The 243,793-nt window shown below is 42.7% G+C and overlaps 1 protein-coding gene across 2 annotated transcripts; it reads right to left on the bottom strand.

Annotated features, from left to right (window-relative positions):
• Positions 1–4,254: 4,254 nt before the first annotated feature.
• On the bottom strand, positions 4,255–144,149 carry RET (ret proto-oncogene). Of its 2 annotated transcripts, none has more exons than XM_014569202.3 (20): positions 143,352–144,149; positions 62,242–62,493; positions 60,898–61,203; positions 60,177–60,418; positions 57,017–57,218; positions 55,695–55,894; positions 44,598–44,856; positions 42,159–42,284; positions 40,476–40,586; positions 37,115–37,228; positions 35,170–35,426; positions 31,335–31,482; positions 25,051–25,158; positions 19,857–20,071; positions 19,612–19,734; positions 16,530–16,600; positions 13,608–13,745; positions 10,077–10,176; positions 7,800–7,947; positions 4,255–5,846 (listed from the first exon to the last, which is right to left on the bottom strand). In XM_014569202.3, exons 1-20 carry the CDS (start codon positions 143,395–143,397, stop codon positions 5,689–5,691), a joined length of 3,324 nt encoding a protein of 1,107 aa, XP_014424688.2. In that variant the 5' UTR covers positions 143,398–144,149; the 3' UTR covers positions 4,255–5,688. The 2 variants fall into 2 exon arrangements, with proteins under 2 accessions (XP_014424688.2, XP_006114467.2); XM_006114405.3 differs by having other exon boundaries at positions 60,910–61,203.
• Positions 144,150–243,793: the final 99,644 nt, after the last annotated feature.

The following is a 243,793-nucleotide window of genomic DNA, read 5'->3' as shown; positions in this document are numbered from 1 at the left end:
TAGCTGAAGTAAAAATAGCTTAATTCGGGTTTTGCATTTTCTACATAGCAGGAAGTTGAGGAAGAACACTCTTCCTTTAACTTCCCTTACTCCTTGTGAAATGAGGGTTACAGAAGTCAGAGTAAGAAGTCCACCATCTTGAAATTATTTCAAAATAATGGTTTGCTGTGCAAATGCACACTTTGTTACTTTGAAATAATGGCAATTATTTTGAAATAATGCTGCAGTTCAGATGTGCCCGTAGGGTATGTCTAAACTACATCTGTTTTTCGATAAAGGGATGTAAATTAGACATATCAAAATTGTAAATGAAGCCGGGATTTGAATTTCCTGTGCTTCATTTGCATAATGGCAGCCACAGCTTTTTTTCGAACCCTCAGGTTTACAGGGTTTTTCGAAATGGGGCATTTTTGTCAAAAGATCCCTTTCTTAACTGCGGAGGTTTTTTTTTCTAAAAGCAGTTTTTTGGGGGGAAAAAAAGCCGCAGCCACCACTATGCTAATGAAGCATGGGAAATTCAAATCCCAGCTTCATTTACAATTTCAATATGTCTAATTTCCATCCCTTTATTGAAAAATGGATGTAGTTTAGACATACCCATAGAAAGTAACCGATTTATTAGGACATAAGTTTTTATGGGTAAAACCCACTTTATCAGATGATTTGGAGTGAAAATCACAGAGGCAAGGGTGTATATATAATATGTGTGTGTGTGTGTGTGTGTGTGTGTGCATGTGCGCAACAAAGAAGGAAGTTAGTTATCAAGTGTAGGATCAGTATTAATGAGGCTAATTCAGATAGGCTCATCCACTATAAAGAAAGGGGAAATTGTGACTATAAAGAAAGGGGAAATTGCCTTTGTAATGAGATAACCAATTTAAACAATTATTCAGACCTAATTTGATTGTATCAAATTTGCAAATGAATTGTAGCTCCACTGTTTCCCTTTGTAATCTGGTTTTAAAATTCTTTTGTACAATGATAGCTACTTTTAAATCCATTACTGAATGTCCAGGGGGGTTAAGGTGTTCTCCTACAGGTTTTTGTATGTTACCTTCCCTGATGTCTGATTTGTGCCCATTTATCCTTTGGCACAGAGACTGTCCGGTTTGGCCAATATACACGGTAGAGAGGTATTGCTGGCACTTGATGGCGTAGATCACATTAGTGGACGTGCAGGTGGATTGCGCCCCCGACGGTGTGGCTTTTGTGGGTAGATCCTGTGATGGTGCTGCTTGTATAGATACATGGACAGAGATGGCAATGAGGTGTGTTGCAGGGATAGGCTTCTTGGTTAAGTATTTCTGTGATTTGACATGCCGGTGAGTATTTGCTTCAGGTTGGGGGGCTGTAGGCAAAGACTGGCCTGTCTCCCAAGGTCTGTGAGAGTGAGGGATCATTTTCAAGTTGTAGATTGTTAATGATGAGCTGGAGGGGTTTTAGCTGAGGACTGTAGGTGATGGCCCCCAGATAAAACTTCAGCACACCATTGACCATTTTGCATACAAGATTTTAGAATATGGGGTGCTTTTTGAATGAAAAAAATGGCAAATTATCTTGGCCACTTTGAAATCATATACTTTTTAAAATAAAACAATGGTCTATATTGGAATATTATAGTGCTTGTGTTACTCAAATGTGATTGATTAAAAATTTTAAATTTAGCAAACAACGAATCCCAAAATGGTCTTTTTGTATGCATTGAATAATATTTTTAAAAGACGGACCCGTACGTTACACTTTATATTTCCCATTTAATATTATTTTACTACATACAATGAATAAAAAACAGCATGGATGTCCATCTTGGACCCTTCAGGATTTAATGGTTAGGACAAATATGTGTAAAGTTGTCTAAAATATGTGAATCTCTTTAATTAGCTGCCATAAATTTACATGAAGGATTTTGAGGTTCATAGCTAAGAAAAGAGTCTGCACACAGAAAAGAAAAGTACAGTAAAATTCCATTAGTCCGGCATCCAATGCTCCGGGACTCCTGATGGTTCGGCACCATCAGGAACCCGGAAGTGCTGGGGCAGCCGGACAGGCTTCCCCCATTCAGCTGCTGCTGAAACTGACCAGCAGCTGAATCGGGGAAGCTGGGAGCAGAGCAGCTGGGGTGCTGCCAGATTGGTCTCGTAGCGCCGCCCCTCGGGGCTGCGGGACCAACCCGGCAGGACCCCAGCTGCTCTGCCCCAGGGGTCCCCGATTCAGCCGCGGCTTCCTGGAATCAGCCACTGGTCTGTTTCAGCCGCAGCTGAATCGGGGACCCCTGGGGCAGAGCAGCTGGGGTTTTGTCGGGTTGATCCCGCAGCGCCGTCCTTTGGCGCTGCGGGACCCGGCAGCACTCCAGCTGCTCTGCCCCAGGCATCCCCAAGAGCAGCTGGGGTGCTGCCGGGTTGGTCCCGCAGTCCCGAGGGAAGACCAACCGAGCAGTACCCCAGCTGTTCTGTCCCAGGCGTCCCCAAAAGCAGTTGGAGTGCTGCTGGGTTGGTGCCGTAGTGCCACCCCTCGGCGCTGCGGGACCAACCCGGCAGCACCCCAGCTGCTCTATTGCAGGCATCCCCGATTCAGCTGCAGCTGAAACTGACCAGCAGCGGCTGAATCAGGGACGCCTGGGGCAGAGCCGGACTATTGGAAGGGGGGGGCTATGAGGGACCTGGGGTGGCATCCCCTCCCACCCCACTCCAGACCCCTCATAGGCCCCCCCTTCTGATAGTCCGGCATATCTGATAATCCGGCACCCCCTGGGTCCTAAAGGTGCCGGATTATCGGAAGTTTACTGTACATTAAAACCATTTCTTGGTGTGTTTATAAAGAGGAATAACACTTTTAGATTCACTCCTTTCTACAGCTGGTTGCTGTACAGAACGCTAAGTGTACAGTGTTTATGTTGTGCAGTTTTTGTTGATAGATCTGGAAGAAATTTTCTGTGACTATTTTCTCAAATATATAAATGAGTTCATGTTGGCAGTTCCTATGGTCTCTTTACATTTTCTGAGAGAAAACAAGAAAATTAAAGTTATTGGGCTTAATATAGGGGGAATTGGGTGAAATTTCATGGCCTGCTCTACAGAAGTGTGATTACATGATCTAAGACCCCTTCTGGCATTGAAAAAAAAAATCTATGAAGTTATGAAGTAATTGAATTTTATTGTTCATAACATTGGTAGGAACTAAAACTAGAATTTTCGTGAGTATTCATTGCAGAAGTGCCTCTGCTTTCATCCAATCAACAAACTGAAATACCTTGTGACTTTAATCACAACAAACGAATACAGAAGTGTGGAAATAAATATTGTCAAATAATAACTGTATGCAAGGAAGTCACAATCTGCTTCTTACAGACATTCTGGGAGCAACGAAGAAGGCTAAATTAGTTGGATTATAAATTGTTCATTGTGAATCATTCGTTCAGCTGTGCTTGAGAAAGTGGGAGGTAATTATCTATAGCACAAATGTAATTACCCTTTGTCTATATTACAGATAGCACCTGTATCAGATGTGTGCCTAAGGAAATGAATGATAAATGTGACTGGGAATGCCTGTTTTCATAGGGATAAGCTGAACTAACCAGGGTATGATGCTGAGTTTGAAATACCCATAATACTCAATGCTTTCTCCATTAGTTGTTTATTTCAATATCGCTTGTCATCTCACTTACCTCTCATAGAATGACACTGTTGTCATAGGCTCTGTCCGATTACAAACTGGAGTAAAGTGTGTCTGCTTGTTGTAGTTTAGGAATTGTTGCCGCTGATGAAAAATCTCCCTGGTGCTTCTGGATTGATCCTGATCAATGAATTCAGATTTCCCACTGAGGTACTAAATAGTGGGCGGGCTGACAGAGTAAAACTGAAAGCTACCAGAGCAGCTGTTGTCACTGATTGTAGACTTCCCTTATGTTGTTACCGCACTTGTATCTAGTTTCTCTTCAGTGCCAGTGAAGAAAAAGTCCATTTAATGTGTGTTTGTGTGCCATTTAATTTCCAATGGCATTTATTTTATACTTATTTGACATACATTGTTATAGTCTACTCAGGGCTGTGCTACATCTCCAGAATTATTTAAGTGGCCACTGTAGTAACACAACTAAACTTGTTACATCTTTTCCTATGTCTGTACCTTTGTGCTGTGAACCAACAAAATATAATATTCCTTTATAAAACAGTGTTTAACTTCTAACAGTCTTTTACACCTGTCCTTATGTTGTTTGTATGAAGATCTGTGCTAAGTTTTTACCCATCTGACTCATTTACTTCTGAAATCATAGACTTTAATGGAAACACATCATGCTGAAACACAAAACAAAACACATGAAAACAGCTACACTGGAATGTAAGAGACAGGAACAAGCTTTGGTAGAACTGGATTATTTAAGAATAACCAACACACAGGAAACAACATATCACTCTGCATTTACGATCCAACATTTTTAGAACACAAAAATATTATCTTCAGCAATATTAAATTACAAATAAAAGACAGAAAAGTGCCACCAACCTATCGCCTTCCATATAACCTCTATAAGAGTCAGATCATTCTCCTAAATATCACAGCAATGCTGTTGCACATCATTTGAATTAAATGTACCCTTATCAAAATCATGTGACTTTTTTCCTGCTAGTAGGTAATAATTAACCAACTACTGACAAAAACATCTGATTATCCTATGCTAAGTAAAAGAGTTGTCTACTTGTGACTTGCAAACAGAAGATTTATCTGGAGTGGTGTCAATGTGATATCCTATGTTAGCAGTGTAGTGTAGTGTAGAATCAGATTTTGAGCTTAGAGAGACTCCCAACTCATTGAACATGACTGCAAACAAAATCTCTTTGCTTTAATTTAGTTCAAAATATCCTGTACAGTCTACACTGAACTCAGACAGAATTATGATTGTACAACAGACATTGTAACATTAATAAAATGGATGCGATGGAAAATAAGTTGTCAGGTGAGCACTCTTGATTGACATCAGTCTATATAGCATATCTGGTATCAAATTTATCTCCATTGTGCTAAAGGTAAGAATAGTTTAAGCATAATAAACAATTTTTTTCTCATTAAGACAAGACAATACATTTTACAGCTTTTCAAGACTTCAAATGCTGAATCTCAATTTTCCTGCTGAGTTACTTAATGTTTGCTTCGAAACCAAAATACAGGCTTCATTATTGCCAACATTTTGGTAACACTTTGGATTCTATAGCAAGCTCCGTTATTTTGAGCCAAATGTTTTCCCCTTACATATACTGTTTGTGCTTCATGCTTAGATCAAGTGGCCTTTTATTAATAACTGGAAAAGTAGCAGTTCAAGTCCAACCTATTTTCCAACCCAAGAAAGCTGTGTTTCAGGACAGCTGACCTAAAAAATTGTAAGTATGAAGTGCATGGCCATTTGCAATAAACAGTTACTAAACTGGACAGTGTGCGGAATGGTGGACTAAAAAGTAAGTACCGGAACTACAACTTTTATCCAGTTTGATATGTTTCCTGAAAGGGGAAATTATCAATTAGAGTCTTGATCGTGTGTAAAACCACTTAAGAAACTACCAAAAGAGAGTTTGCCATTTGAGAAATTAATGTTGGTTTAACCAGGTTTAATTGTGCAAAGAACGAGCCAAGGGACTTTCCATTCTTTGTATGTTTGCTCCACTCATGGGTCCATTACCTGTCACAAACAAATTTTTAACTATCAAACTTGTCCATAAATTTTGCCGCTGAGGGTGAAACCATCCAGTTAGCATATACACTATCATTTGCATATCTTGAAAACACAGAGTTAGTGCCATCGAATCTTGTGAGTGGAACGGGGCTCTCCTCAGGCCAGTTCGGGTATGACATGCCTAAAAATGAAAACAGATAATTTTTTCTGCACTGAAGAACCATAACTTCATGTGCAGACAGTAAGACCCTTGGCAAAACTCCGTTCAATACTTTAAGTCAGACCACTGGTTTTTGTTCCCAATCAATTGATATAAACTGTGTTTCATAGCCCCAAAGCACAAATTCTGCTGAAGGCAAACACCCTAAAAATAAAGTGCTGTCTTGATTAAAAAAAAGTGTGTATATCATATAACCCAATAAAAGTTAATTTGTCTTCTGATAGTCTCCAGCTTTTCACAATTTTATAGTTTCATGACAACATAATAGCAAATTACTTTGCCAGAGAATGTATTGCAACTGGAAGTTCTTGCTGTACATACAATGCTCCAAGCAGTAATAAGCCTATTTAAGGCAGGATCCAATGTCTGTTCTAGTCAAATAAAGTATTTCCATTGACAGTAAAGGGTGTCTTTCCACTGGCTAAAATAGGGCTAGGAAGATACTCGTATCACCCATCATGATCTCCCCATAGCAGTACGGGTTGGATCCTTCAAGGTTCTGAGCTCTCTGCTTCTGATCTAGCCATACACTTAAGTACAGGTTTAAAGTCAAGCATGTAAGTAGTCACACTGACATCAGTGGGCTACCCATGAATGTATTTTTAAGATCATGCTGAAGTATTTTTCTGGACTGAGCACTGAGTGCTTAGCATATTGCAGATCCAGCACAATATGCAAAAACATACCAAGGCCAACATTTTTAGAAATAGAAGCCTAATTTTGTTGCCTATTTCAGCACCTAAATAAGTGCTGTGATTTTTCAAAAGTGTTCAGCAGTTTCCTCGGACTTCGTTGGTAACTATTGGGTGTTTAAGCCCTTTTGAAAATCCGACCACTTATTTAAAATCTCAGTTATGAATTTAAGACCCTAACCTTGGGCATCCAGTTTTGGAAATCATGCCTGGGGAGCAGAGGAGGGAAAAAAAAGCAAAAGATATTTACTAATTACAACTATATAGAGTAAAAAAAAAGCTTCAGCTTTTAAAAAAGTTTTACTGCTTGAAGAATGAAAAAAAAAAAATCTTTGAAGTTAGTAAATAGCCAAAAAAATGTAAAATATTTAATCAGGACACAAAATATAGGAGTTTTGGCAAGAACCATTTTTACTGTCCATCTGACCATCACAACATGAAAGCACATGTTCCTTTTCAAACCACTTACTACATCATTCAATCAGGGCTTAGTGCTGACATTTGCATGATAAACCGAAGGATGTGAAAACAGTTGAAAGTATTTTTTATAGTGGCCGCCACCAATTCAATTTCCAAAAGACTATACAGATGCACTCAGTCTCCCCGGCTTTCTGTAAAATGTAACCTGATCACATCCCATGTCGCGTTAGGCAGAAATTTCTGCCTAAGGACTTAAAACATGTGAGCAGCAGCTGACATTCAAGAATTCATATGAATAAACATAAAATGTCAACAAATTGGATTACACTATTCAACTGAGCTAAAAAATGTTTTGCAAATGTTTTTGTGAAATCCCTGTTACTGAAATCAGAGATGTAGACTCTAACGTATTTCCCAACTCCACCCCCCAACACAAAAGACTAGTTTGGATATTCAGTTCTTAGCCTATTAAAATTTCCCCTGAGAGTACTTCCCTGATCTATTTATTTTTCATTATCATATGATATATATAATATATATATATATATATTTGGTGATATTACTTATTTTCACATCCTTTTTAAATCTTTTTTAAACACAGCTGCAAGGCGCCTAAAGTATGATCCTGATGCAAAGTTTGACATTTACAAATAAAAAAAAAAGCTTTCCAAGCAAATTGTGTTTGGTTTCATTCACACAAGAAACACTCTAATGGGGTTACAGAGTCTGAAGATAGTGCAGAAGAAAAAAAATCACTTTTTTGAGTGTTGCTAGAATCTAGTAAATGCATGTGAAATTCTACCATAGAGTTTGTTTTCAATCCATGTGGAAGGAAGGGTTCGAGGGAGGGGAGCATTATTACAGTCCACGAGGGGTGTCTCCTCTTCTGAGAGCCCGTCATCATAAAGTAAGGAGTCAGAAGGCGTAGAAGCTGCAAGATCTAAGTAGTCCTATGGAATCAATAAATAAAAACCTGGGTCACAATAGGTAACAAGGTCGTTTACCAGTTTTTGATGCTAACAGACTCCTGAATTCCCTCAGCTGGGCAACTGCAAACTCAAAGTGGGCCCTTGTATAGAGCAGTGTAGCTCAACCTTTTTTTATAAAGTACCCCTTTAAAAAAATGTTAAAAGTACCACCTTTAAAAAAAATTGTAAGTAACCCCTTTACCTACAGTTTTCAGACACACAAAATTTTTTTCTACTATTGCAACTCATTTGTTTAAACAACTTAATTGTAGCCAGGCAGGCGATGAAATGTTTGGGTGTAAAAAGTACAAAAATAATAAAACGCAGTAAAACTTGAAACAAAATTCAGTTTTTCTCCAAGTTTCCGTTGTGTTGATGTATCCCCCAGACTTCTCTCAAGGACCCCTAAGGGTACTCATACCACTGGTTGAGAAACACTGGTATAGAGAATACCACCTGCTTAATGTCCTGTTTTCTGCAAGAGTCGTGTCCTTGGCAAGGCACTTGTTTGCAGAAATGCCAGGCATGAAACATAAACATGCTCAGTTGTGTTTCTCCTGTCAAATGCCGCTTGCCAGCAAGTTAGCAGCTCTCAGAAATCTCACTGGTAGATAGGCTTTATCTCAAGCTATCCTCTAAGCCTACGATTCAGTGTAAAGACAGGGTATTCAACAATGTATACAAGGGAGTCTCGCCAGTTTGCAGCCTTCGGCCCATAGTTCTGTTGAGGATGCTGGTTATTTTGGTTTTCACTATGACAACCGTTTCAGACAACTTTGCCTAGTTCAACGTTACTGTCCAGCTCACTAGGTTATCCCATATACTTTGTCCATATACAGCATACAAAGCAGATACAAATGCTTGGGTTGGAAATCTGCTTTTAGTTCAATATATTGTTCTTTTAAAAGGCTTTGGAACTTAAAAAACAAACAAACAAACAAACAAAGAAACAAACAAACAAACCCCCACCAAACCCCCAAACTCTGACTCTTAATTTGCCTTTCCTCATTATTGATTTAACTTTAATTTTTAAATTTTCCTACAGAGCATAATGGCTTCCTTCTGTTCACGTCTGAATTGGCCTCCTGCCAGCAACACATCCCAAGCCCAGAATGGGTTAGTTCGTTTTCCCTCTTCTGGATTTGTAACAGAGCAACAATAACTGTGGGTCTGACCTAGAAAGTAGCTATGTTTGAGGCTTCTAATGTTTTTATAAATTAGGGATTTTATAAATATATAAGTGCACATGCACGCTTGTTTTTAGTCACCAGGCTCTGTGTGCACAGGTACATGTTTGTGTACTCATTCCACTGCATGAGCCCTTTTCTAGCACACACAGATCACTGATACTTTTCCTTGCAAAATTTTCATTTGCACTGACAGAATTTCCATGCCAAAGAAATATTAAACAAGTACACAAGTCTTAATAGTGAAAAATGTCTATTTAGGTGAACATATATTTGCAATGTGTAATGGGGACTTGATCCTGCAAGGTTCTGATGAAGATACTCATGTCTTTAAATTAAGCACATACATCGTGTTTTCCTGGATCAGACCATACGGCTCAACAAGGTGCAAGCCCAAGCCCTAGATGAGACGCTTTAAGCTGACAATGAAGTCCTCTGAATTCCCAAGAAAACCTCTTGTCAGCTTTTGCATTTCCATTTGGAACAAAATGCCTTTCACATTTTGTTTCTATTGTTCTATTTTTAAGACATTCCAAGTCAGAAATGACACAATCCTTGCTTTGCAATACTGTATACATTTAGTTTGAGGCTTCCCATTGCTTGATTATTCAGTAATGCAAATTAAAATTAACTCCGCAATAATGTATTTGTTACTAAGGAGACAACATGGTAAAATAATCCACCACACAACTTTTCTGGGTCTGAAATCTTTAACAATCAACATACTAAAAAAAGATAGAACTGCTTTTGGACAGTTATCTGCTATCTGGAGGAAATACAGTTGATGGGTGCCTTTAATCCTGATCAAAATCACAACATTTCTGATCAGAAATTTATTTCTCTATGTTATTCCCAAACTCTTCGGATTGTCAACATCTCAGCTAGTTTTCATTAACTGCAAAACTCTGCATGCAGCAGACTTACCCTACTTTTCACCATCATTTTCTCCAGTTCTTTGCTGATATCAGCAAATGTTGGTCTCTTATCTGGTTCCTGTTTCCAACATCGCAGCATCAAGTTATACCTGTGAACCAAAGTAACAAACAATAAGATCCCGCGGTCACAACTGGTTTGGTTTTCCTTTCCGCTCAAATAAATCTACAATGCTGTGATCTGGCCCCTCTTGTGAATGCCACTCGAAGAAATATCTCACTCTTTTCTTTTTTTTAATGTACACAGCTGAATAATTTCTCCATGGGACTAAGCCCTAATACTGCACTGAGACTTACAGGAGTGCACCTTTACTTCTGCGAGATTCCGCATGGAATTAAGGGCCCATGCATGTGGATCTCTTTGTGAGACTGGGGCCAAAGAGTACGTCTACATTGCAGCTGGAAGGTGGGGTTTCCAGCATGAGGAGACACCCTCAGTCAGCTTGAGCTCATGTGCTAGAAAAGGCAGTGTGAATGTTGTGGTGCCGGTAGTGGTGTGAGCCAGGGATGTTAAAATGCAGTTAATTGACTAGTTGACTAGTCGATGGAATTTCCATCGACTACTCAACAGGCACTTCTGCATTCCTTCTTTGAAATGTACAAGAGCTCCCGATGGGGCTCTTGTACATTTCTATGGAGGAATGTGGAACTTTGTGTACAGCCTGGGGCCAGCGGGAAGACCCGCTGATTCTGGGCTGCATGGGGGGAAGGGCGGGAGCCTGCTATGAAATGTGCCAGAGTTCCCAGTGGGGGCTCGTGTGCATTTCAAAGCCATGGAGCCCAGGGTCAGCGGAGGACTCTGAATCAGAGTCCCACACTGACCCCGGCTCCATGATATGCTTCATGTTGCATGGAGCCATAGTGTAGGCTAGCCCTTTGAATCCAGTCCTGCCTGACCCAATTACCACAACATCCACTCTGCTACTTATAGCACTCTAGCTTCAGCTGAGCTATGGTGAGTGTCTAATTAGGCTGGGAATCACACTTTCCAGCTGACACCTTGACACTTCTAGTATGACTGTTATTTTCTCAGCTGGTCCCCTAGAACAACAAAATTACAGGGAGAATGGGAGCAGTGACACCTATGTTTAGGCTGCCTAATGCTTCCGCTCTACAAGATGCTTGCAACCTTTCCTTTGAGAAACGTTCACATCCCCATTGCTTACCTCACGCCTTTTGGTATTTGGCAAAGGAAAAGCCCTCTGGCTACAGAAGTGCTTTTTCTTTATTGTATGAAATTCCACTCAGCTTTGGCTAAGATATACTGTAAGCTGCTCAAAATAATTTCCCTTCTCTTACTCTCCTTGCTCAGGAAAATGCTGGCAGCCTGCTAAAATAATAACTGAGCCACATGGCTATTCTAAGGCTCGGCTTCACCACCATCAAATCAGCACTATCACCATGTTATTCTGGGGATAGCTGGGAGTAGCCACAGTGGAGGGGAGGAGTCAGATCTAGACTGGGCTTCCTTCCTCGGGGGGCACCACACAGGGCAGGCGACCCTCCCCGCCCCCCAACATCTAGGAGGGAAGGGAAGAGAGAGAGGGAGAGAACTTGGCCAGGCTGGATTCCCCCTTCCCCCCTTCCCGACCACTCATTCTGGATTCAGAAACCCACCCAAATAATGTAGTTAGACCTATATAGCTTAAATGGAAAAACACTTCTACTGCAGTGCTGAAAGTTCAGGATTCACACCCTGCTGGTACTCAGCTGTACATAAAAGACAGTGGTTTTACCACTTTTCTTAAACACAAACACAAACAAATGACACTCGAGAACCCTAAGTTACAAGAATGCAATTTAGGTTGCAAATTCAAGCACCTGACAGTTTCAAACATGCCAGATTTATGATAGGCTACACAGTCTGAATTCACACCCTTCCCCTTGTGCATATGCATGGTGACACTATGTGATCATGCCATTAAAGATGGTCTCAAAGCATTAAGTTTGCAGAAGTAGCCATAAATCTGGGATTTCCTAACTTTTCAGCACTTGACTTTACAACCTAAATTATATTATTCTAATCTCAATTTTTTGGCTTTATTATATTAAAGATGGAGTGAATTGGTTCAGAAATGTTTGCATACCTATAAAAATGAAGCAAATCTATGCTCCTCATTGCTAGACTGGATAATTTGGTGCATGCATTGAAAAATGGGCCATAAGTGGTTTATTTTATACAATCTATAATATCCAAAGATAAACATCTACCCAGGTTGTCCAACAAAGAGAGACAAAAAACCCCATCAACCCTTCCCCCCAAATTTAAACAATAAGAGTAACTCCAAAAAAGAATAAGCAATGGAACATTTGAAGTGAAGGGGTCTTGCTTCGTTCAGGAAGGAAAGAAAGGTGAAAATAATTTTAAACGTATAATTTGTCGGAGAAAATCTGGACTTAAGATCTTTGAACTTCTGACTAGATCTAAGTTCAACAATGTCTCAGTGGTATCTCTGTGCATGTGATGCACTGAACAAAAATGGTTGTACTATTTATGCTGCTTTTTCTCACCATACATGTGGGCAAGATCATTCAAGGACACTTGAAGCGATCTTGTTTAATAGAGCCTGATAAACACATTTCAAGCTCTATGTGTTTCATTTTCATACACCACAGATATCCAGGAGATGAACTATTTCTCTCTGATATTTTCCTGGTTAATTGCCTTTTCACCAATAAACAGAAATGACTCACCAAGTCACAAAATCTTTGCATCATACCTTGAGCCAGAAATCAATACTTGTATCTTCTTTTTCAGGATTCTGTACACTACCAGGAAAGTCAGACAACTAACAAACCATTTGCAGGGAGTACATGGAGCACAGACATTAAAATAGCCACCTTCTTTGCAGGAAAATGAGTTCCCAGTCTTTGGATATGCTCCAGCTCATCTTAAAGAGGTCAGTCATCACAATGTTAAATGCATTTCTCCCTACACCCCATGTTCTGAATATTCAACCTACACATTTTCAGTAGCCTGATGAGTGCTTTTATCCAATCTTCAGCGAGTATTTTGGCAAGAGCTGCAGGCACTTGGGCTGTATTTCTTTTCAGATTGTATTTCTTTTCAGCATTTAACACAGATTGTCGCCCTACCTTTCTGCAATTTTATGATGTCAGAATTCTTTGCTTTTACTAGCTTGTTTCTAAAAGTCATGCTGGAGATGGGTGCTATTTATACTGTTTCCCCCCTTCATTCCACGATGTTTCTATGAAGCTGGACAAAGGGGCTTTGTCTACCCTGCAAGTTTTTGCAGAAAATATGCAAATGATGGGGCTCATTAGCATAAGTCATGATCTCATTAGCATATTTTCTGCCGTTTCTTTTTGCGCAAAAAGAAGCAGTGTATTTATATATTTTCTGCCACTTCCGTTTTGCACAAGATTTTTATGCCTCTCCGGAGTCAATGTTTCTCCGAGAAACGCATAAGGATGTTGCACAACTTATGCTAATGAGTCCTCATTAGCATATTTTCTGCTGCAGAAATTCACAGTGTAGACATAGCCAGGAAGAAGTACTTACATTTCTTCACTACAGTTTTCAGGTCTCTCCATTCGATAGCTGGATTTAAGGAGGTTAAAGAGTCTTTCAGGAGCAATTCCAGGATATGGGTTTCCTCCCAGGGTTACAATCTCCCATAGCAGAACTCCAAATGACCAGCTGAAAAGGAAGGAAGGAAGGAAGGTAACATTCACTTGGATTGCTAGTAAAGAGCTTAGCATGGTCTGTATTCAGCAAACAGCACAGTAGCATTTTCCACTCAGGCCTGACGGGATGCCTCTGAGAACAAAGTTATGAACAAAGTGTAACAAACATTCACTTTTTGACATCAGCTTTTTATGCAAGAGCTTGCTTTTAAAAAAGAAACCTAAAGGAGTTAGGCCCCTGATGCCCACTGAAAGTCAATGAGAGTTACGTGCCTAATTCCCTGAGGCTCTCTTGAAAGTCCCACCTTAAAATTTTAGCAGCAGAAACTGCTCTCCACCTGACTATGCTTCATTTGTATCATTGGGATTCTTTAAGTTACTTTTATTTTAAACAGAGGAAATGGCATTCCTAGGCCAGGACCTATTGAGCTCCAACATGGCTCCCTCTCTCTGGCGGAGGAGAGGGGAGGCGGGAGGGGAAAGGGGAGGGATGGGAGAACTGCTACTCTCACATAGCCTTACACAAAACTTTCAAGCAGCCTTTTCCTGCTGATAATATTTCATCCGTTCATTTGTAACCAGTCTGTATCTTCCTCAAAGCTAGTGCGTATTTATAATGCTCCATTGCGCTTGAGTCTTTCTGTTCTTCCTCATGCCCTTCATTGAGCCAATTGTTCCATTCACTCCATCAGGTTATGATTTGACCTGTAAGCCATCCAGAAAGGATGTGTGGCATTGTGGGTTTTTATTTTTAAGATTCTTCTTTGTTTGAGTGAATTTTTTGGACACTCTGTAAGAGGGTGTAGCATTTTGGTAAGTTCTCAATTAACTCCAGCTGGTTTTCAGATTTGTATGTTAGGATATTGTACCTTAGTTTTACAATTATTATAAAAATTAAATAAGAGTGTGGGGGATATTTTCCACTGTACAGTGGATGATGGGCTGCCGGAGGCGCAATGTGTATCTAGGTTCCAGCATAAAAAGTGAAGGGGTTTTTCAGCAGAGTTGGGGGAGGGAGGGAAATCATAGAAGCTGGCAACCTATACTACTACTAGATCACTGCCAACTATTAACTATATACAAGTGTCTTAAGAGGAAGCAGCTGGGGGAAAAAAAGAGCTATAGAATTTATGAAGAAAATTCAGCACTCTGGGATGGATTTTAAGTATGTTGATAGATAGGTGCAAAAAATGTAATTGCATCATTCCAACTAGCATTATTTGTACATATATTTGTTCATAAATGTAAAATATTTAAGAATCAATTTTCCAGTAAAGTAACCCTTTAGTTCTTCAGTTGGTTAGACAGGCAGAGTAATAGCCTGGAACATGGGGGATGCTATAAGAGTCTGTGGGAGGTTGAGCCTCCCCAGAAAAGGATGGCCACACTGGGGGAGAAATGCTGCAGATGTCCCCTCCCTTGGGAAGCGTACCAGCCCGCTGACTTTGGTGTGTCGGAAGCTCCCTAGAAGTGGGGATGGGACAGCAGCACCCACACTGTGGCTGCAGCCATGCTCTGTCACGAGGTCCTCCTCTCCCCCAGCCTCTCCCCCAAGAACATCCTTGCTTGTCACTCGCTCCTCCCCTGCTTCTTGACCAGCCTGGGTGAGGAAAGAAGTAATGTGAGAAGGGAAAGGGGAAGGAAATTTCCCCATGGAATCCCTCCCTAACAGACACAAGTACTTGCATCATGTGGCTGCAACTGGCTTCCTCATTAAGGGCACGTCTCTATTTACCGGAAGATCAATGCTCTGGAGGTCGATCTTCTGGCATTCAATTTAATGGGTCTAGTATAGTTTCCTAAATTGAACAGGGAGGGCAGCTCCTGCAGGTATCCAGTATTCCTCCTTTTGCAAGGAGTAAGGGAAGCCAACGGCCTCTGACCTTGAGGCTTGGCTGAAGGTAAGCCGACTCCAGTTATGCATTAAGGGTGAAAAGGAATAGTCGGCTACCTGATACGCAAGAGCTTATCGGGTAGTACTACCGACTACTCACTCATTCCCACCTCCCGTGCATTTTTAAAGGGAAGCTGGCAAGGAAGGACGCTGGCTGAATCCCTGTTCCTGGGTCTCAGCACTTGTGCCGGCTTCCCTTTAAAAATGCAAAGTGGCGGGGGAGGCGGAGGGAGTTGTGCTGAGATCCGGGACCAGGGATTCAGCCAGCATCCTCTCCTGCCAGCTTCCCTTTAAAAATGTGAAGCGGCAGTGGGAGGTTGTGGGGAGACCCAGCGTGAACCAGGAATGAGCGCTGACACAGCCCTTCCTTATCGACTAATCGAGGAGTCGATGGAAAGCCACTTAACTGCTACTTAACATTCCTATTCTGCGTTGCTGGAGTTGTGTACCAACCTTCCTGGTCTAGCATCAATCAGGCCCAAGAGTCTGATCCTGCTCCCACTGAAGTCATTTGGAATTTTGTCTCTGGTTTCAGTGGGAGGTAACTCGGGCTATAAATCCTTGGTCTTTTTTGCTGAGTCTGCCAACAAGAGTGGGTTTTGGGGCATGCATTCTTCAAACGAGACTGAGACCATCAAATGTCATTCCACAAAGGCCAATGAAGGGCAATCAGATCCCAACACACTCACTCACAATTTACATTTTTGTGTAATGTGTAATCTACAATTTAAAAGTTCCATATTTATCCCACCATGACTAAGAGAAACCGAGTCATCGGGTCTTGCTGATCTTTGTTATCTTCCAACTTAGAAGCTATGGCTATTAAATATGTTACTGACGTTCTTTGTTAAACACTGTGCAACAGACATACACATGGTAAGATACCCCACAATGCAGACTTACACATCACTTTGTGTTGTATAGATATGATCAAATAGGGATTCTATTGCCATCCATTTAACAGGTATTCGACCCTAAGAGAAAAAACAGCAACAAAAGTACTAAGTTAGAAGGTTACATGTAATACTGCTGCATTTGCTTTCCTGATATACTATCGATTTATAGTTTGTAATGATCTTTGCCCATGGTCACTTTTGTATCTGCCTTCTGCAAACATCCTGTGATTGAGCATTACTAACTGGAATTGTAGGGAAAAACAAATGTCAAAAAGTCACAGGATTTGCAGAAGCCAAAAGTTCTCATGTGCTTGAATTCGTGCTGGCAACACTTTCACACTAACCCACCCAGAGGACAGACCCATTATCACAGAAGATTGACTGGTCAACATAAAATACTATTACTGATTTTCACACACCGAAGGTATGTCTACACAACGGAATTTTTTCCGAAAAACTTCCGTTACGTCCACACTGCAATTGTGTTCTTCCAAAAGAAAATCGAAAGAGCAGAGGGGTTTTTTCCGACTTCTATGAGGAAGAAGCCTTTTTCCGAAAGAGCTCTTTCAGAAAAAGGCGTGTGTGGATGGGGAAGAGGGAGTTCTTTCGAAAGAAGAGGAAAAAGCACAGGTGCCCTGGTGGCCACTCTGTCCCTAGTAATCACTGCTGAAATGTGAGATAGAGTCTATTCAGCGTGAATGCTATCTTTCAAAAAAACAGATCGCTTTTTCGATGCGCGTTGGCAGTGTGGGTGCTCTTTTTCGGAAGAAGTTTTTCCGCAGATCTCTTCCGAAAAAGCTTCTTCCAAAAGAAGACTGCAGTCTAGACATAGCCAGAGCTAGGATACTGGTCTCTTTTACATGCAGAAGCCAATGATTTCAGTAAGAGTTGCACGCAGGCAGGTTTAAAAAAGAATTTGGCTCACTGTGTTAGGACAATATCCGCTACAGTAATGGATGACGCTTATTTCATGATCCTGAGGTTATCACAAAAGTAGTTCCATTCAGGGAAAGCCATCATATGACTAAACAATGAGAGGCACTCTCCTAATACCACAAGAAAGGCTTTCCACTAAATTTCCTTTGCAGAATCCTACAGATGAAATGTTACCATATGCTGAGTTCTGCCATGAGCATTGGGAGCAGACAGGGCTGTTTCTAGACAGCTGATAATAATTTACTGTGACAGGAAAAACAAAATTGCTTTAAAGAAGCCGAGGCATTCCAAACCGGCAGATACTCTGTCTTTCTCTGCTATCCGTGGCAAAGATGGGCCCAAGCTTTGGCATTTGGATATGGATTTTTCAGAAATGTTTGGATCTGGGTTTTGGTTCAGATTATCATAGCTTGAGTAGAGGCAGTCAAGAAACTAAGATCTGGATTTAGTTTCCAAATATAGAGTTTTCAGACAGAATTAGTTCTGATTTCAGGGACTGCTAGCTCTTTCTGCCTTTTTGTTCAATCCCTTGTTTTGTGAGCTTGGCAGTAATAAAAAGAGAGAGACTAATTGAGACTAATTGCTTTTATGAAATATAAAATAGCAAGATGAGGCCCTAGATTTTGTACCTTAAGGGTGCGTCTATACTGCATCGTAACTCAAAACAAGATACGCAATTTGAGCTACACAAATTGCGTATATTATTTCCTTGCTATTTCGAAATAGCATATTTCATCATTTGGCGCTGTCTACAAAGCACCATCTATGCAGCACCAAATTTCAAAATAAAGCGCTATTCCAAAATGTCCCTTACTCCTCCTGGAATGAGATTTACAGAGACATCAGGACAGCAAACCCTAAATAACGGGCTTGCTGTGAAGACGCATCATAGCTATTTCAGGATACTCTAGTATCCCAAAATAGCATTGCAGTGTAGACGTAGACTAAGCAACTTACAAACTAATATCTATAAAAAAAATACTACCTGAAAAAATAATTCAAATGAAATAGGGTTATATTTGAACATATTGGTCTTTATTATTGATAGATCACACATTATTTTTAAGACTCCTGCCTATACTACAGTTATAGCACATAGACAAGATAAATGATGGTTATAAGATACAGGGATTCATGCTTTCCAGAAATAGTCCAGGAGTTTAACCCACTTACAAGGACATGGGTGGTCCTACTGTCTTCATATGTCACCATGTCCTGTGATTGGATTGTAGATGTGGTATTTATGGGACATCAGAGAAAAATAGAAAGATTATTGCACCCTGAAAGATGGGTCAGGAACTAATATTTCCTGATGAGGATACAAATAGCATTTGTATCTTCACATCAACTGCTGCGAATGAGACACATCCATCCAAACTTAATTAGCCTCACTAACACTGGTCCTACAACTGACAGGTAACTTCTTTTGCTGTTATATATATCCTGGATACTGTAATCTTCCACTCCAGCTCCTGACCTCATACATCTGTTAATCTCTGAGGGTATGTCTACATTAGCTCGTTAGTTCGAGCTAGGTAGGCAAATGATGGCAACCAGAGTTGGAAATGAAGCCCGGGATTTAAATATCCTGGGCTTCGTTTACATGTTCCCGGGCGCCGCCATTTTTAAATCCCCCTTAGTCCGAACTCCATGCCCACGGCTACACGCAGCACGGAGTAGGTAATTCAAATTAGAGATCCTAATTCGAACTACCTACTCCGTGCCGCGTGTAGAGATCCTAATTCGAATTACCTACTCCATGCCGTGTGTAGCCGTGGGCACGGAGTTCGGACTAAGGGGGATTTTAAAATGGCGGCGCCCGGGAACATGCAAATGAAGCCCGGGATATTTAAATCCCAGGCTTCATTTCCAACTCCGGTTGCCCTCATTTGTCTACCTAGCTCAAACTAACGAGCTAGCGTAGACATACCCTAGGGTGTTACAAGATTCCTTGTTGTTTTTACAGCATAATCTAGTTACTTATAATGGCCTTCATGATAGAGCTCTTCATTTTGTTTAATCTGTACCTTTTGTTCCCTGTTTCCTTATCAGAATTAGCTGTTGTCTTTGTTTTCTGTGTTCATGTGCTTCCGTGTAAACCCAGTCCCTTGGTGAAGCAGGGATTCCAGCACTAGTTTTAACATGCACTGTACCTTGCTTCTCTTGACATAGGAATCCTCTTCATAAACATCTCGGGACAAGCCAAAATCAGAAATCTTCATTTTGCGTCCTTCTGCCACCAGTACGTTTCTGGCTGCTAAATCACGATGAACAAGCTTTTAAAAAGAAGCCAACAATCTTGGTTATTATTCTTATGGGGTAAAATTCATGGAGAAACCTCTGGATACTTTTCTCTCTCTCACAGAGATATGCTCATTGCATAGCTGTTGCACTGTACCTTCATTTCTGCCAGGTACTGCATCCCCCGAGATATCTGCCATGCAAATGAAATCAGATCTCCCATTGTCAATGCTCTCTCATCTGGGTTGTCCAAGTAGCTTGAGTTTCTGTTGGTGTCACTGCCCACATAGCTAGGTCCTACTTTGCGACTTTCCCTGAGAAAACTGCGCAAGGAACCATATTTTGCATATTCCACAATTAAATACAGAGGTCCTGGGGGAAAGAAAGTAAATTACAAATCAGGAAGGTGGTTCTGCTCTACTTTTCTAAGGCTTTTTCTAGTTGACATCACCAGACTCGTTTGTAACAATTACAGGCCGCAATCCTGCAAACATGCTTCCCTGGGCACTGCAACTTGATATGGTAGAACAGATGGGTTATGTCTAGACTGGCATGATTTTCCGCAAATGCTTTTAACGGAAAAGTTTTTCCGTTAAAACCATTTGCGGAAAAGAGCGTCTAGATTGGCGCGGACGCTTTTCCACAAAAGCACTTTTTGCGGAAAAGCGTCTGTGCCAATCTAGACGCAGTTTTGCGCAAGAAAGCCCCAATCGCCATTTTCGCAATCGGGGCTTTTTTGCACAAAACAATACCGCATTGTCTACACTGGCCCTCTTGCACAAAAGCATTTGTGCAAGAGGGCTTTTGCCCGAACGGGAGCAGCATAGCATTTCCGCAAGAACACTGACAATCTTATATGAGATCGTCAGTGTTCTTGCGGAAATTCAAGCGGCCAGTGTAGACAGCTGGCAAGTTTTTCCAGAAAAACTTGCCAGTCTAGACGCAGCCATTATGTGTTCAAATAACCCGAAGTCAGGCCGGTAGGAGTTGTAACTCCCAATAGTATTGTCAAAGCTAGCGAGGGCTCCCATGAAAAGCAGTCCACTGGTCCCCTCAGTTGGGGTTGGAGAGAAAGGCCAGCCATCTATCCTTGTAAAAAAGTTAAATGGTAGAAAAAAAGTAAGTAGCCAGCATGACAGAGAGGAGTGGCAGAGCCTTGTTCATGCCCTAAGCAACATTCAGAATCCTGCAAACAGAGTGGATGTCCTATGGGAATTCTCTCATGCTACAAGCCCTAGTACTCTTGAGCATAACTGCTCCGAGGTATAGAGGGCACCTAGCAACACCTACCACAGCTAAAGCAGCGACACAGTTTCTATGCTAGCCCTGGGCTTGTGCCCCAGAACCTAAGTGTAAGTACCCGGTACAGCTTGCTAGTCACCCAAGCAGTGCCTAGTTTTAAGGCTACAGTGAGAAGGCGCTGGTGAGCATCGCAGGCAGCGGCTTCATCCCACCAGCTGCCTATCTGCTGCAGGGGTGGATTATCCACTGGGCCAAAGGGGCCTGTGCCAGGAGCCCTGGCCAGTTGGAGCACCCCCACATCAACCCACTCCTCCGCTGGCCTGGCGTTCCTGCCAAGGAGCAGGGTTGCAAGCTTGCCCTGCTCTCCCCCAACCACACAGCTCTCCTGCTCCCGTGTCCCAACCCCACTCCCCAGCAGGAGCACTAGGCAGGCAAATTGTATGCCCACCCTTCTCCTTGGCAGGAGTGCTGGGAGCAGGCTTGGGGGAGGACTGCAGATGGAAGGGGTAGGAAGGGAACCCCACTTGCTCTGGCCCAGGGTTTCACACACCAGAGATGGGCAATAATTTTTACAGGGGACGGGCTTCATTAATTTTGGTACCTAGTCATGGGCCAGCTCCACCCCCAGAAGAGGCAGGGCCTAGGGTGTAAGAGTGGGGGGTCTGGGTCAGAAGGGGTGGAGCTAGGGACTTGTCCAGGGCTGTCCAGGGCTGGAGGCTTTGAATTAAAAAGACAGCAAAGGGCTCGCAGTCCCTGTCCCACCACGACTGCATTGGCTGGCAGCCGGCCGGGGTTGCTGTGGCTATTTAAAGGGCTCGTAGTTCTGGCCCCTGCAGGGATAGCACAACAACTGGGAGCCATGAGCCATTTAAATAGGATTCTGCTGCCGGAGCCACCGCCTGGAAATTCTGTGGCATAGGCACCAAGATATGAATAGAAAGCAGCCACATGCCGTCTGCAGGCCAGGTCAAAGCCTTAGGCCACATCTTGCCCAGCCCTGCACTAACACTGTGTGGAATCTCCATCTCTGGAGATATTTAAGAGCAGGTTGATAGACATCTATCAGGGATGATCAGACAGTACTGGGTCCTGCCATGAGGGCAGGGGACCGAACTCAATGACCTCTCGAGGTCCCTTCCAGTTCTAGTGTTCTATGAGTCTAACCCTTAATCTGCCTCTGATCTGTTGTTGTGTTCTTTTGTTGCATCATGGCACATCGTTTTAAATAGTGTCATTGCTTGGGAATGGAAAGCATGTTTACAAAGAATAAAAGTTATTGATTGTGTGTGATCTCCATATAAAATTAGACTGAACTAGTTTTTATTCTGTCTCGCCATATGCTAAATGTTGATGTGCATGCAATAATTATTAAATTATAGATTGGCTCATGTTAAAAAAAATGAAGCCAATGAGTGACATATGTGAAAATACTTGGGTTGAAATCCTGATCCCTCTGAAATCAGCAGCAAAACTTATACTCTCCATGATTTCGCCTGAGATATGCCTCATTTTGGTGTTGGTGCACATCTGCCGTGTTTTATCATTAGCTGTGAATTCATGTAGCTGGTTAGTGACACGCTTATTTAGTGCTCTTTTTTTATATTGATGGAGTCACACATGTATGCATGGGCACACAGTGTTATAGCAATAGTTGGCCAAATCTTGCTTGTCTTTCATAGATGAATAGTGACATTAGCTGCCAGAATATAATACCTTAAGGTCAGGAGGAATCCAAAAAGCAAATAGAAAGACAATAAAACCAAAAAGCACATGCATACAAGGTGAACACCTCAATAATGCAGCAAATTCATGCAAAAAGTAGCTGCATACAGAGGCTGAGTCAAAATATGTTCTTTTTAGTCATGTGAGTATAAATCCAGAATAAGTCCACAGAAGTCAATTGAAGGTCTCCAGATTCATGTGGATATGACTAAGGAGAAATGCTGACCTGATGTATAGAGCTCCTTAGCTTTCATCTTTTAATTTTCTTAAACCTACTTAAAAACCAAGCCAGTATAAGGCATTACTTTAAGAAACTTGATTTAAAAAAAAAATCAAAATTACTTTCTGGAGCTTGTGGTATTTAGCTCACAAAACATCTTCTCATTCCTGCATACTAATTAAGGTGCCTTTTCAAAGCACTCAAGTATAGATTCTGCACAAAAATCCTGACATTTCAATCCATTAGCAAGTTTCTCCTCCCCAACACCCACATGAATAATATCCACTCAGAGCTATAATGCTGAGTACATTTGTCAGCTGTATCAAAGCCTTCCCACTCCTGTGCATTAATGAATTACCTTCATATTTATGGGAAGTGTTCAACTCAAGCAGTTCACAGCACACTGATTTTATCCTCTCCACAAGGGTTCATTAAAACACCTGATTTTTTTCAAAATCTGAGTCTCCCAGATGTACAATCCTGAATTTCATGTGCCCCTAGAACTAACAGTGACATCCACAGGAGTTCTGAGGGCACAGGACTGAGCCTTAAGAATTTGTGGCCATGTAAATCACTCATGCTCCATAACAACTGAAAGATCAACATACACAAGGTACAGGTTCTACCTCTCTAATGCATAACTCTATCATTCAGAAACATCCATCATCTGGAATGATTTTAGTTGGCTGGATGTCCACTTTTCATGGGTGTGGCCAAGTTCCCACGGTTCCATGAAGTTTGTTTAAAGCCAGCAATCCTGGCTCTCAATGTTCTGTGCTGTTATTTAGCTCTAATTTACCCCTAAATGTTCTCTAAGGGTATGTCTAGACTACCTAGTTTTGTCGACAAAAGTGGACTTTTGTCGACAAAACTATACCAGTGTCTACACTACCGCTGAGTTCTGTCGACATAACGTCGACAGATCTCAGCAGTTTTGTCGACGCTGGTATACCTCATTTTACGAGGCATAACACCTTCTGTCGACAGAACTCTGTCGACAGAAGGTGTTATTGCCTGTAACGTTGCGTCCAGACTATGGAGTTCTGTCGACAAAGCAGTTTGCTTTGTCGACAGAACTCAATGTGTCTGGACGCTCTTTGTCGATGGAAGTTTTGTCGACAGTATCTGTCGACAAAACTTCCGTCGACAAAACGCGGTAGTCTAGACGTACCCTAAGAGCCCAATAAGCAGTGGAAGTGTTGGTAATGTGGCTAGACAATATTGACTTCCCATAGTCTCATTCAGAACCGGTCAGGTCCTGAGGGTGCCAGACTAGAGAGGTTCAGTCTGTACTTTTTGGCAGAGAATGTTGTCAATACAACTATTTAATATTAATGAGAATTCTTTCGATCAATCTCCATGGTCTGCACTGAAAGTTTGCCCCTTTGGCTATTTATATACATTTGCTGAACATTATTTCCCCCATATATCTGCAGTTAAGTACAGTGAAAGCAGCTTTTGACAAATACAAGCATTCACGAAAGCACAACACGACAGAACCATGCTAGTGCAAGAAAACCTCGTCCGGAGGAGGGGGAGGGGACAGAAAAAGCGAAAGCGAAACTGAATAGCAACCTAGTCTGGAGTTAGTAATAGAGATGTTTCTGTGTTAGTCTGGTCTAGCTGGGTTGATTTAGTTGGGATTGGTCCTGCCTAGAGCAGGGGGCTGGACTTGATGACCTTCTGAGGTCTTTTCCAGCTCTATGGTTCTATGATTCTATGAAAGTCAGCTAGTCTGGAGTTAGGTAGCCTGCTCTCCCTTATCTACTCATTCACACACTACCTAGCAAAATGGTTCCCCAATCCCAGCCACAGGCCTTTAGCTGCTTCTAAAATTCAAAACAATGATAACACTCAAAATCCAGTCCCATTGGAAGAGGCTCACTGAGACCCAAAATTAGGAGGCAGAAAAAGAAACTGACTAGAAAATATTTTAAAATAGCTTTAGAATCAAAACATGTTGGCCTCTGACTAAATAGTGGTATCCATAAAATCTGTGGCTAGTTTTGCTGAAATTAGGATTTACCCTTCTCTCACTCATTCTTACTCACCACCATTTTTAACCATTAGCAGACGTACAGGGGTGTTTAGCATTTTACATAGTGGTCCAATCCCAAGCTAGAGCCATTCTTTGTTTCTCTCTTACTCATTAGCTGCTGACACTTACCATCCTGACTGCATGCTCCATACAGTTTGATGACATGAGGGTGGTTAACCTGTTTCAAGAGGTTGAATTCTGACAGCAGATCTCGCAGCTCACTCTGGGAAGCATTTTCTAGAGAAAGCATCAAAAACAGACATCTGGTTTATAAAAGGAACATGTCACCTATCGTTTAAGCTGTAAATTAGCATCCTATCACCTGTCTGAAGTGCTGAGATTGCTGCTAAGCAGGGGAGCCAACAGGATTGCCAGGCCCTTGAGCAATGTGGTGTTGCCAGTTCTACACTCCCAGAAGGGGCGGGACCTGGGGCGGAAGGGGCGGAGCTCAGAGCTGGCCAGAACTCACCGTGCAGCGTGCCCTCGGCAATTCTAAAGGGTTTGAGGCAGCAATTTCCCCTCATACCTGCCCTGTCAGCGGGCCTGCTGCCAAGTGATTAATGTGCTCATCTGTAATCCCAGAGATCAGGGGTGCATGTCTTGCAGGACTTCACACTGAAAGCTAGCAGCAAAACGGGCACCTGGTCCATAGCGTTAGGGCCGGGAAAGGCAGCCAGCATGACATGGTCATATCACTCCATTGTGTACTGTAGGCTATGGAAACTGACATGCCTGATGAGCCGCCTGTGTCCTGGGGCAGACTTTGACTTGATTTAGGCATGTGCAGGGAACAAATTGCTGTGGAGTGAACAGGTGCAACTGAAGAACACGGAGTTCAGAGCGCTCCTGAGATGAGCTGTGCACTCTCTGCTTTGTAACAGTGTTCAGACCAGGGACAGGGCCTGATTCTTCATTGATGTTCAGTCACTTACAGGCGGAGGCGTTCTGTCAGGCGGAGGTGGGTGACATTTTTCAGCTGCTGGTCTATTAGCTGAGAAATGCAGTTTCAAATTACTCAAAATTATTGGCCAAAACGAGAGAGATTTTTAGGACTTAGATGACATTTACAAAACAGGCAGGAGCAGCAGGTCATGGGCCCTCTTTTTTTATCCCAGTGGTTAGTACACTCACATAGGGCATGGGAGACAAAGTTCAGTTCCCATGCTCCACATCAGGCAGAAGGGGATTTGAACTTGGCTCTCCCACCTCTCAGCCCTAGCCATCACATTAAAGAGCAGGATTGGGCAAACTTTCTGGCTGCAGAGCCACAGGAGGCTATGGAAATTCTATGAGGGGCTTGAATGCTCATGAAATTGGAGTTGGGGTGTGGGAGGAAAATTGAGGAAGAAGGGATCTTGTGCAAAAGGGGGAGTTGTGCAAAAAGGTGCCGTCGACACAGAGCTTTTTTGCGCAAAAACTCTTCTGCAAAAAGGATCAGAAGAGAATATGCAAATGAGAGCACGAGATATGCAAATGAGAAAAAGTTCATAGTGTAGCTGTAGCCCAAGGGACAATAGGTCATGATTGGAGCCCTACCAAATTAATGTCCTTAAAAAACATGTGGCAAACCATGAACTTTGGTCTCTCACTGTGCAATCTGGTCTTTTATGTGCTTTTACCCGATTCTACATAGATTTCATGGGGAAGAACAGAATTTCTCAAACTGATGGTCCTGACCCAAAAGGGAGTCTTGAGGGGGCCAACAGGTTATTTTAGGGGGACTGCAGTATTGCTACCCTTACTTCTGGACTGCCTTCAGAGCTGGGTGGCTGGAGAGTGGTGGCTGCTGGCCAGGCGCCCAGCTCTGAAGTCAGCGCCCTGCCAGCAGCCGCACAGAAATAAGGGTGGCAGTACCATACCATGCCATCCCTACTTCTGCACTGCTGCTGGCAGTGATGCTGCCTTCAGCACTGAGATCCCACTTAGCAGCCATCGCTCCTCAGTTATCCCGCTCTGAAGCAGTGCTGCGGCCAGCAACTGTGCAAAAGTAAGGGTAGCAGTCCTGTACTTGCCCTCAGCAGTGAAAGGAACTTAAAATTTCTTACAGGTACCATCCTATTGCAGCCTGCCAGCTTTTTCCGTAGCTCCCTGCCGGCTTTGCTGCAACTCAGCCAGCTCTTGCCGGAGCTGCACACCAGGGCCGCACCCGCTTCCTTTCACCTCTGCTTACCCGCCCCCCCTCTCCGCCCAACTCCTTTTGAGGAGTCAAGACTCCTACAGTTACACCACCATGACACTTAAATAGCTGAAATAGGGACATTTATTATTTTAAAAATCCTATAACTGCGAAATGACCAAAATGGAGCATGAATTTGGTAGGACCCGAGTAATGAAAACAGATCTCTCTCTCTCTCTCTCTCTCTCTCTCTTTTTGTGTGTGTGAAAATGTATCCTATATAAATGGATGCATTTCTGGGTGATACTGGAATGGATTGATATTGTATTTGCCTTTCTGTATCTGGAAGATTAAAGTTTCACTAATAATCTTTGATTAATAAACTGATTGACCCTGGGTTACATTGACCCTCTCATTAATAATCTATATTGAACCTTAACACAAGATACATTTTTACATGGCCTAATACACTCAAAAGAGAATCTACACTATTTATTTTAACATTCAATTACATTATTTGTTTGTGAAGAGTTTGCCTTGATAATAACAGTTTAATATGGTATCATTATAGCTTTGTAACCCTCCCCTGCATCAGCCTGGCTGTATTTGTCTTAGACTGCATGCTTTGGGGGAAAGGTCCATCTTATTGTGTGTGTTTGTACAGAGACAAGCACAATAGTGTGCTAGATCAAGACTGGTTCTTCTAGGTGCTGCTGTGGGAAGGAGGCTGCTCTACATGGCTGCTCTATCGCTGTCCTGTCCCAGAAATTAAAGGGCGCAAAGAACTTTGTTCTTTGCACTAGGATGAATTTCACCCTGGATGTGTATTCATTTATAATGTGCCTGATCCAATATCCGCTGTAGTCAGTAAATATCTTTCCAATGACTTCAAAACAGCAGAGACTGGGTATGGTGGGCCTGATTCAGCTATACTATACCTTGGCTGGTGGACAGCATAAAACTTCTTGGAGAACATCCAAGATAAGTGATTTTTGTTGCTGTTTAATTTCTATTTCTATTTGTTCACAACAAAGTAAAAAAAAAAACCCACAAATGTTTACCAAAGTAATGGCCATGCAGCTCTCATGGAACATTTGGGGAAGCTATCTGGGGAAGAAACATGCATTGCAAAAGGAATTCATTAGAGTTTGTGACATTACTATAAATGCCTTATGAATTTATTAGAGGAGAATGCTTAAATAAAGGGTTAGTCCTGTCTGCTATCAATTCTGCTCCAATTAATAGCTAGGGAAAGTCAAATGTTAAGGCAGCTGAAATTAAGAATGTCAATTTTTAATAGCATATTTAGGAATTTTATCTCAGTTACATATTATTGATGTAAAACCTGCTAAAAAGTCACCAATACTTGTAAAAATATAAATAAAGTTGGCACGCGATAAAGATTATGGATACTCCATTCATAATGCCATGTACAAGGTTATGTTAATGTTTCATGCAGAGCTAAATTAGTCTTTGCCTCTGCAAGACCAAGTTCCAGTGCTTTGTCTTCATGCTCTGTCTTTGATTTCATCTCCATTGAACCCTCATTATAAGGAAGCCTTTTTATAAATGTAGACGTGCATTTCATAACTCATTTATTCCATTGGTAAATTGATGTAATGTGCAATTTCCATGCACTCAAAGAGATGATGGGTTGTTTTTTTAAGATTGCACACAATAAAAATGCTAATAAGAAATCCATTATCCCATTATAATTGTGTTTTCTTATTCACAGAGCAATTAACGACTGAGGTCATCCAGCCAATGCTTGCTCCTCACCAAAAGTAAGAACTCATCTACTCAGAAACATTTCTGCTGATTCTCTCAATTTCCTAGCACACTTAGCCTCTTGGTATCCAGAGACCACACGCTATCATGAAGTAGTATCAGCTTCTATCACAAAACAGGGTTATTTCCTCTGTTCTTTCCATTTCTATCTTTTCCTTCAGGAGTATTCAGTTTAAATTACCCTCCTGCCAGAACTTCAGGGCCAGTCCTAGATTTTGCAAGGCCTTTTGTGATCGAAAGGCCTCCATCTGCCTTCTGTCCCTTTTGCGTGCCACTGATATGGTACAGATGATGTAACCATTATGTGTGAAATGCAGCATAAACGATGGCCAACCACTGGCTCTATTTGGGGACTATGGCGATACTTGATCTGGCCTCCAGAGAGAGACAACTCATTATTTCATTACTTTGCTCTCCTTTTTAATGTGGCACATGTGGGAGAATGGTAGGTGTAGCTGGGGTTTGAAAAGAAAGACCTATGGGTCAGTTTCTTCAATGTAAGACACTACAATAGGTAGAGATAGATGCATATGAGAAATCCCTTCCTATCAACGAGGGGTATCTATTGTAGGTCTTCTTCCAACTCTGTAATCTCAGATTCTGTATCTTTAAAAGTCAACTGGACAAAACTAAATTACATTTACATTACATGTACATGGGGTTTCTCAGGTGAGGCTCTCAAAAGTGCTCAGCATTGGCTTAGCTTTGCTTCGAGCAATGGTCTTCAGTCTTATTAAGCACAAGATCAGTTTTTGAATTTAAGTGCAATCCAAGATCTATCTCAAACATAAATACCCTTGTCCCACCTCCTTTGTGCCCCTTCTCCAAGAACCTGCTCCTACTCACTCCATCCTCCCTCCCCCATCCTTCCCCTTCCTCTCTTTTACCAGGCAGGGGCGATGGGTTGGCTGCAGGCTCTGGTCTTGGATTAAGGGATCTGGAGTGTGAGAGAGACTCTGAGTTGGGGCAGGCAGTTTGGGTGCCAGAGGGGGTTCTAAGGTGCAGGCCCTGGGAGAGTGTTTGGATGCAGGGGTGCTCAGGGCTAGGTCAGAGGCTTGGGGTACAGGAGGGATTCATGACTGGGGTAGGGTTGTGGGATGTGGGCCCCAGGTGGACCCTGCTGACCTCAGGTGGTGGTGCAGTGGGGCTAAGACAGGATCACCCCTGTCCTGGCCCAGCCCCTCTCCCAAAAGCAACCAGCAAATTCCATCCTAAATCTTGTTGTTCCCCCCTCTCTTCTCTGTGGAGATAGGATACAGAGTGGGAGAGGAGGCACCTTGACATCAGCACCCTCCTCTGCCTCCCTGCCCGGTGCAAAAAGTAGGAGGCTCCTGAGGGGATAGCTCCAAGGCAAAGGTCAGGAAATGCACAGCCATAGGGCAGGGAACAGCTGAAGAGCCAGCACTTGATACTCTTGGCCAAACCAGTCAGGATTATCTGTCAGAGGCTCTAAGATCTACCAGTAGATCCCGATCGACTGGTTGGTGACCACTGACTTTGCGCAATACTGAGTGCTTTTCAAAATCCCACCCTGCATACGTGACTCCTGGTGGCATTCGGGAGGTGAACTGCTCCATTATGTCCTCACCAAATTTTAATTGCTAAATGGGGTGCCTCCACATGCCCCTTGCCTACTTCCCACTAGTTGGCCTTGCTACGCTGTGTATACAAAGTGCTTTACAAACTGCCTATTTGCTTCTTTTTTAAATTAAATTAATGGAGATTGCCTATCTCCTAGAACTGGAAGGGACCTTGAATGGTCACCAAGTCCAGTCCACCGCCTTCACAGCAGGACCAAATACCATCCCTGACAAATTTTTTGCCCCAAATGGCCTCTGCAAGGATTGAACTCACAACCCTAGGTTTAGCAGGCCAATGCTCAAACCACTGAGCTATCCCTCCCCCCTATGCTAGCTATTGTAGGTGAGCAAATATTATTACCCACTATTACACGGCTCAGAAGCTCATAAGTAGAGAGATAAAGTGAATTGACTATAGCCAGCCTGAAACTAGAGCTTGGGACTTCCTGATTTCCTGCCCTTCCGGCTCACACCTCCATGGAGTAAATATATCAGCCCAAACCTGCACAGCCCGTGAAGTTGATGGATAGCTTAATAGGTTGGTTCTATCTCCAGCCACTATGTATCTAGCACAAAGGATCTTCTTAAAATATTTGAAGAATTGAGACCAAGAATGTGCAGAGTTTTTAAAAGCCCTTGCAATGCTTCAATCAATGACAACTTAAATGAGATGCATTTGCCAGAGTAAGTCACATTGTCCTTGCACAGCACAAACGAGGGCCTTTGGAAATTAGTTTGCATCAATGTGGCACTATCTCCTGTAGACAGAAATACATCAGGACATAAATAGAATGCTGGAGGAAATGTATCCAGCAGGCTGGCAGGGCCTGCTCCCAGATGACCTCCTGCATTCACATAGACCTAAGCCAAATAGATTGAAAGGTTACCAAAGAGCTTTCAAATCGTTTCAGCCATGGGGGGAAATGTACCTTTTAGCATTTTCACAGCCACCGTGGTGTAGCCTGCTTTCCCCTTGAGTCTGAACGCTGTTGCCTTGACAACCTTCCCGAATTCTCCTTCTCCTAGTGTCTTGCCTAGAACCAGATTCTTCCGGGGGAATTCCCATTTGGGGTCTTCCTGTAGGAGAAAAATAAGGCATCTTACCGGATAAAATGAGATAAGAATGGGTTATCTTATCAGACAGAAGGAGCCAGAGGCTGATTGGTAGCTCAAACCATAAAGGTCTAATATAGCCTTATATTTCAGAGAAGGCATTATATGCTCAGTTATCTGATTAATGTGGGGGTTTGTTCTGTTGTCAAAACATGGTGTTGCTCTTCTGAAATGCCCTCATTGCCAGAATTTCAAAATTAGCTAGAAGTCTCCTCCACATAAAAAGGCACTAGGTGCAGCCAATCATAATGGATGATGTTCACAGGCCTACCTGAAGAATATTCTTTGTACAGAAGAAAAACGGACACAGAATAAAAATGCTGCCCTTTAAAATAAAGTAGGCCTATGTGATCTTGAATTTTGGTTTGAGTTGTGGGAGAAGGTTTGCCTTTAAGAATTTGTCACAACAACAATCCATCTGTGGTGAAATGCTAGTGAGCCTTACAGTTACAGAACAGTGACAAAATGTCTAAACGGACCAAGAAATAAAAGCAAATAGAGTACAAGCTACTACGAAGGCCTCAATATTTAACATTCAAATGTATCAGACGGTGCCACGTGGGTCAGACAAGAGGACAGTGTCTCACTGCGCAGGACTTTTCCAGGCACTATCCTATTTGCCCCAGGTAGAAAATAAATAAAAGTGCACAAACTGGCAGCCAACATACAGTATAATCAAACGGCATTAAAGGGCTGGGTAGGCTAGGGAGAGGGGAGTCTTCCAAAGTATGCAAATAAACCCACCCTCAACTAAGCTATAAAACCCTATTATTTAATTTCATTTATAGTGTCGCACTGTAGGTTAATGTCCAAGGAAAATCCTGTCCTGAATCCAGCTCGATATACCAGATTTTACAGAGCTGTTAACCTTGGTTAATGTAATTTTTGTTGGCTGAATTCTCTTAGGGATTTTTTTAACTCGTTGACTGTTTGCATTTTTATACACAGCAATTTCTGGCTATCTACAATTATTCTGGGGAATAAAATACTGCCAGCAGGGGAATATTCCCCCTCCCCCTCACTTTAACAAGAATTCTACTTTGTAAATTAAAACGTAGCCTGCGCACTACAATAAGGTCCTGCGACCGAAATTCACAGTTCATCATGTGCAATTCAACTGAATGCTGGAAGGTATCACTAAAACAATGACATAATTTTCACAATGAAATTGCAAATAGTACAGCTGCAGATGGATGTAGCCAATAACTAGGGAACAAAAGTAATTAGCCACAGACTTTGCAGGGAACTAGTTTACTTGAATCCAATTGTTCATTCCAGCAGAACAATTATTTAGTTCCATACCACAGGGCAGTTCGCTCCCAGTCAAACTACTGCACTAGAAGACGCGTCATGCAAACAAATGGTGCACTATTAGCCAATACGCTGCTGATTATCAGGCTTCTGCTCCATATTAGATAAATAATTAAATACTTTCAAAGGGCGGTGCATGTCAATTTTCATCAAGAATTTGGAATCCTTTGGAAAGTTTCCACTGTGTCTCAGATGGAGAGACTGATGTAGAGTGACTTGCCCAAGAAAATACTTTTGAGTGAATAGTAGAGTCAGGAAGGGTACGTCTACACAGCAGCGTTATTTCGGAATAACTGACATTGTTCTGAACTAACAAAGAGCACTTCTACACTACAAGCCTTTATTATGAAATAATATCGAGCTGGAGGACTTCTCACTCTGACTCCTGTAACCCTCATTTCACGAGGAGTAAGGGAAGTCGAAGGAAGAGTGTTCTCCCTTCAACTTCCTGCTGTGTAGACAGCGCCAAAAAGCCGAGTTAAACTATTTCGACTTAAGTTACGCAACTGACGTAGCTGAAGTTGTGTAGCCTAATTTGCCTTTAGCCCTGCTGTGTAGATGTACCCAAAAAGAGCTCAGGTCTTTTCAGTCCCCGCTGTGTGCTTCAACCACTAGATGGTGTTACCTTATGTTCAATGGAGGCAGTATTTCCTAGTGATAACAGTGCACTGAGATTCAGGAGACCTGAGCTCTACAAGGAGTAATGGGCTTAAAGTGCAGCAGGGGAGGTTTAGATTGGACATTAGGAAAAAATTCCTAACTGTCAGGGTGGTCAAATATTGGAATAAATTGCCAAGGGAGGTGGTGGAATCTCCCTCTCTGGAGATATTTAAGAACAGGTTAGATAGACATCTGTCAGGGATGGTGTAGGTGGAGCTTGGTCCTGCCTTGAGGGCGGGGGGCTGGACTCGATGACCTCTTGAGGTCCCTTCCAGTCCTATTATTCTATGATTCTATGATTCTATGATTCCCCACTCTGCCAATGACCTGCTGGGGGACCTTGGACAAATCACTTTGCTTCTCTGTGCCTCAGTTTCACCATCTATAAAATGAGGAAAATGCTACTGGTCTCCTTTGTAAAACACCTTTGAAATCTACAGAGTGTTTGAAGAGCAAGGTATTATTATTATTTATCCTCATGATAGAAATATTGGTCAGAAAACAAACTGCAAACATGGACAATCACTTTAACTTCGGTGTGGGTTGCACCTCCCTAAACCGGGACTCTCTTGTCCGGCCACATGCATGGTCCGGCAGGACTGTGGATGTTGCTAAACAAGAGAGCCCCCTGGAAGGAGTACCATCAGCTACCCCAGGGCAACAGCAGATCTGTGGTGGTGGAGGGGCTGTGGCAGCAGGGCATCTGGGCAGGGGCAGTCCGTGAGCCGTGGCAGCCTGATCAGAGCTACCTGCCAGCCAGCAGTGGGACTGGTGCTGTGGCAGTGGGACCAGGGCTACATGCTGCTGTGCTGGCAGTGGGGCTGGAGCAGCAGCTATGGCAGTAGGGTTGGGGCAGCCGTGTCGCCCGGCCGGCAGCGGGGCCAAAGGACCTGGCTCTAGGGAGGGGCGACAGGCTGAAGGGGTTGATGACAGTGGACCTTCTCTGGTCCAGCAAATTCGCTCTTCTGGGACTGCTCAGGGCCCGAGGGTGCTGTACCAGTGAGGTCCAACCTGTACATTAGCCTAACACTGTACTACAGTCAATGGCAAAAGGCATAAGGGATTAGATTGTATCTGGGCTTCTGCAGTAAGTTATGATCTGTTTAATTACCCTGCATTCCTTAGACACCTTTGCTGTATTCCCTCCAGGGGTGCGATTTTTGTTTTATCTCAATGACAGCAAACCTTTTGGGGAAGCAAAATACAGGACTATGTAGCACTTTAAAGACTAACAAGATGGTTTATTAGGTGATGAGCTTCCGTGGGCCAGACCCACTTCCTCAGATCAAATAGTGGAAGACAATCTGAGGAAGTGGGTCTGGCCCACGAAAGCTCATCATCTAATAAACCATCTTGTTAGTCTTTAAAGTGCTACATAGTCCTGTATTTTGTTTCAGCTACACCAGACTAACACGGCTACGTTTCTATCACTATTCTTTTGGGGAAGGACTTTCTCTAACTAAAGGTGAAATCCTAGGCCTGCTGCAGTCAATTGGGCCAGATTTTCTCCTTTAAAGTTTGTCAAGCACAATGCCACCTCAAATCACAATAAAGTTTGAGGCACTATTGTAACGTATTCAATAGACAACACACCACTTTCCTTAGCAAACCCAATTTATGGCAAAACGAGAGAGCCAAGCCAAATTAGCATGTAATTGAAAAAGTAAAATAAAATCTTACGGGTATTTTAAAGGTGTCCACAGGCACCTGGTTCTCCATCGAGTCCAGAGATGGCCGACGAACATTTGTAGAAGAGTAACTGATGGGGTAGGACTGAGCTGGGCGCCGAAAGGTCATCTCGGCTGAGGCAATTGGTGGCTTTGGAGAATTCTTGTGGTAACGGTGGATGAAATAAGAAGAGAGCAGCACTGAGATAATGAAGGAGAGCAGAACTGCTCCTGCAATCACGGTCTTGCATACGTCATCACACAGTGGTTCTGTGGGCAGACGGGGAGTTGGTTACAGTTCTGCTGGTTTCATTTTCAATTTTTTCCCCATCTTATCTCTTTCCACGCCCCTTTTTGGGAGGTAGTGACCATTCACAACGGCATCTACTTAGACGTTTTGGTATAATGTAAATGTAATTGAATGTCATTTCATAAGCTGCACTAAAACCCTGGATCTAATTCTCATAGAAGGGAGAAGTGGCGCACTTGCGCATACCCATGCAGCAGCAAAATCCTATGTTTTTCTAAGATCTTTAGGCAATTGCAAGCTTAAATGCTTCTTAAAATTGTAACTTGATTTATAGTCCATAGTACTAAAGGTACTGGCTTCATCTGAGACTTCTTGCTTGAGACTCATCCTATCATGTATTCATTTGCTGACACCATTGCAGACCCCAGGAACACAGTCCCCTTGATATTCATATCAGATCCACTTCCCCAGCAACTAACATTTTCTCCAGAAGTGTAGATTATCACAGAACCATAGAGCTGTAGGGCTATCTAGTGCATCCCCTTGCACTGTGGGGGGATGTTATAAGTCTCACTTTTCCCTTTTTTTCTACATGGGACGCCCCTCTGTTTTCAGACTGGGGGTTCTTCGTCGTATTATTGTTTTCATTTTGTTTTTTACTGTTCGCTTTATAATATATTGGCTGGTGCCACAAGTCCTTCATAGGGAAGGCTCATTACAAAAACAATCATTACTTTCCCTTTGGCAGGGGCTCCCATTGTGCCTTCCAGTGAAAACAGGACAGGATAGCAATCCTAGAATGGATCAGATAACCCCAGCATCTTCCACAACAGTCTTCTCCCATCTCTGCATTCTGTAGTTGTGATTTTTAAAGCTCACAAGGGGTGCAGAAACTCCAGCCCAATGGAAAGCGATTTCCTAATCAACTTTGAACATTTCAGCCTATGAGTCCCTGCTACAGTCCATTGGAATGTAGACATCTCTGGGGATTGTGGGAGTAGCCAAGCAGTGTACTGTGCAACACTGGATGGGGGGGAGCACTTTGCAGAGAACACATGGACAAAATCCATGGGGGTTCAGAAATGCCCAAATCCAGGAGCTCCTTTCTTCATTCTGGCTGTGTCTAGACTGCATCCCTTTTCCGTAAGAGGGATGCAAATTAGACATATCGCAATTACAAATGAAGCGGGGATTTAAATGCCCCCTGCTTCATTAGCATAAAAATGGCTGCCACTTTTTTCCGGCTCGGAGCTTTGCTGGAAAAAAGCGCCAGTCTAGATGCGGGATCTTTCGGAAAATAAAGCCTTTTCCAAAAGATCCCTTATTCCTCTTAAAATAGGGGATAAGGGATCTTTCGGAAAAGGCTTTATTTTCCGAAAGATCCGCGTCTAGACTGGCCCTTTTTTCCGGAAAAGCTCTGAGCCGGAAAAAAGTGGCAGCCATTTTTATGCTAATGAAGCAGGGGGGATTTAAATACCCGCTTCATTAGCAATTGCGATAGGTCTAATTTGCAGCCCTTTTACGGAAAAGGGATGCAGTCTAGACACAGCCTCTTTGTATACTGGTAGGCCATGAATATGAACATAATTCTTGTGAATGAGTTTGGATGGCTTTATATATCAGAGACAGGAGTATTGTATACAGTAGGAAAGGTTAGTGACATAAGAGCAAGAAGATGGTAAAACCAGCTAATAATCTTTAGACTTACCCTTAATATCATCTTTCTCGCAGTAGCAGTTATGTCTCGGGAAGCAGTAACAAATCCCATGTCCTGACTTAATTCCGTGAATGCCTCTCTCATGCCCACCAATGATGTTTCCAGCTAATGAAATACAGACACAAGCTCAGATTCCCACACAGCAGTTAAAAAGCAAAGCACAAGATTCTTCCACTCATGTGTTTTTGCGGTGTTACCCCCTCAAGTATTTGAAATTTGCCAGTGCAGCTCAGACTAAGTGGCAAAAATGACAAAAGGTCTCTGGATGGGTAAAGTAAAGAGATTAGGGGAACGTGAAAACTACCTGAATACTATTTCTGGGCTCACTAGTCTGATTAGCAATTACTGCTGTTATAGACGATCTAGTTTATAGACTTAAGTATGATAGATAAAATAGATGTAGGACACAGAATTTATTTTGGATTATGTCTTTACTTCATATGTAAACAATAGGTGGATATGTCCTTTATTTAAAATGGCCTTTAAATGTTGAATATGAATATCCATTATTTAATGTTGATTCCCACTGCCTTGTCAACACTCCAAAATCTTCCTGAAATAGTTTCATTTTTTCTCTCTCCTTCTGCTGCTCTGGGACTGTTTTGTGGCTTATACATGTGGGAGACAGCCATTGAGTGGCCAAAGCAGGGAGTTGGTGGTCCGGAGATGTGGGTTCTAGTTGTTGTTCTGACAACCGTTTGCTCTGACCAAACACTGCAGTTGAGATGGAAGCAGAGAAGGCTGGATGATTAGATTACCAGGGAAGACAAAAGGTGATCCCATTTTCTTTGAAGTTCAGGTTCTGTAGAATCTAATCTTACAGCTGAATTTACAATTGTTGGTCTGGAGAAACCCCTTCAAAATCTCTTAGCTGGGTTCTCATGGCACAGCCAGTCCCGAAACACCCCCTTCCCCCACCCAGCTACCATTTAGTATTATCTCTACTGTATGTCATACTCTATTAAGGTGTCTTATTTAGTACCTAAACAGGTTACCTGAGCTTGAGGGTTACAATAGCAGAACCAATAGCTTTAGCTTGAAAGAGCCCATTGCAAGTGGCATCTGGGAGTGCATGAAAATATAATTTTGGGGATGTAAGTGCCAAGTGCCTGCCCAGCAAAATGTTAGATGAATGATAAAAATAAATATTGCAGCAGCTGTCTTTATATACACAACGTTCTTGGCATTACTGCATCCAAGATTTTATGATATGTTGATTGCTTTTGCCAAAGAAATGCCTTCTGCTGGTAAAAGCAGAGATAACAGTACTTTGTCAGCACATCTGAACTCTTGAAATGCCCTAATTTCTCCATCTGTAAACATATTGGCTATGAGCACCAATCCCATATCCTGAAGTACTCAAATTTATAACAACACTCTCAATTCATGTGTTAACAAGATGGGGTACATAACATCTTGAAAGCTTGTGTTACTTGCTTTTTTCTATTGCCTAACAAGATTCCATTTCTTTCAGCCTTCTGTCAAGCAAACCATCTGACACCACATATGTTCAACATTACAGATTTTGGGGACGCAGCCTCTAACACATTATTTGCTGCTTGTAAAATGACAGCTGATTTCACTTATCACCAGTGAAGATGTTTTCAGATTATAGTAAAATATCTAGGATCTCCTGAAGCATTTCTGCCACTTTAAAGTTTATGTTTTGTGCACAGAGATAAGATCCACTGAGGTTTTATTTATACCGTGTCTCAGCCTGTATCAGCTGGGGTGTAAATTCTAATACGCACCAGCATGCTGCATACTACCTGGCCCATGTGGATCCTGTTGGTATGTACTAAAAATTCCCTAGTGAACACCAGCAGGGCCAATTAGTGTGGAACATGTTGGTATGTGCTAGGAGTTCTCCCCCATCTGATACAGACCGGGGCTTGGTCTACACTAGGACCTTAGTCTGAAACAAGTCCCCCAAGGTTGAATTTGTATATACAGCTGACTGACTGGACGGGGCTGATTAATCACTTGTGAAGCTGTGCTGCTGCGTAGCTTAGAGGGAACATTGGTGCACAGAAGTCAAATTTAGTAATTTTGAAATAATCTCCTAGGCTGTGTCTATACTGGGCCACTTATTCTGGAAAATCAGCTGCTTTTCCGGAATAAGCTGCGAGCTGTCTACACTGGCCCTTGAATTTCCGGAAAAGCAACGATGCTCTACTGTACAAAATCAGCCGCTATTCCGGAAAAACTATTCTGCTCCCGCTCGGGCATAAGTCCTTATTCCGGAACACTGTTCTGGAAAAGGGCCAGTGTAGACAGCCCCGTAGTCTTTTCCGGAAAAAAGCCCCGATCGCGAAAATAGCGATCGGGGCTCTTTTCCGGAAAAGCGCGTCTACATTGGCCACAGACGCTTTTCCGGAAAAAGGGCTTTTCCGGAAAATCAGCCTGCCAATGTAGACGCTCCTTTTCCGGAAAAACTGAAAACGGAATAGTATTCCATTTTAAGCAGTTCCGGAAATTCATGCCAATGTAGACACAGCCCTAGTGTAGACATAGCCTAACACTGGAGACAATCCCTGAGAAAACCAGAGACACAATCATGCTCTGAATAAATTCAGTGAACCCTGCTCTAGACTAGGGAGTTATTTCAAAATAACCCCCTTGAAATAATAAGTGGAGCGTCCACACTACCAAGCCCATTATTTCAAAATAACGGGCTGATTATTTTGAAATCTGTGCTCCTATTTTCCTCGCGGAATAAGCTTATTTTGAAATAGTTATTTTGGGAGTTATCATTTCAAATGTAGTTATTTCATAATCATTTCCTAGTGCCCTAAGAGATTGGCTACTGAGGCTATGTCTAGATAACATTTTATTTTCGAAAGAGGATATGCAAATTCCCCGGGAATTTGCATATTTTCTTCCGATCTCAAATTTCGAAAGTGAAAGTAGTCTGGATGCGTTTTTCAGAAAAAACAACCTCTTTTTCGAAAAAAAAACTGCTCTTCCTTAAAAAATGAGGTTTACGCGTTTTTTTCAAAAAACGTTTTTTTCTCCGAAAAAAACACGTACAGACTACTTTCACTTTTGAAAGTGAGATCAGAAGAAGATCCTCTTTTTTTTATCCTCTTTCAAAAAAAAATTTAGTTTAGAGGTACCCTGACTGTAAAGGGTGCAAGATTGGGCCCAAAACTTGGAACTTTGCACAACTCAAACATCAGCTAAAAGACAGCTGTAACACTGTAATAGAGATTTTTGTGTTTAATGTATCCACCGTTTTAAAAAGGACTTGGCCACAAGAAAGTAGAGCCTGGACCAATATTGCACAGCTTTCACACACAAATTAATATTTTATATGTATTATATTTTATACTGACGTTAAAACAATCCATACTTGTGCAATCTTGAGGGCACACCGATGGATCTTTGCTCTCTAAAACATCACAGGTGCCATCTGGACAAGTCCTGATGCTTGGGGTGCAGGTAGAATAATTTGTGGTGATTCCTGAGAACATACAAACACACAACAGTCCAAATACCACAATGTTTAAAAGAGAAGTTCGTCGCACTCTCTTGGTGCATGTTGACACACCAAGGCCAGATTTTAAAAGAGCTGTGCCAATTAAAAAAATAATAATCACACTTCTGTCTATAAATTCTCTATCTGCTGGTTTTAAAGCTAATATGAAAGATGATGATAACAGTAAGTGATACACTAGTACAGTAGACTTCCGATAATCCGGAACCTATGGGACCTAGGTGGTGCCGGATTATCAAATATGCCGGACTATCAGGAGGTACTATAAGCTGGTTATATATATACACTGTATACATTATATACTGTATATAAAGTGTTCTTAACCCTTTTTATTGTGCATACCGTATACTGTAATGTTTTAGTTTTTTTAAGCCTTTTTTACCCTTTTTGCTCAGTTCAGCTGCTGCCGCTGTTACCTTGTGACTCTTTTTTTGCTGAAATTCACTCACTAGGCTCTTGCCATTTTGATGCTGGAATATCAGGAGTGCCGGACTATTGGATGCCGGACTATTGGAGTTTTACTGTATGTGTTTCACTATGTTTTCAGTTTGCCTACTTTGTACATTTGACAGCCCTTTCTGCACCATCAGTTTCAGTGATAATGATCTGGCCTGTCATTTGCCACAAAGGTAGATCAGACACCCTGAGCATGAATTGTGGCCTTCAAAACTGTTGATCTCTTTTTAAACATATTTTCATAAGACTTGCAAATAGCTGGAGGGAAATTGCAATACTGATGGAAGGACAAGAGTAAAACATCAAGTTTGCCATGGAATACTTAAGAATACCATCATTGCTCACATAAGCAATGTTCAGTAAGCATTACAAAACCTACATTCTCATTTGCGTAGTCATTTCCAGCTGAGACCTCTCTTGTACCAGCCAGTATCTGCAGGTCACATTGAATGGTGGGATTGTGTAGAACTTGAGTTGTTCCACACTCAGGGCAGGGCTACGCTGGCAGAAGAAATTGATGCAATATATGCAACTTCAGCTATGTGAATTACATAGCTGGAGTCGATGTACCTTGCATAGATTTTCTGGGGTGTCCTCACAGAGGGAGGTCAATGGGATAAAGGCTCCCATTGACTTCCTTTACTCTTCCAACAGCAAGGAATACTGGCACCAACAGGGGTGCCCTCAGTATTCAATTTAGTAGGTCTTTATTAGACCCAGTAAATCAAATCCCGGAGGATCAATTGCCAGAGCATTGATTCTTTGATAAGTGGGGACATGGCCTCAGCTCAAGATTGCAAGGGGTTATGCTGCATCCCACAGATTGTATTTGATTGCTGATTTCGTACCTGCAGGTGCTGTGATGGGACTGGGTTCATGATGATGACTGTCCCTTAACTCTGCTGTCCTCAATTCAGCAGGTTTAATTTGTGCATTATTTATACTAAAAGTTCTGGGTGATTTAATATGCTATGGGTAGCTCTTCTACTGGCACAGATCAGCCCAATTCCATTATAATCGATGGAGCTGTTCTAATTTAACATCAGCCGACAATCTGGCTAATCGTGCAGTGCAAGTGGGTACCTTTTCCACTTCCCTGTCTCCACTGGCATTTTCCTGTTGGCACGCCGACACCTCCACATTCTTCACATTCGGCCCGATGCTTATTAACTGCACAAGATTCAGGGCAGTCCTCTTCTTTCTTTACAACTGCATGGAACGGAAGCAAGCGATTGTGAGGCCTCAGCAGATGGCTCGGCAGAGGTGAATACACATGCAAGGCAGCTGGGCTAAAAGAAGGAGAAATTCCTTTTTCTAGGTTAAAAATGAGAGCTCACAGTTGACTCTGAGGACCTCTCCCTGAGTATTTTTAGAAGAAAGACTGGTCACATTTTCCCCACTCAGTATCATAGGGGAGGGGATGGCAGAATTGCTCTGATTGCCAAGGCCACTGACAGAGGGGGTACAAGGGGGGAAGCTGCCTGGTCATTTCAAAGGGCCTGTGGCTCCCAGCTGCTGCTGCTCCTGCAGCTGTGACATCAGCCAGAGCTCTGGGCCCTTTTAAATTGCAGCCAGAGCCTCGGGCTGCACAGTCAAGACAGTGCAGAAAGGCTGGGAGGGAGAGGCTAGCCCCCAGCCCACCCCTTTTGCTTAAGACCCAGGCCCTTCTGGGAGGACGGGGCTCGGAGCCGCTTCCCTACTTCTGCACCTTTCCCAAGGGGCTGGCATTATCTGTCCTCAGCCCTATCGATTGCTGGGCATAATGCCTGGAATTATACCTGGGCAACATGATGCACTAACATACTCATTATACAAGCAATGGATTCAGAATAAAACAGCTGATGAAGGCATGAGCCTTAGAATTTGCACTAGTGCAACCCTGGGCCAGCAAACAACAGATGGCAAGGCGAGGTTCTGACCGCAGCTAACACAAAGCTCTGACAAGAGGAATGTCACTACTGATCCTCCATGTCCATTTCCCCAGCCTGCCCCCACACTTAAATTCCGAGGTCACATTATTACATAACTCAAAGGAATGGGGCAATCAATGGCTGGGAGTTAACTGTTCTGCACAAGAGTTCTCAAAGTCCAGGACTAGACTAGGGGAGAAAGTCTACCTAAGATATACACCTCCAGCTACATCGAATTTCTGTGGCTTTCCCACTATAGGAGTCGATGGGAGAAACTCTCCTGTTGACTTCCCTTCCTCCTCACAACTTGGTGGTTAACTATGGGAGTGTAATCAGTGATTGATTTAATAGGTCCTTACTACGTGCACTAAATCAAACCCCAGGAGATCAATTTCCACAGTATCGATCTCCTAGTAAGTGAAGACAAGCCCTTAAAAAGTACCTAATGGTTTAGTTAGTAGATTGCAGTATAGTCCTAGTCTGTTCTTGTAACCCAGGGAGATGTTACAGCATTTTACTTACACAGATCTTCCCTTTTCTGTGAAGTTTAAACCCGCATGCTTATGCTACAACGAGCCCAGTGTGGTAAATACTAGACAACGATTGAGTAAAATGAATATACCAGCAAAAATAAATACAATAAAAATGGTTTCAAGCCCATTTGAATTCACAGTGACATCTTTGTGCAGCAGAATCATGAGTTACATATTTTGAGGCTACCATAAGGACATAAACATTATGGAAAGTATAAAAAAGAAACAAATGGAAGAGAACTTAACCCTAATATAGAGTACACGTACTACCATTCTGTCTACTCCATCTGTTTCTGTAATGGTCCCCTGCCTGGTTTTAAGCAGCTTGATTATGACTACAGCATGAACAACAAAATGAGAAGCATCTAGCATAACTTCAGTGCCTCCAGAGTGGATTTGAAGTTTTAAACTTCAGTCCAGGAGAAAGTGTCTATTGCTACATATGCACTACAGTGAATATTTATTACAAGGAAGCGAAATGGCTCATTTACTGTTCTTTGCGATAGCATGTATTCAACTCTATGCACAAACCTAAATCTGTATACCAAACATTCTGCATGAGTATTTAGAGGAGAAATACGGAGAAAGGTGCCTCTGGCAAGAAACAAAATACAGCACTATGTAGCACTTTAAAGACTAACAAGATGGTTTATTAGATGATGAGCTTTCGTGGGCCAGACCCACTTCCTCAGATCAAATAGTGGAAGAAAAGAGTCAGCTCCCAAGATCCCAGGTTCAAATCTGCCTTGGTGGTTGTTACAAATGCACTATAAAAATTCCTCTCTGGCAAGAAAAAACGCTTTGAGGTGACAAAACTGCAGAGGGATACAGGTAGATGAAATACACTGTATAGAACACACACACAGTGTGGATTCTTACAGAGCTAATGTTGGTTTATAACAAAAGCAATTGCATTTGTCAAAACTCCTTTTCTATCTAACACAATACCTCTCCTCACATATCCTCTGGACATTGGTTTTCAACTTTTTGTTCTCAGGACCCCCTTGAAGAAAAATCGTTGATGCCCGCACTCCAACATAATTTGACTAGATTTCCTCCCCTGAACCTCAGGTACTTACTTGTTCCCTCCAGAGTAACAGTGAGCTGGGTTTTGGCATGCTTCTTACTTTGCTTGTCTGAGGCAACAACCGTGTATTGTACTTCTTTGCATTCAGGTCTGTGTAGTACAGAAGAGTCATTCACATAGAGGCTTCCATACTTGTCCTCCCGGCCCTGAAGTATCCCAACAGCATAGCAACTGGCATTGGAGGGCAGCAACCTGTAGGTGATGTTTACGCCACAGAACTTCATGCAGTTTTCAATGCAGATTTTACCTATCTGGGCTCAAACAACAACAAAGACATCACAAACCACACTAACACAGTGGTATCATTAATGATAGTTTGTGCTTCCTCACAAATCTCTCACAGAGGTTAGAGCTTGTTAAATAACATTTGGTGGGCGACATTCAGCATTTCCCTGTCTACTGTTCTTACACGACTCCCCTCATAACAGTATCTGAGAGCCTCAAAGCACCTCTGTGAGGAAGGGAAGTAGCATTCTCCCAACTTTACAGACAGGAAAATGAGATCGTCATGGACCTGTCCAAGGTGACACAAAATGTCTGTGGAAGAGCAGGATTTGAACCCAACTCTCCCAACTCAAAAGCGAGTGGCCCATCCTTGGACATCATTCTGTCTCTTATTCAGTTCCAAGAAGCCAAAATATGCTTCTTTCATAGATACTTTACAGGGATCTCACTAGAAAATACTTCTATATTAGTTATAAATGAGTCTATGAGAGTGTCTATTCACATGCAAAGACATAATTCCACACATTTCATCTACACGCAACTCCCATGGACAAGAAGAGGACGTGTGAGTGGAAAACAGTGGCAGCCTCAGGCCCCCAAATCTACTTTTTTTTTATTGGAGAACCAGCAAAACCAAGTTATTCCGAACAAAATAGGTCCATTAGTACTACAGATGAATAGAAGCATGCTGCACGTGCTAAAATTTCTGGACCGGATACTGTTTTCAGTTTTGCTGATGAAGTCAAGGAACACTCTTACAGTGAGAGAAGTGAGAATCAAGTCCTGTCTATGTTGAAAGCATGATGTGGAAATTAGAATGAACTGAATTTTTTCCAATCTTAAAATTGAAGAAAAAAAAAAGGAAAGTCTTTATTTTTATTTTCTCACAAGCTATAGAGCCGGTAGAAAATTTTTAAGTTCCAGAATTCTCCCATTTTCCCCCCTAACTTTGAAATAAACAAACAACCTTCCTCCAACAAACAAAACTATATTGTAAAAATATCACAGATTTCTCCTTTCCCCTCTCTTTATTAAACTTCACAGAGACTTTTTTTTATTACTCTACCAAACTGAGATGACTTTACGAATGACCTAAGGATTGAGAATATGGCATTGCGTTCACACACACACACCGAAAATGAAGCAGAATCAGCATTTTTTAAATTATATTTTCCAAATGACTGAGTTTTGGCTTAAAAAATTGCAATGTGGCAAAAACCAGGTTTTTTACTCCTTCTCTATTGGGCTTTTTAGAAGGGAGCAAAATAAACCAATGTTTGCATTCAGAGCGACAAGGAGATATAACGAAGTTGCTGCTTCAGAAGCCAAACTTGAAAGTGTCCCTGCTGCATACATGAGCAAATAGGTGCATGTAAAAACCCTACGCTGGCATTAGGAACTGTGTAATTAGGTTCCGTGTGCACAAAATGGAGCAGGGCTCTGTGGCCCACCAGACAGAGTATTGCAATGGGAATCAAAAGACCTGGACTTATTCCCAACTCTGAAACTAACTTGCTGCATGACTCAAGTCAAATCACTTCACTGCTCTGTTTCCCCTCCTACCTTTTGTCTGTCTATTTAGCTTGCAGGCTTTTTGCCTCAGGGGCTGGCAGTGTTTGTAAGGGTGACTTAGAACAAAAGAGCCCTGATCTCAGTCGAAGTAGGAACAACAATAAATCAGATCATAAATACAGTAATACTAATAACATTAGGAAGGGCAATCTAAAGAGCCACATTTTCAACCACTAAGGAGAAAGCTTGCAATGGAAATCATTTATCTGACCTCAGGGCAATATATCCATTGGCAGACAATTTGTTTTTTAATTCTAAGAAAACTCAAAACTTTCTGAAAGTTGTATAACCTAAAACTTCCTTCTTGAGAGGTTGAAACTTCAAATTAGACAGAGTAAAATATTTTTCTGCAACAAAGACAATGCAGTAATTACTCCAAAAACAAAAGAGATGGCATTCTTAATGAAAAGAGACAGAAAGCTAATGGAGAGAAATTACACAAGTATTATCCCAATGTTCTAATTATTCACCGCTGAGATACAAGTGGCACAATACTATAGTCAGATGTTTCTGGCCAACAGGAGCATCCAAAAGTCTTTAAAAGAAAGGTCATCTCCTTCCATTTGCTGGTGGCAGTTAAGCATTGTGATTTTAAAATGAAAACCAGGGAGAGAATTATTACTGTTGGAATTTCTGCCTACAGTAGTATACATGCTAGAGCATTCTGCATTCTGAAACTATTTATCTAAGCAGCACAGGGATTTACATTCCTGTATCCTGTCCAATTCATATAGTGCCTGATCCAAAACCCGTCTACGTCTTTCCACTGATTTCAATGAGATTTGAATCAGCCCCAACACAGCATTTGCTTTGTTCATGGGTACAATTTCAAGGGTGAGGGTGGAGGGAGATTTGAGGCGGGTCATCTTTAATTTAAAACACTTATGGTTCGTTTTAAATTTATGCCCAATGCGCCTCGAGCACACGGAGAAAGGCTTCTTCTAGCATGTTTAAAAATAAATCTAAGAAAATCCATTTCCTGAGGTGAAACTTCATCCTTGGATTCAGATTAGCGAGAAAGGCCCAGAAGTTCTGGGCATGTATTGGAAGGTCCCATTTTACTGCGCTTACATTTCTGTATTTCCATTCATGTCCCTGATCACGTAGGGCCCTGTGGTACTTTCTGGCAGAAGAATGCACAGAGAGGAATAGAACAACCCCGACGCTAGGCTGTGCAGACTGCCACGGAACTGCCAGGCACACAAGCCGGGGAGGAGAAGGGGAGTTAAAGGAGTTAAGGCTGCGATTGCTTTCAAGTCCCTGGCTGGATACAAGGTCCCTTCTAGCAGCAAGTCTCTCAGGGATGACAGCACAGCAGATGCTGGGCTGCACTGGCACTGACTTAGCTCTGTATTCCCTGCCAAGATGGTTCCAAAGCGCAGCAGGGGAAAATGAAAGCCACCGCAAGCAGCGTTAACCACAGTTATTATATGGACTTCAGATTGAGTGTTCCCTGTCTGCTCCTCCCCTCCGTTAAGTCATTCTCACTCTCTCCACAGGGCCTGGCCGCCAGAGAGATTTCCTGTGAAGAGGATGGAAACGTCTGTGCAGAGCATTAGGGGATAGAGAAGCTTCTTTCACAGCCAGATTTCCCTTCGTGCAGCTCCGCAAGCAGAACTGCTCTCCTCTGTTTCTAGTGCAGGGGTGGGCAGTAATTTCTGATGGGGGCCACTCCCAAGAGTCTGGAAAGTGTTCAAGGGCCGCACTTTTCCATGGTGATAATGGAGGAGGTGCAGGGACGGGGATGGAGGTTGGGTGCAAAAGGGAACTTCGGGTAGGGATTAGGGTGCAGGAGGGAGAATGGGTCTGGGATGGAGTTTGAGTGAAGGAGGTAGTTGTGACCTAGGGCAGGGAACTGGGGTGCAGGGTTTTGGGATGTGACCTAGGGCAGGAGGGGACTGTGATCCTGGGCAGGAGATTGGGGTGCCAGATCTGGGAGGGGGTATGGGTGCATGTGGAGTAGCAGGGCAGGAGTGTGGGGCAGAGGGTTGGTAAAGGGAGGGGCTGAGGTTCCAGAGCCAGGTTCTTGCCAGGAGACTTACTAGCCTGCCTGCCTGCCTGCTGAGCTAAAGACTTGCAGAGCTTGCCTGCTCAGCTATGTGCTTGAGCGAGTAAGCAGTAGGGTTGTGCTTTGTGGCTGCTTGTTATTCAAGCAGGCAGCTCCCATTGGCCAGTGTCTGTCCAGAAACCAGCCAATGGGATTATGCTGGGGGTGAGAGCAGCATCTGAATCTTCCCAGCATCTGAATCTCCCCCCCCCCCCCCCGGACTCAAAGAGAAAGCGCCCTGCAGTCACATTTCTGAGCAGCATGCTGGGCTTCGGGGTAAGCAAAGGAGCCTGCCCAGGGCTCCCCACTGCCTCTCTGGGCTGGATCCGGCAGCTTGGCAGACTGGCTCCAGCCCACGGGCTGTATTTTGCCCAGGCCTGGTCTAGCAGCATGTTTCTTCTACCTCAGGATTATACCACTAGTAAAATAATTCTCATGGAAACACGGGTGACCTCAAACATACTTCACTGTAGCCTCACTGGATTTGGACAGAAACAGACAGCTAGGGTTGCCAGATAGTTTAGCAAAAAATACTGAACCCCCCCTCCCCCAACCAAAAAAAAACCCCACTGGGGAAAAAAATCTGTTGAGGGAACAAAAAAGGGGGGAGACCAAAGTTGTTGAGAAAACAATAGAAAAAAAGGGATCCCAAGAGTTAAGCAAAAAAAAAATCCTCCAAATAAAACAGCATTAAAACAGCATGGCCCCTTTAAGAAAACTCTACACTTTTTGCCGGTGTCCATCTTGTTTTCTTGATCGGAGTCAGAAGGCAGCTTCCCTGCAGAACCAGGTAATCTGGGGAGAGTCCGGGGACCTGAGGTCCGAGGGGGAGGGTGGGAGCTGGGCCTGGTTGCTGAGTATGTGTAGGGTTATCAGGTATCTGGTATTTTCGCCTCCTGGCAGGGGGAAAAAAACAGAAAATACCGAACATTTTAGGTGTCTGGTATTTTCTGAATTTTTTTACCAGACAGGCGGTGAAAATACCGTACTGTCCAGGTGAATACCAAACACCTGGCAACCCTTATGAAGGAGAATGCTGCTCCGTACTCAGAAAATCCTCAGGTAAGCAGCAGGACTGTGACCCAAAGTCAGGGCAGGATTCAGGCAAGAAGCAAGATGGGTATTAAAAGAGAGGCAATCAGTTAACACCCAAACACCTTGATTTTCAGAAATGGTGGGAAGGGAGAAATTAATCTGGAGAGGTACAAGACAGGTAATCTTTGGAAGGCTTGGGGAATGGATTGTGGTGCTCCCTTCCAGTGAATTTCAGTGGGGTTTGAGGGCCCAACTCCCCTGGGCTCCTTTGAAAATCTCAGCATGAGCTTTTCATCATTGGTCTAGATAAATGCATATAGGGCTCCAAGTCCTTTGAAGAGCTAAATGCGGTGCATAGGTTCTGTCACGTCACACTCTTGTAACTCCACTCAGCTGGCTGCTAACATGACAAAATGGCCTCAGCTTGAAGGTGAATGCGCTCTTGTGTTTTCCTTAGAGTGGGAAGCATTTCAGCCCTGCACTGCTGGGGCTAATTATAGTGAATTATGCATAATGCTTTGATGACATCGGAGTTCCATTCTTCAGGAATTAAGCAGCTCGCATCAACTTGGGCTCAAGTCAGGCCACTCTGAACCTTCAAATCTCCTCTCAGAAGTGAGAGAACACCTCACCGCCTGAGCAAGCCATTCCCATTCTGGTTTTGATCCCCCTTTCCTCCTGGTTAAACCTCCGAACAGAATGCCTTTGGGAATCAGCATTCAGCAAGCACTGAATGACCTGGCTTCCAGAGACTCCGAGCTCTTCCTCTCATAATCATTTCCCTCTCACTACTGCCATCCAGTGACACTAGGCGGCTCCATGTCAGGAAGTGAAGCTGTAATTCCATTCCAAAGGCAAAATGTTCAATGGTTCCAACACAATGGAAAGTCTGTGGCTTGCACACATTGTCTTTCTGTGCTGGTCTCTAATTTGTGATGCTTGGGAACAGTGAATTCTATCAGAAAAAAGCTCAAGCTAGAACCACAGAAAACAATGTCTCTGGATTTAGGGGGTCAATATTCAGATTCATATGTGGCTCAGGTTCAGCTCTAGCTATTCTGGGCCAGATTAGAAATCCCTTATTCACACGACAAAGCAGCTACTCCCCTGAATCTCCCCCATTGGTTTCAATGGAGCTGCTAGTAAAAGTAATGCACACCACTAAGAGCAAGAGGTTCCTAATCTGGTACTACAAAAGTCACTTGCAAAGGAGCTGTGCTTCTTCACAGATTGCACCAGGTGAGCAACAGCATTTACAGTCAAGTTTCTCACAGACCAGAGTCTGCAAAACTAGAGGGAAAACCTCAAGTGACACAAAGAAAGCCACCCTCCACACCTTGCCTCTTTGTTGGCATTCTCTGTGAAGCTCCCAATGACTGGATTGGTTTGGTGACTCTACGCTCTACTTGTTAGCAATGGTCACTGCAGTCCAGTGTTGTCTTCAAGTCATCATTGTCAAGTCCAAGTCGAGTCTCAAGTCACTACAGTTCAAGTGTCAAGTCGAGTCTCGAATCCCTAAAGTCACTTTTGAGTCAAGTCCCAAGTCGAGTCTCAAGTCTTAATTTAAAAAAATGTCAAGTCACTTTTGTACAAGCCATTAATATTGGCATTTTCGGACAATTTTTTCACCAAGTCGATTTAACAAAATTAGCAAGTCTCAAGTCGAGTCTCAAGTCACAAACAATGAACCCGAGTCGAGTCTCAAGTTGAGTCACTTAGGTGACTTAAGTATCAGAGGGGTAGCCGTGTTAGTCTGAATCTGCAAAAGCGACGAGGAGTCCTGTGGCACCTTATAGACTAACTGAAGTGTAGGCGACTTAAGTCAGACTTGAGTTCAAGTCGTGGGACTTGAGTCAACAACTCTGCTGCAGTCCCTGCCTGATGACCAATGGCTGGGAAGCTGGCATTTCTATTGTCTGTGGGGTGCCTAGTCTGCTATCTCCAAACCAGCTGCACATTCCAGGAACACTAAATTTGCATCAAAATTAAACTGAAAGCCAGATGATATCTGTAGCTTTCCCTTTTTATTCTCTGCGATAAACTTGCAAGTTTGACTATTTAGTTTACTTCACAAAAGGAAAAAACAACCAAGATAGTCTCAAGAGTGTTATAACTACGCAGGATTTCTTATGTCTCTATTTGTGACAAGGTTTTGGAAACATTTTATCTTTCCAAAACATTCATTCTAATGAGCTAATTTAGTATTAATGGGCATGTTCTGCAGGAATTTCACTGCAATTTACCACTGATTAATGTCAATCTGTTGGAAATGTTACTGTAAGGCATTATTAATGGCAATGATGGTGATTAAGCTAAAATGAGGGTTAAATTAGGAAGCACATTAATTACTGAGTAGTTGTTACCTAGGGGAAATCCATTAACACGTTGCAGAAGGTAGTATGAGCATCTTTCCCATTTCTTTTTTTTTTTTACCCTTTACTGTTGTCATTCTTTCCCACAATGTACTGCAAACAGTGTCCAAAAAGCTTTGTCCGATGAACAACCTCAGGAAGTATTTGTTTGCTCTACGAATTTTAATATGGAGGCTTTAATAGAAGCAGAGTTGTGGTGTAATAATCTGTAATAATATCTCGAACATTCACATGTACTGATTTTATGAATATTGTATATGACTTTCCTGCACTGATCTAGCTCAGAGGTGGGCAATAACACAGTGGTGGTTCACCAGGCTTAGTCCTTGACTGGCTGCCACCGCTATATTTACCTGCATGACTACAGATACCAGAAATCACAGCCCCCATTGTCCGTGGATCGCCATTCCTGGCCATTGGGTGTGGTGGGAAGTGTTGCAGACCCATTGGGCCTGGGACGGTGATCAGCCAATACCTGTGGCTGTACAGATAAATATATTTTGGGGGGCCTGCAAGGAGCTAACCCTGTCAGACCGGATCTGGCCCGCAGTCCAGTATTCGCTCACCCCGATCTGGTTTAATAGGGGAGAATGGGAACAATAAGCAGGGAAGCAACACTTGTAAAAACATCAGATAAAAACATCAGCATAACTGAGAAAGACAAAGGGTCTTGTTTGCTAGCTTCTAACAACTTCTCTCCTGCTCTAAACCTTGCCTTGCGGGAGCTAGGAATTGCCAAAGGGCTGTGAACATTTTAAAAGTGCATTGAGTCTTGTGGGGGGAGGGGAATGAGTTGCAAGGGGGTGTCAGTGAGCTCTCCCAGGCTGAGGCCTTGTCTACAAGTACAGGTAGATCGATGCTGTGGGGCTCAATCTCCCGGGGGTCAATTTAGCGGGTCTAGTAAACACCCACTAAATCAACCGCTGATCATGCGCTCATCAACTCCTGTACTCCATCAGATCAAAAAGAGTACGGGGAGTTGACGGGAGAATTTCTCTCGTCAACCCCTCACAGTGGAGATGTCATGTAGACTCCAGCTATGCTAGTCTCATAGTTGGAGTCTCATAGCTGGAGTGGTATAACTTAGCTTGAGATCGCCCCCTAGTGTAGGCCTGGCCTGAGAAAGAGAGCAGCCCTGTGAAGAGATTCTATAGGGAGCAGCGCTCTTAGAATGCTCATGGATAAGAGGGGTAAACACCTAGCCACATGTGGTGCACTGAGCTGTTTTAAGATCTCTTTTCTCTTTGTTCTAAATAAACAAGCCTTTGCTTGGAGCTGTTTGGTCACTTGTCACTGTTGTCATTGCTCTGCAGGGAAGGCAATGCAGGGCATGAGCCTGAGTCAGCCCTGCTAGGTAATCACGATTCGCACCGGGCACTCCAGCCCCCAGGATGTGCAGGATGTGAGAACCACAGGATTCCGTCATGAGCCAGGTGGTGGCTAGAGACTGAGACCTGGAAGTGGGGGCCCTCCACAAGACCAGGGTGCATCAGAGATGCAGTTGTAATACAGCGACGGCATCATGTACACAGTACGATCCATCACATCGATTTAATGTCTGACAAGGCTTGGGTTGGAGTGATGTGCAGAGTGCGAAACACGCCCTCATATTTCTGACTTCTCAAGCCTGTCCTACCTGAGGCGCTAGTGACCATACACCAAGGACAGGTGCTTTGCCTTTCAGCTGGAAAGTCTGTCATATCAGAGCAATGCAGGCCAGGAGAAGCCCACATAGAAGGAGGCGGCGATGACCATGTGGCAGGTAGGCACCACCTTGTTGCTTGTGTGGAAAGAGCAAGTAGGAATGATGATACTATCTACAGGTAGTCCCCAGGTTACGTACAAGATAGGGACTGTAGGTTTGTTCTTAAGTTGAATCTGTATGTAAGTCGGAACTGGCATCCAGATTCAGCCGCTGCTGAAACTGACCAGCGGCTGACTACAGGAAGCCCGAGGCAGAGTTGCTCTGCCCCGGGCATCCTGGAATCAGCTGCTGATCAGTTTCAACAGGCTGAATCTGGACGCCAGTTCTTACATACAGATTCAACTTAAGAACCCCAGGCGTTCCCAAGTCAGCTGCTGCTGAAACTGATCAGTGGCTGATTCCAGGAAGCCCGGGGCAGAGAAACTCTGCCTCGGGCTTCCTGTAGTCAGCGCTGGTCAGTTTCAGCAGCGGCTGACTTGGGGACGCCTGGGGCAGAGCAGCTGGGGTGCTGCCGGGTTGGTCCAGTAGCGCCCAGAGCGGCGCTACGGGACCAACCGGCAGTGCCCCAGCTGCTGTACCACAGGCGTCTGGAGCAAAGCCGTGGAGCACGGGGGCAGCGGGACAGCCCAGATGCGCCGTGGCTGTCCTGCTGCCCGCATGCTACGCGGCTTTGTTGCCCCTCTCCCTGGTCTGCTGGTCTCCAGCAGACCAGGGAGAGGGGGAGCAAAGCGGAGCAAAGCCGCAGAGCACGCGGGCAGCGGCACAGCCGCGGTGCGTCTGGGCTGTCCGCTGCCCGCATGCTCCGCGGCTTTGCTCTGCTTTGCTCCCCGTCTCCCTGGTCTGTTGGTCTCCAGCAGACCAGGGAGACTGGGAGCAAAACCGCGGAACACGCTGGCAGCGGGACAGCCGCGGCGCGTCTGGGCTGTCCGCTGCCCACGTGCTCCCCGGCTTTGCTCCCCGGCTTTGCTCTCCGTCTCCCTGGTCTGGGGAGACGTGGAGCAAAGCCCCGGAGCACGCGGGCAGCGGACAGCCCAGACGCGCCGCGGCTGTCCCGCTGCTGGCATCCTCAGAGGCTTTGCTTCCCGTCTCCCTGGTCTGCTGGTCTCCAGCAGACCAGGGAGACGGGCAGCAAACACCGTTCGTAACTGCGGATCCGACATAAGTCGGATCCGCATAACTCGGGGACTGCCTGTACTTCAGACTTTGGCAGGGGACCGATGCAGTGAGGATGAAGCCAAGCGCAGAAGCATTTTTAAGACATTGCTCATTTTCAGAAGTACCATATTTCATTTCAAAATCTCAGACCAGGTCTATCCTAGATCCAGAAGGTCGGCTTAAGGTATGTTATTTACGTAGCTGGAGTTGACATACCTTAAGCCGAGCTTGGTGCCGTCTTCGCAGCAAGGAGGTCGACAGGAACAAATGCTCCCATCAGCTTCCCTTACTGTTAGTGAATTGAGCAGCACTGGGACCAACTGGGGGCACATTCAGCATTCAAGTTAGCAGGTTCTTACTAGTCCCACTAAATCGAGCACCAGGAGATTGATCTCTGGCACAGAAAGTGGAGACGTGGCTGCAGCTGGAATGATTACATCAGAATACAACCAGCTAAAAATTCTCTGCTTCCGAATTACCTGGGGCTGGTTTCTGGAGCTACGCAGACTGGATGTTGGCAAACGACCATGAACTCTTCTAAGCAGTGATCACATATAAATGGCAGTGATCCAGAAGGCCACAAGGCTTTGTTAGTTAGTTCAGAAACTTTTGGGGGCAGGGATTATCTCTTACTATGTGTTTGTACAGTCCCTATCAGAATGGAATATACATAGGTTTCTCCATCTCTCCTTTTTATACATGGGAGAAATGAGACTCAGAGAAGCGAAGTGACATGCAGGCCAGTAGCAGAGTTAATATGACATAGGTTATATTTCCTAAATCCCAGCTCAGGGATCTATACACTAGGTAACACTGCCTCAGAGTCAGAACAGATTCACAATGTCATCTGGTATTTCTGTACACTCTTGAAATCCTGAGGGTTAATTTTTATGTACACATTACCCTCCAAGATGTCTCACTTTTAAAAGGTTTATCTCCAACAATGCCAAAATCAAAAGCAATTAAGATAGTCCTTACATGTGCAAAACGTTCAGCGTTTCTGTTCACTGTGAACTGGTAAGTCACATTAGGGAACTGAATGCTGACGGGAAGAATGGAGACATTGAAGTGGAGCATTACAGTTCTTTCAGGGCCATGAAACTCTGTGTCATTCACCAGAACATCCAACTGGAAGGATCGGTTCTCTGTGACTGAAATATTTTTATTCAGCATCAGTTCTGCAAAAGAGAAGATGGGTTTTTCACACAGGCAGAGGCATTTTTAGGCAGCACAAAATCCCAAACTAGAAATATCAAAGCTATTCTTCCATCACCGGCTCATGGCAGGCTACTAGGTCATGTGAGGGGTTGCATTTTAAAACTAGAGCTATGTTCTCCTATTCTGTACAATGAAAAGTATCTTACAACTACAGCTGGTTGGGAATTTTTTGACAAAATGATGCTTCATGGGAAAATGTGGATTCATCAAAATTATTTTTTTTCCCTCAGGAAAGTTTCACATATGTCTTCTGGCAAAAATAAGAGACACCCGCCACAGACTAGCCAAGAGCCTGGTGGGTGGGGCTCTCACCTGGCACGTGGTGATATGTCTACCCAGCAATGAGAGGACCAGCAGCAGTGACTGTCCAAGCTGAGGTCAATGAGCTTGTGCAGAAGCGTTAAAAATAGCAACGCAGACTTCCAGGCTGTGGCTGGAGCCAGTGATCTGAGATATTACAGCCAGCCTTGCCCAGTTTCAATACCTAGGCTCCATCCTGAGCCAGAACATCTGCCCTGCTAGATTTAGCCCAGCAGTGTGAGCCCAAGTCAGCCTGTTGTGGTGTTAGGCTCTAGGTTTGTTTGTTTGTGTTGTCTGGGTAGCTGTATTTTGGGAGACCAGGGTGCATGCCCTATCCATCCAGCTATGCCCTATTCTGGAGCAAACGGATAGGCCTCTCGCTCAGTTTTTCCATGCGTCTTCACAAAATGTCTCTGTTTCTCCCTGAAAAAATTATAAAAATATCACGAATTTGTGCAGTTGAGGTAAAATGTTTGTGATCCAGCTGACATCATGAGCGTACAATTACACTCTGAAACGCAATAAAATCTGAACCTCTCTTGGATCATCAATACACCATGCAACGGTCATATTCCTCTACAGTTACTGTGTTATAGGATGAAAGAACATAGCATTACAGGCCCCTTTTTCAGTCCCAAACTTCTAGTCTGTCCTTGGGCTTTTCTGTCTTATTTCCCATCTACCTGGTATTTTTCACATGCACAAAAAAGTCAAATTACAATACTGATCCATTGTAAGTAAAGCCATTACACCCTTTGTTAGAAGGAAGAGACCTTACTTACTGTATTCATGCAGGGTTCCCCTCACTTGGCTGCCATTGGGGCTGAAATAGATCTCGTGGAAGATGTGATCCACCCGAAATGTTTCGCTAACCCACGGATCTGTTGTACTGATGGTGCCTGTGTACTTTTTTCTGCTGCTTTCAATGGGGAAAATAGGTGTGGTGTCTGCATCACAGACAGTCAGTGTGGCTAAGACAGTTCCCTAGAAAAAAATAATAGAAAACATGGAGAAAAATCAAGGATTGCCACACTATTGTTTTTTTCCAGATTTATTTTCTGGTTTAATATCTGAATACGTGATACAAGTTGGAAACCAAAGTCCTGCCCATATAAGGCTCACAGACATTCTATAAAAAAAATCCACTTCCATTCCGGGTCTTTGTAGGTCTTTAACGCAAAGGGGAAAGACTGAGGATATTACTGCTTACTACCTATCTGGGGACAGATGAACACTGTAACCATTTCATAACGCCACTGAGTTGCAAAATCACTGTAGCAACAGTTGCTTTTGAGATCTGTGTAAGGACAGCATATCTGACTCCAGCAGCCCCCAACCAAAGGTCTAAATGACTCCAGAGACTTTGTAGCTAGGATGATCTTGGGAGGGTTTGGGGGAGGGGAGGATTTTGCAATCATGGTGCATTACTGACTCAACATGAGGCAATGGCACAGAATGACAAGCCAAGTGAAAAATATGGCACTGGCTATTTAGGAGACTGAGTAAGAATCCTGTGTGAGTGGTGAATCATCATCGAATTTTCTTGTGTGCCAATATCTGCTCAAGTCAAAAAAGCATGATGAAGCACAGGGTGTCCTCAGGGAATCCTCAATGTTCTTGTGAGGCAGGTGAGCAACAAATCCCCATTAAATAGCCAAGGGAGAAGAAATAGAGTCCATGTGATGTCACAAAGGCCCCAGAGGGCGAATGAGAGACCTATGATCAGAAATCAGATGGTCTCGGATCCCAGTCTTGTGATCATCCCACTAGATAGCTCTTTATTGCCTCTGTGTTGGATTTCTGATTACCTTGCAACAGGCCTCACTCATTTTGCATCGTTATTATTTCCTTGGCCATTGAGATTCTCATGCAAATCCTTTCTCCTTCAAATTTAAATGTACTAATTATTAGAGGTGTTTGGAAGTTTTCCAAAAGAAGGTTGTTAAATCCAAACATTGATTGTGGCAAGGTTTTCAAAAGGAAAATACCCAACTGCTGGTTTCAGCTAACTTATACATTATATTAAAGTTGACAGACTTTTCCTGAATATTTCATTGAAAAATACCGAGACTTCTACTGTTCATCCTGATAGGAGAAGAAATTAAATATCAGGGTCACAGGGAGAGGAATTTCACTTTTCAAGTAGCTCTACTATGTCCAAGTGTGCATGTCATTGATGTGTCCAGCCTATAGGTGGCAGCAAACATCCATAAGTGTATGCTTTCCTTCTAGCACAGAAATGTCCAAAATCCAGTTTAGTTCCACGGGAAACAAATGCAGCTATTAAAGAAATATTATTAGACAGAAATCCTGGAGGGAAGTGACTGAGACTTTAGGCAGAGTTTATGCTGAATGCACGACGGAACGGCTCAGACATAACAACCATCTATGAAAGCGTTTGTGAGTATTTCTTCTCCCAGAGAAAGCCCCAGCTGAATTCTGTTCCACTCATTTTATACATCAGTATCTTGATTTTTACCTTAAAGCCATATGAAAAATGGGTCCTGCCTTCTTTCAAGCTGGACTCTTCCTTATGGCAGGAGGGGCTGTACAGAGTAGAGCCAGATGGAGGTGATAAAGGGCTGTCAGTGAGAAGTCTTAAGCTACCGAACAAGATTCTACCCTTGGTCATAAATACTCTGCCATTGTTGACCTTCAGTGAAGGCTGCAAGACTCATCATTTTACCTTAGTATCTGAGGAAAGGTGGGGCCTAAGAGGGACACCTGTTTATTTAGGACAGCTGGTTGGTTTGCCAGGAAGTTGTTGCTGGTTTTGTTCCATTTGTATTTGTTTCTTTAACAAACACCACCAGTGCCCAAGGCAGCAGATAGGGGCTTCATTAAATCCCATTATAAAGAAAAATAATATCAATTGACTAGAAGATTTACTCGGCGCTGCTCAGGTCCATGGCTCAATTGATTGATTGATTTTTTAAATAAAACGAAATCGTCCATGCTTCCTTACAATCATTGATCTGGGCTGGGGCTGGGGAGAGGAGTTCAGGATGCAGGTTGCTGCCAGGGAGAGAGGGCAACCCCAGCCCTCTGTCTCCACAGCAGCTTGGGGCCAGGTGAGAAGCGCCTCTGTATGCCTGCTGCTGCTCCCATGGGCACAGTCAAGGAAGGGGAACATGTCCTCCAGCTGGGGCAGGCCCAGGGTCATCTGCCCCCTGCACTCCTCAGCCAGGGTAAGGAATGTAGCCAACTGTGCACTTTCCCCTCTCTCCCTGACGAAGGGGAACAGCCAGCAATGTTCTTGTACAAATGGGGGAGGGCCACCTGAGGATGGAAAGCTCAGAGGGGGGGCACCCCCAACTAGCCTCTTTTACCTACTTAGTGATTCTTTCTCTTTTCTGTATGGTTTTCTGAGAAGCAGTCCCATTTCAGACACATCCCATTTTCCTGGCACAACCAACCCCTTTACCTTGCATTAAGTTAGGATAAGAGGAAGCTGTATCTCGAATTTGGTGGTTCTAGCTCTTACTGTTGAGGAGGAGTGTCGTCTTTAATTCCACACACCATTGCTTTCCACAGGACCCAGGCTTCAGGGAGTGCAGTTCACAAATGGGGAAGAATCACTGTTGCATAGACATCTGTAAATCTTGAATGTCTTAACTTCTTAGTGATGGACTTTCCCACCTACATTATATTTTAAGATAGCTTTTTCTATGTGCTATGTAGGCAGAATCGGATTCACGCATCTAGCAAAACCTGTCTTGAATGATCTCTCTGATAACTACTAGCTCATTGGAGGTAGTCACCACATTGTATGTATGAGTACGTTGATGATTATCGTGTAGTCAGAGCTCTCTGGGCTGTATGGTAAATTAGGGCGTATGAAGTTGAGAGCTAACATACAAGGACTGACATGTCCATGTGGGCACGCCTAACCCACGGCATCCCCACTGAATATCTCAGCATCCAAGCAGATGAGAACTCTACCTCTTTTCGGTTGAATTCCACGACCGCATCCGTCGTACTAGTGCCATTGGGCAGGAAGGGAGCAGAATCATCTTCGTCTAACACGCTCACCAGGAAGGGCACCTCGACCTGCATCTCCTTAGAGCGCTCCCTCACGGTACACTTGGCGATCAGCTCGTACCTCTCTCTTTCCTCCCGATCCAAACGCTGCGTGACGCTCACCCTCGTGGTGTTCTCATTGTAGCGGAAAGGCAGCGTGTCAACTGCAACAACACATACAGAGCATAAACAGGGATAGTGCTTTTCTGTTAATCAAGGGTGCCAATAGCCTCCGTGGGCCCCTGGGCAAGGTGGCGGGGTGGCTCCCAACTCCCAGAAGGAGTGGGGCTTTGGGTAGAAGGGGCAGAATTGGGGCAGCCAGCCCTCCAAGCTGCCTAGAGCGTAACTGTTCCCTTTGCCTCCCCACTTGTTGGCAGGCCTGCTCTTAGTGGTGTGTGTTTGCTCTCCTCCTTGACATATTGACATGACCCCAGTGAATCCATTTTGGCTGCCTCTATGTACCAAAAAGGAAGAATTTCACTCTGTGTTATGAAAATCCATCCAAGCAGAGACCTGGAGGAAGGTGGAGGAGCTATATTGGGGCAAAGGGCAGACGAGGAAGCCTAAACGACTTGTGTGGAACCAGAGTAGAATAACCAACACAGGACCTCTCATTCATATGGCCATTATCTGGGTCGTTTACCTCCAGTTTTACCTGCCAGTAATTTGTAGGAAATGGTGACATTCTGGCACAGGTGATGTATTGAGGGTAATTGAAGCTGATGAAATGTGCCAGGGGGTTTATTCTCCTTGATGTGAAAGGAGAGATCCATTTCGGAGAAACAAAGCTCTCTTGGTGTCAGAGCATTGCAAGCTGGTGCAGTTGCATTGATGATGAAGAGATGCACCACGGCAGAAGTTGAGGTCTCACATTCCTTCCCTTGGAAGGGCTGGGATGAGAGGTAGACAGGAAATGTCACCTTTGGTAATGACATCCAATTTCTTCCAACTGCAAAAACAGAAACAAAGAAACAATTGACAAAGGAAGAAGCAAACATTCCTCTTAATAATTCCCTTCCATCTACCATTATTCTACAGCGGGCCAAGTAGTCTACTCCCTGATGTTTGGCACCTCCAAAAATAAAGCCCAATGTATTTGAAGTTGGACTGAGCAATCCAAAGTTACAGGCTAATATGGAAAATATGATTCTTACAAGTTCTCCTATTGCTTCTAACTACCCTACAGTGGAACCCTACCAATTGGTGAAACTGATTAATCGGTAAAGGCAATTTCAGCAGTATTACTGCATTAATTTCTTACACCCTCATCTAATGCTACCTAACTTCCTCATGGATCAAAACCACCAGGAGACAGTTTCTGTCAATTGAATACAAGATGATGAAGGAAACACTTCATTTCTATAGTTCAATGATACATGGTTCTTACAAAAAAATGAAAACCTTACCTCAAGCAACATAAACAGGCATCACTTAACCCTTTCACCAGATAATCATTTACTATCCCATACAAAAGGTACTCTAGGTATCTGGGTCTTTTTAATTAAAGGTTTTGCTTATATTAGTTACCCCAATTTATCTAAAACTGGTCTGTATGAACTGATGTGGAAATAAAAATTATTTTAACCAACACATACATGGGTATAACTTGGTGGTAAATTACTTAATTTAGGATAAACTTTTGGGGATTAAAATGGCTTAAGTGTGTCTTCTTTTGGAGTCCAGTCTAATTTCATTATATTTAGTTAAACTGGTGAAACTTCCCCAGTGAAATACCATCATTTGACAATTAACCCAATTTCTTCTTGGCCTTAGTGTTTGTTTTGCCACATTGCCTTAATGACATCATGTTCATCTGAGGGTTCTTGTTGATCCCAAAATTCATTTACAGTAAGTAAACAGTTCTTCCTATTTGATCCCTAAGCACTGATTTGCTACTTATACGCTGCTGGATAAATCCTATTAGATGCAAGAGCTTAGCTTCAACTCTGGACATTACCGCAACTGGAGCTACTCTTCCCAGACTTACACAGGATATCAAAGTCTCCTCTATCCAGGCTTTTATTGAGGTAGAGAAGCCCGGTTTTTTCTCTGATTTGAAACCAATGATTTTCATAGGATCCAACGCGATAGATAGAAAGACGTTGGCACAGCTGAAAGTGGGCCACCTCGCCATGTGAATCTCTCAAGGCATGGATGTGCAGTAGCGGCGTGCCCGCTGGCTGATCAATGTAGACATTCTCAGAATATTCTTTCCTAGGAAAGTAGAGACCAAAGGAAACTGCAAAGGAACACAAATAACAGCAGAATGGTTAAAGCTGAATGAACTCTGGGTAGACATGATTGTAACAGGTGCATTTCTAAAGATTTGGAAGCTCCATTTCGTAAGCACATAGAAATATACAAAAGCAGAGCCAGATCTTGTGCTGGTGTAAATTGGCACAGTTCTCCTGAATCAAAAAGCACTACCTGAATTGATATCACTCAAGATTTGACCCATTATTTCTGTACAAGCTATACAAGCTCCCCCTGGAAGCCAAATGGGTGAGTTGTAAATAAGACCATAGCCACAGAAGACAGCTTTATGGAGCATTTCTTGTTGAGCTTCAGATACATTTACATCAGCCATTCCCAGCTGCTTTTCCATTCTCACACATATTGTTTTCTTCTCTGAATATTATCATTTATGGAGAAAATGTAATGAGGAAATAAACACAGTCTGATGAAAAATGTTAGGGGGTACTGCCTATTATCGCCCTCCATGCTTTATCATAATTGGTCTATGAATATGAATGTGCATAACTCGAAGGCACTTTAGGCAAAATGCATCACGTAACATTTTTAAAGTTACGATCTGCTGAATGTGTATATCCTATTTTTGTACATTTATCATTCTTGTATGTGAAACTAGACACATGACATGTGGATATGCTTATAATTCTAAATATGCTAAATGAGGACCATTATTGATACTCCAGAAACTTAATGGCCTAGTGCTCAAACCAATGATCTGTCAATGGGTTTGTTTTTTCCTGTAAGCCCAAACTGTGGCAGCTCCTACAAAGATATGTGGCCAGGCCACCTAATGCTAGAACCCATTTTGGATCTGGGAAAGGACTGGACCCAAGTGAAGAGTCTGCCTAGCTTGTGATCAGAACAACGGTTAGGGTAAGAATTTGCATGAAACAGATTTCTTAGGCCTTGTCTACACTACAAGATAAGGTCAAATTTATTAAAGTTGATTTTCTAACACCCAGTTTTGTAAAGTTGAAGGTGCATGTGCCCACTGTTTATATAAGAATTCAACAGTTCAAAGTAGTGCATCTTCAGTCAGGTGGCTACCATCAACTTTGAGAGGGGTGCACTGTGGGTAGCTATCCCACAATTCCTGCCACCCCTTTTATTATGGGTTATGCTCCCAGTGCATGCTGGGACCAAAATTGTTCAGTGGGTGGTTCTGGGTATATGTCATCAGCATGGAATAATGCACTCATTACTCCTTCCTTCCCTGCTCCCTGCTCTGTTCCCCCCCTCTCCCTCCCACTTGAAAGTAATGGCAGACAGTCTTTTCATGCAGATGCCAAAGCAGCATGGATCCCATGATGGAACCTGTTCACCAAAAAAGTATTATAGCAATCATATTAATGACGGTGTGCCTTACACTGGAGTATATCCAGAGCATATCAGGGCCCACTGGAAAGAGGATGAATCTCAGGGGCCACAAACATACTCTTCTGCAAAACACTTGAGTTGAGCGACTCCCAAACACCACCAGCATTCAATCCTCTTGGCACAGTGGAATGCCAGTGCTGGTACCATGAGAAAAGCAAAGTGGTGCAGCTATGGACGATCAGCAGTGACTGGAAAACTTTCGATAAGTCCACTTTCGGGGAAGTTTGCTAATTGCTTGGCCCTGCCCTGAAGTGCACCAATACCAAAGTGAGATCTCTTCTGGCAGTTGAGAAGGGAGTGACAATAGCCCTGTGGAAACTTGCAATGTCAGACAGCAGTTATGCTCCTAAAAAGCGCATGGGACTTTTTAGGGGAAAAGGCAATAGGCTGCATTTATTAACTACGAATATTACTACATTTTAACTACACAGCTATCAGTCAGTTGGCAATCAATTTGGAGTAGGGAAATCTACAGCAGCAGCTGTGGTGCTAAGGCGATCAAGGCCTTGAGAACAGCCACACCAGACGATGCACGTGTCATGGAAGTCACAGAATACCTCTGAATCCATGACTTCCGCAACCTCCATGACAGACACAGAGCCTGACTCATAATTACCAGCAGCAGCATTCCATGGATTACATTCTCACATTTGACAGCTGGCTGTCATTTAGCTACATGTCATTTGCATTAATAAACTGGTGAATTAAGCAGTCCACTAACCAAAAGAATGTTGAATGAAGAGAGTAGCCAATTGTAATCTTTTAAAAAGTGTGTAAAATAGGTTTTTCTGGGGGGGGGCAGCTAAATTCTAAAGACTCCTGAGTCACCTCCCTGTCCCCCACACACCTTATTTTCTTTTAAACAAAATGGTAATTTTGTTCTGCCATATTTCCTGTTCACAGGTATCTCATTCGTGAACTCGATTCATGAGCATTCTTTCTAATTTTTTATATATCTCTTTCAGTTGCCTACACACACTTTTGTAATTATCAGAAACCTTTTCTAAACTTTTTTTTTCAAAAGAGCATTTTCTGACAAACAATTGGTATTTGATATTAAGCCCTGAGATTTTTGTCATCGATATGCACTGTTCCATAGAGGCATCTTTAAAGATTTAATTTGGTCCCATTCTATCTACTCTTGCTTCCAACTGAAGGCTACGCAAAATGCAAAGACGAGTGGGAAAAAAATGATTTAAGGAGGTATAAGGAATATAAAAAATAGAGGTAAATTAAGAAAGCTATGACTATACAAACCAAAAAGAAATAAAGGTCCTTTCTGCCTGTGTACTAAATTTAAGCTGAATTTGGAGGGAGGGGGAAAGTCCTCTGGGTGAAATCCAAATAAATTATCCAGAAGACACTGTAATTGGGCAGTGGCAGAGGGTGGGCTAAATGAGCTAATAGAACTTTTCCATTGCTAATTGAGATGATTCAGTTTGAACTCAGGTTTGCTTTAGGTACCTATTGTACTAAATGGATTGCTGATTAAAAATTAAAATATTAATATACACCACTGTGCATTTTCAATAGAATCACTATTTATAGTGAACCAAATCTCATTTATCTTACAAGGAGTGGTCCTATCACCAGGAGAAAGCAAACCAGGTTTTTCCCTCCTGTTGTAATTGACAGGGGAAGCCAATAGGACAATGTGAATTTAAAGAAAGAACTGTTAGCAATTACAATTTATTTGTTTCAGCAAGAGGATTTTACTTAATTGGAACCCCGAAGTCTATCACACTGAAGTGCTTATCTGGAATACCTCCATTCCATTTTTGGAATTGAGACCCCCTTGCAAAAACTAATGAATATGTTTAACTTTATGCATCTGAGTAGTTTCACCGTAAATCCACGTGCTTGAATTTCATCGTCAGCCAGACTTTCAAAAGAGCTCTAAAGCTTGGGTGCTGAGGATCTGGCCCTGAACTCTAAGGCTTTGTCTACACTATGACTTTTTCCACAAGAGGCAGTGCAAATGAAGCATGGATTAGCATTTTCTCACGCTTCATTTGCATACTCCCTTTCTTTCTGTTTTAGCGCTATAGGTTTTTGCACAAAAAGAGGCAATGTGGCTGTGGCCGTTTTGTGCAAAACCCCCTTTTTCCACAAGATCCTTATGCCTGTCCCGGAGAGTTTTTACAGGATGAAGGTTATATATTGTTCAGGAACCAGTAATTCTTTGTACAGGCAGTCCCCGACTTACGCGGATCCGACTTATGTCGGATCCGCACTTACGAACGGGGCTTTCGTAAAATGTAGTCTAGATGTGCCCCCAGTTATCTGGTATCCAAAGAGGTCTGCTTGAAGATGAATTAACCAAGACAACTGATACCAAAACATGTCCAAAAATATTTGGCATCATTATCATCATTATCACTGAAAGTTCAGTCACATTGCACTTCTACTCTTCTTATGGCCTTCTATCTTGCAACAAAGGCACCTATTTAAAACTTCAAGTTCATTTCTAACAATGAATAAACCAAAACTTGTCTAAGGTTTAATCATTCTTCTAGGAACTTTTAGTTTCTGGCCAGGAGCAGAAATGAGAATGTTATAGATTATCACCCATTTTTGTGGGTGTTTTTCCCCTCAGTCCTGACCCGAGCAAGAAGTAGTTCAAACATCAAAAGAAAAAATCTAATCTCCAAGGAACTGGATTTTAAAAAATGAGTTTTGCAGATTCAGGTCACATTCAACTAAGTGTTCAGATATACAATGGTTTATCTGAACCAAAGCCAAATTCCAACATCTTCCTTCCCTGCTCACAGGGCACAAAGGAGGGAACTTCATATAGTTACGTACATAACATGCATTCAGCAGACTCATTTTGGATAAAACATTTGCATTTGGAAAATTTCAACCAGTTCTATTTTCTTGAGTTTTGTCTTAGCTGGGAATGTGGTGTAATCGTTGTTTTCCTCTACAATTACAGCTAGCCAAAATATTTTGCATTTCAACTTTTTAAAACCATACATAGCATATTTTTCTTGAAAAATTAACCATTTTGGATTGATGATAAAAATTTTAAAAACGAGAAAGGAGTTTACATTCTGTTTTCAGAACAGCTCTTAGGAAATTAAGTCGCATAGAAAGTTAGATCCTTAGGTCTGGTCTATAGGGGTGTGTCTACACAGCACCCTAAATACAAAATAAGATACACAATTTGCACTATGCAATTTGCGTACCTTATTTTGATTTAATTTTGAAATAGGCTATTTCAAAATTTGGTGTGCCTACAAGGCACCAAATTTCAAAATAACATGCTATTTTGAGACATCCCTTAACCCTCATGGAACGAGGGTTACAGGGATGCCAAAATAGCACATCTGTTATTTCGAAAACTATTTTGAAATAACGAGCGTCTTGTTAAGACACAAAGTAGCTATTTTGGGACACTTCTGGTATCCAGAAATAGCCAGGCAGTGTAGATGTACCCTAGGAAGATCGGCTTAAGGTACGCAATTCCAGCTATGTAAATGTGTAGCTGGAGTTGGCTTACCTTAAGATGAGCTGTGGCATAGTGGGAAGCCGATGGGAGCACACACTCCTGTCAGCTTCCCTTACTCCTTGCAGAATGAGGAGTACCGGATGACAGCAGGGGCTGCCCTCAGTGTTCGATTTATGAGTCTATACCAGACCCACTAAATCAAACACTAAAAGATCAACCTCTGAAGCCTCATTCTTCTCAAAAGTATAGATGTGTCCTTAGTGCCCAAATCAGTTTTTGAAAATGGGACTTAGGTGCCTTTAACAATGTGATAGCAATTCAAATCGGATTTTAATACAACCTTGTATTCACAACAGGGATTTCCATCAGAGACTTTAAAATAATTATATCGTTATTATTCATAATCTCTCTGGTGGGGCCTAGCAACCCCATTTTACTAAAGAGGAAAATTAGGTATGAACTACATGAACTGACCCAGTTAAAAAACAAATCTGTGATAAAGCCAGGAACAGAACCCAATTCCCCTGAGTTCCTGTGCATTATCCAAAAGATCACACCTAGGCTATGTCTAGACTGCAGGCTTCTTTCGAAAGAGGCTCTTTCGAAAGCATCTTTCGAAAGAGCCTCTTTCGAAAGATCGCGTCTAGACTGCAGGCGGATCTTTCGAAAGAGAAATCCGCTTTTTCGAAAGAGAGCACCCAGCGAGTCTGGATGCTCTCTTTCGAAGACGGCCTCTTTACATTGAAGAACGCCTTCTTTCAAAAGAGGAGCTTTCGAAAGAAGGCGTACTTCCTCGTGAAATGAGGTTTACCGCCATCGAAAGAAAAGCCGCGTTCTTTCGAAATAATTTCGAAAGAACGCGGCTTGAGTCTGGACGCAGGGGAAGTTTTTTCGGGAAAAGGCTACTTTTCCCGAAAAAACCCCTGAGTCTGGACACGGCCAAAGTTACTAACCAATAGAGCTTCCAAGAATCCAAATAACTGTATTTGAATGAATCTAGAATAGCTGACCTCCATAATCAATGGGTATAACATCCAGTAGCAATTAAAGAAATTACAGATATCTATCCCAAGTAAAAAAAAAAAACAAAAAAAAAAACCAACATTAGGTAAAATATGGAGTAGAGTCAGAATCTAGTAGAACATAAGGAGTACCTAGTTGTATGGATCTTTGTGACTATGGAATCTAGAAAACATTACAAAAATCTATTTTTTATTTAAAACACAATTTTCTTAGTTGTGTAACTCATTAATTGTTGCATGCCTCTTTACATGCATTGTACACAGGAGCCTAGGCACATATGGTCTTCCTTTGAGGTTCTCAATTCACAGATTCTTAAAGCCTGAAGGGACCATTATGAACATTTTGTCTGATCCAACATAACACAGACCAAAGAATAAATATATATCACCCAATAATTTCGGCTTCACACCCATAACTTCTCGTTGAGCTAATGCATATATTTTACAAAGACACGCTGTCTATATTTAGAGACTTCAAGTGATGGAGAATCCCCATATCCCTGGGTAAATTGATCCTGTGATGAATTACCCTCACTGTTAAAAATGTGTGCCTTACTTCTTTGCTGAATTCATCTCACTTCAGTTTGTAACCACTCGCTCTGGTTAGCCTTATTCTGCAGGATGGATCGGTAGTCTTACCCACCATATTTTACGTGATGAAATATGAACTTCATTAATGGAGCTTTAATTCTTTTGTGAGCTAAAATAATAGGGAAAATGATTCGTAGCTGCAATATGGAAACTGGAATAAGAGTTGATTTTCCTTTAACCAATAATATATACATATGTGACACAACCAATTTCCCCTGGCAAAATTTACTCAGAATTGGTGGAGGATATTGTTACAGTTCATGAGAAACAAACTTTTTCCTGATGTGGAACAAAATCCATACGGAAGAATGTATTGTATATCTTACTGAAATAGGTATGTAATTACATTAATAACATGCCCCCTAACAGTTCTGGCTCTAAAGCCAGAAAGTTTGCAGAGTAGAAAAGAAAATCATATTAGCCAACAAGCATGGGAAGTCGGCTGCTAATACTCTCCATTTGTGGCACAGCCTCAGATTTCAATAATTGGTCAGAGGATGGTATACCATTGTTTTCTCAACTTTGCCTACTGTTTGTTGGCCATTATGAATATTCATCTACCTGATGTTTGACTCCAAGCATGTGGCCAATATCTTTAATCAAGGGGCTCCCACAAAAAATTTTCCCCTTCCAATTTGTCTGCAATAAGCTGCCCTCTTCAGATCTCTGCAGAAGAGAAGACTCAAGGAACCTTCTTATCTAAACACCAACATTTTACGATGACCAAAACTCAAAGAAGGTACTTGGTAAGAACACTGTATCACCACAAGCCAGAAATGTTTATAGTTCCTTAAGAATATGGATCAGAATTCATATAGTTTGAAGGAGGGTCATGTGGACTTAAGATCTTGCCAGAGTTCTCTTTCCATGGGAAACTCTTTGAAAATACCTGCATTTTGGCATAATCTTCTTGTCCATCCCACAAGTATCAAATTGCTCTTCAGAAAGATTTTGATGAATCCCAGAGATAAATCATTTCTGACAGGGCTGGTTTAACAGTAGCCAGAGTTGGGACAAAACACATTTCAGGCAGGGAAATTAATCTGGTGGCAGAATTTTAGACAAGGGGTTCTTGAAAGATGCCTTCATCGCTTCACTGGTGTTCGGGGGGCGGTGGAGAGGGGAGAAGAAGAGCAATCTCAGCAGTAGAAACATCTCAGGAATAGTCCTTGCTGTGAATGATTAGGAGATATGGAGTAAGAAGGCAGGATGTTAACAGTGATAAAGAGCATATGTGTTGTTATGCAGACTCTGTGCTATAATCATGCACTTTTGAAGAAGCGACTAGATCAGTCTGTGAATGGATCGAATATATAAAGTTTGTTTAAATCATGCCTGCTTTGGGAGAGCTGATTCTTACATTATACACCGCTGCAGAGATAAATCCTTCCGTTTTTTCATTACAGCATTGGGGGGAAAGGAAATTTGTTGTTTATGGGCATACAAATTTGAAAGCAAAGAAATTCTGAGCTCAAACTTGACCTACTGTAAGAAATTGCAGGGAGTCTATTGGACGCTTTAGTGTGCTGCGGGTTTGATTCATCTTATAGTTATGCCACAATAAACCAGGGTAAAGGCCATGTGGCAAAAGAAATTCTGCTGGAGAGAGGTTGTCAAAGTGCACCTCCATTCTACCAGGGCTCCCACTGCTGTAGCTCTAGGCAGATTCTGCCATTACTTCATGGAGTGATGTTTGCCATTCTTGCATTATCAGAGCAGAGTGCCAATGGCTGGATCAGGCTCATGCTACCATGGTTACAGTCTATTTTTAGCACAATAGCTTGATGAAAGCTAGCCCAGGCACATTCCTTTGTGCTGAGACTCACCCCATAGCTCCCAGTACGGACATAACCTAAGTTTATAGCTGGTCCCCGAGTTACAAATGCGTTACGGACCAAACACTTGGCCGTAACTCAAAGTGTTCGTAACTCGGATCCCATTGAGTTACATGGTGACCTTGCTGTTTGTAAGCGCGGATCGCGTTCTTAACTCGTGGACTGCATTTACGACTGCTTTGGTCGTAAGTGCGGATGGTCGTAAGGGGAGGTGATCGTAAGTCGGAGACCGGCAGTATTTGAACATTAGAGTTCAGTAGATTATTGGTAGCATTTCACCTGTAATAATGACAGAAGTGAAAGTGAGTGATAGAATACTGGAGAAGCAGCAATGGAAATGGGATACGTATGTTTCATTCAATGTGGTACAGGTTGAACTTCTCTAGTCCAGCACCCTCGGGACCGGACTGGTGCCAAACCGAGAATTTGCCAAACCACAGGAGATCATTATTGTCTAGCTGCATTGCCAACATTTCCACTGCTTGCTGGGCTCTTAGAAGACATTTAGGGGTAAATTAGACTAAATAACTTCACATAACACTGAGAGACAGGACTGGTGGCTATACACAAATTGTTTGGAGCACAGGAAACCTGGTCATGCCCATGACAAGTGGACATGCAGCTAACTAAAATCATGACAGACCACAGATGTTGCTGAATCAGAAAGTACCAGACTAGAGAGGTTCAAATTGTACTTATATTTTCTCTGGACTTATGAGGCGATGGTAGGAGTCCAAACCAATCCTGCACTAGAATACATCTGAAACTCGTTTCTGGGACACTTCTGTTGAACTGTCCTGGTTTAATTTAGTATAAAAGCATCTCTGTCTCTGATTATTATTATTTGATTCAGCAAATCTGCACACACATGCTTTCCACTGAGAAAAACCTACATATTATGGCTGAACACCCCTTCTTTCCCCCAGAAGATAAGAAAGGGAAAGGGTCAGATGTAATGGATTCCCCGTTTAAAATATATCATGGAATAAACTTCAAAATTGTCCCGTTTTGACATTTTCTAAACAAAGATCTGCACGTTCCCAGAGCAAAATGACTTTGTTTTGAAATTTATTTTATTGTAAAGAGCAGTAAAAATTGCAAAAGATCAAAATTTAAAGAAAACATTTCAAAAATTACCAGACCAATCCATTTCAATTGTCTTGTGCCAAGCAATTGTTCTGGATTTTCAGTTAAAAAAAAAAGAGATGGGCATTTTGTCCCAACTTGGAATAGGAAATTTCTTTTAAAACCTCAAACTCCCAGAGTACAGGAAAATTGTATCCTGTCCTGCTCTCCTCCAGTGCCAATGTAATAATTCCCAGTGGGAGGTGGGTGCCTATTTACCATTTATGTATTCCATAAAGTTCCCTCTGCATCTTTAGATGAGGTACACAGGGTTGCTCTATTTCTAATCCATTTTAATGAAAGGGAGGCGTCCTTCCTTAATTTTAAAAAAATCAAGGCTGCGATGCATTGTTGCTGTGAAGCATCACTTTAAAAAGAAAGTGTTAGTTATCCTTAAGATGTTTTTCTTAATTTATTTGTCTACAGCTTGGCTATGTCTACACTGGTGCGATCTTGCGCCAGAGCTATGCAAATGAGGCTAAGCGTGGAATATCGCTGAGCCTCATTTGCATATCTAATGAGCTGCCATTTTTGCGGAAGAGGCTCTTGCGCAAGAAGGAGCTGTCTACACTGCCCCTTCTTGCGCAAGAAAATCCCTCTTGCGCAATGCCATTATTCCTAAAAATAATCAGCGCAACAGCATTGCGCAAGAGGGTTTTTCTTGCGCAAGAAGGGGCAGTGTAGACAGCTCCTTCTTGCGCAAGAGCCTCTTCTGCAAAAATGGCAGCTCATTAGATATGCAAATAAGGCTCCGCGATATTCCACGCTTAGCCTCATTTGCATAAATCTGGTGCAAGATCGCACCAGTGTAGACATAGCCCTTGAATTTATATTTAGCACCATGCAGCTTGATAGAAAGGAAATGACCATACCAAATGCAATTTTGGTCAACATTGTTTGAATTTCTTCTTCAGACCCCACACAACACTAGTCAATTATATCCACATTATAGAATGTATGATATGGATATCACACACGGGACACATATAAAAAAGGTCTGGCTGTAGACTTCTGCAAGTTCTTTAGAAACTCAGGTTCCTTCTTTCTTTGGTACAGGACTGAATTGTGGTTTTGCTGGTCCTGGAATATTAGAGAGATAAGTGGAACCAAGTTCTGTATGTTAGAGACACAAACTTTGAGCTTGCACTGAGATTTTCAAGTCTGGTAAATACACTCAGGTTTTGTGTACCCTGCAGGGTTTTTGCGCAAGAAGTCTTTTGTGGAAGAGTTCTTGCACAAAAACTTCTTGTGCAAAAGCGCATCTACACCTCAAAGTGCATCGCTTTTGCAATGCACTTTTGTGCAAGAGAGCATCCACACTACATGGACACTCTTGCACAAGAATGCTCTGATGGCCATGAGAGCCCCTGTGCTTTTTTGGATAGTCTCTTTTTGTGCAAGAAACCCCTGTGGAGTGTCCACACATGCCTTTTTGCACAAGAGCTGTAGTGCAAAAAGGAGTTATGTCTCATAGAAGGAGGTATACCCACACTGCAAAAAGCCCTCTGTTCTATCGATCGACTGTAGATTTTCTTGCGCAAAAACGCGCTTGAGGTGTGGACGCTCTACGCAAAAATCTTGTAGTGTAGATGTAGACACAGAGTACAAAAATCAAGATGGAACTGTAAAGAAAAAACCTACAATCCATTCCAAAAGATCACACACCTTCACTCTTTGCTCTATTTGCAATCATCACTGGTGAAACTAATGACTCCAGTTAACTTAGCTCCAGGTGAGAATGAGGTATGTCCACTACTATTTCTTCAGCAAATTTGTAAAGGGTTGAGTGTGCACAATTATTGGACAAAGATCTTTTCTCAGCCTGTTAATACACTTGCAGTCAAAAGGAGAAAGGTAACCTACACTTCAATGGATAATGTAACCAAAAAAAAAAAAAAAAAAGCCTACTGTGAACCCCCCAGAGTTGACTGATCATCTGCAAGACCATAAATCCAGTGCCTGTAAAGGAGCAATAGAAATCCTTGCTCACAAATCTATAGGACAGACCTTTTTTCTGGTATTACCTGCTCAGGAAGTACTATCTATATTAGCCATTAGATGATATTGAGATGATAAAAACTAGAATTAACGATTGCATTAATGCATAAGCCATGAGGACTCATCTAACATTTATCTGTAGCGTTAAACCTGGCAGCCTATTGACAACTTCAAGTATTGATTTTTTTTTTTAGGTTTTTTTTGTATGCAATAATGCAAATCACTATTTCATAACTGGACTGCTGATATTTTTAGCACTGCAAAGGATTTTAACTATTTTAAAGCTCTTTCGAAAATAGTTTTACCCACATAAGAGCTGTTAAAAGAAACACATTTGGAGTCATGGCCAAACTAGAGGAAGTTTCAGAGAATGAGTGATTTTTTTAGCAATGATCCCTATGGTTGCCTATGGTATTGTGACTGACAGGTTTGTCTAAGTAGGTGACAGTGAGAGAGAAACATTTTCCTTTTTTCATATTTACCTGTAGACACAAAACCATGTATTTCATTTATGAAAATCATATTTCCCTGTACTGAATATGGGACACTGGGTAAAATGAGTTGTAGTCAAATGAGTTCTACAGCAATCAGTCATACAGATGTTCAAACAACTGTAACAAGTTGACTGAGCCCCTCTTAAAGGAAATACCGCGTAGTTGTATTTTATTTACCTTATCTTTAAGGCTTTAGGCTCACACAGAGAGGGCTGACACACCCACACCCACCTTCACACTCACCCACCCACCCACACTCACACCCCTATATACTTATATCCTGGAGGGGTGGCGGAGGTGACTGATCAACACAATCCTCTCTGCCCAGCACTGTCTGCCTCCACGCCCCCAGGATGGACTTACCTCTCCTGGTACCTGGTACTGCATCTTTCCAAGGCAACACAGAGTCAGGTGTCCACCCACCCCAAACTTCTGCCCAGGTTTACACTAGAATGTGGCCAGCAGTCATCTTTCAGCAGGGGGCGGGGGCAGAGGGGCAAGGAATGGGAGCTGCTTCCAGTTGAAGGGAATGTGGAGGAGGGGAGGGGATGACCTGGCCAGTACCTTTGCAGAGCTCGTCTTTTCCTGGGCCACTGACCCAGCCAGAGGTGGTGGGGGAAGGAAGAAGCCTGCTGGCCAGGTAGCTGGTGAGCACAATGCTGCCACCAGGGCGTTTGTTCTCCATACAGCGCTGGGAGCAGGATGCTCTGCCAGGGGATATGGAGGAGCAGCAGGAATGGGGAGAAGGGATAAAGGAGGGAGAGGTCAGCAAGAAAGGCAGCTCATAAAGGCAGCTGAGGGACATGTAACTGGAGGCAACCTGCTGCCAGCCTGCTCTCACTAGCCACCACAGATCACAGAACGTGACTGCCAGAAATGGGATGGAGCATGGGGCACAGCTGGCCAAGAGCTGGCACATGTCGGGGGCTGCAGTGACAGACTGTCAGGGGGAGGGGCCATCTCCCCCATATCCTAAACCTTGCCTCGCCAACTGCCTTGTCTCCCCCACCCCTATTGTCAGCCACTGCAACCCGCCCCCCCCCCTCAACTCACTACTGGTGGCAGGCGAACAGGAATCCAACCCGCAGCAAGACCCACCAGTGCTGGGTGGGGGGTGAGAAACAGAAAATACAGGACAATTTGCCCTTTTTAAAGAAACCGTTGGGACTCCTGCGGGAGGGCTTAAATAAGGGACTGTCCCTTGAAAAATGGGATGTCTGGTCAACCTCGTTTAATTCTGAGTCAACGTCTGGCTGAATTTCACTGTGGGGGATGGGGCTAGGAGTGTTAACTAACATGTAATTGTGTAAATGTGTAAATGCTGGAATGTTTACAGGCAGGAGGGACAGGTGGGAGCTTTTAAGCTGGGTCCCTGAGAGCATCAGCTTCTGCTGGCCTCCCCCTGCTGCCTCTGATAAAGAGGCAGCAGCACGGGGGGAGGGGCAGGCAGGTCTGCGGGAGCCGACATGCGTGGAGAGCTGGTGTAAGAGCTGGCTGCCTGCATGTACCGGCTACCACCTTCCCCCCCACTCCCACGCTGCTGCCTCTGTGGGAGGCAGCAGTTGGGAGGGGGAGGGGTAAGCATCTCAGTGGGGGAAGGATGAGAGAGAAAAATTTATTCTCCTTTTCTCCTTAAGCATTGATGGTAGGACAAGATGCAAGGGGCTTAAATTGCAGAAAGGGAGGTTTAGGTTGGTCATTAGGAAAATCTTCCTAACTGTTAGTGTGGTTAAATGCTGGAATAAATTGCCTAGGAAGGTTGTGGAATCTCCAGTACTGGAGATATTTAAGAACAGGTTAAATAAACATCTGTCAGGAATGATCTAGATGGTGTTGGTTCTGCCGTGAGGACAGGGACTGGACTTAGAGTATGTCTACACTGCAGAGTTTTTTCCGGAAAAAATGGCTGTTTTTCTGAAAAAGCTACACTTATGTCCACACTGTTATTGCGTTTTTTCAACAGACAGTCGAAAGAATGGAAGAGTTGTTTCCAACATAGGTAAACCTCTTTCTATGAGGAACAAGGTTTTTTGGGGAAAGGCATGGGTGGACATGGAAGAGTGTGCTTTTTGGAAAGAAGATGCCTCCAGGAAAAAGCACAGGTACCCTGGTGGCCACTCTGTCCACAGAAATCACAACTGAAATGTGAGATAGCTTCCAATCGATGTGGACGCTATCTTTTGAAAAAGCAAATTGCTTTTTCGTTGCTCTTTTGCTGTGTAGACGCTCTTTTCCGAAAGAAGCTTGCAGTCTAGACAAAGACTCAGTGACCACTCAAGGTTCCTTTCAGTTCTAGTAGTCTGTGATTTTGTGCATTGTTTCAGCCAAACTGGTCCCAGAATATTAGGGCATGTCTACACTGCATTACCCTTTTGAGAGCGGAATGCAAATGCAGCCGAGCAAAATTGCAAATGAAGCATGGATTTGACTTTCCTGTGCTTCATTTGCATAATGGTGTCCAGGTGCTTTTTTGGAAATACCCTATTTCAAAAGAAAAAACGCAGTCTAGATGGAGTTATTTTGGAAAAAAACCTTTCTTTCGAAATAACCCTTCCTCCTTAAAAATCAGGTTTAAGGGTTATTTCAAAAGAAGGGCTATTTTTCAAAATAACTCTGTCTAGATTGAGTTTTTCTTTCAAAATACGGTATTTCGAAAAAAGCACCCAGACACCATTATGCAAACGAAGCATGGGAAATTCAAATCTATGCTTCATTTGCAATTTTGCTCGGCTGCATTTCATTCCTCTCTCAAAAGAGGAATGCAGTGTAGACAAACCCTTAGAGACCAGGTGAAAGTGGTAATGTTTTATCAGTCAAACTTCTTTAAGTGAAAGACACAAGCTTTCAAATTTACACAAAGCTGAAAAAGAGCTCTTTGTGAGCTAACCCCCCACTCCCCACTCCCCACCCCCACACCCTCCCTGTCTCTGATCAACAGAAATTGGTCCAATAAAAGATATTACCTCACTCACCCTGTCTCCTGAAGGAAGGATTTGCAGTCTGGGGAAAACATTTCCCTGTATCAGACTAATGGGCTATAAATCTAATCACCTTTAATCTGTTCTTCAAAATACTGCATGATATGTTCACTAATTCTCATAGATATTGGGGATTAAACTAGCTTTGTTTCCTTGCTTGCTCGTGCAGAGCTGGATGAATATGAAGCCGCATGATTCTGAGTGGTCTGAGATCAAGCTAACCTGTGACAGAGAAAGCATGAGCCTCTCTTCAGACACAATTGGGTGCATCTAGACTGGCAAGATTTTGCGCAAAAACTTGCCAGCTGTCTACACTGGCTGCTTGAATTTGCGCAAGAGCACTGACATTCTAATGTAAGAATTCAGTGCTTCTTGCGCAACTACTTTGCCGCTCCCGCTCAGGGATAAGCCCTCTTGCGCAAGAATACTTGTGCAAGAGGGCCAGTGTAGACAGACACCTTAATTTTTTGCACAAGAAAGCCCGATGGCTAAAATGGCCATCAGAGCTTTCTTGCGCAAAAGCGCGTCTATACTGGCCACAGATGCTTTGCGCAAAAGCATCCGTGCCAATCTAGACGCCCTTTTGCGGAAATACTTTTAACGGAAAAACTTTTCCATTAAAAGTATTTCCGCAAAATCATGCCAGTCTAGACGCAGCCAAATATGTTTAATAATAGGGACAAGAGAGGAGACACAAAAGGATCCACAACGTGATCCCACATTCCTTGCAAAAAATTTTGGGACCATCTCCAAGTTGTCCATGGCTCCCCAACATCATCATAATGCACACAACCAAGAGAGAAGATACAGCTTCCAAAGCATGAACTTATTTTATTAAATTTAAGAAACAAAGTGTCCTTCTCATTCCAAGGCTCAATTCCCGTCATACACTTAAACACACTCATTATTCCAATAGCACTCCTTCATCACAACAAGTCCTATGACCAACCATATTATTTTACAAAATCTATCTCCTTTTTAGACCTGTTAGCCCTTTTTTAAGTTACATTTAAAATTTAATTTAGCATAGGCAGGTACCTACACTCAAATGAAGTCAAGAAAATCATAGGAGTTAGCCCAACCGCATCATGTTATCATTCGGTTTGATCATCGTCCACAGAGAGCAGATTGCTAAATAGAATCATAAGCCACATGTAGATACTAGACAATACGACACAGGGATAAAGAGCCAGTTTCTTACAGGAAGCCTTACTAAAGCTAAAATGTTTTAAGCAATATGAAACACAATCAACTCTTTCAGATCAGAGGGAAGAAGAGAAAGCAGTCAGATTTCTGACCGTGTACTGCAGACCTTGAATTGCCTTTATCAGATCAGTCTCTCAGCAAAATCTTTTGTTCTGAATTTTACCCTTTATGCATTCTGAAAACCAGAATCTGAACAGTACTTAAGTTATTAGTTGGAAAAGTTAGACCTTACGTACAACAACACAGTCATTGTGTAGAACACTGGTCCAATAAATAAACCTGAATAGCACAGAAAAGAACGTAACACTACTGCCACCCTCTGGAAGCACAGGATTTATAGAGGTGTCCACTAGAAGCAAGCCAAAGCTGCTTAGAGCATAAGTATTTTTCTAAAAGATTCTGGCTGCATCCTCGTGGCCAAACAAAGCTTTCACAATCCTAGGACTGGAAGCGATGGGAGGCCTATGTTTGATGAAAAAGCTATTAACTATTCTACTACTGTTGTAAAAAGTAACTGAAACATCCTCTAATCGAAAATATGCCTGAATCTCTTTAATATTGATGACAATGTTGTCAGTCAACATTAGCTTGAATACCAGATCACAAAACAGTACCTGTTGAGACAATCAATCTCTATGGGATTGAGACAGTGAAAAGAAAGGGTTCACTTATGCTTTTATTTTAACTGATCTTCTATCTTCTACTTTATATAGGATTACAGGTATCATGGGTAACATGATTATCCAGAAAAAGATCATTCTGAAACTTGCAATTAAATCATAGAATCATAGAACCATAGAGCTGGAAGAGACCTCAGAAGGTCATCGAGTCCAGCCCCTTGCTCTAGGCAGGACCAGTCCCAACTAAATCAAACCAGCCAGGGCTTTGTCAAGCCGAGACTTTTAAACCTCTTGGGATGGAGACTCCACTACTTCCAAAGATAACTCCACCACTTCCCTAGGTAATAATGCTGCAGTCGTGCTTTCTACTAAAATGCATCCAGACCAGTTTGTGAAAGTTGGAGTTTACAAGAATCAAGGAACTTTTCCATTTTTTAAAAATTATTCTCATCAACTTTGAGTAGCCCAGACTAAACAAAGGGTGTATGCTACAGCGTGTCTTTGCTTAATTCGGGGAACTACTTTTGGTACTTATGAGATTATAATAAAAAGAATTAACACAGAACATAATCCCAAATCTTTTCTCTCTCTCTCTCTGTTACTATTTGGCAAATATATTAAAGATGAATTGCAAAGCAAAAATGACACATGAGTCCTCATTAGCTGTGTATGCATGGCATCCCAACTAACAGAGCTGTGAAGAGCTTTTTAGTATGGGAATAAGTTTTCAACTTCTCTTTTTAAAGTTGCTTAATGAAGAAGTCTCAGCATACATGTCATTCGGTGGTCTTACCAGTATGCTGTGGACCAGAAGGATTTATACACCATTGTAATGGCTTTCATGTAAGAATTAAGAGAACCACCTTAGATTAAAATAATCAAAACCACTAACCTTATTTCATGTCACACTCAGCCTACACAATGGACAGATCACCATAACAATCTCTGCTGACTTAGTTCACTGTCAACATTTTCACAACACACCTACATCTCTTTTAAATCACAAATTCATTGCAATGAACTTAGGCTCTTATTTCCCTTAAGCCCTTTTAAAAATTGTGCCTAATGTCACAATATTTTTGTGACTTTAGGATATAAAATATAGGTGTGTCTACACTGCAGCACTAGCTCAAAATAAAGTTTCACCAATTACTGGAAATTGAGCAAGTTCGATTGATGCATAAAAACTGAAATCATAAGATTGTTGTATCAGCAGGACTCATGCACACATTATATGGGATGGACAGATCCCAGGAGGGGAAAACTCGTAAGTGTAAATTAATAATTTCAGTCCTATTCAAATCAATGGCAAAATGCATTCACTTCAATAGAACAAGAATTTGTGTCAATGTGTCACTTTAAAAATAAGCTATTTCACTAACACAGTCATGATTCTTAAAACATAATTGGGAAGAAAACATAACTGCATATTTTGTATAGATTGATACAAAGATACATGCATATCCCTGGCACAGGGATTCATTACTGTTATATATGATGGTTACTCCTAATTTCCACACCACAGTTCAGTGGGACTGATCTAGCACCTTCAAATTGAATGGGAGTTTCGCCATTGATTTTAATGGGATTGGGATCAAGCATAGCATCACTTTCTGATCAACTCAGTAAGACTCAGTGTCATGGGGAACTCCCAGGCTATATGAAAATTGGCTTATGAATATGCATAACTCAAAGATGCTTTAGGCAAAATACATCAAATAGCATATCATTTTTAACATTACAATCTGCGTGGCGCTGCTGGTGGGGTGTTACCCCAACTCGGTGCCTTGTCTGGGGAAGACTAGAGGGGTGGGGTGCCCCAGAGGACAGGCTGGCCAGCTCAGTGGTATAATGGTCTCAAGGGGACCCCTGTGATCAAGACCATCACACTCTGGTTCAAATGATCGGAACCATGTCAAACTAAATTCCTGTTTCTATAGCCATCTATCAGAGCCAACACCGCTTAAGGGAGTTATAATAATATTTCTCAGATGTTTTCTAGGCGCTTGAGCCATTTGCAAACTTATAGCAAAATACCATCATTCTATTTTCCAAATTACTACACAATGGCCAAGATTTTCAAAAACAACTAGCCACGTTGGGCCCTCAGCCTGAGGCAACTTACAAAGGGCCCGATTTTGCAGTTTCAGGGGGTGGTTCAACACTTTTTGAAAATTAGGCTCCTGTTAGGAGTCTCAGACTGAGCACCCCAAAATCAGTAGCCATCTCTGAAACCCTTCATTCATAGGCTCAGTGCCTATATACCCAGACCAGGACCCTGTACTGTTATGCACTGATATGGAAAATAACCCAGACCACGTTGTATTTTATTCCCACGTACTCTCCCTTGCTTGTTCTGTTTTCCCTGACTGGTGTAGTTCACAAAAGGCGGAGACAGCAGTATTGCCTCCTGTTGTAAGAAGTAATCAATGAAAACTTTCTCTGTTGATGGTTGAAAATTTGCCAGGCAAACAATAATGACATGAATGTGCAATGCCGATTGGAAAGTGCTTTATTATTCAGAGATGCTATTCTCCTTCCAAACACTCCAGGGAGCTGTGAGACCACAGTTCATTTCCAATGCAGGAAGTGGATACCACTGAAACAGCTGCCTTTGCTTTTTTTAATGTCTGTGACTGTAAATCAAGACGACGTCCCACTCGATATTATTAAATACAAAGTGATCTATGGAGTGAAGCACTTAGGAGAAGGTTTTGGTAGACTTGATTTGTACGAATATTATTCCTATTTTAACAACACAGATATAGGATTTAAATAAAAAGATTTAAGATCACCAGAAAGAAAGTTTCTATAGATCTGCATTTGCAGCTATAATATCTCAAGACATTGTGGAAGTCACATATTCTCTTAAGTGTACTGAAAACAATAGATCTAGGGCTCCTAACTGTTACAGGTTGAACCTCTCTAGTCTGGCACCTTCAGGACCTGACCCATGCTGAACCAGTGAATTTGCTGAACCAGAGGAGGTCAATATTATCTAGCAGCATTACCAAAACTTCCAGTGCTTATTAGGATGTTAGAAGACATTTAGCCATGGTTTACACTAGGGAGTTATTTTGAAATAACTCCCCTTATTTTGAAATTTCAAACAGAGTGTCCACATTACCAAGCCCGTTATTCCAAAATAACTCCTGCTTTCCACGAGGAATGATGCTTATTTCAAAATTGTTATTTCGAAATAGCAGTAGCGTGGATGCTCCACTGCTGCTATTTCAAAATAACTGCTCCCCAGAGTCATTCAAAGTAATTACTCCCCAGTGCTTCCTGGGGCTCTAAATTGAGGAAGTGCGTCCACATTTGGAAGCCTGCCTCGGACTAATTTTGAGGCTTCCCTGTAGTGCGGACACACTGTTTTGAAATAGTTGTTTTGGGAGTTATTATTTTGAAATAAGTCATTTCAAAATAATTTCCTAGTGTAGACATGCCTTCTGAGATAAATTAGAGCTAAATAACAGCACAGAACACTGAGAGCCAGGACTGGGGGCTATAAGCAAACTTTATGGGACTGCAGGAAACTTGGCCACACTCATGATAAGTGGACATCCAGCTAACTAAAATCATTCTGGACCATGGATGTTGCCAGACCACAGAGTGCTGGATTAGAGAGGTTCAACCTGTCCTATGCAATAGAGAATCATTATATTGGATACCATCAGGGCTGGCTCCAGCCATTCCTGCACCCCGGGCAATGGGCTCTGCTTCTGGGTGCACGGCGCATGTGTGGCCCCGCCCCCCAGTGCACTGCGCACCTTACAGCTGCCATCGGGCACGCGGCTTCTGATTGCAGCTCTAAGGGGCTCCTCGCAGATCCCGGACCCAGGTGTGTGGTGCCTGATGGCAGCTCTAAGAGGCGCCGCGTGGTCGGGCACGCAGCACCCCTTACAGCTGCCATCAGGTGCCCCCCATAGGTTGGCACCCCGGGCAGTTGCCCGGCTAGCCCCCCACTTAATCCGGCCCTGGATACTATGGTAATCCAAACCTGCAAATACTAGCAGTGAGGAAAGCAGAATATGCACTAACAAAGTTTGGAAGAGAGGTGACTTAACAGTAACTGCAGATCAGAGCTTCCCTTTACAACTCTAACAAAGTAAAAAGCAAATGTTTCCCCTTCTTTTTCACCTGCTTGACTGAACTAGCAGGGACTGATACCTAGTTAAAATCAAACAAGTGAGTAGTAAAAAAAAAAAAAAATCCTGTGCCACCTGTCATTGCAACTTGGATGGGTACGTAACAGGGGCAACTAGCAGCTCCCACTGCTCATGCTGCTACAGCTACACTACATTCATTGTTAGCACACTAGCCCAATCAGCGCTTACACAGAAACGTCCCCATGCGCTGGGATTTAACCATCCAGCTCCAAATGCAGATATGTCCTAAATGGTGATGGGATTGACAAACAAAGTTCACACATGGATACAAGTGTTTCAAAAGTGTCAGGATCCGGTGATTTGATTCAGGAGTTACTCTCTGCGTATAAGCTCAGTCTCTAAACACACTGGGGCAATCAAATCTTATTTCAGCTCAATTCTCTAATACATTGTTTATTGGAGTATTTTCTTTTCCAAATTCCTTTGCGGTGACAGTTCTAAGGAACACCTCGTATCTCCTGCCCTCCACCACGATAAGAACATCAGTAAGGCAAAAGATACAAGAATGTATCATGTCATTGGAATGATGGAAACCAAATTATTAACCCACAAATGTACCTTTGACCCCTTCTGGTCATAGACAGACACATCCTGAAATGATATGAACGTGCTGGAATAAACAAAACGTGCTACGGGATGTATGCCACAGCTGAGGCTCAAGTGCATTGACTTTTCAATCAGTGCTTTCCAAGAAATATAGGTCCCTCGAGGTAAGAGCAAATGACTGGCTTGGCTGGTGCTTATTTCCACGATTAAACATGCAGTCATTGACTCCTCACACAGCTTGCTTAAGATGTGATTAAATGAAAATGTGCTCTGTGATTAATGGGGATGCCAAAAAAAAAATCACAGTCCCAACATACAAACATGTATGCCTTTCGGCTATCTTCCTGTGCTATGGCTTCTGATAAAATGTGTGTTAAGGCATATGCTCCCTTTCATTCATCTTCTCTGGGACATGATTTAAGATTAGAATGTAGTTTTCCTAGATCCCTTAAACTGGTACAAGGTGGAGGGGAGGAGGAGGACTTGACAAACCAGCTGATGAATTGAACTCTTAGGAGTTACATACCACACTGGGTTAAACACATGATGAATTAGGAGTTTCAAGCAGCGGTTGCACCCAAAGTCACACCATCATATTTGGGTCATTCGTTGTCACCAACTCCTCCTTCCCCACCCCAAAGTGTGAGCTCTGTAAAGAGCTCAAAATGAACTCTCACCTGGGAGATGAACTGTGTCCTTTGAGTGCACTAGAGCTGATTTATGGTTTAATATGGTGCAAAAAATCATGGTCTCAGTATATAACCAGGTTTTGCACCATTACATTTTGGCATGACAGCAGGCTAGACCAGATGACTCAGCATTCTTGACTAATTGAATTTTGGATTGCGAGATGAAGGATGTAAAAGATAAAGGAATCCATATGGTTCAGCATCAGAGGAAGCATCTGCACTCACATTCAAACAATTCTGCGTGCATGAATGATGTTGCAGATGGCTTTAGCTGACCACAACAGACAGTTCTCACCATATCAAGATGCTTTCAGTCGGTCACCACAAGAATATCTAAGAAAGGCCAGTAAAATGCAGAGGACATATGTATACCTTTCTCAGGTGTCTACAGCTTGATGATTGATGGCACAGTTAGAAGGGACGGTAAAACTGGATACAATATTTTGTAATTGTAGATACACTTCACAGCTTTTTTCTGTTCTGGAATAAACATTATCTCTTCTAATGGCGCCCTGTGGAAGTGCCCATAAACTGGTTTATAGGAATGAAATAAGCCAAAACTGTGGGGGAAACCAAAAACACAACACCAGATAAATTATTTTACCCCCTCTTTAAAAACACAATCCATTTAGTACACATTGACTTCAAGTTACGGGTCTGTTTGTGACTTCAAGTACGACAGCCTCCTCAGTGTAAATTCTCAGGATTTACATCATAAGAACATAAGATCCTCAGCATCAGCTGTCACAACGCATTGGAGAGGGTCCAGCGGTGGGCAACCAAAATGATTAGGGGGCTGGAGCATATGACTTATGAGGAGAGGCTGAGGGACTTGGGTCTTTTTAGTCTGCAGAAGTGAAGAGTGAGGGGGGGATTTGATAGCAGCCTTCAAATTCCTGAAGGGAGGTTCCAAAGAGGATGGAGAGAGGCTGTTCTCAGTAGTGACAGATGGCAGAACAAGGAGCAATGGTCTCAAGTTGTGGTGGGAGAGGTCCAGGTTGGATATTAGGAAAAACTATTTCACTAGGAGAGTGGTGAAGCACTGGAATGGGTTACCTAGGGAAGTAGTGGAGTCTCCATCCCTAGAGGTGTTTAAGTCTCGGCTTGACAAAGCCCTGGCCGGGTTGATTTAGTTGGAATTGGTCCTGCCTAGAGCAGGGGGCTGGACTTGATGACCTTCTGAGGTCTCTTCCAGTCCTATGATTCTATGAACACCACCAAAATCAGTGAAGCCATGCCAATTCATGCCAGTTAAGGAACTGCTCCTACGTCTTAAAGCACCTTTTTGAATGGTGCCTTTTAAAGCTAGAAGTGGGTGTGCTGACCTGGAACATTCCACTCTGCTACAATGCAGCAGATGGAGATAAACAAGTTCCGTTTGACGCGTCACAAAGCCATGCTCCCTTTTCTTTCAAGCATATGTTACCACTGTACTAAAGGTGCCAACAGGACAAGAGACACTCAACCTTTGACCTCACTCCTCGTAATGCCCCCACTGTGTGCCTTTGTGAGTTGCATGGATTTTCATCTATTATTGCTTCCCTAGCCAACCCGATGTTTTAAAAGGAGTGCAAATAGACATAAAATGGACATGACTATTAAATGGGTCATAAAAAACAATGAATAGTCTAGCAGCACTTTAAAGACTAACCAAACATGTAGATGGTATCATGAGCTTTCATGGGTACAATGGACTTCTTCAGATGAATGGAATATTAAAAGTTCAGATTCAAGAATAAATAGGGGAAAGGGCAGAGGGAAGAAAGAGGAAAAACAGTGAATTAGAATGTTCAAGTTACAAGAAGCTGATAGAGAAGGTGCAAATTGTACTTAAGTACCCATTGTTTAGTTGGTCAAGTCATTAGGATGTGGAAAGTAGTGTGCTAGCCTGGGAATATCTTTATTCATACCTTTTTGATGGCTCCCAAACTTGCAAATTGAGTTAAATTCTAATGCATCCCTGTGTATTTGGCGTGTGGAACTGGTCTGAAACAATACGGTGACCTTGAGATCCATTAATGAGTGCCCGGGCAGGTAAATCTGGAAACCTCCACATACAACTGTAGGCCAGATATTTGCCTATAGAACTATGGGCAAGGCCTTAATAGTTTTGACTAGTTTTCAAGCAAAAATATCCCTTATTTTCCACTGGATGAAAAGAGCCTTCATCATTTTAGCACTATCAAATGACCAAGGTTCAACATAACAGGGCTCAATCCAAATCTATGGAAGTCAAGAGTCCCACTAATTTCAATGGATTTGAAACTTAGGCCACATACGCATGTAAAAACAGCACTTTGTAAGTATTTATAATATGACCTACCTACAAATGTTATCATTTCTGCCACAACATATTGTGGGAAATGGGCACAGAGGTTGTTGGGTAGTTTTGGCTATAAAAAACGCTGAAGTGTCATAAGCAAAAGCTGCTAATTTTGAAGTTATACCAGGCGAAAGGAATGCACCCAATTTGGCAGCAAAGAAGCTTCTCCTCTCCTCTCCCCCCTCCTCCAGGCATTAAGTTTAACACTACAGACTACCACAGGCTCAAAATGGTATTTAAAATCGTATTAGTTACTAAACACACCTCATCTAAGAATCGCCCTTAGAATGAAATGAAACTTCCCTATAAACTGAGTGAAGCTCCACTGTAAGAAGAGAGAAGGTCAACTGAAACACATTGATGCATTCTGGGACTTAAACAACTTATAAGGCCTTTATTAGAGCTGGCTTCCACTACATATAACTGGCAGAATCTTGACCACACTGGTAATTAATACTTCAATGACTGGCATGCTTAAGAAGTGGAGAACTATACCACGCTAGGGCTCCAAAGAGGCAAGATTACTTTTATCTTTACAAATGTTTAAATAAACAATACCTAAATGAGTCAGTCTCAGGGTATGTAATTGTTATGCATTGGAGTGGTAGGAGTCACCTGGCGAGCTGCTGCACACACTCTCAATGTCTTTTTTTTCTCAGCATGCACACATCATTCAGTTCTTGAAGAAATGCCTGCATTGCTGGTTTGCTGAAGCAGACTGTGATGGGAAGTTGTGGCAAGCAGCAAATGAGTGTGCTCTCTGGCTTAATCTCTCTAAACAAAGAGGCAACGTTGCTGAGTGGCTGAGCTGACATAACTGAAACACGTTATTGCCTCCATGCTATTTGCGAGCACCTCCGTTCAAGGACTGAGAGCAGAAAACAAGCCGTCCATTTATTTAGAAGACACAACAAAAGGACTCCTGTACAAGAGGTGTCCTAAATGTCCTTAATCCTACAACAGCATAATGTACCCAGCAGGATTAAATACAAACATTCCAAAGGAACAAATCAATTTAACTCACTTCAGCCAGTGAGCCATTGAAGAAAGCGGCTTTTTGCTCTCACTGTCTCTGGGAACAATCTTCCTCCTAAATGCTCTGGAGTAAGTGGCTTTGGCAGAATGCCAGAATTATGACCAAATTTGGGCTGTTTTAGAGCAACATGGAAATTGCAAATTCCCAAGGAAGTTTGAGATTAACACACAGCATTGAAAATCACTGGGCACAACACTAATTTTCTTAAGCCATGTAATGTGTTTCTCTGCATAAATAAATAAATACATAATAAAAATTCAAGCATGCATGGCCAGATGCCCTTTCAATGTAATTTGATCCATTTATTGCATTAATGATCTTAAACTGCATTAAAATTGTCGAAAATCTGCAATTCTTCTGCCTTTTCACAGAAAAAAAGTCCAAGAACAGTCAGTCATCGTTAAAAATGCCATTGTTTATAACATGCTATAACATTAAGCACTTTGAAGGCATGCCAATGTGGTAAGGGATTTCTAAATCTCATTAGACTCATAGCTCCCTGGTGGATAGACTTTTGATGAAGCACTACCTTTCCGAAAGGTCACACGGCTCTGAGTCTTGAAGCCCACTCTGAAATATCTGTCTTTGGGACTGAATAGCTACATTGTTTTCAGAACGGAGAGAGGTAACTAGTGGTGTCCCCCAAGGGCCCATACTGGGACCAATCACTATTTATAAGTGATCTCGAGAAAGGGATAAACAGTGTGGTGGCAAAATTTGCAGATGATACTAAAGTGCTCAAGATAGTTAAGGCCAAAGCAGACTGTGAAACGCTTCTAAAGGATCTCACCAAACTAAGAGACTGGGCGACAAAATGGCAAATGAAATTTAATGTTGGTAAATGAAAAGTAATGCACATTGGAAAAAATAATCCCAACTACACATACAATATGATAGGGGCTAATTTAGCTATAACCACTCAAGAGAAAGATCTTGGCGTCATTGTGGCTAGTTCTCTCAAAACATCCACTCAGTGCACAGCAGCAGTAAAAAAGGAAAAAGAATGTTAGGAATCATTTTAAAAGGGATAGAGAATAAGACAGAGGATATCTTATTGCCTCTCTATAAAACTATGGTATGCCCACATCTTGAATACTGCGTACAGATGTGGTCGCCTCATCTCAAAAAAGATATATTGGCATTGGAAAAGGTTCAGAAAAGGGCAACAAAAATTATTAGGGGTTTGGAACAGGTCCGATATGAAAAGAGATTACAAAGACTGAGACTTTTCAGCTTAGAAAAGAGGAGACTCAGGCGGGATAGACAGAGGTCTATAAAATCATGTCTGGTATGGAAAAAGTGAATAAGGAAAAGTTATTAATGTGTCCCCATAACATAAGAACTGGGGGTCACCAAATGTAATTAATAGGTAGCAGGTTTAAAACAAACAAACAAAAGGAAGTTTTTCTTCAGACAGTCGGCCTGTGGAACTCCTTGCCAGAGGATGTTGTGAAGACCAGGACCCTAACAGGGTTCAAGGAAGAACTAGATAGATTCATGGAGATTAGGTCCATCAATGGCTATTAGCCAAGATGGATAGGAATGGTGTCCTTAACCTCTGTCAGAGGCTGGGAATGGGTGACAGGAGCGAGATTGCTTGATGATTCTCTGTTCTGTTCACTCCCTCTGGGGCATCTGGCATTGGCTACTGTTGGAAGACAGGATACTGTGCTGGATGAACCTTTGCTCTGAGCCAGTATGGCCGTTCTTATGTACATATGCTCTCTATCCTGTGTTGCTCTTTATGCCCTGGACTGGAAAACTTTAGGGTACATCTAGCCTGCAAGGAGGTTTACAGAATCTGTCGAAAAAGGCTTTCTTTCTCCACAGATCCCCCTCTAGACCTGCCGCTTTTTGCCAACAAAGTGCTAAGCTGGCAAAAATGGTGGCCATTTTTATGCAAATTAAGCACGGGATATTTAAATCCCCGCTTCATTTGCAGTGTCGACCTGCCTAATCTGCATCCCTTTGCCGACAGAGGGATGCAGTCTAGACATACCCTGGGATAGGAATGATCATGGCAGTACAATGGTGATCAGCAATGTAATACTAAAATTGGAGGTATTCATTGGAGGGTTAATTTACTTCTCCTGAATAAAGCCAAATCTGTGGCCAAAATGTACATGCCCTAACCCAGAGACAGGGAGTGAACCCACACAGCAGACCTCTCCAGTCATTTTTCTAGTCTGTGCTCTGGAATATAGCGGTTAATGCACCTGTGCTTTATTTGCACAGGGCCTTAGATCTCCACCTAAACATGTCATTTCAGTCATTTCTCCCAGTACTGCCCCTTCCTGCCAGAGTACTGGGGGAATGGGGTAGAAAAACTGTCTGGATTGAACATGTCCACACATGGTATTTTATCATTAAAATTACTATTAAAATAACTGAATTACTAGATAAAATCCACCCACTACGAACACACACACACATCATTAAGGTCATGTAGAAGAAAAATACTGACCAACTCACCAAATATACTTTAAAAAGTTCCTTAGGCTTTTCAGTGAATGGACAATTTATATTTAGTAGTAGTAGGAGCAGTAGTAGTAGTATTGTGAGGTGTATTGATTGGCCATTTACGTTCTGCCGCAATACGCACTAGACTCAGGGAAAAGGCATCCCTTCATTTCAAAGGGCTTTTGGGTCTGTGCTAATCTTTAAATCTCCCTAGTGATAATATAAGCCAAGAACGAGTTTAAGACTCCTATTAAGACACCTTAACCTCCAGGCTTAATTTGTTACAAAAAAATTGTATTATCTTAACCACAAAATATGCTGACGACCGTTAGAGATATTTTACCACATTAACTGCAAAACGTGTCAGGAAATAACCTACAGATAAGCAGAAGTAAAGGGAGGAAACAGTTAAGGGATAGAATGATAAACAAGGAGAACAACAAAGGGTACAATTACACTAAAAGATCCTAAGGAAATGAGATCATCTGCAGGCTGGACACAGACTGTCAGAGAACTGCAGGGAAGATCTTCCACAGCTGTTGGTAACTGTATGCCTCTCTGGGTATGTGCTGTCTGTACTAACGGATAATCAGTAAATCAAATCACACTGACTTATCTGAGATTAATTATTAAATTTATCCAGACTTGAGAGAGTCCCCCTCGTTAAATATATAATTGTCCTTAACATTTCTATTAATGGTCAATTATTAATTAATTGGTTATTGATTGACAAATTATTACTTATTAACAAAACTTTGTAACTATGAATACCTTAAGTATTCTACACTTTTAACTCTTTGATCTCAATCTTTAAGGCCTTATTTTGGGGGATATTTGTCCAAGGTTGACAAGATTAGTGAACACTTTAAATTTCAGGCTTTTATTTTTCAAATGCCATCTTAAAGGCTAGAAGCAGAAGGCACTTGCTGGGAAACATTTCCTATTCGTCACTGATATTTCAAACGTGGCTTTTATTAAATAGGCAGAGCTCTCTGATTGTAAATACAGTAAGATGGTAAAACCAAAGCCCTGTCAGAATATACCCCACCAGGCTGTATATTTGACACACAGATATTTTTAACAATTCTAAAACCAGTTATATAGATGCTTTATTTAAATATTTGCTGCACAGAAATGTTTAAAAATAATTATATTGCCTAGATTTTGTTTTTTATTCAACACGTGATCCTGGGGAAAAAAAGTGACCTCAGTAGAAATGTTCCACCGTATGTAATCATCCTTCCACCAAAGATTTAGCATCAACCTGAATAGGTTGAACACTGCTTTTCTTTCATAAAGTTATAGATTTAGTACATGTACACACAAGTGTATCTATATAAATTAAATTCATTCAATACCCATATTTTAAAGACAGCATATTCAATATTGTCTGATTACAAGGAACAAAGATTTATTAAACTAGTGCCTTAAGCAGTGGTCACATTTCATTTAAGGTGGGTTGGCTAATAGCTAAATGTGTAGGACAGAATGTTTTCTAAAAACAATTCATTTACCCTTCACAGTTGATAAATGAAACTGTCAGCTGCATTATAGATGATCAATCAATACCCAGTGCCAGGCCTGAAATATTAAGCAACAAAGGGCAAGACTAAAAAAATAATGTTTCTAATACCAAAACTGTTTGAAACAATTTACACTACTATACTTAAATGTCATGTGTGGGACATGCACACCGTTTTTCAAGAACATTAATTCATTTAGGAATTTTTATCCAAATCAACAGATTTTGATCTTTAACCTTTGTTAGATACAATTAAGAACTATTTAATGCGAGTGCTGATACTTTACAATTTGTGACAAAGTATGAGATAATACACCATTGTGTGTGTGCATATACTAGTCTTGATTTTCCATATGTACCTGTAATACATAAATATAATACACTAGTAGATTTACCTGGTGTTGCTCTGGTCCTTAAATCTAATAAGTTTAGTTTTTCTTCATTTAAATCACTGTTCTAGGTTGGAGCCGGGAAGGAGGGATTCAGTAGGCAGGCTGTGGGGAGAGGACAACCCCAGCCTTCTCTTACTGTGGCAGCTTTGGGCCAAGTGAGAAGTGCCTGATTATGGCTGCTGCAGCTCCAGCAGGCTTTGCTAGGGAAGAAGTCCATGTCCCCTGGCTGGGGGACAGACACACAGACAGATATACAAACTCTCTGAAATATATAGTTGATAGCTGTCCTTTTCTTCACTTCTGCCCCCTGCTGGCCCAATGGGGTTATAGCTGTCCTGGTCCCTATCACTGGCCCCTTGCTGCTCCTCTGTGGTTATTGTGGATTATAACTGATCCTCCTACCAGACCTCTCCCTTTCCATTTTATGAGAAACAATTGAATTCCAGGCTTAACCCTTTGGCCTGGCACAACCATCCCTGACCTTGCTTTAAGTTATGATAAGAGGAAGCTGCATATCAAATTTGGTGGTCCTAGCATTTACCTTTTAGGAAGAGTAAATGACTTGGACAAACGGGATCACAGACGGTTGGACACAGAGACAGACAATTTGACACAGAGACAGATGGATGCACAAACTCATTCAAATCTATAGAAGATAAAACAGGGGTGTTTAGAAATAATGCATGACAATCATATACACCTAGCCAATATTCTCTACATGTGAGCCAATAAATACCTCCCTCAAAACAAGTCAAAGTCCACAAACAAAAATGATGCAAACCAAAGTCCAGCAGGTTCGTAGGGGCTATCCGGTTCTAGCCAACATTCTCTACATGTGAGCCAATAAATGCCTCCCTCAAAACAAGACAAAGTCCACAAACAAAAATGATGCAAACCAAAGTCCAGCAGGTTCGTAGGGGCTATCCGATTCCCTGCCTTCTGGGAAAGCATCATACATGCAAGCAGGTCATGGCCCTCAGAAACAGTACAAACCCTTGCAATGGCAGGGGTTGAACCAAAAGAGCTAAGCAAGAAAGAGAGGAACACAGATGAGATTTACTGAGGCTACAATACAGGGGACCCATCCCTAGTCTGACACCTACAGTGCTTCTGACAAGGATCAAAGAGGAAAGAGAACATTAAGCTGGAGAAGGGAAAAAAATCCAAAAATTGGTACCTGCCTTACAGATAAAGTCATGATAGGACCCTTGTTACTAAGAAGACACAGAATATAGTAAAGGGGGATTCACTAATTAGAAAGAAATATTCGAATTTTTGTGATCATGGGAAAAATCAGATGTTGAATTGCTTGCTGGCTATGAAGACATCTAGAGGTTGACATGCAGAGCTGGGGAGGGCCAGTGATTGTGCTACATATAGGTTCCAATGACATAGGGAAAAGCAGAGATTAAGGTCCAGGATCTTCATGGCAGCATCTCTTGAAATGATTCCGGTTCCATGCACAGAGCCAGACAGACTCTAGAGGCAATTACAGGCCAGTGAACATAATTTCAGTACCAAGGAAATTGATTGAAACTCCAGTATAGTAAAGAACAGAATTTTCAGACATAGAGGGTACGTCTAGACTACAGGCTTTTGTCACAGAAGTTTTGTCGACAGATACTGTCGACAAAGCTTCTGTCAACAAACAGCGTCTAGACTACATCCAGTTCTGTCAACAAAACAAGCCGCTTTGCAGACATGACAGTGTAGACACAAAGGACAGTGGAGATGCAATAATGCCTTCTGTCGACAGAACTCTGTCGACAAAAGGCGTTATTCTTCGTAGAATGAGGTTTACAGCTGTTGACAAAACTGTCGATGTTATGGCGACAGAACTCAGCGGCAGTGTAGACGCAGGTATAGTTTTGTCGACAAAAGTCCACTTTTGTTGACAAAACCCTGTAGTCTGGACACACCCAGAGATAAACATGATTTGTTGGGCACAATCAACAAAGGTTTTGAAGGGAAATAATGCTTCATCAATCTATTAGAATTCTTTGAGTGGGGCAGGAGTCAACAAATGCAGACAAGAGAAATCCAGTGAGTATAGTTGCTTGGGCTTTCAAAAAGCCTTTGTTGAGGTCCCTCACCAAAAGTTCTTCGGGGAAGTAAGAAGTTATGGGATAAGAAGGAAGGTTCTCTCACGAATCAGTAACTGATTAAAAGATAGGAATCAATGGGTAGGAATAAAGTATCGGTCTTCACACTGGAGAAAGGTAAACAACGGTGTTCCCCAGGGGTTCGTACTGGGACGTGCACAGTTCAATATTCGTAAATGACCTTGGAAAAGTGTAAATAGTGACGTGGCAAAGTTTGCAGACAACAACTTTGAATAATTTTGTATTACGTGTAAAGCTGACCACTAAGAATTTCAACTGGATCTCACAAAACTTGGTGATTAGACAAAAAACGGCAAATGAAATTCAATTTTGATGAGTGCAAAGTAATATAGATTGGAAAACGTAATCCCAACTAGACATACAAAATGACGGGGTGTTAATTAACCGTTACCACTCAAGAAAGATCTGGGGGAGGGGAGGAGAAAAGGGAGTGTGGATAGTTCTCTAAGAACATCTGCTCTGAGTACAGTGGCTGGCAAATAATAAGACAGAAAACACCATAATGAGACTATATAAATCTATGATACATCGAGACCTTGAATATGGCATGCATTTCAGACCAGATATATTAGAATTGGCAAAAGTACAGAGAAAGCCAACAAATATAATTGGGGGTATGGAACATCTTCCATATGAGGAGAGAATTGAAAGACTGGGACTGTTCAGCTCCAAGAAGAGTGATGCAAATACACACACTTGCTGCTTAATAACCCGTAAATACCTTAGCATAATTTTGTTTGCAATTACGTTCGGTTGCTTGTAAATTGGGCATCACACTTTAAAAAAATGAACTGACATGGAATTGAGATACTTTTGCTGGGTGTTGGAACAGCCTCTTGTTACCAGCTGTGGAATACTGCATTAAACAGGCTCTGGCTGCCCCCTTCCCATGGGCCAGTTCATAGAATTTGCCTAGGGCAATGGTCATAGTTCCTGGCAGCTTGGAACTTGGCTAAGTCAGTCCACCCTTAGATATCCCAGAGTAGGCTGAGCATCCCTACAGCCTTGGGATCCAGTGGGGGGGTGAGATGCCGGAGCCTGTCTGCATGGTTGATCTGCTGCAGATTGCAGGCTCTCTCAAAGGCATTAAGGAAGACCTTACACTGGGACAGCATGTTCATACCAAAGTTCCATGCAGTCGTACCAGAGCAGGGGTCATTCTGCCTCTCAGCTCCATCACCATCCTCAAGAGCCCATCCTCAAGAGCCCAAGGGCTCAGCAACGGTCTTGCTGCGCCCGGACAGGAACCAACTCCGTAGAGTGAGTGATTATGGTCTCCCAGCTGGGCAATTAGCTGGATTTTGGTGAACTCCCCAGTTTGCAGCCCTCTCTCTTTGCACAATTTGACAACATTCTTCTTAAGGAGATGGTTATAGGCCATTGCCCCACTGTTCTCAAGGTATCGTGGATTCACAGGTCTGTGTTGGTAGCACCCCATGATTCCCAGGAAGAACTCCGTCAGTGTGTCAGTCTCGTTGAGAGTCACAACCCTTCCTGGGGGTTAGTCCATAGGTCCCTCCACCTCCTGAGACCCATTCCCACAGTCCCAAGGAGGAACTCCTCCTTGAGTGTGACTCCCCTTCTCAAGGACCACACTGTCTCTGGGATTAAGTGGCAGGCTTTTCTGCCTCCTGGAACTGTATCTCACTGGCACTTAGCATGCCTAGCTCTTGCTAGTCCCCCTTCTTTCTGCTGCACTCCAGTGACATACTGCCAGATGCTCCACCCGCAGGGTGCAGTGCATCCCACCGCTGCCACCAGTGTCACTGAGCTGTGGGAGAGTCCTGAACCCTCATATGCAGCCAGATGTGATTTTCAGCTATGGGATAGAACGGAAAATGTATTGGTCGAATGGGACACAGCCTAGAACAGTCTTGTCAGCACAGTACTCATGACTCTGCCCCTGCACCCAAAGCCAACCCAGACTGACCTGCACTGCCAGCAGCCTGGTCCCAGCTCTCCCAGCCAGGCATCTCCCCTGACCTTTGTCCTACTTCCTGGGCAAAAGAGATCACCTGGTCACCACCCCTCCCAGGCTCAGGTTACAAAGGGCATCAGCCATTGTGTCTATGAGGGAGGCTGTTACACTGAAATTCTCATCACCCTCTAGGCATTCGTGCAGTGCCCAGGGGAACTGAGGCACACACACAAAGTAACTACAGGACTGTCGGAATCACATGGCACATAACAAGGCTAATAAAATCCCCACAATTCCCACTTTGTCACAGCTGTGCTTTTTTCATATTCGGTTGACTGGGAGCAGATGTTTAAGGCAGAGCCTCAGGACAGCAGGATCTCCCATCTTCTCCAACAAACCAACAAACAAACCAACAAAACGCCAGGCCCATGCAAGGTGTCCAGAGACAATCCCTGAGAAGTGCCCCTAAAATCCAGGGAAATGGTAGAGGAGGACCTGCCCCAGAATGGGGTTAGAAAGCTCTCCCTCCACCTTCAGTTGAGTCTGCATGAAGGAGTAAGTTGAAAGCTTAGGACTATCAGGATAACTCCAGTGAGGGCATGAAGTGCACTCAAGAATTAGATGCCAAAGAGCTGCTGCGAGGCAGGATGTTAATTCACATCACATCCTTCTCCTCTCTAGCTCCGCTTTGCTATTCCCTGAGTTTGCTTGGAATTGTCATGGGTCACCATCCACAGTTCTCCAAGGGTCATGTTACACAGAAAGCCTCACGTTTCCTTCTGCATCGTCAACAGACAACAGAGAATGAATGAAAATGGATTATTTCCTAGAGTAATTTGTGGTAGCTAAGCCCCGAATCCTGCACATGCGTATGCGCACAGTTTTCACTTAACCACACAACTACCAGTGATGTCCATGAGGCTGCTTGTATGCTTCAAATTAAGTCTGCACCTAAATATTTTACATTCAACAGCAACTGAAAGGCTTCAGTCGGCAAAGTGAAAGTGCACATAAGTCCTGGCTGTCATAGGCATTTAATCAAAAGCAATATTATAATGTAAACATTATATATTAGACAAATCAAAAGATTATTTGCCCATATATACTGGAAAAACTAAATTGGTACCTTCCAATAAAAATTGTCTAGGTAAATTCTGATATCTACATATGCTACTTTACCATTTATTGCATTTTCTGGGCAAAGCCAGGAAGCTACAGACTTCCAAACCCAAAACACGTCACTCTAAATATTCCCTTGAGCTCTGGTAAAAGACACACAGCAAAAGCCTGGTTTAAAAAGTGATAGATTCTGTTTTCTGACATTATTTGACTGTAGATTTATGCTGATGAACTTTCTTACAAATTTGATTTATGTAATTTGCTAACTGATTAATCATGTTACTTTCTAGCAGTTTCTTCCTGCTTATTTTTTTTAAGTCAATTAGGATTCTAATTACAAATCTGGAATATTGTGATCGGCACATATGTAGACAGCACTGATGGTTAGTGTGTAGCCCCTAGCCTGGTGCACCTAGTGCACAACATTAATTCAAAACAAACCAAAAACATGGTCTATGTTGCTAGGGTACATCAAAAAAAAGTAATTCATAGAGGAGAAGCAATATCTACACAGCAACACTAGAGACGCCTCTTCTGTTCTCCAATCTCAGTGAGAAAGGGAAGGGGTGATTTGATAACAGTCTGCAGATGACTACATGTGCAACAGAGATTTGCTCATGGAGGCTTTGTCAATCTAGCAGACAAAGGTAAAATGAGAAATTGAAGCTAGAACAATTCAGACGAGACCCGAGGTGCAAATGTGTATCAATGAGACTCATTACACTTTAAAACCATATTCTAAGAATTGTGGTGAATTCTCCATCCCGGCAAAATTTTGATCAAGATGGGATTTTTTTTTTAGGAGTTACGCTCAGATTCGAGCACAGTTATTGATGTGATGGGGAATTCTATAACTTGTGTTATGCAAGAGGTCAGACGAGAGGATCATAATGGTCCTTTTTACTACAGTTCTAGCACATCAGCTTGTCCCACTTACATTACGGCTTCTTTTAGATCAAAGTAAATACAAAGAAACTCGAAGGGCACTGAGGCAAGGGGGGAGTACTGCACCACGGGTGGCAACCAGAGTCTCAGACCCTTTAAATCACCTCTGGAGCACTGCATAGCATGGTCCAAGCAGCTCTAAGGGCTGCCTGGGGAGCAGGGCAGCATGGGGTGGTGCACTCCACACAGTGCTGAGAGATGGCTGTCCCAGCCCCGCCTCTTCCACTGGAGGCCCCGCCTCTTCCATCTGAGGCCTCGCCCCATCTGGGAGCATGGAGCCAGCCCCTCCCCAAAGGACCTGGAAGTCTGTTGACCCCCCCCGGGTGCTTTAGCTATTTTTAGCAGATATGTTCTCAAAAATTCATACAAGTTAACTACAAGTTATGCCAGCTGCTCAAACCATGTGAGATCTGTCAGGTGAAATAACACAGCCTTCTTCATAACACTCATTACAAAACTGAACAAAGCCATTTAACAAATAGATTTTAAAAAGGCAAGATGACGAGGTGGGCATTACCTAACCAGTGAAGCTATGCTATGGAAATTAGAGATGGGCAAAAGATTCTTGAATCTCAAAATTGGCAGATGGGAGGAGGGAAGGAAGAAGAGAGGGAGATGGATTCAGATTCCCATATTCAAACTTGCCCTTTTAGTTCTGCACCACATCAAAACTGGAAAACACTGTTTCTTATTCAGACCATGAATATGGTTGATTTCGCTAGATTTCTGCCATCCAAGGTGGAGGATATCATAAAAATCTGAACTCTAGCCCAATCCAGCCTGAAAGCCGATTTAGCCTAAATCAGGTTTTGATTCTAATTTGGATCTATACATGACTTCAGACCATGCGTCAACTGAACTATAATATTATGATAATAAAAATCAAAAAAGAGGTTCAACACTTTGTTGTTAATGCTGAATGTCAATGAAAAAGGAAAACCTGGTAACAAAAAGTTTGGCATAATCACAAAAGAGTTCCACCATGGAACACAGCTATTGACATTGACATCTGTTCATGATGTGTATTTAAAATTGATTTACATTTAATCTAAGATGTGCCAGTGGTAGTGTTAGAAAGGCAGCACTATTAAGTTACACACAAACACCAGGTGATGCATTCTCAATTGCCAACTGAACAGTGAAAAGAAATTATTTTAAAAAAATTGCTTTCAGACATTACACAATACGGGTGAGATTCATCACTTGATTCTCCAGTCATTCTCTAATCCCTGGGCAACATGGGAATAATGCAGTGAGGTAAATTATTTATACTGCATATTGCAGCATTTGATATATTTTCAATTCAAAACCAAAATGTTAATTTCCAATCCAGCCATTGATAAATATTTAAAATAACCACTTTGGAGAAAAACTAAAGTTAACTTCTAACCAGTCTTTTTTTTTTTTTTTCAAATAACCAAACAGACCTTTCACTCAAATTTGCCATTATTCTTTCCAGGAGGAGAACAGCCTTGCTTTTTCCAATAACTTTAACAGAGTTTGTTCTAATTCCTCCTTTCCTGGACAACATTTTCGGAAAATATGGGAAATTGCTTCCTTGAACTTACCTCTTATGGGGAAAATACTATTACATCCATGTTCTTTGACACTAGAATAACAAACCAGTCAGCCACCTCCACAATTTAGAATACCATTCTATTCTTTCTTAATCTTAAAACAGTCAGCCTTACTAAAATTATATATTGATATGTGTACTAAACAAATAATTATCATAGGTGTGTATAGACAGAGAAATATGTACTTTTAACAACAAGGAGTCCCGTGTTGTCTTACAAATTAAAGACTAACAAATTTATTTGGGCATCAGCTTTCATGGGCTGGAACCCACTTTGTCCGATGCATGCAACACATAGTAGAAATGCATGCATCTGACGAATCATAGAATCATAGACAACTAGAAGTGTAAGGGACTCGAGAGGTCATCAAGTCTAGGCTTCTGCCTTCACAGCAGGACCAGACATGATATAGATCATCCCTGATAGATGTCTGTCTAACCTGTTCTTAAATATCTCCGGTGATGGAGATTCCACAATCACCCCAGGAAATTTAATCCAGTGTTTCACCACCCTGAGAGTTAGGAAGCTTTCCTAATGTCTAACCTAAATCTCCCTTGCTGCAATTTAAGCCCATTGCTTCTTGTCCTATCATCAGAGGTTAAGGAGAATAATTTTTCCCTCCTCCTTGTGACACCCTTTTAGGTACTTAAAATCTGCTATCATGTCCCCTCTCCGTCTTCTCTTTTCCAAAAGAAACAACCCCAATTCATTCAGTCTTCCCTCGCAGGTCTTGTTTTCTAGACTTTTGATCATTTTTTATTATCTTCTCTGGACCCCTCTCCAATTTCTCCAAATCTTTCATGAAATGTAATACAGGCAGTCCCCGGGTTACATACAAGATAGGGACTGTAGGTTTGTTCTTAAGTTGAATTTGTATGTAAGTCGGAACTGGTACATATTGTAGGGGAAACTCTAGCCAAACATTTCTCCAGAGCTCAGTTTTATTCTCCCACACCTCACTTCCCTCAGTCCTTTATTCTCAAGCTGAGGTGTCTGCTGAGAAAAGCCGCTCCGCGTCTCCCTGGTCTGCTGTGGGAGCGCTAGCTTTGCGTCTCCCTGGTCTGCTGGGGGGAAGCAGCTAGTGCGGGGTTGCCTCATCCCGTTTGTAAGTAGGGATCCGATGTAAGTCGGATCCATGTAACCCGGGGACTGCCTGTACACAGAACAGGACACAATACTCCAACTAAGGCCTAATCAACACAGAGTACAGCGGAAGAATGACTACTTGTGTTTTGCTCACTACGCTCTTACTAATGCATACCAAAAGTGGGTTCCATCCCATGAAAGCTTAGGCCCAAACAACTCTGTTAGTCTTATAAGGTGCAATAGGACTCCTCATTGTTTTTGCTGAAACAGACTAAGGATACAGCTACACTGCAACACTATTTCAAAATAACTAGCGCAATTCCGAAATAACGTAGTCCGCATCTAAACAGCAGGCAGTTATTTCAAAATAGTGTCAAAATACTGTCAAGCTGGAGGACTTCTTATTCTGACTCCTGTAACCCTCATTGTACGAGGAATAAGGGAAGTCAGAGGAAGAGTGCTCTATTTCGAAGTAAGTGCTGTGTAGACTCTCCCTATTTCAAAATAAGCTATTTCGAAATAAGGTACGCAATTGACGTAGCTCAATTAACATAGCTTGTTTCAAGTTATGCCCTACAGTGCAGACACACCCTAATAAAGCTACCCCATTGAAGCTATGTACTTATAGTTCATTTCAAACCACCTGGCTACGTCTACATTGGCACCCCTTTCCGGAAAAGGGATGCTAATGTAGACTTTGGAATTGCAAATTCCGCGGGGGATTTAAATATCCCCCACGGCATTTGCATTTACATGGCTGCCGCTTTTTTCCGGATTGGGGATAAGCCAGAGAAAAGCACCAGTCTAGACGTGATTCTCTGGAAAATAAGCCCTTTTCCGGAGGATTTCTTATTCCTACTTTCAATGTAGACACAGCCCCTATGTTAGCTGCCAAAATAAACAAATGAGCATCTAAACTGTTAATTCCAAACTGCAGTTTTCTATCATTTAAGAAAGAAAATATTCCATCTCCACTATTAGCTGTATATCTTGAGAAAAATTACAGTGTGAATCATGCTAAACATTTCCCAATAGCTTTTAAGTTTGATTTCTGAATTAAAGTTGCAGTGAATGTAAATGCAATGTTTGGCAGTTTTCCAGATGAATGTAACTACAGTACTATGACTTTTCATTAAAGAAAATTTTTTCCAGCAAAGCTCAGATATTAAAGACTTTGTTGGTGTTGTTTTCAGGATACACTTTGGGTGACAGAATCCTTCAATTGAGTGTTTTGCTTGGATTTTATGAAGAAAGTGCCAGGTGCAGTGATAAACATTCCTCTAACAACCTGAAGTCCTTGAAAACCAAGCCATCCTAGGAAAAATCCACATGTATGCAGGCTGGGAGCATACCAATGGGCTCCTGATTTTATCAGCACTTACTGCAATTAAGAAGGTCTTCCTCCTGTCAAGAAAGCATTCAAATAAATTGTTCACCGCATTGATCACCGTTCCACACCACTGATCTAACACACAATGCTTCAATAGCTAGGGAAGTACAACATAGGCCAAGACTGCTGACAACTGCTTGAAAAATACACCTTCTTGGAGTTACCTTGGTCTTTTGGATCATACAATGGTCTAGCTGTGCACCTTAACAAATGTGAGAATTAAAGAGATTGTGAAGGAGCTGGAAATGAGACAAAAACATTGAGCCTCACAAACAATCTGAGACTTCCACAGAAACATTCAACATGGAAAGATGGCAGTATGTTATTTCCTCCTGCAAAAGAAAAGCTATTTAAAGATGGATTTAAAACTTATAAAGGAACAACAGATCTTACGACTTCAGGCTGATATTGCTGTACATTGCAGTGTAATAGCTCATTAGAGCAACCTTAGTCTCATAGCTTGTTCCACAAGGAACACAAACTCTGCTTAAATAAATTATAAACACACTATAGCCCTACAATACATGCAAGCATTGTGGAGGACACAAATAATTACTTAAGATATAGGCATAACAGGTATATAGCTGTTTCGGCAGCAAAGTGCCCATGAAACCCCATCATATGATGTTTTCACTTCAACCCTGCTTCCTACTTCCAGACTTCCTGACATTTGCATGATCTGCATGTAGATTGGTTGCTCAATCCTCAATTTTGATAGCTGGAGAACAATAAGATCCATCACGATTTATTTAGGAACACGTGTAAATACTGTATTGTGTACAAAGTCACATTTTGTCATTTTTCACCAGCAATTGGCATTTTTCCAAAAATCCCCTTAAATATTCTGGGCCAGACCCTTACCCTGTGTAAATTGTCACAGCTCCATTGACTTTAGGAAAGTAGTGACAATTTCCACATTTGAAGACCTGGCCTGATTTAACCTGCTTTGAAAAAAAATATTTTTTTCCCTACTTTTTTACTTAAAAGACAATCTGGTGTTTGCAAAAGTAGATCACAAACTATTTCTATAGACAAAGGTGGAGGAAGCCTTTAAGTTACACTTCATCCAAGAGTTTACAATCTAATCTTAGACATGAAGTTCACATAGGATAAGGAAAATCTAAAGACCTTGGTGCTGGCTCGATGAGCTCCACGCTGAAACGAAATAGGCACATGTGGTTTGGAATCTATCTTTGGAATTTACATGGCCCCCATTACTATAGTACCTACCTCTCAGTCGATAATGTATTTATCTTTACAACACCTCTGTAAAGCAGATATGTGAAGTCCCTCATTTTTAAGGTGGAGAATTGACACACACAAAGACTAAGTAACTTGCCTAAGTTCATACAGGAAGTCTGTGGCAGAGCAGGAAACTGAACACCCTACATCTCACAGGACACAGCCTCATGCTCATATCACTGGACTATCCTGCAGTTCTTGTATCTTATAGAAAGTCCTTAGATAGATTTCAATATGGTTAGCTTTCAAGCATTGCTCAGTTATGTTATGTTTGAAGGACCAACTGGTAAGCCCCTGCAACAGCCATGTATCAGCAAATGTACACAGGCACTAGAAAATATCTGTTAGATATTTCAAGTATCCAGCCTACTTTGGAGTCTCTCTCTGGTTCAACTCATGAATTTGTTCACATTTGGATGGTTTATCTCCTCATCTATGCCAGAAATCACACTGGCTACCCATCCATTCCAGCATGAAATGTAAAATGTACTCAAGATTGCCATCAATTCCTCATCCAGCCAAACTGGCCTCATCACTGCCTAGTCTGTAATCTGCTCTCTAACTTCTCTAATACTAACTTTCTTAATATCCCAACTCTTGTCTCTTCTCCCATTTACAACTCACCTCCTGCTTGAAGCTCCCTGATTATACATGAATGCCATTTCAAGACCCATCCCTTCTTAGCAGCCTTCAGAAAGAACAAAAGACAAACCATATACTTTGCACTTACTACTGTGCACCAGTTTGAAAATTACAATTAACACACATGAAATGTTTATTTTAGACAGTCATGCAGGTGTTAGGGTCGAGACCAAAAGACCAATATTTGGACGCACCTTTATTGGTTACATGCTGGGATCAAGAGTCTAGATTTATTCCCAGCTCAGTCACTGAATTCCCACCTAAGTAATACAACCTTTCCATGCCTCAGCTGACCCACAAGTTCTTGTGTAATACTTAGCTACTCCACAAGGGTAGGGGAGGGGCTTAAATTAACACATGTAAAAAAGCATGATTTGTCTCAGGAGCTCAGAATGATTAAATATACAGAGAATGTGCACACAGCCGACACCCCGACCTCATGACAAGAATTTCAGGAAGAGGGTGGAAAAGGAAAGAATTCTTGGATTCTTAAAATTGAGGCATGTCAGTCTTTTCTAAGCATCTCTCTGTGACCCCAAAGCTTATGGATATTAATAGAAAGAAACCCATTGAATCCACTGGGTTTTGGCTATCAGGTTCTTGATGTCCATGAGTTCCAAGTCTTTAAATAACGGTAGTAGCATTTACCTGCCACAACAAGAAGCTAATAGAGTGATGCATATGTTATCAAATGTCCACCACAAATATCTTGTCCGAGCCCTTAGTCATTTCAGTCACTGCTCGAGGAAGTAGATTTTAAATACCCCGATCTAATCATGCACATCAATGTTCCTTGGTTATCTCGTGGCAAAGTTTTGTCTCGTTTTGCCACCTGCGTTAATGAGATTAAGTCATTTTTTGAATATGAAGGGTGTCACACACCCCCGAGCTTTCAGACAGTAAAACTTGAGCAACCAGTCACAATCTCATCTACGTTACTGGTCGTTTGAATGAGTTGAACCTTAGGCTACAGGCACAAGGAAATCCAGCCCTGACTCTGCAGCAGGCAGTGTATGGATTTGAATCAAAATTGACAGTCTTCATCAAAGATGGGCAAACTGGCACAGTCTGAAAGATCATGAATGTTTTGTGATTTGTGTCAGAGAGAGAATCCAAGTAACAGCCTTGATTTGCAGCAGCTTGGTGGGGTTGTTTCTGAGCTCCTGATGGCATTCATGTCTTGTTTTGTTGCCTTTTGTAAACACACTGGCCTGTTTGGCTGTGTCTAGACTGCAGGGTTTTTTCGAAAAAAGTAGCCTTTTTTCAAAAAAAACTTCACCTGCGTCTAGACTACAGCCGCGTTCTTTCGAAATTAAATCGAAAGAATGTGGCTTTTCTTTTGACAGCGGTACTCCTCATTTCACGAGGAATAACGCCTTTTTTCGAAAGTGCTCTTTCGAAAAAAGGCGCTATGTAATGCAAACTGTGCTTTTTCAAAAGAGAGCATCCAGACTGCCTGGGTACTCTCTTTCGAAAAAGCGGCTTGCTTTTTCGAAAGTACTGGTTGCAGTCTAGACGCTCTCTTTCAAAAAAGGCTTTTTCGAAAGTATCTTTCGAAAAATCCTCTTTCGAAAGAGGCTTGCAGTCTAGACGTAGCCTTTAAGTTTATGATTTGTCCACATAAAGCATCCATTGAAGAAGTGGATTTAACAGTCATTCCAGGCTTCTCAGTCGCAATTTGGAAATGGAAATAGCCGATTTCAAGGAGTCAGATATCTGGGTGGACAGAGTCATCCAGCTGAATTGTGATTTAGAACACCTTGTTCGACAACATCCAGAATTGGCAAAACTGCCATATGAGCTTTTAATACTATATAATGGGGATACTCAGCCCTCAGTGGTTCAGGACCCAAACTAGATATCTGGCGTACCCCAAAGAGCCACCCTTGTGTGAATTCATTGTTTCACTGCTGTTTGACATACATTATTCTCACAGGAGAATGACTGACGAAGTATTATTATTTTATCAGCTCTAATTAGTCAACATAATAAAAACACCCTTATTGGTTAACAAGGAAGTCAGGCGGTGTTTTCATGTCATGTGCTGCAAAGAGCTTTGGGAGACATGAGAGAGCGCCATTTGCGGTTCACGAGCCTGAGTATCACTATTATATAAAAATCAAACTATTTTGGGAATCAACCCGGAAAAGAATCTGCAATTCCTTTATGGAGCAGGCCGCTCCAGGAAAAGGGCAGTATTATGAACAATTCTCTCCTCAACCCTGAAACGCTATCAACGTCTCATCACCAATTCAGAGGCAAGCAAGAAAAACACGGACGTGTGTTGCAGGCACAGTAACTAGATACAGGGGTTTGAGGGCTGTAAAACCTACAAGAAGGGGAGAAGAATTGTTTCAAATGGTACAAAGGGACACGTAGCCAGATGCAAAAGCATGGAAGAAAGCATAGGAAAATAGGGTATTTTTAAACATCCCTACTGGTGCAGTTTATTAGACTGTGGAACCTGGTCTACACTACACCAGGTATGTTAGATTAAGGTACGCCATCTCACTATGCATTTTGAGTAGCTGGATTTGGCTTACCTTAAGCTGAGCCACTGCAACGTCTACAATGCAGGAGGCCAACAGGAGTACACTCTGTTGTTGGCTTCCTGTACTCCTCACAGAATGAGTATACAACAACGGCAGGGGGCTGCCCTCAGTGTTTGATTTGGGAGGTCTACACTAGACCCGCTAAATCAAATGCTAGAAGATGGACTGCTGGAGCATCGATCTTCTCTGTAGTGTAGATCAGTGTTTCTCAACCAGTACTAGGAGTACCCTTAAGGTACTCAAGAGAAGTCTGGGAGATATGTCAACACAACTGAAATTTGAAGAAAACTGAATTTTTGTTTTAAGTTTTACAGCACTTTATTATTTTTGTACTTTTTACACTCAAAAATTTCATCGCCTGCCCGGGTACGATTAAGTTGTTTAAACAAATGTATTGCAATGGTAGAAAAAATGTTTGTGTGTCTGAAAACTGTAGGTACTGAGAGTACTTTATAAAAAAAGGTTGAGAAACACTGGTGTAGATAAGCCCTGGAGTAGCAACTCAAGGGAAGCAAGAGAACCAAATTGGTCAAAGCCCTGGAAATGCCCACTGTGGAGCAAATTTTGCAATCAGATGGATCAAATGACCTAAGTTTTATGCTTCTATAAATAATAAAGTTAGGCCGTTACTCAATTAGATGAAAATCCAAATGTTGTTGTAGTTACTAATTTTTCATTAGTGACAAATGGAATCTTTGGTTGCTGCAAAGCTATTGTAAAAGGTGAGCCACAGCAAGGCAAAGAGACAAGATAAAGCAGTCTTATGTCAGAGCTCTCTGTCTGAGTGCTTCGTTCTGAGCATCCCACTCAACAACATGAAGGTGGTTATGCTAGCTACAGGAGGACTTCAAATTGCTCCGTCTACTAACATTACTTTCAGAGAATATTACACATGACATCATCCAACTGTGACTACATTAAGTCAGGGCAATTACTGCTAATCAACTTAGATTATATCTTTGTAGTTATTTTTAGAGGCTTTTTTGAGGCTCATCCAGCGAGCATACTGTAGCACTCTCTTTGGCAGAGAGAACATGATGCTCAACTCCCAAGTAGGATAGCTTCTTCCTCGTGTCTTTTTGTCTTTTGTTCATGTTTGGATTTCTTCGATCAGTTTTCCACCTTCCTTCCACTTGTAAAGGTTGGCTTCTTCCCCAGATGGCTACCTATCTACTCACAATGGAAATACATTAGTACCAGAGTAATTTAATTAAGTGATGGAGTACCAATGACCAGGTCCAACCAACCTACTGGTATGAGGTTCCCCCCTTCTCTACTTTCTACTCATTCAAGTCTTGAGTAATTTACTGATAAAATATGACTGTGTTCAATAGCCGTATTTTCAAGGTTAGCAACTGCATGCAAGGTATAAACTTCAGGATATTTACCAGTTACAGCATATATGTAGTGTTAACTTCTGGCTACAAGTAGTGAAGCCAAACAAAAGTTTACAGATCCCGCTCTGGTCCTAGAGCCTAACTTGCAGTTGTAATCCCAAGCAACATGTAGGGCAGGACTCCAGCTGCCAAAAAACCCAAGCAGGCGATTGCTTTCTCTGTGGTTGAGACTGGCCCTGCATACCTTACAATTATATTCTATATTGCTCCATTCATCTGAAGAAGTGGGTTCTTCCCATGAAAGCTCATGATACCATCTACATTTTTTTTCTCTAAGGTGCTGCGGGACCATTTGTTGTTTTTTAAGTTCTTTTCCGTTACAGACTAACAGGGCTGCCCCTCGCAGTCTGTGGTTGGAAGTAAATTTAATCCAACTTAAGTAAGAGGAGAATAAGATCATGGACATTAGATAGAGAGAAGCTAAAACTCCTGTTCTCTACCTGCCATAAATAACTCCTTAGACTAGCTTTTATTATTTGAGCTCTGCTTATTTAGGAGTCTCTCTTGCTCTCTGTATGCACATGCAACTCCCATTACTGTCAGTGGAAATTATGCATACACATCAGTAGCAGACCAGAGCCCAGCACATTGAAATCTCTAAGGCGTCTTGTTTAAGGGGATGAGCCAATGAATTTATTTGGATTTTTTTCCTGTTAAACAAATACTCTGTAAGGGTATGTCTACACTACCCCGCTAGTTCGAACTAGCGGGGTAATGTATGCATACCGCACTTGCTAATGAAGCCCGGGATTTGAATTTCCCGGGCTTCATTAGCATAAGCGGGGAGCCGCCATTTTTAAATCCCCGCTGCTTCGAACCCCGTGTAGCGCGGCTACACGGGGCTCGAACTAGGTAGTTCGGACTAGGGTCCTATTCCGAACTACCGGTACTCCTCGTGAAACGAGGTGTACCGGTAGTTCGGAATAGGCACCCTAGTCCGAACTACCTAGTTCGAGCCCCGTGTAGCCGCGCTACACGGGGTTCGAAGCAGCGGGGATTTAAAAATGGCGGCTCCCCGCTTATGCTAATGAAGCCCGGGAAATTCAAATCCCGGGCTTCATTAGCAAGTGCGGTATGCATACATTACCCTCCTAGTTCGAACTAGGAGGGTAGTGTAGACATACCCTAACAGATACAGGTACTAGCTGATTCTCCAGAACAGGAGTAATACCCGAGAGAGCTATAGTCTTGTGTACTTAGAACAGTAAAAGAGAAAACTAAACAGCAGGGATACAAGTTTCATTTCCAACTCCCACCATAAATTGCACAGGCCCACCTGGTAAGAGAATTAGCATATGTCTACACTGCAATGTAACCCCAAGATCAGTGGCACTCCAAATCAGCTGGCCCATGTTGGGGAACCCCAGGCTTCAGTGCCTACATTATATTTAATCCTAGATTACAAATGTTCTGACTCCTGCTCACACCGAGGGCTCTGGCTCCACACTGCTGTGTGCAGACCCGAGTCCAAATTCTGTGAGTCCCTAGTGCCGCGTCTCTGTGAAATGTGGCTGTTCTAGCCCTTAATAGGTAGTGCACCCTGGGAAAACTTTACTGCCTCCCCTTCATGTAATCTGGATACAGCTCACTTTGCAAAAGAATTGACCGGTTCGGTCCCCATTGCAACCCTGCAAGGCTCTCCGATAGTGTGCTTGCCGATCAGAGATTAGAACAGACTGAGTTAACACTGACCTGATCTCCTGCTGTTTGCCAAGGGATGTGGGGGTGCTTCTGTTTTCAACAGCATGGATTGCAGATTGCTGGGATAGAATGGACTAAGGAAATTGCTCCATGGAATTGTGGGATACTTCCAAATGACTCGTCACCTCAGTTTACTGGGACTGAAGCTATATACCAAAGTAACAGGCTGAGACCCTGGTCCTGACTTGACTTGAGGTTGGACTCTCCGGTCCTACAGAGTCCTGAGATCCTGGCTTCAAACCCTGATTGCAGTATAGCCTCAAGGGTAGTCAGGCTAGGTTCAAGCATGGGAGAACACTTCAGCGTAAACATCTCCTTAGTGGCTAAAAAACTGCATCAGGCAGTTTTTCAAAAATCTTAAGGGCGGCCCTGGTGAAATGGCTCGGTCCAGGTCACACATGGCAGAGTTGGGAATAGAAACCAACTCTCAGTGCAGTACCCTGTCCACTGGAGCACAATGTGTACAGCCTATTAACTAGTCAGTTTAATGTGTCATCACCGTAACATGAATCCTATGACAACAATGAGTCATTCACTTCTTTAGAGGGAAACACATGCAAGTGGATGTTTGAAGCACTTAGAGTCATTGTCAGCCATTAAAAAGCTATCAGCATATGCACTATACGTGCTTAGAACACTTTCGGTCTTGAAAAACGGGAGCAAACCTCATGTTATCTCTTTACGCAAGACTCTTGATCATTTTTCACTCTTGAGATAATTTCCAGTACATGGTTCTCACCTGCTCAGGCCTGCCGATGGGGGTGGGGAGGCGTAAAGGAGGTAGTGTTGAAGGGCTGGCAGGGGAAGGCTAGCCCCCAGCCCTACTCCTTGTGTCCAAGGCTCCGCCCCTTCCAGGACCACAGGGTGGGCCTTCCCTCGCCTTGCCCAGAGACCCAACAATTCTGTTTGTAGAGCACTTCAGTACTTCTACAGCTGCCAGTTATATCTAAATATGGGGTAACTACATCACAAGAAACTCAGCTTTCATTGTGCTTCCTATAGCCACTGTAGTGAATTATAGTGGCAAGCAAGTATTTTTCCATCCCTCTGTCAGGTCTCTCAGTTCATTGAAGACTGGTCCTCAGGAATTAATAAGCTCCAAGTTGCAGAAGCTGAACTGTGACAGAGGATGCCAGTCCTGGAACCTGATTGATTGGCAGAATGCTGGATGTCCTGATTGGTCAACAGCTTCTATATAAACCCAGAACTGGAAAAGGAAGTTGTCCATGTAACTGGGATCCCTGGACTAGATGCTCTTGCTCCTCTTCCTGGCATATCAGCCTGGCTTGACTCCTGGCGTCTGATCTTTGGTTTCGATGTCAGGTTTGTCTCCTGTCTCTAAGCTCTTGCTGGCCTACCTTGACTCTTGATCCATGGTCCTAATCTCCACTTTGTCTCCTGCCTTTGACTGCCTGGTAAACATACCTGGCTTGCCTCTGGTTACTGATCCATGGTTCTGCTCTCAAGTTTGTCTCCTGCTTCTCATGTCCTGATATAGCCAACTCTTGATGCCCATTAAGTGACTTTAGACCCTGGCTCTGACTACTAGGTCAGATTTCACCACCCTTTTTACATGTTAACTCTAAGGGTATGTCTACCCTACAGACTTTTGTCCAAAAACGGCACAAAACCTGTGTTACGTCCACACTGCAATTGCGTTCTTCCGAAAGTAAATCGGAAGAACAGAGGGGTTTTTTCCACATTGGTAATTCTCTTTTAACGAGGAAGAAGACTTTTTCTGAAAGAGCTCTTTCGGGAAAAAGGCGTGTGTGGCCGGGGAGGAGCGTTTTTTTGTTTGTTTTGTTTTCTGAAAAAAGAGGCCTCCAGGAAATAACACAGGTGCCCTGGTGAACACTCTGTCCAAATGAATCAGGACAAGCCTTGTGGCAGGAAGCCGGCCTGAGAGCCGCACCTCACCGTGCAGCTCTCCCTGCCACAGGCCTTGCCACTCATGGCCCAGCCCCCCGCAACTCCCCTGACCCTCGCAAGGGTCCCAGGACCCACCATGGGGGAACAAGAGGCGAGCACCCTCCTGGTCCAGAGTGCAATGCCCCTCCTTGAGCTGTGGGGTGAGGGGGACACCTTACAGGATCTCCGCTCCAAGTGGTGCAATGCTGAGAAATTCGAGCACATGGCTGAGCCCCTGGCAGAGCGCAGACACCTACCCCAGAGCTTGGAACAGGTCCGGAGCAAGGTAAAGGCGCTCCACCAGGGATATATCCGGGCCAGAGAGCGCAGATCGTGCTCAGAGGCAGGACCCCATACCTGCCCCTACTTCAACAAGCTGCACCAGATCTGGGTAGGGTGGGGTGGGGAAACATCTTCCCCATCCATCGTGGTGGACTCCAGCCTCCAGACCCCCGTCGTCACCCGTCTGGAGGTCACCAGGGCCAGCCGGAGGAAAAGGAGACAGAGACCATGACCCCGTCCCTGGAGCTGGTGTCTGTGAACCAGGATGTCTCCCAGGCCTTGTCAGATACCGGGGAGGGATCTTCAGGTGAGTGGTCTTAGTTTATCACACACACAGGGCGGGGGAGGCGGGCGCACAGGGGGCGGGGGGGCGAGTGTTGCTCGGGCTGCACATCGTGCTGCAGTCCGTGCACATGGAATCACGTGCAGCATTAGTGTGCAGCAAGCGGACACAGCAGGCAGCCCCTGAGCACAGGTGGGATCCAGCAGCCAGGCTCAGGTGAGGCCACGCACGTCCTGTCCCAGATGGGTGGGGGGGACCCTCCCAGCACCTGCTATGGCTGGAAGCAGACTAGCCACAAAGACGCAGGCATGACCTCAGGCACACCGAGGAGTGCTGCACACAGTGCACGGGCATGCCTGCACGTGCAAGGCACCGCCCGCTCCCGCAGGCAGCGCTGCAAGTCACAAGTGTGTGCACAGACCCCACGGAGGGCCAGGCTATTCCCAACTCCTCTGTCCCGCTGTGGCTGGACACTTCCCTTGCCTGCTTGTCCATGGGCCAGGGGGTGTTGGGATGCAGGCAGCATGGTCCCCTGGCACCTCAGGGCCCCTGTGAGGCATGGCCCTCTGTACAGGCCACACATGGCCTTGGTCCCGGGTCCTCTGCACTGAGGACAGTTGGTTACTGCTCACAGAGGAGGGCATGGTCTCAGGGACAGTGTCTACATGGATGACTGACCACCTCTCCCTCTGTGTTCTCCACAGCTGGACCAGCTGGGACTGAGGGCCAAGCCACACCACCCAAAGCCATCTGCCAGAGCCCAGGGGACCCGAAGGTGTGCCAGGATCCAGGAAGACCTCATGTGCCAGCACGTCAGCATCCTGTGCGACACGCAGCAGATCCTGGTGCAGAATATCCATGAGGACTCAGAGTGGCGGAACCACGCATGGGACCAGCTCATGCAACGGTATGATAACATGTGAGCCATCATGTCACACATGATGGCACAACCACCTGCTGTCACTGCTCTTGGCTTCCACCTTCCTCCCCCCCCCCGCTATGCCTATTCCCCCTTCACCTGCCCCCCAGGTGATGCCCATGCCCCCTCCCCAGGTGATGCCCAGGCCCTATCCCCCCTGCCATCCCTGACCCCGCTCCAGCTCCTCCTCCTGTCCACCCCTTTGTGGTCCCCTGACCCACCCAACCACAACTCTGACGAGGTCCCTGCACCCGAGGTGGCACATCTAGCCATTCCCTCCCCCTTCAGATGACAAGCCTTCCTCCCCCTGCCCACCTTTTGGACTTCATTTTGTTGGAAACCAAACAGGTGTGTTTATTGAGAGGTCAGGGAAGGGGAAAAGGGAAGGGTTGTGGTGGGGAAGGGAAGGGCAGCAAGCCAAAGGCCCCTGTTGGGGAGGACCTGGGGACAGTTACTGGGGTCCTTGAGAGAACCTCTCCCTTTGGGCCTCCTAGATGCACACTCCAGCCTGATGGGCCTGGCAGATGGCAGCTGTCCACAGCTGCTGGAAGGCTCACCCCTCACAGCCAGCGTCTGTCCCCCACCCCTGGAGGAAATCCTCCCCCTTCCTCTCCACAATGTTGTGGAGGACACAACATGCCGCAACCACCTTGGGGATATTGTGTTCCCTCATGTCGAGGTAGGTCAGCAGGCACCTGAACCACGCCTGGAGGCGGCTGAAGGTGCACTCCACCTAGATCCGGGCCCGGTTCAGGTGGGCATTAAATTGTTCCCTGCTGGGGTCCAGGTGGCCAGTATAGGGTTTCATAAGCTACGGCATGAGGGGGATAGGCTGCGTCCCCCACGATGCACAGTGGTATCTGTACATCTGCCTCCAGCTTGCCATAGACACTTGAGTTTCTAAAGATGCGGGCGTCGTGTGCCCTGCCTCACTACCCAACAAAAATGTCTGTAAACTGTCCACGGTGGTCGACCAGGGCCTGCAGCACCAGGGAGAAGTAGTCCTTCATATTAATATACCGGGCCGCTCAATATTCTGGTGCTCGGATCAGGATGTGAGTCCCATCTAAGGCTCCTGCACAGTTTGGGAACCTGAGGGCAGCAAATCTGGCCATGATTGGGTCCAGGTCTCCCAGGCAGATGACCCTCCACAGCAGGATCAAGTTGATGGCCCTCACCACCTGAAGAAGGACACAAACACACAAAACAGAGAATGGGAAAGGGAGTGCCTGAACCCTTGGGAGGTGCCCACCTCCCTCTGCTCCTCTCCTCTCCCCCAAATACACTAGGAGCCACCCTCTAAGAGCTCCCCCCTAGCAGCAGAGCTGTGTGAGGGTGGGATGACACAACCCCCCCCTCCCAGGGGATTGGGCTTCCCTCCACCCCCACTCCACCTCCTACAGCCTCTAATGGGTCCCTCTTTACCAGGACTCTCCCTCCTTCCCCCAACCTGGTGCAGGGCGTGGAGCCCCAGAGTGCTTTACCTCCATGAGGAGGGGCCCCGATGGTGGATTTCCCATGCCGAACTGGTTGACCACTGACCGGTAGCTGTTGGGGGTGGCGAGCTTCCAGAGGGAAATTGCAACTTCTCCAGGGTGGATGGCAGGCCACGGGTGGGTATCGCGTCTCTGAAGGGTGAGGGTGAGCCAGGTACACAGATCCAAAAAGGTGGCCTTCTGCATGCGGAAGTTTTGGAGCCACTACTGGTTGTCCCACCACTCCATGACCAGCTGGTCCCACCAGTCCGAACTGGTGTCCAGCCTCCAGAAAAAACTCTCCACAGTAGGTTGCGGTTGCCAGAGTGTAGCTCCCGCACCCTGGGAGAGGGCCCCCAGAATGAGCTCGGGGTTGAGCTTGGTCAGGACCAGGAAGGCAGCTGGCACAAAGTGCTGCAAAAACTGCAGCATGGCCATGTGGGGCCATCGCATGCTCAGGGGCAGCTCCGCTCCTTGGCACCAAGGCCGTGTCCAGACTCAGGGGTTTTTTCGAGAAAAGTAGCCTTTTCCCGAAAAAACTTCCCCTGCGTCCAGACTCAAGCCGCGTTCTTTCGAAATTATTTCGAAAGAACGCGGCTTTTCTTTCAATGGCGGTAAACCTGATTTCACGAGGAAGAACGCCTTCTTTCGAAAGTTCCTCTTTCGAAAGAAGGCGTTCTTCAATGTAAAGAGGCCGTCTTCGAAAGAGAGCATCCAGACTCGCTGGGTGCTCTCTTTCGAAAAAGCGGATTTCTCTTTCGAAAGATCCGCCTGCAGTCTAGACGCGATCTTCTGAAAGAGGCTCTTTCGAAAGATGCTTTTCGAAAGGAGCCTGCAGTCTAGACATAGCCCAAGAGAAAAGCTGTAGCATCCCAACTTGTTCCAGGTGGCCTTTAATGCGAGAGAGCATCCAATCAGTCTGGACACTCTCTTTCAAAAAAGCAGATCGCTTTTTCGATGCACTTGTGTGTGTGGATGCTCCCTTTTGGAAGAATTTTTTTTTTTGGAAGAGCTCTTCCAAAAAAAGCTTCTTGAGAAAGAAGCCTGCAGTCTAGACATAGCCTAAAGGAAGAGGCAGGATCATAGAAAGCACCAATGTATCTTCCAGGCACATGCATAGGTACCGTATAAAGACAAACCTGTCATCATGGCTTCTGAAACTCTGCATTTAATCACACCGGCTGCCTATATGTCAAATGTGAATCTGATGACGCACAAAATCATAAAATCATAGAGCTGGAAGAGACCTCAGGAGGTCATCAAGTCCAGCCACCTGCCCAAATTAGGACCAATCCCAAATAAATCAACCCTGCCAGGGCTTTGTCAAACCGAGACTTAAAAACCTCTAGGGATGGAAACTCTACCACCTTCCTAGGGAACCCATTCCAGTACTTCACCACCCTCCTAGGGAAATAGTTTTTCCTAATATCCAACCTGGACCTCCCCCACTGTAACTTGAGACCATTGCTCCTTGTTCTGCCATCTGTCACTACTGAGAACAGTCTCTCTCCATCCTCTTTGGAACCTCCCTTCAGGAAGTTGAAGGCTGCTATCAACACTCCGCCCCAGCCCCCTTCTCTTCTGCAGACTAAACAAACTCAAATCCCTCAGTCTCTCCTCATAGGTCATGTTGTCCAGCTCCCTAATCATTTTGGTCGTCCTCTGCTGGACCCTCTCCAATGTGTCCACATCCTTTCTATAGTGGGGGGCCCAGAACTGGACACAATACTCCACATGTGGCCTCACCAGAGCCAAATAAAGGGGAATAATCACTTCTCTGGATCTGCTGGTAATGCTCCTCCTAATGCACCCCATTATGCCATTAGCCCTCTTGGCTACAAGGGCACACTGTTGACTCATATCCACCTTTTCATCCACTGTAATCCCCAGGTCCTTTTCTGCAGAACTGCTACTTAGCCATTCAGTCCCCAGCCTGTAACAATGCCTGGGATTCTTCTGTCCCAAGAGCAGGACTCTACACTTGTCCTTGTAGAACCTCATCAGATTTCTTTTGGCCCAATCCTCTAATCTGTCCAGGTCACTCTGGACTCTATCCCTGCCCTCCAGCGTATCTACCTCTGTCCCTAGCTTAGTGTCATCTGCAAACTTGCTGAGGGTGCAATCCATCCCCTGTGGTGGTATCAGTAACCTGAACGACAGAGTGTGTTTTAAGTGTGCAAAAATACAACATAGAAAAGAAAGCTACTTTTCCCTAAATAAAATAATGAAAACAATTGTTTTACTAAATAGCTCTGTTGCTCAGCCAGTTGTTGCTTCACTTTTTTACTTCTAGAATCGTTCCGTGCAATTATAGCAGACCCTGCCTTGGAGTCTTCCTAAAATATGTGCTGTATTAACATAAAAAAGAACAAAATATTACCACACAGTCCCATCCAGAGCCCAATGCAAGTTTTTTGTTAGGCTTTGATAGGTTTTGGATCAGGCTCTAAATCAGGGGTGTCCAAACTTTTTTCAAAGAGGGCCAGATTTGATGAAGTGAACATGTGTGAGGGCCGACCATTTTGCCTGACATTCTTTGAACCATTAAAATTAAATGCAAATTAACTATTTTATGCAAAGTTTATTGCAAACGGCATACTTTTCATTTCGTCACATGGATGACAAATCTAAACAGGTGTTAAATCACTCTGCCTTCCATATCTGAAGGCCAGATGAAAAAAAAAATCCAGGAAGCTGAAATATATGTCAGGAACATTGTAAAGTACATTACATATTATTGGTAATAAAGGTTGTCTGTCAACTTTTAAGTTAAAAAAATATGAACAGGAACATAACACCAAGTACACATGCTGTGTCCAAATATATTTATAACTGATTTAGACCAACTGACATTAACTGAGATTTTACAATGTATTCATCTCAATACATATGGATTCGTTGGGGGCCATAAAAGATAGATACAGGCAGTCCCCGACTTACGTGGATCCGACTTACGTCGGATCCCTAGATACGAACGGGGTGAGGCAACTCCCGCACATGCGCAGCAGCATTCCCAGGGCTCGCTCACCTGGGTCCTAGGATCCTCCTCCTCCTCGGGCCGGCTCCGACTGGGGTCCCACAGAGCTGCCGGGCAGAGGAAAAGTGCCTCCCCACGCCCGCTGCCAGCAACAGGCTGCCCCCTCCCCTGAGCAACAGGCTGCCAACAGCAGACAAAAGCAGCCTCTCTGCCCCTCCTCCCCTCTATACATGCCGGGCTCCCGGAGCGCAGCAGCGTCCCCGGGGCTCGCTCACCTGGGTCCTAGAATCCACCTCCTCCTCCTCCTCTTTGGCCGGCTCCAACTGGCCTCTGCCTGCAGCAGCTGGCCACAGGGACAGGGATCCAGCAGAGCTGCCGGGCAGAGGAAAAGTGCCTCCCCACGCCCGCTGCCCCCCCTCCCCCCGCGGCCTCGCATCCTGCACGCCTCCCCCCTCCCCCCCTGCCAGCAACAGGCTGCCCCCTCCCCTGAGCAACAGGCTGCCGAACAGCAGACAAAAGCAGCCTCTCCGCCCCTCCTCCCCCTATACATGCTGGGCTCCCTGGGCAAACAAAGACTCCACCAAAACAAACAAAGTGCTGGCCTCATTGTGTTAGCAAAAAAAGGACCCTCCTCCTAGAACCCTGGGTGGTGTGTGGAAATAAAGCTATTAGCTCAAAGCATGGTGCAGAGCTGTTTGGTATTTGATGAGTTACTCCTTTAGTCCTGAGTTTGTCACAGGGACAGAAATAGATGTGAAATCTTCTGAACAGGGGAACAGACAGCAAAACAAACATTAGAGGGGAGTTAACCTTTCCCTATGCTATCCAAAACTAAAAAAAATGTTTGGCTAGAGTTTCCCCTACAATATGTACCAGTTCCGACTTACATACAAATTCAACTTAAGAACAAACCTACAGTCCCTATCTTGTACGTAACCCGGGGACTGCCTGTATTGCCAAATTACCTGGGGGGCCGTATTAAACCGGAACACGGGCCACAATTGGCCCGCGGGCCAGACTTTGGACATGCCTGCTCTAAATTCTGGCTATTAAATTATTATTTGATTTCCCATATCACCCATCATTACTGCATCCTAAGAACTGCTTGATTCCCAAGTAATATTTTTGCTTTATCAGAGCAGTAAACACTAGGTAATTCAGTCAGCAAGCTTATTTGTAATAATTACATTTGTCATAAAATGAATTGTGTCAAGGAAAGTCTCTGTCTTCTGGCCTTTCCGACCTTTAACATAAAATGAATGTCAGCTTGGAAAAGAAGTACAAAAAATTAATACACACTTACTGGAACATCATACTGTTGGCTGTACTGTTTTCTCCCATACCTTTGTTGTGATCACCTCAGCCTAGTCCTTCTTCATTAGCGTTTGCTAACCCATGTTCAATAAATCTCTCTTGCATGTGCAATAAAAAAGCAGACACACTTTAATTAAAAAAGCTGCTCTATACTTTATTTGTACATATAAGGTTTTTTCCCTGTAATATTTGCTTTATCTGCCTGATAGAAGCGGGCTGAGGAAGGAGCCAGCATGTTAAAATGCATATACATAGACATGCGTTAACACATTAAGTACAGCTGTCGTCATACACAATGATCATTAACAGAGTTTTAAGATCTATATGAATCTAGCAATTTGCTAATAAATCAGATGACATGATGAAGCAAAATGCCACAGGGTTCATTGTCCCCAGGAAATTAAAAACAGCCTGGAGCACAACAGCTTATGTATATCTATAGTTGTGAATAATTATAACCACTGCCTAGCAGAAACAATTTCAGGGTTTTCTCTAGCACTCATCATTGTCACATCTAAATGCTGCCTAAGTAAATTAGTTCTGCATAGTAAGAGTCATATTAGACTTAATAGAAGATCTATTCTTCACACCTCAGTAATTCTAGGAAGGCCTCCTGGGTTTAAGTGATGTTAACCTTAAGTTTTAAAAGATTCCCATTATGGAGAGAAAGATGTCTAGACAAAGTATTTGGTCCTGCCATGAGGGCAGGGGACTGGATTCGATGACCTCTCGAGGTCCCTTTCAGTCCTAGTATCCTAGTATTCTATGTATTAAAAGGAAGGGTTCTTCTACAGTTTGCTCTAAACACATTTTGTCTTTGGCTCAGCCTAGACTCCTCAGACAGGCCATTTCACACTTAAGCTTTCTTAACCAAAGAACTTGCACATGAGAACTTTGGGTTTCATCCTGAGTTTTGCAAGACATATCGGAGAAAACGCAGCTCTCTTTGGATGGCAAGAGATACACGTGCAGATATAGCAGGAACCTGTCTCTCCAAATAGTGCTGAAAACCAGGAGGAGAGCGGGCGACATGTTTTGTTTGAAGAAAGGTACCAATGAAAAGTAGCCGCTTCCTCCACAAACACAACCCGCCCCCCCCAAACGTTGTGGCACACGTGAGTGTGTGTGGGGGGGGGAGGGGGGTTCAACAAAGCAAAATCATAAACTAGCTCCCGATAGTTCAGATTCTGGCGTGACTGTCAGTGAACCTGAAAGGGCTGATGAGAATGCCAGAGGAATGATTCTGATTCCGGTCCAGCTCTAAAAGAAAATCCCCTCTGTGGAATGACCCAGGAACACCGATTTTGAAATCTATTTCTCTAGCTGGCTCTTGTGGTAGATTCTCTTTGCTCTTTTCCAGCAGCTGTTTTTCAGAAAAAGCAAACAAAGATGTTTACTCAAGGCACAGTTCACCTGCTGTTCCACCCGGCCCTCCTGCCTCAGGAGCCGGGACCAACCTCAGACGGGAGACTGATTTTCTCGCAACCAGTGCACTTTGAATCAGATGTACTTTGGAGTCTTTCTTGCGGGAGAAATGGAAACTAGTTCTAGGTAAGGCCATGCAGAGCTCTCTTATCACCCCGATCGGATACCAAGCTGATATCCTCCTTTAAGCCAACAGTCCTTTTTGAGCAAGTCCCCTAAATCCTTCAGATTTCTGAATGCCATGCTGGAATACTATGTGATTTGTTCCTAATAATGAGGGTCAGCACAGCCCAAGGGTACTTGCATCATCCCCTCATAGAGAAAATTTATTGAGGAAGAAGACGGGTGAGAGAGCTTTGAGAGTCCACTCTGAAATACTGAATCATGAGTTTCAATGGGGCTGATGGATTTCCAGAGGCGGAGTGGAGCAATCTGCTTTGAATTAGCCATTATCCTTTATGCTACCCCATGTTTCCTGTCATCACATAAGATGATGAGTTACCCTTTAACTCACTATAGTATAATCTCCACAACCAGGGAAAGGGCAGTTAAAAAACCCTGAGCTATTGGCAAGGATAGTGTAAAAGCACAGGCTACCCCAATTTCCTGTTAAAGCCAGAAGAATCATTAACATTGGAGCAGTTCATTCATCTTGCGTATTGAGCACAAGGGGACTGCCACTGCAATTAAATTTGGGGAGATGGGCTAATATGATAAGGAACGGTGATTTCCCCTTCCCACTTACAAAACGCAGGATGTTGTGATGGCACCAGTAAGAGTGAATCGAAAACATTAATCCGTGATCTTTACTGTTTTATGATTTGTATTGCGGTGCCACTTTCAGCTACCAGGACAATGGCAGTTGGCCTAGAGGTCAGAGCACTCATTGGTAGCCAGGCGCTGGAGGGTCAGAGCCGGATTCCATGGAGCGAAGCCAGGCCAGAGCAGGGCTAGGTCCAAAGCAGGAACAAAGCAAGCACAGGACTGGAACAGGATGTAACGTAGAAGCCCGCTGCTGTCAGCTGGCAAAGGGGTCACTGTTCCATAACAGTGACCCCCAACAAATTCCTTACATCCAGCATGCTACTTTCACTACTTAAATGGAAGTCAGGATGATGTTGGTCAAACCTATCCTTGTGACAAGTATGTAGAAACACTGAGCAAAAAGTTCTGTTTGTGTGATGAAAATGTGTTCCCAAAGTCTGACTCGAGGCAGAGCTGGCAACAGATTTCCCTGTCTGTCTCAATTCACATGTAAATTAAGCATCGTGAGCCAACGCTATGGATGTTCTCTTTGCTCACAATGGCACCATGCCGTCAATACAACAGGTCCCAAGGCTACGTCTACGCTGAAAACATTGCAGCAGAACAGCTGCAATGAATACTCCTTGCAGCAACAGGGGGGTTCTCTCATCATTGAAGGAAATTCATTCTCCAAGAGGCAGTAGCTAGGTTGATGGAAGAACTCTTCTATCAACCTAGCGCTGTCTATGGGGGGGCTAAGTCGTCTCTGAAGGCACGGCTACACAACGCAGAAGATCGGCACTCCAGAGGTTGATCTTCTGGCGTTTGATGTAGTGGATCCAATATGGACCTGCACATCAAATGTGGAGAGCAACTCCAGCCATCTTCCGGTATGCCTCCTTTTGTGAGAAGTAAGGGAAGCCAATGGGAGCATTTGCTCCCGTTGGCCTCCCGTTGTGTGAATGGCGTGGAAACACGATTGAAGAGATGTTGACTCCAGCTGCGTTATTTAGTTGAGTATCTTGTTTGTCCTTCTACTGTAGTGTAGACCAGGCCTCAAGGTGGCTTTATCCCATGCTCCCAGAAATTTATGCTAATGTCACTTTTCAGTATAGATCAACCCTGAGTCGAGGGCCCAATAAATAAATACATTTGGGGGGTTATAGGAAGGAAGTAAAAGGTCACCTCTTAATCCTTCACCAAGGAAGCAAAGAATGGTGCTTTGGCATTAATTAATGCTTTGGTGCTTTGGCATTAATTGGCCCCGCTGTCTTGGCCAGAGATGCCGAGAGATTGCTTTCAACAAGGGTTTAGCCTGTTATGCTTGGACTTGAGAAAGCAGGTGGCGATTTTGTTTTCTAGGTACCCTTTCTGTTTCCTTTATCCTTCCCATCTCAAACCTAACTCTTTGATAATAAACTTCGGATGGTTTTCACTATGACTACATCTCAGTCCTGTTATCTTACATCAGCGTGGATTCACAGTTAACTCCAACAAGCCCTGTGTCTGTACTGTCCCCTTTAGGATGGCGCACCTGATAGGTCTGTGAGCTGATCGTGACAGGGACCAGCTATCCCAGGGGAACACTTCAAAAAAGACTTGGGGACCAGGATGCACCTTTGGTTAACCTGCAAAGCAGAGAGAAGGCTACTATTGCCTGGAGAAAATTGGGTGGCTAAGAAGCTGGGGGTGTTAAGCTGACACCCAGCTCAGCACAAGCAAGTCTCTCTTAGGCTACGCCTAGATTACATCCCTCTGTCGACATGAGTACAAGGTCTTTCGAAAAAGCCTGCCATTTTCAAAAGAACTGCGTCTAGACCACGGTTTTACTTTCAAAATGGCGCTTGTTCAAAAGAGCACCATGACATGATTATGCAAATGAAGCATGGGATATTGAAATCCCCGCTTCGTTTGCACTTTCCAAGTGCCTCATTTACATTCCTCTGTCAACAGAGGGATGTAATCCAGACGTAGCCTTACACTGGAGATGGGGAAAGGGTAACAAGGTGAGTCCCAGTTCTGGACACCCTGAAAAGTGTCATGAAAGGCTGGGAACAACCAGGTGCAGGGAAAATGCTTTAAGCAGCTGGAGAACCACTTGTGGGCTTAAGAGCCAGACTGCGGACTCTTCCACACAATTAAACCATGTAGGGAATCAGGCAGCCTCATTCATTTGGTTGCTTAGAGACTGGTTCTGCTGCAGGATCAGTTCCAGGTCAGTAACTTAGGGCTCCACTCACAGACCAGAAGCCTATCGTGCTAGGTGCTGTATAAACAGGAAAAGACAGTTCCTGCCCCACAGAGCACATAATTAAATACATCAAGCAATATAAGAGCTGAAAGACCCCTTTGCTGCTTGGAGAGAGACTCAATTGTCAATTTTAAAGCCAGTAGTAAATTTTTTTAATGAAGAATTCCTCGTTGAGATATTTAGCACATGTGGTGTGTGTTTGCTTTGGGGTTTTGTTGTTGTTGTTTGAATGATGCAATAGACAAGTACAGTGCAATCACTTCTCAATCTGGTCCTTACCAATAATAATATGGTGGGGGATTTTTTTTGGGGGGGGATGGGTTAAATGGTTTGCTCTTGGAGTCTCCCAGGCTTTGCATGTTTTGTCTCTTCAAAGAGATCTGCAGTTCAGGTTCTCTTTTTGGATAGGTAAAAGAACACTGAAGTGTTGAATAGAATGACTGATGCTGGGGAAAGAAGCTGAAAGCAAACATAAAAAAACATATTGTCCAATACAATTCACAGTGTCTTTGTTGTGGCCACAGAAAGCATGATCTAAAGCCCATTCAAGTCAGTAGAATGACTCCCACTGATTTCTATGAGAGCATATTCCAAACCCGATAAAAGTACTTACTGGTGGGTTTTGCCTCATGCACTGAGACCCTGTCTACACTAAACGGAAGATTGCCAATGTCATGATTGATCTTCTGGAATTCGATTTAGTGAGTCTGGTTAAGACTCACTTAATCAAACTCAGAGTGTGCCCCCTCCCCCCCAGCATTCAGTATTCCTACTTTTGCAAGAGTAGGAAACCAATGGAAGCATTTGCTCCCATTGGCCTCCCTCGGTGGGGCTGGCGCCAAGCTCGGTTTAAGATAAACTGACTCCAGCTACGTATTCTTCATAGCTGGAGTTGCTTACCTTAAGCCGAGCTTCCAGGTCTAATGTAGACCTGGCCTGAGAGAATTCATCATTCACAAGAGCTGTTGTACATGCCTGTTGCCAGCAGTGAAAATTTTGCAAACTTATGCACTGTGGGCTGTGTACTCTACATTTTGCAGCACGGCCCCCAGGCTCCTGCTATTCTGCAGCAGGCTGAATATGCTGCAGCAGACCTGGCCAAAATCATAATGGATGTTTTATTTAATTAGACATGAAAAATGATATGATGAGAGTAGTCTTTGTGCTAGGCTTTAATTTTTAATGTACTCACTTTCTTTTAGGCTACTCCCCATTTTGCCAACAAGCTACAAACATGTATTACCAGTGCATAAAATAAACAGTGGAAATGAAGGTTTGGATAGCGAGGCAGGGACAATGTAGGGTATCCTTTACCCAGAAATCATCTGAGACTTCTGTGACACACCTCCTCTTCCCTTCACTATGTGGGCAAGATACAAAGTAACTGTCTTTTTTGGGAGAGAAAAGGAGGAAAGCTTGAATGTATTCCACATTCCATTCATCTTGGGCAGCAACTGGCTACCCTACCCCCTTCAGGTTTTTTCCACCATCCCCTTCCTTCTCCAAGAGGTAGGTGCTATACTTGGCTGGTGTTGCTAAAATGATCAGCAGTGAAAGAGTTTGCAATGATGACATTAAAATAACCTTTAGACTACGGAATTATGCCTCACTAAGATAACTAGGAGTCTCCATCTGATTGACATCTGTATTTCAGCTCAACAGTGCTTTGGTTTACACTGGAAAGACTATTGTGGCAGTGGATGAAGCTGTGAAAATACATTTCCTTTCCAGCAAGCACAGAAGCAAATGCAATTTCATTTTAGAACAGACCTCTATTTAAAAAAGAAGAAAATACACATCTACTATTGTTACAGGTGATTTAAAAACCGGAAGGGACTAGAACTGTTATTTATTTACCTTGGAACAGACTGTAACCTTCTTAAACACATCAGCAAACACTTACATGGAAACCTGGCTCTTAGGACATGTTCAAAAGCTTCAGAGGGGAAGCTGAGTTAGTCTGTAACAGGAAAAACTTAAAAAACAATAAATAGTCTAATAGCATCGTAAAGACTAACAAAACATGTAGATGGTATCATGAGCTTTCATGGGCACAACCCACTTCTTCAGATGACAGGAGTGTTGGAAGTCCAGATCAAATAATAAATAAGGGAGGGGGGAGAAGGAAAAAATTGAGGGGAGGAAGAAAAAAAAAGAGAGATTGAATAGATATGCACAAGGATTTCAGCAACTTCCACCCCATCATTAACCTCAGCCTGGATCAGTCCACACAAGAAATCCATTTCCTGGACACTACAGTACAATTAAATAATGTACAAATTTCCACCACCCTATACCATAAACCTACTGACCGCTACACTTACCTTCATGCCTCTATCTTCCATTCCAGACACATTTCTCAATCTATTGTATATAGCCAAATCCTAAAATACAACTGGATTTGCTCCAAACCCATAGACAGAGGCAAACATCTACAGGACCTATATAGAGCAATCTTCAAACTGACATACCCACCTGAAGAAGTGAAAAAACAGATCGACAGAGCCAAAAAAGTACCCAGACATGAATTACTTCAAGACAGGCCCAAAAGAGAAAACAACAGAATTCCACTTGTCATCACCTACAGCACACAACTTAAACCCAGCTAACGCATTATCAACAGTCTACAACTTATCCTGGAAAATGACCCCTCGCTGTCAGAGGCCTTGGGAGAAAGTCCAATTCTCGCTTACAGACAGCCCCCCTAACCTCAAACAAATTCTTTCCAGTAACCACGCAACACACCTCCGTCATAATCATCCAGAAACCCACCTCTGCAATCAGCCCTAGTGCCAACACTGCCCACACATCTACACCAGCGATTTCATCACTGGACCCAACCACATCAGCCACCACATCAGAGGCTCATTTAACTGCACATCCACTAATGTGATCTATGCCAGCAATGCCCCGCTGCCATGTATTTTGGCCAAACTGGACTGTCTCTACGGGACAGAATTAATGGACACAAATCAGATATCGGAAAAAGCAACACACAAAAACTTGTTGGAGAACACTTTAATCTACCTGGACACTCACTAATGCAGGGGTGTCCAAACTTTTTTCAAAGAGGGCCAGATTTGATTAAATGAACATGCGTGAGGGCCGACCATTTTGCCTGACGTTCTTTGAACCATTAAAATTAAATGCAAATTAACTATTTTACGCAAAGGTTATTGCAAACGGCATACTTTTCATTTCGTCACATGGATGACAAATCTAAACAGGTGTTAAATCACTCTGCCTTTCATATCTGAAGGCCAGATGAAAAAAAATCCAGGAAGCTGAAATATATGTCAGGAACATTGTAAAGTACATTACATATTATTGGTAATAAAGGTTGTCTGTCAACTTTTAAGTTCAAAAAATATGAACAGGAACATAACACCAAGTATACATGTTGTGTCCAAATATATTTATAACTGATTTAGACCAACTGACATTAACTGAGATTTTACAATGTATTCATCTCAATACATATGGATTCGTTGGGGGCCATAAAAGATAGATATTGCCAAATTACCTGTGGGGCCGTATTAAACCGGAACATGGGCCGCAATTGGCCCGCGGGCCGGACTTTGGACATGCCTGCACTAATGGATCTCCAAGTCACCATTTTGTTTCAGACAAATTCCACAAGCCAAATACACAGAGAAGGGTTGGAACTTAACTTAATTCACAAGTTTAATTCTTATGCAAATGCTATGAATTGGTATATCTGATGGCTTGCACATTATCTTCCACATCTTAATGATTTAACCAACCAAACAAACAATGAAGGTGCTAATGGTTCTTGATGTCTATGTAGAATCTGGTGTTGGTCATCTTCCTTTCCAAGTGCAAACTAATGGTTCTTATCAGCCTCTTGTAACTATTTAGTTTTTACTAGACTATTCGTTGTTTTTTAAGTTTTTCCTGTTACAGACTAACTTGGCTACCCCTCTGAAGCTCATCTACTCACTGTCTCTTTTTTTCTTCCTCCCCTCCATTTTTTTCCTTCTCTCCCCCCTCTCTCCCCCTGCCCTTCCCTTATTTATTCTTGGATCTGGACTTCCAACACTCCGGTCATCTGAAGAAGTGGATTGTGCCCACGAAAGCTCATGATACCATCTATGTGTTTGGTTAGTCTTTAAGGTGCTACTAGACTATTTGTTATTTTTTAAGTTTTTTCTTAGAACATGATCAGTTTCACTCAGGACCGGACTAAGGGGTGGGCTAGCCAGGCAGCTGCCCAGGGCTCCAACCTACAGCGGGCGCCCGGCTCCCAGGGGGCTGCAGCGGGTGCCCGGGGCGGGGGCTGTGTTAACCCCTGCAGCACCGGCAAACAGAGCCCTTCCCCCCGTGGCCGCAGGGCTTTGCACGGCCAGGCGCAGACAGCCCCGGGCAGCCCTGGGCTGCACGCCATCGGCGGTGGCTGGGCCGACTGGGTAGCGCATGTGCCGTACGGCCACCCACGTGCCCCAGGGGTGGGCCCACGCATGCGCCATGTGCCCAGAGGCGGGGCCATGCGCCTGGGGCCCAGGGCGCCAAAATGGCCCTGGCCGGCCCTGGTTTCACTATTTCCCCAGCTACAGTCAGTGACTTTTCTCCTGTTCATGTAGGTCTGAAAGCAGCAAGAGCTAGACATGCAGATATGGAGTTTAAGAATAAAAAATGTGATTGCAGCCCCCGCAGACTGATCGGGTGGACACCAATTGGTTTGATAGTGGAAACCAGATTTTTCAACTCGTTCTTTTTTCCTACTAATTCAGAATTCCAAGTCCATAGCTTTAAATACCCTTAGTGGAAAGTGGTAGAACTGTGGGCTTTTGGCCAGCCGAAGTTGGGAGCCTATATTTAAAAACTGTGTTGCGCAAGAACGACGCATGCTAGATTTAAAAATCAGTGGTTGGGCTTATGTTCCACTTTTGGTTTTTGTTTGAAAATGGTATTCTACAGTTTTCCAAGTAAAGCTTGCCTGAATAATCCTACATCCCATCATTCTGTTAATTAACCAAGTCCCATGATAGCAACACTTTTGTAAGGCTAGTGGTACACACGTACTATGCAACTGTTACATTTTAAAAAGCCCCTTGCCAGACAATAAATATGTGCGTAAAAAGCAGCTATTCTGGCATGTAAGGACATAGCAGTGTCATGTTATAAGAGCTTCGGCACTCAGAAGCCAAAGTAGGAAATTTAATCCCACAGCTCAGCCCATGTGCTTATGCGCTTTCACTTTCAATAGGAGTTCCACATGTTTGCGGGTTTCTCTTGCTCTGCTGTAGGAGAAGGTGATGCAACATCATCTCAGCTTTAAATCAAAATAAAGTAGGATTCCAGTTAGACCTTGGGAAGAAAAAACAAGAGCCTCTGTTTCTGTCTCAGTGGATTTATTAAATCCGTAGCATTTCTCGTATACTGCACTGGCCCCCCCCCTAATAATTAGGAAGCAGCTGATGCTCAAACACTCGTTAAACAGAGCACAGTGCGTTTGAAATGAAATCATAGAATCATAGAATAATAGGACTGGAAGGGACCTCGAGAGGTCATCGAGTCCAGCCCCCCGCCCTCAAGGCAGGATCAAGCTCCGTCTACACCATCCCTGACAGATGTCTATCTAACCTGTTCTTAAATATCTCCAGAGAGGGAGATTCCACCACCTCCCTTGGCAATTTATTCCAATGTTTGACCACCCTGACAGTTAGGAATTTTTTCCTAATGTCCAATCTAAACCTCCCCTGCTGCACTTTAAGCCCATTACTCCTTGTCCTGTCCTCAGAAACCAAGAGGAACAAATTTTCGCCTTCCTCCTTGTGACACCCTTTTAGATATTTGAAAACCGCTATCATGTCCCCCCTTAATCTTCTTTTTTCCAAACTAAACAAGCCCAGTTCATGAAGCCTGGCTTCATAGGTCATGTTCTCTAAACCTTTAATCATTCTTGTCGCTCTTCTCTGTACCCTTTCCAATTTCTCCACATGCTTCCTTCTGGCATGTCCTGGAATTAGAGGGGAAACTGTGAAATGATTAAGTGTATTAGCCAGTGAAACAGACTTCCCAAAGGAAGCTGTAGAAGCCACATGGCTAGGGAAGCTTAAAACTAGCTGAGCATTGAAAGAAAAACACACAGGAACATCCTGCATTGGTAGGGAACAATCCTGCCTTAGTAAGAGGATAAATTACATCAGGGTTCTCAAAACTAGGGGTCGCAGAGAGGTGAGGTGAGGATGGAGCATGGACAGGGTTGAGAGGCATTGATTAAGACCTCCTAAAAGGTTTTTTCGATCCTTGATTTTTTACGATTTTCATGATCACATCAAATTATCTAATATCCAATCAAATCACTGATCTCAGGATCTAGATCTAAAGTCTAACATTCTTAAGCCATTCCCTAAAGTCCATACCTCCATGTGCACACAGTATGGCACGTGAAGGAAGATACAGGCTGAACCTCTCTGGTCTGGGACTCTGTGGTCCTGGAGATGTTGCTGGACCAGAGAGCCGCAGTGGCTGTTGGCTGGGAATCTGGTGGCTGGCAGCCCCAGGGATAGAGTGGAACCCAGCTGGTGAGGCAGGAGTCCAGGAGTGGAACCCAGCCAGCCTGGTAGCATTGGGGACCAGTAGGGCAGCAATGTTAATTAGTTAAGAATTGTAATAACATGTGTCAAAGGATCTCATGCTAACAGGGCATTTTATGAACAGATAAGCAAGCCTCACCTCCTTTTTACCTCTAATCGCTATTATCCTATAGGTCAACTTCAGCCTGCCCACCCCTAAGTATTTAACTATCTCAAGTCAGTCCCCTCCCCCCCCCCCCCCCCCCCAGGAAGTCATGAGTCTGACTAAAAAATGTTCATTTTTATATCAGGCACCCTCAGAGTCTGTATGGGGAGGTAAATCTTTTCAGTAGCCTTATCTTTTTCGGCATTTTGGAGAAGGCCCAACTCTGCACTCCCAGAAGAGGCAAGACCTCAGACAGAAGAGGCAGGGCCGGAGCAGTCAACGTACCATGCTGACTTCCACCCACATGGCCCTCAGCACTGCCTGGAGCACAGCACCCCCCGCCCCAACCCTCAGAGCTGCCCAGAGTGGCTGTGTGGTGCAAAGGGCGATGATTTAAAAGGCCTTTCGCTCCGTGAGCCCCTTTTGCCTCCCCTTGCCGTCTGCAGGCCTGACTTAAGCCATTTGATCTCCACATCCACAAAGGCCTCACGATTTCAATAAAAAGGAAGCTGAGAGTCTCACCGTTAAAGAGCTAAGGCGTTATGGGAAAATAGCCACCGGGGATTGTGAGAGTTGCTACTCTCTGAAGAGAAGCACTGAGAGCCCATGGTGACCTAGCTGGGGACAGAGCAGAGAACAGACTCAAGAAGTCTTGACACCCAGTTACTTTCTTTAGCCACCTATCACGTAGATCTAGAACCCACCTCCAACCCAAGTAGATAGACAGACAGATATATAGACAGACAAGACAGATGGTTCTTCCCCAGCACCATCTGGCTTAGAATCTTCTAGATTAACAACAAAACCATTAAAGAGCAGGGGGTTGTTCTTGTTAAGATTTAAGCTCTTCTAGCTCTCCAGGTCACCACAATTTGCTGTGGAGTTGGCATTTACATGTATTTTTCAGACTCCCTACTTTAAAAGAAGTGTTTAAAAACTCTGGTTGCCTGAAACTGACTTATTTATCAAGTCCTACCATTTTCATAAAGGTAAACATCTAGTCAGGCAATATAAATCATTTACAGACTGGTTCAGAATCAGCAATGTTACCTTCAAATCAGCAATCAAATTCCACAATATAGGTTGGAGCTCGTTGGTCCTGCACCCTCAGGATCTGACTGGTCGTGAACAAGGGGGTTTGCCAGACCAGAGGAGGTCCTTCCTCTCCTGACCCGGGCTGCCACCGGGTTAAGGCTCCAGCCTGCCCCCAGGTCTGCCCCCCAGTGCTTTGTAGATGCCGCCCACCCTGCTGCTGCTGGGGCCACAGCTGGAACTCTGCAGCCACGGCAGAGCGCCAGAGCCACCTGCCTGTGCGGCCGGGGCTGGAGCTCTACAGCCAGGGCCAGAGCTCCCTTGCCAATGCTGGGGCTTGAGCTTCACAGCTGCCGCTGGGGCCAGGACTCACCACTGTGCCACCTGTTCCCTTCCCCCCCCCCCCCACCACCACAACCACACACACATACACTGGGACTCCACTGAGTCGCTGGAGCCTCCTACGGTGCTTCTGCCCCACTACCAGACCTCTCTGCTCCTGGGCTTTGTGGTCAAGGAACATCTGTGGCCAATGCCGGACCACCAATGTTGCCAGACCAGGGAGTCCTGGTTAAGACAACCTGTAGTATCATTTTGAGTGTTTTCATTACTTGAAACCCCATATGCTCAAAAGGAAAACTCAAGTATCTGCTACCACTATACTCCTTCTTCCAAACCAGATTGGCTGGCTACGTGTACAGAAGATGCAGCTGCTCTTTGTACTGTAGTAGCATCCACAGGCTGCCCAATTAGTTATCAGCTGTTCTTGCCCAGAATAAGTCACAATCAATATGATACAATCACACATTTGCAGAGATATTCTGGGAATACAATACAGAATATTGTGCGCACTATATAACTCACATACACCTAAGCAGCAGCACATATGAAGTTAAATAATACATTTGCTTTGCACCATAAATAATAAAATATCTCTAGTTCAAAAAAGACCTGGAGGCTGGTACAAAGACCTGGAGCCAAATCCTGCCATGTCCTAGCAGGAGTGGTCAAGTAGACTTGAGTAAACACTGCCAATTTCAATAGAACAGAGGTGGGCAATAAGAGTGTGTCTACACGGGAGTATTATTTTGGAATAACGACCGTTATTTCAGAATAACAATGTGAGCGTCTACACAGCAATTCCAGTATTTAAAAATAAATTTGTAATAATGGAAGGCTTATTCCGACTTCTATAAACCTCATTCCACGAGGAATACTGCCTATTCTGAAATAGGTATTTCAAAATAGCTTCTCCCCAGGGCCTTTCCAACTAATTACTCCCCAATGCCTCCTGGGGCTATAAATTTAGGTAGCGCTTCCACGTTGGGGGAGCCTGCCTTGGACTAATTTTGAGGCTTCCCTGTAGTGTATACGTGCTATTTTGAACTAAGTTATTTTGGAGTATTTCTTCCGGAATAGCTCATTTTGAAAAAAGCGTGCAGCATAGACGTAGCCTAAGAGGCCTGCAGGCCGGATGTGGCTTGCCAGGAATTAGCCCTGATGGGCCGTCAAATGCTTTATTTACCTGAGCATTCACCAGGTACAGCGATGCAGGCTGAGCCACCACTTCCCACAGCTCCCATTGGCCAGGAATGGACCAATAGGAGCTGCAAGCGGCCGTACCTGCAGACGAACAGGTAAATAAAGTATCTGGTGGCCCACCAGGTGCTAATCCTGGCAAACTGCGTCTAGCCCGTAGGCTGCTTGCTTATTGTCCACCCCTGGAGAAGAAGGTGCAATATTAGGCTTATGAGTTGGAGTACATATCTTTGCTTATGCCTTGGAAATAAGTGGCTATGATTTTAAAGATAGTCGAATAAGGTCCAGCTTCAAAAAGGGGCTGAATTTTCAAAATTGAGCCCTCAGCACTTTAATCTTCTGGCCCCTTTTAAGAGGCCTTGGATTGGCCTCCCTAAAAAATCACTAGTCGCTTTTGAAGGCCTTTGCTAATGGCATTATTTGCAGACTTATTTTGGTGTTTAACTAAGCATTAACGACATTCATGCTGAAGAGCCTGAAACAGCCAATCTTCCCCTAACCGCCAGATGTCTATGCAGGGATGGATTATCCGTTAGGCACAATAGGCACAGTGCCTAGGGCCTATGAAAAAGCTTAGGGCCTACAAAAAATTTAGGTCCTAAAAAAAAATCATAATTGACTTGAAAAATAAGAAAATTGCTAAATCAAACTCACTAATTTACTGACTTTAGTCAACAAACAACATGCAGATATAACATACCATTAACCATTAGGCATATAAGCAATAAAGCATTTCTCCTTTATATGTTGATATATAATCTTATGTAAAGGCCTACGATTATGAGAGTGCCTAGGGTCTATGAAGACCTTAATCCAGCCCTGTCTCTGTGGAGTAAAAGATGGAAGCATGTTTTTTAAAAAATTCTATTGTTTTCCCTAGTCCTTGCCATGATGGATGCATTAAACTTGTGTGCCACCTGCCATCTTGCCCCCATTGCTTTGTTAGCCTGGCCCTCAGAGGGATGAAAAATGCCATGTCTGCAAACATGGGGGCTGTGTCTACACTGGGCCACTTATTCCGGAAAATCAGCCGCTTTTCCGGAATAAGCTGAGAGCTGTCTACACTGGCCCTTGAATTTCCGGAAAAGCAACGATGCTCTACTGGACAAAATCAGCCGCTATTCCGGAAAAACTATTCTGCTCCCGCTCGGGCATAAGTCCTTATTACGGAACACTGTTCCGGAAAAGGGCCAGTGTAGACAGCCCAGTAGTCTTTTCCGGAAAAAAAGCCCCGATCGCGAAAATGGCGATCGGGGCTCTTTTCTGGAAAAGCGCGTCTACATTGGCCACAGACGCTTTTCCGGAAAAAGGGCTTTTCCGGAAAATCAGCCTGCCAATGAAGACGCTCCTTTTCAGGAAAAACTGAAAACGGAATAGTATTCATGCCAGTGTAGACACAGCCTGGGTCTTTATGACCAGTGGGCACAGAAACTTCAGCAAGGATTGTTTGAGCTGTTTGAATCTCACCATTTTTCCAAATCAGGTTTTACCCACTTTTGCAGCAAGGTTACAGAGTGGGATCAGGAATTCTATGCCAGATTCCTTCACTGTGTTTGTTACCTTACAGCAGATCATTTTACCCCTTGAGTGTCCAATCACCTGATTCAGCATTATAGTCCTGTGCACCAGAATACTTAAAGAAGCACTTGTTTGCTCTGCTGACTAGGAATAAACTGAAGCACATCCTTAAATACCTTCCTGAAACATGTTCTAAGATCAGCTCCCGCAAAAAAGTGAGGAGGGTTAATTTAACTACATGCCAAACACTGAAATTCAGATACAAGATGTGCACAGAAGTGCCAGGTCTTAGCATTCTCAGAAGAGTTAGAGGTTCCTTCAAGGGAAGAGTCTTTTCCCTTTTACAGTTGTTACAATGTGATCACAGGTGGGCGCATCAGAAAAGGAGCAGAGAGAACTCCTTTCATCAAGATTTATTATTTCAGCATACTCACATTAAAAGTTTTTTTGAAATTAGCCTGTTCTCCTGCTACTAGTGACATTAAATTCTGAATATGACCTCCGCAATTCTATGAACTAGGAAAGAGAGGACTTTTCTTCATAAAGTATTTTTCCACTCTCAATATTTAGACTCTAGGAATTGTGCCCTCCTGTCTTAAAATGCTGTAGACCACATAACAATAGAAATTTAATTTATAAAATAGTTCCAACTAGTTTGCCAGTGTCTGTTTGTATTCTTTGTAAAAGAAGCCTTGATTACAGCCCTAGAATGTTGTTCATTTATGTTGTTCATGCACATATTTCTAACCCACTTCTCCTTTGAAATGACTGTTATAATGTGCATATTAATTGTTCTATAGTGGATACTCCCTATCCAAACATAGATAATTCATTTCAAATGAATCTGGTTGTTTAAGAGCACAGATGGATGCCATGGGCTACCACTGAGTGCGCTGTAGCCTCCCTTTCAAGCCAGAGTTTATGGGATACAATTGGACGTCATGTTCTGTTCTGCACATAGGAAGCCAAACGCTGCTCTCAGTTACTTCTGGGCGCAACCACATCAGCCCTGCGAAAGTCAGGGCCTTGGTCCTGGATTTATATCAGTAGAACAAAAAGCATAATTTGGCCCGAAGGGCTGGCATGGAAAAGAGACACGCGATTGTGTTAAAGTGATTTTCAATTACAGCTTTGGCAAACAGATCCCTTCTTTGGTTTCCATGGAAGTGCCTAGTGCTCTACCAACAGAAGCTGGGGAAGGGAACCAGTATACGAGATAGAGAATATTATGAAACTAGAGGGCTGATCTCTCTTTAATGTTCATGCACAGCTCCATGAAGGGAAAAGGTGTCAAGAACAGCAGTGCAGGCACGGCGTGGAGGAACCTTGCCCCTTCTTCTACTCAAGGGTTTCTGGGATAGGCTGAACCCTTGGGACAAGACTGAACAGCCTCTGCGTTCAGTGGCTCCTGTGGGTCATTGTGGGCATACGATCCTTAAAGTGCAGTCCCCCTTTCCTCCCCGCCCTCCAGCCACACCTCTTGCCATAGATGGGGCTGTGAAACAGAGCTTGGGTGGGAGGCAGAAGGAAGGTGCCCCACAGCAATAAGGAGTCTGGTCCAAGAACAGTACAGTGCACTACAGACCATACTGGATAAAAACCTGCCCTACCAAAGGTCAATGGAAGTTTGCAATCCTGACCATATGAAGTCAATTGCAACACACCCATAGGGCCTGATCCTACTTCTATTGATATAAATGAAAAAAAAATCCCACCACTTTATTAGAGCAGAGGGGGAGGGACTCCCTACTCAGAGCAACTCATTGTGACAGGCCATGTAAATAAACCACCAATCACTTCTGATGAACTGGAAACAAAACCACCAAACTTACTTTAGTACTATTACCTCCTGACACTGGGATTTCTTTCTTCTAAAAGCTATCCATTATAGGCTTTAAGAACACCCATTAGAGTAACACAAGCACCTTTGTTATATCAGCTAAATACAATGTTTAATTAGTTTTCTAATTGCCCAAGCTGAAAAGCCATTAGATAATCATTAGTACTATACCCATTTGCTTTGTAGAATCAGAGACAAAGCTGCTTTCGTTACTCAGATTCCTAAGGTAATTCAGTTGGACATTATTAAAAAGATTAACTGGGTAAATTTTTTAATTTCCTTTCTGTGTGTGACAACCGTAATTTCCCCTTAAGGCCTCTCATTGAGCTGACCACTTTTGTGTTCCATTGCAAACATTATACTCAGTGTCTCTTCCAGATGAGAAGACTAAGCCTTCTTTACAGATCCATTTCAAGAGGAAACTTTTTTTTTCCTCCAAGCAAAATAATGCAGAAGCACAACTCAGGAACAAGTGTTTGTATTCAGTAGAACCTACTGTCCCCAGCTGAGATCCTGTGATGTCACGTGCAGCACAATCCCCGAGTTTACCTTCTCCACAGACACGATGGCTAATTCGAGTATGATGATTCCTGTTTTATAGAAGTGAATCTGAGGCACAATACGCACCCGAAGTCACACAGCAAAACATTCAGCCTCAGCCCTGCTTAGGAATTACAAGACCACATTCTTTGTATAGCAGGTGCCGTATTTATTCTGATAGGTGCTGGAATTAGGAGTGTGAGGGTGCTAGTACGCACAGGGGTTCAAGGTTGCTTTCATTATATACAAGATTGACAGTTTGTTTCAATGACTCTTAGGAACCCCCTCTGTCCCCCTCACTTTCCCTCCCCCCCATTATTTATTGTTCCAGAACTTCTGTTTAATCTTGCCATTCTTTTGGTATTTGTTTTTTAAAATGCAGAGTTCCAAAAGAAGTCAGTTTAATGAAACCAACTGGACAATGAGTTGGTGGATTTTAATACTCAGAACCTGCCAAATCAAGGGATAGCAAAGAGCAAGTACTGAGACAATAAGAAAATTCCCCCAGCCAATATTGCTAATGTATCTCATTCTGAATATGCAACAACCCTTGCTATCCCAGACCTTGGTAAGAAGTCTCAGAAGGGGTAGCTGTGTTAGTTTGTAATTTTAAACACCAGTAGGCCTGTGACACCTTATGGTACGTCTACAAAGCAGGGATAAAGTCAAATTAAGCTACACAACTTCAGCTACGTCAATTACATAGCTTAAGTCAAAATAACGTAATTCAGCTTTTTGGTGCTGTCTACACAGCAGGAAGTCGAAGGAAGAACACTCTTCCTCCAACATCCTGTACTCATTGTGAATGAGGGTTACAGGAATCAGAGTAAGAAGTCCTCCAGTTCAACATTATTTTAAAGTAAAGGCTTGTAGTGTAGATGTTATTTTGGAATAATATCAGTTATTCTAAAATAACGCTGCAGTGTAGACATATCCTTAGAGACTAACAAAAGCATCATGAGCTTTTGTGGGTAAAACCCACTTCATCAGATGAGTTGGAGTGGAGATACAGAATCCAAGATATATATATAACACCAAAAACAGCTACCTGCCAATTGCAGGAGCCTAGTTAATGAAACAAAGGGTATGTCTACACTTGCACCCTCTTTTAAGAGAGGGATGCAAATGCAGCTGAGCGAAACTGCAAATGAAGCGTGGATTTGAATTTCCTGCACTTCATTTGCATATTCGTGTTATGGCACTATTTCAAAATAACAAACGCTGTGTAGACGTGCGTTAACCAATGATATCAAACCTTGTCTACACTAACACAACTATGTTGTGCAGTATTTAACACAAATCTATGGACCAATTAAAAACAAACAACATCAGGCAGAGTAACAGCCACCCTTAAAACCAACATAAAATTATTCAGTCACCAGAAAATGCCACTCTTGGTTTTAGCGCTGGAGAACTGAAGGTCAGGATTTGACTACAGAAAGCCTGTTACACACTGCTTGCAGAGACGGCCTCAAAGTGAACTTTACACAGAAAAGCTCTATCAAGAATACTGACCTCTTATATTATTGAATTTTCCTAACCCATGGGATACTTTATGTACTGCTTCAGTTCTAGGTGGAGAAGAGTAGCCAGGACAAAGGCTTGGGGAGTGGAAGAGCGTATAAAGTCTTACTTTCTGATTATTTATGACATACTACCATTGTATCTATTACATACAAAAAGTTCAATGAACATTAGTAAAAAAAAAATCAAGCACTCAAGGAATGTACCACCCACCAGCGGTTTGTTCACTTTTGTGGGCCAATCTCAGGCTTTTTCACAACCTGCAGTCATAAATGCAATCTGCCCTGCTGCCAATCTGAGCAGAGGTGCCATGGATTTAGAGCACACAAAACTAACCTTAACAGGGGTCCCTTCAGAAAAAAAGAGTAAGATGAGGAGTATGTAAACACACACCTTCTGGGTGTGGTGTTCGGTCCCACCTAGTGGTACCGGGACCACTTGCAGAGAGAATAAGTCTGCCTTACATCCTTAGCTAGCAGCTGGCTGGCTTTCAGTTCCTGCAGTAGAGCTTTATGCTTTAAACTCCAGAGGTCATGGGTTTGATTCTGCCTGCGGGTGTCCCAAATGGGGACTCATCCAGGATTCCAACTGAGAAGTCTTTAAAGCTTGGGATGTGCTTCCTCAGCTAGGGGAAGTATGTAACCCACACACCTACTAGGTGTGGTTCACTGTCTGACCTAGTGGCACCAAGACCATTTACAAAGTCTGATGACTGCCAGCTGACTTTTAACTCATGATCCCAGGTTCAATTCTGCCTGCCAGCGTTACAGGTACATTTACACTGTTGCTACCAGAGATGTACCTATTCTTTGAGGGAGAGCTCTCCAGACTACCACCTTTAATGAAAAGTACATTCACTTCTGGGTAAAAAAAAAAGGAAACTTATTTTCCATTGTAAGATTCCAACAGATAGAAATCAGATGCTGACGCCATACATTAATGTAGCATTCAGGTACAAGATCAGCATTGTCATATGAACTGACTGCTCATGTTAAGCAGCCTTTCTATTGTTCAAAATCCATTGAATACAGTGTTTAAACATAAAGACATTGGCTTTTTAAAATCTTCATATTGATTTCCTTCATGGGAACTTTGCAGTCACGACAAAACCCATCAATGATAGCAATGCCATTGCACTGTCAAGGGGGCTTCAAACAGACTAATTGACCATGCTTGTCAGACAGATGGGAGGATACTGTCTTTTCCCTGAAGAGTATCACACTGAGTAGCACTGGGAGCAAAAGTGGACACGTGTCCATTTGGGACAGGAACCTAGAGAAGAAGAGAGAGCAATCTGAACCGATTATGGGGTGCAAGCAGGTCTGTGCACAACAGATGTCTACCATCAGTAGGGCTCCATGAAGGCAAAGAGATCCATACATGCAGGGGGCAGGGCTATAGGGCACCATTGGAAATAAAACTGGAGCCCTGAAGGACAATAATCACCTGGCTTGAGAAGAAGGCATGAAAGAGAGTAAGGAAAAAAGTGAAGAGGCAGCCAGCATGACCCATGACTATTATTATTCCTAGCAATTAGAAGCAAGGACATTCTGAACTTCCCTTTTCATCCTCCTCTCCCTTTCAAACAAGAATGAATAAGATAGTTTGAATTTATTCCTTTTGGGGGGCCAAGTTCATTTTCTCCTGCCCTATGGCCAGGATTATAATTAAACAAATTAGAATGGAAATCACATATTGCCTGAACATCTGCCTGCCAAAAAAAAGGGGAGAGAGAGAGAGAGAAATATGCAGCCAAATATGTGTCAAGGTTCTTGACCCACTCAATAACCTGCTCTGTAGTTTGAGCTCATTAGTACTTCCCTGACTGAAGATGTTAATGCACACAGCGTCCTTTTAGAAGGAACTTACAGATTTTCTTCTATAGGGAAAACCCATTTTTCCCCACCAAGAAATACAAATAATATAACCCAAATTATCTGAACTTGTTGAAAAAATGTCACTTCTTTGAGCTGTTGGTTTAAGGAAGGTCTGTCCTCACCCTGTAAATATGTGCAGAGCAGAATCTACTGTAAAGGGCAGCCAGTCAAAATAAAGCATTAGCAATAAATCTAAGAGCATAAAACTGCATGGTAAGAATCGATTAAGTAGAGTTCAGCCCTTAGCTGAATACCAAAGCCATCTGTAGTTTCAAATCATCCTCATCTAAAAAACAAAATTATATTTTAAATGGCATGTATGCAAGAGAACTTGCATTGTTTCCACTGGTAGTATTCCCATGTTACAACATTTTTCCTTCTATCGTTATGAGGCATGTTTATGACATAATGCTAGCACAATTTAATTTGTCTATTGGCAATAAGTATCAATATGTCCATTTTCTTCTAGAACTAAAAACGACATTCCAGACAACAGAGAACCTGGAGTGGATAATTATGTTATTAACAGTTTCCTATCCAAGGTCGGGTTTTCCCAATTCATCACTTCAAGAGGAACGGTTAGAAACCAATCAAAACAGCCCAGAGTAACTTGATCCCGTAGCATTCATATGAACATTCTACAACAGACAACATATATATATAAGGCACAGAAATAGGCATTTTTCATCTGACATTGAAGAAAAACAAATCCAAATGGGTGGAGAAATATCGTCCCGATACTATTTAATTCTAGGCCATTAAATGTCAATATCAATGCCTGCAAGAGATTCACACATAGCCAATTCTTTACCACAATGCAATTAACAGCAGCTCTTCTAGATTTTCTGCTTCAGAGCGGCTTCAGACTAGGGATCTCCCATGCTCTTCCAAACCTAGCAACACCAGAGAATCAGTCCTCATCTTTTCTGCTAACAGGATATTCACCAGATGAGTTAACCCAAGTCAATTGGCAAAAGCATTCTTAGTCAAGTTAGGGAAATCTTTGGGTCAACAATTCCAGTAAGCACGGCTGTTCACCAAACAGCTATAAATTTAAACTTTCCAACACTCACAGCTATGGAGAAAAGAAACATACACGATCCGAGTGTAAGCTTGTTTCTTTCATGAGTGGGGGATTATGCATCTCAGAAGTTTTTATACAGAGCTGGGGTTTCTTCACAACCCATAGTAAAAATATAACATCTTACTGTAGAAGACTGTGCTTCTCTTTTGCCACAGAATCAAATTAATTAGCTTCCTGCCCTTGTACCCTAGCAAATGATTACACAGCATCATGGGGGCATTTGTGCTTCTAATTGAGAAGAGGCTCCCTGCATTGCTTATGGGATATTGGTTTATACATCTAAGACATAACTGTTTACCACTATGAACTCAGCTAAAGTGACATAAATAGAAGTTGGTATCATACTGCTATACGATGTGAAACTGCATCTCTCGAGCCATAGACACCCATCTCACACTGCTAATATGCTAGACTTCTTGAAGTCACAATGAATATAATTACCCTAAATTGCCTTGACAGTTTTTCTGAACAAGATCCTTCAAAATACATCAGTCATCCAAACCTATTTGTGGGATTTATGAAAGAGCAAAGAACATGTCAAAAAGGAGGGCAAAACCAATCCCTGCCTCTGAGAAATCTTAACATACAGGTGGCAACTAGCCGTCTCTTTTGTTCAAATAGGCCAACATAAAAAGATCTGATCACTTACTTCCATGCATTAGATGAATCCAAAAATTAGTTATTTATGGATTTACTTTTTTTTTTAAATGGTAATTTGACACACATATGTAGAAAAAGAGGAAAAATCAAGGCAAAAGAAAGATACATGAAGTTATAGACATAGAAATTAAATTGAGTAACAATCTTACTGGACAAAAAAAATTGAGTACAAAACTTCACACGCATATGCTATATATCATGATAGTTTGGTCCAACACCGTGTTAATGACAGTGAGTTTATTCATTCAACTTGGAAAGGGATAAATAAAAAAATAGGAATACCAGAACAATACAATCTATTACCAAAAGCGTATCCATGAGAAATATCAAGACAAAGATGACAAGCTGGAATATTACTAACTTGATCACAACTATACGGAAAATTAATTAGTTAAAAAGTTAGAAGAAAAAAGATTCAAAAATTTAAAATACAATTGTTTCTTTTTTTTTCCACAGTAAAATGATCTGTACCGTGCAAACTATTGCTTTCCATTTATTTTAGACAAAACTACATGAGTTTTGGGACTCTCAATGAACACATTCCACCCATTTTCTTTCTCAGAGATCTAAGTTTTTAGGTACTAGCAAAACTACAAGAAAAATCTGAAGACATGTAGATATTTACAGTAATGTAGGAAGATCAAAAGGGTAGCAAACGGTAAAAGATGCATCCTTTAAAGTCTCTCTGATCAATTCATCCTTGGCATCCTAAATTGTTATCATAAATATTAAATTTAGCCTCCTAGAAATAATAAGAAGGAACAAGTGATACATGTGATGGAAATCACAACCATCAAAACATAACCCCTCACTTTTCTTAGCCTGTACATCAACCAGTGATCTATTTTTTAAAAAGGGGGGGTGTTTTTGGCGAGTGACTTCTATTGTGCCATTCCCTCCTGAGAGCACTGAAGGAGTTCTTCACAAAACAACAACGTTGATTTATTCAAGTAAACAACAGAAACACTTTGGCAAACAGGACCATATGGAAAGGAAAGAGAGAGAATGGATTTTCTGTTTGCCTTAGAAACTTAACAGCTGTGAAAGCATCAGTGACGCTAGGAACCAATAACTTTTCATCTTTCAAGCCTTTTCATTCATCAGCCCAAACCCAATTTAATTTGATGATGTAAAAAGGTGGGGGGGAGGGGGACTGACTGAATAATCTTTCCGAACCTGAAAATAAAAACCCGTTTTCACATTCATCTCTTTCACATCCTAAACGTAGACCAACAAGGAAACACACATCCGCTATAACTTAGTTTCAGCGCCTAAAAACGTGGAGCAAAGGTATCAGGATTATTTCGATCTCGTTTACATTGGGGGGGGGGGGAGAGGTTTGATTTTTTTTATCCTAATCAGCCACCAGCAGCCTTGATGACCCACAAATTTCTTGGGGGGATTAGTTGAAAGCAACTTACCTTCACAAAGGAAGAGAAGCCCTGCTATCCACCCTGTGAAAGGCATTTTTGCCCCCTCCAGTAATCCTAATCCCCCTAGGGTGTAGGTGCTCAGAGGACGCCTGGCCAGGCTGGTTTCAGATTCAGTCAATGGAGCAAGTCTTTTTAGCCCGTAATTCCTCAGTCGGGATAGCCCATAGTCTGGGGTTTCTCCGCTCCCTCCCTGTGCCGTGCGGTGCAGAGTGATGCTCCGGGCAGGGAGAGAGGACAGTGAACCTGCTCCGACAGTGCGGGGCTGTTTTCTCCCAGCCTCCCGACGGCGGGAGCTCTAGTTCATCACGGCTGCCTGCCTTCGGTGTTTAAAGTCCCGCTGCTTGAGTTGCCCCTTGGGAGGATGCCCAAACTCTGGACCGGCAGACCTGCCGCTCCTGGGCAGCCAGACAGCGGGTCAGGACCGGGCGCTGGGAAGTTTCCTTCCTCCGGGGGGGGAGGAGGGACCCGAAGGGAAGCGGCCGCGGACCGGGCTGCCTCTGGGCTGTGCCGGCGCCCGATCCTCCGGGGAGGCGCCCCACTTCCCGCGTGCGGGCAGGTCCTGCAGCGCAGGGCGCGGGCGGCTCCCCGGCCGGTGGCGAGCCGGGCGCCGCGCTGCGGGCAGCGGCAGGGAAGGGTCCGCTCGGTCCTTGTGCGGGGCGGAGCGGCGGCTTCTTAACGAGCCCGCCGGTGCGCGCTGGGGCCCTTCCCCTGGCGGCGGCGCGGCGAAGCGCTCGGCCCCCGGCAGCAAATGGGCAGCTGGCTCGGCCCCGCTGCGTGCATCCCGCGCCGCCGGCGGGGAGGGTGCGAGAGCCACACGCGGGGCGGGCAAGGGAGGGGGGGGCTTGTGTCAGATCCACCCCCCGCATCCCCCGGGCTGGGGCGGGGCAGGGCTGGGGGGGCGATGGGAGGGAAGCGAGCTGCACCGGCCAGTGCGCACGGAGGGGAAGGGGAAAGCCGGGGCTTGGCGAGGGGCAGGTCACGGGGAGTTTGGCCCGGCTCAGCAGGGCTCCCAGGGGAGAGGGTGCGCGGGGCGGGGGAGCCGGAGTCGCAGAGGAGGGGAAAGCAGAAGAAACGGGCCGGGGAGACCCGCAGAGGGGCCAGATCGCCCCAGCAAGTCAGAGGCGACCGAAATGCGGGGGATGAAAAGCCCCCCCTCCCCCCCGGTTCAAGGTGCTGGATGATTCCCCCCGCGAGGAGGCGAGAGGCGAGCTCCACCTGGCCCGCGGCCCCGGGCGCGCCGATCCCGTGTAATAGGGCAAAGCCACTTCCCAAGCACAAGCGAGGCGCCTTTCCCGGCACAGGCGCCAGCGCAGCCAGGCGAGCGCGGCAGGGACCAGCTGAGCCCCGATGCGCTGCCTGCGTCCCTGCCCGGCCGCACCGAGGGGCACCTCGCCCGCGGGGGCAGGCTGCCAGGCGCTTCCCGCTCCAGCGCGGAGCCTGAGAAAGCAGCCGCTCGGGAAGCCGGGGGGGGGGAGCAACGCAACCCGGCTGCAGCGAGGGCTCAGGTCCAACAACTTTGTCCGGGCAAGGGGGGGGAAGCTAGAATTGATTTGCCCGCAGCGGCGCTGTCTGCGCCCCCGAAGCCAGGGGCGCTCCCTGGTTGTCAGTTTCAGTACGCCCTGGGGTCCGCCTTGGCTGGGAAAGAGACCGGTGGGCAGGCGGCCTGCGCGCACTTGTCCGTTTCATGCCCGGACACCGCGGAGGCGCTGCTCGAAGTCCATTGCTTTACAACATCCAACATCCAGACTATGGCGACGGGCCAGGCAGGTAGACAGACTTCACCGGGCAGCTGCGGGGGGAGGCAGGAAGCCACCTTTCTAACCAGCATCTTACTCCTGAGGGTGGTGGGCACCCACCCCAGAGCCAGCTGCAGCTCTGTCATTTACCATTAGCATGCAGCGCCGCGTTCACACCCCGGTTCGGAGATCCCCCGCCCTACCCCTCTCCCTGGGGAAACTTACCTAACCTGCTGGGTTCTTATCGCTGCCAAGAACAGGACAGGGGGGACATTGCTGCTGACTCAGTGGTGACGGATTGGCCGCCCTGCCAGCAAGCTGGCATTTGCTGCAGGCATGCTCTGGCGAGCGTTGGCTTCTGCAAACACGTGCCTGTTTCTCAGAACCAGGTCTCAGGTTAAAGAGCTGGCACTCCACCAGCCTGCAGAACGAGGAATGGGATCTGTGCCTCACAGCGTGGGAACAAACACAGAGGGATAATACTTTATCCTGCCATTTTTATGCCTAGCAAAATGATTATAGATCAGTTTAGGGATGGTCTAAACCGATGACTAAACCTGCCTTTTATATATCTGGAGTCAGCAACTAGGGCTGCAGAATTTATAAATGAGCTGTAAATAAAGAGTCCAATAGAATTAGTTTAAAAAAGTTCTTCCCATTTTTCTTTTAAATGTGGTGCATATAGAACATGAGTCTTCCAGTTTGGGATCTTTATCAAAATGGGATAAAACCCCAGGCTCAGAAAGGGATAATAACGGAATGGAGATCAACCCGCAGCCAGCTTCATAAATGAATTGAATGTGAAGTACAGAGAATAAAAGGGAAGGGTGAGTCTTACAAACTTTAAGCCCCTGAGTAACTTTACTCACAGACATAAGTCTACAAAAAACTGACTCCTCAGCGGAGCCTGGCAGAATGTAGGAAACAGAGTGAAGGAAGGATATTCATGATGTATAGAAAACAAACAGTATTAAATCAATGATTTGAGGAAAAAATATTTTACTTTATAGCTGAGCTTTACCTAAATCACATTTTTGAAAGCTCACACTCACACAAATCAATACTGAGATCATCTAAAATAAGGCAATGTCATCTACACTGAAAAATATCAATTCCCATCCAGGACACAAAGTGACTTCTTGGAAGAATTTCAACATCCTAAAATTTCTCTTGGCATCTCAACAACTGCAGCCAAATATGCATTCCTGTGCCAAATACAGGCTCCAATTCAAAGCTAGCTGTGTTACAGCTGATTGTGGAAACTGTTGTTTCATTTGGCCAAGAGGGCAGAGTTAAGGTTGTTATGAAAAGATTTTCTTTTGACTTCACCCATTTGTGAATGATTAAAATCTCATCCTGCACACTGGACATTCAACCCTGTGTTACAAAGGAAACAGGCTGAATGACTTAACAGGCTTTTCCCACCTCAAATTTCTGGTTTATCCCCCACATCCTGCAATCTAATATAAGCACGTCCTTTATGAGTAGGTTAGCTCACTTCTGGTGCAGTCAAAGTTAAAATAGGAGGCTGATTAATTTGTCTGTGTATCAGATACAATATATTTAATGGGATTGTATGTTCCTATAAATATTTTCAAATCACATTTGGTACATGTAAGTTTCACATGGGCAAGCACTAGCACATACATCAACCATCAAAACTATCCCAAAACAAGAAGGATTAAGGCTCACCTGGGAAAGGCTAACAAAACACCACATTTTACATTTTCTTCATGGTACAATTTTGAGTATGAAAAGTAAAAGATTTCCATCTTTCAAAAACCAGCTGAAACCTGACCTCACATCGAAATACCCATCATCTAACTCTTTTTTTTCCTCCAGAACTCTTTAGGCTAATTTTTGCTCTCAGAGACCACAAAGTAAGGCACTGAGCCAATTCACATTAAAGTAAGCAGGAGTCTTTCTATTGATTTCAATAGGTATAGAATTAGGCCCAAAGGTCAGCTTCAGCAATGCACTTAAACACATGCTTAAGTCCTTCCCTATTCAGCAACACAATGGGTCTTAAGTACATGCACAAGTGCTTTGCTGAATGTGATCTATGGAGTTCCACTTCAATTTCACGCTTCTGGTTGAGATGATTATTTATAAGAAATACACATTCCCTACCATGGGCGATGGAGACTGCTATATTAATGGGGGAAACTACTGAATTCCTTCTAAAAAAAACCATTGCATTACAGTAACTAATTTTATGATAAACAATACTTGGATAGGAAAAAGTGAATGTTCACATCCTAAGTTGAATTTGCAAGGCTGGCAGTTAGAAGAACCTTTTTTTTTGGGGGGGAGGGGGGGGCGCAAATCTGACATGGAATAGTAAAATATGATAAACGTGGAGGCCTTTGGTGCCATTTTTACATTTACTTTTCAGAACACAGCTGCCTCCTCCATACTTTTAAATACCTGCAAATATTTTGTTTGTCATAAAAACAAATACATAAAAATGGCAAAGACAGAAGGCAGTGTCCTGTATTTGGTTTAATTCCTGCATTTCCTTCCAATACCACCATCTCCAAATACACTTATCAGGTTTAGAGCAGGACTCTCAACAGTCAGTCTCAAGGGAGTGTTTGTTGTAAGAGGATTTGGCCAACAATGGCTGTACTCACAGTAAAGGTGGTTTCTGCACAACAGCATCAACGCTGGCTCCATTTGGCTGTTTGTTTTTAATTAAGACAAGGACCTATGAGAAAAAAGAAGATTGCAGCTGTTACGATCCATCTTCTGGAGTTTGATTTAGTGAGTCTACTTAAGACTCACTAAATCAGACTCAGAGGGAGCTGTCTGGTACTCCTCCTTTGGCAAGTAAAGGAAGCCACGGGAGTATTTGCTCCCATTGACCTCCCGCTTGTGGGGACACCGCCAAACTTGGCTTAAGTTAAGCTGAATCCAGCTACGTAGTCTACCTTAAGGTGAGCTGCCGGGTCTAGTGTAGTCCTGACCATAAAGGCAAAACCAGAGATTGGTAGGAGGAATGGATGGAGGGGAGTGAAAAGCCTGACACAGCAAAACAATAGTCTGGTAATAAAATGAAAAAAAATTGAAAGCAACTCCTAGAGGCCATTACTCAGTCATTCAATTAAGTGCTAAAAAAAGCTACAATGAACAAAGTAAAACATATTTGTCATTCTCTGAGGTGAAATCCTCAGTCTTCAGATTATATATATATATATATCCAAAAAAATAAGAAAAAAAAAACTTCAACAGCTAAGGCTTGATGGTACAAAGACTTATTATGCACATGCTTTACTTTATGCCCTGCAATAGTCCCATTGACTTCAATGGAAATATTCACAAGGTGCAAGTCATTGCACCATCAGAGTGAGACTAAGTCTGCCAGCAGATATAGCAGAGAGAAGGTGGATGAGGTAATATCTTTTATTGGACTGTCCTCTGTGGCAGGAGAGGGACCAGCTTTCAAGATACACAGAGCTCTTCTGTAGGCTGATGTTTAGAATATTGGGTGTTCTGTGAATTCTCTCTCTCAGTGGCAATGTTAGTATGTGACCTTAGGAGTGCACAAGCATTCTCAGTTAGCATCACAAACAATTTTGAAGATGTCCTCAAAGTTATGCCCTTCAGTTACTATTTGGGTCACAGCAATGTCCAAGAAGCTGCCAAAGATATTAACACAAAATAGCTACTGATAAATCTGTGAAGCCAAGACAAATAGGTCTGCGTGTGCAACTTTCACTGAACTCTGGTACAAGTTCTACATTTCAGAACCACAGAATTAACCATGAAAGACCAGCTGAGGCACACCTTACTTGTAACATTGTTTCAGCAAAATGTTGCAGCACAAAGGCTAGCGACACAACTAAAAATAAGATAACCGTGTTACCTGAAAACTATAACGGATGTTCCAAATCTTGATGTTACAAGCAGCCTCTAGCATTCTAAATAACACAGCACTTCAGCAGCGTCACATGAAAGCACTCAGTTATTTCACTTCCTGAATCCTGGTCACTATTTATTTCAGTGTCAGCAGTCCTTGAAACTAACATTGTATTTCTAGTGTAAAAAAAAAAATGTTACTAACATTTCTGGAACTGGTGTTGTTTCAGATGTATTGCGCGTGTCCATTCCAAAATAAGTGTGTGTGCTGGAAACGGTGGTATATGTTGCATTGGTTCTTGTGCCTTCTGGTGTTGTGCTTCGGTATATAGGGCACCGCCAACCCCACACCTTCTCAGTTCCTTCTTTCCTGCCCATTCTGAGATGAGAAGCAGGAAGGCAAGTCTTAGCTTGGATATGCATAACACATCTTGATAATAAAACAACCGGTAGGGAAAGGTTAGTAATCATTTTTTCTTCAAGCAATTGTCATGTCCATTCCTGTGTAGGTGACTCCCAAACACTTATACAGGTGGAGGGCTTGGAGTTACTGACATGCTAACTGCAACACTAAATCTGATATCATCCTGAGCCTGCTGAGTGATGGAATAATGAGAAGCAAATGTGCACTGGCAACCAAGTTGCTGGTCTAAAAACCATCTTGAGTAGGCACAACACAGCTGAAGATGTGGAATGAGCAGTTAGGACAGACGGGGTGAGAACACCTACCAGCTAATAATACATGATGTGGTCCATGATGAAATGTGGTCCATGGGGGTCCTACTGTAGGTGTTCTGGGGGCAGAGTGTTGCTGCCCCCAGCACCTGCCCTCCTGGTGCTCTGGGACAGGGGAGGCCAGGCCTGGCAGCAAGGTGTGCCCTCCTCCCTCTCCCAGTGCTCCAGGGCTGGAGAGGCTGGGCCGGGTGGTGCAGCATGCCCTGCCTCCTCCCTCCACAGCACTCCATGAAGCCCGGCCTGGCCCAGCCTCTCCAGCCCTGGAGCACCGGGGGAGGGATGAGGCAGGGAATGCTGTGCTGCACTGCTCAGCCCTGTCCAGCCTCCTCCCTCCCCTGGTGCTCGGCCGGGCTGTGTGGCTCAGTGTGCCTTCCACCAGGACCAGGGAAGCTGCGGTGAGTGCACGCCCATTCCCTTCCCCTCCCCCATGGCTGGAAGGGGTGAGCACGTGTGTGGCACACTGCCCCGCTTCCAAAGGGCGGGGAAGGGGCAGGGCTTAGCATAAGGAGGAGGCTGGAGGTGGGGTAGGAGGCTTTCCTCTCCCAGTTCTGCCTTCACCAACTGCCCATGACTTGTAGCAAGATAAAAAATGTGATCTCACCAGAAGTGCCCTCCCACGAACCGGTGCCTGACTGGGAGATATCCAAGGTTGCTTGAGCAATCCACTCTCTGCCTAGGGAAACTGGTCAGGTTCCTCCCTGAAGGATTGCATGCAGCTGCCCATAGAAACAGCATGTTTGTGGTGCTGCTCCAGACTGTCCATTTGCCTTCTTTGTTTTTTGGTATGACTGCCTCAGCGCCTTTATTTTCACTCGGCGCTGCTGGGCACCCCGGGCGTAGCTTTCCTCTGCCATGCCCTTTGCGATATTGGCATAGATACCTGCATTTCTTTTGCTGGTTCATAATTCTGTGAGAACAGATTCCTCTCCTCACACAGGAAGGAGATCCAGGATCTCCTGCACGCTCCATGCTGGTGCTCCTTTGCAACCCTGGGAATTCATTATGCTTCTCAGGTGTGCTGCCTGCTCTGAGGTCTGCTCGCCCCACTGGCCACACAGGAAATGAAATTCAAAATTTCCTGGAGCTTTTCATGTTCACCTGGAGAGCAGTAGAGTTGAAAGTCGTGGCCAGAGTGGTCATCCTGGGGCACTGTGGGACACCTTCCAGAGGTCAAGAACTTTGATTTTCAAAGCACTGTGTTTGCACTACTGTAAAGCCAACCATGCAAGGTTAAACTTAGTGGTTACTCCTTGTGAAAGCAGGAGTAAAGAAACTTCCCTTAAAGTCGATGGAATGGGCTTGATGGTGTGGACTCGTTTAGAAAATCGACCTTATGTGGCTAAGGTTGACCTAAACTCCCAGTGTAGACCAGGCTTTAGACTTATTCTGCACTCTTAACACTGGTAAGGATCCCTGATGTGATTAACTACAGAACTAAAAAAAAATATCAAATACTCCCATTCTCTGCTCAGAAGCATGTGACAGGTGTGCCTTTGAAGAAAAATTGCAAATAAAATGCCAAGAGGCATAATATAACTAGTTGCAATTAGCCTCCTGACATCCCAGTCTGTCCACCATTCTTCCTGTAAGATAGATGAGGTAATATCTTTTTATTGGATCAACTTCTCTTAGTGGAAAGGACAAGCTTTTGAGAGTTATAGAGCTCTTCTTCGGTAAGTATCCAGTGCCCAAGCTAACTACAAGATAGGACAGATTGTGAAGTAGAAGAGATTCTCACATGCTGTAGGAAACTACTTAAAATGAAGTGAGCCGTTAAGAATTAGCAGGCAGTAATGTGTATTACAAACTGATGTATTGGGCCATAAAACCAGTGTCTCTATTAAGTCCATGGTTTTAATGTCCAGTAGAGTTATGAATTTAAGTTCCCCGGCTAGTCTTTTGAAGGGCCTGTGCAGGTTTTCTTTGAAGATGAAGACAGAGAGATCAAATATGAAGTGATCGCTCTGTGAAAGTTGCCCACTTCATTTTACAGCACGTTATCCCTGTATACTCAATCTTGGACACTCTGGTTTCCTTCCTCAGACCTGGAGAGAAGCTGTTTGCAAGCTCAGAAGTTTCTCTATCTCACCAACGTACCTTGGTTTCATAAAAGAGATTACCTCACCCACCCTCCCTCTCTCCTATCCTGGGACCAACGTAAGTACCACAACACTGCATAGGGAGGATGTAGTCATCATATCCTCTATGGAGCAGGTGCCAACTTGAAGGACACCAGGTTGAAACAGTGAGTCCAACACTAAAAATAATAGCCTCCACAACCTGCACTACAAAGCCAGACCGCAACTGAGATCTGTAAAACTGATAAAATGGTGATAAATGACACACATCTGTAAATCAGACAAAGAGGGAGACATGATACACAGCCCAGTGGGTTACACAGTGTGTATTACACACTGGACAGTTATTTTGTAAAAGAGAAATATTTTGTCCCTCTAATATCTGTCAGAAATGTAATGCTATCAACAATGTGAGAACTATGGCATCCCTTCCATGGGTGTATTCCATCCACAAGGATCATACAACTGTGCTCCAAAGGATGATCCTATTCCTATATAAATCTGCCCAAACATAGGGGATAATAATTTCAGCCTGGCTTTCCATGGAAAAAATGGATTTTCTGCTGAACATGTTTTTATGATAACAATTGACAGGTAGCTTCTTTTGCTGTTACATGTATAACCCTAGATCCTGTAATTTCCACTCCAGCTCATCCGATGAAGGGGGTTTTACCCAGGAACGTTCATGCCCTAATAAATGTGTTAGTCTCTAAGGTGCCACTGGCCTGCTCGTTGTTTTTACAGGTGCAGACTAACATGGCTATGCTATCACAAACCATCGGCAAAATAGAGGCAGACTGCTGGCTTTATCTGACACTATTTCACCTACTTTGGCTTCTTTGCTGCAAGGTGATACGAAGAAAAAAGATGGCAATGCCAAGCAATTTCAAAGTAATATGACACTCCTGGCACAAGTTCTAACCTTTCAGAATAGGAAGTCCTTTCCTTCTCCTGACCCACAAAAGCAGCTACACTGGAAGTACATCAGTTTGGCCATGTTATGGGGCATGCTTACCATCAGAACGCTCCCTTGTGCTAAGGTGTAATATTCCACATGTCCCCTGTTGTCCGGTGCTCCAGCTTTATTGTAGTCTTAGACTTCTCAGGTTCCGGGTCACCTTTAAAACCCAGCCCCCTTTTAGCAAACTGAAGTCCAAACAAGCCGATTCCCAGAATCTATGGACTGATATGCCCACCCTTCAATTCGCTGAGATTTCTTAGTCTTTGCCTCTCAGTTCTGAGGCTCGTACATTCTACTCTATTAGGAGTCATATACAGCAGTGATTTTCAACCTTTTTTTCACATTTGTAATCCTTTAAAAATTCAAATGAAAATGCAGACCCTTTTGGAAATCTTAGACATAGTCTGTGGACCTCCAGTGGGCCCACAGATTACAAGGTGAAAACCGCTAACGTAGAGGAATCCAGGCTCACCCTCTCCTTTCGGCTCTAGCTGAAGGACCCTGTGTTGGGAAATTAAGGCAGTTAAGTTTTTCCAATCGCTTACCACCTCCCTGGACTGCTTCTCCTACCTTGTCTTGTTCATTCTTGTGTCTCTCTGACTGCAGATTCAGAGACTCCTGCTCTGTAATTTTATCACCTCAAATGACTTCTCCTTAGCTAGCTTCCAGGTCACTTTTCCTGGTCAATCCCAGTCTTAACGACCACAGGGCGTTGAGGTCACCCAGTCTCTGTTCAGACAGGTGTTCTCAGCCCTCTCTCCTGAAGCTGTACTTCAGGCTGTTGTTAATTCTCTTCTTAAGACAGGAGTCACCACAGTCCTTCTGGACCTGGGGTTGTGATTTGGGCCAGCAACAGGGCCTTAGCCAGTTTCTCCTTCAGATGGCCCCTTTCTCCCAGTTAGTTCTCCAGTCTGAAGGGTTCAGCAGACCAACCTTCCCCTAAAAGGGTTCTCTACCATGAGGGATGAGGCAACATCCATGCTAGTTCCCTTCCCACAATTCATACCAATGGTCAGGGTTTAGCTGAAGCATGACTCTTTTCACTCTGTGAGGCTCCTGCTCCCAAGCCCTCCAAAGAACAGTAACAAAATTTCTCTCCCCCAAGTACTCCTTACCCTTGGGACTGCGTCCTCTCCATCCATGCCTCCTACTTCCCAGATCCTTATCTACATCAAAGTGCCATGAATACGTGATGGAGGTGAGCTGACAAGCAGGCCTTAATAGCCTTTAGGGGCAGCCTAATCATTTTAGTTCTGCAAATTGATATGGTAAAATATGTTCAGTTTTTATAGCGTCCTAGTAAAAGGCTGGTCTTATCGTTAGCATACTTGTTTCAATGCTGCCGACTGAGGCAGTTTTAAAGCACAAAAGGCTGGTGTAGTGTGACCCTACCCTCGGAACATACTGACCTTCCAATGCACCATGTTTCAAAATCAAATCTTGAACCTAAATCTGAATGTTGTAGTTAAGGCCTATTTGGGCCTAAACCAACAAGATTAAAAAAAGCAAACAATAAAACATCCATCTTGTGTCGACTAAGGATTTTAGCCACTGGTGTAATGAATGATACCAATATAGCTACAACTTTGCAAAGCCTGAGGTTGAAAGTGTAAGTTGCACAGGTATAAGTCATGGTCTACAATGTGGAAATGTCAGTGTAGTTGCTTAGAGAAATATATTGAAGCAAGCAGGTGATAAATTAAAACCAGCTGACAAGTTATAAGCGATCTTACATGGATTTTTCCTTGTCTGTTTCCAGTAGATAACATAGTACAAAATCTTGGTGTTGAAAAAGTTCTATTTTTTTTCCCCTCAGAATTTAGGGGATAGGTGTCAGTCTGGCAGCCCTAGAGCGTGACGTTCTCTATTCATTCCCAGAGGAGCCATGATTAGTGGGAGAAGTGTGGGGAGCTAGCCGGGCACTAGGTGCCTCAAAGCTAGGCTGGGGGGGTACCAACTCTGGAAGGGAGCAGAGGACAATTCAGTTCAATACACCGTCAACTCGGCCCAGGCAGCCCACTTTTTGTAACATTGTGCTCTGGGTAGGCAACTCACTGGAACCCTGGCGGCTGAGTCCAACTGGCAAGGGAAGTATAAAACAGCACTGCAATGTATGAACAAGTGGAGCCATATTTTGGTATTTTGCTTAAATCCCCTGCTGCTGAAGTTATGAAAATGTCACGAGAATTTCAGCTTTCATTTATCAAAACAATGAAAGGTGAGTTTGCAAAGACTTGAAAGTGGAACCAAAGTTAGACCCGGCTTGAGAAAACAAACAAACAAAAACGTCCCCAAATGTGACTTTTTAAATCATGATTGTTAAGCCTTTATGATTTTGAGAAAGGATGGGGGGTGACTCGTGAATTTTAAAATACTACAGGCTGGCAACACTGGAACTGTCACCGTAATCAATGCAAACTCTGATCAGCTTTGTTCTCACCCTGCTGTCCCCAGGAAAGGGTGGCCATGGGCTCTCTTGGAAGCTGGAGCAGCCCCTGCTGTGTAAGAAGAGTGGAGGGGAAGAGAAAACTCTACGTGGCTCTGGAAACCTACAGATGGACAGAGGCAGGGCCTGCCACCCAGAAATGCTGCCCAGGCATTACTGCTACCCTCTGGCTACTGTAGCTTGAGGCCTTTTACAGAATCCTCTGCATCCTTCTACCAGCAACCTAGGACGCTGCAAGAGTCTGAGGCAGCATGAATTCCTGATGCACTGGATGCTGCTGCACAGGATTGTTGTCCTTCTCCAAGCCCAGAATCCTATGCGTACTGCTGCCAGGAAGGAGCTCCCATAGCCACAGGCAATGAAGGGCAGCAATGCTGTAGTTGGATCAGTCTTTCCCTTCCATGCCCTGCCCCCACTCTCAGTCTACCAGATTTCCATGTGCTGCACCAGGAAGGCAAAAGGAGGAACAATCTGACCCTTTCTGACTCACTCGGCCGCTTGTTCGACACATGTCGTGACCTCTCCAGTGACAATTCCACTCTGGGGGATACCAGGCCACTCAGCACTGGGCTGCAAACCCCAAACCATTCCATGACCAATCAGCCACTGTTAACAGAGGTTTTATCTCCTCCTTATGCCTTCACTAACCTCCTGCACCAAGTCCTCTAACCTCCTTCTTTGTTAATAAGGGTCCTGACCAGTTTGAAGCATACACATGTATCTCTTAGTTGTTTTAATGAGAGGCAATGAGAGGGGCAAATTCTTATCTGGTATAAATTGTAACAGGTCCAAAATGAAGCTATGATAACTTACACCAGCTGTGGATTTGCCAGAGTAGCTTCAGACGAGAGGCGAGGGGGTGAGGGTAAGGGAAAATGGCCTGACCATCTTCCATATGCTAATTATTGAGTGAAATCTGAGAGGAAAGAGCTGACAAACTAACGATCATTATTCAGTCCTGGCCTTAAGGTAGGAAGACATATTAAAGTTAATAAAGGAAAGATCACATTCAGTAAAATAAAAATTAATTTGGTCGCTATAGGAATTAGCATAAAAATATCAGATTCGGGACTTACAGGGACTTCACCTATAAGTTAACCCGCATTGGGTTAAGTGATCCATGAAACCTGATTTACATTCAGCACCATACGTTTCAAAATCCCAATCAATAGATTAGGAAATATGATCCTGGCCTCATTTAAGAGATCCGCATCTATACTAAAAGTGTACCTTTAAATATATTGAGTCCTTGTCATAAAAGGAAATACACTGTCTGATCCCACTTTTCCTTTGACATTTTATAGGTGGACATCAGAATTCTGGATTCTGCTGGTGTGAGAGGGCTCTATGGATAATTATAGGTTGGGAAAAATGCCTTTGCAGCTTGAAAGGAGGCAATTACACCCACCACTAGAAGAGCAGTAAAAAAATAGAAAAAAGAAAAAAGAGCCAGCTCAGTCCCTGTATAGCAGCCTCACCTGAAAAAAGGGCATCCGCAGGTCTGCACACGGATTAGATCGAGGCATGTAGAAGGCTTTACTCTGGATCGTGTTGGTGAGAGTGTGAGCATACACAAATGTGATTTGGCAGGTGTTCAGACCTGCAGCAGCTTGTCTCCAGGCAACTTGGAGCAGGCTGCCTGATTGTCTGGGCCATCAGATTGGATGGAAGTGCCAGAAGATTGGCTCTCACACCAGCAGCGGCTCACAATCACTCTGGAGGCGGCTAGTATTAATAGTAATGACTGTAACCCAGTTTGCTCACCACTTGGTGCCCCCTTGTGGCCAGGAGTGGCATCCCAGCTCTCTCACTAGGCTCGGGCCCCCTGCCAACGACTGCTATGGCATTGTAGTGGTTTCTTTGACTAGTAACTCATCCATGACTCAGCCTAACTAGGTCAGTCTTGAGTCCACCCCTTCCAGAGTCACAGTTATCTCAACTATAAGTCCAAAATTCTCTACCAGAAACAAAAATCCTTCTACCCTCACCAGCGGTTTTCCTCAGGCAGGCCACAGTTCAACAAGGCAAGTGCCCTGTTACAAGAACCCAACTCTCACTGTTCCAGTCCAATGACTTACTCACAAGATAACATCCCCGCTCTTCTTCCAAATCTCTACTGCCCGTTCTGTGCACAGAAGGCAGGAGTCTGGCAAAACAGGTAGTATGTGGCCTGGAATTAAAGGCTATATCATGACACAAATGAAAGAGGCATCAAATTAAGCTTGAACAGGTACACTTTTTGTCATATTAAAATGTCAGAATGCTTGACTTTTCAGCCTTCATGTTATTTCAGTGTGGACTTTTTGCACATAATTTCTTTTTTTTTAATGAATCCTTTAAACAAAAATCCTTAATGTGGAACCCTATTGATCCCTGCATGGATTATAAGCTGTAGATCCACAGTAGAGACCTCTACTTGAGCTAGAGGGTAACCAATAGCAGTAGAAGGCTGTTATCCCCTATTTGGATTGGGGAGAGGGGCAAGGTAACTATGACCCAGATACTGGCAGAGTGGCTGCCCAGGGTTTTACATCTTGTGTTAGATAGATGCACAATAATTCACTAAAAATAGCATGTGAGGTCTTGAGTGAATGAGCTTTTGTGGGTAAAACACACTTGAGCAGATGATGAATCTCATGATACTAAATATTTTTGTTAGTCTCTAAGGTGCCACAGGACCACTTGTTTTTTATGGATATTTAAGTTATGTAACTACACTGGAAATCGAGATGAAGGTTTTAAGAAAAAGATGACATGCCTCAGACAGGTTCCGTTGAGTCAGGGGACCACAGACATGTTTCTGTCCATTCCTTATGTATCTGACTGAGTCACCAGTTAACCAAGATGGCAAAAATTGGCAATAGATCACAACAGCTACAGAACAGAAAGCAAGAAGAGGGTCTTGTTTATGAATGAAAATCAAAGGTCTGTTTTAATATATCCTGCAGATACGCTCAGGATCTTTTACCAAGAGTATCAACCAGCAGTGGGTTTTCTCTCGTTGTAATAGGGCATCCTTGGTCCTGCTTCTGTCTCAGTTTACAAACTATGCAGAGACCCTTGTACTGGTCCCACACCTTGTACGGTTTATTCACAAATGGAGTCCCATTGCCCACGTAACATATACAGCTCCTGTTACAAGCAGGGGAAGCCATCTCCCTCCCCCACCCCTTGCTGCCTGCTTCCCCCCTTTCCACTTCCTTCCTGTGCCTGTTTGCGGGCTCTGCTTGGGGGGGCTTACTTAGCCTTACTGCCCTGCCTCACCCACAAATTAGGCCCAGCTCTGCTTAGTCAATGCCATTCTGCCTTGCTTGATTGGCAGGGCTGTGAACAAAATGCTGACTCTGCCTTTCTTGCTTGGCATTCTGTCACACTCATGTAAGGATAACAAGCAGGCCTGGCTGTTAAAGGCTGGAAGGACTCTGAGGTGGGATTTGGCCCCATAAAACAGGAAACTCTCTAGAGGACTTTCTTAAATAAGATTAGGGGGGAAAGGTAAAAGTTGTGATCAGAGGTAAATCTAGTATGCTGTGGTGGACTGTTACCTTGGGAGCAGCAAATCTGTGTATACTGGAAGCATCCCGTGGACCAGAGGCTGCCCACTCCAGGGAGATGTGTGGAGGTCTTGGAGAGTGTCTATCACTAACCTGCAGAGAGAGAGAGCATGGATGGAGTCTGAGAGCCTAGAAGGGGAATGCTTGTGTCGCCTGAGGCTGGTGAAGCTGAGGAACTGACCCACAGTCAAGAACAGATCAGGCTCCTTCACGCCAACAGCAGGTGGTTGCAAGGTGCCTCACAACTCCAGGTATCCCCAGCATCACAGGGCCATGACATATTTTGCCAGTGACTCTCGCAAATATTTGCTTATCAGCAACGAATGGCAAAAGCCAGAATGATTGGGTTCTAGTGCTTCTCCTGAAGGGGAGCAGAGTCTAATGGCTAGAGACAAGCACACAGATTGGGCACATTCTTTCTGAAAGGCTGATGGATGGGACATGAGTCCATCATTTTCTAAATCTGTGTTCTATTTCCAAAAAAAAGGGGGTGGCAGATTATACTTACCTGCCTTCTAGTGGAGTGATATGACAACAAACACCCAACAGGCAAGAGCTGTAAGGGTATGTCTACACTACCACCCTAGTTCAAACTAAGGTGGTTAATGTAGGCAACCGAAGTTGCAAATGAAGCCCGGGATTTGAATTTCCTGGGCTTCATTTGCATCTTGCTGGGCGCCGCCATTTTTAAATGTCCGATAGTTCGGACTCCATGCCCGCGGCTACACGCGGCACGGACTAGGTAGTCCAGATTAGGCTTCCTATTCCAAACTACCATTACTCCTCATGGAACGAGGTGTACCGGTAGCTCGGAATAGGAAGCCTAATCCGAACTACCTATTCCGTGCCGCGTGTAGCCGCGGGCACGGAGTCCGAACTAGCGGGGATTTAAAAATGGCGGTGGCCTGGCAAGATGCAAATGAAGCCCAGGAAATTCAAATCCCGGGCTTCATTTGCAACTTTGGTTGCCTACATTAACCACCCTAGTTCGAACTAGGGTGGTAGTGTAGACATACCCTAACATACTTACTAAATTATTAGTTACAAAACTGCATGACTGGGCAACTAAATGGCAGATGAAATTCAATGTTAAGAAATGCCCGCTGGAAAATATAAGCCGAACTAAATATCCAATATGAAGGATTTCAATTAGCTGTTATCCCTCAAGAAAGAGATTTTGGAGTCATAGAGAGGGACCTAAAATCATCCATCAGTGTTCTAAAAAGCTAACAATGTTAGGAACTATTAGGAAAAGGACAGATAAGAAGACAGACAATATCCTAATGTCAATATATAATTTCATGGTATGTTCACACCTTGAAAACTGCATGCAGTTCTCATTATCGCATCTCATAAGAGATGTATGAGAACTGGGCGGGGGAGAAGGGGAGAGAATACTGAGAAGGGCAACAAAAATTATTGGGGTATGAAATAGCTTCCTATGAAAAGAGATGAAAAAGACCAGGACAGTCCAGCTTGGAAGAGACATGAGTAAATGTGCAGTGGGGACAGGTCAGAGGTCTATAAAATCTATCAACGATGTGAAGAAAGTAAGCGTTATTTACCTTTTAGCAAAATGCAATAGGGGTCATCCAAAGAACAGGTTTAAAAACAAAGACTCCGAAGTACTTCATCTCACACCAATCAGCCTTTGGAACTTGTTTTGAGGAGTGGCTGTGGAGGCCAACAACTACAAATCTAACAAATTGGGTAAATTCATAGCGGATAGGTCTATCAGTGTTATTAGCCAAGATAGCCAGGGACACAACCCCATGTTCCAGATATCCCTAACCTGCTGACTACCACAACTGGAGACTGATCAAAAGGGGGTGGATAACTCCAGAATTGCCCTGTTCTGTTCGGTCCCTTTGAAGCACCTAGCACCTGGCCATTGTTGGAAGACAGGGTCCTGACGTAGATAGATCATTGGTCCGATTCAGTTTGACCATTCTTATGTTCTAATTAATAATAAAAATAGATTATTCTCAAAGTCATGGCCTCATCTCAGTTCCCAGTCAGTTATCCCTGGGACAAAGGCAAAGTTGTTGGAGCTTAAGCACTGTGGCGCTGTGAGCACATTCAAGGAATTTAACAGCAAACCAACACAAAACTCCGGTCATTTGCAAGTGGCTCATGTCAGAGGCTTACAACTTGCCCACATGTGGGCAGATTTTCATAGAAACAACAGAATGCACTTCTATGACCTAAGCACTACCTCCCCTCTGCTAAGTTTTAAGTCCTTGCTCCAAACCCCAGAGCCCTGGTAATGCTTTAAAGAAATGGCTAGGGAAAAAATTAACAGCAGCAAAACTACTTATTCACAATTCAGTTGCACTTTTTGTGGGGCTAGGGCCCTTCCGTGTTATATTTGCACAGTGTCTAGGAAAATGGCTCTGTGAAGTATGTCTGCAGCATCTCAGTGCTACCGTAAAAATAGGCAACTTTAATAGTCTCTGCCTACAATACTATATACATTAAAAAAAAGTAATATAGGCTATTCATCCTTTTGTTTTACTGTAGCAAAACAATTATATGGTGCGGGGGCTGTTCCTAATTTAAATTTTACTGGTCCTACTTTCAAATAGATATGTTTTCTCTGCAGTGAGATTCATTCATCCATCTCCTGTCTTCCCACCTCAAAATATAAAAATGTTGGTGTTCGCTGCCTCCATTTCTTTGTGATGTGACTTTCATGAACTTGAAGAATAGAGCAAGGGCCTGAGAGAGAAAGACCAGGGGAATATTAAACGCCTATAGCAGATAACCTAAAAGTAGGTTACTGCTTTATACTGTGTCTTCCTAGATTCTAATGTTCATAGAGAGTCTTATTTTCACCTCCCACCACAAATGGCTGATGGAAATATTTTATAAAGTTAATGCATCGTGCAATTAAACTAACTATAGTAATTGAGTTCCCTGTGTTGTAGCTTAGACAAACTGACCTTGATTGGATTTTTATGTAGCTTTCATACTGATGAAGCAATTTCTTTTCTCTCATTGGTGACAGTGTGACAGATCACCGTATAACTCCGAGCAGTTCTCTACTTTAGCTTCTGTGGCATGAACAGTGACGTATAATTAAAACAAAAAAACCTTGAACACTTGAACAAATATGTCCACCCACTGTGTACTGCAGGACAGGACATATTTAAGGAAGGGGAACAATGCTGGTTCAGCTCATTCTCAGAACTCAGATCTTGACTATTTTTCTATATACAGACATTGTACTGTATAGTTCATTTGGTAACTGCATCTTCACGACAATGGACAATGAGGTATGACATGACATGATTTTTCTGCCTTCTGCTAACTATATTGAAATGCGATTCCACTAGGACCCTGAAGAAACTGGTTTGACTCTCCCAGGTAAGCAAGGAGCAGGTAAATCACTATTCTGTCAACATAAAATCAGCACTTTTACAACCCTAATATTTCTAAGTTAACCAGGACTTTTCAGACCTCCTATCATATCACCCATGTAAACTAGGCACAGCTGGTCTCTGCACTAACAAATCAGCTGCTGAGAGAGTAACAAGATATATACAGCAAAGTTAAGGGAATAAAAAGTGGTGACTGAAAAGGAAAATGTGCAGTGAACCCAAGAAGTCAATTTAGAGACTCTTGACAGGTTTTATCAACATTTATGTACAAAGTGCTCCCATGGGGAAGGTAGCTTTTGTCTTCATTTTTAATTCTGGTTGGTGAGGTGATGCTTTGCTTAAGGCATTAGTGAACTAGAGAGACATATATGATTAATAAAAGTCAGTGGGCTCTTAAAGCGAGCATGAGAACTGTAAAGATCGCAGCTTTAGGATTGTAGACAATCTTATCCATAACAGGATATTAACATCTTCTGTGGCCATTGCCATGAGAGGAAACCAGCCTGTCTAGCCTCACCCTTATCTCAGGGTGGCGGTGGGTTCTTGTTGGAGTTGCCTGCACAAGACCACACTGTGTTAAGGTTAGGTGGTCAATCTAAGTCAGAGAGGTTGGTTGTGTGTGATGAAGAATTAGGTAGCAATGGGGAACAGACCACATCTTTTCATTTCCAGTACTTTTTAAAACCTGTGTAGAATTTCTAATGAAATCATTGTGCTATTTTGGGGGTTTAGTTCCATTCTGTTGAACAAACCTTTTAATCTTTGAACTTGTAGCCAAGTTTTTTGTTCGGGAAAGTCTTTTTTTGGGGGGGATGGCAGAGCAAGTATAAAACATTTGCATCAGGTACCTGGTTCAGGTCCATAGGAAAGAAATCTTACTGTGGCAAATCTTATGAATGCCATCAGAGCTGAGCTTCTCCCATGCAGGTATAAGCTCATAGAATCACTGAATACTAGAACTTGAAGGGACCTTGAGAGGTCATCAAGTCCAGTCCCCTGCCCTCATGGCAAGACCAAGCACCATCTAGCCCAGCCCTGACAGATGTTTATCTAACCTGCTCCTAAATATCTCCAATGAGGGAGATTCCACAACCTCCCTAGGTAGTTTATTCTAGTACTTAATTACCTTGACAGTTAGGACATTTTTCCTAGTGTCCAATCTAAACCTGTCTTGCTGCCCCCTAAGGAGGCATCTTAGATCTGGACAGCAATAAATCTCCCAATGGGGAAACGAAGTCCATTGCTTCTTGTCCCATTATCAGAGGTCAAGGAGAACAATTTTTCTTCCTTCGCCTTGTAACACCCTTTTAGGTACTTGAAAACTGCTATTATGTCCCCTCTCAATCTTCTCTTTTCTAAACTAAACAAACCCAGTTCTTTCAATATTCTGTTTATAGGTCATGTTTTCTAGACTTTAATCATTTTTCTTGATCTTCTCTGGACCCTCTCCAATTTCTCCACCTCTTTTTTGCAACGTGGTGCCCAGAATTGGACACAATACTCCAACTGAGCTCTAATCAGTGCAGAGTAGAGCAAAAGAATTACTTATTGTGTCTTTCTCACAACACTCCTGTTGGTAAGAACATGTGGTCATGGCAGTTCTACACCATGGGAAATAATTCTGTGTTCTAAGTTTTTGATGTGACCCTCTTTCCCACTTTCCTTGCAATTCCACTTCCATCATCTCTTGGGATACATTCCTTCCTCTCCCCATTTCTCTCTGTCTTGCTATATGCCCTGGGTCCCTGGCATCCCCTTCCAAACTGTCCTTTCTCCTAATGTGATCTTCATATGCCTTGACTTCTGTATTTCACAACCTCTCTTTTACCTAATATCCTGCTCTTCCTTTCATTCCCTGACCCATCTCATGTTTCCCTGCTATCTCCTTGCTGGTATAGTCATGTCATCTCTTCTCCTAGTAAACTCACGTCCATCTGGCACCATGATTAGACTTCTTCTTGCTTGGCCTATCCCCCATCTATACTTCTTGACCCCCTGTTCTCCTTTTCATCCTTCTCCCCCTGCTCTGTCCAACACCATTTATGACATCCTCTTGCCATTCCCAGATCTCCCATCTCCTACAGTTCTACATCCTCTTATGCCCATGTCTCACCTGCCCTCTCTCCTATTCTTCAGATCTGAGATCTGTTCTGCTGTCTTTCATACCCAGGATGCATCTCTCCTCAGCCAGAGCAGAAGATCTAATTGTTACATGGTGCTTCCATCAGTTTGTTTTTCACATCTACCCATTGTCTTTTGTCTCATACTTCAATTGTAAATAGGGATCGTTGTTTCCCAGGCATGTTTGCGCAGTTCCTAGCACAAAGCGATCTTGGATCCTGACTAGGGCCTCTATGTGCTACATAATACAAGTAACTAATAACTATAACAAAATAGTTATAGGTGTCACATTTATGGTAGAGGCTAGGCCTAGAATTCAGGGGTTCTAAAGCCACTCTTGTTGTCCACAGGAAACTGAAGGCAGTTTTGCTGAAGGGACACTGTAGCACATGGATGCTATTAGGCTCCCTGGGCTAGGACCCAGAGTAGGTGATCCTGCGTCTTCCCCTCTCTATATGCCACTGGGGAGCTGGCTTAGAACTAGACAGAAATAAATCTCTGAAAGTGAAAATGTGTTAAGAGGGCCAGCTGCAGAATGGAGGCTAGAATAGAGCAAGAGGATAAAACCATTGCATCCAGAGAGGAAGCCCAGAACGTACAGTTCAATCCTGTGGTGAGACAGTTGGAAGGCCATGGGACATTCTTGACCAGAAAGATTTTTCAGGGGAGAGGGGTAACTACCATTACAGCTCCTTTCGAGGATGCTCGGGAAGGAGAACAGACCTCTGCTGCTTCCTCAATAAGGGAAACCTGTTTTTAACCAAGAGTTGGTGACTAGATGAACCTGCCAGGGGTAGATGACCAGGGAGACTGGCCAAAGGACTGGCTGTGTGAAGACAAGCCCTAAGCAGAAGGGTAGGCTTGTGTGAAAGACCCATCAGATGACCCTGTTTTGAATTCTTAGCCTTCCTTTGGATTTTAGTTTCCACAAGGGGTTGGAATCAAGAATGCCCTAGCAGGAGAGCTAAAGTTCAACCCCCCTGTGAGTGGCAGTCAACTGAGTGTTGTAGTACTCCACTGGGCCACAAGGACACACTACAGAGATGGCCCTCCTTCAGAAGAGTTAAACCAGTGTGGTCCCACTTCTAAGCAGTTCTAACTGTAAAGTGCAGCAATTTCCCAGGCTGCTTCCTTGCAGACCCCACCTTCACCATGACCTCATGCTTAGCTAAAGGATCTTCTAAGTTCAGGCCCGATTGCCAGCCAAGAGCACTTCTTCTCTTCCCCACTCCCTGCCAGCACTGAACTGTCCATGGTGCTGTAGTCCTCTTTGGCCAGCCAGGAGCACCATCTGCACTCCTCTGACTCCCACAAGGAACTGACCATCTTTGGCTCTGCTGTACCTTTTATATGGTTCACTCCAAGCCGGAAAAAAGCGGCGGCCATGTTTATTTAAATCCCGCGGGGGATGTTTAAATCCCCCGCGCATTTCCCTATTCTGACTTCTCTCATTTCCATAGCTATTACGGGTTATGTGGCCAGTGTAGACACTGACAAAGTGTTTGGAAGAGGAACATGCTCATTCAATACCTTGTGTTACCCTTTATTACTGGTGACATGAAAAAGTTCCTGGGACAATTCACTCCTTGGGACACAGCTGGAAAACATAAGGATAAAGTAAGGGATCTTCTAATTATTATTAGACACGCAGAATTACTTGATAACACTGAGTGAGAGCTTTGGAAGCCAATTACATCCTGGTGCAAAGTCCAGTGCAAAGATGATTTATAAATGACTCCTCCTAGATCAGTATGTGCAGTGCTCTGACATTCACTCTCTTGACTTTATTCCCTTTTGAATTTACATCCATCTCCCTGAATTTTTTGAAGTGTTCTCATCTGATTACCTGTCCCTTCTTGCATTTCTCCAGGTAATTTTCCTCTTCAGTTAACGACTATCCAATCTCCTTTGCCACACTTGGGTGATTCACGTACCCTATTGACATGATGCTAGATCACAGTTCAGTTGACCAAAGTTAAGAAAAGTAAGTAGAATTGTAAAGAGGACTTAGCACCAGTTTTATGCAGACAGATCTCTGATACGGGGTGGTTCTTGCCTTGCTGTGTCATTGTTCCACTATTGGTGAAAATCAGTGCATCTACTACTATGAATTTCTAGTACAGTAGCAACTAGAGGTCCCAGCTGAGATTGGTGGCCCATTGCACTAGGAACTGTTCTATCACACGCTATACACATCCTGTCCTGAAAAGCTCACAATCCACACAGAGAAACAGAGAACAGCAAGCCAGTTCAGAGCAAGAAATAATATCCAGGTTGTGTGAGTCCTAGACCAGTGCCCTATCTACTAAATCAGTGGTTCTTAACCTGGGGTGCATGCACCTCCGGGGGTGAGAGATGCCCTTTCAGGGGGTGCAAGACATGCCAGATTTTTATGATATATGTTAGGTTTAAAGAACTGACCTACTTCAACAATTTTTAATAAGGGGTGGGAGAACATATTTTGAGAACCAAAGGGGTGCAGGCTGCAGTAAGGTTAAGAACCACTATACTAGACCATGCAGCCTAGCAGTGGGAAGTCTAGATCTGGACAGTAAGTGAAGCATTGTAGATTAAAGTGTTCAGGAGAGGAACAATGGGCTTGTGGTGAAAAGCACCAGATACGGAGTCTGGAGATTTGTTTCATGGACAGTATGCAATCTTGTACAAACCACGTATCCTCTCCGTGTCCCACGAGTCCGTCAGTAGCTCAGGTTATTCCTTCTGTAAGACTTTGGATTTCAATTAACAAATATATGAATTGAAAGATATTTAATTGATTCATTCCTATTTCCTAATCAGCATAGCAGGATCCCTCATTTCAGAACTGTCTGCTTGGGTAGTCTCTGTGGGGTAGGGACTTGTTCCTCTTCCATTGTCCTCATAAGTCTGTCAATCCTTTCCTTCCTGGACAGTATAGGTGTATAATGCAGCTGGATAAATAACAGATTTTTCTGCTTGTTGGCAATTCCAGAAAAAAAATCAAATTCAAATTTAACCAAAACAATCATTTCTTTGTTTGATTGGACTGAAAAGCTGAAAAAAATGGTTTTAGGCAGAACAAAATATTTTTCTTTATAGGTTAGAAAAAGGTTCTTTTCATTTTGAATTTTTTTTTTTACATTTTTTAAATAAAATCAAAATATCTTTAAAGCTCACTTTTCTTACCACTTATCCTGTGACACATATCTGGAAGAAGTGCACCTGAATATGATGGGGTTTAAATTTATTATCGAATCCATATAGGCACAATCAAAACCACAAAAACCTAAATGCTTGTTTTGGGTGAACAAGCCACTGAGGATTCACACAGTTTGGAGAAGCAGGCATGAAACTCCCATACATAAAGAGAAGTATTAATTATTGGCAGATGACAATATTTCAAAATCAATACCTTTGTGCTTGCACATTATTTCATTAGGCCTCTAACATTTTTAATCATCAAGTTTATGCTGGTGGGGGGAGGGGTCTCTTAAACCAGCTGGAATTGTACCCCCGTTAGTACCTTTCTTCTTGACAGCAGCTTTGTGCAGTTTTATAGTCTCATCCACCGTTACTGTCACTGTCACGTGGAGGCTCGCTCTCTCTCCATATAAATCTGCATTTTGGTAATAAAAAATTCAGTTTAAATGAAAAATTACCTCAGAATAAAGCAGGCGTTAGCCACATCAAAAAAATCAATTAGCCACTGGGGATTTTTATTAGTCAATCATGTATGTAATTAAAACCATTGATTGATAGCAGACAACATTACCACAAAGTTCTTTCAGTCATGTCCTGGCAAAATGGTCTGCTTACACTACAGCATCAGATAAAGGACAAGAAAGAAACCAATGAACAGCTATTTCAAAACTAATTTTTAGTCAGTAAATAGCAGCTTTTCCCAGATCACTGCTCTGCTTTGAGATGTTTATGAACCATTTATGTTGGTCACAAATACAAATCCATATTTGTATCCTTACTTCCTTCCCCCACATCACTGCCGGCTTTGCTGTAGATCCAGTGTATTCTGAGCACTCTTGGCTTATCACTATTAACTTGTAGAAATTCCAGTGAATAGAAAATGACCTCAGACAATTAATATTTTTGAAGTGGCTTTATCTGATTTTAGGCCAAGACTTATAAATCATCATTCCAACTTTCCTCTTCCTGGCAGTGCACTTAGACATGCAGGGTCTTAAATGACAACATTACCATTCCATGATCCTTTTTTTAAAAGTAATTAAAGCAATAATGTGCCTCTACTCATGCAGTAGCAGTCAAACAGACTTGCTCATCAGCTACCTCGCTGAGGGAGAATGCCTCAGGTAAAATCAAGAGCGAAGAGGACACAATGGATTTTGGCGCTCCATTGATCTCATGCGAATGTTCTACACTCTCTGCTAATCCATATATCAAACACTGCATGATCAGCAGTCCTGCTAGCTTTCCTGCCAACATACAGTACCCGCACCCTACCCAGGCAGGAGGAAGAGGATGGGTCAGTGTCTGTGCAGGTTTTCACTTCAGTTCTTCTGCTGAGAAAACCAGCAAGGATGTCCAGCAATGAGCACTGTGATTTTGTGATGTAAATAATTGTGCATTGGGAACCAGACTTAGACCCCGGCCCCAATCCATTTCACAATGAAGCCATCAGAGAAGTGTTTTGATTCACTCTCAAACTGAACTTGATGTGAATCAGTAATCTAAACAGCATATCCCAGTCATACAGCTCACACCATAGAGTGCAGTGACAAACATTCCTTTGTTAATGTCACTTTATTTTAGCAATATAATCCATTAAAAACAATAGCAGTGAATCTTCTGAACACATTCCCTTTTCTTTGCTCAGTGAAAATATCCCAGTACAGGATAAGGCTAATATCTCACCTCTATCCTAATTCTGCAAACCACTTTGAGTGGGCAGATCCCAAAGGAGTCCCAGGTTGTAGGAACGAGTAAGAGCGGAGCTTTTTCTCTCTCTCTCTTTGCTACAGCCTTGTTTACACTGCAGTTTGTATCAAAATCTCTCCTTGCTGCACCATCCCTGGTGCAGCTCCGTTAGTGGTAGTGGCAGTGAGTTTGCTAGTGAAGATTAAGCTCAAATAGATGGTGGTTTTTTACCTGTTATTTCAACCGGTTCGGAGCAGGGTAGTGACAGTAGTTAGGTGACAGTATTAAGAATGCCAACAACTACAGGAACGCTGTCTACACTAGCACACTCACTATCACAAACATATGAGATAAGGAGTAGTCCTATGGCACCTTAGAGACAAACAAATATATTAGATCGTGGGATTTCATGGGTAAAACTGAAATAGTGAGAGTTTTTTTAAGGAGCCTATATAGTATATAAGTGAGACATTATCAAGATCAAAAAATTGTTCCTTACCTGACGTTGTATTCCCAAAGAATCAGGAAAATTCAAGGTTCAGTGGAAATATTTTGATCTAATTAGTACATTTAAAATTTAATGGATGCAATTGGAGTCTGTGTGCTAGAAAAATCCCTGCGGGTTAGCCACAGTATATCAGAATGGTGCCATGCACTTTATTGGCTCTCCTGATTTACGCCATTTGTGGAACTGGCCCAAAATGTCTTCATGTCTGTCTAGCCTACTTCCTCCTGCTTCTGCACTTCCCAAGCCCATAAGGTGGCATTAGTCCAACTCTGTGTTACTAGGCATTTAAAGTACTGCTTATTGAAAAGAGTAGGAAACTGTAACTTATCTTATTGAGATTAGGATACCAAGTAAAAGATGTTCAAAAGGAAAGATGTACAAGCAAAAAAAGGAGGAAAAATTGGAATGTGTAAAAGAAAGTATCCCTTTTAAACAAATCCTGCATAGATTTGGACATAATCCTTGGACAGGACAGACTCTTGCCAACTTCAATACCATTGCAGACTTAGAAGATCAATTGGCCAAATATTTCCACAGCCAGTAAAAAAGAATCAGCCTCTATTTGGTTATTGAGGAAGGCTTGTAATGAAACCTTTTATCGCTTAGCAGGCTGTAACGCTGAGACTACGACTTCTCACCAGGAATTAGAAAAATGGAAGGCACTTTGCAATGGCACACAAAGCCAATTAGAGGTTTTAAGAAATGAATGTCAAAGATTAAAACAGTTCAGTGGAAATCTACAAGAACTGGCTCTGTGTACCATTGCAAAGCGCCTTCCATTTTTCTAATTCCTGGTGAGAAGTTGTATTCTCGTCCTTACAGCCTGTAAGAGACAAGAGGTTTCATTACAAGCCTTCCACAATAACCAGTCTGTTGCTTGGCTTGACCTATGGGCCAAATAGGTCAGGTATGAGGAAGGAGATGGGTTCCTGTCCTGCCAAGTGGAGCATCAGTCTGGACTGAGAAGGAAAGCTCCTTCCTCGCACCTGACCTATATGGCCAATAGCTCCAGCTGAGCAACAGACTGGTAACTATTCCATCAGCAGGTGTGTGTGTGTGTGTGTGTGTGTGTGTGTGTGTGTGTGTAAATGTATATGTTCCTTTGTTATATTGTCAATAAATGCAGCGTGTTGCTTTATCCCCCTGAAAAAGATCCTGTGTGCTTCTTTTAAGCATAACTGTAACCATCCCTCCAGCCTTATTTCTTTTGCAGATGCATAAAGCAGGATTTGTGGCTAAATTGTAGATATTTTGCAGATAGATAAATATTGGTCATCTGATAGCACTCCTATCAGGATAAAGGGTCACTTGGGATTTAAATGATCATAATGAGAATTTTTAAGTACATATATTAATTACCAAATGCCTTTTATCGTTGATATCCAATGCATACCTAATATTTGCATGGATGGGTATATTTGCTGAATAGACACAGGAAAAGTTTTGTTCAAAAACATTCTACTATTGGGGTGTGTGTAGACTACAGAGTTTTGTCGACAAAAGTGGACTTTTGTCGACAAAACTATACCTGCGTCTACACTGCCACTGAGTTCTGTTGACATAACATCGACAGAACTCAGCAGTTTTGTCGACAGCAGTAAACCTCATTTTATGAGGAATAATGCCTTTTGTCGATAGAGTTCTGTCAACAGAAGGCACTATTGCATCTACACTGTCCTTTGCATCTACACTGTCATGTCGACAGAACTGGATGTAGTCTAGGCGCTCTTTGTCAACAGAAGCTTTGTCGACAGTATCTGTCGACAAAACTTCTGTCGACAAAAGCTTGTAGTCTAGACGTACTTAGTGTCCAATAAAAAAAGATTTCACGATTAATCTGGTCTCCGCTATGCTTTAAAAACCCCTCACCTTTTCCTACATTTACAATATTTCTGACTTAATTATTTTCCTTTGCCTTCGTGATTTGATTCTTGCATTTATCTAATCTACACGCCCAGTAGCACACATTATAAAAGAAGCCTAATATTGGACAGTTGTGGGCCTCAGCGTGAGAACAAGAAGCACATGGATAGATAATAGTTAATATATATTTTTCCCTGGTGATAGTCCCAGTTCATTTTCCGTATATGTGAAGGACAACAATAAAAAAGGTGGGTTAATATTCCTTTGCTTGAACACTCAGTTTCAGATCCGGTTTATTTGTTCAGACTCACTGACATTTCCATGGTCTTTTATTAAAGACCTGATTAACCTGCAGAAAGAGCCCAATGTTTGCACAAAGCTTATGTGCGCCAAGCCCATTGGACACCCACGTAATGCCTTCTGCTAAGGGAACATTGGTAATGTCAGCATTCCATATCATATAACAACACCTTCCGAGGATTGGCTCTGTCTGTCAACAGTGTAATCTACAAAGTCAAGAAAACTGGATGTGACTAAAATCAGAAAGTACTCCTATGAGCCTTCAGTCGGTGCTAGTATCGCAGGTACGTCCTGGGCATGTATGGCTCCCCGGTTATACCAGAATTAGTTAGACCATCATGATCATGGCTATATGACTTTCTACGGCTAGTGCTCTGCCAGAGGGATATGTTAAAAGCACCACTGAGGGATAGTGTGCTTTATTACCCATCAGCACTTCACACAGTAAGATCAAAAATTCTGTTTTGCAGCCTGCACTCATGGTAAATTTAGCTTTCACCTTCTCTACAATTTTCAAAAAATCCACAACACACCCACTTTCTAAAAATCTCCCTCTTGCATCCATCACCTGTGTCCCTGGGTTTGCCACCTCATTGCCGTATGTGTGTGAAAGCATGGACAAGGCTACCGTCCTGGATTCTTTGAAAATGAATGCATCAAAGTAAATTACAGTTATGTAATAACTAAATACAACTGGGCATAGACCTTATGCCAGACCAAAGGCCTGCCTGAAATTCTGCTTGAGATCAGAAGTGAAATGAAATTTGTTAGACACATCTGACTCCTTACTTTCATCTCTATGTAGCCATGAGAAAGCAGGACACAATAAAAGGGATGAACAGCAACTTCTGCTCCAGGCAAAGCTGGCAGTGCAAGAGCAAGAAATTCTTCTTTCAAGGTGAAAGTGTATTATTTTACAGCATCCTCAGGTTTTAAAAGGTACCTTAAAATGCAGGTAAAACAGCATGATCACATTACAGAGCACATGGCCCTTCCCCAAAGTGTAATAAATCCATTTTAGCCCCACACAATGAAAAGCCAGAGAAGTACACAAAAAAGTGTAGTGGTGAAACTGCCCCACTCCAGCAGGGAAGGGTTTAAAAGCAGGCTGGAGGAAGCCTGTGCAACCATAACCAATCAGGATGAAGGGAGAAGTCAACCAATCAGGGCCAGGCTGGAGAGGTAAAAGTAGCTCATTTTAGGCCCTGACCAGCAAGGGAGAAGCACCTTGGACAGAGCAGTGCTGGCAGGTTCAAGATTCCAGAGCTGAAAAAGTGGAAAGGCTATGGGCAAGTGTCCCAGGGGAGTATGGGGAGTGAAGGTGGGCAGTCGATACCTGCCACTAGAGTAGTGGCAGGGCCAGGCACACACCCCTTGCACTTAGCCATGCTTCTCTGTGGCAAGACTGACTGCTGTTTGCCCCCTGAGGCAAGGGGCTAGACTTAGAGGCTGCAATTGGCCACAGGAGCTAGTGCAGATACTGCAGACGGATTGCCAGTCTTCCTCCCAGAACAGGGGAGAATGGAGTTGGAGGCACAGCTGGAGGGTCATGTCCTGAAGCAGACGTGTGGTCCAGGGAGCAACATGGGTCTAGCTATGGATATTGGACAGCAAACTGGACAAAGGGCAGGACACTTGCCAAAGAAGGTGCACTCAATAACTGGACGGAGCGAATTCCAGAGCTGACCAGCAGGGGGTGACTCTGCGCACCATTACAAAGAGGTTAAAATATGGAAGTTGGGCCAATAACATGATAGTTACTCAGCAAATAGAGTAAACCCACTGGACTGATGAATCTCTGAATGATGCCTTCCTACATTTTTATGTGGATTGAACCACTACTAATAGTCTTTACCAAATTTTAGGAACTTCTTTATAATCAGAGCACTACATTTCTCAACGTTCTTCTTGTGCATATCATGGTGTGTGGAAAATCATTTAAAACCTATCTACCTTTTATATTATTTCCTGAGCGCTTCAATTTTCTGGAAATGCAGACGTGCTTTGACCGGTGCGGAAGTTGCTGCTCATCGCTTTGATTGTGTTGTGGTTACAAAGCGATGAAATTGAGGAGTGAGATGTGACTAACAATCAGCCCCCAGTAAAGTTCACATTTCCAAATACAGAGAATACACAAGAGTTATACACAGCTGTATCCATCTTTATGTCTCCATTTGTACATCTACAGGGTTAAATACTCACCATTTTAGTCAGGCATTGAAGGCAGACTTGGATTTTCATGTCCACAGAGGTGTATTAAAGTAGAGGCTGGAAATTAGAGCTTGTATCCGCATCTTGTGCAAACCTTTTTAGTATATTAAGGAAGGATCTGAATTGACTTACCAATAATACACGGGTGGTTAATAGAAAAGGGCATGTTGTGTAGTATCAAAGAAGCGTGGCAAAGGCTCTACGGAAACATGAAGTAGAAAAAAATTATCATGCCATTCCGGTGGTTCCCATGTGCATCACTGGAACCTTTGAATCTTGCTCGTATTGCCACTATATACACTGCTCTCTCTCAGCACCTCTGTTCATCCTTCCTCTGAATGAAGTGTACCTGAGCCACAGAAAGCCAAAGGAGACAGCAGTTTACAGAGGCCAAAATATATACTGACAACAGGAAAACATTTCAAGCATGAAGATTATATATATGGAAATTATGAAGGCACATGGAACAGGGTTTTCTTCAAGGGTCATTGGGTTAGCACCCTCTATTATCCCCCAACTGTTTAGGGATGGGTGGGTATGGAAGGCTTAGATCAACAGTAGAGAATACCTCCAAAATTAGAGATGGAAATGAGATATTGACTATTTCAGTATGTCCCCCTCCAGATGCAGGGCTGTGGGCGCATCAGATATTAAACTGATGCTAAGCTTGATTTTAGCCAAAAGGGCACTTGCCTGTATTCTGTTTTGAATAATATCTACATTTGATTCGCACTCATAGCCCATACTATGACCTTTTCAGAATTCATGGTTCACATTCCGGTCTAATGTAAGCAGGAAAAGGATGCATTACTTCCAAGGAGTGCTTTGATATTTTGCACATGGAAGCACCTGGAGCACCATACATGCACTTTCAGCCACAACGGTTACCCGTGTTAACATGGGGGGGGGCTAATCTTATTTCAGTCACACAAACACTACACAGTGAGAATCTGTTCTGCTCGTATACATTTCCCATCAGGTGGAAGGGTGAAGATGTGTTAGGGCTTAATGGTGTGCTGTACTTTGGAGTGTCCAAAAAGTGATCTGATGTACAAATTTGTCTGAGTTGATCTGTTTGGTTAAACTCAAACACCCAGGCTGCTCCTATTATAATTAGTATCCACATTCTTGGCTACTGGTTGCTAGACCATGTAGTAACTGCAGTTCTTTAGTTTCAAAATGGGTTAGGGAAATTCAGGGCATGATGGATGTTGTGTATTGTCTTTTACTGATCCAAAACCCTACAGAACTTCAGCATTTTGGCAAAGAACAAGAATCCAATCAGTTTAATATACGATCCATGATTTCTCCAAGTGCTGTATCTTTGTTGGTTCAGGGAAATGGATGTTATGGCTTTTTTCCATCTCTAAAATTCTGTGAAGCATATCTACAAATCTGCAATATGTTCTACTAGCTCAATCAGCAAAGAAGACTGAAAGGTGTGCAGCTTTCCAGATGGCGACTATTAAAGCTACACCTACATTTTTGTCTGGCACACCTGTTAGGATGTAATATAAAAGGGACACCGGTAAACTATTCAATGGAATGACAAAGTTCTGTTGATCATGCTCTCAGTGGTAGCTCCAGGGTGCAGTAAACAACATATAAAAACATCTGCAGGTTTGTTATGCACTAATGCTGCTTTAGGAATCTAAGCTACTAGGATGAGTTCAGGTTACAACTAAAAAAAAAAAGGCTTATTATCTTTAAGTACCCATATTGGCTAAGTAAGTTTCCTCAACTCACTCGTGTCTGTATAGAATAGAACTGGGCATCTTGAAAAGAAATCTCTGCAAGTGGCAACACAGTTCAGTTCCTGTGTGTCATACTGCAGCATCACAGGTGTCTTTAAAAAAAATTCAGTCCTCTGGCAACAGTCCTTATCCCTGCAGACATAAAGCATCGGGCCAGAAGGTGAAGCAGGTGCACTCCTAATGCTCGAGGCATCATGTTGCTGAAATGCCTTATCCCAACAGTTATCGCTTTCATCAAGTGCAATCGATTTATTATTTGTTTGAAGCTTTCATTAAATACCAGAGATTGACATGTAATAATTAATTTAATAACTTCCAGCTTCACGGTCCCAGAGATCCAAATCACAGCGCAGGGAGGGCTGGAAAAAGAAATAGCAAAAAGAAGATTGTCCCCTTCCCCAATCCATTAAATCAAAGAAAGAATTTTTTATATTAATTGGCAGCAAGTCCATGTCTAGTCTGACTGCTGACATAGTTAGCCATAATAATAAAAAAAACCACCTTTGCAGGAAGTGGAAATGCCGTTTGAATTTTAATAACTGTCTTCATTTTCTGTCCTCTGATTGATTAACCTGAACAAGATTCAAAGCAGTGATGTTCTTTTATCTACTATTTGTCAGTAAGGAAAACTACAAGTGCTGAATAACGTAGGAGTTATTCATACACCAACAGTTGCACAGAACTGATAATTCTGGAATTTAATGGTGAATTAAGTAAAAAGTCATTACTGAACCACTTTCAAATAATGAACTATATAATAATTACATTGCCATTTTATTGGGCCTTCCTTCCAGCTATCCCCATATGCCCCACAATACTCCCCAGAAGGGGCTCTATTACCCCCATTTTAGAAACCAAAGCAGAGAGATTATGTGGCTTGGACAAATTCATACAATGTCCAAAGCATGCAGAAGCACTGAGTTCTATTTGTTTTTTCATGTAACTGTGAACCAACCCACATTGTCCCAAGATTTTGTCCACATTTGCCAAAAAGTTCATGAACCAACAATGGTGAATCAAGCCTGAACTTTGAACATAAGAACGGCCATACTGGGTCATACCAAAGGTCCATCTAGACCAGTATCCTATTATCAGAAGGTGGCCCATGCCGGGTGCCCAGGAGGGAGTGAGCAGAACAGGAAATCATCAAGTGATCCCTCTCATGTCATCCATTTCCAGCCCCTAACAAACAGGCTAGGGCCACCATTCCTACCCATTCTGGCTAATAAGTATTGATGGACCTAACCTCCATGAATGTATCTAGTTCTTTTTTGAACCCTGTTGAAATCCTGGTCTTCACAACATATTCTGGCAAGGAGTTCCACAGTTTCACTGTGCGCTGTGAGAAGAAAAACTTCCTTTTGTTTGTTTTAAACCTGCTGCCTATTAATTTCATTTGGTGACCCCTAGTTCTTATGTTATGACTTCTAGTTCTTAAGTTTGGGTTTCTATTTTGATATGTACATTTTGTGTTCCTCTTATCAATACTTACAGTTATTTAGACTTAGGTTTTCAAAGCCTTCTAGCTGCTTTGGATACATCTCTAATTATTAAAACGAATGTTCGAAATCCCCTATGCTCCTTTGAAAACACCAACCTCATTCTTTACTACATAATGTACAATATGTTGTTCTCTGAAGTTCAGTGTTAATTTTTGTTTCATGCATTTATTAAGGATCCTTAAGTCTCAGAGTTCTTGTTATTGTGGACTAAGGGACTTGGCTAATTTCACTAACCCATAACTCTCCCTGTTTCATGAAGCCAAAATGACTCATTGTTCCTAAATAAACATTCATCTTATCAAATACCAATGCCAGTACAGTCCAACAGGCAAAAACATTACTGTTCTGTTTTAAATGGTTATATGTTCATGAACTTCTTTTCATAGAGGGGGTAAGCAACAAAGGCCTCAAGAAATATGTCCGTCAGATCCTGGAAGAGATGATCAGCATACAAGTTCAAGAACTTCATTTCCCAGTTGAAAAGGAAGTAGCTGCCAAGGAGTGAATTCCTGATACAGACAAAGATAGAGTTTAACCCTGGATAAAGCCATGAAAAGAGACAATTTCAGACTCCCCAAGGATGAACTGAAATACAGGATGAACCTCTCTAGCCTGGCACCCTCGGGACCTGACTGGTGCCAGACGAATTTGCCCAATCATAGGAGGTCAATATTGTCTAGCTGAGCATTACAAATACTTCCACTGCTTACTGGGCTTTTAGAAGAAATGTATGGGTAAATTAGAACTAAATAACAGCATAGAACTTGGAGAGCCAGGACTGGAAGCTGTAAACAAATTTTATGGAATCACAAGAAACTTGGCCACACCCGGGATAAATGGACTTCCGGCTAACTAAAATCATGCCAGACCATGGATACTGCCAGCCCAGAGCATGCCAGACTACAGAAGTTCAACCTGTATATATATTTGTGTGTTTAGACTGAAAAGGCTACAAGGTCAGTGGGACTCTGGAAGCATGACAAGGAGTTCTGGCTACGAATATCTGGACAACAAAATTGTTTTCATCTAAAAATGTCCGTTCAGCCAAATGGAGACATTTACAGGACAGGTTCAGTTTTGACAAAATTTTCATCAAGATGGGGTCCCAGATCCAAGAGAAAATTTCTGCTCGAAACCAGAAAGGGAGAGAGAGCTGGGTGAGAGAACATAAGAACAGCCATACTAGGTCAGATCAAAGTTCTCTCTAGCCCAGTATCCATCTTCTGACAGTGGCCAATGCCAGATGCCCTAAAAGGAGTGAACAGAACAGGGAATTATCCAGTGATCTATCCTCTGGCACCCATTCCAAGCTTCTGACAGAGGCTAGGGACACCATTCCTGCCCATCTTGGCTAATAGCCATTGATGGACCTAACCTCCATGATTTTATCTAACTCTTTTTTTAAACTCTGGCAAGGAGTTCCACAGGTTGACTATTCATTGTGTGAAGAAATACTTCCTCTTGTTTTAAACCTGCTGCTTAGTAATTTCATTGGGCAACCCCTAGTTCTTGTTTTATGACAGAGCAAATAACTCTTCTTTATCTACTTCAGTCATGATTGTATAGACCTCTATCATATTCCCCCTTAGTCATCTCTTTTCAATGCTGAAAAGTCCCAGTCTTATTAATCTCTCCTCATGTGGCAGCCTTTCCAAACCCTTCATAATTTTTGTTGCTTTTTCCTGAACCTTTTCCAAGCAAGCAAACCATGGATTTATATACAGGCAATATGTTATTTTCTGTCTTATTATCTATCCTTTTCTTCAACGATTCCCAACATTTTGTTTGCTTTTTGGACTGCTGAAGCACACTGAGTGGATGTTTTCAAAGAACTATCCATGACTCTAAGATTTCTCTCTTGAGTGGTAATAGCTAATCTAGTTTCCACCATTTTGTATGTATTGTTGAGATAAGGTTTTCCAATTTGCATTACTTTAAAATTAACAACATTGAATTTTCATCTGCCATTTTGTTCCTCACTCGCCTAGTTTTGTGAGATCCTTTTGAAGCTCTTTTTAGTCTGCTGTGGACTATACTATCTTGAGCAATTTTGTATCATCTGAAAATTTTGCCACCTCACAGATTCCCCTTTCTCCAGATCAATTATAAATATATTAAACAGGTTTGGCCCATGGGGGATACCTCTCTCCATTCTGAAAACTGACCAAATATTCCTACCCTTTATTTTCTGTCTTTTAACCAGTTATCAGTCCAGGAGAGGAACTTTCCTCTTATCCCATGACAGCTTAATTTACTCAAGAACCTTTGGTGAGGGACCTTGTCACCCATTCCTATTGCCCTGTCACCCCTTCCCAGTTTTTGGCAAACAGAAGTTAGGGATACTATCCCTGCCCATCCTGGCTACTAGCCATTAATGGATCTATCCTCCATGAACTTATCTAGCTCTTTTTTGAACCCCGTTATCATGTTGGTCTTCACAACCTCCTCTGGCAGGGAGTTCCACAAGTTGACTGTGCATGGTATGGAAAAATACTTTTTATTTTAACACTGCTGCCAGTTAATTTCATTTGGTGACCTCAGTTCTTGTGTTGTGAGTACCATCACTATTGGCTATTCTGGTGATTTTCCCTCTTCCCACTTGTCCCACAGCAAAAAATAAATGTCAAAAGATCTCACGTTTACTCTCACGTGGAATGGAAATATTTTAAGACTCAAACTTTCATGAGGCAGGAAAACCATTTCCCACTCAAAAGACAAACCCTCAAAAGGAAAACAGGGGATTAGAAGGAGTGTAAAGGAGTACAAGAACCACTGGGTTATATCATTTTCCATGTCAATAGCATCTGGGACACCAGACGCTCAATTTTATTCTGGGGCCTGGATGATGATAGCATAAGGCTATAGACTCAGAGACCTGAGTTATGACCTATTATAGACATAGCCCATTTGGCATTACAGCTTCATAAATTATAAACCAATATCCCCGAACAAACACATAATTAAGTAGAGTTTTTCCAAATGGCTCCAGAGGAGACTTAAGATTAAGCAAAATGTTGAGTGATTTATCCTCGACTTCCACTGGATATAGTTGCTCCATTTTCTAAATGGTGTCAGTCGCTCATTTTAATAAGCACTTAAATGCATCATGGAACAGCCTTTCCATTTAGTGGGAATGGATCTTATGCAAGTTTTAGACAAGCAATAGATGGTTTATCCACGATACAGTTACTTGTTGGTAACTCACACTGAGGCTGAACACAAACAAACATGTCATCACCAAATCCCTCTTGCTGGTATTTCTCCTGCTGCAGGACAGCACTGGCTTAGTTCCAATTTCTTACCTGGAAAAAATCAAGGGCTGGGCCCCATACCATTTTTTCTGCATCAACAAGATAGAACATTAGTCCTAGCAAGGTGAAGGAGAAACAGCTCCGCATAGTAACAAAAACCAGAGACCTGGCAAACACAGGAAACTGTCTTCCTGATCACCTAGAAAGTTCAAGAGCCTAGCTAGCATTACTGTACATTTTTTCCATAGGGTATGTGAAAAGTAATTACAGTCAACAAAGTAACATATCTAATCAATACAGATATAATATTAGGGATCAGAAGTTCAACTGGTGTAACCATGTATGGGAAAATGGATTTGGAATGAAATTTTATCCTGTATAATAAAGTTTACTTAATGCAATTGTAAGTTCATACATGAATGTTCTATACTGAGTTAGCAATATTAGATATTGCTGTGTTCTGGTCTACCTTGATAGACTCATTCTGTTTTGTTAGAAATTTGCTTTGCAGATCGGTATATTGTTCGGTGCGGAATGCAAATAAATCAGAGGGGGAAAAGCCAGCAAATTACAAAAAAGGGATTTAAAAGAAACAACAGACACCACCTCATCATCCTGAGACCCTCATAGTCAGACAAACATGCAAATTATTGACTCGAAGTGCAAAAGACATCAGTCCTAAATCAAAAACAAAACACAAACAACAACATACAACATGCTGCCAATAAAAAAACTGTAAAAACAACTCGTTTGTAATTAATGACCCAGGCATGACACAGTAGGGTCCCTAGGCTTATATGAGATTTGTTGCTATAAAAGATGGACAAGAGCTGAGGGGCTTTGGGTTGGTTTGCTACAATAATGGAGCTTTGGATGTGGCTAGTGGGGACCCAGCTCTCCTGGGCTACTAGACTGGGGCCAGCAGACACCCAACTGGCTACTATGTTGACTTGAGCATCCATAAGGACTGGTAATTATAGACACAAGTTGTAGAACCTTGGGAGGGGGTGTAAGTGTAAGCATATATTTATCGGTACTTTTAATAAACATAACGTATTGCCTTATCTCCAGAAAAAGAATCTGTGTGCTTTTTTTGAAGCTCAGCACAGCACAGTTCCATTCAAGCACAAAGCTACATTTATTTTTATCTGCTGAGGTTCTTCAGTCCCCAGATATGAACATGTCACATTTTTGGGTGAATCCAGATAAAGATCAGGTCCACTGCTACTTTTTAAATTGTTCTCTTAGGAAAGATGAATGTGGTTCTATCCCAGCTATCAGTGTCAGGCAAACCTGAGTGGCAGAAAGCATGTGATGAGGTGCTAAGTGATCATAGAAGACTATGGGAATTGTGCTTACCATCTATGGTAGGTTCTTACCTGGCTTCCCTCCCTCTACAGCTTTATCCTCCATGACTTTGTGATGTAGGAGAGTACAATTATCCCCATTTTACAGATGGGGAACTGCAGCACAAGGAGACTTATGTCACACAGGTTATCTGTGTCAGAGCAGGAATTCAACCCACATCTCAGAACACAGTACTACACTCCAACACAATGTTCTTTACATGACAAGTCATGAGTGCCTGTTGTCAATAAAAAAATCTCAGAGGGTGGCTATGTTAGTCTGTAACTTTAAAAACAATGAGTAGTCCTGTGGTACCTTAGGATATGTCTACAGTTGCACCCTAATTCGAACTAGGGGTGCAAATGGAGGCATTCGAAATTGCTAATGAAGCAGGGATTTAAATATCCCGCTCTTCATTAGCAAGATCTCACCAGCGCGCTAGCTCAAATCACTGCTGATTCAAACCAGGAAGTGTGTGCCGGGACGCGTTAGTTCGAACCAAACACCTTGGTTTGAACTAACATTACGCCTCAAAAAATGCTTATAGCTATTAGTAGTGCCTGATCTTAGGCCTTTGCTGGACTCTTCTATTAAGTGTGTCTCAAAGTGCAACTATGAGATCCTTTCCCTATGATAACAGAAAAAGTACTAGCTATGTTAATTTCTTAAAGTAATATATAAGAGAAAAGTATTTCCAATAAAATATGCTATGTTAATGTCATTGACGTAGTTCATTCATCACATCTTTTACTATATTTTCCCCGGGCGACGCCGGATATTTCTGCTAATATATATATATATACATAATATAAATAAAGTATCATGAACTTTCATGGGCAAAACCCACTTCTTCAGATCTAAAGAAGTTTTGCCCACGAAAGCTCATAACACTATATATTTGTTTGTCTCTAAGGCTATGTCTAGACTGCAAGCCTCTTTCGAAAGAGGCTCTTTCGAAAGATACTTTCGAAAGAGCCTCTTTCGAAAGAGAGCGTCTAGACTGCACGTTGAACTTTCGAAAAAGCGGCTTGCTTTTTTGAAAGAAAGCATCCAGTGAGTCTGGATGCTCTCGAAGAAGCCCTATTTACATTGAAGAACGCCTTCTTTCGAAAGAGGAACTTTCGAAAGAAGGCGTTCTTCCTCGTGAAATGAGGTTTACCGCCATCGAAAGAAAAGCCGCATTCTTTCGATTTAATTTCGAAAGAACGCGGCTTGAGTCTGGACGCAGGGGAAGTTTTCGGAAAAAGGCTACTTTTCCCGAAAAACCCTGAGTCTGGACACAGCCTAAGATGCCACATGACGACTTTTTCTGGTCAATAAAGTTTCCAAAGCACTCAACAGTGGAGTTTTAAACTCTGGATGAACCATTCCAAGTTCAGTTCAAAATGGGGAAGCAAACATGTGGAAGAAACACTTTATATGGGATGGAGGTTTTTTTTAGAGGGATTGGGATGTATTTCAGTTATAATCTCTGGTTTAGCTGGAAAATTTTAGGGGGGAAATTCTCCCTAATCATGACCTCCATATCTAAATGTGGAAGGCAATGATCCAGTATTGTTAGTTTCTTTGGGAATTTATACATTTCCTGACATAAGGAGAGACTTGCTCAGGCTACATCTAGACTGTCAGTCTTTTGGAAGAAGCTTTTCCAGAAGAGATCTTCCCAAAAAACTTCTTCCGAAAGATGGCATCCACGCTGCCAAAGCACATAGAAAAAGCGATCTGCTTTTTCAAAAGATAGCATCCATTAATTGTGGATACTATCTCACATTTAAGCTGTGATTACTATGGACAGAGTAGCCACCAGGACACCTGTGTTTTTTCCTCTTTCCTCTTCTTTCAAAAGAACTCCTTTTTCTCCATCCACATATGCCTTTTTCCAAAAGAGCTCTTTCAGAAAAAGGCTTCTTGCTCGTAGAAAGAGGTTTACCAATGTCAGAAAAACCCTCTGTTCTTTCGATTTTTTGTCGAAAGAATGCACTTGCAGTATGGATATGAGTGACTTTTTTTGGAAAAATGGCAGTTTTTCTGAAAAAACTGTAGTGTAGACATACCCTCAGCAAGGGAAAATACTTTCTTTTGCACAAATTCATTGTCAGATGCTATCAGCTTGTGATTTTCAGTCTTTGGGATACATGTCTGCACTCTTAACAATATCACCTGGAATTTTCTACATTTTTTTTCTACATTTTTAATTCAATACAATCATCGTATCTCATGTCAGCCATACTAGCAAATATTCAAAAGCGTGTAGTCAACCTGTGGAACTCCTTGCCAGAGGAGGCTGTGAAGGCTAGGACTATAATAGAGTTTAAAAAGAAGCTAGATAATTTCATGAAGGTTAGGTCCATAAAAGGCTATTAGCCAGGGGATAAAATGGTGTCCTTGGCCTCTGTTTGTCAGGCTGGAAAGAGATGGCAGGAGACAAATCGCTTGATCATTGTCTTCAGTCCACCCTCTCTGGGGCACCTGGTGCTGGCCACTGCCAGCAGACAGGCTACTGGGCTAGAAGGACCTTTGGTCTGACCCAGTACGGCCGTTCTTATGTTCTTATGTAAAATACATGAGAGTCAGGTCACAAAACATCAGGGCATTATCTTTAAAGACAATGAGATTAAAAATAAACAAACAATGCTTTTGTTTCTTTCTTAATGTGCCTTCTGGTTTGAGACTTCAAGATTCCCACTTTTCCAAGCATAGGTAGACAGACTTATTTTAGTTCAGCTCAAGTGCTAAAGCAACATGGACTTTGAAGCATTCAGATAGCCTGCCCATCCTCTATAGTCTGAGCTCAGGTAGATAGCCTGAGCGACCGTCTACATTGCAAAGTCCACTCTGCTATTTCTGGAGTGCTAATTCATCAGAAACACATATTGAAGCTACAATGCAGTCTGTCCTCCCTGGGAATCACTCATGCAGGTGCAGTGCAAACATACCCTATTGGTCAGACTCTTTAGCCTTTTTTATGGGGAATGGTAAGCAGTGCTTAAAACCAGAGACCAAGATTTTAAGTGTCTAGGTCAGCAATGGGTGACAGGCAGGGAAAAAAGGTAGGAGGTATTGCCTTTACACACATACTTGGATTGAGAAGGACATAGGACCCAGACTTTAAAAGAGTCTCTGAGTAAGGATAACAAAGGTAAAAAACAAGAGTGATGTCATGCTAGGAGTCCACTACAGGCCATCTAATCAGGAAGAAGAGGTGGGTGAGGCCTTTTTTAAACAACTAACAAAATCGTCCAATGCACAAGGCTTGGTTGGTGATGGGGGAACTTCAACTATCCAGACATCCATTGGGAAAATAACACAGCAGGGCACAGATTATCCAACAAGTTCTTGGAGTGTATTGGAGCCAATGTTTTTATTTCAGAAGACGAAGATAGCTACCAGGGAAAGGCTGTTCTAGATTTGATTTTAACAAATAGGGAAGAACTGGTTGAGAATTTAAAAGTGGAAGGCAGCTTGCGTAGAAGTGATCATGAAATGATAGAGTTCATGACTGTAAGGAATGATAGGAGGAAGAACAGCAAAATAAAGACAAATTGGTAAGTACGGTCCCATGGGAAGCAAGACCAAGAGGAAAACAATTGTAGACAGCTGGCAGTTTTTCAAAGAGACGTTATCAGGGTGCAAAAGCAAACTATTCCATGCATAGAAAAGATAGGAAGTATGGCAAGAGACTACCCTGGCATAACCAGTAGAGCTTGAATGATCTAAAAATAAAAAACGAGTCTTAAAAAAAGTGGAAACTAGGTAAAATTACAAAGGATGAATATAAGTATGTAGGGACAAAATTAGAAAGTTCAAGGCACAAAATCAGTTCAAACTAGCTAGAGACATAACGGGTGACAAGAAAACATTCTTCAAATATATTAGAAGCAAGAGGAAGACTAAGGACAGGGTCGGCCCATTGTTCAATGAAGAGGGAGAAACAACAACAGAAAATGTGGAAATGGCAGAGGTGCTAATGACTTCATTGGTTTTGTGTTTTATCAAGAAGGTTGGTGGTGATTCAACACCTACCATTCTGAATGCAGGAGAAAATGAGGTAGGTTCAGAAGTTAAAATAGAAAAAGAACAAGATAAAAATTACTTAGACAAGTCAGATGTATTCCTGTCACCAGGGCCTGGTTAAATTAATCCTAGAATACTCAAGGAGCTGATTGAGAAGTATTCGAGACATTAGCTATCAGCTATGAAAAGTCCTGGAAGATGGAGAGATTCCAGAGGACTGAAATGGGCAAATATAGTTCCATATAAGAAGGAAAATAAGAACATCCTAGGAAACTACAGACAAGGCTGCTTAATTTTTTTGCCAGGAAAGATAATGGAGGAAATAATTAAGGAATCCATTTGCAAACATCTGGAAGATAATAAGGCATAAGTAACAGCCAGAATGGATTTGTAAAGAACAAATCATTTCAAACCAACCTGATAGGTTTTTTTTGATAGAACAACAAGCCTTTGGATAAGGGGGAAAGAGAAGAGGTGGTGTACCTAGACTGCTCTACTTTGTGCTGTTTAGGCCTCCTCTGGAGTACTGTGTCCAGTTCTGCGCAGTACGTTTCAGGAAAGATGTGGATAAATTGGAGAAGGTTCGGAGAAGAGCAACAAAGATGATTAAAGTTCTAGAAAACATGACCTACGGGGGAAGATTGAATGAATTTGGTTTATTTAATATGGAAAAGAGAACACTGACTGGGGACATGATAATAGCTTAAGTACTGATCGTTACAAGGAGGAGGCAGAAAAAAATATTCTCCTTAAACTCTGAGGATAGGACAAGAAGCAATGGGTTAAAATTGCAGCAAGGGAGATTTAAGTTGGACATTAGGAAAAAAGATCCTAACTGTCAAGGTGGTTGAGCACCTTGTAAGGTTGTGCAATTTCTATCATTGGAGATTTCTGAGAGCAGGTTAGACAAACACCTGTCAGAGATGGTCTGGATGGAGCTTGGTCCTGCCGTGAGGGCAGGGGTCTGGACCTGATGACCTCTCAAGGTTCCTTCCAGTTCTGGTATTCTATAATTCAAAGGGTCATATCTTGGTGAAATCCAAAGCAAATTGCACCAAAAGACTCAGAATCACTTCTCACAATGAGGGTTATTTGCATAATAAACATACAGCTTCTCGTGCTAATTATAGAATTTTATTTTTATGAGGAGACTTATTTTTCGCCCACTGCCCCTGATCTCAACAATGGGCATGCTATTTTCCTCAACATTTCCAAAGATATTCATTTTCAGGCAAAGAACAAACCTGGAAAATTTCAACTTGAACTGTGAAAGTTTTAGAAAATTTCAACCGAGTGAACACAGGGCTCTAGAATTCAAGCTGCTATGAAACCTTCACTATTGTGGTTGCTATTGCTCACACAATAATCAAGCGCCATGCTGGTTTTCATTAAACAATGACATTCAATTCCATTTTTCTATGACTAATTAGCACTATAACCATTATAAAAATGAGGAAGTAAACAAAAAAGTACAATTATTAAGACATTAAATATTTTAAAATATAGAAATATTTACCTGTTCTGCTTATAATGAATCTAGCTCACCATCTGGAAAGTATGTTTTCTCTCTTGGGATCAGTGATACTTTAGGGTTCTTAAGCCAGTGTTCTGGATACTCTCCAAACCATTGCTGGATGTCATCTCATATGTTCATGCCTTTTGCTTTGTTTTATGTCCATAACTCGCTCTCTCTTTTTCTTGGCATTTGCAACAATCTGTCGGGAACTAGAATGATGAGGTGTTAAAAGCACTAGGATTTTCTGTGATGTAACTGAATTTGTGATGGTATTAGTGGTGGCCAATTCTTTGTCTGATCTTGACACCAGGATTGAAGAGTAGAATTTACTGCTATTTACTTACGTGCTGTACAATGGCAAGAGAATCAGGAGGATGGGAAAATTCTGGTTATGGAGAGAGGTCAGGGAGGTTTCCATTTGCTGGATGTGCATCCTAAACTGTTCTGCGTCTACTGAATGGGTGGATTTTATTTTTAAAATATAAAATAAACGTCTGAATAGATACCACTGTATGCTTGTGGTGGGAGTACGTTAATGAAGAGACTTCCAAGGCTACTCCAAATAAGAACTCAGAAGTTTGCATACACTTCCAAGTGTTCCAAATCTGTGTAATTAGCTTGGATAAGATTTCTTGAAAGACACCCGAGTCTCTTCTTCCAGTCTGGCCAGAATTTCCACAGGAGTAGACTTTCTTGTGATATATGGAGATCTTTGTCTGGTCTTCATCAGAACTTGGAAGAGTTTGTGGGCCATATTTTCATCTCTATGCCATTATTGTTGCTCTGATGGCATAAAAGGAGATGGAAAGCTGGAGAAATAGACAACTTTATGGCTAGTGGATTTGGGGGTTGGGGTGTGGGATATGAAAGCTATTCTGCTCAGTGGCTTGGCATGCAAAAAGTAGCCCCAGTGGAGACTGATTAGCCAGCAGCATGCCGATGAGGTAATCAAAGGTGCACTTTACTCCACAGATATTACTACCACGTGCATGGGGCATGCGAGTTCATGGGTACAGAGGTGATTAGATACACAAAATTGAAATTACGTGACCTTCCACTTATAAATTCAACTGTAGGGGGGTTATTTTGAAATAAAGTCCTAGGGTAGACAGGGGTTTGGGGATGTGGATGTTCATACCTGAGTGACATAGCTGGGTCACTAATTTTCTAGTGATCTGCCCTAATTGACAGTTTCATTAATGCAGCCATCCCAGATAATTGCCAGTAAGATCCTCATACCCAACACATTGGCTGTGTCTACACTGGCCACTTATTCTGGAAAATCAGCTGCTTTTCCGGAATAACTTGCCAGCTGTCTACACTGGCCCCTTGAACTTCCGGAAAAGCACTGACAATCTACTGTAAGAAATCAGCCGCTTTTCCGGAAATACTATGCTGCTCCCGTTTGGGCAAAAGTCCTTTTTCCGGAAAACTGTTCCGGAAAAGGGCCAGTGTAGACAGCACAGTAGTGTTTTCCGCAAAAAAGCCCCGATCGCGAAAATGACGATTGGGCCTTTTTTGCAGAAAAGCGCGTCTAGATTGGCCACGGACACTTTTCCGGAAAAAGTGCTTTTCCAGAAAAGCATCCTGCCAATGTAGACGCGCTTTTTCCGGAAATACTTAATGGAAAACTGTTCCGTTTTAAGCATTTCCGGAAAAGGGTGCTAGGGTAGACGTAGTCATTCAATACATCACTTACACAGAATATGTACACATTTACATGGCTGTATTTATAATAAACAATGTTTTCACTCACAGAGCAGCTTTCCACATTCATAACACAAAGATCTCTCATCCTTAAAGTACACTTTAGAAATGACAACCCTCAAGCCTTGTCCAAAGCATTAGTTTTGTTTTGGCAGAGAGGATGTAAGTACATCACATGTTTAGGTCACGTCAACCCCTGAGCATATTTCATTACAGAACTCACGGCTAAGCATCTCACTTCCAATGCACGTGAACACTGCAAATGACTCCAGTAATGTCTTGCCAGTGCACATTAACACCCTTCTCTTCTTTGCTTATTAGAAGAGTTCTCTTTTTTCTCCTGCACTACTTGTGCTAAGGCCCATTGTTCTGTACTTTGCATTGATGTTACAGCACAAGTTCAGTCTTAGCAAAGTGATCATCTGCACACTGCAGTGCTCTAAGTAGTTGCTGATTGATTTCTGCTTCTCCTTTAAAACCGTCAAGTGCTTTTTCCGATATTACTTATACGTGCACCATGCAAAGTACAGTAGATAATGGGCAGACTTGTTTGAAACCCTGTAGAGGTTCAGAACTAGTTAACTCTCCATTAATAGGCATTACACTTCTTTATGCTTCATGGAGAACATGAAAGAAATGCAACATGTTCAGTGAAGTCCCATGGAATCAATCAGAAAAAAAAATCCACAAGGACAGTAAAGCAAATATCAAGAGGTAGTCAATGTTTAGGGTTGCCAGGTGTCTGGTTTTGAACCAGACAGTCCAGCATTTGAGCTTTCTGTTTGGGAAACAAATTGAGAAAATAGAAATGTCCAGTATTTTCTAAATGAGATGTAATGTAGATTGTGATGTCATGACAAGTGTGTCTGGTATTTTTGTTGAAACCATCCGGCAACCATATCAATATTACATCAAAATTCAAGTCAAAATCATCTTATGTTAGGGGCCTTTCAAAAGCACGTAGTAGTATCACAAGAATATTCATTTAGCTGACGTATAGGGAGCATGCTAGCTCCTCCATTCAGTTATGTGAAACGTAGCTAGTAGGATTTGTAGCAAGACCATATTAGTGCAGCAATTAAGATATATGACACACAGGTTCTCAGGGTCCTATCAGATATCGTAGATGGAGATGATTTCTATGAAGGAATCCGTGTAGTCTTGTGTTCATTTTTCAAGTTGTAGTCAACTGTTTCCAGCTGTTCAATTCCTATAAGGAACAAGATGGTTTGTCTTCCACAGAGCCGTCATTCTATTAGAAAGCTGAGCTGGTGCAATGTTTAGTGACCTTCTGACAACCTTTTCACATTTGTTTATGTCTATTGGCACTACCACATCAGTGAGATGTACTAGTCCAATGCTAGATTTAAGCAATACCGTCAATATACTATCAAAAACTTCAGTGGCTGAGGGTTGGGGTCTAATACAGGAATGGGTGGGCAAGGTTTCTGTGGCCTGCATGTGCAGGAGGTCAGACGACACAATCACAACGGTCCCTTCTGGTCTTGAAATCTATGATAGAAATATGCTCTGCTGAAGTACCCAGAGGATATAGTCTTAGTATTTTGCCCACCATCAATAGCGAAGTGACTGTTGAAGGAGGACACTACAGTGGGGGGTCCACTAGTCATGTGGTTATCTCTCCCATGTGACTCCTCCCTACACCACCCACGGAAGGATCAGGGCAATGCCCCCACTAGCCCAAACCTTGCCTCTCTTCTACCACTGCACCACCCCCACCCAGCCTCTTCCCAGCAATGCAGCCCAGAGGAATGGTGGAGCACTGCTGGGGTCAGGCACTGCTGCACTCACTAGTGGCACCGGGGGAAGCAGAGTGACATGACTCGACTCCCCAGTGGACCACCGCATCGCTTCATTTCCTGCCAGTGAGTGCTGGGGCCGTTCTGCCCCTCCCCCAAGGAATGCAGCCAGCAGCTGGCTGAGCAGAGCTGCTTTGCTTTGCTTTGCTTCCCTCCCCGCCCCAGCAGCTGCCAGTAAGTGCGGGGGAACTGACCCCTGCTGCTGGAGCCAGTCCCTTGAGCTAGTCTCCTGAGCTGTCCCTTGCCCCTCCCCTTGGATTTTGGGGAAGGCACATAGCACCTCAGACTCGCCTCACGTGTCGCCAGTGGTCAATAGGCAAAACCGAGGCCAGTCTTGCATTCATCTCAATAGTACACTACTTGTCCTTTCCGTGGGATGTGCTCTCCATTCCAAGTATAAAATACGAGGGTACAAAAATATTTGTAATGAAATCCAATCCTGGTAACAGGTTTTTGTTATAAATTCTATATTTTGGATTCTTTATAAACTTTCTCCCGTCATCCGGAGTTGAGTGTAAGCAGATGTATGGTTTTGGATGGAAATTATGCTTCAACGGAGATTTTGTATCGTTTAAGATGAAACCTGGCAAATCTGAGCAGTTTCAAATAAATTTTGCTTTTTTGGGGAAAAAATAAAACAGGGGAAAAAAGGCTACACGAATCCCTGCAGATTTTGTTTTCTAAAGTCTTGTGGCTGTCTAGAAGAGTTCTTTCAAAAGAGGCTTTTTCAAAAGAGCTCTTTCGAAAAAGCCTCTTCTGAAAGAGGCTCGTAGTCTAGACATACCATAAGGAAATATTTTTGCTCCCTTTTAAATCAATAGCCAACAAATGGGAGAATTTCGGATAGATTCACTATGAGTTGCAAACACTTGCAGTTGTCATGGCAGTGCTTCACGGGATTGGAGTTATATTTTAAAATACCCCATGATCTCATGGTCATTGGCATCCAACACACAATTTTCCCTTATCCAAAATGATCAGCATCTCCAATACCGTGGTTGTGACTAAGACAGAGGATCTCCTCACTTAAGATGGCTGCCAATTCCCTATAGCCTAAGCAGATGAGGGAAAGTGAGGCTGCTTTTGTTACAGAGAGTCATTACCTCCCGTTGTTTCCAGTAGGGCTAAAGCCCTGCAGTCCTCAGGGAAGATGATGGCACCACAGGTACATGTAGGCTCAGCAGTGGAGAGGAACATACTGATGGCAGGTATTTGAATGTGGGAGCAGAGCAAGGACAAAGGATGTGGATGACACAGACAATGGGAAGGGAGGAAGGATGAGGGAAGGAGGAGAATGTGGGGGGAAAGAGAATGTGGGGAGAGCAAAGAAAGGGGAAGTGGTGGGAAAAGACGTGTCGGTGATTGGAGACAAGGGACTAAGCCAAAATGGAGCAAAACTGCGGGCTCAGGAAAAATGAAGCCTTGTTTACACTGGCAGGTTCTAATCACGATTGCTGAACCTGTGCTAGATGTGATTTATCCTTATATTCTAATTAAACAGTGTTAGGCACTGGCTCAAGCCACACGTCTTGTCAACTTTTCAGAGCATAGCCAAGACTTGAGAGGAACAGAAGGGAGAAAGTAAGAGTCAGAAGACAGACGGGGCAGATATGGGAAGATGTGAGCAGGAGACTCCAAATCATGGGGATTGGAGGACAGGGACAGAGGCACAGCAGTGAGTGGAGTGGATCGGCCAATTTTAATGTTCATTTTGTGGACTGACCCAAAGTTTGGAAAAAAAGTTCTGAATTGGGTGGCTCCAGGGAATACAAAATGCAAGGGATGAGAACCCCAGTGAGTCAAAACAGGACCAATGGTTTGCATAAACCCTTGAAAACCAACTGCCAATTGTTTCATAGTTGTAATGTTGGCACCACAGGTACATGTAGGCTCAGCAGTGGAGAGGTCTTACAACAACCGGTATAAAATATTTTCTAAAGTAGTCTCTATAAAAAGAAAGTCCTGTGCAAATTTTAACAGGACTTTTCAGATGCAAACGCTACTAGTTGGATTTGAAAGCACTTACCAGAGGTATTTATTGACAGGAATGAATCCTCCCTTTTGCTTATACTTGGTTAAGATGGCCATGATAATCCCTTAGGGAAAGAAATTGGAGAATAGGTCAATAACAGGCAATAACATATCTTGCTCAGGAATCACAGAAAGGGAAAAAAGGGGGTGGGTGGGGGAAGGTACAGATGTCCATGCCAAGCTCTAAGTGTTTCCATTGATTGGATAATCTAAAGATGTATTGCCTAACAAGAAGAGCAGCCTCTCTCTACAATAGCGATTGTGAGCTGACTTTGATTGGAGAATGTGGTTCTTTTACATTATCCGATTAACTAAAAGATGACTTTTTCCAGAAATTTTATTAGCGTGGGTCAGCGACCCACGGTGAGGCATAAAGCCAAGCTCATGCAGTGATGGCATAGATTGTACAGGGAGCTCTGGCAAGGTTATGCACAAAGACAGATCTCTGATGCAATTTAATCTTAGCACATGACTCAACATCAGTGCTGGGATGAGGTCACACTTCCCAGATCAGAACCTGGTAGGGTCCACGCACACCATTTGCAAAATGCCAGAATGACTTAGGAGACAGTGTCCCATTGGCTTTCACTGACACGGCACCTTATAAAAATGGGACAGTGTCTCCTGAGTCAGCTTGGAGGGAGCCTCCCAGCCCAGGTAAAGAGACTCACAAGGCTAGTCAGAGTTGAGCTAATATGCTAAAAATAGGATATGGGTGATGCAACTCAGGCAATAGCTCCAACTTACAAGTGCACCGAGCCCCCTGATGCTGGCTAGCTTGAGTCTTTTCCACCAAAACCACACTGCTATTTACAACCTGCTCGCGTGGGTCAGACCAACACTCCCCACTGCAAAGTGAAAATCCTTTAGGCTGTGTCTAGACTGACCGCTTTTCCGGAAAAACTTGCCAGCTGTCTACACTGGCCGCTTGAATTTCCGCAAAAGCACTGACGATCTCATGTAAGATTGTCAGTGCTTTTGCGGAAATACTATGCTGCTCCCGTTTGGGCAAAAGTCTTTTTCCGAAAAACTTTTGCGCAAAAGGGCCAGTGTAGACAGCAGAGATTTGTTTTCCGCAAAAAAGCCCCGATCGCGAAAATGGCGATCGGGGCTTTTTTGCGGAAAAGTGCGTCTAGATTGGCCACAGATGCTTTTCCGCAAAAAGTGCTTTTGCAGAAAAGCATCCTGCCAATCTAGACACGCTTTTCTGAAAATGCTTTTAACAGAAAACTTTTCCATTAAAAGCATTTCCGGAAAATCATGCCAGTGTAGACGTAGCCTTAGTGTCTTTTGAAAATTATAACCCATTTTTTCAGACCCCCAGTTTATGCTTCACAGGTAGCTTATCTAGGGGTATGTCTAGACTACATGCCTCTGCCGGCGTAAATTAGACTACCCGGCATAGTCAATGAAGTGAGGATTTAAATATCCCCCTCTTCATTAAAATAAAAATGGCCACTGCGTTGTGCCGTCTCAGCTGATCATCAGCTCAATGAGGCAGTCAAGACGTGGATTGGTCGGCAAGGAAAACCTTTGCCAACCGATCCTATAAACCTTGTTTCAGGAGGCATAAGGGATTAGTCGACAAAGGCTTTCCTTGCTGACCGATCCACGTCTTGATTGCCGCATTGTGCCGACGATCAGCTGAGCGGCCATTTTTATTTTAATGAAGCGGGGGATATTTAAATCCCTGCTTCATTGACAGAGGCATGTAGTCTAGACAAACCCTGACTGTATTGCTGTGAATTGGATTGTCTGCATCTGGATTCACACCCAGAATTCTAGCAGAAAGGAAGCGTAAATTTGTACATTATCATTGTTCCCTGCATCTTGATTTGTATCTAGAATTGTGAAGTAACGACAATTGGCAGTCACATGGTTTTCAGCAGAAAAGCTCTAATCTCTGTCAATAAGAGGTCATGTTATTTTAAAGCTAAATGAATAGAAAGATTTATCTTGGCTGGTCTCTTTTCTACATAAATGAATATTATGTTTGAAGTAAATTCGGTGCTTGAGGGGAAACAAAATGTAAATTAGAAATGAAAACATTATTTGCTAACATGAAACAGTGAAAGGATTTCCACATATCTTAGTCACTGCAAAGCACAACAAAGTCAAATGCTTTTGATGGGAGTGGAAATATTTTGTCAGTAAAAATGCCAAAAAGCAGCATTCACACAGGCTGACTTTCAGCAACAGGGCTGTGTTGACAGAGCCTTGTTGCTAAAAGTTGCATAGTGTAGACCTGCGCTATGTTTACAGTTGAAATAAGTGGGGTTCTCTCCACAGACACCCGTCTTTCTGCATGCCACAAGTTGCAGGATTGGAGCCTAAATAACTGGGTGATTCAACTGGAATAGACTCCCATGACCAAAATCCGAGTTCAGATGTAAGGCTCTGGGTCTGGCCATCTCTGGTTCCTTTGGGGTGAGTTTATATTTCAGTAGCAGCTGAAGCTGTTGTCTTGCAGCTTTTTATTTCTTGCCATGTACCCTACTGGATAATTTTTGGCAGTGAGAAGTAATACCACAAGCTGTCGGTCAATTTTCCTATTACCAGCTTTATAATAAAGAAGCTAAACTAGCCAATTCCACTCAAGAGCAGCATCCTTCCTTCTAAACCTCCGCAGTTTCCGGTCTGATCATCCCATTTCCACTCTGGCTCTCTGGCTCCAGCTCAAGAAGAAATAAGGGAGGACACAGAAGGGTTCTTAAAATAAATCTTGGCTAGTGGCGCGGTGGCTGAAGGAAACAATTTCACCACTTTATCACGCACCCTTTGTACAATGTTAAACCTAAATTAATTAAATAAATCAGTTGATGAAATCACCCCATGAATGTGACAGCACAGCATAAATCACTGCAGCTGCCAGAGCAGGGAGCAGATGGAAGACGCTGGATTTTCCTCTGTGCTACAAGTGCCATTTTGTTGGTCCCATTCTGTTTCAGATTAAACCCCGGACATATGTAGGGCCCAATTCTGCAGCTGCACCTCGCAGAGAGCTCCCACGGTCAGGGGGCTTTCCCCAAGAGCAGCTGTATGCAACATGAGTGTGCAGAGACCAAATCCTACCCTGGGTCCGCTGCTGGAACCAAGAGCCAATCAGTCTCTAGACCCAACTGCCAGTCAAATTAACAAGTGAGGCGATCCTCTCTTTATCCTCTCACCAGACACTGTGCACGATAAACAGAGCATTTTAACAAGGGAAATTGCATCCTCCCTGCCACACACAAAGTTCAAGCCTTGGTGTAAACAGGGTGATGTGTTTGGTGGAGCACAGGCAGCGTTTTGAACACATCAGGGACCCTCCACGCTAGCAGGGAAAGGAAAGTTTCCTGTTGGCCTACACACAACCACACTGGGGAGGAGGGGAAGAGAGAGAGAGAGAGAGAGAGAGAGAGAGAGAGAGAATGAAGAGAAGATATTTCGAGTGGCCGCATCATCACAAATTAAAACAGAGGGAGGGTATGTCTACAGTACAACGTTAATTCGAACTAACTTAGTTCGAATTAGTTAAATTCGAACTAAGCTAATTCGAACTAACGGATCCAGACTAAAAAACTAGTTCGAATTAGCGTTTTGCTAATTCGAACTAGCATGTCCACATTGTGTGGACCCTGAACCGAGGTTAAGGATGGCCGGAAGCAGTGCCGGCAGGGCATCAGGTTAGGACTTAGAGCATGGAGCTGCTGTCTCAGGTTAGCCGAGGGCTGTGCTTAAAGGGACCCGACCCCCATCCCGGACAGACAGTTCTCAGGGGTTCCCCGCTTGCAAAGCAGTCCTGGCTTGGAGTGCTCTGAGTGCCCACACTCGGCACATCACAGCACTCAGCCATCAGACCGGCTGCACTTGCCGCAGGCTGCCATCCAGAGGGTGGGTCAATCAAGGGGCTTCAGGAGAGCTTCCACCCCGAGAAGCCCACAGAGCCACCCCAGTCCTCCCCATCGGGGGCTCGTACCCCATTCCTCCCTCACCTCCTTCCAGTTATCCCTCCCTAGCCCCCCTTCCTGATGTACAAAATAAAGGACATGTGTGTTCAAAAATAGACACTCTCTTTATTGAACAAAACTTGCGGAAACTGGGAAAAGGAGGTGGGAGAGGGGAAGAGAGAGGGTGGGAGAGGGGAGGGCAACTAAAATGATCAGGGGTTTGGAACAGGCCCCATATGAAGAGAGGCTAAAGAGACTGGGACTTCTCAGCTTAGAAAAGAGGAGACTGAGGGGGGATATGATAGAGTTCTATAAAAGCATGAGTGGTGTGGAGAGGGTGCATAAAGAAAAGTTCTTCATTAGTTCCCATAATAGAAGGACTAGAGGACACCAAATGAAATGAATGGGTAGCAGGCTTCAAACTAACAACAGAAAGTTCTTCTTCACAAAGCAAAGAGTCAACCTGTGGAACTCCTTGCTGCAGGAGGCTGTGAAGGCTAGAACTAGAACAGAGTTTAAAGAGAAGTTAGATAAAGTCATGGAGGTTGGGTCCATGGAGTGGTATTAGCCAGGGGGTAGAAATGGTGTCCCTGGCCTCTGTTTGGGGAAGGCTGGAGATGGATGGCATGAGACAAATGGCTTGGTCATTGTTTCAGTCCATCCCCTCCAGGGTCCCTAGTGTTGGCCGCTGTCGGCACACAGGCTACTGGGCTAGATGGACCTTTGGTCTGACACAGTACAACCATTCTAAGCTCAGGGCTCAGGGTCGGGGGTCTCAGTGGACCACCTTGATTTTCATGCAAACCTGTTCCCGGGTGGCCAGGCTGGCAGCTCTCCTGCCCTAGACAGCCACTTTCCTGTGCCTAGTGCGGAGATCGTCGATGAGGTCCACAATCTCCGCACTAGACCAGGCGGACGCCTGCCTCTTGCGGACCCAGTCAGGCTCCCGGGAGCCGCCAGCCTGGTCCCGGGAAGAGGAGGTGGGCTGGGTGGCAGCCGTGCCAGGTGCACCGTAGCCAGCCCATGCCCCTTTAAGGGCTCCGGGGCCGGGAGGGGGGCAGACGAGTTTCCCTGGTGGTGCCCAGAGTGGCCACCAGGGAAAGCTGGGAAGGGCTAGCCTCCCACTAGTTCGAATTAAGTGGCTACACAGCCCTTAATTCGAACTAGCTAATTCGAACTAGGCGTTAGTCCTCATAAAATGAGGTTTACCTAGTTCGAATTAAGCGCTCCGCTAGTTCAAATTAAGTTCGAACTAGCGGAGCGCTAGTGTAGCGCCTAGCAAAGTTAATTCGAATTAACGTCTGTTAGTTCGAATTAACTTTGTAGTGTAGACATACCCTCAGTGAAAAATGTTGTTCTAAAAAGCTACTGAAGCAACTGAAGCCTGGGTAGTGCGGGGGTGTGTAGTGCGGGGGTGAAGAGAGATGTGAATCTGCTGAGCTGCACAGTACGGCCAAAAGGGCAGTTGTAGGCCTGGCAAATGAACACCTGGCGGTGCCGCATGCCATTCTACAGGGGAAATGGTGTGGCGAGAGGCAGAGACTGAGTTTACTTGATGCAGTGCTCCTGAGGCCTGAGTCATGCTGTGGAAATGAGGGACTCAGAAATGGCTGACTTAGAAAACTGATCTAGAGAGCAGGACTACAACCAGGGCCACTCAATCACTGAATGCCTGGAGGGCCAGGCAGAGATTAGCTGCCATCACCCCCACTCTTCCAAGGCACCTCCCTTAAGGTAAACTGAGCAAAAGCAGCAGGCAGCTGAGTTTAATATTTGCCGACACGGCATCTCTGGAATCCGGCTGCCTTTGAGGGTGGAACCTGGCCTGGCACTAAAAATGTGATCATGCTGCACTACTCTTCACTCACATATTGCAGATGGGCACATGGGCACAAATCCTACTCAGTCTGTAGAACATTGTACCAGGGATACCATGCACATACACACACACAAACATATATACACATCCCGCTGTGGCCCAGGGTCTCTTTGGCTATGTCTAGACTACATCCCTCTTTTGAAAGAGGGTTGTAAATTAGACAGATCGAAATTGCAAATGAAGCTGAGATATGAATTTTCCTTGCTTCATTTGCATAATGCGCGTTCTTTCAAAAAACAGTTATTTCGAAACTGAAACCGCCGTCTCGATGTGGTTCTTTTAAAAAAAAACTCTCAAAAAATGAGGTTTACATGGTCTTTCGAAAAAGGGGTATTTTTTTTCCATAAGAACCGCGTCTAGACAGCAGTTTCACTTTCAAAATACCCATTTTCAAAAGAACACGTGGCTGCCATTATGCAAATGAAGCACGGGAAATTCAAATTCCGGCTTCATTTGCAATTTTGATCTGTGAAATTTACATCCCTCTTTCGAAAGAAGGATGTAGTTTAGACATGCCTTTTGCAGGCTTTTGTTAGCTCTCTAGCAGGAGTCCTAAGAACTCCACAGAGTTCTGCAGTTAACATCATCCCACCTGGGGCTGGTTTAATAACAGATAAAAATGCAAGAAATCCTTAGCGTCTTTAGCAATGAATAGTTCACGCAACCCTCATGGTTCCCAAAATGAAATCCGTACAAAAGTTCATACTCAGCCCAGTTCTTCTGCCACACACAGAGCTCTTCCTCTTTCCCAGGCTTGGCATCCAGAGCTGCTTCCCTTTATAGAGAATTACCTAATCTAATCCAGGTGTGCCTACTTGGTGATTGGGGTTGGCTAGCGCTAATTCTGCCAGCCCATAAGGGCAAGTCTGTTACATGTAGCAAATGCTGCACATTTTACTTGGAATCCAAAGAGGAGCTGCTCTGCAGGACATGAAATATCTCTATTGTTCTCTTTCCTTGGGTGAAAGAACCCATCTATGGTCACAAGGTAGAGATTGCTTCATTAATGTTGGGGGGGCAGTGAGATTGCTTTGTTAATGTTGGGGGGAAATGAGGGCTCAAATTGGGCTTATTTGTAGTGACTGAGTCTTGACCCAAAGTTTTTCCTGAAATCAGTAGATGTCTTTATATCGACTTCAGCAGAGTTTCGAGCAGACCCTTCATAATCCAGTACTTTTTCTTGGGCACTGCTTTTTTGTGCTGCAGAACCTAAAAAAACCCTTTCGTTATAAATGCCTCTAGCCTATACATGGGGTAAAAATGCAAAATGGGAACCAAATGGGAAGCAAACTCTGTGATGTCTGCATGAGTCTGCTGAGAGTCTGAAACTGTAGTTTTGAGAAGAATTCACACTGCTCCAGTTCATCTCAGTGTGCTGCTAAATCCCCCTCCTACATCCCCTAGAATTAGCATATTTAGGAAGGTGTTAATGCTCCAGTTCAAGGGTGACAGTTTAAACATCAGCAATGTGGACTGTTCCACTGCTACTCAGAAAAGGCAAGAAAACAAGAGGTACATATACATTAATGAAGATCTCCACAATCTATTGAGAATGATTTCTGATTCCTGTGTTGCACATGGGCACGTTGTGGGGGTCAGCCATTTCCACCCTCCCCCCTTTTTTTTGGTCCTGTCTGACCTGCAGGAATGATGAAACAGCATTTCCAAAACTCTGTACAAGGGTTCATTAAAGAAACAGCACAACATCCTTATTGTTGGACATGGAAAAAATAGTCACAGAGATAAAGTGGCTTATCCAAGTCACAGACAGAAGGGGGTTCAAAATATAAGGGTGAAACTGGCTCCTAGTCCTGTCCTCAGTTCATTAGAACATGTGGACTTCAGAAAGCCTCCATTGTGGCGCAAAAAGTATCCGTTCGAAACTTATCATAGCACTGAAAAAGTATATGAGATTACTGGGCCTTTAGAGTTCATTTTTCCTATTACCTCTCTAGTTCAGAACCCTTGGGACCTGACCGGTTCCAAAGAAAAGAATTTTCTGGATTGTGGGAGGTCAATATTTTCTAGCAATATTACCAGCACTTCCACTACTTACTGGGCTGTTAGAGGACTTTTAGGGGTAAATTAGATCTAAATAATGGCACAGAACACTGAGAGCCAGGATCGGTGGCTATAAACAAACTTTATGGGACCTTGGGAAACCTGGTCACACCCATGAAAAATGGACCTCTGGCTAACTAAAGTCATTCTGGATGATGGATGTTTCTGGACGAGAGAGTTCTGGATTAGAGAGGTTCAACCTATATGCACTTTAATTTGATTCAGTAAGTTTTAGGTGTGTCAACTGATGTTACATCTAGCACTCATTAGAATTTAGCTTTTTCCCAATTTTCCTTTATGATGAAGCATTTTTCTTTGCATGTCTAGATTTCTGAGGCAATTGATTACAAACACTAAACGATGAGAACCGAATGCTAATTAACAGCAATATCACAGGCTCAGTACCACAAAGCAGAGGTCCATTATGTTTGCTTTTATATTGCTTTCCTGAACTTGGACAATTTACTGAATGAGGTTATTACAATGGGCTTACTGGCCTATTCATGTTGGAATTTGGAACATTTATTTTCCTGTATTTCTATTTAATCAAAAAGCCTATGTGTCATGCTTAAGTTCAAACAGAAGTACAAGCAAAAAGAAAACGGAGCTTCTTAACCAAGCATCTGATATCAGCAGATGGGCTCTATAGAATAGCTTAATGACTAGACCTCTAGGATTATTCCAAACATTTAAATTTACACATGGAAAATGCCATACAGATTTCATCTCACCTCCCCCTGCTCTGCCGCAGTTTTCTATGTGTATCAACACCCTGGAAATGTCATAGGTTTGTGGTTAAAACCGCTGACCCTGACTCGATGACATATTAAACTTTCATGTTCTTTGAAAGGTTGCAAAGGTTTGAAATCAAACCTACAAGTGGAGTAGGGAAGGAAAAAGGATGGATACCCAACCATTAGAGATTGAACAGAAACAACTGTTCCTGACAGCATTTCTCAATTTCAGCCAATAATCTGCAATCAGAAAAGCTATGTGAAAGTGAACTAGCAGAAGACTAATTTAATGGAAGTTTTAAAATCAGAAATTAAAGAAAACACCTTATAATTTTTAGTGTCTGTAAAACTATAATACTCTCTCTGTTGAGGAAACTCATTATATACATCTATCATCAGGGGAAACGAAAAGCAGATTCAAATAGTATATATACAGTATGCTATATAATGTGCTGTTAGCAGGTACTAAACTAAGCATTTAAAATATAGGGGTCATATCCTATTCTTAGTTATAGCATTTTACATCAGTGTTTACTCCATTGGTTTAAAGAGAGATATTCCTGACTTACACCACAGCAGAATTTGGTCCATGAAGATACTTATGTGCTAAAAACTGCAGTGTCCTGGGACATAGTTCTTAGATTCTTGACCAGATCAAAGACACTTTCCCAGGAGTTTAGGAAGTGGTGTGTGACTGTCTAAGCTGTCGACACGTTTGCTAAAGCTGAAAGTTACATATCTCTCTAATAAGCCTCAGCGCAACAACTTAAAAAAAACAATTGTAATGTTAACATCACTGTCGTCATAACAGATTAGAAATTGTAAATATGAAAATATATGCAAAATGGATGAATTGATGTAAGAGATGGGCCCAAGCTGCCAAATTTGACTTGGGCTCAAGACTAGATTTTAAAGTCTGCCCAAAGTGCAAGTGTTTGGGGTTTACGTTTCTGATTCATGCCTCCCTTTAGTTTACTTAGTTATTGTTGGAGACATGTGGTGTTAAATGTTTTAACACGGTTGTATTTTGAGTTTCTCTCTCTGGCGTTTCATTAAAAAAAATAGTTAAGCAGCAGATTTGATGGTGGTGCACCGGGAAGTTAGGCAGCAGGAATCCCAAGAGTCGTAGTTCATTCCAGCTTTCTCTCCCCAGTTCAGCCTTGGGTGCAGCCAAATTGCTGCTGCCAGAGTAGAAATGGGCGAACAACATTTGGCACCATTCAGTCACCGTTGCTAAAACCCCAGTGTCACCAAAAGTACACTGAAAACATTTCTGTCCCTAGTCTATGCCGCCTGTTAAACATTGTACGGCACTAGCTCCCCTGCAATAGGTTCTTGTCCACAGTAGACTTTCTCTGATGTAAGCTAGTACAGATTTAATTTTCAAAATCACCTGAGTAATTAGCAGTTTATGTCCCATGGGTTTTTATTGGGACTCTTGCTCTGAAGTTTTGCAATGCCAGCCTTTAAGTATTCCTTCTATCTGAGAGGGTTTTATTTATGAATCCAAAAATTTGATTTAATATCATCAGGAACCAGGTTTTGGATGCTTAATGGTTCCATGACCAAACCCTAAGTCAATTGGGGCTCAGATCCATCTGTAGGGATTCAAACTGTGATTCTTGGATATAAAACTTTAGGCATGTTCTGTCTGAGCTTAAGGACCAAGTCCACTGGAATTTTTAATGGCAAAAATGACTTGTCTCTCCCGAAAGGCGGCATTTCAGACAGCGTGGCATCACCTCATGCCAAGCATTGTTTTAATGATCATATAGAAAGAATAGTGCCACCTATTCAAACAAATCTCCCTTGGATATTCTCCCATTCATTGCTCCTACCTGGCTTAGCTGCAACTATCTGGCAAAGCTGGGTTGCAATATGTTTCTGGTTTCCAAAACTACATCAACATACACAGGAAACAAACATTCTCACTGTGCAAATAACCACTGTACGATACAAACTCAAACGGGAAGATTCTCTTAGACGCTCTGGCCACTCTGTTGCAGTGATGCAAGGCAGCCATAAAACAGTCACCAAAACCATGGCACCTTTGTGGCTGCCAGGGCAGGGCAAAACACCTGAAGCATACAGATGAATCTGGCACGCAGTCTTCTGAAGTATTTGTTGCATTTCAGAGATGTCCTTCCATTATTCATACAAAACAATTTTCATGTGTGCTTTTTTGCCATCCACAAAACTACAGGTTTTTTAACACATAAACCAACATCTCCAGATTAAACACCTGGGGAATACTATAGGCAATTTGTAGATGGACTTAAAAGGACACTGAATTCTGAGTGACTCCATCATCTTATTTTAACGTAAGCTTTCAGCTTTACATGATGCAGTTCAATCCCTCTCTCTCACTTGTACCAGCCAGAGAGGGTGACTGTTATCACATGCATCTACCCATCTTTATAGCAGAAGAACAACAGGATCATGTTTACAACAGAAGTCACAGCTGTTACTTACAAAATGAAATTAGGTTTGATTTTGTGTCAATGTCATGAGAGTGTTCGTTAATGACATCTATTTTAGGAGGACATGATGGCAGGCCCATATTTCACTGCAACAGCTCAAAATGAGTGTCTCAGTGAGGGACAGCATACCTCCTGTACTTGACTTCTCACATAGGTGGAGCATCCAATGCATGTGAATGGGATGCATAGCCAGGTTAATCTACTATGCGGAATGTGTTTTGTCACTAGAATCAGACTCATTCCACCCTCCTCCAGAGATGTGAATGGAATAAAAGGCAGCACACTAATTAATAAACAAAGGCTAGATGGGCAACAATGACCCCCTGAATGCAAGCTAGCAAAGGCCACAAAACCTGAAGGCAATACATCTATAATTCCTCAAAGTTTTGCATATCAACGTGATGGAATTTGGAAATAACCCCTCTTGTCATTAAATCTCTCTGAGTTGGTTCTCAGTAATCCTTTTCCTCTCCAAAACTGAATTTACATAGATAAGAAAAGTAAATATAGTACCACAACAGTTCTAAATGTTTCTTCAGAAGTCTAATATCAGCACTTTGAGAACAATTATCCTACCCTAGGTGAAGTTATATATATTTTAAGGTATTTGAAGCAGGAAGTGATCTTCCTAAATGTCTGTAAAGAGCCTGGCATATATCTGGAAAGTAACATAAGTATTAAAATTGAAATCCACCCACTTTGTTTCTTTTACTTATGCAAAGGTTTTGCACCTTTGAAAAAAACATAGGACAAAGCAATATGAGGGTACTTAATTTACCAGCAGGGTAAGTCACCCTCTTCAGGCCCCGATTTATACTGTGAATTGGCACAGATGTAGCTACAGTGAAATAAAAAGGAATCAGGACAAAGCAAACACTAATAACATTTAAGGACATTAGCCAGATGTGCATATGGATAGACCAATAGGGGAAAAAAAGAGCTACACAAACAAGTAACTAAGATAAATATAGTACTCCGTACTGATCTAGCTTTCTATTGCTCTCAGAACACAAATGGTACTGTGGGGTCATATGGCGGTGCAGAGAAACTCTAATATAAGTTGTAGAGCTACAATAGATAGAAAGTAGACAGTAGAAGTAACAACTTAAAAACAACAAATAGACTAGTAGCACCTTAAAGACTAGTAAAACATGCAGATGGTATCATGTGCTTTTGTGGGCGCAAACCACTTCTTCAGATGACTGGAGTATTAGAAGTCCAGATCCTGTGTGTGTGTGTGTATAATATATAGAGAGACAAATTCTGACCAGCTCAATGACTGATATCAAAATGGAGAATCTTTTCTGAGAAAAGTCCTTGATATTTTTCCTGGTTTATTTCTTAATTTTGATTTTTTTAGTTTCAATTACAATGCTGAAATTTGAAATATTGTCACTGTCTACAGTAGACGAATCCAAAGGGCTGATTTCTGCACCACAACTGAAGTCAATGAGGAATGGGCACATTCAAATAATTGTCTTGTATAGGCAGTGGGTGTGCTCCTGTGAATAAGGAATATTTACATAAATACGGGATTATAGTATACCGACATACCCTTAAGCAGTCTAAAGTAAAGACATGTCTGAAATAAAGTTGAAAAGATACCTTTATTTTGCACTCCTCTGAAAATGTCTTATGATATAGTCTTGCATTCTAGAGTCACATTCTATTTCTCAAATACTATAGATACACCCCTCTCCCTTCCCCCCGCTCACTAATATTTGTCAAATGATGCAATTTCTTTCTAATATGAAATTATTCATTAAACTATCAATTTGGGTTTTTTTTCTTTCCACCTTCTTGTAATAGTCTTTCACTTTTCTATCTGTATACTCACTTCACTTCTGTATAGTAATGGTCCAGTATAGCTAAACTGACTTTTCACTGTATGAAAAAGATTTTTCTCTTTAAAATATAGTATGTATTGTAATAATTATCTCAATACCAATGCTTTGTACATTTTACAGAATACTTTTTCTTTTTAAGACAGACATCTCTAAGCAGTAATTTATTAGTATAGCATTTAACAAAGTGTGTCTCAGAAATACACACATTGTAGGGGTCTGATTCACTACTGTATAACTTCAGTTTTATGATGAGAAAGACATTTGTGACCTTGGTATACAAAAGTATATGAAATAGCACCAGAATACAGTCAACAGGGATTTTTCACTGCTGTAGAAAGACCACACACATTAAAGTACAATCTCTGTTTGAACAGTCATCACTTCCTCCTGATCTCAGCTGAATCTATGGTGACATAATATTCCCTGGATAGCTAATAGGCAGTTCACATTTCATACAAGAGAAACTTTATGCAGAAGGTAATACAGATTGCTATTCCGCACTAGGAGTGGAAGGACTAAGGAGGAAGGTAGCCATCTTGAAAAGCTGTGTAGTCAGAATCTACCTAATTTACTCTCATTGCATGCTGGTAAATGACTCTCAAAACATTTTTTGAAAGAGCCTGTTTCACAGGGATACTTGGCAGAGTTATACAAAGTTTTAAGAGGTGCACTTTTGTCTGATACAGTTCAGTTCAAGGTCACAGGAAATACAGTCCAAAACCCAGAATGCAATTTTAGGAGAGGAATGTATGGGAATTGGGAGACTTTGGGCCTGTTTTTCCATTTACATCACTGCAAATCAGGCGTAACGCCAATGAAGTCAGACACATGAGTGTAAAACCAGAGTAAAAATGGGAAAAGAATAAGGCCTCTTGTTTCTACTTCTGAGCTTGGAAAATCACTTAAAATCTCTCTCTCTCCATTTTCGCATCTTAAAAGTAATCATGCCAACACTTCCCTACCTTTAGCAACCCTTTAAGCAGCCTTGGACGCGAAGTGTCATACACAGTATAACATCTTACTGAAGTAATACTATGATTTCTGCATTTCTGATCTGAAAAGCCAGACTTGCTTTTTTTCAGTAACATGAAGAATACCCATATATGGTTCAATGAAGAGGTATTGGCATTTGAGCTGTTGTATCAGAGCTAAGAGAAAAATAAAGATTAATTTATGATAAGCACAAGTCTAAAAATCTGAGCTACATTCATTTTTCTGTTAATTGTGGCATTCATATCCATATGAACAATCTTCAATTGTGGGATAGCTACAGAAATTAATAAAGTCTCAATCCTAATAAAATGTAAGAAGTAAAAAAGAGCTAAGCTAATTTCACAGACTTCTATGAGGCTTGTGCATAAGGACTAATAACAGCTCAAGTAAACTGAAATAACTTGGCAGGTGGATATTCTGACAGGTATGTGCAAAAAAATTATAAAAACTAGATGTACCTCAGGATGGAAAAAACTCCCGTGTGTGAAAATTCATGTTTGGGATTCTGCTGTTTTTAGGAAGCTTGTGACAGCTGCTACATGTAGCATAATTCCCTGCTACATCCATGAACTTCCATTGCAAATCCCCACACAGGTCAGAGTTTCTGTGGCAGCAGCTTCATGCTTTCTATGCCCTCCCTGTGGGGCATCTGGTATTCGCCACTGTCGGCAGACAGGATACTGGGCTAGATGGACCTTTGGTCTGACCTAGTATTGCAGTTCTTATGTTCTTATATAGGTAGAACCTGGTGAGGATACTAAATTTGTAACCACATCTATAGCTGCAATAAGAAGCCACAGATCTCAGCATCCACATCCACAAATGCAGATTCCCATGGATATTGGCAGATTTGCAGAGCTCTCTATATAGGTTACTATTGGCTCCTGAATGATCTAGCAGACCTGGGAAGTAGCATGCATCAGGTGAATGTCATTAATCTGCTGCCTTTCCCACAAATCTCATGGTGGATTAGAAAGTCATGCCTCCTGCCATTTCTGTGCACTCATAAACTGCTCCCTCGCTCTACTCTCCAAACAGGGACAGTGGCTTGGTGCTTCTCAGGGCTTGGGATGTAGCATACATATGATTCTGGGAGGTTTATAAGAATTATAAAATGAACATTCTTGGTGCAAACTTTCCCTTGCCAGTCACTCACTCTACAACACAGGCAAACACACTCACTGGTACAGGTTACAAAAGAGGATTTGCCTTTTGAAAGGCATCACTTGAAGCAAACTGTCCCCAGCATTTGTAAATCCTTGCAAGGACTGGAAGACAGTTTCCTGTTGAGCAAGGATTCCAGTTTTTGGAGGCAGTTTAAAATGCATTGTTAACTTCCTATGACAAGCTTTATTTTGGATTTGGGGGATTGTGAAGCCTTGGCTCAATGGCTCGGAAATTTTCTGCTCACTGCAGTCAATTGTGCCTTCCAGGCTTATTATACCATGGCTGGGCAAGCATCCAATTTCCAGCTTGTCACCGAGGAAAGTGCCCCCTTCCCTGACAGACGCACTTGTGTGCTGATGGGCTTCTAAATACAATTCCGGAGTAGGTGCAGCGTGAGAGTGTCCGTCTTAGCCAAGACCATGACGAGAGAGTAAAATACCACAACGCAAATCTGGGGGTAGATCCCAAACCATCACAATGCCAAGTGAAATTCAGGAGCCTTATTCTTGGTAATAGACTGGTTCCTCTTTCTGGAGTTGATGGTGAATAACCACAGCAAGTAAAAACAGGCGCCTGGCTAAGGCCGAGCAGTAGAATTAACTGTAAAACAATGAACGATCCACACTCCCTATGAGCTATGTAATATATCCATTGGATGATAAAGGTAGAAGGGAATTTCCAAAGAAGATTCAGAGCTCTTTTCCATCTTGCTCCTTAAACTCTCCTTCTCATGAGTGAATGGAGTAGGCAGAAGATGATATGGCAAGATGTAAGAGTTAGTGAAAATTCTCTTACTTACCCGCTCTTGAATTTAATGTTACCCACTCTAAGCCAGAGATGTGCACAGTTAGGCAGTATCAAGTCAGTTACATTTAAAAAAATAAAGAACTAAGTAAACAATAAAATATGATAAATGTAACAAATCCCAGCTGGCCATCTATTTAAGTGTTATCATCAGATGCCCGTTTCCCATAAGCATCATGATAGCAGTGGGTATGTGGTGATTTCAATTTGGAGAAATACAGGGTATTTCTAGAGCTAATGCCAGCCTCCATCACCCAACTGTCCATTTCTTTCACAAGCCTTTTTGCACTTTCTTCCATGCTGCCTCTTACACACAGAATACTGGGGGGAAAAAACCCTTAAAAAACAAGCTGCAACATGAAATTACTGAGCTGGAATTCATATGCAAATTTGACTCCATCAGAATGGGTCTGAATAGGGACTGGGAATGGTTCTCTCATTCCATTAAGTAATTTTTACTTTAGGTATTCTCACCATCTCATCCACATCCACCCTGCTTGAATTGGCTCTGAAATAACACTCCCCTCTCTGTATCTCCACTATCTCTTTATTTTTCTTTCACTTCATGCAGCTGATGAAGTGAGTTGCAGCTCACGAAAGCTTATGCCATAATAAAATTGTTAGTCTTTAAGGTGCTATCAGACTCCTTGTTGTTTTCATGTAGATCACCACCACCAAACTAGCCCATAAAACCATTACCCTGTATTTCTCCAAATTGAAATCACCACATACCCACTGCTATCATGATGCTTATGGGAAACTGGCATCTGATGATAACACTTAAATAGATGGCCAGCTGGGATTTGTTACATTTATCATATTTTATTGTTTACTTAGTTCTTTATTTTTTTAAATGTAACTGACTTGATACTGCCTAGCTGTGCACATCTCTGGCTTAGGACACTGCATGTTTTGTTCAGCTCTTGCTTTGCCTTCACTCCTTTTTTCCTTCAAACCGTTTGTTATGTTTATTGGTTGAGTGTTGTCACTGTTCGCTCTTCAAGGCAGGAAAAACCAGGCTATATTTGCACAGCTCCCAGCTCAAGGGGGCTCTGAGCTGGAATGGGCCTGTATAATTGCAGCCCAGGTTGCAAAGCCTGGGTTTGTGAGCCCAGATATCAACACGGCAAGCCACCATTCCACAGTCCATAGTGAATAAGATTGAAAAGTCGGAGGGGGAAAAGAACAACTGTATAAACAAAAAAACTTTACCTATTCACTTCTGTTATGACTGGATACATCGGCCAAAGTGCGTTTTTTCCTCTTCACTCACTCTTGTCACCACAAACTAGCTGCTTGACATTTACCCCGACGGGAAACAAGGCTGTATTTAGAACGATGCCAGCTGATTTTTTTTAGGATGTTTTAAACTGATAAAATCAATGGTTTGGGTCTCATTTGAATAAATGGCGGGGGTGACAGTGCCCCTCACTTGCCTATTAGCAACCTGCCATCACAATCATGAGATAATTCTAAACTAGATAAGAATGATAACATTTTTCAAGAGTTAGCCCCCTTTCCATCAGTGGAACAGCAAGTTTATACATTGGAAAATGAGATTACCCCCTGTAGACTCTACAGCACCAAGAGAAAATATTTAACTGGACATGTAAAACTGATTGGATCTATTTCGTTAGGCATGGGTTACATACTGAGTTATAAATAGATTCTGTGATTCCAAAGATACTTACGGTAGATTTCATGTGATTCAAGAGCCCATGTTCTCAAGCTGTTCCTCTCCAATACAGCTGTAGAATTAAGTGTGCTATCTACTAACTCAATATATGTTTCAAAAAGATGATGTGAAGGTGACTCCATAGAGCATGTGATAACCTAGATAATTCCTTTAGCAGATACTGAAAGCTCTTTGCCATGTGAAGCTGAAGAAAATCCCACACTTACTAGCAAACTTTTAAACTCACTTTCAGTCCAGGTCACTATTATATCTACCAAACGGTGAAGGCAGAAGAATTTTGAATTTATCTGGGTTTCCTATCTTGTGGTTAGACTCGTGTCTGTGTTCATGCATCCAGCATATGACTGCAAGGAGCAAATGGGACCTGTATAATTCAGAAACAACACTGCTATTGGAATCTCTCCTTGGCTAAGCCAGAGAATATTCTGAGTTGGTCTGTGCTAGACATTTGAATAGATTACTATTAAAGATGAAGCTAAAGACAGCAGGGGCTTGTTAAAATGTCACTATTTTAAATCAATCAACTTTAGCAAAACACAGGTCTTTACAGAAAACTGTGCCTTTAAATCCTGATCCTCTGTCCCATTAAAACTTTATCCTTTGGATTATCTTGGGAAAAAAATCACTTCAGATTTTTTGAAAAACCTTGATAACTGCCAACCTGTTTTTATGGGATTACAGCTTTCATTTTCTCCTGGACAGACTAGTGCCTGAATATCAAATGCTAGCCTTGATTCAGTTTATAAAAATGGAGTCTCTAATCTACCAATCAATAATTTTTGTTGTGTGGCGATGCTATAAATTTTCTAGGTAATTTGCTTTCTTCAGATTGCCATAAGAACTAGCACTTCTCCTGCTGCTGGCACTTACGAATTTAACCCTTCCCTACGTTAGAATGATCTATTACCCATATCCCCAGAGTGCTCTAATGTATACTATATGCCTAAATACTGTACTTAAATATATACACAAATGTATAGGAAAGGAACAAAACACTGAAATCCATCTGAAGTTCATCTAACTGAAATAAATAGCCCTTAATTCTGCAAATAATGTTGACTCTTTAATTAACCTGAAACTCAAATGGACATGCCAAAGATACTGCGTTCCAATGTCAAGATACTCTCAAAGTCCCTTAAGCATCTCAGAAACTGCAAAAAACAGCAGAAGAAATAGCATGGACAAACATTCCTGGCTTCTAAATCACTAGATTTCCATTTGCATGACTTTTTTCCCCCTTTTTATTTGCTCATCTGCTTCCAGTGGTTTCTTCCATGAAGAATGTAGATAAAATAAACTTGCATTAATATTTATGGTATTGACTGTTTGTGCCTTATGTCATCAAGATTCTTTATACGTACTGAAAATGTGCACCCATGTGTTCATCTGATTAGGACTCTCAACCTGTCAGTGCACACTGACTGCTATTGCAGGGCAGGTAGGGATGGAATGGATTGAGAGGGCACCATGTGAGAGTGAACTGTGTGACTGGTCTTGTTTGCACTGGAGTAAAACCAGTTCTAATACTGGTTTGGTTGATTTGGCATTAATGTCAGAAAAGCTTCCTAGAATGACCCTATTTTTAACATTGTGTTAGATAAGCCTGCTTTTCAAAGATGTCAGCAGATGGGGTTCTATTGTTAGATCTATTACTACTGACTGCAACTCACTTGACATCTTGGTGTCTCAGTTTTCTCCATCTGTGAAATGGGAAAAATAATATTTACTTTCCTTACTAAGTATCAGGGGGTAGCTGTGTTAGTCTAAATCTGAATAAACAACGAGAATTCCTGTGGCACCTTACAGACCAACAGATTTATTGGAGTATAAGCTTTCGTGGCATCGGACTCACATGCATCTGACAAAGTGGATCTTTGCCCACGAAAGCTTATGCTCCAATAAATATGTTAGTCTATAAGGTGCCACAGGACTTCTTGTTGTTTCTCCTTTACTAAGTGATTTGAGATACATGGATGAAAAGCATTAGGGAGAAGATAAATATTATTTCCCTGAAATATTAGATGACTGAGAATCAGGAGAAATTCAACTCAAAGAACAACCAGGTGAACTGGTTATGTCTGATCTGGCTACACTCACTGATAATTTTACCACCGCTCAAGCACAGGGCTGTCTCTAATTTTTATGCCAATAGTAAGAATTCAGCAATAAGATTTGTCCATTTCACAGTTGCACACGCTATTCACTAGCTAAATAGCTAGGAAAGAGCTTTGCCTTTCATATTCTTAAATTCTTTAAGAACAATACAACCTGTGTTCATGAGACGTGTCTGGATCCATGGTTTGCAACATGCTAAGAAAACCTCCATTGATTGGCTAAAAACAATACAATGGAATAAGTTACCATGTTTTCATCAGTGGTATCATTTTCCTTCACTGTAACAGAGACACGTTCACATACTCAGCTTAGTGCTGCCATTTAACAGCAGCCCAGGGAAATAACACAGAGAAGACACAAATGTTGTGACAAACCACTGAAACTCTGAAGCAAAATGCAGGACAATGTAGCACTTTAAAGACTAACAAGATGGTTTATTAGATGATGAGCTTTCGTGGGCCAGACCCACTTCTGAGAAGTGGGTCTGGCCCATGAAAGCTCATCATCTAATAAACCATCTTGTTAGTCTTTAAAGTGCTACATTGTCCTGCATTTTGCTTCAGCTACCCCAGACTAACACGGCTACATTTCTATCACTATTCCACTGAAACTCTGTAGAACTCGTCTGCCATGAAAATCATTTTACATCTCATCATTTATATGAATGAAAAATGAAAAAAGCAATCAAGAATCTGGATGCTTAGCTTATGGAACATAATTAAAGTCAGCATTAAAACACATTAAAATAATCAGACTTGAAGGGCATATAGACTTTAGCCCTTCAATTGACCGTGTGGAAAACACTCACCCAGTCCTTACTTAACTCCCAAGATGAAAGTCCTCCACGAACTTATCAATATGGCCTTAGAGAAGATTCAGTGATCATTACTAATTTGTGCATGTGAGCGAGAACAGCAAGAGTTAAGCATTGAATATCATTCATTCCCTAAGATAGGATAGTTATTCAAGCCCCATATCTTTACAAAAAATACGCATATATATATTGAGACATACTCTATTTACTTAGGCAAAATTCCTATTTATGTCAATGGGGCTTTTAACTTGGACTTCAGTAAGACAAGTTATGCCATCATTACGCACTTTTGAAAATCTGACCTTTCACACATAATGTAGACAGAACCTTGCACAAATAAGTCTCTTCAGCTTGGAAACAGAACGCACTCAAAGTTTGCCTATATGTAGGGTCTATACTCACACATGGTGATTACATGTTCATTTGTTAAATTTTCAGGGCTGAAGTCCTATGTTTTAAAAATAAAACAAGAGGTGGATTCAAATGCCTGTAATTTTCAGTATCCCTCTCCAAACAGTGATAAAATTCATGCCTGGGTATTTTTTTTTTAATATGACGCATTTCACTCAGTAAATATGTGCCAACATTTAGCCTTCAGTATTTTGATACCTTTATCTCAGTCCTGGACTGTGTATTATAACTTGGTGCAAACTGTACGGAAGACTGGTGAAATGTACGATGCAGTATAATACTTCATTTTTGGAAATATGCAAAGTAGGATTCATTCACCTGATTTTGAGACAGAAATCGTGTTCAGCTCATATTGATGATATATATTTAGTTCAGCACTTTGCATTATTCAATACTTCATTTTCATAATGGAATATTGAGCACTAAGATTAATGCATATGCAAGTAATTATGTTCTGTGCCACAGAGTATATTGGTGTTATCAGGACATTCCATAACTCATATTCTAAACAGAAGGTGTGACTGCAAAATGAAATTCTTGGGAAAAAATCCAAAGTCTCAATACTCAAAAAAAGTGATAGAAATGTAGTCGTGTTAGTCAGGTGTAGCTGAAGCAAATAACAGGACTATGTAGCACTTTAAAGACTAACAAGATGGTTTATTAGGTGATGAGCTTTTGTGGGCCAGACCCACTTCCTCAGATGAAATAGTGGAAGAAAATTGGCACAACCATATATACCAAAGGATACAATAAAAAAATGCCCTTTCTTGTCTCAACGACTTGATTACCTGCATCCTGCTTCAAAGACCTTTTAACACCAGACCTGAAAGAGAATCCTCTGAACTGTCATTCATACTTAAATTCGGCACTTTTCACCTTGGTCTAAACAAAGATATTAATTATCTTACCCATTACAAAGATAGCTTCCCCAATTATCACCTCTAATATCATTAGCTCACAGACATTTACCTCCCCCTCATCCCCCTTCTATTCTGATATTTGATTTGTCCTTTTCATATGTGTTCATTTTTTTGATTGTATCCTTTGATATATATGGTTGTGCCAATTTTCTTCCACTATTTGATCTGAGGAAATGGGTCTGGCCCACAAAAGCTCATCACCTAATAAACCATCTTGTTAGTCTTTAAAGTGCTACATAGTCCTGTTTTTTACTCAGAAAAAGAAACCAGACTTTTGTTATCATAACCTGTGAGCCTTATGCACATGAGTAGCAACATGGAAGTTGAGACCTAAAAGTGCATGGGAATGATTGGGAAGGATTAATTCACACACTAAACAGCAGGAGTTGCTACTGTAAGGAATTTGTTTATATTCTCTAGGAAGGCATTTGATCTAACAACTTTAAAAAACCCTGAATACATTCACAGGAAAAAGAAGGATCAAGCATATAAATCCTGGTCCCATATGCTTAATTTTTACATATTGTGAGTAGTCCCATTGACCTCTAAGTTCCCAAAGTGCTTTGCGATGTTCTGGGATTGAAAGTGTAAATATTAAGAGGACTGCATGGTCTACAGGTCAGAGTAGATGACTTGAAGTCAGGACTTTGGGGCGCTATTTCCAGCTCTTCCTCCAAAGTGCTTACCTGACTTTTCACAAATCACTCAGACTGGGGTTTTTAAAGAAGCCAGGTGTGGAAATCCCACTGAAATGAAATTAGTTGGGTACCTAACTCCCATAGGTTCTTCTGAATTGGTGTGTGATCATGGAATTAAAGATATATCATAATGCATGTGTACAAGGGGGCTAATCAAGACACCACAGACAACCTTAATTCATTTCTCAGCATCTGAATGCTTAGTTTTGTGATGTAACATTATTTTCACGTAGATTTTTATACAATATAAAATAGGATGTCCATTAAATATAAAGCTTTCTTTTAAGCTATACACGTGTGTGCAATATGAAACAGAGCTTTATAATATTTTAATATGGCTACTTGCACTTATTTACAATCCCATTAGCGTGCTGGTCAGTTTAGCCTCATGCTCTTAAATGCTCGCATGTCCTTTCATGAGGGCACCTCTGACAACCCTCTAAGTAATTACAATTGACCTAATGGTATTTATAAGAGGGTATTATCTGAGTGAAGTAAAACAACAGCAAAGCAGTATTTCAACGTGGAAGCCCACAGGTTGTACTTACAGTACATTAGTGAAGAGAGTGTATAACTGGAGTCAAGAAACACCCATAAATATCAACATGGGGTGGTGGTGGTAAAGAAAACATCTATTGAGCTGCTAATGTTAGAGCCAAATTAGAACAGCCAGATTGCAAGCTTTGCTAATGGAAATGGATGAGAGATGGAAGCCACCTACAATTTGGTTCTCACAGGCTTCCTCTCATCAAGAACGAGCTTACTCAGGTGCTTCTTGGCATGGGAAGTGGTGGGCCTAAAGCACTTTCCCCATGTGTGGGGGTCATGGAAGAGCTATATACAGCTGTGTACTCCAGAGCACAAAGACTCCTCCTCACGTGCCATGATGGTGTATGGTGTGGGCCCAATGTGATCTCTTTACATTCTGGATATCCCTGGGAGGCCTTCAGTAGTCTGGTGAGCCTCTCCAGGCAGCACAGAGCCACGGGACTCTATCGCAAATGCTCAGCTGAGTCCCATAAAACGGCATTGGGCTGAAGCATGTATCCTGTGAAATCAGTGGGAGCTTTCCATGGGATTCCTAACTAAGATCCACTACAAGCAACTAGTGGATGGCGAGGCTGTAGCTGCATGCAGCAGACATCCGCTGCAGTGCGGGGAGGGGATACTGTCGTGCTCCGCAGTTGACGCTGTTAAATGTTTGGCACGGCTACAATTTTTCCTGAGTAACACACACACACTGAGAAAACCACCTGCAAAGATCTCCCTGAACCTGGAGCAGCTTGTAAAACTGTATACATAACTTACCGGGAGAGCGTGAGAAAAGGGGATGTGAAGGTGAAACTTGTAGCTGTTTGGCCAACTGCTTTAATCTGCAGCGATCAAGTAAAACATTTTGATGACCAGATATGATATATGATCAGACAGGGTAGGCATTAATTTTTTAAAAGGAGAAGTACGGATCCAGAGCCAAATTTGATTAAAACAAAATAGAAAGTGGAGTGTCTGGAAAGATACAGTACAGCCCGTACCCTTGCTGGGCTCATGCTTCAAAACTGACCTTCATACATATGCAGCAAAGTTAGCCTTTTTCCAATAATAAGGCTCATTTGTTGAGTGCTGAAAGAAGCTGCCTGATTTATATGGATAGGAATAATATCCACTGGGCTTGGAATTTTCTTGCTGTTGTAGACCAGTACATACAGATTAAGAATAGGTCCAGATCTGAACTCTCCTGCATTATAAGAAAATCTGAAGCTAGGTCCAAGTTTTGAAGCACAAGTTCATTCCTAGTATAGATGTCAATCTCCCCAGTTCAAAACCTGTCTTGCATAATTAACGACTGGCTGGAGCCCTGCTGTAGATCAACGCTATCACTCCCAATCACAAAAGGCTTTACCTTTTTAAATTTATTATTGAGCTACGGTGTGTGTATTAATATGATACAAGTGCAGGGCTGGCAGAATAAGGAAGGTATATACTTTTAATGCCCAAGGGTCCTTAATAAAGCTCAGATTAAAGCAGATGAAGTGTTCGTGATTTCTGAGGAGGTGATCTCCTAGAAAGTGAGGCCTTTGCTTTGATCTGTGTAGGCCTTGAAAGATAGAGACTGACTAATTATGAGCTGAATTCTGCTCTTGTTTTTATCCGTGTAAATGAAGGGTGACTCGTTGACTCCATTGGCAGAACTTTTCTAAGTGGGCGGGGGGGGAGGGAATGGGGATGAATGTAAGAAACAAACCACCAGGTGATCAGGAGGGCAGAGGGAAGAGTACGAGCAGCATTCATTGCAGATGTGGACAAGGGAAGAGCAGCCACCAAGGGTTGGGATGCTGGTGCCACTTGTGTTCCTCCAAGACAAATTCATTTTGTAGGCGGCAAGAAACACAAAAAAGGATTCTTTTGGACTGGCCTCCGCATTGCTTCTATTCCTCCACACAGCCTCTCTGCGCTTGACTAAGTTATTTCTTGCAGACTAGAGGCACATATCCCAGGTGAAAATAATGGTCCGATTGCTACCCAAACAAAACTCAAAACCAGCATCCACTGCCTACCTCAGACACATTGAAAATGAGTATCAGAGGGGTAGCCGTGTTAGTCTGAATCTGCAAAAGCGGCGAGGAGTCCTGTGGCACCTTATAGATTAACCAAAGTGTTGGAGCATAAGATTTCGTGGGCAAAGACCCACTTCGTCAGATGCATGGAGTGGAAATTTCCAGAGGCAGGTATAAATATGCAGGCCAGAATCAGGGTGGAGATGACGAGGTGGATCCGATCAGGGAGGATGAGGCCCACTTCTAGTAGCTGATCTGGAGGTGTGAATTCCGAGAGGAGAAGCTGCTTTTGTAGTTAGCAAGCCATTCACAGTCTTTGTTTAATCCTGAGTTGATTGTGTCAAACTTGAAGATGAACTGTAGCTCAGCAGTTTCCCTTTGAAGTCTGGTCCTGAAGTTTTTTTTCTGCAGGATGGCTACCTTTATAGAATCATAGAATCATAGGACTGGAAGGGACCTCGAGAGGTCATCGAGTCCAGTCCCCCGCCCTCAAGGCAGGACCAAGCTCCGTCTACACCATTCCTGACAGATGTCTATCTAACCTGTTCTTAAATATCTCCAGAGAGGGAGATTCCACCACCTCCCTGGGCAATTTATTCCAATATTTGACCACCCTGACAGTTAGGAATTTTTTCCTAATGTCCAATCTAAACCTCCCCTGCTGCACTTTAAGCCCATTACTCCTTGTCCTGTCCTCAGAAACCAAGAGGAACAAATTTTCTCCTTCCTCCTTGTGACACCCTTTTAGATATTTGAAAGCCGCTATCATGTCCCCCCTTAATCTTCTTTTTTCCAAACTAAACAAGCCCAGTTCATGAAGCCTGGCTTCATAGGTCATGTTCTCTAAACCTTTAATCATTCTTGTCGCTCCTCTCTGTACCCTTTCCAATTTCTCCACATCTTTCTTGAAATGTGGCGCCCAGAACTGGACACAGTACTCCAGCTGAGGCCTAACTAGATCTGCAATTGTGTGTCCAGGGAGACTGAAGTGTTCCCCTACAGGTTTTTGTATGTTGCCATTCCTAATATCTGATTTGTATCCAAAAGCAGCTTCTCCTCTCTTGGAATTCACACCTCCAGATCAGCTACTAGAAGTGGGCCTCATCCTCCCTGATTGGATCCATCTCATCATCTCCAGCCTGATCCTGGCCTGCATATTTATACCTGCCTCTGGAAATTTCCACTACATGCATCTGACGAAGTGGGTCTTTGCCCACGAAAGCTTATGCTCCAACACTTCGGTTAGTCTATAAGGTGCCACAGGGACTCCTCACCTCTATTGAAAATGAAGTGGCTTTACTGGCTTCAGAAGAAATCTTTAGTAATAAAGAACAATACATTGAATCAGTGTAAATGCATATATACATTCAACCTGAACTGCACTGGGTTGCTTCATTTTAAAAGTGCATTTGATGGAGAGTAATTTGAAACATTGATTAAAATGAAACCGGCTAAGTAGAAGAATGATAATAGGCTAATAATAATGAGTTGATCTGACATTGATGAATGGACCAAAACGTGAGCTGCAAAAAGAAGTTATCTAGATCTGGGCCTAGCCACATTTTCTAGGTGACTTTTATCCTTGGTTTGTTGGGCATGAGGGATATTTGTTCAATTAGAAAGTTACACAAAAATCACCACTGATAGCACGTAACCTTCCACAGGATTTGACAAAAGCAAACATTTGTATGCTTTCAATCATTGTGAACATACAGAGAGATATTTATTTTTTTTTGTCTACCAAATTACATGTAGTATGTGAGCTGTAGTTTGAATAATTAAAAATAATGAGGCCTGCTAGCTCTGATAATTGTATTATCTTTATAGCATCAGGCTTTGAGCAACTCACCAGAAAAACAGTCCAGATGAGAAATCTCTTTAGAACGCTCAGTGGTGGTTTACGGTACATTAGGGTAATCTTTCCAGCCTTAAAATCACACAAACAAAATGAAAAGCAGACAGGTCTCGGAAGAAAGCTGAGGCTGGTGAGTTGATAACCAGCATAAAACTCTCCCACCTCCCGTGCCCAGGGAAAGGCAGGACGACTAAGAAGAAGTTGCAGTTTATCACTCCTGTCTTTGCTAAAGGCCTTTGGTCCAGCAGCATTTAGGATACTTTGAATTCTTGTCCACTTTGTTAGGTTATGAAGTTCAAATAGACACGGTGCTGAATATCCCCAGCTACCATCAGCTTCACGGGGGAGTTGATGATTCTCAGGCTAGGCCTGCTCCACTGTTGGAGAGGTGTTTGCAGCACACCACATACAGATATCCCTGAGCTCGTGAAGTTTCTGCACTGCTGCCCGAGTTCATACCCAGGGGCCTATGCAGGCTTGTAAAGCCCAGGTTGAAATTTACTCTCTTGTTTTTTTCTCTACCAGATATGGACTGGCTTCGAGAGGGAAACTGATTCAAAAGGGCTTGGGGCTCCCAGACACTGTTGCTGCTACTGTGCTAGCTGGACCCCCAACCCTTTAAATTGCCACCGGAGACTCACACCATGCATGCTGGGCAGCACTGAGGGCTCCCTGGCGAGGCGAGCCCCAGCCCTGCCCCTTCCACCCGAGCCCGCCTCTTCCACCCGAAGCATGGAGCTGTAACTCCACCTGCGGAGTTGGGCCCCCCTCCACCTTGCCCAGGGACTGAGCGAGTTGGTCAGTCCCACTGACTGGCTATCCAGCTTGCTTATACACACCAGATGCGTTCCTCTAGTGCTCTGGCAGGTACAACTGAAGTTAGCTTAAATAAGGCATTCAATGCAAGGCATCATCTGGAGGTGAAAAGCACAATACAGTTTAGCATTCCATTACATCTCCCCCTTGAAATTCTACATTCCTACTACAGATTGAAATGCTCTTAACAGGGACTCTCTGGTCCGACAGGACCACAGATGTTCCAGGACCAGCGAGTCCCAGTGGATTGTTAGTGCCAGGGAGCCTTGCAAGCCTTGCAGGGCAGCCAGGCTTCCCAGCAGGGCTACAGGTGCTCCATGCGTGGCAACAGAAGCCTGGCACAGTGGTTGCAGGAGCCAGACTCTGCAGCAGGAACCTGGCATGCAGAGGCAGTGAAGCTGCACAATGCAGTACTGAGAGCCCAGTGCAGGAAGGCAGGAGCCTGGTGTGAAGAGGTGGTGGGGCTGCTTGCTAGGGCAGCAGGGGCTGACAGGGCAGCAACATCAGAGAGGGGAGCCAGCTGGGAGATCAGCAGTTGGGTGAGGGCTGGAGGGAGCTGGCAGTAGGGGGGCCGGAAATGACCACTCCTGGTCTAGCAAAATCCGTCATCTGGGACGGGTCAGAGCTTGAGGGTGCTGGACCATGGAGGTTCAACCTGTATTTACAATATTTACACTATCAAACTGTCTTTGCTGTTCAGTAGATATCAGCCAGTTAAGTGTCTATGAATAATACAAATGTTCTAACTACACAACCTAAACACAAAATAATTTGATTATCTGGATGCCCATTGGTTGCAATGATCGGTTGTGGCTGGTCCAGAATCCTTGCACCTTCTTCTTGTTCTGCATCCTACATATGACGAGTTTGCTCTGTTGACTGTTATCTCTGAGGAACAAACTGTTGCTTTTGAAAACCCTCTACTGCCAATCTCAAATGATCTGTGTGCCGAATTTTTCTGTACAACACCTGGAGTTGTTCATCCTTTTTCTCCAACCAATTTGACCTGAACACAGTCACCACGTTCTAGATGCAACCGATTCTCAGTGACATGTTGTGAAAGAGGTGTTTAGGCTCCTCTGGCCTTTGGAAAAGTAGTTCTGAGATATCTTCTCATTAGGAGCATTGCTAGACTAGATCCAGTAGCAGCCATTGGTGTTATTCTGTAATTCAGAAGAGCAAAGCATGGACCTTCCTACTGTAGGATTTTCGAGGTTCTCTGCATTGAGCTCTCATTCCCTCTATTCACTTGTGAATAGTATGGGCTGCTAATAATATGATCAAAATCCTGTTGGCCTTTCATGGCATTTAGTTAATCTTCAATGTCCTTAATGGATGAAATTTAGAATTTTCCCTCTAATTTTGTTTAGAATTGCGATGCAATTGCCTATAATCAGTGGTGGGTTACCTGCCACGGATGGAAACTACATGGACAGAAACTAGTGGCATCTGGCAATCTTGTATATGGGCTATGGTAAACAAAACATCTCGCGAGCCATGCAAAATGTCTCGCGGGCCACACATAGAGACACTGACTACAGGCAATTGCATCATAATTCTAAATAAAATTAATGGGAAAATTTTAAACTTCATTCATTCTAAAATTCTACGCATGCAAGTGCAGTGAGCAAAACTTCCTTATCTCGGAAAACTGTCTTGGATACAACAATCTTACGCCCCACTGAGATGAAGGAGCGCCCCTCATGCAACCCACTCACTAGCCTAAATTGCCCTTTAATCATTAGACTATTTAATCTCACTTAATTGTCCACGTACCATAAAGAAGCCTCGTATTATTTTGTTAGTGTCGTCGAGATACTTGGGCCAAGCACCTCTAATGACACTTAGAACATCCTGAAGTTGCATTCTGTTGAAGCCGCTTTTTCTAGCTGATGTAGTCTCTCTTTTGATATTGGTCCATGTGTGTACACAGCATCAAATTACATCTTTCCATCACCTTTGAGCTCACAGGTAGGTGAATGTGATTCTGGGCTCCAGGAAAAGCTGTGTGCTACTTCCAGATTTTTTCCCCCAGGAAAATATCTAGCAGGTGCATTAAATTGCTTTAAGCTTAGCAACAGATGTGGCATCTTAGTTGTGCTTAATTCAGATCTTTTCTGCTGATGAAGATTACAAGCAGTTTGTGGTCTGTTAGCAATGTAAATTAATCCAGTTTACACAGATACTTGTAAAATTATTCACATGTTCATATGCTTGCCAGATACTGCTTTTTAATATATGCATATTAGTTTTCTGCTTCCGCAAGTGTGCAACTTGGCTCAGAACCATGTTGGCTCAGAACCAACTTGGCTCAGAACCATGATGCTGCAACAACAGACCACCTACACAAAACCTTGGTGGGTTTGTTCACATGGTGTCATCAGACATTGATGGATGTTCAGCTATGTGTGTGTGTGCATGAGAGTGTTCCCTCTGTATGCCATCCCAGATCTAGCACAGCAGACCTCAAGCAAACTGCCCAATGACCACAAGATCTGTCAAGGGGCAAAAGGACTTGGTAAGGTTTATTATCCATAAAGCATGGTCCTAGCTCCCTAGAACAATGTCTACGGTTATGCTAGCATATGTACACCCATGACGATGGACCAGCTAAGCGAATGACAGGACTTTCCTTTCTCCCCTCAGCCAGACAAAGACAACCCCTCTGAGATACATCTTTATATGCGGATGCAAACAAGTTGTGCATCATACCTGATGTATCAGGGTGCGGACCTCCACTGGGAATTTTAAAGCTTGTTTTTATTTTGGTTTAGGATTTGTTTTTCTTCCAATGTCAAGAGTCAAAATGTTGAAGAGAATGAATCGACTGTGATACAGAGATGGAAGACTTCTTTTTCAGGGAGAAATTATGTATCGTTGCTCAGAGAAAGCTTCATCTGAAAACAATGGGAGCTCTGCCTCACTGAGACCTTAGTAAAGATGGCAGGACTGACTTGTTAGCAGTATATTATTTATAACATAACAACAAAGGAGGTGAAGGAAACAAAGGGTTAGGGAAAATTGAAAGATACGTTTTGTGTGAAAGAGAAGAGACAGCGGCATATGCTTAATTGTATAATTTATGGAAAGCAGGATCTCAGTTTTGCCAATGTTTGTTTCTTTTCTTCAAGTCCTAAGGCAATAGAGGTCTCCAAAGAAAGAATAGCAAGCAGCTGATATTTATGTCAACAGTTGACACATAAGGCACTCCAGTTATCTTTTTTTCCTGGTTTCCTAATGGCTTTTATAGAAACTTTAGGCATAGTTTCTAGGATCCCTGTAAAATCCTCTTATAAGAGACTGTGATGGTCTAGGATCTGTCAATAATTTATATTTTATAATAAAGGAATTTATATTTTATAGTAAGTCTCAGATATATCTGTGTGTAACAAAGACAGAGAGGATGGAGCAGAACGGTGCAAGCTAATTTCTAAAGAAAGAAACCATGTCCAGACTTAGCCGCCTTAGTTTATGAAAGGGACATCTCTAGATGTGTTAAATGATGTGTTCATTTTGATGGAATTGGATAGTCTCTGTATTTTTAATAAATATTCCGTTTTTTTCCGACTACCGCCGCGTGTGAAGTTTCACACACTAGTCCTAGGAAAAAAGAGAACTAACAAGAGGTATAAAAAGTCTCTGTGATGTACATTCCTCTCTCAGTCTTGATGAAGCTGCTATGAAAAAGCTATCCTCAGCTGCTGCCACCAGGTTGAAGCATGACATGTGAACACAAGGGGATACAAAGGAACATATCAGAAAACATTTGACAGGTGGATGATCACAGCTCCTACCACAGACATTTGTTCAGTTTACATGGGGTTATATTCTGCCATACTTACGCACACTGAACAGTATCTTATGCCATGTTTACCCCACAAAGTAAGGTCTGACATTCAACATGAGGAGTTCGTCTTTAAGAGGTTGCACCTCATTGTGTGAGATCGGAGTGCCTCTTGTTAGATGGACTTAATGGAAGTTGAGGGCACCCTGGCGCAAGTGCTCAGTAAGGCCATGTCTACACTTATTTGCACCATCAATGGACTTCAGTTATGCAAATAGCATCGTAAAGTCGATATACTCCCTGTGACATCTTGGTCAGCATCAAGGTTGGCAGGGGCTGCTCTCCCATCAACACCAGCTACTTGGTTCATCTTTGTGGCATATTAGCATTGACAGGAGTCCTCTTGGAAATCGATTTCTAGTGTCTACAGAAGATACTATAAATCGACAACAGGTAGATCAATCCCAGTAGCCTCTAGTATAGTGTAGGCAAGGCCTAAAACACAGAACTCAACAATTTTTTTCTCCTAAGTGTCCACCCCCTCTCTGGTTTGGGAATGACACAATTTCTGCTCCTCTCGTGCTCAAAAAGTGGTTCTCCAGTCCTTCTTGCTCATGCTATGTAGCAGTGAGAACAGAGGGGGCTTCAGATTGCTACCTGATAAGGTTCTGAGTCCCTGAAAGAATCTCTTTAAAAGAGAGCAGTTAACTAAAAGGATTGCAGTGCAGTAACTTAATTAAAGTAAGGCCCAATTTGATTTATTTTCAGCACCATTTTTCATTCCAGGGAAAGCAGGTTGACTTAAAGCAGGTGCAAAACAGTGTGGTCACTTCAGTATCCCAGGCATCAAGTCTTTTTAGCAATTCAGGCAGCTTTACATATCAAAGTGGCAAAAGTCAGAACTTACATAACTATTGGGGAGCCAATCCAGAAGTCATTACAGAGCCAGGTCTATACTAGGGGATAAATTCGAACTAAGATACATAACTTCAGCTACATTAATTGCGTCGCTTGAGTCGAAGTATCTTAAATTAAATTTTGGCGCCATCCACACTGTGGGAAGTTGAAGGTAACACACCCTCCCTTCAATTTCTCTTACTCTTCATAGGAGCAGGACTACCGGCACCGACAGGAATATCCTCCTAGTTCGAATTAGCAGGTCTTCACTAGACCTGCTAATTTGAACCCTGGAAGATCATCTGCATCTGCTTCGATCTTATCGGTAGTGTAGACATGGCCCTACTGACTTCACAGTGAACTTTTCTGTATAAGCATTTCACATTAGGCCCCTTGTATATTGGTTTAATTATGCATGGATAATTTCCCCTTTCTTTTCAACATCATTCTCCACCAGCTCATTTTCTATTCCATATTGTTTTTCACTCTAACTCATACATCCTGCTCATAAGGATCCTAATTGCTGGGGATTAGAGACTGTCAATCTGTGGACTGAGAAAGGAAATGGAAAGGATGGGGGAATGTCTCAGATAATTACACTAGCCAGCATTTGTTAGAGTCAAAGATAGTGCTGGCTGAGAAATGCTGTAAGGAAGCATGAAATTACTTTGCAGCCCAGCCTTGGAGAGTTGCTATATGAGACTCACAGAGAAGACGCTCAGGAAAAGAAATCATACAATGTATTCCAAAGAGGTACAATGTATTCCTCAGTTTATATTTACGGACTCAGGATTGAATGATGAAGAACAAAATGATTAACTCCTTAAAGGAAAACTCCAACTGCTCCAACTGTGACTGCAGAAGAGTAAATCAAGGAACAAGTTCAGAAACAATTTCAACTGGCTATAAATGAATAATTAGAAATCAGGCAGGAAGCATCCATATTGAAGGTCTGAGGCTGTAGGTTAACATGACAAAAGACAGGCACCTCACTAGTGGAATGCATGGGAATTGTCTGCAACTAAATGGGTAAATCCTGACTCAACTGAAGTCCAAGGCAATACTCCCAATGACTTCAAACACGGCCAGGATTTTACCCAGTATCTCTATGCGCTATTATTGCTATTACTATTTAATTTGGTTACCTTAATAATGACAAACAGCATCCTCTTTGTCAAACTACTTTATATTAACAGAATGGCCCAGCTTCTGACAAATAGCAGCACCAACAGACAAAAGTGGTCGGCCTTGTTAGTTGGGAAGATAGTGAAACAATAGCTGTTTTGAACATTAATTTCTAAGTCATATCCTTAGTAGATATCGATTTAGCTAAGTGCCTGATTCTTCTCAGATAAAACTCCCACAAAACACCAGAGAGAAGCTGGATCTAAGAGCTCACAGCTGAGAGAGGTTTTTTTCCAACACCAATAACTGTATAAAGAAACATCACTGGTATCACTTACATCTATATGTTTCCCACTGTACGTTCACCACAAACTCAGTTTATTAAACCAGTGGGCAACTCCCAAGAGTGGAAGGAAAAGAAAGGGGAGAAACAGACACCTCAGACTTCTGCCAAAAGTTCCCCACAGGGAAACGGAGTCTGACAATGGTTAGTCAAAAACAATGAATGTTTTCCTCTCTTAAGCTTGATGAAAGGTTTCCGTTGCCCACCATTTCTTTCAGATAAACTAAAAGATTAACTAGCATATCATAAGATCAGTATATTTGGTTAATGGCACTGCAGAGGAGATATTTACCTAGCTAACGTGCATAAAATTGCAGCCACCACTGTGCCGGGGAATGAACTAAACATAAAAGGTCATACAGATCCCAATTTTATTGCATTGTTTCTAAGGAATGGAAAATCAATATATCATAATTGGTTATCAGTTTTCACACTAAAGAAAACCAAAGGAAGATGTACTTCAACAGTATAGGATTCTTGAGTGTTGGTGGCAATTTTTCTGCAACCTACCCTGTTCATCCATTAATAAGTGCTAACAACCAGTGTGGTGCTTGTTTGTTAAGCTATGGTGGCTTGCAGCTTGACCACCCAGAACTCTGTTGTAATCAGCTTCTGGCTTTTGGGGGATGGTTCCATTGGCTGATGTGGAATTAGCAAATATTCCTTTTTTTAAAAAAACCCAACTGACGATTTTATGTAATGAACCGATTTCCCCAAATGCTAGCGCAATGGATGTCATAGAGAGCCTTGGAGTTGTAGTAAAATAATGACCCCAAAGAGCAGTGATGAACTGAAAAGACCCACTGAAATGTATGGACCAGGCATTAGAAAAGCATACTGGAGGAAAGACTCCTGGGACCTATGCCTAGCATTGCCTGACAAAGTGCTTGATTCAACTCCAAGTCAGTCAGTAGAACTTGTTCTTTGACTTTAATGAGAGCTAGACGGGCCCTTAATATATTGCACTGCTGAAGTTTCTCTCGCTCTCGCTCTGTGCCTCAGGTTAAACTCTATAAAATAGGGACAAATACTTTGCTTCTTCCATCTGTGATTCTGCTCATTTTAATTAATTCAGATTTATAAGAAAAGCAGATGCTAGTAATGGCAACCGCCAATCTCAGGGTACCTGCTACTGATTTCTACAGTACAGTACCAATACAATTGCTTCTGCTTTACCCTCGCCTTAACACTTGCTTTGCTCAAGAGCTGTACTATTTTGCTTCGGAAACAAATCTATGTGGTTTCAATAGTTGCCCAACTTTACCCAAAGCAGAGATTTGATCAAGGGGAAGTTTCATCTTAACGTGGGCTTTCCACATTTTATATTAAACATGAAAACCTGTTCTAAAGTCATCTGTCTTTGCAATGTTTGCAAATGCCACAGAATCATAGGAGACCAAAGCTGAGAAAACTAAGACAAGCATTGCCTGCAGTTGCTTGTTGTTAGTGTGCTGCAGATGGCAAATGGTGAAAGCAACAGATAAGTTTCAGGATCAGCCTGAGTCTTGAAAGAGCTTTTCTCCTTGGTTGCATCAGACAAGGCCGTGAGCAGGGCAGCTATCAATAGCTGTCTACTCCTCCAGCTTGAACTATATTGCTAGGGTGTTTTTAAACAACAATAGGAAGGCAGAGTGAGAAAAAATATAAATGGGAGGGGGATGAAAATATCCTAGACTGAAACTTTTTGGTGCATCAGAGTTACTGTAGACAAAATACAATTAGTGCTAATCCAGTGCACACATTGCAAGAGCAGATGACTGCTCCATGGTCCACATAATGCCTAACTACAAAATTCATCATGTAAATGGAAAACAGGAATGAGAGCACCACGTGGGAACTTTCTGAGAATGGTAAAGCAAAGTGTTTCACTGAACTTTGCTGACAAAAACTATAGTTGCTTGCTTTGCCTGGCGATCCAAATGATTGATTAGAGGACATTCCACATGGGTTCACATATGATATAAAGACAATGAGAAGAAAGGTAGTGGTAAAAGGAAGAAATCTGGCTGATTGATTGTGGAAAAAAAGATGGCTGTGTGCCTCGGGGCGGGGGTGCACAGGAGAGATACAGGGCAGGGGCAACACTACTCACGACTCTGTGTTGTACACAGGTATGTCTCATAGGATCTGAAAATTCATTACAAACAATGGGCCAGATCCTCAGTGGTGTAAATCCCTAAACAACACCTGTTGAGAAGCTGTCCCACTGATTAGATAACCTTCATGCCAGCCCCCTCCAGATGTGGCCCCCAACTGGCTGATGTAGCCCAGCCTGGCCACCACTCAGATAAGGCCTGGGCCCATCCTCAGCCCCCATCTGACTGTCGCCCCCAACCAATCCTCGTCCACATCTGTCTGTGGTGGCTCAGCCCCCATCAAGACTCAGCTCTGTCTCCCCTCTGGTCCCAGTGTCCTAGACCCACTGTCATCCAGGCCCAGCTACAGCCCCCATCCTCCTATTGTAGCCTGGCCACAGCCCCCCATCCAGCCATTTGGCCCCAGAAGCCCAGCCTGTTCCCCCCCCCCGGCCCCTGTGTGTTCCTCCACACTAGATGCTGCCAGAGCTCCTCATACCTCTGCACCCCATCATTCTACCTACACCCTGAGCCCCTCAAACCTGGTTCCCACCCCAGATCCCATGCCCCCAGCTGTTAAGTGAGTCACCAGTTCCAGTCCATCTTTATTTTTCTTATATCACCATTTCTGACTTTCAAGCCTCATTCCTTGAGACTCAGAACTTTCTCTTAGTCGTTAATAAACTTCTTTTGTTTTCTCTAATTCAGTGCATTGAAACTGAAATGCTTGGGAAACCAAGCATGGGCCAGATCCTCAGCTTTGGAAAGTCCCCAAATTACACCAGCTGAGAAGCCGTCTTATTGATTAGATATCCCTCATCACCCTTGTGAGGCTACTGGCATTGTCTCCATTTCACAGCCACATGGCCTGGTTTACAAAGGTACTTTGGGGCCCAAATATGCAAGTCAATGAGCATCAATGGGAGGCAGGCCCCAGGCGCTTGTGAAAATCTCTATAGGCATCAACCTATATCCTGCTAGGCACACAAATACCCCTATAAATATGATCCTTGGAAAGAGAGGCACAAAGAAGTTAAAAGACTTGCCTCAGCCGGGGTCAGAACAGGTAACAGACCCTATCATGATGTACTGACCCCACTGGCTTCAATGACAAAACGCCCATTGACATCAATTGGGGTCAGGGTTCCATTCCAGAAGGCAGATCCTTTGCAGGCTATATAAAGCTCTCTCAGGGTATGTCTACACTTCCGCCCTAGTTTGAACTAGGGCAGCTAATGTAGGCATTCGAACTTGCAAATGAAGCCCGGGATTTAAATATCCCGAGCTCCATTTACATGTTCCCAGATGGGCACCATTTTTAAATGCCTGTAGTTTGAACTACCTGCCCGCAGCTACACGAGGCATGGACTAGATAGTTTGAATTAAAGCTCCTAATTCGAACTACTGTTATTTCTCCTACAAGGAACTACGGGCATTTAAAAATGGTGCCGCCCGGGAACATGCAAATGAAGCCCAGGATATTTAAATCCCAGGCTTCATTTGCAAGTTCGAATGCATTTAAAACTCTAAACATTACATGATATTTTTGACAGTTAACAGACTGATCTGAGACCAGATAATGGGCCAGTCCAAAGGTGAGAAGGACCTGGCACGTTTACATAGAGAGGTTCACTGGAAAACACATCGTCTGTCAGACAGTAGGTGCTACTTTATGGTGTTTTTCCACCCCGCTCTTTGGGTAATTAACAATCCAGAAAGATAAGCATAGAAATTTGCCATTGTTACTGAAATGTTGCCAAGTAGAGCCATTAGTGCAAACAGAATAGATGAGTCGAAAGTGAAGTAATTTTTAAAGAAACTTATTTCTTACCAGCAATTTTTGTTAATATTCATCCTGCACCCAGCTATAGACAATCTTGCCATGCTGAGTTCCACTGACTGTTTACTAAACATAGGACCTTTCTTAAAATTGTCAGTCAGTGGTGTGGGATTGAACATGGCTGCTAATGCATCTCAAATCAGGGTGATGTTAGGGAGAAAGAATAAGATCTTTCTCAGCAATATCTACTGCAAGAATACATTTCTGACTTTAAATGGATTAGTGGGCAGAGTATAGGTGATGCAGTCAAAAGTGCCTAATAAACCTAATATATCACTGTCTTTAATTTATTGTATGAGTACAACTACCACACTTAGGTGCATAACATAGGCTAGAGAGCGAGAAAGAGAAAAGGCATGCTTGAGTACATAAAACATGTTGGGATGTAAGAGACTATAACATGCTGTAATTTGTATTAATCCCACTTCATGGACATTATTAAAATTACATGAAAAAATTACACAAAGGAAGAAGTAGTAATGCCAGTGGGTCATAACATTAAACCACAAGACTGGATGACCAGACCTGAAGAAGAGTATGGTGCAGTTCAAATCTTGTCTCTGTCACCAACAGAAATGGGTCCAATAAAAAATATTACCTACACATCTCATCCCTCTATTATTCTAAAATGGCTACAACAACATTGCAAACAACACTAGATGATGACAGTGTCCATTTTTTGATCTAATGAAACAATAAGATACATATTGGAAATTAATTAAAGTACAGTAATCAAATATTTATATTATGGTCACATCTACAGGATAAGCAGGTCAGGGTCCTACTGTTTTAGGAGTTGCACAAACATATGCTAAATGTCAGTTAATGTGTCAAAGAGTTTACATTTTGAAAGACAAGACATAAAAGACTTGGAAATGAGACACAACCAGCTCACGGTGGGGACTGGAGCCAGGGTAATTAAAATAACTGGATGTCCACAATTCTTAGCTGATCAGCAGCAGGGATCACAATTCACTACCTGCCTAGCCATTAGCATGTGGTGCTTTTCTGTATACATTATAGAAGAGAGATGATGGAGTCCTGTTTTGGTTGCTAACATGGGACTGACTTTTGAGGTACCAGATGTGTTTTTACGCAGATGAACTACTTGGCGGATTTTTTAAAAAATCAGTCAACAATCTCAGTTTTGGCTTTGTTTTGATATGTGGGTAATCTTGGACATAGAAAACTTAAATTTGTTCCCACTCTTCCTAATGGAAAGCTTACAGGAGGTCTTGTAGCCCTGAAATCACACAAAGTGATTTTTCAATCCCATTGTACATCTTCACATTCACAGAACAAAAGTTTTAAACAGCTGGCATTAACAACAAGGTTCATAACGGTGGGAAACTGTACATAAAACTCAGTCAAGGCTAGACTATTGTGTCATTCACCTCTGCACAGCACTCAACAACCTGGTTTGTTCAGCTCACCCTTTAATATGGGAAGGAAGCTGAAGTCCAGCTTACCTCTGTGCACTGCAACTCTTGTAGGAGCCAATCTAAAAATCCTCCATCAGTGGGAGCTTCTTGGCTCCTTGGGAAGTTTCAACAAGAACCTAAAACAGCCGTTAGTCATTGTTAACAGCCTTATTAATGCAAGTGTGCTGAGTGACACATTTCAGCCGACCCCTCCTCTTGTCTCTCCAAGAAAGGGACAGAGGCAGGACAGAAAATCCCGTTAAAAAGACAGCACCTGGTAGGTGATGTCACATCACTGACACCAAGAAAGCTTCACAGTGACTTGGCTCGTTGTCACCCGTGGGAATGCAACAAAGCAGTTTGTAGTCATGGAAAACTACTGCAGAGAGAGTGAGCCAGACAGAGTTTGTACAAAACAAAAGAGCAGCCCCTCCTGCCCTAACTCCTCCATTAACTTGATTCGTCCTCTGATTTCAACATATTTTGCCTTTTTTTTTCTTTTCTTTTTTTTTGTATCAAGGCCTTTTTCCCCAAGAAAACATCACGTTAAGTTGGTCAGCAGCAAAGCAAGGGTAAATCTACTGAGACAGTGTGCTTGTACCTTAGACAAAAAGCAAGAACTCAAAATATACAGTTCCTTTCTGCTTTGAAACATTAGGGGGCTATAAAAAGTGATTCTGCAAACATGATATTATGAAGATTCAGGTCTGCTGTTCCACAACTCTTTCTATATCAAAAGTGCTCTCTTTACAGTTAAAAAGGGTCCCCTCCCCATCTAACCACCAATTTTACAAACTTCAACAGTAATCAGAAAGACAACGTGCACTCTTTCTTTTTGATATATCCATCACCAGCAAGAGAGACACATGTTCATCCCAGTGGGCCTTCAAACTGAGAGCATAATATCTCTTATATAGGGTTGTGTGTGGCCTACGCTTCATAACATTTTTTTTTTAAAACCTGTCTCTCGTAACTGTTGCTCTTTGAGATATATTGCTCATGACCATACTCTGGTGAGGATCCTCACACTTTGTGCATGCTCATTAGAGAATTTTCCCTTAGCGGTACTCGTTGGGTTGACTATGGAGCCCCCTAGTGTCATGTCTTCATGGCGCAGTATATCGGACACTGCTGACCCAATATCCTCTCAATTCCTTCTTGCCGTAGTAATCCAACCAAAGGTAGGTGGGTGGGATTTGCAATGGACATGAGCAACACACGTTAAAGAACAATAGTTAGGAGTGGTAGATAATCATGTTTTTCTTTGAGGGATTGCTCATGTGCATTCCAATAGATGACTCGCCAGCATTCCTGGAGGAGGGTTAGGAGTTCACCTGGTTGCAGCCTGCAGAACTACCCTGATGAAGGCCATGTTGTCCTTTTCCTGCTGGGTAATGGCGTAGTGAAACATGAAAGTGTGAATGGATGACCTTGGGGCTGCCCTGCAGATGTCCTGGATAGGGACTTACACAACGAACCCTTTGTCCTCATGGAGTGGGCCATCAGGGCTATTACTGGGACCTTGGCCAGGTCATAGCAGCCCCTGCTGCAGGACATGATCCACAATGGAAGGTGCTGGGCTGAGATGGGAAGGCCCTTTATTCTCTCTGCTATTTCAATAAAGAGTTCCATGGATTTGCAGAATGGTCTCATGCGTTCAGTGTAAAATGCCAGGTTGTGCCTGATGTCCAGGGAATGGAGGGTGCTTGCTCTATCATTGGTGTGCAGTTTCAGGAAGAACACCAGCAATTGCACTGCTCATTTGCACATGTAGTGACCAAATTTGCAAACTCAAACATGTGTTGAATTCATCAGTTGTGTGCAGTCACAGTCAGGGGCATTTCACTGAGCCCAGGGCTCCGACCCATGCTGCTGCAGCAGTAGTGGTGGCAATGGCCAGGAGCCCCAGGCCCTGGGGCAGCTGCCCCCTTTATCCCTCCCACCAATGGCCCTGCAGAGGAGAGACCCTCCCTCAGGTGTTACCACTTCTAGGGGGCACTTGGTACAGGTTTAGGGGCAGAAGGCAGATGCAAGCCACAACCTCACAGATGGGCAAGTGTCATGAAAGCAGTGGACAGAACAGAAACACCAGGATACAGCAGTTGACTTCTCCCATTCTGCATATACCTTTGGAATCTGGGTAGGTTTGTATCTTACTATGGGCCTCCACTGCCCTGGCCCAAACGAAGGAGTGAACTTCTAAGGCATGCACATACTTCTGGCCTCTCGTACTAATGTTTAATGATACATAATAATACTCCTTTAAAGTAAACTTCCTGTGAAAGGCTGCAAAGGTGTAAGATAGGCACACAGAGAGGGAGGTGGGATTCAGCAGGAAAATACATAAATGCATGCCATACCCAGATTTTAAAGTTAATCTTCCTGAGAGTTGTGTAAAGAAGGATTGGTGAAACCTTGACATTCACCAAAAGAAAGCAGTAGGAAAATTGCAACTATATCTGGGTCATATTCAGCGCCCTTCTTGGTAACATGCAGGCAAACCAAGAGAGAGAGTTAAAGAAAAATACCAACAAGTAGGGCTTAGTTACTATGGAGCTAAGCTTTAGAGATGCAATATTTAATCAGTCAGATGACCAATGCCTGTCATTGAAGTCTGATGATTGTCCCACCACAAACAAGACAGAAATATCCTGGTAAAATGAAGAAAGAAAACCAAAAATTCCACTTGACTAATATTTTGCACATAAGCAAATGTCGTTAACCTTTTTCAAAACAAGAAGATTAATTAAACACTAATAAATATTACAAAGACAATGCACTACTGAACACACTATTATAAAAAAAAACAATGGAAATCAACAGCTATGGCCAAACACTATTTTGTTTAAACTATGGTGTCACTATTTTGACACCAAACTTAGCACGCTATTTACCAACACACAACCATATTTTTGAAATCTCTGACCAGATAAGTTTTAAAAAACTGAGTAAGTTTTCTAATTTTTAAACCAATCTAAATATTATCTTCTCAATTAATTATACAACAATTTATTTTTATATTCAAACTTACAATATTAATTTGTCTGGGAAGCCACAGTGTTTTTAAAACATTGATCTCATCAGCAAGTGATAAGTTTATCATTTTGTGAGATTAAAACATTAATCATCAGTCTGTTAAACCTTTAAATCATAAGCAGCTGTTGAACATCCCGTTCAAAATGAGAGATTCGTTAATATATTTTTAAAAATGCTCAGTGAACACTAACATACACTCTTGGGAATGAAGACTTATACGTATGTGTAAAATTTGGAGACCTTAAACATTTCCTGTACTGAGGAGTAAAAAGGTGTCTGGAGCATTAACACTCACTCCCCAAACAGTTAATTCGGAAGAAAGCATTAGGAATCCAGTTCAGCAAAGCAGATAAGCATTTGCTTAAAGGTAAGCGTTTGTTTACATATTTTACTTAATCAAGACCTATTTTTGGGAAATATTCCTGCTTCTGTATTCTGAGGAAAAAATCTTTTTGTCTGTTTTAGCCATACAAATTTTCAGACAAATTGTTTCATTCTATCAAAAAGATAGAAGGGGAAAATATTGGGCTTAAATATAGGAAGTCCAGGGTATACTTTAACACTTGTGCAGTACTAGCTGGAAAAGGATGAGAAATTTTTCACAAAAGAAGTCTGAAAATTTTCCATGAACAGAACCTACGAAATTTTCAAAGATTTCAACCAGCTCCAACCTAGCTCATTACGATATCTTCAATAGATAATGTAATGATGAAAAACAGCAATAGCTAAATTAAGCTTTTCTCATGATGGTGAAAGCTAATTGGGCAACCCCCACCGATCCATGCAAGTGTGGTAGTTTATAGCTGCTTTAATAGAGTGGGCCAAAATATTTTTAATTAAACTTTTTTCCATTAAAAATTCCATTTAATCAAAGCCTAACTATTTTGTGGAAATGTATCAGTTCTGACAAAAAAAAATGCTGGGAAAGTTTCTCTGGTCCAACATGAGGGAATAATGGTACGGGGAGACCATCCTACCCACCGAGCCAATAGCCCAGGGTCTAGGGTTCTCAGCTAGGACATGGGTTTGAGTTCTTGTTCTGCCTGATTCAGGGATTTGAAATTGGGTCTGCTACATCCAGCTGAGCTTCACTAACCACCAGACTACTGGCCATCCCAAGGTGATAGGATTAGTACGACTTGCCTTTTTTATTTGTTTTTATGCTGCATTAGAAAAAAAACATTAGAAATTGTGGATATATTTTGTGAAACGGTATTGTTGCTTTCCATTCAGTCCTAGCAACTATATTGATTTATACATTATAAGATAAAGCAAAATTTGTGACAACCAGCTACCCTACTGAGAAGCTTAGTCAGCTTTAAAGGATATTTCTGTTCAGTGTAACCTCTTCAAACCATGCTTGGAAATATTTTCTGTTTTTATTTTGAAAAAAAAAATCAGGTAAGCATAAGAATCTTGGCTTGGAAAGAACCGTGGACCTTCTTTTCTCTTCATGTGCTGCTTCTTTGTAAAATGTCAAACCTCAGTTTTTGTGGCGATGATGAGAGAATTTTGACCACAAATTTTATTAGATGCCTTCACGTTATCCATGCTGTTTTACAATCATGGATGGGTGAATCCCAGAAGATTTAGAGACTGGAATCCATAGGGATAAGCAGCCACAAGTGTGATTTTGCTTCTGTCATATGCTTAGGTCTGCAAATTGGGTAAGAAATTCAGAGAGAAGACTTTGTGAGAGTTCCAGTAGTTCTTTCTTCTCAACATACTTCCCTGTCCATGTGATACTTCTAACACTTCCTGTCTCTGACAAGATGAGGAAGGACAGAGGCATATGAAAATGGAAAAAAATGGATAAGCTTGGTGGTTCTCAAGGTCAAAGTATGCTCCATTGGAATTAGCATTTAAGATATCAAAAATAGCTCACATTACAATTGATGATTTAATTGTATAATTCAAAACTCACTGAAGTCAGTGGAAAGACTCCCATTGATCTTAATAGGGACTGGATCAAGCTCCAAAGTCCCATTCTGTTTGATAGAACAGTATCAGATCCAAAACTGGTGAGTGGCTGGTGTGACAAAGACGGGCCAGAGGGATGCAGCAGAGTGGGGAAAAGGCAGCCCTAGAAGGGTGAATGGCCCGCTCTCCTGTTAAATGGAAGTGGATTACCTCAAGTCAGTCAGGATCAGCTGACAAGGGGTTATCTCAGGCAAAGTAGGATCAGCTGAGACAGTGCTACCTTGGACCAGTTAGGGTCAGCTGATTCCACTCAGGGCTGCCTGAGACCTTTTAAAAGCTTCCCCTGTTGGAGGGGGGGGGGGGGTTACATCCCAGTACATGAAAGAAGGGACCTTGCCACAGTGGGTGGAGATGATCAGCCTTATTTTGTTGCAACTGGTTTCTCCATCTCTGTTTGAAATTCTGTTAACTTAGAGTAGAGACGTTGGGCAGGTGGAAAAGCAAAATTCTGCACACAATAGCCCTGGGTTTTGGAACATATGGCAAACCAGTTAAAAAAAGTGTGTTTAGCATGTAACAATAAAAAAAAAGTCCCAAATATAAATGATATCCCAGAACACAGAGTGCAATGTTTCTGTAACAATGTAGGGGTAAACACCGAAGTGTTTAGTAGTCCCAGCTAGCAGTGATTTCAGTGGGAGCTTGGCAGGTACTGAACAATGCTCAAGATTTAGCCCCCAGGATTTATCCCCCTCATCTGGAAAACATTTCACTTGTTTGCGCTCATTTGTCTCTTTTTTAATACAGCCAACAGGATCTGCCCTCCGTGTGTCCTGAAACACAGGTGTCCCAAAGTACACAACGTGTTAGCCTAATTTGTCTGGTTTGTGGTTGTTACCTAACTAGCTTTTATTGCATTTCCTTTGTCTTAACAATGGCAGTGTCACTAACGAGTCCAGATGTAGAGACGTCAGAAACAAGCAGGTTCATATAGAACTGACACTCATAGAGGCCCAGACCCTCAGCTGGGGCATATCCACTTACATCAGTAGAACTATGACAGTTTACACCAGCTGAGAATCTGGCCCAAAGTGTTCCAAAATTCAACTGCAGAATAAAGCATCTCAGTTTAATTTTTTCCCATTATTTTCTGCTTCTAGTCCACTGGTTAGATGAGTTCCTCTCCTTGTGCATCAGGAGTAGAACCTCTCACATACCTTTCCAGAGGATGCGTTTCCTTCTACAGTCATGAAACTCCCCGCCGTGGCTCTCTTCCCACTTCCCAATACTTGAGCATCAGCGGGGACACCTGTAAATGAATAAATTGGATATAAAAATGATTGGAGACAAACTTTTAAAAGCCACATTCCAGGGCAGTACCACAATCTGAACACGTGTGGAAGCAAGACAGGGAAAAGTGCCACTGGCTTTGATTTTGCAGTGCTGCTTTGAATTTGGGTCCCATTGCATCCAAAACACCAAGGCTATGTCTACACTCGCGGCTTCTTGTGCAAGTAATATGCAAATGAGGCTAAGCGTGGAATATCGCTGAGCCTCATTTGCATACCTAATGAGCCACCATTTTTTTCAGAAGAGGCTCTTGCGCAAGCAGGAGCATTTACACTGCCTCTTCTTGCGCAAGAAAACCCCTCTTGCGCAATGCCGTTACACCTATTACTTGAGGGGCAGAACGGCATTGCGCAACATGGTTTTTCTTGCACAAGAAGGGGCAGTGTAGACGCTCCTTCTTGCGCAAGAGCCTCTTCTGAAAAAAATGGTGGATCATTAGGTATGCAAATGAGGCTCAGCGATATTCCATGCTTAGCCTCATTTGCATATTACTCGCGTAAGAAGCCGCGAGTGTAGACATAGCCCAAGAGTTCAAGGTGTTTGGGGCTTGAATAGAAAGGCACGTCAATGGATGACTGATGGTTTGGCCCTCTAAAAAACACACTAGTTGCTTTATTTTTGGCACTTGTGACAAGTAGGGTTTTGTTCTGGGTCCTTTTTCAACCAAATCCTGAGGAAAAACCATTGAGTTCCAATCACTGATGTCAGGGGTTCTCTGCTATGAATTTGAATTGTATTACGCCAATATTCAATGCTAAAATGTTATTGCTGGCTTACAAGGCTACCCTTGAGCAAAAAGGTATGTTCTACAGCAGTGGTCTCCAACCTTTTAACACCCAAGATCACTTTTTAAGTCTCAGAACAGGCGAAGATCTACTGCCCCGCCCCTTCCTTGAAGCCCCGCCTACATTACATGAGGAAATCTAATGTAAATGCACTGCGCAGGTGCGCAGTTCAGAGAGGGCTCAAGAGCTACTCTTGGAGCCCCTGAGATCTACCGGTAGATCGCGATCTACTGGTTGGTGACCACGGTTCTACAGGGTCAGATTCACAAAATCTGGTTTTCAGAACATAAATGTCTGTACATTTCAGCTTCCAGGCCATAATAGCCATCCTCTTCTAAATGTCCTTTCATAGACTTAGTAATCTGAGATAGAGAGTGCTTCAAAGCCATTTGAAACAGGGATAAAGTTAGTTGTAAAGGTATGTGCAAAATTTCTTATTTGTTACCATCCTGGTGCAAAGGGCAGTGAGTGGCTAATGGAATTTCCGACTGAAGAGATGAGCGAATAGCATTAACGTTGCTACAAATAACATGGTTTATCATCTCCACTTTTCAAGCCATCATGCTTTTATCTTGATTTAGAAAATGTTTTTTTATTTTCCTGCCACAGGGAAAAAAAAGGATGGATGATGTTGGCAGGTTGCTTTCAACAAAAGAGAAGAGTGAACACAGACGTGGTTTACTCCACATTAGGTTTTAAATGACTTAAATAAATGAAATCAAGATAAACTGAAGGCCTCACTTTAAAAGAAGAGACAGACTGCAGACTACTAGCACAAAGCCCTTTAAAATTCAGATTTAAAGCCGCTCATGCTTAATTTATCCAATTAACTTCAAATATGGCATTGTCCTCTGCTGCTAAGGTGTCCAGTGTCTTTGAAAGAAGCATGAAGACCTAAACTTTAGGGAATAATCTTGAACTGCTTTGAGGATGGGGGATTGATCTAATATATCTTTTTCCATTTCTGTCTTTCATAATGTTATGTTTCCCTAAGAAGAATTTCTGGGCAACTCATTATTGTTTTAGGTGCCTAACAAGGCATGAGACCAAAGGTCTGGACTGTCTTATTTCTATTATGAATTACAAATTATAAAAGTAAGATGGGATGGAGGGAAGCTGTAGGCATGTATTTGTAGGGGACTGAACTGTTAAATAGAACCGGCAGCCAGGCAAAGACCTCTGCTTTTATCTGCGCTCTAAACCCATTTCTTACACATGGTGCCTAGCACGGCCATTGTTCATAAGGCGTTGAATTTCAAAAAAGCATTGATTTTTGCTTGGCAATGATTAATCTCAGGTGTGGGGAGGGAGCTCTTTTTGCTCTCAATCTGTCATTCATGTTCACACATAATTTTGAGAGGTGAAAAAACCCAAATTTTTAAAAACTTCTTCTGAAGCCTGAAAAACTGTAACTCAGTTTTGCTGTCACAAAGGGAATGTTTTACGCACATCTGAGCAGAATTTGCAGTCAGTGTCAGTGTCTCTTCTAGTGTCTCAAGAGTCAGTGTCTCTTCTAATGGGCTTATTACTCATTTATTTTAATGCATGCGGGGCAAACTTTTAAATACAAGTTCCCTGTTTGGATGCAACATTTTTCTCCCCACAAAAATAACTTAACATCAGAGAAGACGTTATATAAAAATAGTAATTAAGGAAGGAATTAAGATATTTGTTAGATGATTTTTGTTTATGTTGATCCCCTCTACATAGGCTTTACATACAGAAGTAGGTTTTGTGCGCACATACACACACAAATCCTATCATCACTGACTTTAATGAGGCCAGTATTTCACCCACAATAAAGCTGTTCCATTCAACTAAATCTCTTAAGATGGCCATTCAGGGAGACACAAATCTTAAATATTGGTCATGTTGAAAAGTCCAATTGTGCAGTATAAAGAGCTTTCATCTGAAACTCCTTCTGCTGTGTACAGTCAGATACACAAACATCTGTGTCTATCACTTTTCTTCCAGTGCTGGTTGTAGGGACATTGCCTATATATGCAACTAAACAAATCTTAAATCTCTGCTTTTGACTCTTCCCTGTCCTGTGCTCAGACACATCCAGCACGCACACAAATATTTTCATTAGGTAGATGACCTACAATTTTTAGGGAATGCCAAAACTTATAACGATCAACAATTTTTCTTTTAACATACAAATTTTTGTGGCTCAGGCTGGGTTCTAGTTTTACAGGGATAAAAATGATCTTAGAAACCCACTATAACAAGAAAAGACAGCATAGACAAGAACAGTTTTCGAAGAGACATCCACTGTTAGAATCAACCACAAGAACCTGTCACATCTAAAAGTTAATTTCACTTGAAAGTAGCCTTAGTCAGAGAAGTGAAGTTTAATGTCATAATTGTCAAAGCTGATTCACTATCAGTGTAGTTTTTTTATTATTAGGACTGAGACTATTTAGAGTAAAAAGAGTGCTTCTGTTGCAGATTTCATCAGCAAACTAACCAACTTTGGAGACTTTTACTTTATCATCAGATGGGTGAGGATGGAGGACTGCACTAACTATAAATCTAAAAATTGTGACCTTCTACCATGTGCCTCCCCCATTTTAACACTACTGATTATAAACACTTAGGCTACGTCTACATTGGCCCCTTTTCCGGAAGGGGCATGGTAATTTTTGAAATCGCAATAGGGAAATGCGCGGGGGATTTAAATATCCCCCGCGGCATTTAAATAAAAATGTCCGCCGCTTTTTTGGCCTACTTTGAAGTAGGAATAAGATCCTCTGGAAAAGGGCGCTTTTTCCGGAGGATCGGGGCCAGTGTAGACGCTCTTTTCCGGCTTTTCTAAAAGCCGGAAAAAAGTGGCGGACATTTTTATTTAAATCCCCCGCGCATTTCCCTATTGCGATTTCAAAAATTACCATGCCCCTTCCGGAAAAGGGGCCAATGTAGACGAGCCCTTAGGTTATGCCTACACGGGCAGGTTCTTGTGCAAGAACCCACAGAAAGTCCACACGGCCCGCCCGCTCTTGCGCAAGAAAATTTACAGTAAAGTGTGGGAAGAGAAGGCTTCTTGCGCAAGAGCTACGCTCTTTTCTAACTGGTGTAAGCCCTCTTGCACAGAAGCTCTTGTGCAAGAAAGCAATGTGGATGTGAGGCAGGGGTTTCTTGTGCAAAAAAGCCCTATGGCTAAAATGGCCATCAGAGCTTTCCTGCGCAAGAGAGCGTCCACATTGCCATGGATGCTCTTGCGCAAAAGCACATGGCTGTGTGGACATGTTCTTGCGCAAGAACCTGGCAGTGTAGACATAGCCATAGGCTGCATCTAGACTGGCAAGTTTTTCCGCAAAAGCATGTGCTTTTGCGGAAAAACTTGCCAGCTGTCCACACTGTCCGTTTGAATTTCCGCAAGAACGCTGACGATCTCATGTAAGAAATCAGTGCTTCTTGTGGAAATACTATGCTGCTCCCATTCGGGCAAAAGTCCTTTTGCGCAAAAGCTTTTGTGCAAAAGGGCCAGTGTAAACAGCTCAGATTTGTTTTGTGCAAAAAAGCCCCGATCGTGAAAATGGCGATCAGGGCTTTTTTGCACAAAAGCGCGTCTAGATTGCACTTTAAAAAGTGCTTTTGCGGAATAGCGTCCGTGCCAATCTAGATGCTCTTTTCCACAAATGCTTTTAATGGAAAACTTTTCTGTTAAAAGCATTTGTGGAAAACCATGCCAGTGTAGACATAGCCCTCCTGTATATGGGAAGAGGAGGGGAACAACCTAAGATGCATGTCAACCATAAAGACAGCTTATTCATAGATATAAAACCTCTGCACAAAAGGAAGTAAACAGAAAGGATAACCTTAGACTAATTTTCTGTCAACTTGTATGATATATAAATAAATCACTTAAATAATAAATATCAGAGACCAAGCCTAGCAGTACCTTATATTGTTCTCTGTGAAATAGAGCTTTCTACCCATTTATGAACTGAAAATGCTCCCCCGCAAAAAAAAGAAGCCAAAAAGGGATCCTTTTATGCCAGGGACTACATCAGCTGTCATGTCAGGAACCTGGATGGTAATGAGATTATACCATGCCCATCTCCCCATCATTTCCACTGTTAACCCTATAGGATTTATGACAATTCATCCATTCTAAATTTCCTCCAGGACAGCAGGAATATAAGCTAGTTCATTTTATACTGACAATACACAAACTACTACATTAATCTGGTATAGTAGACAATAGCATATTATATATAACAGATATTTATAGGTTGTCTGTGCTTATCCAAAAGAAATATCTTTAAAAGACTCTAAAATTATATAACTTTGTCTATAAAGTACCTTGCAGGAGTCACTAAAATGGTTAAAAGCAAACAACTGATACCCTGTAAGATTCAAATACATCTCAGCAACTTACATAGCAAATGTCTGTGGGGATTTCTAGTCTACACCATGATGTCACACAGCAGCTGTACTGGAGGAGTACTCTGCTGAAAGGCCACTGACAACAAATGAGAAACATTGGGGAAAAAATTCATTCTGACTTGCTTT

The sequence above is a fragment of the Pelodiscus sinensis genome, chromosome 8 (genome assembly GCF_052426305.1).
Source record: "Pelodiscus sinensis isolate ZL-2025 chromosome 8, ASM5242630v1, whole genome shotgun sequence".
NCBI lineage: Eukaryota > Metazoa > Chordata > Testudines > Trionychidae > Pelodiscus > Pelodiscus sinensis.
Note: the sequence above shows the minus strand (reverse complement) of the source record. Positions and strands in the feature narration are given on the sequence as shown.

What these genes read in the sequence shown, in the direction of transcription:
- RET (XM_014569202.3), bottom strand. Translation starts at nt 143,397, where the DNA reads ATGCCTTTCACAGGGTGGATAGCAGGGCTTCTCTTCCTTTGTGAAG. An exon ending in GGGAACCCTGCATGAATACA is followed by an intron (nt 55,895 to 57,016) that starts GTAAGTAAGGTC and finishes TCTCTTTTGCAG; the next exon opens with AACTGATGCTGAATAAAAAT. An exon ending in TGGACACCTTTAAAATACCC is followed by an intron (nt 31,483 to 35,169) that starts GTAAGATTTTAT and finishes TTTCTCCTACAG; the next exon opens with GAAGACCCCAAATGGGAATT.